At 38.8% G+C, this 284,793-nt stretch overlaps 1 protein-coding gene across 1 annotated transcript; it reads right to left on the minus strand.

The window, feature by feature from the left end:
* Positions 1-35,593: 35,593 nt before the first annotated feature.
* LOC149153018 (uncharacterized) lies at positions 35,594-241,816 on the minus strand. Its single transcript, XM_089439688.1, has 5 exons — positions 241,468-241,816; positions 149,066-149,800; positions 74,589-74,681; positions 37,059-37,146; positions 35,594-36,197 (listed from the first exon to the last, which is right to left on the minus strand). The coding sequence occupies exons 1-5, from the start codon at positions 241,533-241,535 to the stop codon at positions 35,892-35,894; spliced, it is 1,290 nt and encodes a 429-aa protein (XP_089295814.1). The 5' UTR covers positions 241,536-241,816; the 3' UTR covers positions 35,594-35,891.
* Between the last annotated feature and the right edge of the window lie 42,977 nt (positions 241,817-284,793).

The following is a 284,793-nucleotide window of genomic DNA, read 5'->3' on the forward strand; positions in this document are numbered from 1 at the left end:
CATGTATTTACTACGATAGAAACCCTAGTGTTAAAACAAGAGCCATAAGAACCATCACCATCTTCAATGCCATGCTAATTAAGGTATCAAACTCATAGATAAGGGTGCCATGTGAATGCTCTAATCAAGGTCAAGCATCTATAAATCAATCTATCGATACACCCAAGAATCATTGCCAATGAGTTAGGAGACATTCCACTTTCTTAGAGAGGTGAAAAAAAAATCTTTTGTAACTCCAATTCTTTACAAGAAAAGTGTTTTCTAGGACACCCGTCAACTCCCTCTAAAGCCACAACTTGTAACTCTAGTGACTCCTGATCCGAAGAGAAAATGGCATTAACCCATGGTATTCATCCACCCATGGAATTTACCCATGGTATTATAAGTGGCATCCACCCATGGTATTCATTCACCCATGGAATTTACCCGTGGTATTGTAACCAAAAAAGACTATAAGTAACAAGTCACATTTTGTAAAAGGACAGATTGTCCACCACCATGTAGTCCTTACAGTTATTATCTGTTTTAATAAAAAAGTTCTTTGTGGTTTTGTTATTGTGTGTTCTCTCATTTTCTTTCTGGCGTTGTAATTTTTCAAATCATGGGGGCCTCCCCCCAAGATCCGGATCAATGGTATCAGAGCAGGTTACGATTCCATGGGAATGAGGGTTTAATGCATATTTCAGTTTCAAATTTTTGTAGAAATATTCAACAAACTTCAGGCACATGCTGCAACCTCCACAGAGCACTTTCTTGGGCCAAGCAAGAAGAATTTTTCTTTTTTCATTTTTTTGCAATAATTTTTTTTGGGCGGTGAGTTTACAGATCAGATCTGAAACATTTGGTGCAAAATTTACAAAAATAAATAACAGATCTGGATTTCTTACGAAAAAAATAAATAAATAAAATAAAAAAATAAAATTCGGCCAAATCGGGGTCCGGATGAGGGAGATATTGTTGATTTAAAAGCAACTATGTTGTAGATTTTTTTCCTGACGAAAACTAGTGGATGAAGACTCTCCTATCATTTTTTGCATTTTTTGTGCATAATTTCAAAACAATGATTGCATATATGATCTCCTCTCTAAAAATCACCCAATTTAAAAAAAAAAAAAAAAAAAAATGGGTCGAATCGGAGTTCGAATGTGCGAGATATCATTGATTTAAAATCAATTATTTTTTCAGAACTTTTATGATGACGGAACAGTTGCAATGCAAATCTGAGATTCCAGAGTGTCCAGATAAGGATTTCCAACACATGGGAAGTTGTAGAATGGTCATTATGTTTCCAAAACTAGGTTATAATCTGAGTTATATTGACCGAGTTAGGCCCATTTTAAATATGGAGCAGCATTCAGAGCAGGTTCCCTTTGGAGACGTGCCCTCCCACCCCGATTTAGTAGGAACCTATTTCACATTCATCAGTTTCAACATAGCAGCATCCGGCTTGGGTTCTTTACAAACGTGTCGTCCCACCCCAGGCTATGTAGGCACTTGCTACTTCATCAACAATCAACACCATGGTTATGGGTCAACCGCACAAAATCCTTGTCATTGAAGTCCATTTGCTAGGTCACACACTATTAGTATCATAGTTGGTTGCACACATTACAAGGTATCTCTATCCTCGGATCTTCGTTTGTCATGGTTATGGGTCATCCACAAACCCACACTTCATCGAAGTCCATTTTCTACGTTGTACACTGTGAGTATCACAGTTGGTCACAAGCATTACAGGGTATCTCTATTCTCATATCTTTGTTCATCATGGTTATGGGTCATCCACAAACCCACACTTCATCGAAGTCCATTTTCTAGGCCGCACACTGTCAGTATCACAGTTGGTCACAAGCATTACAGGGTATCTCTATCCTCAGATCTTCGTTCATCATGGTTATGGGTTAACCACATAAAACCCTTCTCTTCAGTGGCTCTTCATATTCAACAAAGGCTTTGCAGGAGGGAACTTCACGTAATGGGGACCATTGCTTCTTAAGGAGGTAGGAATTATCCGAAGATAAAATGGCATCAACCCATGGTATTATAAGTGGAATCCACCCATGGTATTGTAAGTGGCATCCACCAATGGTATTCATTCACCCATGGTATTTGTCCATGGTATTGTCACATCCACCCATGGTATTCATTCACCCATGGAATTTACCCGTGGTATTGTAACCGAAAAAGACTATAACTAACAAGTCACATTTTGTAAAAGGACAGATTGTCCACCACAATGTAGTCCTTACAGTTATTATATGTTTTAATAAAAAGTTTCTTTGTGGTTTTTTTTATTGTGTGTTCTCTCATTTTCTTTCTGGCGTTGCAATTTTTCAGATCTTGGGGGCCTCCACCAAGATCTGGATCAACTCCACAATGGTGAAAGAATCCTCCTCCATCACGATTAAAATATCTTACCTAGTCCATACACCTTAATTTCCAAGCAATAAGTGCCCACAAAGGCATCTCTCTCTCTCTCTCTCTCTCTCTCTCTCTCTCTCTCTGACCTCTACTTCATGTTGAGCTCTAAAATCACTTTAGATCAAGGAATACATCAATATGAACTTGTAAAAACTCTAACATCGCTAAAGTCATAATCATGTGCCAAAGTCTAATGGCACTATATCATGAACTATTTAGGCCATCGTGAAAATATAATCACAAATCCAATAAGACAAGTGGGTCAAATCCATCAAAATCACAAGATGAAATCTACGTACATCTCAACTTGCCATTCTTGAAATATCAAGCTCAAGGGTAAACGTAACAACAACCCATAAAGAGTCATCATCAAGTTATGAGCAAGATAATTCCTCTCATGCACCGCAAAACCTCTAGCAACTCAACAATGTCACTTCCCTGTAATATAAATAATTTGATAATCCTAAATCAAGAGTATCGTCATGGTCAACTCCCTCTATTGGAGAGAATCCAACAATCCTATCATTGATACTCATCATTTCTCCCATCAACTACAAGCTTGGAATCAACCATTGAATCCACCACCAAGGTACAAATGCACAAGATTTCCAATAGCTTAGTGTCACACTAGCTATCACATCTACTATCAATCTCTCCACAAATGTACAATATGTACAACCAATATGATGCCCAAGGGAGAATGCTACAATGTTCCTCCATCTATAACGGTCACTAAAATTGAGTAAGGTTACCATTCTTTAATAAGTTTGAGTCATAACTCAACCTAAAAATATTAGCTAATAATCATTAAGCATGCATGGAATGAATCAACACATCCCAAGCTCAAAAAAGTTAGCAAATAATCAAATGATAAATCTTTCCTATTACATGCACCAATCCACTCCAAAGACCCACATCCACCAGAACGCATCAATCACCAATCATAGGTCCTCCTAGGCATCACACCAAATGAAATAGGAATCACATACCAAATATCAATGAAGTAGATCCTTCGCCTATCACAAATGAAAACACACTGACATTTACTACAACAAATCAACCATCTTTTATATGCCCTCATGGGCATCTCACTCATTGGAAATAAATCCATGCCATCCATAAATGAAGTAAAATGCAATTCATGTATACAATGCAAGAAATCAATCACTTATCATAGGTCCTCCTAGGCACCTCACTCTCCAAAAATAAATCCATAGTAGGAAATAACTCTTAGATCCACCACTTCTTATAAGTGAAAACATATTGACAACCCTTGAAACAAATCAACCATGTATCATACCTACCGAAAATAAATTCATAAAAACTATCCATGAAGTATATCTACTCCCTATCATAGGTGAAAGTATACTTTTGGCATGACAATAATTGGGGTTTGAACTCATCAAACCCTTCATGGGTACAATTTCTCATCTCAATCATACTAGGGTTTCAACATCCAATCAACCTCATAGTGCTACTCTTAGGTACTACACAATTGAAATATGAACTCCTTGTTCATGAAAAGAGTGAGTCTAGTAAGATAGATTTTATACCAAGTAGAAATTTCTATGTTCTATGACTTGTAATGCAAAAAATAAATTTTACCTTACAAGGAGATATCCTGGATCCAATCCTTGTGAAAATGATCTTGAGGGAAGATCTAAAATATTAGTTTATAGTAGCAAACAATGGATAATATTTCATCACACCTCAACCCAACACACGAGCCAATCTAAGAGAAAATATCCCAAACATGTGCCAACAAGTTTAATACATTAGGATACACTTTTCCAAGTGTATACTAGATATGAAAATCACTTAATTAGAACATAAATGGATATGAGAATGAAGAGAAAATGGATTATGTGGAGAAATGGATGGAAAAATAAATAACGAATGGAAAATAAAGGATAAACAATAATGAAAATAATGGAGAAATGATAATTGGAAATGGATAAAATTGGATGCAAGGAAAATGAACAAAATGATCAACTTAATGAAATATATCATCACCACCTAATCAATTGAGGTAGAGCCACCTACTGTCCCGCTCAGGATGTTAAGTTTGAGGGAAGATAATTATGGTTCAGTCAGTGGAAAGACTATGTAGTGAAAATGAAAGGGACTCAGATAGATACAACTCCGATATCACCTTTCAACAAGTGAGACACTAGTACGTATGCCCTCATAGACTTAGCAATCCAACACTAGTATGTATGCCTTCGTAGACTTAGCAGTTAAATCGTTACGCTGAGGTGGGTCCCTTGTCCCACAAACAAGAGGGTCTCATACACCAATTTGGTGTTTGGCTTCGCTGTGACCTTAAAATTGGATAATGATAATAATAATAATAATTTCATGCTTTCATGCATGGTCGAAGGATTGAGCAGGTATGGTCCCCACCCAAGGAAGGATGGACCGAAATTCACTTTTAGAGGGGGAATCAAAACCCCCCATTTGTATTAAGATGCATTTTTTGTTTATATATAAAAATTTGTAGGTTATGTTTTTAATTTTATTATTAATTTTATTTCAATTTTCTTTGTTGTTTTAGTTATGATTTTTTTGGGGGTTATTTTAGTCTTAATTAATTTATTTATTTATTATAAGTTTTATTTTTTATTTTTTTTAAATTTCAAAGGTTTTAAGTTTTTTCCATTAATTTGATTTTTTTTGGATTATTTATTTATTTTAATTTATTTTCTTAGAATTAATATATTAATTTATTAAGATATATACTACATTAATATATATTAATATTTTTATTGTATTACTTAAACACTAATTCTTTAAGAATAATCTACTAATTTATTATTATTAATATTTTAATTTTTTATATTCGTTTCATTTTTAGTTTTTAGTCTTTTGTTAGGGTTTCTCTTTGTCTTGCTCTTCTTTCTTTTTCTTTATATTTATAAATGATCCCCTCTCCTTATTCTCTCAACTATTCAATCTTGATGATAGATCATGTTTTGGAATTGAAACATTCACTATAAATGATTATGGTAGATCAAGTTCCAAACCCAATTTTTTCAAATTATTTTTTATCATAATTTTTTTTCTTAAAAATATTTTTTATATCATGGTTTGCCACATAGGAAACTAGATCAATGACAATATCCTAAATTCTTCCCCATAACTACCAAGTTTATCAAAATAATACAAACCATAAAGATAACATCAATTCATGTGCGTAGATTGAGCCACCAATCATGCCTCACAATAGTGCTAGCAAATAAATAAAAATAAAAATAAAAACACATTGGCAAACCTAAAAAATTGGATCTAGGGGAATAAGAGAGAATCACTTACTGGATCATTATTTCCCCATTATTTTTAAGAAAAATGGGCTTTTCTTCTTCTTTTTTTAACCTCCATTATTTTTTAATGTAAATTATTAAAATAATAATCATTGAATATATAAAACATCATATAACACTAATAGAATACATATATTTGGTATTTAATGCCATGATTAATTTTTTTTGAATTTTTAACCCTAGAAAAAAAGGGTGATGTTACATCACTACTTTTAAATTTGAGGTGTTTTCTCATGTCTTTCGTAGTCATAATATCTGATTTTTAATGCTATAGTTGCAAAAGGTCATAATTTTAATTTTTAAATGAAAAAAGGGTGATGTTGCATCACCACTTTTTAAATCGGGAGAAAATCAACACTAAATGCAACATCTAAAATGAGAATTCGGTGAAGTTCTCATTAAGTTAGTAATTTTGTTAATGGTGATACCTCGAGCATATGACCTTTTTTTTTATTATGTAAAATGCACATGGATATTCAATGAGAGGATGATCACGACAAATTTCCTTCTTTTTGATATTCTTTTTATTATTATATTGTTGAAAAGAAAAACCATCTCTATTGGCTTTGCTGAAGAAGAATTGCAACATCTTAAATTGATTCTGAATTCTTAAATACTTATTATATCCTCATGATTAATACATGAAATTTATTTGACACTTTCTGATTTTGAAATTCAATCTCCTTTTCAAATATAAATTGGAATCAGTTTAATTAATAGATGACAAAAAAACACACCAACAAAAATACACCTTATACAACATCTCTACTTTCATTTAATCTATTCTTATTCTAAAAGTCTTAACAATTGAACAATATGACATACTACGATTATAATTTTGTGAATCTCTTTCTATGAATTTTAACATGGACGAAAAGTAAATCTCAGCATGACTCTTTGATGAGAACACTCAAGCTATGCCCATGGGGCTTTGGAATGATAGTGAATGGGTGCACTGTTAAGGCACTCCTTGCAATAGGTCACTAGTTCAAATCCCTTGTGGGTGCTTACCTACCAAAAAAAAAAGGGAACACTCAAGCTATGACATTTTGTGAAGACTAAATATCTTAAATGTATAATATCATGGTGATAGAGTGAAAGGAGTGTATTTTTTTAATATCAATGCCATTTTCTCATGTGATTTTTTTATTGAAGGTTTAACAATTATAACATTCAAATTTTAGTATTTAAACTTACTCTATTAACATGAGACATCTCCAAAGCTACATAAAATAATTCAAGTTGCATGTTTTATTTTTCTTGATAAGAGCATTTTCAGTGCAATGGCACCATTGCTGCGAAAGCAACTAATTTATCCTAGTTTGGCTTTTTTTCCCCTAAAAAATGAGCTTAATTTGCTCCACTTTTGAAGTTATTTATGTTTATTCATGAGGGTTTTTGCTTTCTTGGCTCTTTGTTTTTTATTTTAAACACCTAATTTATGAAGTTTATGACATTCATATTAGAACGGTTTTAACTTGTAATGCTCAACATTTTTGAAGAAGTGGTGTTGGGATTCTCCCACACGGACCCCGTAAGTTGACTCATTTGAGACCCTTCATTAAGGGGCAATTCCCCTTTTGTTGACTTTTATGCACAATGTTGGGGACCTTTCCAAGGCATTTCCTTTCTTCATTGAGGGGCCTTACTCCACGACACTACACTTCTCCACATTTCCATCTCTAAATATCTCAACTACCTTTGCAATACAAGCTCCCATAGACTACCATAAAGCACATCACATAGCATTCTACCCTCCTCAACCAAGTTTGCTTCACATGGACTAACATGTGACAACACCTCATCCTGCTAACTTAGCTACTCGATCAACATACGAATGTCAACTCGATGACCCTTCCATCATATGGAAAAACATCTAACATCACCACAATCTGCAGTGTAAGCATCCATATACTCCAATCAACACACTATCAATTACACCATCACTATCTTTTGCACATTGAACACTTATCAGTAGCTACCACATGTCACTTTCATCTCAGCCAACTACGATGTGTCAATATGATCTTTTCACATCATTAGGATATGGTGATTTGTAGCTAAATAATTATTGATCATCTTTAAATAACTATAAATTTCACATCCAATGTTTATTTTGATTGTCATTTTTGTAGTGTGAGCATATTTTCGCTACCTATGCATTATCTAACTTGGTTTTTATAGATTTTTCTTTTAAGATGATTCAAATTTTGCATTTTCATAGAAACCAAAGCATCATTGGGATTTCCCAAACTTTTGGAAGACATAACCCCTTCATCAAAATATTTCTTTTGACGTTTGTTTCAATTGCAAGAATTTTTTAGCTCTATGCTCTAAAGAGGTTAATGTTTCAAAAAAATGATTTTTGTATTTCCCAAATTTATATTGGAAACCTCATCATGCATCATTGTTTTCTAGAAAATAATTTATCTACAAGTTTTATATATCATCCTTTTAGCATAACGCTTTTCGTAACATTGGACCTATCATTCAAGTAGAGGATTCAAATCACTTGTGTAGAATTTAATGAGTTTCTTGGGGTTGTGGAGTAGGCATTGCAGAGTTTTAGCTTTTACTTTTATTAGTGTCATCACCAATATTATGAAGAGTTTCTATGTATTTTACAACCCACTCATTATTACATACTTTTAGTTGGTCATCACTTTTTAATAATTATACAACAAAGTTACTAAATGAGATCCAGAAAATCCACTATTTTTTGTAAAAAACATTTAAAAGGAACCATAAATTGAAAAGTTGTGCCACTAGTAGCACATTTTTTAAAGTTAAAATTCCAACAATTTTTAGCTATGACATTCAAAACCAAATATCACAACTACAAAAAAAACTTTAAAATTTAACACACTAATAAGAAAATGATTTTAGTAAAGAGCAATACTCTTTTTTTTTTAATTTAAAGATTAAAATTGTAAGTTATTTGAAATCTTAATCTAAAACAACATATACCATTGTAACAAAAATTTAAAAATCAACCAATATATCAATAATAATATAAAGTTAATATCACTCATTTTCAATGAATATTAATTTCAATCTCCTTTTAATTATGGTAAAAAAAATCATTACTATGTAAGTAAAAAATCACTCTCTAATTTTCATTTTCCTTTTTTTTTCAAGCTTCTGATTAAGTTTTATTAATAATTAAAAATTATATATTTTTTGGATTATATATATATATATAAGAAAACAATTAAAAATTCAAGTAATACAATTTTTTAATTTAGAGTTGATTTTATTTTTTTAATTTTTGAAAGATATATAATGTCAATTAATTTGTAATTTTAACTTCAAAAATAAAATAAAAATTAGAGAACTTCGAATTTTTTTAAATTAGTTAAATAAAATTGAAAAATGATTTAAAAACAAAATTAAAAAAAAGTCAATTATTTATATATAAGAACATTTAAAATGTCAAAAAAAGATCCCCAACCCACAACAAAAAAATAAAGTGCTATCAATAGTACCACTTTTCAAAACAAAGATAAAAATCACATTAAATGTGATCTCTCTAAAAAACTGAGAACTCTGTAATGTTCTCATTAAGTTCATAACTTTATTATACACTTTATTTTCTTTTGAGCTCAGTAACCACTTTGGTGTAGAACTATTGTGCTCACTTCTTTTTCTGGTTCTTTCAAGTTTTGGTGTAAAAATAATCAAATGTGATTCCACACACATGTGGGTACTTGCATATTATTTGTTGGGACCCATATTGAAGTTTGTTGTATGTCTCTTATGATGACATTATTTGGTGCATGTATTTTTGTAACCAACTAGACATGGAGTGGATTTAGGCCACTTATGAGGATACTTACTAATTTTAACGAAGTCTTTGCTTCCATGACCTACACAATTTTCTAGGTGTTGATCAACACAACATGCAACTTGACAAACTTCACCACATTTTTTATGTGAAACTTGATGGACTGATCAACTATTTTTTATTGCCACCACCTTTAGATTTCTTCTTTCTTTCATCATCATGTGGGACGTCATGCCATCATGTTCATCCAACATATTTAGCATTGTGAGGGACGATGTGCAATACTTTCTCAATTGTTTTTTCATGTTATTCAAGTGTAATTGAAGTTTAATTATTGGGCTCATTTATTTTCTCATGTGTAGTTTTTGTGCAATAATCATGTGATTTGATTCCTTGCTTGTGGTACTTTATCTAGCACATTGTTTGTTAAGAAACATATTGAGGTTTGTTGTACATCTATTTGTATGATGGCCTTCTTTAGTTCATCTTTAAACATGTTTAAATATTAGTAACATTTTTAGCTTAATTTCATGACTTTCTTGCATCGAGATAGATCATTTTAGCTTAGTTTGACTTTTTCTTTGCTCAAAATGGAATCTATATGCTTCAATTTTGAATTCATTTCCATTGGTTTGTGAGATTTGTAGCTCTACATTTTTTGTTTTAAGCACTTGAATTAAAAGGTTTAAAACATTTAAATTATAGTGGGTTTTAAATTATAATGGTCAGTGTTCATTAAGCAGTGATGGTGGAATTCTCCCATATTGATTCATCAAAGGCCTTCATGAAGGGGAATCAACACCTACTAATAGCTTCAACATGCCAATTTGAGCCTAATCATCTACCATGTGGCAGTTTCATCTTTCCATGTCATTAGAATGCAAGGATTTGTGGGTAAAATATAATTGGCCATCTTTACATGACAATAATTTTCACATCCAATGTGCATGTTGTGTGTTGTTTTGAAGGGTATGTGGTTTTATGTTCTCTACATGCTAGCAAATGTGGATTTCATTTTCATAGAAACAAAGACATCATCTCAAAATTTCAAATTTCTAGGCCACACAATTCTTCATCCAAGGAAGTCTTTTTGAATTGTTTTTCAAATTACATGACTTTTCAAGCTCTACACTCTTTGGTGGTTACTTTTTAGGAAAATTATTTTATAATTCCTCAAATTCGTATTATAAACCTTATCAAGCCTTGCATCCAAGACATTTTTTTGGAGAAGCTCATTGTCTCCTACTCTTATATGCCATCTTTTGGCATAATGCTTTTTATGGCATTAGACATGTATGTTAAGGTCCCACCCTTTACTAGTACATTAATTATGGTTAGATGGGCTTAGTGATAGGTTACATCATGCTTACCTTATCTCCTCTTTATAATAAAGGAGACTTGTATAGGCATCTTGTTCTAAGCATTGGATATATTGTAATGGGAGGTTGCCCCCCTCGACTCTTTTATTCCTAAGGCACAGAATTATTTCTTCTTTCTATCCTTATGCTATTTGTGGAATGGTTCATAACATTTGAATCAGACCCTACAACCCTTGACTTCGTCTCCTTTATGTAGAGAAATCTAGGGCATTATGAATTAGGTGATTTCTCTTAATTAGTAATTTCTTGTGAGTGACTTTTACTTCATTAGATTAGGATCTTCTAGTTGCTTAAGTTATTAGTGTTCTTATTTATGAAACAGTTACCAATGCATGTGTTAGGGTCCTATAATTTATAGGATCAATGATCATTGAGCATTTGCTTTCAGTATTTCAGATTGTAAATAATGTAGTTTTCTGCAAATGATTTCCCAAAAAAAAAGAGATAGAAAGACGAAATAAAAAATGAAAAGAGGGTATAAATATAAAAAGAAAAGAAATGATAAATGAACCCCACAAAAAAATGAATAAACCTGATAATCATGCTAGTTTAAGTGTCACTACTAGCCTTCTTGCTTTGTAAAAGAATAAAATAGATGAAATTGTGTGCAGCTTGTTTAAAATGCCACAATCCCATTCTGCTTGAGACATACAATTAAATCATGCCCAAGTTGTTTTCAATTTATGTCAATTAGGTTAGAGTAAATAACTTATCCAAACAATTTAATCTTCGTTAATGTTAGATAGGTAGAAATAGGTGAATAAAGTTAATCCAACTGTTTAATGTGGATTAATTTACATGATTAGATTAGTCTAGTGTTTGAAATAAATAGCCTTTGTCTCTGAGGATAAAAATTGAAGGGGTTTGCATACCCAAATGCACCCACATTTGATTTTATAGCATTAGATTAGGCAAATGATGATTTTATGTAATATGTCCGAAGTATTTCCATTATCCAAAGTTTGCACTTTGGGTTATGTATTATGCACCGAAACATTTGGCGGGCCCTCATGTGTTAACTCCCCCTGCACTTCACCATCACTATTGCCAACATCTGACGGCCCACGACATTTTTCGGACCTCCCCCCCCCCCGAAGCAACAAGGTTTAATGACAGGGGGGTGTGTGTCCGAAAAGTGGTTCACCGCTCCCCGACGTGGTGCCACCAGGTGAGTTCGGAACTCCCCCCCCCCCCCCTCCATAAACAAAATACCACCACACCCCCGCTCTGAAAGAGGTATTGCCTTTCCTGCCTATCTTGCCTTCCCACCAACAGTTACATCCAAATCCCGTCATCGCCGCCACTCCCGTCACGCCACCTCACCCTATGTCTCGTCACTCCCGCCAACAATCATGCTCCACATATCCGCCAATCCCCACCTGCCACGTCTAAGACTATTCCAACCTCCATTAATCTCCTATCCATTTGCTCGCGCCATTACAGGGACTTTAATGTCTAAAGAGACCGTTAATCCAACGATTAAGGCCCAATCACGGCAAATAAATATGACATTCATCACCACAATTACACCTTTCTTTCCCTATTCAATCAATAGTGTTCCCATCCTCTGTGCTGTAATTATTTCCGCAGCATTCCTATTACCTATCATTCATCAATTGACAAAGGCCCGCTACTCTGAATTCCCGTCATTATCTAACACACAGTGACTTCCTCTCGCTACAATCTTCAATTTCCCAACCTGCGATCACCATGGCACCGAAAACTATTGTTGTGATCAATCTAATGCTTAATCCCTCTATTGATCTCGACCATACCCCACTTCCAAACCAAGATTATAAAATCACTGAAACACAGTGCTAATTCGACTTGTTTGAATTGTGTTGTTGGTTCCGAGATAACTTCCTTGACCAATCTGATGAGATACACCTTTGGCAATCCAAACTCCCTCTGTTTGTTATTCCCCAATCCTATAATTTTCCTAAACTTTTCTTGAGATGTCAAGCCTCTTACTTTGAAAGTAAGAGGGCCATTATCTCCCCAAATGGTGAAATTATCTTCAGCATCACAGCTGACAACATTAATCAAATGTTGCAGGTTCCCCACTGTGATTCCCTCTCCCCTTTCTCCATTGAAGCTCTCAGAGAAATCTACCAGAAGTTAACTTTCCCCAAGAGAGTTGCCGTCTTTGAAATCTTCATCCCTGAAGACTCCCAACTCCCTAAGAAAAATCCCCCCATATCCCTCTTCTATGTTCCCTCAAAGAACAAGACATATTATTTCTATTTTTTTCTTTTATTCTTGGTTACTACTCAGATGAGTGGGTAGATGAGCCTATTCTAGGCTTTTTTTCCACCCTTTCTTCAAAAGAAGGACCATCAGTCACCTTTGACTATGGTCACTTCTTATCAAATATAATTCATGAACAATTCCTTCAGTTTTTAACTGAAGGAATGTTTAGATATTTATCCATTCTTATGTATATGTTTCTATTTTTCCAAGCAGATAAGTTTCCATTCTCAGTGTGGAAATTAGATTAGCAAGGAGAGCCACATGCAGTTGTTTTTTGACCTTCCTTAGTCAGAAAACAATCACAGGAGTACAACTTTTCAGAGGTTATAGATCAATTTGTATATCCAACCACTTGTGTGTTAAGTGGCCAGCAAGTTCCAAGGATCAATGAAGAAATCTGGAAGGTTCTGCAACTCAATGAACAGGTTAAAACAGGGGATTGGTATCTTTACCAATCATCACGGAGATTAGAGTGTATGGTTCAGAGTTGCCACCATACAAACAGCGCAAATACTTGCCCATGAGGATATTTGCCTTGGAATATATCAGGAAAATAATTCATTCTGATAATATTCATTTTGTCGCAACCAAGAAGAAATCCCAGTTCAAGATTAAGACACAAGTTGGACCATTTATTTGCAATAGTAGAGCAGCAAGAGAGGAAGCAGACCTCCTGCTGAAACAAATGAACTTTCCTCTCAGCTTCACTTGGTCTTATGACCCCTTTGGGGTAATTTCCAAGTTGAGAGTAGAACAAAAAACTACACCATATGTGCACACACAGAGGCCTGAAATTGAAAAGTATATGAACCAGCACACTTGGGTGGAAAACACATTGCAGGAGGCCGAGAAGCAGGTACTTTCAAGGATAGATTCAGAGACTCCAACACCCAAAGAGAAAATGGATAAGAGAGCAATAGAGGATGATTCTCCAGTCACCGAAGTCTCAGCTAAGGAATTTCAAATACACACTACGAAGCTCAAATCAGGCTTTGGTTCTAAAATAGAATTTCCATCATTGGAGGATACACAAGGCACTATTGTGCTCTCAGGTTTGAAGAATTTCAAGCTGGATAGTGGAACTATAGAATCTCCATCATCTTCCTCAATTACAAAAGACATTCTAGCTATTGTCCCTCAAACACTTGAAACTTTTACAGAGCAGAGACAATTGGACATTTTTCAAAGATACAAGGAAATCAAGTAGAGGAATGAGGTTATTCATGACAACATATCAACTCAATTCAGAAAGCAGTCCTCCTCCATTCAGCATAGACTCATCTCAGCATATGATACAGAGAAGGGAAGAATGCATATGGCATTTTTGCAGGCCCGGGTCACTCAACCAAAGTCAACAGCAGATTTCAAACATGCCACTTTTGAATTTGAGGCAAAGGATGTCCAACCTTTGGATCAAATAGATATGCACAGGCAGGTAGGAGAGATGGTATATTCAACTTTCACTCAAACTGCCATCACTGCCTCAAAACTATAACTTACTCTAAATAATGTGCAGTCTCAACTCAAATTGGAGAAAGTATCCTCATTTTCCAAAGATACCAGAATCAAATACTTGGAGGAAATGGTAGTCAAAGTAGGCCTTGATCCAGAAAATACAAAAGCTACAGAAGAAATAATCAGAAAGAAGAATGTTGATATTGCAACATTATAAAAGCAATTGAAGTTGGCAGCAACAGAAGACCCCCAGGCTAAAGAACTTGGAGAGACAGAGCTGCAAAAGGAAGAGATGCTAAAGCTTCTAGTTGAACAAGGTGCCCAAATTAAAACAATGGAAGCAGAAATGGATAAGCTAATAAAGGAGAAGGAGCAAAATTCACAACTTGTAGTTGTTCCTCTTGATGCAGTTGCAATTGCATCTCTACTACATACAGGAGCTCCTACATCAACTACTACAGCAGGAACATCATCCTCAACAGTGCATCCCACATCGGTTGTGGATGACTCAGTGTATGGAAAACATGACTATACAGGAAGAGGAGCTAAAGAAACTGAAACTGGAGATAAAGATTTTACAGGAGCAGAGTCTCAAGTTTGAGAATGGTTATTTAATAGAAACACAGGTAAATTAGCTATAAATACTTCAATGGTTGAAGTAGTAGAGGCTGATTTTTGTACGAAGAAACACTATTGTGTATCTTTTGCTGAAGCATCAACTGATTTTCCAAAGTAATACAGAAGCTCTTTCATAGGATTCATGTGTCAAATTGGTGGTGAAGTACATATATCTGTTATATGTGTTTATATCTCTCTATTTATAGCACATGATTATTTTCTAAAAATTTGAATTATTCAATAGATAAATAAAGGGAAAAATTTGTTTAAATCTACACTCTGCACCCGGCTACGAATATTTTCTATGTTTTCTTCTGATCTTTGAATATAGAATTTAGGTAAAAATGCTCTATATTTTAAAGTGAACCTTATTTTTTTCTTCTTCTCCATTTCACAGAGTTTAAAGAATCCAGTTAGTTTGGCTACTTTTCCTTGTGAGATCTATCTGTAGATACTCTAGTTAATCAATATTTTATGTATCAAACTCCATAGCCTAATGGAAATCTAAATTATCAACCAACCACTCAAATACAAATCAAACCCCCAAACTTCATAACTAGCCTTATATTCAATCAAACAAAGTTAAATCTTACAGAGAGAGCCCTCTCTGAAGCTGGCAGGGCTAGATCCTAGCTTTCAAAGTTGGTTTGTAGTTACCTTGGTGATTTTCTTCTGCAACCTGAGAAAATTACTAAGTGCTAACATTCTTGCAACCATATGGGGGAACTAAAAATAATCCTTTATTCCATCATCATAAGATTATTTCTCTAGTTCCTATATCCTTGTTTCAATGAATTTAATGATTAAGACATTGGAAATAAAGGATTAGCGGTTCTTTTACTCTTAAAAATTAAAAAAATCTAGCTCCAAAAAGAGTTTATACTCGAGCCAATCCTGATCCAGACCCACCTGAAATTCTAGACAATCCTGAAAGAATACTCAGAAGGAGAAGTTTAGTTGAAAGTCAGGGAAGCAATAGCCCCCTTTCAAGGGCCAATTCTCTTCCTAAGAACCTCGATACTATTCACGATATTCAGTTTGACCTACCTTTCGAGCATAGTCTTTTCAGGACTAAGTCTGAATCTTTTGTTGATCAAACAGTGGTTGATGAAGCCATTCTTCAACCATATAAACCAATAAGACCATCTATTGAACTTGATTCAGATCAACAAGCCCTTCAGGAGTTTGACAAGCTACAAGATCTTGTTTCAGCCCTTGATCAGGTTGTACATCAAGCTTACATACAACAGTCTGTTGAGCTCTCTGCTCTTACTATTGTTGCATCTGCTTCATCCTCCCAATCGGTTCATCCAACATCAGTTGGCCCTTCCTCTTCTGTAATTTCAACTACTCATCCAATAGTATCTCAAGTAGTCACTCAATTAATTCCCACAAATCCTATATCTTCTCCTCCCTTAAGACCAAATATCATGGTTGCTCGTTATGCACCTTTGGTTCTACCTGCACAACTGCATAATATGCCCCAAGACTCTCAGACTAGAATACCCTAGTTTGATGGTACTATTCCTTTTACTGCACAACAACACATTGATAGGATGAATCACTTCTTTGATCTTCACGAAGTAGATGAGAATGATGTAAAACTGAGGCTTTTTGCCCAGAGCTTAGGTGGAGAAGTCAGAAAGTGGTTCAAAGACCTAGCAGCAGGTAGTATAACTGACCTTGTTGTTTTTCACCAATCTTTCCTAACTAGGTGGGAAATTAAAAAGAGTCATCTACAAATCCCTAATGATTATAAAAACCTTAAGAGAGCTCCCAATGAAACTGTAGAAGAGTATTGTGACAAATTCAATATGGTTTATAACGCAATTCTCATTGCCATTAAACCACCCTTGGGCTTGGCCCTGATACATTTCCCAGAAGGATTCCATGTTGATATGGCCTATCAACTGAGCGAAAGAGATCCCTCCAACTTAGAGGAGATGCAAGCAAACACACTTAAAGTAGAGGCTAATTTATTAGCCAAGAAAGCTAAGTTAAAGGCTGAAAAAAGAGTAACGATAAAAGAGGAACCTTCATCTTTTGTTTCTGTTGATTATAAATTAGACAATCTACTGAGAACCATAGAGAAAATGATGGACATAATCAATATAACTGATAGGAATCATCAAAGAAAAAATCAAACCAGGAAAATAAGAAATCCAAACTATCAAAGAAATCAACCCTTGAATAAACAAAGAGACCAAAAGGGTCCAGACCAGCAGGTAATACCTCCTTTCCATACCAGCAGGTAATACCTCCTTTGAAGTAGCTGATAATACAGAGAATACTCAAATAAATCTATTAGGAGTAAATGATAATAACTATATCTTTCTTACTGAGGAAGATCAAGACCTTTTCATGTTGTCCCAAAATGAAATAGAACCTGAAGAAATAAAAGATTACAAGAAAGGCTTTGAATGTTATTATGGAAGTTCATAAACAATACAACCTCGGGAGTAGAAAAATACATGATACTCCTCCAAAGAAACTAGCTGAAACACCTGCCAAAAAGAATGTTGAGATTCTTACTAGAAAGAATCTTGATGTTATAATCCAGAAAAAACCTGACATTGCATCCAAAACAATTCAAACAAATGATCCCTCTACCAGCCAACCAAGAGATATACCCCAAAGAGATGTGGTTGATAAACTAGAAGTTGTCAATTCAAATAAAACACAGACATCATTTAATATAGAAAACGAATTGGCAAAACTCAAAATCCCTATTCCTTTGACAGAATTGATGAGTAAAACTCCTTATAGATCCCAGGTAATGAAAGCATTGAGCATAGGAGAAGGCACTGATACAGTTAATGTATCAGATGATCAACCTGAATTACTATTTGGCCCAGAAGTTGATGGCAAACTTCAAGAGGGAGATGTTCCTCCCTTTTATGTTAGTCTAACTATTCATGACAAAATATTACACAATGTTATGCTTGATTCAGGGGCTTCCCACAACCTTATGCTGAAAGTAATTATGGAGAAGTTGGGGTTAGATATTACCAGAAGATATAAAGACATGTATTCATTTGATTCTAGTCAAGTGCCTTGGACTTATAAAAGATTTATGTGTAAATTTAGTCCAAATCCCTGCCAAAAGTGTACTTATGGATATAGTTGTTGTCGATATCCCACCCAAATATGGAATGTTGCTTTCTCGTTCATGGGCAGCAAAACTCCAAGGAACTTTACAGATGAATATATCTTATGCAACAATCCCTGTCTTCGGTCAGAACATGAGACTCTATAGAGAAAAACTCATGAAATTCATGGTCACCACTCAAGATAGGCCTAACAATTATCCTATATATTCTGTTCATTCTGATTTGGACTCATTTATTCTTTACAATGATGTAAGCACACAGGAACAAATTCAAAACCATAGTACTGATTTTTGTCTCAATGTTGATGGTCAAACATTAATCACTGACTAGGATAATTCAAATGAAGTTTTGTGGAATTTGGGTTTTGATGGATCAGTGAGTAAAGGAGTTGGTGTTGGTGTATGGGTTTCTAATTCATATACTCATCACTCAGAAGGTCACTCCTACAAATTAAATTTTCAGTGTTCCAATAATGTTGCAGAGTATGAAGCCTTGCTCTTAGGATTACAACTCTTGAAGAAACTTGGTGCTAAATGAATTTCCATTCATGGAGATTCTGAGTTAGTGATAAAACAAATCAAAGGAGAATACTCTGCAAAACATCCTAGGATGAGAGCCTATAGAAACGTTGTGTTAGACTTTCTTGATTCTTTCATTGAATATAGTTTGTCTACAGTTTCAAGAGATCAAAATATATTGCCTGATGGTCTTGCTACTTCGGCAAGTACTTGTAAATTACCATTTCGTCCTACTCGTCCATATATAGTCAAAGTGAAGAATAGACCTACTGTACCTGATAACATTAGATACTGGCAAGTTTTTGGAGATGATGCTCAGATTGAAAACTTTTTGCAGTCTAAAGATGAATTTGAAGATACTAATATAGATGTAGAATTTGATATAGAAGATATTGTACAGACTAGTGTAAATAAATTAGAATTACATGTGATAAATGAAGAAAAACAAGAAATAGATATTTTACAACTGAAAGACAACATCCTGCCTAGAGGGCTTGTTCCTTTAGAAGATCTATTTGATTTCAATGATGTAGCTAAGAAGCCCAAAATTGAACCCACTGGAGCTGGTGTTGAGGAACATAACATTGGGACTGAACTTCAACCCAAAATGATCAAACTGTCTAAATCCTTACCTCTAGCTGAAAAGTTGAACTACATTAAATTGTTCAAAGAATACATTGATGTTTTTGCCTGGAGTTATGAGGACCTAAAATCCTATGACACCAGTATCATACAACACAAAATCCCATTGAAAGAAGATCATAAACCCTTTAAACAAAAATTAAGGAGGATTAATCCAATGCTTATGCCTCTGGTTGAAAAAGAGGTAAAGAGAATGTATGATGCAAAAATCATAGTACCTCTGAGATATTCCAAATGGGTGTCCAATTTGGTTCCCACTCGGAAAAAGACTGGTGAAATCAAACTCTGCATTGATTTCCGGAATTTAAATAAAGCCTCTCTAAAAGACAATTATCCTCTGCCTAAGATGGACCACATCCTACAGAAGGTAGTTGGATCCAGTAGGATTTCCTTGTTGGATGGATTTTCTGGTTATAACCAGGTCTTAGTACACCCAGATGATCAAGAGAAAACAACATTTACTACACCTTGGGGCACTTTCATGTATGTGAAAATGCCTTTTGGTCTAATGAATGTTGGAGCAACGTTTCAAAGGGCCATGGATTTTACTTTTGCTGATGAAATGGGTCATTTCATAGTTATTTATCTGGATGACATCATTGTTTTTTTGAAAACAAATGAGGAACACTTAAATCACCTGAGAAGAGTTTTTGAAAAATGTCGAAGATTTGGCATTTCCCTCAATCCTAAGAAAACATTATTCGGTTTGGAAGAAGGAAAACTATTGGGACACATAATTTTGAAAGAAGGAATCAAGATAGATCCCAGTAGAATAGAAGTTATACTGAAAATTAATCCCCCCGGAATTTAAAAGAACTTCAATCTTTTATTGGACAGATAAATTTTCTAAGGAGATTCATTCTAAACTTAGTTGAACTTTTAAAGAATATTACCAATATGCTAAAGAAGTATACTGAGGTGAAATGGAACACGAAAGCTAGACAATCATTTAACAGTGTAAAGCAAGTTTTAACTGAGGCACCTGTGTTAATTAGTCCAGATTTTACTAAAGATTTTCTAATTTTTTCATTTGCTTCAGAACACACCATTGCTGCAGTTCTCCTACAAAAGAATGATGAGGGCCATGAACATCCCATTGCTTTTTTCAGCAAAGCTTTGAGAGATGCAGCCTTGAAGTATGACATTATGGAAAAGCAAGCTTTTTCCCTGGTAAAGGCCATAAAAGACTTTAGAGTGTATATTCTCCATTCACACATCATTGCTTTTGTTCCAAGTGCAGTAGTTAAAGATATACTGACTCAAAATGATCCAGATGGGAAAAGGGGTAAGTGGATTGTTGTTATACTAGAATATGATATTGAAATCCGACCCACTAAACTCATCAAAGGTCAAGGGTTAGCAAAATTAATGGCATAATATAACTTGCATGCTTTAAATATCAATTTTCTGGCAATATTTAATGAACTAGATGAGTTGGTGACTCTAATGGTAGAAAAAGCTTTTGCTACCTCTCCCTAGTATGCAAACATTATTTATGTGCTACATAATTTATAAGCTCCTCCTAGTTTAACTAAAACAAAGGCTAGATTTATTAAACTTAAAGTTGTTAAGTTTTGTAGTTTGAATGAAAATCTGCACTGGAAAGATGTTGGTGGTGTTTTACTAAACTGTTTATTGGAAAACGAAGCAGATAAAGTCATGCTAGAGTTCCATGAAGGAGACTGTGGTGGACACATGTATTGGAAAACTACTGCAAATAAGATTATAAGGGAAGGTTTTTACTGGCCCACCCTATTTTCTGATATCCAAAAAAAAGTTACTCCATGCCACAAATGTCAAATATTCGAAGGTAAGAAAAAGTTGTTGCCTTTACCCTTGAGGCCTATATTTGTTGAAACTCCTTTCCAACAGTGGGGCCTTGACTTCATAGGAGAAATCCACCTTGCCTAATCTGCCCAACATAAGTTGATTTTGACGGCCACTAATTACTTTACAAAATGGATAGAAGCCATACCTACCAGACAAGCTTCTGATGCAGTCATCATTAAGTTCCTAGAAAACAATATCCTTGCTAGAATCGGTTGCCTTAGGAAGATTATTACTGACAATGTTGTAGCTTTCAGGTCAAAAAGGATGATAGATTTCTACAACAAGTATCAGATAAAATTGGGACAATCTACAACCTATTACCCTCAGGGAAATGGACTGACAGAATCCTCCAATAAAAGCTTGGTTAACATTATCAAAAAGTTGTTGCAGGGCAATAAAAAATCATGGCATATCAAGTTGGTTAATGCATTATGGGCAGACAGGCTTACTACCAAAAAATCAATAGGCATGTCTCCATATCAGCTAGTTTATGGGATAGATGCTTTTTCTCCAACCTCATTGGGAATTACTATTTTAAAAATGCTGCAAAAGTTGGAGGTGGAACCAAATGATTTACAGAGAAGAATAAACCAGACCATCCATTTACATCAAACCAGAGAAGTAGCTCATAAAAAAACTCAGTTGATCCAAGACAGCATCAAGAAAAAATTTGACCGAAGGACAAAAGCTGATGATTTTCAGATTGGTAATCATGTTTTGAAATGGGATTCCATGAAGGAAGAGAAAGGAAAGCATGATAAGTTCGACAACTTGTGGATGGGACCTTACATTATTGATTCTTACCAAGGTAACAAAGCCTTGTTTCTAAAGAACATAAATGGGATAGAAAAACCTAGAGGACCTGTAATGGCAGGATGCTCAAGCATTATGTTTTGCAGGACTAACAGAATGTTTTATATCACCATCATTGTTGATACCATTTATTTTTGTACTTTCATGAGTGGGTAGCCTATATCTCAAAGTTGAAGCCCATGGAGAAGGCCCTAAGTTTTGAGACATTTTGCCACCATAACTATAGAAAACAAAAAAATTAGATGTCGTAAATACTGAAGATAAGGACTCAAGGCTACTGGTCTACGGTGTTCTTGACACTTCACCAAGAAGTGCCATCCCCAGCTGGAGCCACAGTTAGGGTCCTATAATTTATAGGATCAATGATCATTGAGTATTTGCTTTCAGTATTTCAGATTGTAAATAATATAGCTTTCTACAAATGATTTCCAAAAAAAAAAAGATAGAAAGATGAAAATAAAAACTGAAAAGAGAGTATAAATATAAAAATAAAATAAAAAATAAATAAATGATAAATGAACCCCACAAAAAAATGAATAAACCTGATAGTGATGCTAGTTTAAGTGCCACTACTAGCCTTCTCGCTTTGTAAAAGAATAAAATAGATGAAATTGTGTGCAACTTATCTTAAATGCCACAATCCCTTTCTGCTTGAGACATACAATTAAATCATGCTCAAGTTGTTTTCAATTTATGTCAATTAGGTTAGAGTAAATAACTTAGCCAAACAATTTAATCTTGGTTAAGATTAGATAGGTAGAAATAGGTGAATAAGGTTAATCCAACTGTTTAATCTGGATTAATTTACATGATTAGATTAGTCTAGTGTTTGAAATAAATAGCCTTTGTCTCTGAGAATAAAAATTGAAGGGGTTTGCATACCCAAATGCACCCACATCTACGTTTATAGCATTAGAGTAAGCAAATGAGGATTTTATGTAATATGTCCGAAGCATTTCCATTATCCAAAGTTTGCACTTTGGGTTATGTATAATGCATTGAAACCTTTAGCAGGCCCTCATGTGTTAACTCCCCTTGCACTTCACCACCACCCGATTACTCATCGCCAACATCTGACAGCCCACGACATTTTTCGGACCCCCCCCCCCCCCGGAAGCAACAAGGTTTAATGACGGGGGGGGCGGGGATGGATAGGGGTTCGAAAAGTGGTTTACCGCTACCCGACATGGCACCACCAGGTGAGTTCGAACCCCCCTCCATAAACCAGATACCACCACACCCCCCCCTCCGAAAGAGGTATCGTCTTTCCTACCTATCTTGCCTTCCCGCCAATGGTTGCTTCCACATCCTGTCATTGTCGCCACTCCCGTCATGCCACTTCACCCTATGTCCCGTCACTCCCGGCAACGGTCTAGCTCCACATATTGCTAATCCCCACTTGCCACGTCTAATACCCTTCCAATATCCATTAATCTCCTATCTGTTTGTCCGCGCCATTACAGGGAATTTAATGTCTAAAGAGACCGTTAATCCAACAGTTAAGGCCCGATCATGGCAAATAAATATTACATTCATCACTGCAATTACACCTTTCTTTCCTTGTTCAGTCAATAATGTTCCCATCTATTAGTGTCAGTCTTTGAAGTCTTCCACCAGCGATCAAACATGCTCTTACAAAGTGATTTTAGGGTGTCAAGGTCAAATTTTGTCATTTCAGTGAGTCTTCAAGTAAAATTTGGTCCCTGGGTATTAGGTCTAGGATTGGTTTTCACTCCTTCCAAAGTCTTTCAAGTATTGGTCCATGTCACCATTCGAATGAGTGTACCATCATTAAAAGAGTTGTCATCATTATTTCATGTTCCAATGGGTCATTTTACACCTTGTTTGTGCTTCAGTTGTGCTCAGGTAAGGCTCAGTTCCCTCTCCTAGGGTTTTTGTTTCTAAGCAAGAAAAAATGAATTTGGAAAACGTGAGAGAGGTTTTTGTCCAAAATAGGCCAAGGAAGAAAAACCTCCTTCACTTTTTACACAGGTTTCATGGTTTTAGAGAAATTTCAAAAATACAATCACTACAAGAGAGTTGTTGCACCTCTGGAGTGACCTTGGTAAAATCATTTTTTCTCCTAAATGGAATGACCAAATGAATTGCTTGATGAGTCAACTGATAAGTAGACAAAAATAGCTTTCCAATGAGCTATCATGAGCTCAATTTGGAGTTGAGGAAGACCTTCAAAAGTTGACTGCAACAACACTCTGCATTTAGGCAGCCTCATTCTGCACATTTTGACCAGTCTTGGGAGATTGGACTTTTGACAGGGCAAATGAACTCCAAATTGAAAAATTCAAGATGTTCTGGAAAGTAGACTCGACAAGCTTTCCAACGAGCTATCCCGCACCCAATTTGGACACTAGGAAGGCCTTCAAAAGTGTCCTGCAAAAAGGTGTTGCGCATCAGAGGTCGGCGCTACACACCTAGGAGGTGCTGCGCACCTGGCAGCCAAGCCCCAAAACGCTTTAAAATCGCTCAATTTGCTTCAAATCTCTCAAATTACCTCTTTGCAAGTAAGTAAATCAAATCTTTCTTGTTGAAAAGGGTTTTGCATCAAGTCTTGGTGATTGTTTCACTCATAAAGTTAAAACCCTAGCATTCACCCAAACTGTCTCATAAAAATTAACAAGCTCACTTTCTCATCTGTTTTCCTATCTCATCCATTTGCTATTATTCTCTAAACCTCATTCCCTCATATATTTTTCCCAAATCCCATTCCCACATACAAATTTCCCAAACCCTATATATTCTCCCCAAAACCCTACATGCTTACTCCTACATACATCCCTAAACCTTACACTATTCCCAAACCCTACTCACTCCCTAAATCTCATTCACACTCCCATTCACTCTCACTTACTCATCCATAAAATCTCTTCATACTCATCTTTCATTCATTCACCCTATCTCTTCATTCACCACAAGAGATTGAGAATGACAGGGAAACTTGGCTTGAGAGGGTTAACATACACCTTGAGGGGCTGATTGAGAAGGCCAATAGAGACAAGAAGATGCTTCGCCACATGGCCTACCAATACATGACTCGCAACAAGATCTGTAACATAAGAATGAGGAAGCTTAGGGCTAGGTTGAGGAAAGCGTTAAGGAGAAAAAATGAGCATGATAAGTTGAAAATCTTAGCTGAAGCCTCACTAACCCATCAAAGCAACTAATGGTGGTGCCTTGTGCCAAATCTGGGCAAGTTTTGATAAATTTTTGTCATTTTCAAATTTTGGAATTTTGAAAACAGGAAATTGCCCTAGGTGGCGCTACGCTTTTCACTGGAGGACTTTTTGAAGAAATGGCTTATATATCTGGATTCAGCATGATGAGAGCATCAAACCCAGAAAATCTCAGCAATTTTGGAGCAAAACTAGGTCACCTAAAGGTCAAAAAACTACCAAAAAATGACCTCTCTGCCTCTTTTTGGACACACAAAAACAGCCTTGGGAGATTTCACTTTTGAAGGGGCAAATGACATCCAAATGCAAAAATTCAAGATGTTCCAGAAACTAGACAGGAAGACCTTTCAAATGAGCTATCTTGGGCTCAATTTGGCCAAGGGGAAGGCCTCCAAAAGTGGTTGTGAAGCGGCGCTATGCACCTAGCCAGTGGCGCTGCGCATAGAGCCAGTTTGCCCAAAAAATCTAGTTTTCGCCTAGTTTCTCTGCAAGTTGACTTTTTCTCTCTTCATGGATGAATTTATGATTGTAATTAATGCTATGCTATGTAAATGTAATTGAGAAATGATCTTAGAGGGTAGATTCATCAGTTTGAGTTGGTTTGGGGGTCAATGAATCAATTTCCATGCTTATAGAGGGAAGTTGTTCCGCTGCCTATATTCCTGTTCCTTGTTTGGAAATGGTTGTAACAGTTCTTTATCTCTTGGATTCGACCCCTGATGGCTAGCATAGGTGGTTTGATATATATATTATGTATTTTTTCAGTCATTAGTAAGGGTTGGACTCTCTTGGATGCTCTGAGCTATATTGTACACCTTTATCAACAGTTTGGCAAGGAAATAAACTAGGATTTGCAGCTATTTTTATGGGATACTTGTGGTAAAGTGTTTTTGCATAGTTTCTCCTTTTGTTATTAGTTTTTCTCATGTGTTATGTGTGCCACAATCTAATTCATTTCTTCTAGCTGAATGATATCAAGATAGATAGGTAGAATACATTGTTTACAGTGCTTTGCCTTGGGAAACCATTCAGTTTTGATGTTTTCGATTGTTTGAGAAAGATACATGATCTTTGCATGCTCTCCTCAGCTCCTCAATAGTCTCAGACCTCTCATCTCACTCAATTCCAAGTGCCAAAACACCTACCTACCTCACTCCATAGAACACCCTGCATCCTGACTTGATTTCTTAGACCCAAAACTACTTGCTCCATTTGATCCAGCAACAAAACCAACAAAATCAATCAAAAAACCCTAGAGCTACTATACCTAGCCTAAAATCCATATTTGATCCAGTGATCTTGATTGAGATTGTCAAGAAGAGAGCCCTCTCCCGACCTGGTAGGGCTAGCTACCAGGTTAAGTGTGGTTTGTGGTTACCCTAGAATTGCCTCCCTTCAGCATGAGGTCAATCTAGGCTCTAACATAGTGGCGACCATACTGGGGAACGTAGTGTTATGTTCCTCAGTAAAATGTATCAAGTTTAGATCTGATTGTTGATAGTGGACAACGATCAGACACCGGAAGGCTGAAATCATTCACCTGGAAACTCTAAATCGGTTTCGAGATTAGATCCAAGGACTCCACTGAAGGATGAACCCGACCAGAAAAAACATGAAAGGACAATATGGAAAGATCAGGTATTAAAGTTGGAATTTTATCCAAGACATTATGTTCTTTGTTATAAATTATTTCTTCTCTTTTTCTGAGAATGTCAAGAAGGCTTTACAAAGTATATTGTATTAGAGATAAGATCCTAGACCTGTATTTGATTCTTTCCCTTTGAAGATTGTGAATACCAAATATTCGCATGCCTTTGATCTTGATCAAGACCGTTCTTTTGAATCTTGTGATGACCGTCTTCAAACTGACGAGCATAAAGAGACCAAGACTGATTCTACACCTTTTGTATATACTCCTATACCTTGTAAAATTCCAGATAGATATAAGCCTCTGATTGTACCTCCTATATCACATGCTTTCCCTAAAAATCATTACCTATATCTACCAAGATTTGATGGTGACTATGACAATATCACTGCTGAGAGACATGTACTGAATTTTGAGTCTTTTCTTGACCTTTTTGAAGTTGATGAAGAGGATGTCAATATTAGGTTTTTTGCTCTTTCTTTGCAAGGCAAAGTCAAGAGTTGGTTCAAAACTCTGCCTGATGCGAGCATCTCAGATTTCCAGCAGTTCGTCAAAGTTTTCCTTGACAAGTGGGTGGTCAGACAGAACCCTTTCTTGATTATAGGAGTATAACCAGCTGAAAAGACAGCCAAGAGAGACATTAAAAGAATTTTCTGCCAGATTTAACCAAGTTTATTGTTCGATGCCGGTTAATATAAGACCTCCTCCTGGATCCGCTCTCTTGCACTTCCCGGAAGCTTTTGATCCGGAAATGGAATTTCAGCTAAGAGAAAGGAACCTTGCAACACTTCAAGAGATGCAAAACAGTGGAGTAGATGTAGAGGCTAATTTGCTGATCAGAAGGGCAAAGTTGAAGGAAGAAGAGATGAAGAAAATAGATCCAGAAGAATCGACATCTTTAGAGGTAAAGCTCGACATTTTGGTAAGTGCAGCGGAAGAGATGATGCAAAAGATCACCACAAGGAATGAGTATGATGTTCAAGACCATGGCTCGCTGATTGAAGAAGAACAAGTTGCTGATCCAAAACATTTTCTTTCTTATCCCAATTGTCATAGATCTGATAATGATTGTTTTTAGATCATCTTGGAGAAGAAAGATCTGTTGATCTGACATGTATGCTTGATGGTGTGTTTTATACTGATGATTTGCCTAAGTTTGATTAGTATGATGATGATTATGTTCTCCAAACAGAAGCTTGTCTTGCAGACAAATCAGCCGCTGGTTTGTGGAAGGAGGATGTTCACTTTCAACAGTTTGAATACAGTGATCAGCGGTGGCATATCAGCTATGGAAGTGAGGAGGAAAGTGCAGAAAATGTTGAAGTGAAGGATCTTTGCCTTTTTGTTTTACTTCGTTTCAGATCATCAAAGACAACTTTTGTGCAATCAGAAATCAACCGTCAATAAGTTTGGATCTTGACCATCTAGAGGGCAAGGAAATCCTTGTTCAAGACTTCTCATATCTAGATTTGCAGCCCCCGAATGCCATTGATTGTCAAGTTGTAGATGAAGACTTGGAAGCTGGAACATATGATCAAATGATGCAAGATGATTCCCTACCATTCTATTTTGAATCATTTCAGTTTTTGAAGGGAATTTTGCATAGTATATCTTCAAATGAGCAGCCTGTAGAAAATCATGCAATCTCATTAGAACCAACAAAAAATGGGTTGCAACCAGTGTTCCACGGGGACGCGTCCCCCAGGGTCGGGTGCGCGCACCCCTCGCACCCCACGCACCCGGGACGGGGAGTCTATTGGGGGTGCGTTTCCCCAAGCACCCTTTTTGGGGAGTCTTGGGGAGACGCAAGGGGGTGCGTTTCCCCAGTGTGGGAGTCTAGACTCCCCAAGACTCCCCAAAAAGGGTGCTTCTGGGCGTCCCCCTTCAGTATGGGAGTCCAGACTCCCCAAAAAGGGTGCGCTTGGGCGTCCCCCTTTAAATTTGTCTAATAAGACTTAAAAATTCAAAATTCAAAATCAAAAATTCAAAACTCAAAACCATTAAATTTTATTTTTTTTAAACTAAATAACTAAAACTTAAAAGTCTAAAAAAAAATTAAAATTAAAACTAAATAACTAAAACTTAAAAGCCTAAACCTTAAAGTTAAAAGCTCATTTCATTTCAACCCAAAGTCATTTCCATTTCACTCTTAACTATTTTTGAGTTTGAACTTTGAAACTTTGAGTTATATAGATTTAGTGTTCAAACTTTGAAAATATACTAGTATGTTTTGCTTTCAATTTAGATTCTAGAATGATGGATGATGAATTTAGTTTTTAAATCAATGTAGATTGTAGAATGATGAACCATTGAATGATGAATGATATCGATCAATGTATTTGAATATTTTATTATTGATTTTTATTTTTGTTTTTCGAATCTCATGGTATGTATGAATAATAATTAATTCAATAATGAGACTTGTCACTTGAGTATGTCATATGAATGATGTATGTATCAAAATGAATGATGAGGATGGATCAATGATTCAAATTTCAATTGTCTATTTAATATTTTTATGCTTTCATTATTGAACAGTGAACAATGAATATGAACTTGAATTATATATATATATATATATATATATACACCTCGACGACTCCCCACACCCCCGAAATTTCCCTAAAATTTGAGGGTACTCCCACACGTCCCCCCTGTGCGTCTCCCCGCACCCGCGTCTCCCCGCACCGGAGTCTTGGTGGAACATTGGTTGCATCAGTCTTTTCAAGTTTTTCACGATCCAATAGCTGATGTGTTGGATGATGTTTGCAGTCAAAGTCCTTCTCCATTCGCTGACTTTGAGCTTGAAAAAAGTAGTAATACAAACTGGATCCAGCAACCGGTTTCTTTGTCATTATCAACAGGAGTCTTGTCACAAAGCTCAATTGAAAGTTTGCATTCATGGTACGAGGAGAAGAAAAGTAATCCATTGGATGAGCTAAGTCCCAGTGCACATGAATTTCAAGATCCTAATGCAGTGTTTTTGGAGTCAGATAGAGAATCCATATTATTCAACGGATCTGTTTACAAGTTCTTATGGGAGTTGCCTTTTAGTAGTTCTCTCTTGTTGTTCATAAACAAGCACTTGCGGAGAATTCAAACAGCAACCAGAATGCTTACTTGGTTGCATTGGTTGTTTCATTTCACTTGATCAAGTGATGAATGGAACAATTAGAGTAGGTTTTATTGAATAAGCTTCATTTTGAGCATATTTTCCAGTTTGTCAGTTATGTTTTAGTATTGAGTCATTTTCAAGTCAGTTTGTGTCTTTAAGTCATCACTATTCAGTCATGTAATTTCAGTTTGAGTTTGTTTTGACCCCATTGCCCAATGGATCAGGCTACTAGGTTTACAGTGTTCTTGGCACCTCCAAGGAGCTACCATCCCCAATGGAGCCAATGTTAGCCTGAGGTCAATCTAGGCTCTAACACCATCCTCTGTGTTGTAATTTTTTCCGCAACATTCCTATTGCCTATCATTCATCAATTGACAAAGGCCCGCTACTCTGAATTCCCGTCATTATCCAACACACAATGACTTCTTCTCGCTACAGTCTTCAATTTCCCAACCTGCGATCACCATGACATCGAAAATTATCGTTGTCATCAATCCAATGCTTAATCCCCCTATTGATCTAGACCATATCCCACTTGTAGACCAAGATTATAAAATCACTGAAACACAGTGCGAATTTGACTTGTTCGAATTGCGTTGTTGGTTCCGAGATAACTTCCTTGACCAATCTGATGAGATACACCTTTGGCAATCTAGACTCCCTCTGTTTGCTATTCCCCAATCCTATCATTTTCCTAAATTTTTCCCCAGATGCCAAACCTCTTACCTTGCAAACAAGAGGGCCATTATCTCCCCAAATGGTGAAATTCTCTTCACCATCACAGTTGACAGCATTAATCAAATGCTATAGGTTCTCCACTGTGATTCCCTCTCCCCTTTCTCCATTGAAGCTCTCAGAGAAATCTACCAGAAGTTAACTTTCCCCCAGAGAGTTGCCATCTTTGAAATCTTCCTCCCTGAAGACTCCCAACTCCCTAAGAAAAATCTCCCATATCCCTCTTCTATGTTCCCTCAAAGAACAAGACAAAGTATTTATGTTTTGTCTTCTATTCTTGGTTACTACTCAAATGAGTGGGTAGATGAGCCTATTCTAGACTTTTTGTCCACCCTTTCTTCAGAAGAACTATCAATCATCTTTGACTATGGTCACTTCTTATCAAATATAATTCATAAACAATTCCTTCAGTTTTTCGCTGAAGGAATGTTTAAATATTCATCAATTCTTATGTATATGTTTCTATTTTTCCAAGAAGATAAGTTTCCATTCTCAGTGCAGAAATTAGATCAGTAAGGAGAGCCATAGTCAGTTGTTTTCTGGACTTCCTTAGTCATAAAACAATCACAGGAGTACAACTTTTCAGAGTTTATAGATCAATTTGTATATCCAGCCACTTGTGTGTTAAGTGGCCAGCAGGTTCCAAGGATCAGTGAAGAAATTCAGAAGGTTTTGCAACTCAGTGAATAGGTTAAAACAGGGGATTGGTATATTTACCAATCATTCACAGAGATTAGAGTGTATGGTTCAGAGTTGCCACCATACAAACTGCCCAAATATTTGCCCATGAGGATATTTGCCTTGGAATATATCAGGCAAATAATTCATTCTGACAATATTCATTTTGTGGCAGCCAAAAAGAAATCCCAGTTCAGGATTAAGACACAAGTTGGACCATTTATTTGCAATAGTAGAGTAGCAGGAGAGGAAGCAGACCTCCTGCTGAAACAAATGAATTTTCCTCTCTTGGGGTAATTTCCAAGTTGAGAGTAGAACAAAAAACTACACCATATGTGCACACACAGAGGCTTGAAATTGAAAAGTATATGAACCAACACACTTGGGTGGAAAACACATTGCAGGAGGCTGAGGAGCAGGTACTTTCAAGGACAGCTTCAGAGACTCCAATACCCAAAGAGAAAACAGATAAGAGAGCAAGAGAGGATGATTCTCCAGTCATCGAAGTCTCAACTAAGGAATTTAAAATATACACTAAGAAGCTCAAATCAGGCTTCGGTTCTAAAATAGAATTTCCATCACTAGAGGATACACAAGGCACTATTGTGCTCTCAGGTTTGAAGACTTTCAAGTTGGACAGTGGAACTACAGAATCTCCATCATCTTCCTCAGTTACAAAAGATATTCCATCTACTGTCCCTCAAACACCTGAAACTTCTACAAAGCAGAGACAGTTGGACATTTTTCAGAGATACAAGGAAATCAAGTAGAGGAATGAGGTCATTCATGACAAAATATCAGCTCGATTCAGAAAGCAATCCTCCTCCACTCAGCATAGACCCATCTCAGCATATGAAACATAGAATGGAAGAATGCTTATGGCATTCTTGTAGGCCCAAGTCCCTCAACCAAAGTTAGCAACAGATTTCAAACATACCACTTTTGAATTTGAGGAAAAGGATATTCATCCTTTGGATCAAATAGATATGCACAGGCAGGCAAGAGAGATGGTATATTCAACTTTCACTCAAACTGCCATCACTGCCTCAAAACTACAGCTTACTCTAAATAATGTGCAGTCTCAACTCAAATTGGAGAAAGTCTCCTCATTGGCCAAAGATACCAGAATCAAATACTTGGAGGAAATGGTAGTCAAAGCAGGCCTTGATCCAGAAAATGCAAAAGCTACAGAAGAAATAATCAGAAAGAAGAATGTTGATATTGCAGCATTAAAAAAGCAATTGAAGCTGCCAGCAACAGAAGACCCCCAGGCTAAAGAACTTGGAGAGACAGAGTTGCAAAAGGAAGAGATGTTAAAGCTTCTAGTAGAACAAGGTGCCCAAATTAAAGCAATGGAAGCAGAAATGGATAAGCTAATAAAGGAGAAGGAGCAGAATTCATAGCTTGCAGTTGTTCCTCTTGATGCAGTTCCAATTGCATCTCTACTACAGACAAGAGCTCCTACAGCATGAACATCATCCTCAACAGTGCTTCCCACATCAGTTGTGGATGACTCGGTGAAATTAGCTCAGTCTATAGAAAACATGACCATACAGAAAGAGGAGCTAAAGAAACTGAAATTGGAGATAAAGGTTTTACAGGAGTAGAGTCTCAGGTTTGAGAATGCTTATTTAACAAAAACACAGGTAAATTAGCTATAAATACTTCAATTGTTGAAGTAGTAGAGGTTGGTTTTTGTACGAAGAAACACTATTGTATATCTTTTGTTGAAGCATCAGCTGATTTTCCAAAGTAATACAGAAGCTCTTTCACAGGATTCATGTGTCAAATTGGTGGTGAAGTACATCTATCTATTATATGTGTTTATATCTCTCTGTTTATAGCACATGATTGTTTTCTAAAAATCTGAATTATTCAATAGATAAATAAAGGGCATAATTTGTTTAAATCTACACTCTGCACCCGGCTACGAATAATTTCTATGTTTTCTTCTGATCTTTGAATATAGAATTCAGGTAACAATGCTCTATATTTTAAAGTGAACCTTATTCTGTTCTTCTTCTCCATTTCACAGACTTTAAATAATCCAATTAGTTTGGCTACCTTGCCTTGTGAGATCTATCTGTAGATACTCTAGTTAATCAGTATTTTATGTATCAGACTCCATAGCCCAATGGAAATCTAAGTTATCAACCAACCACTCAAATACAAATCAAACCCCCAAACTTCATAACTAGCCTAATATTCAATCAAACAAAGTTAAATCTTACAGAGAGAGCCCTCTCTGAAGCTGGCAGGGCTAGATCCTAGCTTCCAAAGTTGGTTTGTGGTTACCTTGGTGATTTTCTTCTGCAACCTCAGAAAATTATTGAGTGCTAATAGCATGAACATAGATAGACAAGAGACACAAAATGTAGGCTATTAGCCAAGGCCAAAACCTCTCACTCTTTGAGAGGAAAACCCACACAAATTCTTCTTATAGAGATTCCAATTGATGAATGCCAAGACCAAGGCCCTTGACCTATTAGCCACTCCAAGACCACGACACAAGTTCTCTTGACAGCCTCTTCTTGACTCCTCTTCCACTTCGACCTTCTTAGCAATGAGACCTTGTTGCCACTGAGATCTTCATCACTGCCTTGACAACACTGTTTCCTTCACCGAGCCCTTATCACTGAGATGGTACCTCAACACAATAGTATCATCAACAAATTGTGGTTGCAATGAACTATTATGTCACCAATACTGTCTTTCTACACTTGATGTGACACCAAGACAGAGAGACTCTTCACTGTAAGGTAGCACCGAGCTTATCTCTGTCAACTTGTACCCTTGACCAAACCCTTTTACTAAGATAGTCTTCTGCATTCCATACAAATTGTTGACTTGCAATAGTCCATCCAAATTTCAGAATGATCCGAGTTTCTCTTGACTGTAATCTCACTCGTCCTTCAAGGAGATCCGAATTGTAGCCTTGGTACTAGGGATCTAAACTTATCTTTGTTCTTTCCATCTGAAAATATCAGAGAGATGCCCAAAAATTTCTGACTGTGGAATAGGCCGAGGTCCCTATATATAGTAGTATGTCCATCATATTAAGCCGACATGAATATATGAATAGGTGTGTCTCCAAAATGGTGAGTTGACATGAGTTTGTTACTCCATCTTGAAGCCAACATGAAGAGGACTTGTGCTTGTCGTTGGAGGATTTCTAGACAAACTAATAGACTTGTATACATTTTTCACATCCCCGAGAAGGTTTCTTCATATATGACGTTGACTCTTTGACTTTACTGACAAATCCTAAGGTGTCAATAAGAGTCGTCTAAATAAAATCTTTTGCTCATGAAACCCATGAAACAAGCATTACAAAATAATTTTATTTTCTTCTTTACATCACTTTACAAAAGTCACAATTACATGTCATTATGAAGACCGAACCTAGTTACACTTTTCAACACTTTAAACAAATCATCTTGTCATTTTCACTATAAATTCCTTTTTAGGAATTTCAGACAATAAATTTTTGGGATTATGAGGGTGTGCATTACATGTGATATAATTTTCTATTGTTGGTTCAATACACTTTTGGAAATATAAAGTGTGGAAATACACTTTTGGAAATATAAGGTGTGGAAATTAGGGATTTTTAATAGTCCTCAAATTAGACCCAAACAAATCATCTTGCAATTTTTTGTATATTCTTTTCTGCGAAGTTTTATATAGTGAATTTTTAGGAACCTGATGAAACCTCACAAAGTACTTGTGAACATTTTCAAATTCTTATTCGCGATAATTTTCAAGCTATAAGCTTTGGAAGTTAGGGTTTTTCTTCTATACATAAAATTAAGAATTAAGGTTAATATGGCGTATACTAGTGAGGAAAAGTTAGCAATTGAAAGGGATATCCATTGCTATGGATTATATTTCACATGAAGGATCATTACCATTGTTCTACTAGCAAGGAATTAGTTACTTAAAAAGTAGTACATAACACCAAAACCAGAATTCATGGAGATATAGTCAAGAGTTTTACAATTTATAGCTCGTAATATATTAATAGAGATCTGGAACATCTAGCATTGGAATTGCAAGAACGTAAATATCACACTTTAAAATATCTGGTTACTTCTGGAAATGCAGGAGTTTTCAACATAGTTCTCCAAAATACTTGAGAATGACAAATAACTCTGGTGTGTAAAGCCATTACATTTAGATTCAGACATTCTTTGTATAAGTAAACTTGGAATCAGCTAACAGTGTAAAATTTATCTGATTAGTTCTGGAAATGCAAAAGTATTCGGTATAGTTCTCCAAATCACTTGAGAATGACAAATACCTCTGGTATGTGAAGCCATTACAATTAGATTTGGTTCTTGATATCATTAAAATTGGAGTCAACTAACCGTTGTGTTTTCTCATTTTATTGTGATGGATATTTAGACTGCAGCTGCCTAAGGATGGGACTAATCACATCCCAGTTGAAGCCTCGGTACTGAAGCCATCTCACCATTCTTGTCTTCCGTGTCTCCAATGAAGCATTTCCTCCTCGAAGCCATTGTTTTGTTGCTTGAGATATGAGATGTGCCTTGGCTGACTTCGACATGCCCCATTTTTTCTCTTTATCCATTTCTTCTTCCTCATCTTCACCATCACCTTCTTCATCAAGGAAAACATGTTGAAGAGCTCTTTCAATATGTGCTCCACTTATCCCTTTTGACACAAGTGCCTGATTCAACAATGCAATCGACATATAATTTGATTAGGATAGATTATTGCCTGGTATTAGATGCTGAACAACTGTTCTATTAAGATTTTTCACACCCTTAATGTTATGCCTAAATAGTGATGCAATTCACATTTGTCAAACATATGATAAGTTAATTGTAATCTTCACTAATGATGCATTTAGAAATTTTGAACTTAAGATACCAACATATAATCCCTATAAGCCCGGAGGGTTAGCTCAATTGGTTGAGTCCCCGTTGTTAAGGCACTTTTGCTATTGAGAGATCACGGGTTCAATTCTCTCGACACTCTCAGGGTCAGGCTCTGTGGTTCAACTGGTAGGAAGTGATCCCTTCAGGGGATCTGCCTGTTACAAATATTTTGTGGATGTAATGGTCACTGATCTCTGGGGTTTGTGAACCACATAGAAAAAAAAAGCATATAATCGCCACAACTTTATAAATTTTGCATAGAAGACATATGGAAAGTTATACAACATAAAATTTAACGATAATTTATTAGAAGGATCAGGGGTATTTTATAACTGCAGAATAAACTCATAATGCCATTGTATGCTTGCTTGGTAACATTCATTTTTATATACTTAGTTTGAAGCATGGCATCATACTGTCTATGATTTTATATATTACAAGGTTCAACTATCCGTCTCATGCATTTCGGTATTTCCTTGAATATGCCAGACTGAAAAGGCAACAGAACCTGCATTTTCACTATATGCAGCAAAGGATAAGGGGTACATCGAGAAACAGGGCAGGAATGCTGACATGTAGTCAGCTCCCTTTCCGATCAAGCTAAAATGATACTATCAAGAGATAAAACAAATCAAGAAAAAGAGCCTTACTACTTTTATTCGCTTTGGGACCCAACCTCTGGACGACCATCTGGACTGGGAAAACATTTCTGCATAGGCATAATCGCTCTGCATCCCACTGCAATAAATATGATCATTAAGAAATCACAAAAACATTACAACTAAGAGATACATATTTGACACACCTGCGACTGTTCTACAGATAGCCCACACTTTAACAAAATATCGTTTGAGGCACAAAAGTGATGACGTCTTCAGCTTTTACAATAAGATGCACTGACATCTAACAGTGAGCCTGAAAAACCATGGGACAGAATTTATCCACATTTACTAAATCAACAGATGGTTTCTTGAAAAATTAGTTAATAATGATTAGTTAGCAGAAGAACCACTGCATAGCTTTCAACCCACTAGGTAACTACACTTATCACCATAAATGGTTTGTACAGTTCTAATATTAAAGTTTTAAACTAACCCTAAATGCAGTGGAAGATGTTGAGCAAGAAATACTAAAATGTCATGCCTGTAACACCATAATAATTAACTACCGAATAGCCTAAATGTTGAAATGTGGTTGTCATTGATGTCAACCCAAGGAGCACCAAAAGATGTCCCACCTTTGTTGACCAAAAAGACATGGCAAATCACAGTTTTTTGAGTCACGACCATCTTTGTTGGATTCTCCTCGCCGACCAAAATCCGGTGGTATGTGGCATGCCACGAGATCCTCATGGTTTGGGAGTTATGCTTATTTAAAGATGATGCCCCCATCAAGTAGGCGAAAAAACCCCAAATAGAAGATGATATGGCAAAATGCTAGTGGGCAAATTTGGAAAAATAAATTATGGTACAATTAATTAATAAAGGGATTACAATTCGAATTTGTTAGTGGAGAGAAGCTTTGGCTCCAAAATATTTTGAATTTTAAAGATTTACAATAACCCTCTAAATTTTCAAATAATTCCCTCCTTTTGGGATTTCGGCTGGCCCTTATGAACCTCTCCAAATCTATATAATGGCATTTGATTTGCTCTCAAGCATAGGAAAATCAACGCACATCTCTTGAAGAACTTTGCTCTGAATTTGATCTTTGGCCCTGTGGAATATTGCTATATCCAATTACAGGCTTGATTAAGAGACGTTCTGGTTATGGTTTTTGGGTAATGAACTTTCAAGGGTTACATTGGCCTTTCTATTGCAGGTGATCAAACACAAACTTAGCCGCAATCCTAAGCAGCCCTGTTTCGTTCTCTACTGTGGCTCTCGGCCTTGTTTGAGGCATCATCTCTGTGCATAGAGATTTGGTCATTTATCTCTGTGGTTCATCAAAAAGGAAGAGAATTGTTGCTTTGAACCTTGCTGGACTATTATTCTTGGCATTTTGTGGATGTGTAAGTTTGTCCATCCGTTTGTTCTGTCCGTTAATAAAATAATATAACAGGAATTAATATTGACATATACTTAAAAATGTATTAATAATATAAAAAACCACCATCAGCCTTAAAGTGTAGTTATAAGAAACCAGAAAAATTGAAAAATCACTCAGAAGAGAATTGGAAGAAAGCAACAAGGCAAGGGAAGATCTAGAAGCAGAGTCTCTCTAAGAAAGGAAGCACAAAAAGGAAATGTCCAGCAAAACTTTGCAAATAGCTCCAGAGCATTGGATGTGCTCATCAGCAGTCAAAGGCCATGTAGTGACAAGAGATGTTTGGGCTACAGGGAAACATTTGTAAAAGGGTCGATTTCCTCCATGACAGAAAAGGAAGACAGAGAGAGAACTTATGCTTCCCAGCAGAACAAAAGGGTCAAGAGACACAAAATCAACATGAAGGCTCTTGGAGAACAGTACCACAAAGGTGGTCTCCCCATCTCAGGTATCAAACCATCTTTCTTGGTGTTTGTTATTCTTGCGGAAATTCTGGACATAAAGTTGTAAATTGTCAGGCCTATGATAGGAATAGAAGCAACTTCAGGAATGATTATCGCATAAATTCATGAGAGGATTACAGACAAAATTATAACAAGTTTGGATACTTAGGCAATGAAGTGGAATGCCATAAATGTTGTTGGAAATATTGAGGGAGGGTGAATCAGTATTTCTTTCCAATTAGTTAATTTCAATGTTCCACGGGAACGCGTCCCTCAGGGTTGGGTGCACGCACCCCTCGCAGCCGGGATGGGGAGTCTCTTGGGGGTGCGTTTCCCCACGCACCCTTTTTGGGGAGTCTCGGGGAGACGCAAAGGGGTGTGTTTCCCCAGTGTGGAAGTCTAGACTACCCAAGAAGGGTGCGTCTGGGTGTCCCCTTCAGTGTGGGAGTCTAGACTCCCCAAAAAGGGTGCGTCTGGGGGTCCCCCTTCAAAAGGGTGCTTCTGGGCGCCCCCCTTTAAATTTGTCTAATAAGACCCAAATTAAAAATTAAATATGATTCTAGAATGAGGAATGATGAATTTAATTTTTAAATGAATGTAGATTGTAGAATGATTAATCATTGAATGATGAATGATATGAATCAATGTATTTGAATATTTCATTATTGATTTTTAATTTTTTTATTGAATCTCATGGTATGTATGAATAATTCAATAATGAGACTTGAGTATGTCATATGAATGATGTATGTATCAAAATGAATGATGAGGATGGATCAATGATTCAATTGTCTATTTAATATTTTTATGCTTTCATTATTGAACAATGAACAATGAATATGAACTTGAATTATATATATATATATATACCTCAACGTCTCCCCGCACCCCCGAAATTTCCCTAAAATTTGAGGGTACTCCCACACATCCCCCCTGTGCGTCTCCCTGCACCCGCGTCTCCCTGCACCGAAGTCTTGGTGGAAAATCGGTTAATTTTAATCTTCAAAGCATTAATTATCATTAGCATCAGATAAATATAAACATTCATCAACAGTAAAAAACACCATTCAACAATGCATAATAATCAAGACAGTAGACAAACTTTTAGGTGAAAAAACCCCTCTAAGTCAAAAACCACCAAACACTTCTTAATATTTGTCTTCAAAAATAATTACATCAAGTTTTTAGCTTCAACTGAAGAAGGCTCCAACCCCTTGATTTACAGGCTCCAATCTATAAGATGCTCCAACACCCTGTTTACCAACTGCAACTAGGAGGACGCTCCAACGCCCTAGACTTCAGGCTCTAACAGATGCTCCAACACCCTGTGTACCAACTGCAACTTGATAGACACTTCAATGCCCTGTGCAGGCTACAACCTGCCCTAGCACCACCCTGCCACCCTAAAGTGTTCTCAGGCTCCAACATGAAGGAGACTCCACTCTCTTGCCTTGCACCACCCTAATCAGTCGGCAGACCACGTTTCACAATCTTCAGACTGGATCCACCTATGCTCGAATTAAAACACGCTACAATACAAGAAACTGTTGTACAATCCATGTCAATCAATTTTTCCTCTACTCAATATCTATTCAACGTCTCGGCATCAATAAATCATTAATCCTGCAATCATGCAATCTATAACTTGTAACATACAACCTGTAACTCAACCCTGCAACTGCAACTTGCATAAGTAACTCTTCTCAATGTATGTTGCTCACTCAATATATTCAACAGTACATCAGACCCATAACTCAGTTCAATAACTTTGCTTCAACCTGTGAACTTAGATTAAGACCTCTGCTCCAATCATAAGACAAAACATGAAACCCTAGCTCATATATCATTGTAAACCCTGGCACATATCCTCTGCTCACATCATCCAATAATACTGCAGCATTTATGTGAATATGAGTTCAATGCAATATAAACCTTAGGTATCACATAGACTTCCAAAGCATATACACGTAGTTTTGCTCAACAAACATGTCCAGTTACATTTATCTTTTAACCACAATTGCCCAACTTCTTCCGAATTTCGATCATATAAAAATAGTTCTCAAAAATCAAACATAACTACAATAAACCATGTAGTAAATTAACCGTTCTACATATTGTACATTTCCAGTGGCTTTGTCACATCACCAAATGTGAAAAACATTCTACAAAATGATTCCTTTTAGGCAACCTCCAAATGACTACTCGCTGACCACCAACAACTACTAACTATGCGACAAAATGGCCCTTTTTTTTAAACAAAAATAAAATAGGAACTTTACTACTAGGCCCCAATATGCGTATAAAATAGTATGACCAATGTCAAGTTGTCTAGCTATAAGACCTGTGGCTTCATGAGACCTGTCAAGTGGCAAAGAGAACCCCCTCAACTAAACACATATATCACAATTAATCGCTTACTTTGAGTTCAAATGCATATATGAAATTGGCACAACAATCGCACTATCCAAAATTTCCTTTACACAGGAACACAATACATCATTAGCATAATTGGTACTGGTTGTATTTTATTTTGGCCTCCAATTAATTATGGGTAAACGCACAAGTATAGATGATCTCAACGCATAAGAGAAAGCAGGATGCACAGAGGGCTTCAACCACTAGTTGTTCACTTTGTCAAAGGTTGCTACTTCCAACTGATGGCTCTTAGATATAGGCTTCAATTTTTGAGTGCACAATCTAGAATTTTATACTACTCATAAAGTGGGAACATACCTTAGATGTTTGTCATAAAATTCGTCCCATATGCATCAAGACACTGTGTTACAATATAATTTTGGAGTCACTTGTTCGTTCCTTCTGGATAGACCTTAGAATAATTGACTCCACAATTCTATTTTATGCCCAGAATTTGTGCCAAAGAAAAATTGAATCAAATGCTTCAGTGAGAAGAACGTAGGTCTGCAGAGGATGTTCTAGCCCGCATAAAACAAAACTCAAATTGCCTCATTCACAAGCATGACTTCCTTCTCTGTTGGTCTATTGATGAATTAAGGCTTGACCGACTTCAGTTTTGGTCCTTCAATTGCAAATGTAGCCTTGCCTTTCAAAAATTTGGGCTTCAAAATTTGGTTTCATTCTGCTTTCTAGTACTTGGATTGTGCATATCAATGTTGCACGACTCGTACTCATATAAGAATCGGCAAGGCATCGACTCGTCTACTCGTATAAGACTCGGGAACGACCCTTATAAGACTCGTCAAAATACAAAAAAAAAACTTAAAATGTGGTAAATTTTAAGCACAAAATAAAAACTAATGACAAGTCCAATCCTTATAAGTTATAAAAACCACAATATATGTAATAATTCATAACATCATCTCATATCTATAAAAGTACAACATAACATATTCAATTTTTGTAAGCAAAACATTTAGATACTGAATAAGAAAAGGACTCGTGATTCCATAATTAAAATAAAAAATGTCAGCAAGTTCAAAATTCAAATACATATGTCATAAATGATAAATGATTGTCTCATAACAATCTTATGTCTCATCACTCATGGACGACGATGCCTACAATAAGCCTTCGCGGAGCTAGTGCTAACGTCAGAAGTCTGAAGCAACTGTGAGGCAGGTGTATTTGGAGTCTCCATTTGAGATGGAAAACTAGAGAGATCCTCAATCTCTTCATCAAGCCAACTCAAATCAAGGGCCTCCTCCTCCACAACCCAATCAGACTCTAAATCAATAGTATCCAATAAAATTGGATCTGTATCCTTTGGTTGCACTTGTTTTGTTAGCATTCGAAGGTTAAAGTAGATGAAAACCAACTTCTCCAACCTCTCATGCTCCAGCCTGTTTCTCTTTTTGCTGTGGATGTGCTCAAACACTAACCAATTGCACTCACAAGAAGAAGCACTGCAGGGTTGACTCAGAACTCTGATGGCGAATTCTTGTAATTGTGGTGCCTCAGTGCCACAATCTATCCACCAATGAGCTGTAAAAAAATAACAACAAAGATTATTAGTTTGCAATGCCAAACATATAAAAGAGAACTAGCAAAATTACAAGCTAAGTTCTAACAATTTGCACTTACAAGGCATTTTCTTGTCCTTGAGACGTTGGCTTGAGCTGAATCCAAACATGCCAGATGCTTCCTTGTACATATCTCGTTGTAAGTTGATTTTGTCTTGAATATCTACATCCGGGAACATCTTCTCAATGCATATCATGACACCTCTCATCACCTCGGGATCTCTTTGAATGCTAGACCCCTCATTATAGAATAAGCTCGGATTGAGATATGCTCCTGCTGCATGCAATGGTGAATGTAGTTGCCTGTCCCACCTGGAATCAATAATTTGCCATATAGGGATATATTTAGATTCATTTCCCTTATAAAAAGTCTTGATGGCCTCTTTGGCCCTGTCCATGCCCTCATAAATATATCCCATTGCAGGTTTCTCTCCATCCATCAATCTCAAGACTTTCACAAGGGGCTCAGTGAAGCTGACAATCTCAATCACTTTGTCCCACAAACTATCAGCAAAGACAGATGTTTTCACAGACATTGCTTCCGGTTTTGTGCTATCTTTCCAGAATACCCATTGTTGGCTACAAAACATTCTTCTCAAAGCTTGGTACTCATACAAAAGGCTTTGGAGGGAAAGAAAGTTTGTAGCAAACCGTGTGACAGTTGGGCGACTAAGCTCACCCTGTGTGAATTCCCTCATAAGGTTCAACACCCAAGCATGATTATAAATATACTTGGTAATATGCTTGCATTCTTGCACAATGTCTTGCACCCACTCCAACTTCCCAATGTCCTCTAGCATCAAGTCTATGCAATGGGCAGTGCATGGAGTCCAAAAAATGGTGGGATATTTGGCACAAAGCAACCTTCCAACTACCACATAATTTGTTGCATTGTCCGTGATTACTTGGACAACATTTGCAACCCCAACTTCCTCCACCACATCAGCCAACAATGAAAAAATCAAATGTGTATCTTTTACATTTGCAAATGCATCAATGGATTTTAGGAACATGGTTCCTTTAGGGCAAGCTACAACAAAATTTATTATTGTTCTACCCCTCTGATCTGTCCACCCATCAGACATAAGTGTACAACCTGTAATTTTCCATGAGCTTTTAATGCTCTCCAATTGTTCCTTGACACACTCAAGCTCCTCATCTAGCTCTTTCCCCCTAAGTGCATTATAAGTTGGGGTTTTGTATCCAGGGCCAGCACATGCAATGGCATCCACCATGGGCTAATAAAAATAAGACTATGCATAGTTGAATGAAAGACTGTTATGGTACCAAAACCTCCTCACTGCCATATCTACCTCCTTCCTCTTCTTATCATTGAAATTGTCCAAGGTTGGTTGAGATCCTGGAGTTGTACGAGGACTGAAGAAAGAAGAGGTTATACTCTTGTTTGGCATAGCAGTTGAAGAGGAGTTACCAATACCTGGACTTTGAAACTGTGTTTCACTCTGAGGTGAAGATCTACCTATCCCAACAATCTCATCCTTCATTCTTTTCCTCTTAGAACTTGCTTCTTTAATGGCTTCCAAAGCAGCTACCATTTCAGTAGTGACTTCATCAGGGCAACTTTGACAAGCACCCACACCATGACCATGAATTCTGGCTAGGTGGTATTTCAGTGTGTTTATGCCTATATACATTGTGGCATTGCAATAATTGCACTTGATATTGTGGTCCTTACCAGGAATGAATCGTTGACCATGTGCCCATGCCAAATCACAAGACCGTCTGAAACCCTTTGGTGGCATGGTAACAAAATCTGGAAGAAAATAAATAAATTTAAAATTTTTTTTGATTTTTAATTCTTTTTTTGGTTTTGAATTTTCTTTTAATTTGCAAATTTTTTGGTTGTGTGGCTGAGTTTCTCACCCACAGGCATTCCCAATCAAAAAAAAAATTGCAAACATAAAAATTAAAAAAAAAAAAAAAAAAAAATTAAAAAAAAAAAACAAAAATAAATACATGGAAAACATTCTAACTAGGTTCATGAAGCCTACCTAAAGCTTAGTCTGATCCGGTGAAGCCTCCTTTAGCCTCCTTTAGCCTCCTCCAACAGCTCCTTCACGCTCCTTTAACTTCATTCTCACTCACACAAATTAGCAAAACACTAAAATGACAAGTGAATGAGAAATAGAAGGGAGAGAGGTGCTTATAAAGTTTTTTTATCCCTCCAATTTCTCTTTTCCTCCACCTCATCTCCAAAAAAGAAAATAAAATCGAATTTTTGGACAGTTTAAACGTTTTGCTACCCGAAGGGTCTTATAGGGATCCGATAGGGGTCTTGTATTAAACCCCCGGTCTTATAAGGGTAAGAGGGTCTAGTACTAAACCCAAGGGGTAAGGGTAAAGATCGAGGGATTGATGAAGTTTACCTGTCCGCCCTTATGACTCGTTCTTACCCGCGGGTTTTATAGGGGTGGTGCTTCACTGGTGCATATAGATCAAATGCCAAACCATATACAATACATCCTTCAATTCTGTCATAGAACTGTAGATAATTTTCAGGGCACGCATTATAGATTTGTAATCCAGAATTTTCAATCGAATCCTTGATGAACTTTCTTTCCTTCGTTGGTTAAGGCTTTTCTAGAATTAATGCATTGGGATCTTATAGATGCCATAGAAATGTGCCCTAATGTGGTTCGAGTCACTGAAATGTACCGCAAAGATATCTTTACTGTGCAAATCAAGTTGCAAAGATATAAACCCCAAATAATGGTCGAATAGGTGTGATGCTTGATCTTTAGATGGCCCAGCACTCAGTCTTCCACCTGCAAAGACTCAAATGAATTCTAAAATTCCCAAAACAAACTTCAACTAACCAAACCCTCTCTTCTAATTTCTTCATTGTCTCCACAAGGGCCGAAAAGGATTTCAGAGTTAGATTATCAAAAGATATTCATTATTGTATGTTTTTCTCATTGAAGGATAGACCTTCTTTTATAGATATTTGAAGCGGTTTCTTGAGACATTCAAATTCCTAAAGTGGAGGAAAATATTTGATTTGAATTTTGAGGTGTGGAAGGAAAACCTATAAGGGTTTTTAAAATTTAAATTTCATTAACTTAGTAAACACCAAAACCCCCATATACCCTTGACCTTGCCAAATATTAATTCATAAATTATCTTTTGCCATAAGAATAACTATTTTAATCTAAGGTGGGTGAACTTATAATGTGAACTTTTGATTTGAACAAAGTGAAGGAACCATATGGTCACCCTCTGGGGGTTTTGCCCGGAAGTTGAGGGCTTCAACTTCAAATGAGAATATCTCTCAAATCGTGAGGCTTCTCGTGGCATGCCACATACCACCGAAAACAACTCGATGAGGAGAATCCAATGATGAGGATCTCCAAGGCAGATTCACTGATCTATCGTTTCAAAAACCTCCAACAAGTACGGGGTACATTCATCGTCCAGGGAATCCAAACCCTGAAGCTAGGGTTTCCAGCCATTGTTCAATTCAAGCCTCCAAATAATGAAATCTAGACAAATATTAAGAGCATTCATTAACGAATGGTGGCATCAATGACAACACCATTCAACAATCTCCCCCTTTGTCATCGATGGCAACACATGTACTCCTTCTGCGAGTATAACTTCCTCTGACTTCATGCCTCGATCTTCTTCTCCTGATTTCTCTCCCCCTTTGACATCAATGGCAAAGGGTGATTCCCCCTAACAATCTCCCTGCTTCCTGTGGACCTATAATCTGCGTGCGCTCCCCCTGACAAGAAGCGTTCTTTCATCTTCTTGCAAGATACGTATCAGTCTTCGAAATGCTTTCCTCAATGCTTGTTGTAACAACCTGTCTCCCCTTGTCATGCTATGCTTCATACATATTTCCACTGTTGATTATGGATCAACTTTGCCTTTCACAACTTGCCATAGCTAAGACCTTCTGCAATTTGCTCAGCAAACAATGTTGATGATTCCCTTGAGTTCTTCTAATGATCGAACATTGCAGACCTGTATTCCTTTGATTGTTCTTCTCCCCCTGAGCCTGATATAATCTCATGACTTTGACAAATCTGATTGAAACCCTCTCCATGACTTGTCAATCTGAAGTTGTTATTCTGTCCATAATCTTGCATATCTATCAACTGTCAGCCTATCAATAGATAGATCTTCAAAAATGTGCAACTACGGCTGCATAGACTCCCCCTCTTCAAGATTTAAGGAGTCAACAAGTTGGATTCTTCAAAATAATGTATCATCTAGCTCTTCAGCCAGATCATCCTGAACCTCAACATCCTCCATTGGAGATTCATCATACCCTTTTGCCTGTACAAAACCTGAAAGCATGACTGTCGAGACTTTCTCATTGTCTTGGTCTTCTTGCATCTGTTGTCTTCTCCAGACCTTCCTGTACTTGATATTAGGGTTGTCATTCATGGAAGGTTCCATCTTGTACCTGCAATCGCGAGCTATGTGCCCATAGTTATGGCATTTGTAACATTGGATGTTGCGCCTAAATGATTGGACAAATGACATATACTTTATGCTGTCAAAGTCAACGTGAATCTTATCTCGCGTTCCTGCAAACTTACTTCTAGGGTTTTGATAATGTCCTTGATAATTGTAACCCTTTACAATCCCCAGCCATATGTCCAAAGTTAGTACATGAAAAACAATAACCATTAAACAAATTAGCATACCTGGATATGTTATCTTATCTGGATGATCTTCTATATTCATTCTTCCTTAGAGGTGGTACAGACCTTTGTTGATCCTTGTTCTTGATTGCTTCAGCATTATTCCTTGGAGCCACACTATTTTTAATCTTCTTTTGTCCTTCATTTTCATTTTGCCTCTAAGAGATCCTGCTATCAGTCTAGCTTTCGGGAACTTGGAGCTTGTGCCTTCATCATATGGAGCTTTACCTGCTTCCTTTTCTTTCATCTTCAATCTCGTCGTGTCATTGTTGTTCCTTTCGTCAACCAAAAATTTTTTCTTCCTAAAATCAAGTTCTTCTTGCTTTTGAGAGAATTCTTCCTGAAATCGCCTTTCAAGGCTTTCCTTCTTTCTTCTACTTCTTCTACTTGTCGCTTTAGAAGAGTGACCTTTTCTGCTTCTCTGTTAAGAACTTGTATTTGTTCCTTTTGCCTTTCATTTTCTTTCCTGGGCCTGCTAATTTCCACTGAAGATGCATCTAATTAGTTTTGTTTTTTATCAACTTAAGGTATGTACCTTTGACCAGATTCCTTTAGTTGTCTTGCCAGGTCTTTCTCTTTCCTTTCTGCTTCCTACACTTGGAGTTTCAAAAGAGAAACTTCTTCATTGAGTGTGTGATTTTCCTTTTTTGTTTTCTTCCATTCTTTGTTACTTTATGCAAGTTCTCTCCTAAGCGATTCTTCAATTTTCTGGCTTCTTCCAACTGCACTTTAAGGATCATGATGATCTCCTTTCATTCTTCATTCTTCTTATTGAGGCTTTTGGCATGATTTTTTGCTATCTTCAATCCAACTTCCAGAAGTTTGACGTTTTCTTTTTCAACCTTAAGTTCCTTTATAACTCTGACAATTTTGTTTTGAAATTCCATCTCGTTCATTTCTTCATCTTCTTCTTCAGGAGCTTCTTTTTTGTTATCCATGAATAGCGCTCTTCTTGTCTCACTTTCTTTGTTAGCGATAATAGGATCTGAAATTATTTCTATACCTAGAACTTCCTTTGAACACTTGGTGGCCTACTTCTTTGATTTTCCCATCTTTGTACTCTGAGATCTGTCTTCCAGTTGTTAAACTGCTACTGAACGAACCTGCTTTGATACCAATTGTTGGAAATATTAAGGGGGTGAATCAAAATTTCTTTCCAATTAGTTAATTTTAATTTGCAGGGCATTAATTATCATTAGCATCAGATAAATATAAGCATTCATCAACAGTAAACAACACCATTCAACAATGAACAATAATCAAGCTGAAGTCATCCACCTATCTATACTCGAGTCCAAAGTCTTGAGTTCACTTCAAGTACTTTAGAACTCTTTTTGCAGCAGACCAATGACCCTCACAAGGCTTTTGCATAAACCTGGAGAGGATTCCATCAGCGAATGAAATGTTTGGTCTGGTAGTAGTCAGGTAGTTGATACTTCCTACGAGTTGTTTGTACTTTGTTGCATCCTCAAATTCATTTTCTTCAATGGATGTAAGCTTTAAATTTTGTTCTATTGGAGTGGTCAAAGGATTGCACTCAAACATGCCAAACCTATTCAACAAATCTCCAATGTACTTATTCTGAGAGAGGAATATAAACTTCAGATGTTGAGTTACTTCAATACCAAGATAGTAGTGAACATATCCCAAGTCTGTCATTTCAAAACCTTCCCATTGTTCCCTGTCATCAGAAGATCATCTACATACACCACAAGATATACAATTGTTTTGCCAACTTTCTTGACAAACAAAGTTGCATCATCAAGATCATAGTGTTTGAAATTGAATTTCAGAAGATGCTCAATCAATTTCTCATACCAGACTCGTGGTGCTTTTTTGAGGCCATACAAGGATTTGACAAGCTTACATACTGTATGCTCCTATCCCTTCACAACAAATCCTTCTGGTTGAGACATAAAAACATTATCTTTCAAATCTCCATTCAAGAAAGTAGTTTTTACATCCATTTGATTGACTTTCCAATCGTTCTGAGCTACCAAGGCAAAGAGAGTCTGGATGGCAACCCATTTTGATGTGGGGACAGAAGTCTCCTCATAATGAACCCCTTCCTTCTGTGCAAAATTTTTTGCCACGAGCCTAGCTTTATGCTTGTCAAGTGAGCCGTTCAATTTATACGTGTTCTTGAAAACCCACTTGCAGCGAATCGGTTTGGTTCCCAAAGGAGGATCAACCAGCTTCCAGGTGCCATTCTTTATCAAAGCATCATATTCTTTTTGCATCACTTCTTTTCATTTATCACGAGAAGCGGCTTCTTTGAAGGAAGTTGGTTTGAAATCTGTAGATAAATTTACTTCACAGTCATAAGAAATATCCATATCACAAGTGAATTAGAATCATCTACATCACCTCCATTCTGTGTAGCAAAGCCTATTGTCCTTGTCTTTCCAACCTCATCATAATGAACACTTTCAAGTGTCTTTTTCATCCATTTTGGAGAACCTTTCTGAGATGGCCCGGGATGCTCAATTCACTGAGATGGGGCCGAATCAAGATTTAGTCTTCCAATTCTCTCAATCACATCAGTGTCTTCTTGATCAAAGGTTGAAGCTTCAAGAGCGGGAGAGAGTGCTTCAAAAGGAGATTCCACAGATTGATCTAGTATAGGGATCTCCCCTTCAAGATGTGGAATCTCATTATCAAGCTCTTGAAAAGTTTTTGCATGACTGAATTTGTCCAAGTGATCAAGTCGCTGCTCAACAACATTATCAGTCTTGGAAGATTCAAGAGAAATCACATCTCTAGATATCATAAACTTCTTACTTACTTCATCATAGAGACAATATGCTTTGGAGGTATCTGAGTATCCCAAGAAGACACATTTATGACTCCTTGCACCGTGTTTGTTTCTTTGTTCCTTAGGTATCAAGGCATTATAGGTGGAACCAAAAACCCTGAGATGCCTCACCAAAGGAAAGTGGCCATACCACATTTCAAAGGGGGTCTTGTTTTTGAGAGCATGTGATGGACACCTATTCGTAATATACACACCACATAGAACTGCATCAACCTAAAACATCAGCTTTACATTTTTGAAAAACATCATTGAACGTACCATATTTAAGATTGTCCTATTCATTCTTTCAGCATCACTGTTTTGCTGAGGATTATAAGTCATGGTTGTTTGATGTTTGATCCCATGTCGGCTAAGATAGTTTTCAAATTCATTTGAAGTATATTCTTTTCCATTATCAGTATGAATAGAACCAATATGAGATTGTGTACCATTTTCAATCCATGCATGAAAGTTCTTGAAAGTTTCAAAATCTTCAAATTTGTTCTTCAATAGATATACCCAACACATTCTAGTGTAGTCATCAATAAATGTCATCATGTATTTATTACCATTTGCTGAAGGAACATTGATTGGGCCACACAAATCAGAATGAATGAGTTCAAGCTTTCTATATGCTCCAGAATGAGAATCATGAAAACACTATTTGTTGTGCTTTCCTAAGATACAAGCATCACATTGCTTAAGTTTCCTTTTCTTCAACATACGAAGGTTGTCATAGTCCAAATGTCCAATTCTAGCATGCCATAAAACACTGGATGGAAGTGTACCTTCATCATAGTGAGAATTGTATGAAAAGTTTTGTGTACAAGCAGAGGTTCCTTGCAACTTCAAAAGTCTTTCTTCTCCTATCCCAATCATGACAAGTGTGTTGTCCGATGCTTTTCTGAACTCAACCTTGCCATCAAATATGTGAATGGAGTGTCCTTGTTGGCAGATGTGGACCAAAGACAACGAGTTTCTCCTCAACTCCAGGAGGTAGAGAACATCATGTAGAAGAAAGTCTGGAAGACCAAGCAGTTTGAGCCTAATGGTGTTGAGCCCCAATGGCTTGAGTTTTGACTTGTTTGCAAAGTAGATTGCTCCATCAACATTGTCAGTGAATGCTTCAAAGAAATTTCTTCTAAAGGTCATGTGGCAAGTTGCTCCTGAATCAAGCAACCAAGCATCTTTCCATGAAGCAAGTGAAGCATTAAATAAGTCTTCAGTTACTCTAATGTTGCAATGTGTCACAACATAATGAGCAAACTCTAGTGCTTTACCTTTCCCTTTATCTGATGATTTTCCTTTCTCTTCATCCCTTTCTTGTCTAATCATGTCCCATAAGAGCTTACTTGTAGAAGCATCATGTCCATTTCTATTACACTGTATGCAATGAAGATCAAGCCTTTCTCCTTGGAAATGTCATTCACCCTACCTCTATTATTCTTCCTTCCTCGTCCTCTTCGGCCACCTCTTCCTCTAGAAGAATCTTGTCCCTGATTCTTCTCTTTTTGTGCCAGGCACACAACTTCTTTAGGAGACTAAGCAGTTGTCTTCTTCCCAAAAGCTTTCTCTCTTTCAACAAACTTCTCCACAAGAGAGTCAAAGTAAATCTCCTTAAGTCTGCTACTAGCTTGTAATGACTCAAGATAATGGGAAGAAGTGGAATACAGTGCCTTGAAAAATGTTGTGAGAGGAACATCCATTTTAACACCGGTGGCTTTTATATCATGCATAATGGCTCTTATTTCAGAGGCTAAGGCAAGGGGATCACCATCCTTCAATTCTAAATTAAACAACTTTATCATTAATTGAACAACTTCAAGCTCAAAGTGTGAATCATATAAATCCTTCAGCTTCTTTAAGGCTTGAAAAGCCTTTGTGAATGGCATAATATAATGACTCATCTCTTCATTGATTGACGTTGCAATCAAGGCATAGGCCTTGTTATTCTTGTTCTCCCATATGGCAAGCTCTTTGTCAGAAGTGGGCTTCTCAGGAGGATTGCCTCCTTCTCCTTCACAAACTCCTTTCCACAACTCATTAAAAATCAAGGTATGTTTTATCTTCCTAGACCATTCATGGTACTTCTCTTTGCCAAAGAGAACTACTCCAACTATGGAGATGAGTGAATTCATCATCAAATCTGAACTGGGCCCAAAATAATTACAATACTCGCAACAAAAATACTGATATGTCCTTGCAATAAAATTGATTAGCTATGGCTTCAAAAAGGTCATCAACTAAGGATGCAGGCTCTCAATATTCATACAATATACCTGCCAACATATACCATGCAATTTCATACCATATAACATACGTACCTTGGCCTTTCAAAAACAACATATGCTCATTTAAAACAATGCTTTCATAAACTTCATGAACCATCACACACACACACACACATATACCATGGCCTTTCAAAATTCATTATATGCCATCACAAGCACTTATGAAACAATCAACATAATATGGCAAGGAATTCAACGCATATAATGGCTTCAACACAATAAACTTCAATGAATGCTAAATACACTAGCACGGTCTTCCAAAATTATTCAACACAAGAAACCAACGCATGGAACTCACCGCAAAAACCAACGCATACCACAGTCAATGCAGCATCAACGACCGCCAGGATTTCAACAGAGATACTATTGCTTAGACGCACCATAAAAAAACGTCCATACGACCGATTATCTTTGATAGCTTTTAGATAGTTTGGAGTTAATTTGTCAAATTAGCAATGCTATTTGAATTTCCGATAATAAAAAGTAGATCTACAAAGTGTCAATTTGGTCACCTAGTCATTGTGTAGAGTCAACATGAACCTAAGTGGGGTCCACAATATGAGTTAGGTTCCAAATCATCGTTTGTGTCGGTCTCACTTGTTCATAATTGTCATTTAGCCAATAAGGAACTTTTGTCCAAATTCATAGCAAATTCAATTATGAAAATAGAGTATTTGCTACGAAAGTGCCCAAACTTCCATAGCAAATCTGTCACATCTACCACCTGTTTTGCTACGAAAACCGAAACCCTGTTGATTAGAAACGGTTGAAAAAAAAAATCATGGGTCTGAGTCACGATGGAGTATCATTACGTGTCAGAGTTCACCTTTTTTATTGTTATCCCCAAAACGTTCACACTTCAAAGCATTCTCCAACGTTTTTCTTTCATTTTGAGTTGGTTTCGCTGTCATAAGGAAGTCTAGTTGTCCTAAGGAGAAATTGTAGGTGGCAAGAAAGAGCTCATCACGTGTTGCAGTCATGGCATAGAAGAATAATACAGAAACGACAGAAACGAAGGTTGGCTTGCTGAATTTTGCAGTATACTGTGATATCCCTTGATACAATTGCCCATGCTACAGAGGTTTCCAAGTCTGGTGAGATGTGGTTCAAGGTTCAGAAGTTCAAGAAACTCAATTGTGATGATTTTCTCAAGGATGAATACAAAGGAATTGACATGATCGTTGACATTTCTAGGGTTTACCTCAAAAAGCATTTTTCCAAATTTTTAATGGTCATCTAGAAATATTTTACATGTGTAGGCAAAGGAAATCATAAAAAAATCAAAAACTCAGAAAATTCAAATTTCGTAGCAACTCCCCATAGTTAAGCTGAAAATTTGCTACGAAAGTGCTGTAGCTTATCCTTGAGGAAAATGCAAGGAAAAATTTTAGTGAAAGGAGTTCTAATGGCATGTGTTTAGCTAATAAACATCAATGAAGACTTCAGCGTTGTCAAAAAAATCAAATCGCTAGCAGAAAGGTGTTTTTTGGAATTTGCTACCAAAATTTGCTACGGAAATTCTGGAAATGACTGTTTTAGTAGTCAACTTCAAGCTCACTTTCTGACCAAATGGGAAGGAATTTTGGAAATCTGAAGGAGGTTTTTGTTCAGGACGAGCTCATCTACAAAATTCTCTCTCAAGTTTTACACAGATAGTCAGGTTAAAGATATGCACTTATCTTTGAGGTCTCTTTACAGAATTTTTCCTAGCCAGATTTGTTGCAGAAATTTTGAAATTTGAGTTGGTGGAGGTTGAGGTCAGCAAGTCAACCAAGTCAACATCCACATGGCATGAAACACGTCATCAACTCCAGCACATTCAAAAAATCATTTGGGTTCGATAAGCTCTATCAACAGAATTTGGTTGAGTTCATTAATGTTGGAAGAGTCCTACTTGTATTCAAATTGTGCAAAACCGAAATCCCTAAGATTTCTCAATAGGTGTCAAGTAGGATAAGGTCTCTAAACTGATTGATCAAATCTAGCCCCAAGTGGCAGATTTTTGTAATTAATGATATGATGGTGGTCTTACTCTATATAAGTGTAATTTTCTGACTCTAAGAGGGTTTGATCGATAATGTGAGAAGCTAACTCTATGTAAACTTTTGATCCAACTAATATATATTGCAGCAACTCTGTTTTTATACCTGAGACTCATGTTATGGCTTTATGTGTTCTTATCATGTTTTCTATGTTGCTATCAGTGTTCATAGTATTTTGATTACTTGGAATTCATGTCAAGTGCTCCAACTTCCTTCATTTTCTATGTATCACTATGAATGTTTATTTGACATCAGTTTTAAAGACAAGAATGCCTCAGTTTCCATTAACATTGTTGTTTGCCAATGATTTTCTTTTATTTGACTCCATGCCCAATGGTGGCAGCCATCACATTCTCCTTCACCTGTAAAACTACATTAAAAAAAAAAAAAAAAAAAAAATCATAGTTAGTCATCTGTAGTTCTGAGTTGATTAACGTGAATTTGATAAGTGTTTTGAGAGAGCCCTCTCAGATTGGAAGGGCTAACTTCCAGTCAAAGTTGGTTTGAAATAGTTATGCTTGGTTGGAAGTTGACACAGCCCAACCTGTTCTAACCTAGTGATAACATTTTGGTGCATCTGTCGAGAGCCGAAAAGCTTTTTTTCCCAGATTTTTTTTTTGAGTCTCTTCATTCTGATTCCTGAGGGTAACAGGAAAACAGAGTTTTCTAAAGGTTGTGATATTACCCTGGCGACTCCAATCTCAAAAGATCCAGAAGATCAAAGCTTCATGGTGACTCCACTGCTTGAAGATCAGTAGCTTGAAGAAGTTCCAAGATGAGTTCTACTACAAGAAGAAATGCCAGGTATGCTCCTATGGATCGATCTCATATCTATGGTTTTCCAAATCCTATGTCTCATGTTGATTGGTTAACCCATCTTCCCATGTTCAAAGATGAAAAGAAAGATGATGATGTTATGCATTTGGTTAGATTTCATATGCATGTATGTAGACTAAGGGTTGAGTTTCCTGAGGATTGTCTCATGAAGATGTTTATGGCTACCCTAGAAGACAAAGCTAGAGTATGGTATGAAGGGTTGCAATCAGGAAGCTTGTGTTCTCTTAAAGATTTCCATAGAATATTCTTTGGACATTATGGGAAGTCTCATCCTTCCTTACCACTGTTTCAAGACTGTTGTAATTTTTGTAAGGGTTTCATTCAATATCTTGAAAGTATTGATGATGATATAGAATGTATAGATGATGAGATGTTAGAGGCACTTTATGAATTTTCTTCTCACTTTAGTTGTCATGATGATCAAGAAGTTTTCCAACACGCAGATGTCTCTTCTTTAGTTGAAGATATAATGGATCAGCAATTCGACAGTCAAGTCATATTACATGAAACTTATGAGAATTTGCAGCCTTGTCAATCTATATGCAGTCAAAGGTATGAGCCAAACAGATTGTTTTTCAGCCCATTCCTTTTCTGATATTTTATGTCAAGAAGAAACTCCTCAAGATGAGGTTGTTGAAAATACATGCACGAAAATTCTGAACAAGGAGGTAACATGTGATGAAAGTTGTCTACCTAGACAAGAACCTTTTTACGTTGAAAATCATAATGATGTTGTCCCGGTTAAAGTACATGAAAGTTCACTTTTAGGTAAACCCGAGTTACATGAAGAGCTGAATATACAGGTTTTACCTATTCTATTTGAGGATCATCAAAATGACATGGATGATATGCATAAAGTTGTTTGTATAGGAGTTGTTAGTGTTCAGAATCAAGATGACAGTCCTCAAGAAAATTACCAAAGGTCAAATCAGAATTGTTTGATAAGCAAAAGATTAGTTTTGATGCACACAATATGGATGTCATGTTTGAAGATGTTCAAGAATGTATGGATGTTTTTGTTGATTTACATGGAAGGGAAGACAAATATATTGTTGCCTTTTTATTTGATGATGTTCTTGGAATTGAAGACATAGGACAAAAGAAGCCATCAATTATGAATGAATTCAGCCCTCATGGTTTTACTCATCAAGAAGAGGTGATTTTTCATGATTATCAAGATCGTTTGGTAAGTCTATTCCAGTCATTAGTGAAGGTGGAGTTTCTTTCGTTTATAAGTTCAGGTTATGGATTCAGTTTTTATTCTAAGTTGCCAATAGATGGTCCACTTAAGAACAGTCAAGGAGCCCAAGTGTTAGATCAGCTCTTTGACTGGTTATAGTGGAGGTTTCATATTGTTTGAATTAAGCAGGTGGATTTTCAAATGTTAGAGTAGGGTTATTGGTACATAAATAAGCTTATCATGCAAGCATTTCCTTCAGCTTTAGGCTACATTTTGCAGTAGTCAGCTTCAGTTTGTACAGCAGTTTGATATCACATTGCAGCAATAGTAATTGGTTTCCAGTTGGTTTGCAGTTTGCTTTTCAGTTTGGTGAGCAGGTTTGAATGTAGTCTTCAAATTGGGATCAGCCCAATGGTCAGGCCATGGAGCTGCTTGTTCTTTGTTGCCCCACAAGGGGGACAGCATCCCCATTGGAGTTGTTGTTATCTTTGATAACTTTTAGATAGTTTGGAGTTAATTTGTCAAATTAACAATGTTATTTGAATTTCCAAAAATAAAAAATAGATGTACAAAGTGTCAATTTGGTCACCTAGTCAGTGTGTAGAGTCAACATGAGCCTAAGTGGGGTCCACAGTATGAGTCAGGTTCCAAATCATCGTTTGTGTCGGTCTCACTTGTTCATAATTGTCATTTAGCCAATAAGGAACTTTTGTCCAAATTCGTAGCAAATTCAGTTATGAAAACAGAGTATTTGCTACGAAAGTGCCTGAACTTCCGTAGCAAATCTGTCACATCTGCCACCTGTTTTGCTACGAAACCCGAAACCCTGCTGATTAGTAACGGTTAAAAAAAAATCATGGGTCTGAGTCACGATGGAGTATCATTACGTGTCAGAGTTCACCTTTTTTATTGTTATCCCCAAAACGTTCACACTGCAAAGCATTCTCCATCGTTTTCCTTTCATTTTGAGTTGGTTTCGTTGTCATAAGGAAGTCTAGTTGTCCTAAGGAGAAACTGCAGGTGGCAAGAAGGAAGTCTAGCTGTCCTCCGACGCCCTGTCATTACTCTGTTCTTCCGATTTGGCATGTCCAGCCGCCCATGCACCTCGTACTCTACTTCCTATCAGTCACCCGAGGAGGAAGGTGGTTGACTCTGTCAGTATTGTGACAGTCAGGCCGCTGAACCGAAATACCAGAAAGCATGGCCGAAAGAGGAAGGACACAGCACGATGCAGCCAAATATAAATAAATAGTCATGGAGCCTCACTGGCACGATCAAACTAGCCATCTAATAGGGCAGCGCTGTACCAGAATTAATTACCGTTTTCGTGATGGAAGGAGAACTATGTCCTTATACGCAATCAGACAGTTAAAGCCAAAGGGGGTAGGTTAGGACAGCTAGAGACCTCTGAAAGCCACAGAGCATTGTAAAGGGCCTATAAAAGGCTGGAAACTAAATGTAAGAAGGGTTCAACTCCTGGAGACTATGGAGACTCTGCTACTCAAGCTTCTCATCTTCATTCATCAGTAATACAAGCTTCTTTTGTTGTTATATGTTCAATATCCCAATTTCTCTTCTGTTCTAAGCTTGCACTTGAACATGTTGTTCAGGTTTCTTTTGTGTCTAATGCCAGATAACTGTCATCTTATCTCTGTGTTGATGTATTAGATTCGCAAGTTTCATTTACTTTCTGTAACTGGCCATCATATGTTTATGTATGCATCTACTGGTATGGTTAGTATTCTCCATTCATTCACGTAATCTACAAACTATTGAGCATTGGTGGTCTAAAGCCTTGTAGGTTGAGGGTGTTCATGCATGTCTTGAGTAATAACAAAGTCGAAATAGTTATCTGGCTTGATCCAGACCATTATTTATTCCAATAGTTCAAAGAACAATATTGAAGATTATATGTTACCGAGCATCTCCGAGCTGCAACCTAGGAGAGTTTCCTGGAGAGATAGCAGTCATCACCAACGCTTGATCAAGATAATCCAACAAGTAACCTTTAAAGCTATACTACTTCTCAACTTTCCAATTCAACTACAACATAATCGGCCTCTGCCATACTACTTCATGCTCATCCAAGAAATTATAACAGAGCCCAAACTAAAGCAATATCTTGATGAACTCTTTTTCTCTTCAACACTCTCTCAAATTGAATCTAGAAATCCTTGCAACTTCACATGATCCATCATCACAGATGCTTTCAGGTAGCCTTGACTAGGTGCTCCCTCTCACACTACCATCAAATCTGAGGTCAACTCCTAAGGTTAACACAGGGCTTGCTTACTGCTCCCTCTGGAAGCAATACCTTCTCCACAGCTACTCCCTCTGACACATGATTCCTTCTTCTTTTGTCAGAGACATCCTATAGGATCATCCTTGATCCATTCAACCAAGCCTAATTACAAAGTCTTCTTTAATCATGAGACTTCTTTTCATGTTCTTCAAAAACCTGAGGTAGTTCTTACAACTGAGGCAAACATCTTGTCATGATCCTCTCCCTCTTTCAGGGAGAACCTTCTCAAATATTGCTTCCATGTTGCCATCTACAACATGCTAGATCTCGACTTTTCTTAGGCACAATCAAGACATACTTCAAACTGCCCACTCCCTTTGAACTTCGTTCTCATCTAGTACAATATCCTTCAAGTAGCAATTATGGAAAGTCCTCTTGCTTTGCTTCTTTCTTCCACTTCTTCCATTTGTTGCCAGAGCCTAGGAAGCCCTTGCCATTGACCTGCAATCCTCACTAGGAGGTCATGGAAGAACAATTACAACCAAGTATAGGATAGAAAGACAAGAGAGACTAAAAAAACAATAACAACAATAGTAATCAAGGAGGAGAGATATAGAATACTTATCTTTTGAGAACTATAGGAGAATGTCATCTCCCTCTTAATCTTACCCTTCTTACATTCATCTTAGGAAACAATCAATCCTAGGGTTTTGTCCACAAACCCTAGGGTTTTCTTATTCAAGCCCTTGCTAGGGTTTACAAACCCTAGATATTCCAATATCCAAAACCCTAGAATCTGGCCAAGACTTTCAGTCTTCCAAACCCTAGATTTTCTTGCAAGTCCAACAGTCAAATGCTATCAAGTCTCAATCCCTCAACAAGATATCAAATTGTGTTGAGATCAAAATGTCTTAATCAATCATTATGCTAGACATGATCCGATCAAGTTGTGTACTTCAATTTTTAGTCTTTAAAGAGGAGCTTGACCTCTTGTCATGTCTACCTAACTCAATACTCCCTTATCATAGCATCAGGTCTATGTCAGCAAATCGAGTTAATGCTTTGCAGTTTTTTTAACCTCAACATCCTACCTTATGCATCATCTTCAAGGCAAATTACAGTAAGAAATGGTTTTATGGATTTTCTCTTTCAACACTTTATACATATAGGTCCTTTTAGCTTATATAATGATCGAATAGACTAAGATGGTTAGCATGTCATTCTTTAGTAGATGCACATCAAATTTAGACTAGTTCTCAAGCATCCAACACTGTAATGTGCTTTCATGAGAAACAAATGCTTCAACTTTATATTTGTCATCAATCCTATATAGTGCCTTAGCTCAACATGTAGTGATGTTTTCAAACTCTTTGGACTACTACTTTCAAAGTAACACAAGCTCAAATTCTCATAAGACTCCTTAGGATTTTGTCGTAACTTAATCTACCATCTTTTTGAGATAGATTAAGACCTTCAAAACTTAGGGTTCAAACTTGGCTTCTTCATGAATGCCCTTTTATTGCAGACTTGTAAATTCACTAGCCTATGCATAGGTCTTCATCCCATGTCCAATTCATTTTTGTAGTCTTTAGGTAGGGATCCATGAATACTACCCAAGTGCAACATACAAAGATCTTTGCTCTTGCAATTGTAAGCAAAGCTTCAGTGGACTTCTTGAAGGACACCTGGTTTTGACATTAATGATGCAATCTCTATATTGAGGTTCCTCGAACTTGGTACCATTCATCTAAAGATCTTTTGGTCTTGTAGTCAACCAAACAACCTCGGCTTCTTCATTATTGTAACAGTGTTCTTCAGAGATCTCAATGAGGTATGATACACATCTTTTGACATGTTGGCTTTTCTATATGAGGCATCTTAGCTTTAGAATGATCACAGATATGTGTACAAGTCTTCTCTAGGTGTGCTCCAATGATGGTCTACAAAGATGTAGTCTGACTTTAGATTGAGTTAATTCAGGATACTTTGAGGTCATTTGTCTTGAGATATCCTTGAGGAAAAGATCCCTTCATTTCTCACAAGATTCTTGGATGCTAATTTGTCAATGGTTGCTTCAGAATTTGAGGGAAATTGATTTGATCTACAACTCGGCTTCCAAGACAGTAGTAGTTCCAACCTTCAACAGATCTGGTAATAATAACTTCTCAAATCTCAAGAATTTTAAGGATTCGATCTCTTAGTGTAATCTTCAAATCTGGAACATTATTAAGACTTCGGGATCATAATTACAAATTCTCGTACATTTTTCGATCTTTTGAGGTTAACCTGAGGCTTTCCACTGAAATTTTCAGTTTCGATCACTGAGGCATTTCGACCTATGAAAATAGACCTGAAGCTAGAGTTTAGGGTTTTAGTCCTGTTGACCACTGGAGTGGCACCTGAAGATTTTTTGAAGACTCCATGCCCAAGGGTGTATCAGAAGCTTCAATGTACCATCAGTATTCATCATGTCATCAAAGTTTTTCAACTCCACTTCTTCTTCTCATCTTTTTCTGTTGTACTCAAATTCCACAAGCCCTGCGGGGACAATGTAAAAGTGATACTAGTATGAGGAGTTGAGTCATGTAACAGGCCTAGGTAACTTGGGACCTTTTCATCGAGTGAGTTTACTCTAGGAGGTTTTTTTCACTTGGTTAATTATCATATCCTTACGAGGACTTAATAATTAATTCAGTTTTTTCCTCCAAGATAAACCCAAAGTTGGAGTGCACTTGATGGTGAGGCCTTGGGTGAGTCCTAGTGTCTAGGGTCATTATATATTACCATACTAGATCACAAAACAAAAAAAATTGGAATTTAGTTAAGTCTAAGGGGTCATATTTTAATTTTTTAAATTTCTCGCAGGGTGGAAATTGGAATAAATTTTGTATATGAAATGTAATAAGTGATGTCTAAATAAGTTGTATGGGGTATGTGTGATCGAAATTACGCCTCTCACTGTCAACTTTCTACTCAAACACACTGTGAGGGGTTAAAATGTGTTCTAGACCTTCAAAACCCATTTTTCTTAAGTTTAGTGAGAAATCTGGCAATAAATTAAATAGACAAAAATAAATAGCTCCATGTGACAAAATGACTTGGAAATTGTCTCAAGTCTAAGGAATGAGTCAAAGGACAAGTGAAGGATGATTTGGCACCTTGCATCATAAATACATGGTCCACTCAAAGAAATCAAATTTCTGGCAATAAATAAGGAAGTTGCTTACTTGTAAAATTCGAATTTGTGGAGTTAATGCATATTTGAGAGGATTTGGGAGAATATTTGGCAGAGACTTTCGCGGGAAATTGTCCCCACATGTGTCTCTATCCTTCTACGCTTGTTATTTCATCATGGAATTCAATTTTGCTTGAGGGATTTTTTATGGCACTTGGGAAATTCGAATTTGCATGAAGGAGCATTGGGATTATCACTCATTTTCTTTGGAATTGTCACCATTTGCCTTGGGATTGGCTCCCAAACTTTTATAAAATAGAGTCATGGACTCTCACTATGTATCCATTGAAAATGAGCTATTGTGCTTGGGAAAACTCTTCTCTCATGTACACTCATGTTCTATTGCAATAAAAGACTTTGAGGTTCACATATGAAGTGTTGTTCTTCTTGAGCATGGTAATATCTTGATCATTGTGTTTCATTTTCTACTTATGCTATTGTGTTCATTAGTTTCCATTATGTTTTTAGAGATTTGTTAATGTGTAACTATCTCACATTGGCATTTGGTTTTGAGAGTTTGTTCTAGATAGAGAGTTTTAGATGATTTTCCAATAAATATCTAAGATCTCTTTAACATTGTATTCTTTTAACCCATGTGGATCTAATGTGTATTTGAAATTGTGTAAAAACATCTCTTGGATCAAGCTTCAAGCGTGAGGGGAAATTCTTTGAGGAATCATCTTTCTTGAGCAAGTTCATTGAAGAACCCGCATTTGTCATCTCCCAATGCCTCATCTTACAATTTTGTGTTGCAGGAATCCTTAGCTTTTAGTTTGTGTTTCAAAATCCAAATTCATTTAAAATCATTTGTCTCAATTTCTTGTGCTAATAACGATTTTATTTTGCTATTGAAGAGCATGTGGAAAATTAGGCAAGAATTTGAGTTTTGCTCCAATTCCTTAATCTAAATTTTATAGAATATTTGTAGATTATATTTACTAACATTCCTCTTTGTTTTACACTAAGTTTGAGTGTTGGTTTTGCAGAGAAAACTCAGAGTTATTTATGGGCTATACTCACCCTTTGTGTTGACAAGATTGAAGAAGCTAAAGTTTGAAACTCTAACTATTTGTTGTAGGACCCCAAGAGCACTTGAGCATCAACTTTAGGGAGGTCGTGGGCAATCTTGGACAGCAGCAAATTAGCTTGGTCGTTGGCCTTTGGGCACTTGTAATTTTCAGATTTCAAGATTTGTTCATTGGCCATTGTGGTTTCCACTTCCTGGAAGGAGATCTTGGCTCCTATAGACTCCTACTTTTGTAATTTTCCCTTTCATCTTTTGGGCAACCCATTAAGGGGTCTTCTACTCATTGTAAAAAGCTAATAAAATAACTATTTTTCTTGTGGGAGTTTGGGTTTTACCCATGGCATCTCCTCTCTCCATTTAGGGAGAGAAACATGTGGGTGGATTAAATTTTGCATTTTCTTGGTTTCCATTTTAATTGCATGCTTAAAATTTACACAACCTAATTTAATTGCAAGTGTTATTTATTTTAAAGAAATATTGAAGACACTAGTTTTATATGCTCATCTTTGATTTATGTGTTGATGGTTAATAAAGTATATTTCATTTCATATTGCTCATCATATTTGCTCATAATCTCAAATAATCCAATTGACTCTAACATCTGCTAGAAACCTCATCACCTTTTTAATTTATTTTTTCATTTAGAGACCACCCCCCTTAACTTTCCTAGGAGAGAGCTTAAATGGAGAGAGTTGGAAACAAGTGGCAGCCCCATCTCTTAGTTTTTCCACCAACCACACCTTGTGGGGTTAAGGGCTTTTATCACTCACTTAGGTGCGTGTGAGAGGTGGAAACAACATTCTTTGGCACCGTTGTCGAGGACAAGTCTTCTTGTACCTGGAAAATTGACTAATTTTTGGTTTTTGCATATTGGACTTTAGGATTAGATTCTTCCTCAAGTGGCAACTCCACTTAATTCAAATTTTGCAAGAGTTTTTACTAGGAGGCATCCAAGTGGTCTAGTTAGCCCCACTCTTGAGCCTGAAATGGTTTTAGGGAGAGGTTAAATAGACTCTCTCATAGTAGAACTCTTGCTAATCTTGGGCAAGAGGTTATTTTTTATATCCATTTGTTTTTTCAAAAACAAGTAGAGCCAAGAATCATGAATAATCTTTTTGCTCCTTGTAATTTTACTAACATAAATGGCTATCCTCACAATATCCCTGACAAGGCTATTATAAAGTTGCCTTCCTTTCAAGGTAACAATGCCATTAGTGCTACATCACATGTGAAGAACCTCAATGTTTGCATTTTTAAGTGGTGACATTGTTAACCAAGAGGATGTAAAGATGAGGCTTTTTGCAGTGTGGAAAAAGTCTGGAAAAAATCCCGATTTAATCCTAAAAACGCGACTTTTTGAACTAAACGATTTAATCCCCCGACTTTTTGGCGACTTTTTCACAAAGGAAAAAATCCCAATTTTTTCCTTATACTCCCGATTTAATTGGGAGTCGACCCAAAAAGTCTGCCTCCCTTCCCAGGCCGCGGATAAAGAGGCTGCAAAGGTGAAAAAGCTGTAAATTGAAGCTTCCATCCATGCATTTTCAAGTTATTGCATAGTATTGTTTGTCATACTTCTTGCGAGCATAGCAGTCTCATTTGTAATCTGTTAGTTATGAGGTTAAGATATGTTTTTGTTTTCAAAGGAAAAACAAATCTTTATACTTCATATTTCTAGTTAGAAAGCAAAGTATACATTGGCTAAGCCTCTAGGCTTTCAATGATCCAGACTCTAACAGCGACTGTCCCTTCAAAAGATTACAAAAGTACCAAAAGGACAGGCATACAACAGCCTTCCGTAGAAAGAACCCCACACCATCAAAAACAGTGTTACAGTTGTTGAATGCTTCCAGAAGAAACAACAAAGAGGAGGTCATGAAGATCAAATAGCAACAACCTGTCCAAAAAAAGCAAAACCAGTGCCTCAAAAAAGAACCCATTTTTCAGACAGGAACAAAGTACCTGTGAAATCTTGTGACAACAAAGATCCTTCCTGCAATGAGAGCACGTTTTGAAAAGGAATCTTCTTTAGTGGTGAACTCCCTGTAAATGTGGGCAAAGGTTATGTATCAGAAGTGGATTTTACCTCCAAGAGTTTTTGAATAATAGATGCCAAGGCTAGGTTAGTAATCTGACATCTACTGTTTTCTCAGAAAATAAGCAGCTTGGAGTCACCAAGCGTTAATTTTCACATCTACTGTGATACTCACTGTTAATTTTCATTGGATCTACCACCTGACACCTTATTACCCAAGCAGATTACAATCTACTGAATAAATGCATGACTTATTTCTTAATACAATTAGTGGAAACAAAAATTAAAAGGGGAAGAGGATCTCAGTGACTGATTACTTGATGACTTTTAGATGACTCATGATATACATTTATTATATTTTTTTTTGATATTTTGACTCTTGAGAGTTGAGACTCAGACAGGACCCAAAATTCAGGAGTTGATTCACTATTTTGATATGTGATGTAGCATTAGACTTCATATACATATTATCTATTAGCTTTCTTTACATGTTTATGTGGAAATGCATTTATTTGATGTTGTGGATACTCTAGATGTTAAGAAAAATAAATTAAAAATGAATAATTTTGTGTTTTTTTAATTTTTCCGACTTCTTACCGACTTTTTCAAAAAACTCCCGACTTTGACGAGTTTTTCAACTTTTGGACCCTTGCCGAATTAATCCCGACTTCGACTTTTTCCACATTGGCTTTTTGTCCTTTCTTTAGAAGAGGATGCTCTTGATTGGTTCACTGAGCAACCTGCTAACTCTTATGACTTATTGAGAGCTATCATTATTGCTTTCATGGAAAAATTTGGAGAGAAGAAAGAGAATAGGCACTTGATCAATGCTATTAGCAATATGAAGAAAAATGAGAATGAAACCATGGAGGAATTTAATAAGAGATTTAATGATTTGGTGAAAAGCATGCCTGCGACTGTTAAACCTCCTGATGAGTTTTTTTTGTGCTTGTATTTGGATGTTTTTGGTGTTGACATTGCTTATGAGTTAAGGAGGAAAGAGCCTGCAAATTTGGTTGTAACTCAAACTAAAGCCTTGAAGATGGAAAGGGCTAGAAAGAAATCAGGAAAATCAGAAATTCCTGGTGTCAATAGAGGGTCATCAAAGTCTCATGAATCCAAAGGGAAGGCCAAGGAAGAGAATGCACATGATCCTATCAAAGAATTAACTCAACTCATCAAAACTATGGAAGCAAATCACACTAAAGAAATGCAAGCCATGCAAAATAGGTTGGTGGCTATGGAATGATCACAAGTGCAAAGATTCCAACCTAGGCCAAATGATAGATGGCAAAAGAATAACGGCCCTCCAAAATATTATAGGCCTCCAAATCCATTAGAGTCCACCAACATGGTAGATCAAGTTCCCCCTTATTGTAGGCCATGTAATGAGTTTCATGAAGAGGCCACATGCCCATATGTAAAGAGAATTATGGAAGGTAGAATGTTAAGAGATTAACATGTAGGAACAAGTGGTCAAATCAATATGTTCTCCATGGAAGATCAAGTATACACCATTGAAAAAAATCAAGAGATTGACCATAGGCCTAATAATCTTGGGGTTGACAATATGATTGCAAATTTTGACAAAGTCACTAAGATTTTTGGGGAAAAGCCTACATCTGGACAGATTCTTGCTATGGAAAAACACAAAGGGATGACTTATTAGAGAAGGGATATTCAAAACCAAAATAATCACAAAAAAAATTATCCTCCTACTTCAAAATTAAATTTTGACTTGGGCAATTGGGTGAATAATGCAAAGGTTTCTATCCCAATAACAGAGTTTTTAGAGATACCATATCAAAGGGCAAAGTTACTAAGTGTCATTGAAGTTACTCAAAGGGAGGAAAAGCCTAATGATGACCCAGAAGACAAAAAAATTATATTGAAAAGTATGAATTGTTATGTGGGGAACGAAGATCATCAACCATTTTTTGTTTCTTTGATAGTGATTGATCGTCTTTTACACAATTGCATGATTGATTCAAGGGATTCATCAAATGTCATGACTAAGAAAGTCATGAAGCACCTCAACTTAAGGGTATCTAAGCCCTATCACAACATATGTTCAATGGATTCTAAAAGAATTGAAGTGTGTGGGATAATTAAAGATTTTACAAGTTTTCCTAGCTGCATAGCCAAACAAAATAATGACTATGGATATTGTTGTGACAGATGTTCCTGATTCATGGGGAATGCTCCTATCAAGAAAATGGGCATCAGATTTAGGTGGTAGCCTTCATAAGGACTTATCATATGCCACCATCCCTATGCTAGATAATACCTTTGTCAGGCTTGATCGGGTGTTAGAGCGAAGATATCATTTTGAAGATCCAAGGAAACCCAACAATGAAATTATGGGTCATACAAGCCAGGAAGTGATGCATTGTTGACAAATTTTCTACCACCTTTGACCAAACAAATTCAGAATGAAGAGTTTAGGCATAACACAAAAAGCCTGGGTATTTCAAATCTTCCATCAGAGCATTTTCAAGACAAGGCAGAAAGATTGACAATTTGACAGTAATTGCATCATCATCACAATCGCAGCTAACCAAGAAGAAAAGGAAAAAGAAAAAAGATATAAAAAAATGAATCACCAGCTTTGAGTAGGATCAAGCCTCAACACATTAATATCGAAAAAGGAAAAAGAAGGGGCTTGGTATATTTGAGGGCCATAAACAGATTAATATTGGGGCAAGTCAAAGTCCCAAGATAGTCAGAATTGGACAGGGCACATCAGAGAAAGAACTATGGATCTACCTGTGAGTAGGTAGGTTCCCAAGATGGATTTCACCGAAGACATTTGATGCCATGGGGCATCCTTTGTATTGTATTTCTAACATTATTCTTTGTCATTTTTGTTAAATAGTTTCATTTCTTGAATAGATTGTCATTTTTGCTCTTAAAAATATATTTCCATTTATGTACTTCTACATTTATGCATTTGATTGTATATGATGATATTTTGAACGAACACTACTGATATATGTCTTTTGTTGGTGGATGCAGATTTCAGGTTCTTGCATACTATCACCTCTTATCTAGCATGCACCCCCATGTGGAGCCAAATGTTGACCACTGGAGTGGAACCTGAATATTTTTTTAAGATTCCATGCTCAAGGGTGTATCAGAAGCTTCAATGTACCATCAGAGTTCATCATGTCATCAGAGTTTTTCAACTATACTTCTTCTTCTCGTCTTTTTTTTGTTGTACGCAAATTCCACAAGCCCTGCGGGGACAATGTAAAAGTGATACTAGTATGAGAAGTCGAGTCACGTAATAGACCTAAGTAACTTGGGACCTTGTCATCAAGTGAGTTTACTCTAGGAGTTTTTTTCACTTGGTTAATTATCATATCCTTACTAGGACTTAATAATTAATTGAGTTTTTTCCTCCAAGCATAACCCCAAAGCTGGAGTGTGCCTTGATGGTAAGGCCTTGGGTGAGTCCTAGTGTCTAGGGTCATTGTATATTACCATACTAGATCACACAAAAAAAATTGTGGAATTTGATTAGGTCCAGGGGGTCATTTTTTAATTTTTAAAATTTCCCGCAGGGTAGAAATTGGAAAAAAATTTGTATAAAAATGTAATAAGTGATGTCTAGAGAAGTTGTATGGGGTATGTTGTTGATTTGGGGTAGCATCGGATGTGCTCTAGCCACGAAACTTGGTAGAAAGGCTAAGACACGTGAGATCTCCAATACCCAGAAAGGGTTTGGGCAGATTCTAAACAGTTTGGGAGATATTAAAATAATTAATATTTTTAATGTAATCCCTAAGTCTAAACTTAGAGAAAATAAAATATTAATGTGAATCAATATAAAACTGTGTTAAAATGGTCCAAAAGTCATGGATCAAGCCAGATCTAATCTTAGCCATTGATTAGGGATTTAATCTCGGTCGTTGATTTGTCAACTAGAAAAGTATAAGAGGAGGCTTGAGGGTCACTTGGAGAACAGACTGAGGGAGACCAGTCAATTCAATTTCTGGAGCGGGGTTAGCTAAGAAATTGAACCAGTGGTTTGGTGAGCAGTCAGGAGGCAGCAAGTATGGAACAGAGAGACGGGAGATCAACGCAGAGGCAAAAAAGGCAGACGCAGGGCCAGAGGGAGCCACGTAGAGGCAGCAGAGACTGCGCAGAGCCAACAGGGCCTGTGTCATCCATGCAGAGGCTGCAGGAGTGACGCAGAAGGCCAGAGAGGTTGCGCAGAGTCTCAACAGGCTGACGCAGAGGGTTTCAGGCCACGCAGAGGTCAGTAGGGCTAACGCTGGGTTCAGAAGAAGTGTTGGAGAATTTGTCTATCTGTGGGTAAGCCAGTTTGGCACCCTATTGCACTAGAAAATTGCTAATAATAAAATCCTCGCTTGTTGCACCAGTTTTCCCACATTGGGTTTTTTCGAGGACATTAGTCCAAACTATCTGTGTCAATGTGTTGATTCTTGTGCATATGTTTGTTTATGTATTACAGTGTGATATCTGCAGCAGTATTTATTTTAATGTTTATTGAAGTAATTTCATGAATAACTTATGGTGGAATAAGTAGGAAAAGTAAATTAGTTACTGCATATATAGAATTTTCACATATGTGTGATTAAAATTACACCTCTCAGCCTCAACTTTCTATTATGACACACTTTGAGAGGTTAAAAATGTGTTCTATACCCTCAAAACCCATTTTTCCTAAGTTTAGTGGGAAATCTAACAATAAATTAAACCAGAAATAAATTAAATGGAGAAAAATAAATAGCTCCATGTGACAAAATAACATGGAAATGACTTGGAAATTATCTCAAGTCAAAGGAATGAGTCAAAGGACAAGTGGAGGATGATTTGGCACCTTGCATCATAAATACATGGCCCACTCAAGGAAATCGAATTTCTGGCAATAAATGAAGAAGTTGCTTACTTGGAAAATTCGAATTTGTGGAGTTAATGCACATTTGGGAGGATTTGGGAGAATATTTGGCAGAGATTTTTGTGGGAAATTGTCCCCACATGGGTCCCTACCCTTCTACACTTGTCATTTCATCATGGAATTCGATTTTGCTTGAGGGATTCTTGATGCCACTTGGGAAATTCGAATTTGCATGAAGGAGCATTGGGATTGTCACCCATTTGCTTTGGGATTGTCACCATTTGCCTTGGGATTGGCTCCCAAACTTCTATATAATAGAGCCATGGGCTCTCACTATGTATCTATTGAAAACGAGCTATTGTGCTTGGGAAAGCTCTGCTCTTATGTACACTCATGTTCTATTGCAATAAAAGACTTTGGAGTTCACATATAAGGTGTTGTTCTTCTTGAGCATGGTAATATCTTGATCATTGTGTTTCATTTTCTACTTATGCTATTGTGTTCATTAGTTTCCATTATGCTTTCAGAGATTTGTTAATGCGTAACTATCTCACATTGGCATTTGGTTTTGAGAGTTTGCTCTAGAGAGAGAAAGTTTTTGTTGATTTTCCAATAAATCTCTAAGATCTCTTTATCATTGTATTTTTTTTAACCCATGTGGATTTAATGTGTATTTGAATTTGTGTAGAGACATCTTTTGGATCAAGCCTTAATCGTGAGGGGAAATTCTTGGAGGAATCATCCCATTCTTGAGCAAATTCATTGAAGAACCCGCGTTTGTCATCTCCCAAGGCCTCATCATACGATTCTGTGTTGCAGGGATCCTTGGATTTTAGCTCGTGTTTCAAAATCCAAATTCATTTAAAATCATCTGTCTCAATTTCTTGTGCTAATAGCGATTTTATTTTGCTATTGAAGAGCATGTGGAAAATTAGGCAAAAATTGGAGTTTTGCTCCAATTCCTTAGTCTAAATTTTGTAGAAAATTTGTAGAGTATATTTGCTAACATTCCTCTCTTTGTTTTACACTAAGTTTAAGTGTTGGTTTTGTAGAGAAAAATCAGAGTTATTTATGGACTATGCTCACCCTTTGTGTTGACAAGATTGAAGAAGCTAAAGTTTGAAACTCTAACAATTTGTTGTAGAACCCCAAGAGCACTTGAGCATCAACTTTATGGAAGTCGTGGGCAATTTTGCACAGCAGCAAAGTAGCTTGGAAATGGGCCTTTGGGCACTTGTAATTTTTAGATTTCAAGAGTTGTTCATTGGCCATTGTGGTTTCCACTTCCTGGAAGGAGATATTGGCTCCTATAGACTCCTATTTTTGTAATTTTCCCATCCATCTTTTGGGCAACCCATTAAAGGGGTCTTCTACTCATTGTAAAAAGCTAATAAAAGAACTAATTTTCCTGTGAAAGCTTGGGTTTAACCCATAGCATCCCCTCTCTCCATTTAGGGAGAGAAACATGTGGGTGGATTAACTTTTGCATTTTCTTAGTTTCCATTTTAATTGCATACTTAAAATTTACACAACCTCACTCATCACATTTTTATTTTGTTTAGATAAGTTTGTTACAATTCAACTTAAGGCTTTGCATTCTCTATTTTATATGTTGCTTTGAGCTACAAACACTTTACTTTGAGCAATCTACTCTTCACATGCAAGCATTTCATGTTCTAGCAAACTTTATTTTTGTCTACTAATTCATTTCCGTTTAGTTTGACAAATTTGTTTCACGTATATTTAAATGCATTCTTCATTTATATGTTGCATTGTTATTTTGAATATTGGAGCAAGTTTATCTACAAGCAACTTACTTGCATCATTTCTAATTTATTTACAAGCTAATCTCCAATTGAAAGTTATATTTGCAATATATTGTTGAGCACCATTTCCTTAGTTTGAAGCATTGCAAATTTAATATTTCTTTGGGAGAACTTACTTGCATCTCATTTGGGCATTTTATATTAGCTTGCTTTCTAATTTACCTCCAAGCATTAGCTTGGTTGATAGACATTATAGGGAAAAGGCTTTCTTGGAAAATTCTTCCAACTGGTACATAGTAAAGTAAAGAGTGTGTGACCCTACAGTGATGGACGTGGTTTGTCCCCTTGTAGGAATGAAGGCACATGTTGGCTCGTAAGACTAATGGAAGGGTATCGTTAATGACACCGCTGTGTCCTCAGCCCCTCTTTCTTACAGTCACCCCAATTTTTACCCTTTGGCAAGAGTTCAAAAAAAGGATCCCTCAATTAGATTAGGCATCTAGCTTAAGATTAACCAAGATAATTGCATCTAACCTTAGATAAGTGCATTTCATTTTAACACACTTTACTTTTCAAACTATTTTACTTGCAAATCATTTATATATTTGTCATGATGAAAATGTTTTGAATTGATTATCTCACTTGGGCAAGTACCATATTGTTCATTTTGCAAAGTGAAGTTTTAGCTTGCTTCATGTTACAAGTTATTTTATTTTCCTCCTTACATGCTCTAGCATTGTGAATGATTATATTTTGAAAGCATTTCTTTGGAAGCAATTTTAAAATCTTGCTAACATCTTCTCGATTGACAAGGTTACTTGTGTTTAACTTTGAAACATTTCATTTTAGAGCAAGTGTTATTTATTTTAAAACAATATTGAAGTCACTAGCTTTATATGTTCATCTTTGAGTTATGTGTTGATGGTTATTGAAGTATATTTCATTTCATATTGCTCATCATATTTCCTCATAATCTCAAGTAATCCAATTGACTCCAACATCTCTCAGAAACCTCATCACCTTTTTAACTTAGCTTTTCATTTAAGGACCACTGCCCTTAGCTTGTCTAGGAGATAGTTTAAATGGATAGAGTTGGGAATAGATGACAGCCCCATCTCTTAGTTTTGCCGCCAACCACACCTTGTGGTCTTAAGGGTTTTTCTCACTAACTTAGGTGTGTGTGATAGGTGGCAACAACAAGTCTCACTTCTGAGGAATTGCTTTCAACTGACCTTCTTAAACTTGGTCCTTTTTGGTTCAACAAAGATAACACTTTAGCTAATCAATGATTCAGTCTGATGCTTTTGAGGAAGTTTGGACTTCTGAGATTTATACTGAGGTGCGACAGAGATTTGAGTTTTGGTCCTGAGGTCAAGATTTGCCCTACTTCGGCCCATCTGAGATATTTTCTACTCCTGAGATAGATTTTGTGGCCTTTTGGCCTCCTATAACATGACAGAGATTCTAGGGCTTCATTTTGGTACTTCATCATACCTTCTCTTTTCCTCATCCTGGTTTACTTAGCCAACATAGAGAATGATGATCTCACAATTGACTTGGCAAACTGAGAATTTCTTCAGGAGGTCAAATCTTGACCTCAATGCTTGATCTAGGACAACTAGGGCTAGATGACTTCAATTTCCAAGGCTGCTCTTTCACCATTTCTCTGATACCATGTTGATTTTACAATAGTTCTCTAATCTGATAATTGTTTCTTATAATTGATTATTTCTTACATTTATTCTTTATTATAAACAATACACAGAGAGCTTCAACAGTAAAACAAAATGCTAGAGAGACAACCACACAAGAATTTACCCTAGGAAAACCCACATGGGGGGAAAACCCAGCAATCCTTTCCTTATAAAATCAAGTCAATGAGAGAGACATCAAAGTCAAACACTAGGATTGACCTGGTCCATCCTCCTAGTCAGGTCTGCTCCACAACAGTGCCTCAGTCCTGCTGCTATCACATGACACATAGTGCTATTGACCTTAGGAGTTCGGTCCTTCCACAGGGAGCTATCATAGAGAAATTTGGCCCTTCGTGACAGAGATTTATCCAGAGAAATCTGCCTCAGAAGACATCTTTACTAGCCTCAGGTTCAACTTCTTGACCTCAGATTTGTCTTGTTCTTGACTCAGATTGCTCGCCTCAGACAGAATCTAATTCTTTCATAGAAGGTGAATTGCTTGCCAAATGGGGGAGGACAAATGCCAATATATAGGTTTCTTCCTTGCCGAATGGTTGCCTTCCCAGGCTGAGCAGACTTTGACTAGGAGGGGGCCAACCTGGCTCTTTTGGAGCCAAAAATTCCATCTCAAATTCAAATTTTCTTCATTTGAAATGAGCATGAAAAACATGCTTTGCAATATTTTTCTTTTGACCAAAGCATGAAGAACACGCTTTAATAAATTGACACAAGGATGAAGAACATGCTTAAAAATAAAATAAATATATAAATGATAAAATTCTACATAATGAAGGCCAACCATAGTTACAAAATTCAGCAAGTTATCATTGGACACCAAGTGATTTTAATTGTTAAATTGTGAAGGTAAAATAAACTTCAATCTCCATTATCATTGAAACTCTAGCATGTACATGTGTGTTTTTTCTAAGAAAAATTACATTTCCAAGCTGCAAGCCAAACAGTTCTGGAAACTTAGAACCATCAGAACATGAAAAGGGAAAAATCTCAACACATACCAAGCCTGTAACTCAGTAATGACAGCTTTTACAAGATCAGATGGAAAATTCTTTCCCAATAGCTTCTTTCTCAGTTGAGATGCTGTCAATGGTCTGCACTCAGAAACAAGTAGTCAGTAAGAAGAAAAATAATCTTTCAAAAGTCCTAAGAACATGGTCCATCACTGAGATGCTTTAACAAGACAAGATATTTGATTAATAGAAAATGCCTAAAGAATGTAATCTTCTTTGATTTTCTAAATAACAGCAATAATAAAATTAGATCATTTTCAGGCACTCTACCGTATTTGGAGCCGGCTTTCCAAACTAGAATATGTTAGGGGTGGGGAGAAATCATAGGACAGAAAACTAGCCGTTAGAAAAAGTAAATAGCCGGAATAGGGGAAACCTTAATATGGTTTTCTATAAAATTACATAGAGAGAACTTTTCATGCTTTAAGGGGGAGGTACGAGTAAATAGGAATTAATGGCAGCAGTTGGTGGTAGATATAGGAAAAATAGTGTAGTCATCACAGTGAGTTGCCATAATCAATGGAATATGTGCTGTGTAATCAAGTGCACCTTTGTTTAAAAGCTTGTCTTTGTTTATTTATCACTTCATTATGGTTATGGTAGCCTGGAAATTGTCTATGTTTACTGTTATGAACTTTTGGCTACTGTCCCTTGGAGCCATTGTATTAAGGAGATGAAAAGGTATTGTTTTCCTACAAAAGCATATGCATCATCTCATGTAAATAAAAGAAAAGAGACAACCTTCAGAACATACTATATATGCAATCAACAGCAAAACCATAGCACAAATGAGTATGATGACAAGCATTTCAAGGAAATCAGCTTAAAGGGGTCCTAGTGCTGTTGTTTGAAAAGAGAATAAACAACCAGTCGAGATAGCTCCAATTTAGAGCATTTTGACCCTTATGTTGTCAAGAATTAACTGAAAAGGCTTTCTATTGCTAGTCAAGCTAGATGGTTTGAGATGTTTATGATTTAGCATCAAAGGCACACTACTTCAAGGAGGAGTGTTATGAATAAAATATATAAAAACAATAATCATAATAATAATTAATTAACTAATAATTAGTTACTGAAGAGGCATACCTTGAAGGACATGACCGTTGGGGCTCCTGCCTAGGTATATAAGTGGGCACTCATTTGTAATCATATCATATCTCTTGTACGTTCAACATTTCTTATATAAAATATAATACTTGTCCTATGATGGACATTCTTATATTCCAAATATTCTAAATATTCTGCTGCGTATACAAACCTTGTTCGTTACATTGGTATCAAAGTTGCATTCTCCAATCCTAGCCTTTGGCCATCAATCTTCGTCAACTTTGTTGTCGTTGCAATCGAAGCGTTTTGCTACACAGCATTTGGAGATTCTACATTTCGTTGGGTTCAACAATCGGGCTTTTGGCCATAAAAAAAAATAAAAATAATATATATACATAACATAACAAAATAAATAGATATATGAGAAAAATATTATAGGAAAAAAAATATTATAAAAAAAATCATAAATATATATATATATAGAAAAAAAAGAACAAAAAAAAATGTTATATATTAAAAAAAAAAAAAAAAAAAAAAAAAATTGGAAAAAAATATATATAAATATAATAGACAGTCACAGCCGCCTTTTTACTATCGTTGTCGCCGACCTGCAACAACAGTCGTTGTCATCATCTGTTCATGCCACCCAACGGTCGACTGCAGCCCGCACTTTCCACCCTACCCTGTTGTTGAAACACCTTGTCTGTCGCTCAACAAACCCACACCACCATTGTCTACTCTTACCACCACCAACACCATCACCAACAATTACCTCGCTCCTCTGCCTCGCTGCTGCGTTCGATCACGAACAGCCGCTGCAAGTGATTCTGCCCAACCACCTGTTGTCGCTACATTCAATCCCAACCAGTCGTTGCATCCGCACCCTCCACCCGCAAAGTTTTGTACAATACTTTCTCTTACAACTATGATCCTGCCATCTATAGTTGTTGCTTCACGAAAATCAAGCTTGTCCACATTTTCTATTTGCAAAACAAAAAATAATCGCAAAACCATCGGTCAAAGATTATACGATCAACACGACGAAACCCATATTGAACGTCACGATTGTACATAAGAGGGCACAACCATTTATAGTCACAGCGTTAATCCAATACGACGCTTGGGCCAATGGAATTCAAGACTTGAATTCAACATAAAAGTTGTGGTGAAAGGGTATTCATCATATATATATATACATACATACATACATACATACATATATATGTATGTATATATATATATATATATATATATATATATATATATGTGTGTGTGTGTATGTATGTATAAATATATATATATATATATATATGTATGTATGTATGTATGTATGTATATATATATATATACATACATACATATATATATATATAAAGTTCATCAAATAAAATAAATTATACAAGTCCCTGACCTTAAATAAATATTAGAAGGAATGCTCATTTCTCAAATACATAAATCAGTCCCTAAGTTTCACTTTAACCTTCAAGTTATAAAGTGACCATTATATCAAAAATACTTTTCTTTAAAGTAATAAAAATGAGGAGAGAAGTGGCATTATTATTAAAAATACGGAGTATCATTATATTACAGTGGTGCACTCACATTTTGTGCACCTGCTAATAATATAATAAAAGAAGGGAATTCAAGACTAAGTTTTAGTGTGGAACTATCAACTATGAGTTCCACAGATAATTCTACAGTTTGGACCAAATATTCGTTTTGTAAAACAAATTTTGAGCATTCATCAATTTTTAAAAATCACACGACATTTTGTCCAACATGTTAGAAATTGTTTATTATGGAAGAATATCAAGATATTACACAAACACAAATTAAAAGATTAAAAGAAGAACTCGTAGAACTTCAACAAAAACACGAGGCATCGAAAAAGAAATATAAAGGTCTCAAAGATCTATTTTACGAAGAATCAATAGAAAATAATGGAGAAATTTTGCCTCTAAGAGACCATAGTCAAAAATTACTTGAGAAAGTCAAGAAGTCCAAAGCTACAAAGAAAAAATTAGAAGAAGAAAATGAATGTTTCAAGAATAAATTCAACGAAAATCTATAAGAAACAGAAGAAGAAAATTTGCGCTTAAAAAACCTTAATCAAAAGTTATTAGAACAAATCAAAGATTTAAGAGATGAAAAGATACAACATCAAAACACTAAAAATAAGGTTAATGAATCAGAAACTGAAGAACCCTTACATCTCAAAAATCATAATCAAAGTCGACTCGCTCAAATTAAGAAACTTAAAAATAATAAGAAATCATTGAAGAAAAAATTAAAAGAACTTATCACGAAAGAAGTATCGAAATCCTCAAATGCAACAGCTCAATTTGAAGAAAAAGGAACGAATATCAATCTAGTCAATATCACAACTCAAGAAAATGAAAAAATAGTTGAGGCAAAAACATATTCAGATGTTGCAGTTCAAACAACAAAAATTCCCAGTGAAGATTATGTAACCAACTCAAAAACATCAATACCTAAAGTAAATTAGGAAATTGACACACGCATGATAAGGGAAAATCAAATCACAAGAACTCCTTATTATTGAAATTTGGGGCGGCTATGGGATGAATTTCCCCAAGAGAAACCCACCTTGCCAAAAATAGAATTTAATTTGGGTAAAGGAAATTATTATTTGGCTCCATACGAGCCAAATAGATTTGAATTTGTGTTTTACCTCTAAAAATACAAGTTGGCCTCATAATATTCATGTCGGCCTACCGCAATGGTCGTGACCTTTCGCATATGGAAACAACTATAAATTGGCACCTATTATCCTTAATTTGGCATTCAATTTTGGTCTTCATCTTGATTTGAAATTTGGTGGCAAGGAAGCTTATTCTCTACAGCGTATTGTAGCATCTCTCTGCGACCTAATGGTGGCTATCTCTACGGCCTAATGATGGAATCTTTGCGGCATATCTGTGACACTCTTTGCGGCCTATCTCTATACTATTGCGGCCATCTTTGTGGGTCGAATATTCTAAGTTTACTATAGGAGGGTCGAGCCCTAATTGGTAACATATTTGAAGTTGATTTTGGCTTGGAACAGTTGTAGAGTTATCACCGAATTACCGTGAAAGATAGCGCAAAATTTTTTGGCCTTGAAGGGGAAGAAAGCGCAGTTTTTGGAGGTGACTTGGACTGCAGACTTAGGGCTGATGTAAGCCCTAACTAGGGCTGAGAATCTCTGATCTATGTGATCAGGGCCAAGGTGTAAGAAGACAGCAAAGAGGTCTTCCAAGCAAGTTATGTGGTCTCTCTCTTTGTTTATTCCTAGTTGCTCAGATTGTATGGTATTGTGAAGGGTTGTAAGAAAGCTCCTAGGAGAGACCTAGTCCAGTGATCAAAGAGGCAGATATATCACTGAGTATGAATAGTACTGTGAAGCTCTTTGAAGGCCCTAGTCCTTTGAGTTGCAAAGGTCATCTTCAGAGGTATTTGTATAATGGATGATAGTGACCTTATAATTATGATGCATAGAAGTGTTGTATGGTTGTGTTCTCATGTCAGAATGATATATGTCGGAAGTACGTGTTCGTATATGATAAAGTTTGACTATAATATATAGCAGTATCCTTATGGCAGTGATGGCAGTATCCTTATGACAGTGGTGTCCCTATGATAGTAATGTATATGACTGTAATGTTTGAGCAATGGCTTTTGTTCTTATATCAATAATGTATGGCAGTGTATTTATGACAGAGATGTGTGACAATGTTCTAAGGGCAATGTCCTTATGACTAAGTTGTGTGGTAGTATCCCTGCATGGCAAAACCTCTATGGTAGTAACAATGAATTCCTTTATGACAGTGACAATGATGTATGTAGTATGACAGTGACAGCGATGTATGTTTGTGAAAATTCTATCCCTGCAACAACTGATTTACTTTACCTACTTATTTTCCAATAAGTTATTTATGAAATCCCTTCAATAGACATTAAAATAAATTCCGCTGCAAATATCACACCATAATACATAAACAAACGCATGCACAAAAATCAACACATTGACACAGATATTTTGGACAACAATCCCCGAAAAAACCCAATGTGGGAAAACCGGTGCAGCAAGGGAGGATTTTATTATTCAACAATTCTTCAGTACAACAGGGTGTCAAACTAACTTACCCAGCAGAGAGAAAAATTCTCCAGCTCTTCTCCCAATCTCAGCGTCAGCCTAGCTAACCTCTGCGTAGCTCCCAGACACTCTGCGTCAGCCCCTGCCTCTCTGCGTCAGCACTGGGCCTCTTTGCGTCACCCACGTAGGCCCTCCAGTGACTACGCAGTCTGCTGCTGCCTCTGCGTCTGCCTCTCCAACCTCTACGTTGGTCTTCTCATGCTGCTCCCGACTTTCTGTTCTGTACTTGATGCCTCCTGCTTCTCTTCGACCACTAGTTCAAATTTCTCAGCTAACCCCGCTCCAGAAATTGAACTGACTGGTCTCCCTCAGTGTGTCCTCCAACTGACCCTCGAGCTTCTTCTTATACTTTTCTCGTTGGTCCATCAATAGCCAAGATTAAAACTCTAATCAACAGCTAAGATTAGATTTGGCTTGATCCATGACTTTTGGACACTTCTAACCCAGTTTTATATTAATACCCATTAATATTTTATTTTTCCTAAGTTTAGACTAAGGAACTCCATTAAAAATATTAATTATTTTAATATCTCCCAAACCGGTTAGAATCTGCCCAAACCATTTCTGGGTCTTGGAGATGTCATGTGCTTTAGCCTCTCCATCAATTTTCATGGCTAGAGCACATCCAATGCTACCCCAAATCAACACTCCCTCTTAGCGAGGACTATGCTCTAGTAATACTCCTTACTGAGTATCACCCTGATCATCCAGCATCGGTCCCTATGCTGATGCTAGGCCTCCCTGCCCAACATCCTCTGCACTCTTGCATCCTGTACTGCTGCCCATGGTCCTGCCACTGCCACTGCTGCATCTGTACAGCAGCTCCCTTTACATCCGTGCTGCTACTGGTCCTTTCTTCCAACACTGCATCTGCACTGCAACTCCCTCTGCCACGTTGCACCGTGCTACTGCTGACTGCTATCGCACTGCAACATCACCCCCATTTCTGCTACTGAAATGGATTCTTTATCATCCCCATATTTTCCCTGAAATAATCGAACTTTGTTCTTCCAAGGGCCTTGGTGAGAATGTCTACCACCTGTTCTCCTGTAGGAGTGTAGCTCAACTGTACAACTCCTCGTTGGACATAGTCTCTAACAAAGTGACACCGGATATCAATATGCTTTGACCGATCATGAAACACTGGTATCTAAGAGAGCTTGATGCAACTCTGATTATCGCACATGATCCTGGTCGCCTCCGTTTTTCTTCGGAATAGGTTCACAAGCAGTTTTCTAAGCCATATGGCCTCACACGAAGTTGTGCTTGCCACCATATATTCTGCCTCAGATGAGCTCAGAGCCATGGACTTTTGTTTCCTACTGCACCAGGAGGTCATTCCTGGTCCAATGTTGAAATAGTACCCAGAGGTACTTTTCTGATCCACTAAACTTCCTGCCCAATCTGCATCGGTAAATCCACTCAATCTGATATCCTTACTCCAAGTGTACAAGAGTCCATAATCGATTGTTCCCTGTAAATACCTAAGAACATGTTTGGTTGTTGCCCAGTGCACCCTCTTCGGTTCGACCATGAACTGACTGAGGGTGTTGACAGCGTAGCAAATGTCTGGCCTGGTATTGACCAGATACATCAGGGACCCTATGAGCTGCCTGTATAAGGTGGGATCAACATCCTTGTCTTCTGATGCATCAATCTTCTTCCAGTTGGTGATCATTGGAGTAGCCATGGGTATACAGTCCTCCATCTTGAATCTCTTCGGGATTTCTGTAGCATATCTCCCTTGCCCAAGGAACATCTCTCCCTTTTGCTGCCAAACTTCCAACCCTTAGGAAATAATGCATTCGTCCCAAATCCTTCATATCGAATTCTGTGGCTAGATTCTTCTTGCAATCCTCAATGAGCCTGGATGATCCTGTCAAAAAGAGATCATCCACATACAATACTAAGATTAGCAGCTCATTCTCTACAACCAGATAGTAGAGATTTGGATCTGCATCACTCTTGACAAATCCCATCTTCTGCAAGTAGCCATCGATTCGACCATACCATGCTCTAGGTGCCTGTTTTAGCCCATACAAGGATTTCTTCAACTTGCATACATGAGACTTCTTCTCATGTGTCTCAAAGCCCTCTGGTTGTTCAATGTATACCTCTTCTTCTATCACCTCATTCAGAAATGTTGTTTTGACATCCATCTGATAGATCTCCCACCCCATCTGTGCTGCAAGAGATATCACGATTCTAATAGATGTATACTTGGCTATCGGGGCGAAGGTCTCTTCGTAGTCAATTCCTTCCTTGTGAGCATACCCCTTAGCCACAAACCTGGCTTTATATTTCTCTACACTGTCGTCTGCAGTGTATTTGATCTTGTAGATCCATCTCGAACCTACCACTGATCTGTCTTGAGGCCTTGGCAATTCCTCCCAAACAGCATTCACCATTATGGAGTTGTACTCTAACATCGCATCTAGCCAAACCTGATGTTGAGCTGCCTCCTGGAAACTAGCAGGCTCCCCATCCTGAGCTACCAATGTCTGATATCTATCTGGCTGTTTTCGTTCCCTCTTATTGTTTCTTGGCACACCGATGAAGTCCTCTGCATCTCGTAGAATCTGAAGAAGTTCCCTGCTAGTTCTTCCTTTGCCAGCAGGTGCTTCTGTTAGCTCCTCCTCATCTTGTGAATCTTCCTGACCCGAGGAAGAATTCTTTACTTCCGTTGGTTGAAGAGGTTTAACCAACGGCTCCTCTTTTGACTGCTCCTCGGAAGGCATTTCACGAGATTTTCTAAAAGCCCTGTCCTCCATGAACTTCACATCTCGTCGAACCACTACCTTCATGCTCCTTGGAAGATAGATTCTATATGCCTTAGTAGTCTCGCTATATCACACTAGATACCCTTTTTCCGCAGTTTGATCCGGCTTTTTCCTCTTTTCCTCAGGTACGCGGCAATATGCTAAACTCCCAAATATCCTAAAATCACTGACTTCAGGCGTTTTCCCTGTGAAAACTTTCTCTAGAGTAATCTTGCCCAATGCCCAATGAGGAGTCCTGTTCTGAACATAGACTGTTGTGTTGCATGCTTCCACCCACAGGAATTTTGGCATATCCTGATCATACATCATGGCCCTAGCTGCTTCTACAATAGTCCCGTTCTTCCTTTCTGCTACTCCATTCTGCTCCGGATTGTAAGGAGTTGTCCATTGTCTTCTGATGCCCTCCTTAGCGCAAAAATCAGTGAAGTCCTTATCGACATAATCTCCACCATTATCTGAGCGCAAAACTTTTATTTTCTTCCCAATCAAATTCTCCACCAGAGCCTTGAACTCTTTGAATCGACAGAAAACCTCGTCCTTGGTTTTCAGAAAATAAATCCAAGTTTTCCTTGAGTGGTCATCAATGAAGGTAAGGAAGTACTCAGCACCACTAAGACCTTTAGTGGACACAGGTCCGCAGATATCTGAGTGTATCAATCCTAGTACACTCTTGGCTCTGTTTTTACTTCTAGGAAATGCTGCTTTGGCATACTTTCCTAGAGCACATCCTCTGCATACATCATCTTCTTCCGTACTAAGATCCGGGACTCCTGTTACAGTGCTCCTGAGAATTATCAGAGCCCCATGGTGCAAATGTCCCATTCTTTTGTGCCATAGTTCGTTCAAATCTGTCTCCAGGATTGCCTATTAGTGCCATTGGTGATTCTAGTTGTAGTCTATACAGCCTGTTACTTTTGATCCCGATCTGCACTTTCTTTTTCTAGCTCGGGTGTTTCACGTATACTTTCTCCCTGATGAAGAAGACGTCATAGCCTTTACCTTGAAGTTGCGACATGGAAAGTAAATTCATCCCCAATCCTGGTACATGCAGCATATTGGTAGCACGCAACCGCTCTCCCGATTCTGTTTGAAAAAATATGGTACCCCTCCCTACTGGAGTACACTTTGCCTTGTTCCCCATGGTGATCTGAAAGTTCATCTTCTCCTCCCAATAATCTGAGAAACATTCTCGAATTCCTGTCATATGCCAAGAGGCTCCACTGTCTATATACCATACCTCTGATGATGCAGAACTAGTCATACAAGCCACTTCTTCTTCCAGCCTGGAAGCCAACATAGAGAAATCAAAATCACTTTCTCTTATGCAATTTTCTGAAAATCTGTGCGAGTCTCCTTATGTAGATGCCTCTGCATCATGGTCTCGACCCATAATTGATTTTCCCTTCCTGTCTTTGATACCATGTGAAAATTCTATCACTGCAACAACTGGTTAACTTTACCTACTTGTTTTCCAATAAGTTATTTATGAAATTCCTTCAATAAACATTAAAATAAATTATGTTGCAGATATCACACCATAATACAAAAACAAATACATGCACAAGAATCAACACATCGACACAGATATTTTGGACAACAATCCCTGGAAAAACCCAATGTGGGAAAACCGGTGCAGCAAGGGAGGATTTTATTATTCAACAATTCTTCAGTACAACAGGGTGCCAAGCTGGCTTACCCAACAGAGAGAAAAATTCTCCAGTTCTTCTCCCAGTCTCAGCGTCAGGCTGGCTGACCTCTGCGTAGCTCCCAGACACTCTGCGTCAGCCCCTGCCTCTTTGCGTCACCCTCACAGGCCCTGACTGCGCAGAATGTTGCTGCATCTGCGTCTGCCTGAGAGGCTCTGCGTCTACCTCTCCAACCTCTGCGTTGGTCTTCTAGTGCTGCTCCCAACTCTCTGTTCTGTACTTGATGCCTCCTGCTGCTCTCCAGACCACTAGTTCGAATTTCTCAGCTAACCCCGCTCCAAAAATTGAACTGACTGGTCTCCGTCAGTGTGTCCTCCAATTGACCCTCAAGCTTATTCTTATACTTTTCTCGTTGGTCCATCAACAACCGAGATTAAATCTCTAATCAACGGCTAAGATTAGATTTGGCTTGATCCATGACTTTTGGACACTTCTAACCCAGTTTTATATTAATACCCATTAATATTTTATTATTCCTAGGTTTAGACTTAGGAACTCAAGTAAAAATATTAATTATTTTAATATCTCCCAAACCGGTTAGAATCTGCCGAAACCATTTCTGGGTCTGGGAGATCTCATGTGCTTTAGCCTCTCCACCAATTTTCATGGATAGAGCACATCCGATGCTACCCCAAATCAACAATGTTGTTCTCTTATGACTATGGTGTGTGACAGTGTCCTTATGACAATGACATCAGGAATACTTGACAAATACATGTGATACTTGTGAGTCATGACAGTGATATGGAGGCCTGTGTATGCCTCTTTAATATACTTGTCTGCTACCATCTCAGGAGGATCTTGTATGATCTTGGATTGGCCTAGGAGGCCTAATGTATTGGATGTTGAAAGATGTGTCTCATACTTATTGTATTTTGTATCTCAGATGAACATTTGATGAATATCTAAGAAGAAGAATTTCATTGGGTTTTCCACCTTGTGGGGTTTTTCCCTGCTCTCTGACCTAAATCCTGGTGTATCTATTGTGTATGCTTTTATTCTATTCTTCTTTGTTGTTTCGCTGCATTGTTGATGTTATTGTTCTCTCTACATATTTGCTAATGGTGATATGATGTTATGGGGTGAACGTAATGTGTAAATTGTTGAAAAAAATAAAAATGCAATTATCTACAACAGAGAACAATCTAGCCCTAAAAATTAACACTTATCGACATCTAAATCACAAGAGCAGACATCTCAATCAATCTATCTATTTGTATCACTCAGGACAAAAACAACATACTTACATTCCAAAGAATACCAATGTTTGCAAAATCCAATCTTACGATAATAATTTAGTCCAACTATCAAATAATTGCAAAGTTCCACAAAAGAATGATTTAGGATGGTTAGATCTCGTCTCAATTCGACAATTTTGTTTATCACCCTGAGGATCCAATCATTTTGTATCATCGAAGATGACAACTCGAAGAAGTTCAAAAGATGTTAGCCTCATCCTCACATGAAACAATCAATAAGTCCCAATATTAAATTATGAAACTTGGCATAATTTCTACTTGTCTTTAATTCTAGAATGAGACTGTTCCTCATACTTGGGAGTTTGTTGAGGTCTAGTTGGTTGAGAGATTCTCTCCAACTAGTTAGCCTCCTAGGTTGGTGTGTGGTTGAGATATTCACTCAACCAAAGTGATTGTGTGTCCAAGATAGACGAACTATCTTGAGACATAACCTTGATGTATTTATATTGTATCAATATCATTATTTGGGAATATACAATACATTCAGGCTTAAAAGCCTTTTCCGCCAAGCTTTTGTCAATGTTCCACCAAGACTCCGGTGCGGGGAGACGCGGGTGCGGGGAGACGCACAGGGGGGACATGTGGGAGCACCCTCAAATTTTAAGGAAATTTCAGGGGTGCGAGGAGAGGTCGAGGTATATATATATATATATATATATATATATATATATATATATATAATTCAAGTTCATATTCATTATTCAATGTTCAATAATGAAAGAATAAAAATATTAAATAGACAATTGAATCATTGATCCATCCTCATCGTTCATTTTGATAAATACATCATTCATATGACATACTCAAGTCTCATTATTGAATCATTCATACATACCATGAGATTCGATAAAATAAAAATCAATAATGAAATATTCAAATACATTGATCCATATCATTCATCATTCAATGATTCATCATTTGACAATCTACATTGATTTAAAAATTAAATTCATCATTCATCATTCTAGAATCTAAATTGAAAGCAAAACATACTAGAATATTTTCAAAGTTTGAACACTAAATTTATATAACTCAAAGTTTGAACTTAGGTTTTAGACTTTTAGTTATTTAATATTTTTTTGTTCTATTTAGTTTTAATTTTAAATTTTTTGATTGTTTTGATTTTTAATTTTTGATTTGGGTCTTATTAGACAAATTTAAAGGGAGACACCCAGAAGCACCCTTTTTGAAGGGGGACGCCCAGACGCACCCTTTTTGGGGAGTCCAGACTCCCACACTGAAGGGGGACGCCCAGACGCACTCTTTTTGGGGAGTCTAGACTCCCACATTGGCGAAATGCAACCCCTTGCGTCTCCCCAAGACTCCCAAAAAGGGTGCGTGGGGAAACGCACCCCCAAGAGACTCCCTGTCCCGGGTGCGAGGGGTGCATGCACACGACCCCGGGGGACGCGTCCCCGTGGAACATTGGCTTTTGTCTCTCTGGTATTTTATTTATTTTCATTTAATTCTCTTTAATTGATATCGGAGTCATGGCATTGTTGTTGCATGGGATATCCAAGTAAAATCACTATTGTTGCTTCTATGTGGGATAGCTAAGTGAAATCGCTATTGTTGTATATGTGTACAACGGTGCTACTCAGTGTACCTACAAGTAAGATTGTTGCAGAAACACTACACATGGGTCCGCTATCCGAGTAGCACTGTTTCTGTGGAGACTTGTTGCATAGATTTACATCGTGACATTGTTTCATGAGTACTTTCATGTGTTTGGTAGGGGGGATACAACAGTAAATCTCTCCTACATCTGAAAGGGGAGGAGTAAAAAACAAATGCAGATGGTTATGGTCTCTCCTTACGAATAGATTATAAGACAAAGAAACAGATGGAACGCCTTGTCAGCGATAAGCTTTGAGGACAAAACTTTTTTGAAGAAGGCAATGTTATGAATAAAACGTATAAAAATAATAATAATCATAATAATATCCAATTAAATAAGAGGCATGTCTTAAAGGACATGACCGTTCATGAAGAGGCACTTGCCTAGGTATATAAGCGGGTCCTCATTTATAATCATATCATATCTCTTGTACATTCAACATTTCTTATATAACCATATTACTCATCCTATGATGGACATTCTTATATTCCAAATATTTTGAATATTCTGCTGCATATGCGAATCCTGTTCATTACAAGGAGACAGAATTATAGAGTCTAACGTAAAGATTCTATGTACATATTGTGGAATAAGGGTTAGATTGGCCATGAAAACAAAAGAAAAAATTGAAAAACAGACGTATTTTTAAGGATGTGTACATCAGTTCAACTAAAGTAATTTTAAGGCGTTGCAAGTGATGCAATACTTTAATTCTTGGCTGCACCCATTACATCTAAGAAGTCCTACCAACGATAAAGTTAATTTAGTCTAAGGATCATTTAATAATAGTCCCTCGGGGAAATCTACTTAGCATAGTGTTATCAATCGGATTCGTCAATCGGGGAAATGTGTCAGCAATGGCAAATGGACAAATCTGACAAACAAGTTGTAGACAATATTTACACCAACAATGTCAACGTGAGGAATTACTGACAGCAAATGTGACTGATGACCCTCTCAGCAGCAAAATTGAATTCTGACGGTCAATACAAATCACAACTATGGTAGACAAAATATTCCAGCAATGACAAGAAGACAGTTACAACAATCAGGTAATAAGGAAAACAAATTAGATTTAACTCGACTAATAAATTAGTCTAGCTCTGCTTAACAGCATTTATATATGTTTTGCAGTGACAAAGTATGTAGTCTGGCAGTTGGCTGACACAATTCCAATAGGAAGAAATAATTCCAGTTGCAAGGATCAAGTGCAATTGCTTGCTACAGACAGGCACACACAAGTAGTGTGGAGGAAGGGAAACATGAGGCGATTGTGACAAGCTATTTCCTGGTAGAAGATGAGATAAGATCATAAATTGCATTAACTTGCACAGTTGAAAAAGTGCCAAGTGCAGTGAGTGTTGAAAAGTGTAACTAGGTTTGGTCTTCATAATGACATGTAAATGTGATTTTTATGTAAGTGATGTAAGGGATGAAAAATAAAATTATTATTGTAATTCTTACTTCATGGGTTTCATGAGCAAGATATTTTATTTTTAGTAATGGCTCACATTGAGAGCCTCTAGGATTTGTCATCTAGTCATAAAAGTCAAAAAGAGTCAATGTCATGTATAACGAGCCCTTCTTGGGCATGTTACAATTTATATAAGTCAATAGGATTGTCTAGTAGCCCTCCAAGACAAGCACAAGTTATCCTTCTTCATGTCAGCTTCAAGATGAAGTAGAAAATTCATGTCGGCTCACCTAAATTAGAGAAACATCCCTTCATAAGGTTATGTCAGCTTATATTCATAAGCAGACTACTATAAATAGGCAGCTCGATCTTTTCCACAGGGCAGAAGTTCAGATCACCTATGAGATTCAAATGACTGTTTGAGAGAATAAGTTTCGGTGCCATAACAGAGAAACACAGTTTGGTGAGAAGTCAAGGAGTTTGGTTTACCTCTGTAATTCGGATCACAGTTGTAGTGACAAGTAAAGAATCAAGTTCGGATATCAGTTACAGTGACAAAAAGAACTCAGATAGGTGATCTTATCTTCGATGCTACTACAGCAAAAGGTTGCAGTATATATACACAGTGATGAAGTCTCACCACAGTGCCACAATCTCGGTGGAATCTCAAAAAATGTCTTGGTACTAGCTAAGGAAGAAGTGTGACTTCAGTTTCGGTCTCATTGCAGAAGGAGAAGTTCAGTGTCATTACAAGTGACCACAGGATTCGGTACAGTGACCTTAAGTGATCTCATACAATAAGAAATCTGAAGCTTAAGTGCAGTATAAGGAACTGAGAGAAGAGTAAACAAGGAAGCAGAAGAAGAACTAGTGTCTTGGTCTTGGAGTGGCAAATAGGTCAAGGGTCTTGATCTTGGTATTCGTCAACCGGAAACTCTATAAGAAGAATTTGTGCGGGAACACTAATAACCTAAGTAAAGAAGATCCTAATCTAAAGTTGTAAAAGCACTCACAAGCAATTACTAATTGAAGAGAAATCACCTAATACTTAATGCCCTCGATTTCTCAACATGGAATCAGAGCTAAGGTGACAGTCAAGAAAAAGGGCATCTAATCAAAGAGACACTCAAGGATCGAGTTTCAAGAAAGGCATCAAAGCAAGTCGAATGGTATCAAAGTGAAGTCGAGATCTACATCGAAGTATCAAACCCTAGACCGAAGAAGAAGTCTACACCAGCAAAACTTTTGGATCCTCTAGTCATCATCAAAAGACCACAAAGGCCCTCATCAAGTTAAAGAGATCTACAAAGCAAGGTAGCCCAAAGTATAAACATCCAAGAGAAGCTCAAGATCATCTTGGAGAAATTTGAAACCCTAGAAGTATTTCTGGATCTGCACTCATTCACCACCGAAGAAGTCGAAGTATCTTGAAGGCTAGTTATCCAAAGAATGCTAAAGGCATTGTCATCGTCTTCAAAAAGGCTATAAGGCAAGTTCCATGTCGTTGAAGCAAGGACCCCTCCCTTATCCTTAAAGAAAATCATTCGAGGAAGCATCAAGACATCCTCATCAATCACCATCGACAAATATATCAAGTTGAAAATTTTATCTTCACTTGACAAGTATCTTTTATTCTATAATCTAAATCTGATAAAATGACTTTGTATTTACAAGGAGATCTTTAAGTTGGTTGGGTCATCAAAAACTTCCTTGCATGGAAAAGGAGGATAGAAATAGTCCTCGAAGAAAATGAAGTCATTAGAAAAGTCTCCAAACCATCCGAAGGTAAAGTACTATCTAAATATATGGAAAAGGATCTAAGGGCTCAAGAGATTCTTATAGAATCCATCAAGGATTCCCTCATTGCAGGATTTGTTGGAATTTCTAAGTCTAACCCGTTAGAAACCCTTCATGTACTTTTTGATTTATTCCTACCTACTTGTTCCATTAAATTAACAAGTTATTTACCATGTAAATACTGGAAATAAATACAAGTGCATGCTCAACACATTACAGATCATCAACTGAAGGAAACAGAAACAAGCACACAAGTGACACCGTTGTTTTTGGACTAATGTCCCCAGAAAAACCCAATGCAGGAAAACCGGTGCAGCTATTTGAGGGTTTGATTTATTAAGCAGTTTCATAATACAATCTAGGTGCCAAATCTGGCTCACCCAACAGAGAAAAATCTCGGCAGTAATACCTCTCTACTCAAAAGCAGATATTCCGGCTGAAACCCCGGATAAACACTCCGGCAGCTCCAATTTGCCCCACGAAACCCCAGCTTCAACCTCTAGGGACTACGTCAGCCTCTCTCTGGCCCAGCGTTAGCCCAGCGTCACTGTGGCTTGGCCTGCGTCAGCCTCTGGAGGCACTGCGTCAGTCCTTTGGTGTTATGAAACCATCTCACAAAAAGATAGATTGACGCCTTAGAAATAAGCCTCTTCGAGGGGGCAACCTCCTTTACATTACACAAATGAACAATTCTTAGATGATACAAATGACAAGACCTCCCTTCTATATATAGGAGTCTAAGGGGTCATAATATAATCAGAGCCGACATAACGATAATAATGTAACGGCACAATAATAACAATAGTGGGCTTCTATGGGGCACAATAATAACAATATGGGGACTACATGGGCACAACAATATAATAAAGGGGTTGTACTAATAACAATAAGGGGTTACACTAGTAGTATAGGGACCTGACATGCCCCTCTCCTTCGAAAAGTGTTGTCCTCAACGCTTGAGTAGTTCTTGATGCTTTTGTATAAATTCTTGTCCTCCCATGTGGAATCTTCAGCGGGTAAGTTCTTCCACTTGATGAGATACTCTGAAATTGATCTATTTCGTAGCTTTCAATTTCTCGGTTTTGTGACTGCTTCAGGTTCCAATATGATTTTTCCTTCCTTGTCAAGTTCTCGCAATACTATTTGAACTAGGATCTTCTGCAACTTTTGAATGAGTTCCCACTCCTTTGGGCATATGGATATATGTAAGACCTGATGTTTGGAGGAACATTTCGTTGAATCAAATGAATAGCATGATCATGATCACGAATAGGTGGGAGGCCTTTGGGAGTCTCAAATACCTTGGAATGATTGTCCAAAATGTTTTGGAGATCTGGAGAAATACATGATTTCGATGTGGGATCCTCTAGTGAACATAATTGTGCAATTACACCCCGTTGTTCTTTATTTAGAAGCTTTGTCATGCTGTTAGAGTTGATTATCTTTCTAGGTTTTCCTTCGATACCCCTCAATTCAACTTCCTTTCCTTCCCAAAAAAGTTTCAAGAAAAGTTCTTGAAAATTAAAAGCTATCGTACCCAAAGATTGTAGCCATTGGACTCCTAGTAAAACATCAGCACCACCCATTGGAATGGAAAGCATTGGGCTATTCAATACATATTCTCCCATGGATAGCTTGATATTATGGCACTTTCTAGAGCAATTTATGGTTCCTCCACTTGCAACCATCACTTGACACTTCGGTGCTGGATATAGGAAGCAATTCAATTCCTTTGCTATCTTACAATCAACAAAATTATTGGTATTGCCCGAATCAATCAACACTCTTACCTTTTTCTTCTTGATATGTCCATATATCTTGATAGTTTGAGGAGTGGTAATTTCTTCCAATGCATTACAAGATATGGTTGGATTGATTTCTTGAGACTCGATGTGATCTTTCAATTTTTGAACATTTTTCTTCTTGATATGTCCTTCTATATTGATAGTTTGAGGAGTGGTAATTTCGTCCAATGCATTACAAGATATGGTCGGATTCATTTCTTCTTTCTCGATGTGATCTTTCACTTCTTGAACCTTTTTCTTCTTGATATGTCCTTCTATCTTGAGAGTTTTAAGAGTGGTAATTCTTTCCAATGCTTTACAAGATATGGTCAGATTCATTTCTTCTTACTCTAGGGTTGGTTCCTAGTCTATATACTCTTCTTTTGACGTTTCTTGATCCTTTTCTTCCTCCTCCCACAATCAATGTAAAATAATTTCTTCTCAGCACACTTATGACCTTTAATGTATTTGCTATCACAAATGTAACAAAGCCCTTTTTCTCTTTTTTTCTTCCAATTGTTGTGGTGTAACCCTTGTAGGTTATGGAAGGCTAGGAGAAACAATACTTCCATCTTTATAGTTGTAAGGGTAGACTTCCTTGTTGCCATAATTTTGCTTTCCACTTTGTAACAAAGCCCTTTTTCTCTTTTTTCTTCCAATTGTTGTGGTGTTGCTCTAAAGAAGGTGTTGCTCTTTGTATCCTCATAATGTGCTATCATTTCCTCCGTGAAAATTTATCACGTAACAAGTTGTTTACGAGAACAAAGCCCTTTTTACCATAAAAATTGATCCGATTCTAAATATGAAGATGCAATACATACCTTTCGTAATAGCGGTACACCATGTAGATCAAAATATTGCTCCATCTGTAGTATCCAATTTACTGGATCCTTTCCATCAAACTTCCTCATATCGCCTTTTCTTGATTTCAGGAGCTCGATCTTGAAATGACTGTAACTCTATACTTTCATATCTGAAAGTTCTAAAATTGTCTCCTACAGTAGCACTCTGAGTCCTCTTTCTAACCCCGCAAGTCTGATCAGAATTTGATTCTCCAAGAAAGAGTTATCCCCAATCTCCTAAGATGACCTGATTATATAATGTTTCAGGAGAGCGAACTTGTACGACGTACCACGTGTCACTGTTTCGACCTTCGGATCTGAAAACTATGCACAAAAAACTATAGTCCGTCCTCTCTCTGTAACTTCTTACGAAATTTCAATTTTTGCTCAGAGAGAAAGTTATGACGATTTTCCCAAGGTCACCTGCTTAGGATGTAATTCAGGAGTCTGCAAAAACCCTAACTTCCTCAGATCATATATCCGAAAATATAGCGACACAAGATCTGAAATTCAGACCCGAGATTCAGAACGATTTCTTCTCAAATGAGTTTTTTCTTTAGCTTCTGAAACTTTGTAACGAAAAGGTTATAGCGAAAATACCACGATGACCTATTTTAGATGAAATTTTGGAGCTTGCAAAAACCCTAACTTCCTCATATCATATCTCCTAAAAGACAGCGAGACAAGATCTGAAATTCGGACGTGCGGTTCAACAAGAGTTCTTCTCAAATGGGTTTTTCTTTTAGCTTCTGAAACATCGCAGAAAAAAGTTATAGTGAAAATACCACGATGACTTGTTTGGAGCAGTGAAACCCTAGAATCCAAAGCTCTGATACCAAATGTTATGAAACCAGCTCACAAAAAGATAGAAAAGATAGATCAACGCCTTAGAAATAAGCCTCTTCGAGGAGGCAACCTCCTTTACATTACACAAATGAACAATTCTTAGATGATACAAATGACAAGACCTCATTTCTATATATAGGAGTCTAAGGGGTCATAATATAATCAAAGCCGACATAACAATAATAATGTAAGGGCACAATAATAACAATAGTGGGCTTTTATGGGGCACAATAATAACAATATGGGGACTATATGGGCACAACAATATAATAAGGGGGTTGTACTAATAACAATAAGGAGTTACACTAGTAGTATAGGGACCTAACAGCTGGCCCTCTACGTCACCCACGCTGGCCCTCTGAGGCACTGCGCAACTCCTGGTTGCCTCTGCGTGAGCCCTGGCTAGCTCTGCGCGAACCCTTGGCTGCTTCTGCGTCCCTCTCTTCGGCTACTGCGCTGATCCTCCCGGTGCTATCTCTGCCTCTCTACTTCTGTATTCACTGCCCCTCAGCTGCAACTCTGATCACTCTTTCAACTTTCCCAGCAAACCCAGCCCCAGAAAGTCGAAATCTTGATCTCTTAGTGTATCTCCAACTAACCCTCAAACCTCCGCTTATACTTTTCCTGTTGACGATTCAAAGGCTGAGATTAAGTCTCTAATCAACGACTGAGATTAAATCTGGCTTGATCCTCGTGTCTTGGAACTTTCTCATCCATTTTATGTTAATACACATTAATATTTTAATTTTCCTAAGTTTAGACTTAGGAACCCCATTAAAAATATTTATTTTAATATCTCTTCATCCAGGTGGAATTTCTCCAAACGATTTTTAGGACTTGGAGATCTCATGTGCCTTAGTCTCTCCACCAATTTTCATGGCTAGAGCACATCTGATGCTACCAAAAATCAATAGGATTGGAGACATCAAAAGAGATATATGATAAGCTGGCAGAACTATTCTCTGAAGATGTGATAAAGAAGGTCATATCACTTAGATCTGATCTACACAAATTAAAGGTATCAAAGGATGAAGGGTTATCTTTATAAGATCTCAACTGGAAGATCTGGGAGAGATGATCTCAAATAAGGAAATGATATCCTTTGTTCTAAATGCACTAATTGATGAACAAGGTAACAAATGCCTATGAGGATAAGAAAGTTATTACATTCAACAACTTGTGGTTTCTATGCAAGATAGAAGAAAACAAGTTGAGGGCAAAAGGTGTTCAAACATTTGTCGGAATGAAGAAGATGTTTGGAAAATTTGGTCCTCAGACAGGAAAGAAGAACATAGCTAAGATTAAATGTTATAAGCATTACAGGAAAGATTTTCCTAAGCTCAAGATGGCAATGACAAGAAAGATAGAGAAGAAGCCCATTTCACCGAAGAAGTGGAGGAAGCTAAAAAGAAAAAATCCTAGGAAGAGGAAAAGCATTAAAAGTAAGAGCTCGTGACATCACCATATGAAGAATGTCTGGAACAAAATCTATGACAATCAACTATGAAGGATATAGCTCTTGGTGACCTCATTAAAAGCTCAAGTGACACTTATGAGAAAGAGGAAGAAGTCATCCAAGACAAGCCTCATCATACATCAATCAAAAGGAAACATTTGCTAGATAGGGATATGCAAGATCCTCAAGATTCTTTGATCGAATCCTCATCGGAAGGTTCACCGATCTAGAGAGGAAGCAAGTGTTTCATCTGGAACTCCAACTTGTGGAATTCATGGGATGATGTTATGATGACATAAGAAAATGAAGCAGGTCAAGGGGTTGAAGCTCTTTTCAATCAAGGAAGCTGTTGAAAGAAGCCTAGATGACCTAAAGGTAAATGAGGTATGTATGCTTGTATTCAATACTATAAATTCATGTCGTAAGGTTGCAGGTAACATGGATCACTGCTCTATCTTGAGAAATATGATCAAAGGAAAGGAAGCTTCTCCTATGAAAGAATGCAAGAAGGCATGGGTCACACTCTGATTTGAAGTTCCTGGGAATGTCATGTGTGACAAAAGAAAGAAAGAGATCGTAGACTATGCAAACATGTAAAAAGGCATTGAACATCCGAGAACTGAAAGATTTGACTATGATATATCCCAAAAAGATATGAAGACTCTGATGGAAGTTTGGAAAAGATGGAGACCCTTGACAATATATATATTTAGGAGATGTGTCAACATGTATGCAGGATGTTGATGCCAACAAGAAATTGTTATGATGAAAGATCATCACAGATAATTTTGATTTAAGTGTTCATTTCTTACTTTTGAACAAATATCTGAATGGGCTTATGCAGGACTGACAAGGGAAAAATTGTGGATGTCTTCCAAGAGGACCATGTAGAAGGATGTAAGATCCTTCCGAAGAAGATAGCATGAAGAAGGCAGCATGACATGAAGCAAGGCCAAATGTAGATTGATGGATCGCTTTCTGATGAAAGGAATGATGACATGACTGACTCGTGAATGAAAGTGATGGATGGTATGTGCCCTATGAAGAAGTCCCAAAAGATGAAGACTCCATAACGAAGAAGAAATTCATGACATCGAAGGAAGGAGCTCTTCAAGCAGTTGGTCTTTTCATCTCCACCTGAGGATTTGTTATAGGTCCCTAATTAAGAGGGAGCCTATAAAACAAGTTTCTTACTTGGAAGAAACTTGGAAATCCCTAAGCCAAGAGAGAGCTTAGGTACATTCATTTCGTAGGAATGAGTACATTCCTTTATTGGAATAGATATGTCCTCCCTAATTGAGAGGGAGAGATAGACACATCATTCTGGTCTTCACTTGGGAAGACAGAATGGAGGATTGGGTAATCATCTGGCATCTGATGCTCTTTGAGGATGAGATAGGGCATCCAAGATAAGAGTAGTCGTAGAGGACCGATATTCTTTGAGGACTAGGAATCCAAGATAAGAATAGTCCTGATGGAACACACCTTGAGAACCCGAGTGGGGTATGTTCCGGGAGAGAAAATGATGAGAGTGTCCATAAATCATTGGTCTTGCCAGCATTGAGCTCAGATCTTGTGGAGAGATAGAGTTGTTAGTCAAGGCCTTGCTATGTGACAATGCTGGTTGATATGATGCTATACAGATGGTTTACCAATTCGATTCTTCTTATGAGAAATTCTTCAGATCGAGAATGACCAAGTACCATTATGAATACCTCCCTAGTTAAGAGGAAGTGTTGAAAAGTGTAACTAGTTTCGGTCTTCATAATGACATGTAATTGTGATTTTTATGTAAATGATGTAAAGGATGAAAAATAAAATTATTATTGTAATGCTTACTTCATGGGTTTCATGAACAAGATATTTTATTTTTAGTAATGGCTCCCATTGAGAGCCTTTAGGATTTGTCATCTAGTCATAAAAGTCAAAAAGAGTCAATGTCATGTATAAAGAACCCTTATTGGGCATGTTACAATATATATAAGTCAATAGGATTGTCTAGTAGCCCTCCAAGACAAGCACAAGTTATCCTCCTTCATGTCGGCTTCAAGATGAAGTAGAAAATTCATGTCAGCTCACCTAAATTAGAGACACATCGCTTCATAAGATTATGTCGGCTTATATTCATAGGCAGACTACTATAAATAGGTAGCTCAGCCTATTCCACAAGGCAGAAGTTTGGATCACCTCTGAGATTTGGATGATTGTTTCAGAGAAGAAGTTTCAGTGCCATAACAGAGAAGAAGTTTCGGTTAGAAGTCCACAGTTAGAAGTCAAGGAGTTCAGTTTACCTCTGTAATTCGGATCACAGTTGCAGTGACAAGTAAAAAATCAAGTTCAAATATCAGTTACAGTTACAAAAAGGAACTCGGATAGGTGATCTTATCTTCGATGCTACCACAGCAAGAGGTTGCAATATATATACACAGTGATGAAGTCTCACCACAATGCCACAATCTCGGTGGAATCTCAGAAAAGGTCACGGTACTAGCTCAAGAAGAAGTGTGACTTCAGTTTCGGTCTCATTGCAAAAGAAGAAGTTTAGTGTCATTACAAGTAACCACAGGATTCGGTACAGTGACCTCAAGTGATCTCATACAATAAGAAATCTAAAGCTTAAGTGCAGTAGAAGGAACCAAGAGAAGAGTAAACAAGGAAGCGGATGAAGAACTAGTGCCTTGGTCTTGGAGTGGCAAATAGGTCAAGGGTTTTGGTCTTGGTATTCGTCAATTGGAATCTCTATAAGAAGAATTTGTGCGGGTTTTCCTCTCAAAGAGTGAGAGGTTTTGGCCCTGACTCATAGCCTACATTCTGTGTCTCTTGTCTATTTATGTTCATATATTGGTAGTTGTTTGATGAAGAAGAACACTAATAACTTAAGTAAAGAAGATCCTAATCTAAAGTTGTAAAAGCACTCACAAGCAATTACTAATTGAAGAGAAATCACCTAATACTTGATGCCCTAGATTTCTCAACAGTGAGAAGTCTGGTTGGTGTCACAACAGCAGTACATTATAGCAGGAAATCACAGAAGGGGGTTACATCATAGCAGGGAGAGGCTGCACAGAATTATGTCACAGCAAGCGGTTGAGAAGAGGTAAATTTTAAACACTAGAAATCGTCTTTCGGTGATAATTTTAAAATTAAAAACTCCAGATCTGAAACTGTCCTAGAGGCATCGATTTGGACCATGGGAGATGGATCAAGGCACCATGGCTTGGTGCTTGGAGACAGCCATAGTGCTGGGAATCGCCAAAAGATAATTGGTACAGTAAAGGTATATTTTTGCTGAGACATTTTTGTTAGCAAGGAGTAGTTGTGGGGATACTCGTAGAACTGTGGGATTTTATTGGCAAGGAGACAATGACAAGTGATAATCATTGCTCAATGTGCGAATATGCTCCAGGGAAAAACTAGAAGTGTTGGTTTTTAGTTATTGTTCACTAAAAGGTGTTTTCCAAGTGAAAGAAGGGACTTAGGAATTAAGCTCTATGTTCTGGAGTTCAGGTTTCAGAGTTAGTTTTCTTTCTTTTCAGAGTTTGTTAAAGATGGTAAGCCTGCAAAGTAGAATATCTTCAGATTCTTGGAAGTGCATTGACCAGTGTAAAAATGTTCATGGGCCTTACACAATGAGCAAGAAGCTGCCTGCAAACTTCTCTGGTACCCTCAACCCAGTCTCACCAACCATAATGCTCTAAAGCTAGTCTTCACTGTCATGTTGTTCAAGCTGTGAGAGCACGTTATCACAAACTTGAAACCTGTTTAGGATGGATAGGGGGCACCTCCAAAGAGTGATAGAACCAGCGACACAAAGTGAGCATGATTGCTTCATCTGCATGATTTATATCTCTTTCAATCCAGACTTTACGAAGTGTATGGACTGTTACCCACCAAAGGTGAGTGACAAGAAAATATTACCCCACACTTCGCATCCAGCTGGCCAGCTAGCAGCTCTTGACAGCACCACTAGCCAATGACAGTGTGCAGTTACATCTCCACCACCTGCATCAGTCATATACCTTCTCACCCATCTGATAAGAGAAAATGGACAAAGGTGGGCTTCCGATCAAAAGGTACTTTACTTTTTTGTACTTGGGATTTTGGTATGGATTATGGGGTGACATGGAAGGAGGAGGGGTTTTGACCGTGATCTTGCTCCCTCACCTTAAATGGGGTAATCTTCGATCCTAGTCTAGTGGGACCTCCCCTAATGGCCCAATGGGTATAGGAGGGGCACTACTCAGGAAGCCTTGATTGAGATAGTGTGTTCCATCTATCCCAATTACATACTTGCCACTTTCCATCTTACATTACAAGTCCTTATTCCACCTACATTCTTCGGGTTCAACTGACCAATGGTTTTTTGGGATTTGGAAACCAAACGTCCACATACCTGGGTAGGGCTCGAAACTTTGCCCTAGGAGGTTGATGCAACTAAAAGAAAAGAAAAGATCATATAATGGCCACAAGAAAAATAAAAGAAAGAATATCAAAATGCAAAAGATGGTCGGGACATACACATTAGCACGTGGGCAAAAGCCTAGCATGAGCTCCACCTCACCTGTTATGTCCATCACTTGGTTCTTGAGCCCCATATTGCTCCTATACATCATGAAAGGAACCCTTGCATGTCCCAACCCCGATGGGCGACGAGCTACCTTATCATTAAGGGACAATACAACTACTATACATCATACATAGCAACCTCTACACCTTTGAGCTACAAGCAGTGATACAAGGAAAAATCAAGCAAAAGTAAAAAGCGCACAAGAGGGGTGGAAAAACAAAGGCCGATTTGGTAACTCATGTATCCATGATTGCCCCCCCTCACATCTACACACTCACGATGTGGATCCCCATCATGTCCATCCTGTTGTCGCTCAAATTGTACAGGCGAGATGCGACATCGACCAGGGCAGGGGCTATCACTCTGATCCCCGCCCTCTTCGTTCTAGTTGTCTCCCTACAGTAGGCTATGGGGGCTAGTCCCTATGAAATGTGAAGATGAAAAGACCCGTCGACAAACGACAAGTCTGGGAGACACAACTGAATGACTTAGCAGCTTGGTTAATTTAGATAGTTCAATGATTAGATTAGACTATCTTGAAAGACTAGCGCCTTAATGGAGCCAAATACTTGCTGAATATAAATTATTTACCACGTAACCAGATGAATAGTTGTTGCCTTAGGATGCTTCATTATCCTAAACGAGATGCAACACCTAAAGTCTAAGTGAAACGCAGAATCTTGGTTGATTTTAAGTTAGATGCCTAACTAGGTGAATCCTTCCTCTCAGCTATTTTGAAGTTAGTCTCTAGAGTAGGTTGTGAGATAGAAACACAGGGGAAGCTAGTTGAGGCTATATTAACAATACCTCCCTTGGGGTTCTACCCACCTAATGCTTTCAGTGCTGCAGAGACTATGGCTCTGACGACTACAAGGCCACCGTGTTAACCACTAAAGAGGGTCTAGACTTCACAAGTTAGATGAGAAAGGTGGTCCTAAGAGTCTTTAAACCAAGATTATGCTTGGAGGTAAATTAATTAAATGCAAAGCTAATCCTAAAATGCAAGTGCAGAATGAAATATTAGTTTTAGAGAGATTGTTAAATGTCTTAAGCACTTAGAGATAAATTACAATGTTATTAGAACAATGAAGTACTTAAATCAATATATAATGACAATCTTCACTAAAAGAGGGGATGCTCAATGAAACAAGATAGAAGGCGCCAAAATGTGTTAAGATCAATACAATTGCTCATGAAACAACCATAAACACAATGTTTCTCTCAACAATGCTGAAATGCCAATTAGATAATGACCAATAACTATAGTGTCAATGTGTTAATTAGATACAAGAAAGAGAGAGAGATTAAACACAATTAGCGATTCCTCTTATCACGATTATGATTATCAATTGACTTGATTAGCAAGAGTGTAAACTTTAGATATGAAACTCACCTGCAAGTACACAATATTAGTATGCTTATTATCACAATAGATCCACAAGAAAGCTAATAGCAATATAGCCACGTATCCAATTATCCAATTCTCTAGCAATGAGAGAAGCAAATATATTCCTTAGAAACAATTTCACAATGAGAGAAAATAATAATAATCCACAATGAGATTTGTTAGAGCAATTAGCCAATCTTATTACCAATCCAATTTAACCTTTAGATCAATTAGATTTGCCAATTATGTTCTTGAAACAATAAAGAGTACTTAAATGCAAAATGCTGATGCAAAAGATGACAAGACACTAATGAACCCTTGATCAAACTTTAAGCCCAAATCACTTCAACAATTAATGTTTATGAATTAGATGAGTTCCTTAGTTATTTTTAGAGCCTTTAGTGCAATTTATCACTGCTGCAACCTCATTTTCAAAGGTCCGCAATTATTATATCAGCACTTAGGAAACAATGCAAGATGTCAAGAATAAGCTAGAAAATTGAAACAAGAGACCTTCCAATGATTGCCAATTAGCTTTATAGGCTATAGATCAAACATTTAACATTCAGATTAGACCTGTAAATAGCATATATCCGACCTATATCAACTCAGAAATTCAGTGATTCAGTCCTCCAAAAGTCAATAAGATGCCAAATAACCAGTGCCAATGAACTCCAATGATTAGTTAATGAAGTTAAGTGATTGTTAATTGACCTTTGATCACTTTTAATGTTTTTTATTATAGTTATGAGACTAAATAGATGGTTGTAGCAAAACAGAGAAGTAAATGAGGGATAGAGAAGCAAACCAAGAGGCTTAAGGGCCTAGTTGAGGGCTAGAAGGCTTGGAAATGTTGAAAAATGTAACTAGATTCAGTCTTCATAAAATGTATTTGTCAAAAGAATTTTTATTATTGTTACAATGACTTATTAAAGCATGGGTTTCATACTTGGGTCATCATTTTATTAGTCAAAGTCCCCATTGTGGACTCCTAGGATTAATAAAGAGTCATTAGTGTTGATTTGGCGTAGCATCGGATGTGCTCTAGCCATGAAAATTGGTGGAGAGGCTAAAGCACATGAGGTCTCCAAGACCCATAAATGGTTTGGGCAGATTCTAACCGGTTTGGGAGATATTAAAATAATTGATATTTTTAATGGAGTTCCTAAGTCTAAACTTAGGAAAAATAAAATATTAATGGATATTAATATAAAATTGGGTTAGAAAGTTCCAAAAGGCATGGATCAAGCCAAATCTAATTAGCCGTTGATTAGAGATTTAATCTCGATCGTTGGAGGATCAACAAGAAAAGTATAAGAAGAGACTTGAGGGTCAATTGGAGAACACACTGAGGGAGACCAGTCAATTCGATTTCTAGAGCGGGGTTAGCTGAGAAATTCGAACTAGTGGTCTAGAGAGCAGCAGGAGGCAGCAAGTACGGAACAAAAAACTGGGAACATCACTAGGAGAACAGCACAGAGGTTGGAGAGGCAAACGCAGAGCCTCTCAGGCAGACGCAAAGGCTGCAGACTGCGCAGTCACTGGAGGGCCTGCGTGGGTGATGCAAAGAGGCAGGGGCTGACGCAAAGGGTCTGGGAGCAACGCAGAGGTCATCTAGGCTGACGCTGAGACTAGGGGAAGTGCTGAAGAAATTTCTCTTTATTGGGTAAGCCAGTTTGGCACCCAGTTGTACTAAAGAATTGTTGAATAATAAAATCCTCCCTTGCTGCACCAGTTTTCCCACATTGGGTTTTTCCAGGGATTGATTGTCCAAAATATTTTTGTCAATGTGTTAATTCTTGTGCATGTGTTTGTTTCTGTATTATGATGTGATATCTGCAGCAAAATTTATTTTAATGTTTACTGAAGGATTTTCATAAATAACTTATCAAGAAATAAGTAGGTAAAATAAATCAGTTGTTGCAGTAATAGAATTTTCACAGGGTATCAAAGCGAGTAATCAGAGACAGGAAGGGAAATTCAATTATGGGTTGAGACCATGATGCAGAGGCATCTACGTCAAGAGACTCGCTCAGGTTTTCAGCAAATTGCACAAGAGAAAGTGATTTCAATTTCTCTATGTTGGCTTCCAAGCTGGAAGAAGAAGTGGCTTGTGTGACTAGCTCTGCATCATCAGAGGTATGGTATATAGACAGTGGGGCCTCTTGGCATATGATGGGAATCTAGGAATGTTTCTCAGATTATCGAGAGGAGAAGATGAACTTTCAGATCAACATGGGGAACAAGGCAAAATGTACTCCAGTAGGTAGGGGTACCATAGTTTTTCAAACAGAAACGGGAGAGCGGTTCAGTGCTACCAATGTGCTGCATGTACCAGGATTGGGGATGAACTTACTTTCCGTGTCGCAACTTCAAGGCAAAGGCTATGACGTTTTCTTCATCAAGGAGAAAGTATATGTCAAACACCCGAGCTGGGAAAAAAAAGTGCAGATCGAGATCAAAAGTAATAGGTCGTACAGACTACAACTAGAATCACCAATGGCACTAATAGGCAGTCATGGAGACAAGGATTTGAATGAACTATGGCACAGAAGAATGGGACATTTGCACCATGGGGCTTTGAGAATCCTCACAAGCACTGTAACAGGAGTTCTGGATCTTAGTACGAAACGAGATGATGTATGCAGAGGATGTGCTCTAGGAAAGTATGCCAAGGCAGCATTTCCTAGAAGTAAAAACAGGGCCAAGAGTGTACTAGGATTGATACACTCAGATATCTGCAGACCCATGTCCACTAAAGCTCTTAGTGGTGCTGAGTACTTCCTTACCTTCATTGATGACCACTCAAGGAAAACTTGGATTTATTTTCTGAAAACCAAGGACGAGGTTTTTTGTTGATTCAAAGAGTTCAAGCCTCTAGCGGAGAATCTGACTAGGAAGAAAATAAAAGTTTTGCGCTTAGATAATGGTGGAGAGTATGTCGATAAGGACTTCACTAATTTTTGTGCTAAGGAGGGCATCAGAAGAGAGTGGACAGCGTCGTACAATCCGGAGCAGAATGGAGTAGCAAAAAAAAAAAGAACAAGACTATTGTAGAAGCAGCTAGGGCCATGATGTATGATCCATAGTTTTAAAAAACGGCCGTTTCGAAACAGAAACGGCCGAGTTGGTCCGCTTCATTGCCCTCCGGAGTGACTCGGTACGAAAAACGGCTCGATTGGTCGAGTCATGGCTGACTCGGCCAACTCGGCCGTTTCCCGTACTGACTCGGCCGAGTCACAAACAGTGGCCCGTAACCCACTAAAACAACGATTTAACATTATTTTAATGAAATTTTAAGGGGTTTGCTGATTGGTTTGGACTTCAAGGTGTTTTATGAATTAGCTAAATGTTATTTGGGGTCCATTTCCCCCTCCCAAACCCTATTTAACACACTCAAATGCTCTCTACTATTGATATGCTATTCAAATTTCATGGTAATGTTAAATTCTTAAAGTAAAAGTGACATTCTCCTTAATCTTCATTTTCATCCTTTTACTTAAATTTTTAACATTACCATGAAATGACTCAGGATGTTTGAGGGTGGTTTCGGCCTCATTGGATTTCATATGGAAAAAGTAGAATTTTAGATTTCATTCAAAATCCAGCAAACTTATCAGTTTTTCAGAATTTCAGGATTAGAGGATTGCAATGTTTCCATTGAATTTTGTCATGTATTAGGGTATGGAACTCATATTTAATCAAGAGCACCAATCCCTCTATTTACCTTGATGTTAGTGACATTGGTTGTCGAACTCCTCTAGGATTCGCTCCCAAACCAGGAGCTTCTAAAAATGTCACTCCCGCTCTCGTTTTCGCTCCTGCTCCCAAGTAACACAAAGAAGAGAAACCGTTTGGATCAAAAACGGTTAAACGATCTAGTTTATGTCCAATACAACCTCTGGCTCAGACGAAACCATTTGCTAAACAAAAGACCCGATTCAGATCCCATTGTGTTGGAAGACATTGATCCAACATCAGATTGGGTAGTGGAGAGTCGTCCAGCGGAGTTTGATCCTGATGAGGATCTTGATTTAGATTTAGATATCGAGACATCAGTTGAACTTGAACATGTTGTTCAGTTGAATGCAGATCCCAATCCACAGCCTTAGTCTCACAGCCAGCAAGGACTCCAGTTGTAGGTGCTTCCTCTGCTCAGCCACGACAGAAGCGCAGCCGCATATCTACTCTATCTCAGCTTGCATCCGCTGCAGTTGCACAGCCTGCTAGTGGTACCACTTCTACAGCTGCAGTTGGAGATGATGATGATGATGAGGAGCCATGGGGCCCCCTGTCTGACTCTGATGATGATCCAGAGATTGATCGACATGATCTTGGCTCCTCTGGCAGTAGCTACTAGCCAGTAGCTGTAGTACTAGTACTGGAGTCTGGTCACAGTTTACTTTTGTTGTAGAGGCCATTTCTAGCCTCCTTGGTTATGTGTTTTTTGTTTTGAGTCTTTGATCATGTATGACAGTTGACTATGTATTGCCATTGGGTACCATTTTGATATAATGGATTGGTTCATGAGCCTACTTTGATCATATGTTGTCTTCCATCTATATTATAATGCTGTGTGTTTGGAAACATGAATGAAAATCTTTAAAATTATGTTTTTTTATAAAAAAAATAAATATTTAATGTATTTTTTACAACGACCGAGTCATTGAAATCGAGTCGGCCGAGTCATTACCGTTTCGGAGTCGGAGTCGGAGTTTTAAAACTATGGTATGATCAAGATATGCCAAAATTCCTGTGGGCAAAAGAATGCAACACAACAGTCTATGTTCAGAATAGAACTCCTCATCGGGCATTGGGCAAGATTACTCTAGACAAAGTCTTCACAGGGAAGACGCCTGAAGTCAATCATTTCAGGATATTTGGGAGCTTAGCATATTGCTGCATACCCGAGGAAAAGAGGAAGAAGCTGGATCAAACTGCAGAGAAAGGATATCTAGTGGGATATAGCAAGAACGCTAAGGCATACAGAATCTATCTTCCAGGGAGCAGGAAGGTAGTAGTTCGACGATATGTGAAGTTCATGGAAGACAGGGCTTTCAGAAAATCTCGAGAAATGCCTTCCGAGGAGCAATCAAAAGAGGAACCATTGGTCAAACCTCTTCAACCAACGGAAGAAAAGAATTCTTCCTCGGGTCAGGAAGAATCACAGGATGAGGAGGAGCTAACAGAAGCACCTGCTGGCAGAGGAAGAACGAGTAGGGAACTTCGTCAGATTCTGCAAGATGCAGAGGACTTCATCAATGCGCCAAGGAACAATAAGAGGGAGCGAAAACAGCCAGATAGATATCAGGCATTAGTAGCTCAAGATGGGGAGCCTGCCAATTTTCAGGAGGCAACTCAACATCAAGTTTGGTTGGATGCGATGGTAGAGGAGTACAACTCCATAATGGTGAACGATGTCTAGGAGGTAGTGCCAAGGCCTCAAGATAAATCAGTGGTAGGTTCGAGATGGATCTACATGATCAAATACGCTGCAGAGGACAGTGTTGAGAAATACAAAGCCAGGTCTGTGGCTAAGGGGTATGCTCAAAAGGAAGGAATTGACTACAAAGAGACTTTCGCCCTAGTAGCCAAGTATACATCTATTAGAACCGTGATATCTCTTGTAGCACAGATGGGGTGGGAGATTCATCAGATGGATGTCAAAACGGCATTTATGAACGGTGTGATAGAAGAAGAGGTATACATTGAACAACCAGAGGGCTTTGAGACACGTGAGAAGAAGTCTCATGTATGCAGATTGAAGAAAGCCTTGTATGCACTGAAACAGGCACCTAGAGCATGGTATGGGTGAATCGATGGCTACTTGCAGGAAATGGGATTTGTCAAGAGTGACGCAGATCAAAATCTCTACTATCTGGTTGTAGAGAATGAGCCTCTAATCTTAGTATTATATGTGGACGATCTCTTCCTGACAAGATCATCCAGGCTCATAGGGGATTGCAAAAAGAATCTAGCCACGGAGTTCAACATGAAGGATTTGGGACGAATGCATTATTTCCTAGGGTTGGAAGTTTGGCAGCAAAATGGGGAGATCTTCCTTGGGCAAGGGAGATATGCTACAGAAATCTTGAAGAGATTCAGGATGGAGGGTTGTAGACCCATGGCTACTCCAATAATAACCAACTGGAAGAAGATTGATGCATCAGAAGACAAAGATGTTGATCCCACCTTATACAGGCAGCTCATAGGGTCCCTGATGTATCTGGTCAATACTAGGCCAAACATTTGCTACGCTGTCAACACCCTCAGTCAATTCATGGTGGAGCTGAAGAGGGCGCATTGGGCAGCAGCCAAACATGTTCTCAGGTATTTACAGGGAACAGTCGATTATGGACTCTTGTACACCAGGGGTAAGGATATCAGATTGAGTGGGTTTACTGATGCAAATTGGGCAAGAAGTTCAGTGGATCGAAAAAGTACCTCTGGGTACTGTTTCAACATTGGATCAGGAATGACCTCCTAGTGCAGTAGGAAACAGAAATCCGTGGCTCTGAGCTCAACTGAGGCAGAATACATGGCCGCAAGCACAGCTTCGTGCGAGGCCATATGGCTCAGAAAACTTCTTGTGAACCTATTCAGAAGAAAGATGGAGGTGACTAGGATCATGTGTGATAATCAGAGTTGCATCAAGCTCTCTGAGAATCCAATGTTTCACGATCAATTAAAGCATATTGATATCCAGTGTCACTTTGTCAAAGACTGTGTCCAACGAGGAGTTATACAGTTGAGCTACACTCCTACAGGAGAACAGGTGGCAGACATCCTTACCAAGGCCCTTGGAAGAACCAAGTTTGATTATTTCAGGGAGAATATGGGGATGATAAAGAATCAATTTCAGTAGCAAAAATGGGTATGATGTTGTAGTGCAGTAGCAGTCAGAGTAGCACGATGCAACATGATGAGGAGGAGTTTGCAGTGCAGTAGCAGTCAGAGTAGCACGATGCAACATGATGAGGAGTTTGCAGTGCAGATGCAGTGTTGGGAAGATGGACCAGCAGCAGCACAGATGCAGAGGGAGCTGCAATACAGATGTAGCAGTGGCAATGATAGATCCATGGGTAGCGGTATAGGAGGCAGCAGTGCAGAGGATGTTGAGGAGGGAGGCTTAGCATCAACACAGGTACCGATGTCGTATGATCAGAGTAATGCTTAGTGTGGAGTATTACTAGAGCATAGTCCTCGCTAAGAAGAAGTGTTGATTTGGGGTAGCATCGGATGTGCTCTAGCCATGAAAATTGGTGGAGAGGCTAAAGCACATGAGATCTCCAAGACCCATAATAGTTTGGGTAGATTCTAACTGGTTTGGGAGATATTAAAATAATTAATATTTTTAATGGAGTTTCTAATTCTAAACTTCGAAAAATAAAATATTAATGGGTATTAATATAAAACTGGGTTAGAAGGTTCCAAAAGTCATGGATCAAGCCAAATCTAATCTTAGCCGTTGATTAGAGATTTAACCTCGGTCGTTGGAGGACCAACAGAAAAAGTATAAGAAGAGGTTTGAGGGTCAGTTGGAGAACACAATGAGGGAGACCAGTCAGTTCGATTTCTGTAGCGAGGTTAGCTGAGAAATTCGAACTAGTGGTCTAGAGAGCAGCAGGAGGCAGCAAGTACGAACAGAGAGTCAGGAACAGCACCAGGAGAATAGCGCAAAGGTTGGAGAGGCAGACGCAGAGGCTGTAGACTGCGCAATCACTAGAGGGCCTACGTGGGTGACGCAGAGAGGCCAGTACTGACGCAGAGAGGCAGGGGCTGACGCAGAGAGTCTAGGAGCAACACAGAGGTCATCTAGGTTGACGCTGAGACTGGGGGTAGTGGTGAAGAAATTTCTCTTTGTTGGGTAAGCCAGTTTGGCACCCAGTTGCACTGAAGAATTATTGAATAACAAAATCCTCCCTTGCTACACCAGTTTTCCCACATTGGGTTTTTTTGGGGACTGATTGGCCAAAATATTTGTGTCAATGTGTTAATTCTTGTGCATGTGTTTGTTTTTGTATTTGATGTGATATCTGCAGCAGAATTTATTTTAATGTTTACTGAAGGATTTTCATAAATAACTTATCAAGAAATAAGTAGGTAAAATAAATCAGTTGTTGCAGTAATAGAATTTTCACAATTAGAGTCATTGTATATTTTATGAGACCCTTCTTGGGCTTTCGAACGATGTAAAAAGAATTATTTTTGAGTCAAAAATGAATTATGTAAGCTCCACACAAAGTCGGCCTCAAGAAGATCAAGTCGGCCTCAATGAAGGCAATTCAACCTTATTGAAAGGCTATATATACAAGGCAGTTCGACTTCATTTGGAGCATCTATCTCTCTCTCACATAGTTCGATATTTGAAGCTGGAACATGGGAAAAGTGCGACAGTGAAGGAGGAGGCTAAAAGGAGTGCGAGTTTGGTCAAGAAGGAAGGGAAGGACAAAATCGAAGTTTTGGTATCTCTCTCTCTCTCTCTCTCTCTCTCTCTCTCTCGTGTGGGCTAGTTTAGGAGATCAAAGTATCCTTGTCAAAGTCGAAGTTGTTGCTGATGCCGAAAGTTGTTGTTGATGTCGGAAGCTGCCAAGCCGAAGTTGTTGCTAATGCTGGAAGTTGTCAAAGTCTTAGTTGTTGCTGATGTCGGAAGCTGACAAGTCGAAGCTGCTGCTAATGCCGGAAGTTGCCAAGTCGAAGTTGCTAGGGTTGAAGAGTTGTTGCTAATAGGTTGGAGGTTGGATCGAAGAAGGTGAGGCTGGCTTGGTGTGGAGGAGGTCTTTGTCTAGGTTGAAGAGTCTCAAGGAAAACTATTGAAGGAAGATATTTTGATTAGGTTTTCCCCTAGATAGGGGTTTTGCCTAGCATAGCGCATACATCTTGTGTCTTGTGTTTTTGTGATTTTATGCACACATAATTTGGTAATTTCTTGATGAAAGATAATATAACAAATAAGTAAAAGAAGCCAACATAATTCACAAGTAATTATCAAAAAAGAGAAATCTAACCCTAATCCTACTAGCATTGATTTCTCAACATGGTATTAGAGCTAAGGTCAAAGAAGATTGAAGATCACATCGTCGGCTTGAAGGAAATGATTACCCCCGTCTATAAGAATGGGATTCAATACTGCAGGAAGTGATATCAAAAAGATCTTCTACTACTTATTCAACAAAGTCAAAAGTCAAGGGTTCTTGGTTGCACTTACAGGTTCACTTAATAATGATAATGCATGGATTATTGACAGTGAAGCATCTAGGCATATGACAAGAAAGAGTAAACAACCTCACACTCTATCAAAGGAATCATCTTCTCATACAGTGGAATTGGGAGATAACAAAAGCTATTAGAGGCCTGGGATCAACATCATTAAAGCTGGAGAATGGAGCTAAGGTGAAGAAGGAGGAAAAAGACAGTTTAAGGATCTACTGAAATTAATCTACGGAACCTCAAGAAGTTGATTAAAGTTTATAAGTAGACCTCAGAAGGAAAAAAGTTTACTATCTTCAAGGACAATGTCTAACACAATAAAAGAAGAGAGCAAATTAGAAGAATCATTCAATTATAATGCTTGGGAGAAGAGGATAGATCTCATCCCCGGAAAGAATAAAGTCTTGGATCTAGTAAAAGGAAAAGTGAAGAAGTCTACAAAGAAATCAAGAAGTCTAAAGGGCCAAGAAAGAAGGGACAGGGATCAAGCAAACTTTGCCAAAGAAGTTTCACCAAAGAAGAACATGATGGAAGGACCCGAAGTCAAAGACCTATTTGCTAGGAACTCTTAGGGACTCTATCCCTTGCATATCCTTCTACTATCCCTCAAGCTTGGAAGGAGCCCTTACCAACTTCCAAAGATAAGTATCTTACTCCTTGTATTGTCTTTTATATTTGGTTTCCCTTACTTATCTAAGTTTGTTTATATTAAATACTAATCACATTTCTAGTCATATTTTTGTTTAGAAAAGACTTGTTGAATACTCAAGGAACATGGAAGAAGGCTTCACAAGACAAAGCATTGGAATTACAAGGTTTGTTAAGAAACAAAGGTATGTCTTAAACTATAAGTTTTTGCTCTCTTCATACTTATTCTTGATAAACTATTACTAACATCATTGTGTCTAGCCTTCTTGAATCTTAAAGATTCTTGTTTGGGTGATTCATCATTAGATAAATCTACCCTCCTCATATCTTTGATTACTCTTGTGGAACCCTAGAAAGGTTCTTTGTGAAAAACCTTAACTTAAGGGTATGTCGATGTGTGAAACCCTAAACTACTTAGGGTTATTGTTGAAGTCAAAAGAAAATTGTTTGATGCTTTGATGATGTCATGTTTGGGGTTTTGGTATGGGTATGGAAACCCTAACTTGTTAGGGTTGAATGGTAATGTTTGAAATCTCGAACCTTTGAAGTATTGGTAATTTAGGGTTTGCTATGTTTTGTATTGAAACCCTAGATCATTAGGGTTTGGTAGGGTGTATAAGCAAGACCCTTATAATGTCCTAGAAATGAAATCCTTGGCATGTGTGTGTTTGTCCGATCAAACCCTAGTCTGATCAAGTTTGTTATATGTCTAACTTTTATTGATATTTGTGTCTTTGGGTTTGACTAACACATGTTATGATATGCTTGTGCATGATGATGGAATCCTAGATATATGAGTTGACCTAATTGTTGATGGTCATGAGTCCTAGGGTTTGGAACTAAGCCCTAGTCAAAGTTTGATTCTCTAAGATGATAGTATTTGTGAATTCTAGGGTTTTGTAATTAAACCTTAGTAAAAGTCCAAATCTCTGATATATGATGACAATGTGATAATTTGCAGATTTGTGTAAGATTGTTGAAATCTGAATTCTAGTTATGATTGATGAGAATTAGTAAAATCTTGGATTTACAACATACCCTAGTGGAAGCTAGTCATGTTGTTGATTGAGCTGTGATTGGTTTTGATTGTTAAATCTCATGTATGAAATCTAGGGTTTGTATGAAATCCTAGTAGGAAGTCTAACATATGAATTCTAAAGTTGTTAGATACATTGTAGATCTATATTTGTTTGAATTATTTGTAGGGTTTGCAATATGTTATAATACAGTATTTCAAACCTCTAGAAGAAACATTGAACCCTAGATGTAACGAAGGTTGTTATGAAATGCTCAAAGTCTTGACAAAGTAGTCTAGGGTTTATGACAAAAACCCTAGCAAGAAGTTGAAGTGTATGTGTTTCTAAGTTTGAGTATTTTGATGTCAAAAGTTGAATGCTTCCATGATTTTGATATGGTTAACCTCATTCTTTTATATATTTGGTTGTACTTGCTATCCAACTTATGCAGCTACATAATCTTCAAGATGGTGAAGATGTTCATTGATATGATACGCATGATGTGAATGATGATGGTCATGATAACTCTGATAAGAAGGATGGAAGCTATGAAGGATTCTCCAATGTTGTAGAAAATAAATGGAACTCCCTAAGTTAAGAGGGAGCTTGGATGAAAGTCAATCTCCCTAGGTTAAGAGGGAGTGATGGGTTTGGTTCTCTACTTCATGTGTCATGCACTAGACCAGGACTAACAGTTGTAAGTCTTCGTGAAGGCCATGAGTGAGAGAAGAAAAATGGAGAATATATTTTGAGGGGCTGCTAAGATAAGAAGAGCCGGATCTATTTGTAGAATATGTTGTTGCATGAGAAGTAGGAAAGGAAGCTGCATCATTGAGGAATTTTCTGTCAAGATTCATTGGGAAAGCTCTAAGTCCTACTGTGAAAAATTGAGAAGCAACATCAAGTTGTCTGGAAGACCCCGGAGGTTTGTATCTATTTATGTACATTTGAAAGTTTGTTACTGATTGGGGTTGTGTTTGTACAGGTAAATCTCTCGAAGGTTTGATAGCATGTTCTATATGCTTAGAGTTGTCGATCAGTTTGATTGGGAGAGATTTGTTGGCGATCTATTTGATCAAGGAGGATTTGTTATCGATTATAATAATCGGGAAGTTGAGGCTTTGTGTGTGAGACATTACCTAGGAGGACATCTTGTCGGCACTATGTCTTGATGTCTAGTTCCTGAAGTAGGGAGGGTGGAGTTGGTCATAGAACTCTGACCACGGATACGCACCTAGATCCTTGGGTTGATGGTTAGTAAGTAAGCATGATGGTACCTAGAGAGGCTAAAAGCTTTAGTCCATCTTAGTCCCACTTCAATAGATTGCCCTGGTCAGGAATCTAATCCGTGGCATTATGCTGCCTAAACTATTGAGAGACTTTAGATAGATTTCCCTGGTCAGGAATCTAGTTCGTGGCATTGTTGTGCCTAAATTGTTGAGAGACTTTGGATAGATTTCCCTAGTCAGGAATCTAGTCCATGGCATTATGATGCCTAAACTCTTCATAGTTCATATAGTTTGAGATCTTTTGTATGAATACCTCCCTAGTTAAGAGGGAGTGTTGAAAAATGTAACTAGGTTCGGTCTTCATAAAATGTATTTGTCAAAAGAATTTTTATTATTGTTACAATGACTTATTAAAGCATGGGTTTCATGCTTGGGTCATCATTTTATTAGTCAAAGTCCCCATTGTGGACTCCTAGGATTAATAAAGAGTCATTAGAGTCATTGTATATTTTATGAGACCCTTCTTGGGCTTTCAAACGATGTAAAAAGAATTATTTTTGAGTCAAAAATGAATTATGTAACCTCCACACCAAGTCGGCCTCAAGGAAGGCAATTTGACCTCATTGGAAGGCTATATATACAAGGCAATTCGACTTCATTTGGAGCATCTATCTCTCTCTCACATAGTTCGATATCTGAAGCTGGAAGCTGGGAAAAGTGCGAAGGTGAAGAAGGAGGCTAAAAGGAGTGCGAGTTTGGTCAAGAAGGAAGGGAAGGACAAAATCGAAGTTTTGGTATCTCTCTCTCTCTCTCTCTCTCTCTCTCGTGTGGGCTAGTTTAGGAGATCAAAATATCCTTGTCAAAGTCGAAGTTATTGCTGATGTCAGAAGTTGTCAAAGTCAAAGTTGTTGCTGATGCTGGAAGCTACAAAGGCAAAGCTATTGCTCATGTCGGAAGTTGTCAAAGTCGAAGTTGTTGCTGATGCCGGAAGCTGACAAGTCGAAGCTGCTGCTAATGCCGGAAGCTGCCAAGTTGAAGTTGCTAGGGTCGAAGTGTTGTTGCTACTAGGTCGAAGGTTGGATCAAAGAAGGAGAGGTTGGCTTGGTGTGGAGGAGGTCTTTGTCTAGGTTGAAGAGTCTCAAGGAAAACTATTGAAGGAAGAGATTTTGACTGGGTTTTCCCTAGATAGGGGTTTTGCCCTGGCAGAGTGCCTACATCTTGTGTCTTGTGTTTTTGTGATCTTCATGCACACATAATTTGGTAATTGCTTGATGAAAGATAATATAACAAATAAGTAAACGAAACAACATAATTCACAAGTAATTATCAACAAAGAGAAATATAACCCTAATCCTACTAGCATTGATTTCTCAACAGGAGATGACTTCTACTTCCTACAACCACAATGTTAGCAAGAAAATCGTCGCAAACACAAGACGTTAAAGATGAAACTCAATGTCAAATTTTACCACAAACCTACAATCACAAGTAAATGTCAAATTTTACCACAGACCTGCAATCACAAGTAATGTCAAATTTTGATGCCAAAACCCCACAATCAAGCCAAAAATTCCCAACAATGGAAGGGAAAGGCCCAATAAGGCCTACGATGTGGGAGAAAATGCCCTAGAAGAGTTGTCGCTAGCATAATTAGGCTTGCGGCTAAGGGAGAAAGGCCTTTAAGGCTTGTCGCAATCCCTAAAGGGGTTGTGGCTAGATAGGAGAGGAACTTAGGCCCTACGGCCAAGCCCCAAAAGTGCTGCCACTAGGGGATGATGCCCTTAAAGGATTGCGGCAAGGAGGAAAAGGGGGGTCGACGGCCTAAAAGGGAATCCCAAGGCTGCGACTAAGCCAAAGGATGGGGGTTTGTGAAAATTCCTAATCCTCAAGGAACCCCTTTTGCAACAAATTTGAATCTACTTCACCTTCTTGATTTTAATATACATTATCAAGTTATTCTTCTGAATATTGAAGCAAATTACTTTTGCAGCCTACACTACTTAAATTTGATTACATGAAACAAGGAAATTGAGCAAAGAACAAGATACATAGGACACAGGTATTTTTGGACAAAATAGTCCCCTGAAAAACCCAATGCAGGAAAATCGATGTAGCAACTCTGAGGGTTTTCTATTATTAAGCAATAATTCCAAATACAAATGCTAGATGCCCTCCCGGCAATCCAGTGACAAAGAAATACAATTGCGGAAAATCTGAGTGAGTTTTACCTCACTTCACCCGACAGATTCCGGCTGATCCGGCAGCAAAATTGGCTAACCACGACTACCTTTGCGCTAGCCTGCGTAGGCCTTACGTCAGCCTTACAGGCTCTACGTCAGCTCTACGTTGTCTCTTTTACCACTGCGTCAACCTTATCGGTTGTTCCGGCTTTTGCGTGGAGGGCAGCTTCAGCTTCTGCGCTAGCCCTTCTTGCTCTGCATTAGGCCTGCGTGGGCCCAGATTGGCCCAGCATTAGTCCTCTTAGCTGCTGCGCTGCCTCCAGTAGCTTCTCTCTACCTCTCTGTCAGTATTCCTGAACTATCCCTACCCATTTGCCACAACTGATCACCTAGTTCGAATTTCTCAGTTTTCTAGCCCCAGAAATCAAACTCTAGATCAATCTGTTCTCTCCATGTGTGTTTCTAAATGGACCCCAAGCCTCCTCCTTATACTTTTCTCGTTGAGACTTCAACGGCCGAGATTAAGTCTCTAATCAACAGTTAAGATTAAAACACAACTTGATCTGCCTTCTAGATCATTCTTACCCATATTTTGATTAATACCCATTAATATTTTAATTTTCCTAAGTTTAGACTTAGGAACCCTATTAAAAATATTAATTATTTTAATAAAATACAATCCAGGTGGAATTTCACCAAACGATTTCTAGGTTCTTTAGAACTCATGTGCCTTAGCCTCTCCACCAATTTTCATGGTTAGAGCACATCCAATGCTACCAAATACTAACAAGATCGAGGTCACTAAAGAGTTCGACGGCGAGGTTTAAGGCCTGAAAAGGCCACGCCCAGCCCCAAAGGGCTTGCGGCCAAGGAGAGGAAGGGAGTCGAGGGCCTAAAAAGGCCTCTAGGGTCACAGCTAGGCCTAGAAGACCAAAAAAAAATTTGAAACCCCTGCAATTGCACAAAACATGCCAATGATCACTTCAAAATGCTAGACAGATTCCCTTCTTCAGTTGGAAGTTGAATTGTTGGACGTTGGGGAGGCTAGAATTACCCTCAAGAGCTAGAGTAGCCTTCCTTGCTTGGATGAGTAGCCCAGAAAAAATTGTTGTTTCAAACCTTTGAACTATCACCTGCACAAATGAATAAAAGAATTCCAAACCCCAAATATATATACAAAATTAGAAAACCCCAAATACCCAAGTGTTGCAAAATAACAAGGGTTATAAAATGATTTACAAAATATTTACACATGTACAATATTTACAAAATAGAATTACAAGCTCTCATTAGCATATTAATTCCTTTTAGCCCGGGATCGAATAATAATTTTGAAAATATTTTTTAAATAAATGACAATGGATGAATAATTTTGAAAGATAAATTGGCCAAAACCTTTCTGCAAAATTAATTACCACCACGAAATCCTAGAGCCCAAACATGGTCAACTCTTCCCCGCAATCTATGAACTTGGAGCCCAAGGGTTAGTGTACTTGTAAATCTCTATAATTTTTTCAAGATAAAATTGTTAGATCATGTGGTGAATCAGATCACCTAAGATAGATTGTATCAATAGAATGTTCTTATCACCGACAAATGAAATAACAATTTGTAAAAAAAATATTCTACACAATATAGGATAACACATAGCTAACGCATACCACAGATCAGTAGAAGAAGAACACCATGTACTAAACCCCAAAGTCTTTCTATTATGATAAAAAATGTTCCCAACAGAGCAGCACCTCAATACCAGTGTTACAAGAAAAAAATCATCTAGAGATCATCCTGAAAATAGAAGCTCAATAGCTTCTTTATATAGAAAAACCCCTCCAAGTGGAAAATAATGGCTAGTTGGCTTGATCCTCGTCAAAATAATCTCGACCGTCAAAAATAACTTGATCATATTTTAATCTCCACCGTCAAAAAAAAATCGAGAAAAAAATTCGAATTTTTCTTAAAAACCACTTCTCATTAATCCAAAAATTAATATTTTGGATTAGTTTCCTCAAAATCTTGACTTTCACTTAACCATCAAGGTCCAAACGCTCAAATTCTCTTAAAATATCCATTTTTCCCTTGGTGGAGGACCTCCAAAGATTGACTTCTTTTTGACCCACGAATCTTTATTATTTTCCACTTTGAGAAAAATTAATTTCACTATAATTAATTTTTTACTCAAAATTAATTAATTTTTTAGCTTAGGATTTTTATTTAATTTAGCCAGAAAAATTAGTTAATTGACTCTAGAGGGGACTAAATCATTTTTCCACCCTTAAATATTTTAGCCATGGTGTCTGACTGCGAGAGACCATGCACTAAAATATTTTTACATCAAATAATTACAAATTCAACCCTTGAATGGGAAAACACCTTTAGACATAGACCCTCAATAATTTACCCAATTCTGCAACACAATATGATCTAGTATGAAACCAAGTGTGCTTGTAATAAAATAATTTAGCAATGGCGTCTCACTGTGAGTGACCATGCACTAGAATTATTCACAAACACACTTTTACAATAGACTCGATATAACACTAGGACTCACTGAAGACCTTGTCAATGAATTCCACCCTAGATTTGGGGTTTAAGTTGGAAAAAAAACTTTGTAGATTATCCGTGTTTACAAACACACATAATTCAGGGAGGTTAAAAAACTTCCTAGGATGAAATTCTTTGCCAAAATCAAAGGCTTACCTAGGTGTTGTTACATAATTAAATGGTCACACTAGCATTATTTACAATAAAACTTGTAGAAATTGGGTTTACAATGATGTAATCATGTTGGCTAATGACTTTCATCTTTGAAAAAATTTGTATCCTGCTTCCTCGGACTGCTGACAAAATTGTGGATAACACATCACTTTGACCATGGCACTTGGCCATGAAGTCTTCTCCCCTTTGTTACCATCATTGTTCACGTAACACCTACTAATTGAAGGGTGGACTAAGGAAATATTACTTCCTCTTGGGGGCTGGAAACACCTAATAGGGTTTTCCTTTAGCCACTCCTGCCTAGGGAGGAAATACCATTACGAGTTCAAAGCCTTGGTTTTGGAAGGGAAGTGTCAAATAGCCTTTTACATTCAATTTTCGTTCACTTTGATGGAAAAATTATTATTGTACCTGAGACTGGTTGTTTGCACTAGACTTTATGTTGTGATTGTCATGTGGTTCCACAACCATGACCTAGGCACCTCACCCACAAGTACCCAAGCTTTCAAAGAAGCATATTGAGACCCACGGGTGAAGCTTTGAGAGCCATGGGACTCCAAGCAGTAGCAGAGCATCACACACACCTTGGGCACCTCTAGAACCTAGAGCATTTTGGCACTTTGCTCTGCATTTGATGACTTTTGGGATGATGCACCTAGACCCAACATGCCCCCAAGCCGACCTCAGCACTTTGAGAGGGATGGTTGTTGATCCAAGGCCCAGATGAGGATGGTCTCACCCCTTCAAACATGGGAGGGTTAGCACCACCTTGGAAGCACTCAATGTTGGAGCAGAGAAGGATATTGTGACCATTCGAAGACCCAACCCTCAAAGGATGAATTTTAGATGCTTCTACATCAAGTTTGGCACCTAAAAGCACCAATGCATGCCTATTGGAGCTCAACGCATGGATGACGTTAGTTATTGTGTTGATTTGGGGTAGCATCGGATGTGCTCTAGCCATGAAAATTGGTGGAGAGGCTAAAGCACATGAGATCTCCAAGACCCAAGAATGGTTTGGGCAGATTCTAACCGGTTTGGGAGATATTAAAATAATTAATATTTTTAATGAGTTCCTAAGTCTAAACTTAGGAAAAATAAAATATTAATGGTTATTAATATAAAACTGAGTTAGAAGGTTCCAAAAGTCATGAATCAAGCCAAATCTAATCTTAGCCGTTGATTAGAGATTTAATCTCGGTCGTTGATGGACCAACGAGAAAAGTATAAGAGGAGGCTTGAGGGTCAGTTGGAGAACACACCAGAGTGATTAGTCATTCATTTTGCTAGAGCGGGTTTGCTAAGAAAAGTTGAATCAGTGATCAGCAGCGAGGGGCAGTGAGTAAGAGGCAGAGAGGGAGAGACTATACTGAGAAACCAGTGCAGAAGCAGAGACAGCCAGAGCAGCAACCAGTCCAGGCTACGCAGAGCCCAACAGAGGCAGCGCAGCGCCCAGAGAGACTGCGCCATCCACGCAGGGGGTAGAGGGAGTGACGCGGAAGCCTCCAAAGGCTACGCAACACCTTAGAGGGTTGACGCAGGTCAGCAGAGGGATAACACAGTGGCCAGAAGGGCCAGTGCTGTGCTTCGATTGTGCCGGAGAGGGTTTCTGTGGGACAAGTTTTCTAAATACCTGTTTCCGGATATAGAGGTATTGTTGCCGTATATTTTTCTCTGTCGAGTGAGCCGGTTTAGGCACCCAGTTGTACTCTGATAAATTGCATAATAATATAACCCTCTGAATAGCTGCACCAATTTTCCCGCATTGGGTTTTTCCGGGGACATTGGTCCAAAAATAACGGTGTGACTTGTGTGCTTGTTTTCCTTCAGTTGATGATCTGTAGATGTTGATATTGTACTTGTGTTTATTTTCAGTATTTACATGGTAAATAACTCGTTAAGTAATTAAACAAGTAGGAAGAAATAAACCAGATAGTACAGGAAGAATTTCTAACGGGTTAAACTTAGAAATTCCAACATATTGTAGCCCTACAACTCACACGTGGGATTTCTCTTGGTTTATTGTCTTGACTAGTTGGGTTGGCTTGTAACCCAATGCATCATTGTAATTTTACTTGAGATTTGAGGGCTTTTAAGCTAATTAAACATTGTTCCTCCTTATATAAATAGAGGTAAGGATCATTCTGTAAATCATCATCACTTGGAGAATTCAGCCTCTCTTACGAGAATTTCGACTTCTTGTTTCTTAGCAAGATGTGATCTATGGAATGTACTTTGCATGTAACATCCCCCGGTAACCTCGCAGGAAAATATATGGAATTAGGAAAAAAAATCATTTACCAATGTGTAACTTTCTAAATTACTTTTTATATTCCCTCAATGACTATTAGAATAACCATCATCGTTACATAGAGAAATATTTAGTAAAAGCATAGTGAGTTACACAACCATTAACTGCCATTGTTGTAGCATATTAACTTAAATTTCCTGTTGTAACTAAGCATCAATTCCATGATTCTTTTAACTCAATTAATAAATCACATACTTGATGTTGATTTGTGGTAGCATCGGATGTGGTCTAGCCACGAAATTTGGTGGAGAGGTTGGCACACATGAGATCTCCAATACTCAGAAATGGTTTGGCCAGATTCTAAACAATTCATGAGATACTAAAATAATTAATATTTTTAATGGAGTCCCTAAGTCTAAATTTAGGGAAATTAAAATATTAATGTGGATTAATATAAAATTGTGTTAGAATGGTCCAAGAGACATAGATCAAGCCAAATCTAATCTTAGTTGTTGGTTAGGGACTTAATCTCGGTCGTTGATATGTCAACGAGAAAAGTATAAGAGGAGGCTTGAGGGTCACTTGGAGGACACACCAAAGTGATCAGTCATTCTATTCTCTAGAGCGAGGTTTGCTATGAGAGATAGAATTAGTGATCGGGAGATGCAGCTGAGAGGAATTTGAGTACAAAGAGACAGAGAGGTAGAGATAGTGCCGGGAGAGCAACGTAGTAGCCGGGAAGAGTGACGCAGAGCTAGCCAGGGCTCACGCAGGGCTACGCAAAGGCAGTCAGGAGCTGCGCGGAGCCTCAAAGAGGCCAGCGTTGCTGACGCAGAGGGATAGAGGGCTGACGCAAGGCCTCCTAAGGCTGACGCAGAGGGATAGAAGGCTGACGCAAGTCCTCCTAAGGCTGACACAGACCCATCTGGAGTGACGCAGGGCTAGCACTGGGCAGAGAGGGGCTGACGCAGTCCAGAGAGAGGCTGACGCTAGGGTTTCTGGGGCAGATTTGTGTTGAGTAGCTGCCGGAAGATTTATCCCAGGTTTCAGCCAGGATATTTGTCAGAAAATGAGAGGTATTACTGCCAAGGAAATTCTCTGTTGGGTAGGCCAATTCCGGCACCCAGATTGTACTCTGATATTGCTTAATAAGAAAACCCTCAGATAACTGCACCAATTTTCCCGCATTGAGTTTTTCCGGGTACATTGGTCCAAAAATAATGGTGTCATGTGGTGTGTTTGTTCTTGTTTCTTTTAGTTGTTGATCTGTAATATGTTGAACATGCACTGGTGTTTATTTTCAGTATTTACTTTGTAAATAACTTGTTAAAGAAAAATAACAAGTAGGTAGGAATGAATCAGGAAAAGTGCATGAAGGGTTTCTAAACTAAGTAAACTTAGAAACTTCAACATGGTATTAGAGCATGATTGCAGATCACAAGAGGACTAAGAGACATCGGCCGAGCAGAGCAATAGCAGTAGAAAACAACTGTCCCGAGGTGACAGAAGTTGTTTCTAGCAACGCAAAAGCCAAGGAAGTGTGACGCAGAGCCAACTAGAGCCACGCAGAAGAAGCCAAGAACAACGCAGAGCCTCAGAGAGGCCAGTATTGCTGATGCAGAGAGTCAGAGGGTTGACACAGGGCATCCCAAGGCTAACGCAGACCCATCTGGGGTGACGCAGAGCCAATGTGGGGCAGAGGGGTTGACGCAGTTCACAGAGAGGCAATTGTTGGAGTCTAGAAGGCTTCAAGAATATTGCAGAGTGGAGCTGGTGAGATATTGTAGTCAGAACAGTACCTGACAGAGCAGAGCCAGAGGAGCTGCTACCGAGGGTTTCTAGCCGAGGAACCCGGATCAGCAGTGCGGTTGCACAAAACAATCAGAGTAGAGGGCATCTCGACAGCGGCAGAAGGATTTCCAGGAGGGAAATCAAGACTCAGAGGGAGTCCAGAAGAGAACTTCCAGACGGGAAGTAAAGACTTAGAGGAGTCAACAGAGAACTTCCAGGAGGGGAAGTAGAGGAGCATCATGGCACTACACGAAGTAAGAGACCAGGATACACTGGACGGAGCATCGAACTTCGTAGTCTGGAAGGCTAGAATCTTATTCGTACTTGACAGAAATCGTGTCAAGAACTTTGCCTTGAAGGTAATAGCTATCCCAATCAAACCCAATGATAACAACAAGTACGAGGAGGCAATGGCGAGCGCCAAGAGCATCATCCTTGATAGGGTCAAGGATCATGTAGTACCACACATAGCTGAGAAGGAAACGGCATTTGAGATGTGGGAGGCTCTCAAGAAATTGTACCAACATACTTCTGTGCAGAGAAGAATGCTACTTGAGAATCAGTTGAGGTCATATTAGATGAAGAAGGGAGAACCAATTGACATCTTCCTCGGAGGACTGAATGAGATCCGAAATCAGTTGACTGCTATAGAAGCGACACCAGATCAAGAGTTGATGGTGAGGACAACCCTGAATGTTGTCTCAGAATACTGGGAGGTATTTGTCCAAAGTATACTGGGCAAAGGAACTCTCCCACCTTGGGACGAGATGTGGGCAGCTCTTCGCCAGGAAGAGATCAGACGGCAGTCGAAGACAGGTAGCAGCAGCAAGGGGATCAAAGTCAAGCAGGAGGAGGAAGATGTTGCCCTAGCATCTGAGGGAAAGCAGGAAAAGCGGAAGAAGAAATATCTCTCCAAGATCAAGTGCTTCCACTGTGGGGAGCTGGGTCATTATGCGACCCAGTGTCCAAGGAAGAAGAGTAAGGGAGAGTCTTCCAAGACTAAGGCAACACCAGCAAGGGCAGAGAATGAAGTTTTGACAGACGATGATTGTGCCATGAGTGCACATGCACCACTTGAGCGGAAGTGAGGAGACATCGAGCTATAGTCAGGCAGACTACAGGCAATGAGGGGCAGGATCCTCGAGGTACCCAACCTCTTGGATTAGACCCTGCTACGGGAGCCCCGAAGAGGAGTAGCAAGATTGGCTGAGTTGGGTAGAGACGGATGTAGATGGAGCGGCAGAGAGAGCTACAGTGCAAGAGTCTCGAGACAACGTGAGGCTAGCAGGCTGCAGCAGTGCGAAAGGCACAGGAGTGTTGCACCAATGCAGGATGGCACAGGGAGGTGTGCAACGGTGAGAAATGTGGGGAGTTGTTGCAACAGCGCAGAGGTCAGAGAGGGAGCACTTGTCAACAGCAGAGGGAGCTTCAGCATCAGTGGGTGTCTCTAGCCCAACAAGGAGGTCAGATTGGGAGATCAGCTACTTACTCCTCATTAACTAAGTTGCAGTGCAACAGTCGACAGCACGATGTAGCATGATGAGAGGAGGTGTAGTGTGGATGCAGTGCTGGGAGAAAGGACCAGCAGCAGCACGGATGTAGAGGGAGTTGCAGTATGATGCAGCAGTGGTAGTGGCAGGGCCATGGGTAGCAATACAGGATGCAGCAATGCAGAGAATGGTGGACAGCAAGCCTAGCATCAGCACAGGGACCGATGTCGGATGATTGGAGTAATACTCAGTGAGGAGTATTGCTAGAGCATAGTACTTGCTAAGAGGGAGTGTTGATTTGAGGTAGCACCGGATGTGGTCTAGCCACGAAATTTGGTGGAGAGGTTGGGGCATATGAGATCTCCAATACCCAGAAAGGGTTTGGGCAGATTCTAAACAGTTCAAGAGATATTAAAATAATTAATATTTTTAATGGAGTCCCTAAGTCTAAACTTAGGGAAATTAAAATATTAATGTGGATTAATATAAAATTGTGTTAGAATGGTCCAAAAAACATGGATCAAGCCAGATCTAATCTTAGCTGTTGATTAGGGACTTAATCTCGGTCATTGATATGTCAACGAGAAAAGTATAAGAGGAGGCTTGAGGGTCACTTCGAGGACACACCAAAGTGATCAGTCATTCTATTCTCTAGAGCGAGGTTTGCTAAGAGAGATAGAATTAGTGATCAAGAGATGCGGCTGAGGGGAATTTGAGTACAGAGAAACAGAGAGGTAGAGATAGTGTCGGGAGAGCAGCGCAGTAGCCGGGGAGAGTGACGCAGAGCTAGCCAGGGCTCACGCAAGGCCACGCAGTGGCAGCCGGGTGTTGCGCAGAGCCTCAAAGAGGCCAGTGTTGTTGACGCAGAGGGCTAGAGCGCTGACGCAGGGCCTCCTAAGGCTGATGCAGACCCATCCGGGGTGACGCAGGGCCAGCATTGGGCAAAGAGGGGCTGACGCAGTCCAGAGAGACGCTGACACTGGGGCTTCTGGGGCAGATTTGTGCTGAGTAGATGCTGGAAGATTTATCTGGAGTTTCAGCCAGGAGATTTGTCAGAAACTGAGAGGTATTATTGCCAAGGAAATTCTTTGTTGCGTAGGCCAGTTCCGGCACCCAAATTGTACTCTGATATTGCTTAATAAGAAAACCCTCAGATAGATGCACTGGTTTTCCCGCATTGGGTTTTTCCAGTGACATTGGTCCAAAAATAATGGTGTCATGTGGTGTGTTCGTTCTTGTTTCTTTTAGTTGTTGATCTGTAATATGTTGAGCATGCACTAGTGTTTATTTTCAGTATTTACTTTGTAAAGAACTTGTTAAAGAAAAATATCAAGTAGGTAGGAATAAATCAGAAAAAGTGCATTAAGGGTTTTTAAACTAAGTAAACTTAGAAACTTCAACACTTGATAATACAAACATCACATCATGAAAGGGATTAACATCACAAGAATGAATAATATTTAATTATTCAACAACACTCATTTTACGAGAGATTTTACGGTAGCTTATGCTAAGAATATTACATACTCCCCCCTTTAAATGTAACAACCTATCTATAAAATAAATATTAAATAAATTATATTAATCAATTAATAAAATAATAAAAATAAATTAATGATAAAGTATTTTAATATAAGCCTAAACCTTTATATTAAAATCAAACAAAAGGATATTTAATCAAAAATCAATATACCTTTTAAAAAGAAATATATATGACGTGACATGGGAAGGGTGTCACGAGGAGATGAAGCGGTGGGTTGCTGGAGGAAGGGCGGCCACCGCCAAGAAACAATTTATAAACCAGAGAGAACAGTTTTGGGGGGGCATCAAGAAGAAGAAAAAAGAACGAAGGGGATACTGAAGAAGTACGAAACTTTATAAACTTGAGTTACCAACAAAAGGAGAGCTGGTTGTTCTGAGGTTTCTGGGCACGGGGGAACAGTCTGCTTCAACTGAGAAGCTTACTGGATTGAGTAGCGAGGTTCTGCTCAGTTTGGCTGGGTGGTTTCGGTCTTTTGGTAAACGGGAGCGAACTGGAGAAGTTCTGAAACATCTTCATCTGCAGCAGACATCCACAGCAGACCAAGTAAGTACTTATCATCGAATCAATCAATTAGTTATATGAAGTTTTGTATAAATTTAGAACAGAATTTTTTTTAAGGTTTCATACTCTGTTCAGGATAGATAGCTCTATAAAACTTCTTTACAATATTTACAGTTCAGTCAATCTTTATAGTTTCAGAAATGGTTCTTTAAATTAGTTCAGCCCTTACATTAAAGAGAACATCGTCCTCGATGTTCTTCTCTTGTTGGAACATTAAATTTTTCTCATAATATAACAATCTAAATAACCAAAAATGGAATCATTTCCCTTCAAAATGAAGGAATTTTATGTTCAATAAGTAGAAACAATAATGTTTATCAATAATCATAATACTTCCATAAGTACTCAGAGAGCACCAGCCCTCTAAATATCAAAATGATAAAAAATGCATCAAATGCGTATTGTCTTTTATTTAGGGGTTCCACCAGTCTTTCTATCCCACTGGTGTTGTAACCACTTCTAACATCTCCCAGTAACCTCGCAGGAAAATGCATGGAGTGCAAACTTTCATCTACAACTCTGACACCACTTGTAACATCCCCTGGTAACCTCGCAGGAAAATGCATCGAGTAAGGAATTTTTTTTGTCATTTACCAATGTGTAACTTTTTAAATTACTTTCTATATTCCCTCAATGACCATTAGAATAGCCATCATGTTACATAGAAAAATATTTAGTAAAAGCCATTGTTGTAGCATATTAACTTAAATTTCTTGTTGTAACTATGGATCAATTCCATGATTCTTTTAACTCAGTTAGTAAATCACATACTTGATAATATAAACATCACATCATGAAAGTAATTAAAATCATAAGAATTAATAATATTTAATTATTCAACAACACTCATTTTATGAAAGTTTTTATGGTAGCTTACGCTAGGGATATTACATTGCATGCTAGAGCTATTTTTCTTGTCTTTGGAGAAGTTATCTTGGATCAATGATGAATTATTCATGCATTTCATCTTGTAAGTAAGCTTTGTTGTTGAAATTTTTTTCATTTAACATCTAATGTATGGAATGTAATGGTTATATAGGGTTTTTCTATTATGCCCTAATTTGTTGAAAATCAATTGTATAGGATCTAGATAACCTCATTGTGTGTGTTACTCATACATGGCATGTGAATAATAGTCACCTTGGGAACTCGTGTTGCAATTCTCCCAAGTGCCTTTGATCCCTCACAAAGGTAATAGTTAGGGTTTTGATTGCTAGAGCATCAAAATATCCTTACTCCTTTGTAAGATCTAGCTAATTTTAAGCATCCATAGACTCCATCACCCTTGTACTAGGCATTGACCGGCCTTGTTGGTGATCAACTCAACTTTCTATCCATAAATTTTATTCTTTTCTCTCTCTTACCTAATTTGGCCCTCTTAAGGCCCATCGGCCAAGCTAGGGCTTGGTACAAATTCCTAGGGAAGAGGAATTTTTTTGTTTTGGAGAGTCTAAACATTAAGAGGATAGTGGTTGCCACAAAATCCCTCCTTTTGGTGGGCATTCACTTCAATTTCGTCCATAATTTCCTCTGCCCTAGTTGTTTGTCCTAAGGTAAACCCTAGTTGGTTTTAGCTTCAACTTGGTGGCTTTATGTGTTAGAAAATCAGAAAGACGATAAAGATTTTCTTGATCTTGATAATTACTTGTGATGTTTCTTATTATTATTATTCGTTATATCTTCTTCTTTAGTTCATCAAGCAATTACCAAAAGTAGCAGCACATAAAAAAATAGACACCAGATGTAGACACATGTCAGGGCAATAGCCCCCTCGAGGGGAAAACCCAGTCAAGATAATTCTTCCTTTCATTTGTATTCTTTGAGACTCTTCACCCTAGACCAAAGCCAGACCTTCCCTCCACAACATGTCAGCCTTCGAGAATTTCGACCTCTTCCCATCAACTTCGACTATGCAGCAACTTACGGCAACTGGCGACTTCGGCAACAATGAAACTTGGAAGACTTCGATCTCCCAATCTAGGGCACGAAACAGAGAGAGGGACACACCAAAATTTCAACTTTCCTTGTCTCCTTAGACTTCCCCAAACTCACATTCACTTTGGCTTCCCGGCAACAGAATTCGCACATTTTTCCCAGCTACAAGAGAACTTCACACTTCTGCCCAGCTACAAGAGAGTTCAAACTTTATGAGAAAATGATGTTCCAAATGAATTCGATGACCTTCCTTTTATAGGCTTCTTGTGGTGTCGAATAGGGTCCTTATGCTGACTTGATTTTCTCTTAGGCCGACATGGTGTGGAGGTGTTAAGATTAGGTATGTTCTATGCTAGAGCAATTTATTTAAATTTTCACAGTTAGTAATCACATCAGCATTATGATAAACTGCAGATAGAACATAAATATAAAACGCAGAAGACAAGCCAAGGCAAGAGGACACAAGATATGGCCGAGCCAGGGACAAACCCCACAATGTGTGGGGAAACCCTTGATCAATTCTTCTTTTATATTCAAAGTTCAGCAGAGAGAGAGATGGTACAAATACATTTGAAGTCAACACTTTGACTTGCCAAAATAAGAGATCAGACATCAGCGATATTTCATCATGAAGATGACAGGATAGTTCTGATGACAAGGACTACAGATCTGAACTCAGGTGAAGGCACACTTCTCAGTCCTCATACTTCAACTGATTCACCATGCTGCGTCCATCACTATGCTTATCCATGCCTTAGAACAGCAGTATTTAACACGTTGTTACAGCGATTTCCATGCTGCTCCTTTACATCGATCTTCTCCTTGTGACTATTTTTCCTTTAAGATCGAGATCATAACTATGCTTAGATCATTACTGTACCTTGAAATATGTCAAGACAGTATATGCTATACCGAGACCATAATTGAGATCTTGACTGCATCTGGAGGTATGCCAAGACAGAGTGTTCTCTGTTGGATAACATCATTACATATATACTGAGACCATGACTGTGTTTTCTTCCTACACCGAGATCTTCATGAGATCGTTCATTATGCCAAGACAAGGATCATTGAGAGGCTTTACTTCTGAGTTACCCATCCGAGAAATATAGGACCACTGTACTCATCCGAAGTACTGAACCACTACACTTGTCTGAAGTCCTGAACCACTGTAATTTCCTCTGAAGAATATCAGATGAATCCTAGTTCTGTGTGATTGTAATTACCCCGAAGTTTCAGAGATATTCGAGATTCCTGTACTACTGTACTTGTTATGATTATGCCGAGAATGTATACCGAGACTGCTACAGGAATATCTGCATCAAAGATATGTCGAGACCAAAGTTATGCTTGGAGAGAATGTCGAGGTTACTAGAGGCAAATCCAAACCCTTATCCGAGGTTGCTTCTGAGATTGAATACCCTTCATTGTAATGTCGAGATTGTCATGATTATGCCGAGAATGTATACCGAGACAGTGACTAAGATAATATATATATATATATGTCGAGATTGTCATAGCAACTGTAGGATCATTGTTATTACTGCGGTTAGTTATTATGTCAATACTGTACCTCTGAAAGAGCAGAGATATCTTTATGCTGAGATTATCTATCCATCTGAGGTTCCTTCTGTTCTATCCAACCGAGATCTAGCTTGACTGCACCTTATACCCATCCGAGGTGCAGTCAAGCCCTTCACTGAAAATCCATGTGGCTCTGCTCCATCTAGAATATGTGAAATTTCAGAGAGAATTTGCGAGTTGTGTTCATCTTCTTAAGCTACGTCAACATAAACGAGTCTCTGCGTTTAGGCTTCAACAAACAGCGTGTTATTTATCACAACGGCTAGATGACAGTGGCACCCTAGACTACGTATAGAAGTCCCTTAAGGGCTTCGTATAGAAGCTTCCTTTTACTGCGATTATCATATGGCCAGCGTAATGCTAGGCGTAAGGCCAGCGTAATGCCATGCGTATATGTATGAAGTGTTTCCATGAACAGCGTAGGGTTTCACTTCCTGAATAGCGTATAGAGATTCATCATGAACAGCATATAGGTTTGCATACTGACTGTAATTTAGGGCATCATCTGCGTGAGAGCTAGGGCATCATCTAGGCCAGCGTATTCTATGATCTCTCTTTCTCCAAAAACCCAAGACGTGGAGAGGAGGAGATCACTCAAGAATACATGTTCAAATGACATCAAATATTCATCTATTTATACTAAAACAAGGATGATGAATAGACACGTCGGTTGGGCTTCTAGAGCCTACATAAGAGCTGGTCGGCTTGATAATAATTACATAAACAAAATAAATTCATATCTCCATAAATACTTATCGGAATCGGATGATCTTTGGATCAATCCTACACCTCTCGACGAGAGGGATCCAATAAAAATATCAGCTGCTAGAAATAAGCTAACCCACATGGAGTTTGGCCCTAGTTGCCAATTTAACAGGAGGTTACATAATTCATATTTGACTCAATATTTAACCTTTTTACATGATTCAAAAGACCAAGAAGGGTCTCTTTAAATGTACGATATTCTATAAATTCGGAATAAATCCTAGAAGTCCTCAATGGGGACTTTGACCTAAAACATGGTGACCCAAGCATGAAACCCACCATGCTTTAATAAGTTACAATAATAATAATAATAATTCTTTTCTTTATTCTTTTGGCAAGTACATTACATAATGACTCAAGTACACTATTGAAGACCGAACATAGTTACATTTTCCAACACTCCCTCTTAACTAGGGAGGTATTCATAATGTACAAATACAATGGAAGATCTCAAACTATATGAAACATGAAGAACTTTAGGCATCACAATGCCATGGACTAGATTCCTGACTGGGGCAATCTATCAAAACAATCACTCAATAGTTTAGGCACTGCAATTCCAAGGACTAGATTCCTGACCAAGGCAATCTATCCAAGTGGGACTAAAATGGACTCAAGCTTTCAACCCCTTTAGGTACCCTTAGGCTTACTTGCTAACCATCAACCCAAAAATCTAGGTGTGTATCCAAAACAAAGCTCAATGATCAACACCACCTTTCCAACTTCTAGACATCAACACAATGTGTCAACCAGATGTCCTCCCAGGCAATGCTTCACTAACAAAGCCTCAGCACCCCTTGATCCAGCAAATCAAGAATGACTAATCTCTCCCAATCAAACTAATTGGTAACCAACATGCTATTAAATTCTTCGAGAGATTCACCTGTACAAACACAACCCCAATCAATAATATACTTTCACATGTACATAATCAAATACAAATCTTCGAGGTCTTACAAACAACTTGATGTTGCTTTTCAACTTTCTGTAGTAGGACTATCAAGCAAACCTTTGAAAAAAGATTCCTCAATCATATGTTTTCCTTCCTACTTCTCATGCAGCAAATATCCTCAGAAATTCATTCTTCAGTTAATACCAAGCTATGCCCTCCCTCTCAACCAAGAAGCACCTCTTTATCCGGACTCCCTCTTACTCTTAGGAAGATCTCTTCTATTCATGCTTCCTCCGGGAGATCAGCTTCTTCTTTTCAACATCGGAGAATCTTTCGTGGCTTCCAACCATTTCATCAAAGTTATACCCATAATGCTTAGCACATTAATGAGCATCTTCACCAAGTTGAAGATTGTGTACCTGCACAACTTCAATAGCAAGTACAACCAAATCTGCAGAAGCATGATGTTAGCCATATCAAAAACACGGAAGCATTTCAACTTTATTCATATCAGATACCCAGACTTAAACAAGAGACATATACTCTTCAACATCTTGCTAGGGACTTTGTTATACACCCTAGACTACTTTCTAACAACATTCATTCCATCTAGGGTTTCAATGCGTCTTCCAAAGGTATGACATACCTTACTACAACATATAGAAAACCCTAGAAACAATTCACACAAACATAGATCTACAAAGCCTCTATCATCCTTTCAAAATACATATGTCAGACTTCTCACTAGGGATTCATACAAATCCTAGATTTCATACAAAAGAATCAATCAAAGTCAATCACAGCTTAGTCATTAACCTGACCAGCTTTCACTAGGGTTAGTTCCAAACCCCTAGATTTTCAATCAACCATCAATCAGTCACTAGCTACTACTAGGGTTAGTCGCAAACACTAGATTTCCAAGCAATCATCAATCTCAACCAAAAATTCAAATTTCAACAAATTCTTCACAAATCTCAAGTTATCATATAGTCAATATTCATCAGAGATTTCTACTTCGACTAAGGTTCAACTTCAAAACCCTAGAATTCCATTTTGAAAAACTCAACAATCATCTCAAATCATCATATCACAGAGATTTTACTTTGACTAAGGTTTAATTCAAAAACCTTAGAATTCCATTTTCACAATCTCAACAATCATTACATACATAGATCTCAAATTGTTACATTTCACACTAGACAATGTCACTACTAGGATTTAACTGCAAAAACCTACATTTTCATTTTCAACAATCATCTAATAGATTTCAGATTGTTATATCACACATACTAGACAATTTTAACTTCACTAGGGTTTAGCTATAACACCCTAGATTTCCAGATATCATTATCCTAGAATCTCAAACAAGGACTTCCATTCAATCCTAAGACTCATGGCCATCTATGACTAGGCCAACACACATATCTAGGAATTCATAACCATACATATGCATATCATATGTCCAATAACATAAATACATTTGACCTAGACCAACCTAAGACTTCAACCAAAAGGACATATCCATATATATGCCTAGATTTTATCATAATGAAAAATACATTTCATATCATGTGTCAGTAAAACCCAACTTTATAATAATATCAAATAAGAGTTAGACACACAATCATTTTGATTACGCTAGGGTTTGATCAGAAAAACACACACATACCAAAGAAAACATTGCTAGGACAATGTAAGGGTCTTGCTCACACATTCCACCAAACCCCAATGAGCTAGGGTTCCAATGTAGAAACATAGCAAACCCTGCATTACCAAAACTTCAAAGGTTCCGGGATTTTAGACCTTATCACTCAATCCCTAATAAGTTAGGATTTTCGATCATACCAAAATCTCAAACATGACATCATCAATAAAACTTCAACTAGAATTTCACAATATCCCTAATTAGCTTTAGATATTCACAATAGCATACCCTTCGGTTAGGGTTTTCCAAAACCTGTTTAGGGTTCTACATAGTCTATCAAGTATATGAGTGGGGTGGGTAGATTTATCAAGAGATGAATCACCCAAACAAGAATCACTAAGATTCAATACAGCTAGTCATAAAAGAGTTAGTAATAGATCATCAAATGAATAATCCTTTCAATCAATGTATTCAAAGCATACCTTTGTTTCTTGACTAACCTTGTCTTGAGAGATCCTCCTTCAGATGTTTTCCATAATCAAGACAATAGAGGGAGAAAGGTGATTAGTATTTAATATAATCAAAACTAAATGAGTACAAGAACCCAAAACTGAAAAGACATGAGATACTTATCTTTGGGAGTTGTTTGGAGCTCCCTCCAAAGCTTGAGGGAAACCTACAAACTTAAAAACAATACAAAAATATCTTTTCGGAAAATATGTTAAAAACCTATAAATTCTAAAACATATAAAATAAGATAGGTAAAGCTACAAGCAAAGGACTTAATAGTGTAAGTCCCTAATGTCAGGTTCTTCGGGCTTGACTTTCTTCGAGTCTCCTTCTTTAGCAAAGTTGGCTTGATCCCTTCCTCTCTTCTTATTCTTTGGATTCTCGGGACAATCACTTTTGTAGTGACCCTTCTTATGACATTGATAGCACTCTATCTTGGACATATCAACTTTCTTCCTTGCTCCCTTCGATCTGTTTCCTTTATGATGAGCAACATAAGCATTTGATACTCCTTCAGGATTGGCAACCATTGAGATCCTTAATTCTTCTTGACTACAGGCAGTTCATAATTCTTCAAAGGTGGGAGCTATCTTCCAACTGTTGAGACTTGCAGCAAATGCATCCCAAGAGGGTGGCAATCCTAATAGGGCAGTGATCACAAGTTCTTTGTCTGGAACGATCTTATCGATGGCCAAGGGATCATCCCTAAGTCTAGCTATCTTCACAAAGAAGGTAGCCATAGTATCTTCTTTAGTCATCTTCGTAGTTCTCAGCTCATTCTTCAGACTTGCTACTTGACCAATATTCTTAAAAGTAAACAGCTTCGACAAGGCTTCATATATCTCCTAAGCATGATCGATGTTAGCTATGAATGGGACAAGATTGTCTTTTATCCCTTCTACCATTAGAGTCATAGCCACTAATTCTAAATCCCTGAATTTCGCTTTGTCAGTATCATTGACTTCTTCTGTAGGCTTCTTGACATTTCCTTTTACTAAATCCAGCACCTTGTTCTTCTCGAGGATTAGGTCAATCCTCTTCTTCCAGGATCTGAAGTTAGATGCTCCTTCAAGTTTGTTCTCACCCTTCACTGAGTTAGACATCTTCCTTGAATATATTGGACTCCTTCCCTGAGATAGTACCTACGAATGGATCAAATGCTTGAGACTACCTTTTTCTTCTGTCTTTACCAAAGCTCTTATACCATGTTGGAAAATCGGAAAGGCAGTAAAGGCTTTCTTGATTTTGATAATTACTTGTGATGTTTCTTATTATTATTATTCTTTATATCTTCTTCTTTAGTTCATCAAGCAATTACCAAAAGCAACAACACGTAAACCAATAGACACCAGATGTAGGCACATGCCAGGGAAAAATGCCCCTCGAGGGGAAAACCCAGTCAAGATAATTCTTCCTTTCAATAGTATTCTTTGAGACTCTTCACCCTAGACCAAGTCTAGCCCTTCCCTCCACACCATGTTAGCCTCCCAGAATTTCGAACTCTTCCCAACAACTTTGACTATGCAGCAACTGGCAGCTTCCGGCAACAGTGAAACTTGGAAGACTTCGATCTCCCAATCTAGGGCACGAAACAGAGAGAGACACACACCAAAATTTTGATTTTCCTTGTCTCCTTAGACTTCCCCAAACTCGCATTCACTTCGGCTTCCCCGCAATAGACTTCGCACCTTTTTTCCCGCTACAAGAGAACTTCACACTTTTGCCCAGCTACAAGAGAGTTTGAACTTGATGAGAGAATGATGCTCCAAATGAATTCGATGGCCTTCCTTTTATAGGCTTCTTGTGGGGTCTAATAGGGTCCTTAGGCCGACTTGATCTTCTCTTAGGTTGACATGGTGTGGAGGTTACATAATTCATATTTGACTCAATACTTAACCTTTTCACATGATTCAAAAGCCCAAGAATGGTCTCTTTAAATCTACAATAATTCTATAGACTCGGAATAAATCCTAGAAGTCCTCAATGGGGACTTTGATCTAAAACATGGTGACCCAAGCATGAAACCAATGCTTTAATAAGTCACAATAATAATAATAAGTCTTTTCTTTATGCTTTTGACAAGTACATTACATAATAACTCAAGTACATTATTGAAGACCGAACATAGTTACATTTTCCAACATCTTGAGGATTTCATATGCCTTGTCCTTGTTGGAATACATTGTGGGAAACCCTTTCTCTATACCTTGACCTTTGGCCATCACAATCATCAACCTACTAATCAAGCCCTTGGTCTTGTACGAATTCAACCTCTCTAAGGAAAGTGATTGCCTGCGCTTGGAGCATTGTGCCTAAATTACTCTACAGTACCAAGAATGATGTAGAAGCACCTAAAAATCATCCTTTGAGGGTTGGCCCTCAAATCTTTATCAATGACTCTAAGATCCCCAAAATCCACCTAGGGCACCATAACGGGGTCTCCTAGGTCTCTAGGTGTTACTAGCCTTCCGAAGTCTTTAAAGGTGAGACCATCCTCATTTGCACCCTGAATCAGATGCCATCCCTCATATGGTGCTAGGTCAGACTGGGGGCATGCTCAGTACAGGTGTATCATCGTGAAGAATCCTACAATGTAGTGCAAAGTGGCAAAACGTCTTGGGTGAAAGAGGTGCCCAAGGGTAGGTATGATCTGTTGTTGCTCAGAGACCCAAGGTTCTCAATACTTCATCTATGGGTGCCAATATATTTCTCTGGGGCCAAGGTACCTATGGGTAAGGTGCCCAGGTCATGGGTTGGTAAACCACCTGACAATCACAACACAATGTCTAGTGAAAGCACCAGGTCGTAAGCTTGAATGTAATGGTGTTAAATTTGGAAACTAGGGCCAAGCTTCACATTGGACATCCCATATGAGGCAGCTCATATTTTTATTGGATTCCTCTCTCCGAGAAGTGTAGGATTGATCTAAAGATCGTCCCATTCTGACATGTAAAAGTGAAATTATGAGTTTATTTTGATTATGGACAGATTGTCAAGGTCGGCCAACAATCTCATGTAGGCTCACAAGCCCAACAGTCACGTCTATTCATCCTCAACGTTTGCATATAAATACATGATGCCTCCTCATTTTGGACACTTCACTCACTCACATCTTCTCTCTCCTTCATTGATTGGGAAAGAAATTCAGAGGCTGCTCTCCACACGTGCAAAGGAAAGGAAGGGTTTTTTGTTTCATTCGTTGACCAAAGTTGACAGAAATTGCAGAGGCTGTTTTGATTTGCATTGACCAAGCGTTGACCTATTTTGGTGCAGTTTTGGATGGAGGAATTATGTTTAAGCAAGCCGCAATTCTAGGCACGAAATCTGAGGCAATCTGACCTCTGTTTGACTAGCGTTGATTATGCTAGGGCTGGCTACAACTTTTACCTTTGTTGACTAGGTTTGACTGGACTTTTTAGGACTGTTTTTGGGCTTATTAGACTTGTTGTTGGAGGTCGAAGTTGACTGGGTTTGACCAAGCTGAATTGAGGAAGAATTCTACCATGTTGACCAACATTGACTTTCTAGTTAGGGCTTTCTATTTCTGTTGTTTGACTGATCATATTTTCACTCTAATTGGACAAGTGAATATTATATATTGTATTCTCTCTCTCTGCTAAACTTTTGAAGAATTATAAGAAGAATTGATCCAGGGTTTCCCCACATTGGGGTTTGTCCCTGGCTGGTGCCATATCTTGTGTCCTCTTATCTTGTTTAGTCTTCTACTGTTATTGTTTATGTTCTATCTGCATTTTACTATCATGCTGATGTGATTGCTAAACTGGATATTGATATTGGGCTAATAAAGAAATTGAAGTAAAATTGCTCTAACCATACATATAACATACCATTGTTATCCTAAAATTAACATGGAATTAGAGTGGAGGTGAAGACAAAGCCCAAGCAAGAGTGAGAAGAGCAATCAACAAGAGGAGAAACCATTGATCAAAGACAAGGTTCAATGGCTTCCACATCCTACTTCAAGTCTGATGATAAGATTCATGATAAGTCTGATTATCATGCATCGAAGATGTCTCTTGATTTGACACTAAAAGAGAAAGATGTGATTGATTATGTGCAGGGAAAAATTTCAGAAACTCCTTCTAATGCACCGGTTGCTGCTAAGACCAAATACAAGAAGGGTGAAGTCAAAGCCAAGAAGATCATCAAGGATTCTATTCATAAGCATTTAGTTGCTTACATTTCCAATTTGAACACATCAAAGGAGATATATGAAAATCAAATCTACCAATGCAAATCAAATTCTTTTCCTCAAGAACAAGCTGAAGGATATAAAGAAAGGAAGAAGTGAAGATATGCAATCGTACTTCATGAGGATTACTGAGATCAAAAATGATCATCTTTCTATTGGAGAAGCTATTGTGATAGGGAGCTTACCATCATTGCCCTTGGAGGACTCCCTCGTGAATGGCACATGTTCAACACTACTATTTTTAACAATGACAGGATTCTAGGTTTTGAAGAATTGCTGACTAGATGCTCTCAAGAAGAAACAAGGATGATGGAACTAGATATGCCTTCAAATAGGAATGATCCTACTACATTCTCTGCTCATGCTAAAAAGAAGAAGAATACGAGTTCAAAGAAACAATGCCAAGGAAGGTCGGGTTTGAAAAATGGAAGAAAGGGAAGATGCTTCATTTGCAACACGTTTGGTCACTATGCTAGGGAGTGTCCTAATAGAAGGGATACACATCATGATGATGACAACCACAACACCAACAATTTCAAGTGCAACAATAATCAAAGGAATGGCAGATTCAACAACCAAGGAAAAAGGAATACTCTTGCTTCTCATCAAGGAAATGGTCGCCCTCCCAAGAGATCAAGAAAAACCAAATATGATGAATCTAATGTTGTTGATAACAAGCAAAAAGAATTATATCTTATATTTGCCCTTTCTACTGCATCACCTCCGAACACTTTGGGAAATTGGTTGATTGATAATGGTGCCTCAAGGCACTTCACCAGGTATAAGGAAGCTCTTTCAAATCTGATTGAAAGGGATACAAATTTAGAAATTATCCTTGGAGACAATGCCACCTATCCCGTGAAGGGAGTTGGGAATGTTACTCTTCAATTGAATTAGGGTAACACCATTCATCTACAAGAAGTACTATATGTACCCGATCTAAAGAAGAACCTGATATCTATCTGGCAATGGAGGATTAAGGATTCAAGGTGGCATTCATCGATGGAAAGGTATGTGTGTGGAATAAAAATTTCAAAGATGCATTTACACTTGGCCTCAAGGTTGATAGCCTATATCAAGTTGGAGGAAGCCCATTGGGAGCTATGTCTTGCGACACATCACTTCAATCCGAATTATGGCACCGGAGGTTTGCTCATCTACATTATAAGGCTCTGCTCGATGTGAGGAAGATGGTGACAGGTATGCCCGAATTTAAAGTAGAACATCAAGGTGTTTGTCAGGGGTGTGCCGAAAGGAAAGCATACAAGGGGACCATTCCCCTCAAGTGATAGCAAGACTACTAACATATTGCAATTGATTCATTCTGATCTATCTAGTGTAATGCCCGTGAACTCATTGGAGGATATTTATATTATGCCATCTTTATGGATGATTTCTCTCGCAAGACTTGGATATATTTCTTGAAGAAGAAGGATGAAGTATTCTCATGGTTTCGTTCTTTCAAAGATTTGCTCAAAAATCAAATCGGGAAGAAGATCAAAATATTGAGGACCGATAATGGAACCGAATACGAATCAAATGAGTTCAAAGATTATTGTAGAGAAGTTGGCATTAAGAGGGAGACTACTACCGCATATACTCCTAAGCAAAATGGTGTTGTTGAAAGGAGGAACCGTTCAATCGTAGAAGCCACTCGTGCCATGCTTCATGATCAAAGCCTTCCGAAGTTCTTATGAGCCGAAGCTTCAAACACCGCCGTGTATTTTCAAAATAGATGCCCTCATCAAGAGTTCGACTCCAAAACTCCCGAAGAAGTTTTCACCGATAAGAAACCTTATGTTTCTCACTTTAGAATTTTTGGTAGCCCCGTATATTTCATGTGCCGAAAGAAATGAGAAGTAAACTGAATGCTTCTAGGAATAAAGGAACATTTGTGGACTACAGTGAAACTTCTAAGGCATATAGAATCTATGTGTCTGGTCAAAGAGAAGTGGAGATAAGTCATGATGTCACTTTCGATGAGGATGCTGCCCTTGGGAAGATTAGTAACCTTCCTCTTCCAAGGAAGGACAAAGAAGCAGATTCCGGAAAGCAGGGATAACTACAAGATGAGCAGATGCTCGATGTTGAAGGACCAATGGATCCCATTGATTCCACCCCCTCATGAGCACTCCTCTTCGAAAAGGAGACCCTCATGGCTTAGGGAGACTCTCAAACATGCCAAGAGACATGTGGTACCTAGGGGGACATTTCATGAAAGCAAGGAGACGAATAGGTACCAAGGGTACTTAACTGCAATGAGCACCATTGTTCAATCTGAGCCTTGCACACTCGAAGAAGCTGCCAAACACCAAGTTTGGAAGGATGCAATGAACGAAGAGTATGAGTCGATTATGAAGAATGATGTCTGGGATGTGGTTCCTAGACCCAAGGACAAATCCGTTGTCACCTCGAAATGGCTCTTCAAGATCAAGCATGGAGCTGATGGAAGTGCTGAAAAATTCAAGGCCAAATTCGTAGCTCGAGGCTTCTCTCAAAAGGAAGGTGTATATTATGATCAGATATTTGCACCAGTTGCACACTTCACCACCATCTGTTCGATTATAGCCCTTGTTGCCTCGCAAGGATGGAATCTACATCAAATGGATGTCAATATTGCCTTCTTGCATGGTTCACTTAAGGAGGAAGTTTATGTAGAACAACCTAAGGGGTTTGAAGTTCAAGATCGTCAAACACATGTATGCAAGTTGAAGAAAGCCCTCTATGGGTTCAAGCAAGCGCCCCAGGCTTGGTATGAGAGGATCAATAACTATCTAATGAAGCTGCGATTTACAAGAAGTGAAGTTGATCTGAACCTTTACTTTAGGGTTGAGAATGATAGACCTCTCATCTTGGTACTCTATGTGGACGATCTCTTTCTGACAGGTGCAAACCCTTTTATTCATCAATGTAAGAGGGAGTTGGCTTCCGAATTCGAGATGAAGGACCTAGGACTGATGCATTACTTCCTAGGGTTGGAGGTCTGGCAAAAGCCAGGCGAGATTTTCCTTTCCCAAGGAAAATATATTGTGAAGATACTTGAAAGATTTGGTATGGTGGACAGCAAGTCCGTGACTACTCCAATGGAACTTAACTTTAAGAAGTTATGCGGAAGTGTTGCTAAGCCCGATTTGGGAAATCCTTCTAAGTATCGTCAACTCATGGGGGCCTTGATGTTCTTGGTGAACTCCCGTCCGGACATATGTTTTGCAATGAATACATTGAGCTAGTTTATGGTCGAGCCTCATCACAAACATTGGATTGCTGCCAAGAATCTCTTGAGATATCTTTGGGGCAGAATGACTTATGGACTCAGATACACTGCCAAGAATGTGAGGCTCCATGGTTACTCTGATGCAGGCTAAGCTGGCAGTGTGGTGGATCGTAAAAGCACATCTAGATGTTGCTTCTCTCTAGGTTTTGCTTTGATATCATGGATGAGCAGGAAGAAGAAGTCGTTTGCCTTGAGCACCGCTGAGGCTGAATACATCGCTGCTAGTTTGGCCTCCTGTGAAGTTGTTTGGTTGAGGAAGCTCTTTAGTGAGCTGTTTGGACATGTGTTGGATACCACTGTGATCTTCTGCGACAACCAGAGTGGGATTCGTCTTTCGGAGAATCCCGTGTTTCATGACCACTCCAAGCATATTATTATCAGGTACCACTTTATCCGGGGTAAAATGGGGAGCAATAAGGCTCCAACACATTAGGACTGATGATTAGGTTGTCGATATTCTTATGTAGCCCCTGGGGAAGGTCAAATTCTTAACCTTCTGTTAACGACTTAGAGTCATGGAGAGACCTTCTTATGATGGTCTCGTATGAGATGGATGTTGAGCTCTGGGAGCTCTGGGGGGCTTGGGGTACTTCTAGGAGCGATGATCGACCAAAGGGTGAGTGGTTCACCTTCCCCTAATGGTGCGCAAAGTACAGGGTGAGTGGTTCACCTTCCCCTGTCATACCCCACGTTGAGATATGCATAGGATGAGTGGTTCACCTTCTCCTATGGCATATGAACAAGATGAGTGATTCACCTTCTCTTGCTAGCACATCTTACCCATGCAGTGTAGGACTCATGGGAAGTACCTCTCGTCTAGCCAATGAGTAGGGAAATGAGGATAGGGACAATAGTACTACCAATGGACACATCATGTACTATCGTACTCCCTATGCTAGGATGTTGATATTGATCTGGGATCAATGGAAACTGACTTCGGGTCAATTAAGAGCGGTATGACACACTCTCTATTATTGGAGGCTAAGTTCAAGTCAGTGGAGAATGGTATGATACATTCTGGATCATTTCTTCTTTCTTCATATTTCAACAGAGCAGAGCAGAGACAGTGATGGTACATATTGTCAGACAGTTTGGCAGGTGAAGTTCTCCCTAGTTGAGAGGGAGTGTTAAATTTGGCAACTAGGGCCAAACTTCACATTGGACAGCTCATATGAGGCAGCTCATATTTTTATTGGATTCCTCTTCTAAAGGTCATCCCATTCTGACATGTACAGATGAAATTATGAATTTATTTTGATTATGGATAAATTGTCAAGGTCGGCTAGCAATCTCATGTAGGCTCAGAAGCGCAACAGTCACGTATATTCATCCTCAACATTTGCATATAAATACATGATGCCTCCTCCTCATTTTGGACACTTCACTCATTCACATCTTCTCTCTCCTTCATTGATGGGGAACGAAATTCAGAGGCTGCTCTCAACATGTGTGAAGGAAAGGAAGGGATTTCTGTTTTAGTTGTTGACCAGAGTTGACTGAAATTGCAGAGGTTGTTTTGACTTGCGTTGACCAAGCGTTGACCTATTTTGATGGGGTTTTGGGTGGAGGAATTCTGTTTGAGTAGGCCGCAGTTTTGGGCACAAAATCCGAGGCAATCTGACCTCTGTTTTACCAGTGTTGACTGTGCTAGGGCTGGCTGCAACGTTGAACTTTGTTGACCAGGTTTGACTAGACATTTTCGGACTGTTTTTGGGCTTATTAGACTTTTTGTTGGAGGCCGAAGTTGACTGGGTTTGACCATGCTGAATTGAGGAAGAATTCTGCCCTGTTGACCAGCGTTGACTTTCTGGTTAGGGCTTTCTGTTTCTGCTGTTTGACTAATCAGATTTTCACTGTAATTGGACAAGTGATATTATACATTGTACTCTCTCTCTGATGAACTTTTGAAGAATTATACAAGAATTGATCAAGGGTTTCCCCACATTGGGGTTTGTCCCTGGCTGGTGCCATATCTTTTTCGTCTTGGCTAGTCTTCTACTATTATTGTTTATGCTCTATCTGCATTTTACTATCATGTTGATGTGATTGCTAAACTGGATATTGATATTGGGCTAATAAAGAAATTGAAATAAAATTGCTCTAAGCATAAAACATACCATTGTTATCCTAAAATTAACAAATGGGCTTTAACACTTCAAATAAAGCTTCCCTTCCAAAATTAGGGCCTTGATCTCGCAATGGTGTTTCCTCCCTAGGTAGGAGGCTAAAGTACAACCCTATTAGGTGTTTCCAACCCCCAAGGGGAAGTAATATTTCCTCAGTCCACCCTTCAATTGATAGGTGTTATTGAATAATATTTATGGTACGGAGGGGAGAAAACTTCATGGCCAAGTGCCATGGCTAAAGGAACTAGCATGAGGGGGATCCACATCCTGAGTGCATAGATGTAAGGAGGGAGCAATCGTGGATTCATGAGTTACCAAGTCAGCCTTTGTTTTTTCACCCCTCGTGTGCACCTTTTACTTTTGCTTGATTTTTCCTTGTATTACTACTCGTAGCTCAAAGGATTAGAGCCTACTATGAATGATGTATAACAATGGTATTACCCCTTAAGGATGTGTCATTTAGTTGCTCATCGATATTGGGACATGCAATGGTTCTTTTTATGATGTAATGGAGCAACATGTACTCAGGAACCAGTTGATGGCCATAATGAGTGAAGTAGAGCTCATGCTAGGCTTTTGGCCACACACTAATGTGTATGTCCCAGCCATCTTTTGTATTTTGATCATTCTTTTTGTTTTATTTTGTGGCCGTGTTGTGCTATTTATTTTTCTATAGTTGCATCAACCTCCCAGGGAAAATTTTTGGGCCCTATCCAAGTATGTGGATGTATGAGTGCCAAATCCTAAGGAACCAATGGTCAGTTGAACCCAAAGAATGGATGTGGAAAAAGGGCTTGTAATGTATGATGGAAATGGGTAAGTATAACATAGGGATAGATGGAACTACGGTATCTCAATCAAGGCTTCTCAAGTAGTGCCCCTCTTATACCCATTGGGCCATTAGGGGAGGTCCCACTGGACTAAGATCAAAGATTAACCCCCCATTTAAGGTGAGGGTACAAGATCACAGTCAAAACCCTCCTTCTTCCAGGTCACCCAATAATCCATATCAAATTCCTAAATACAAACAAGCATAAGAACCCGATTGTGTAAGATCCCACTTTGACAAACTTCTGATTTTTTTTTTAAATTTCTAAGTTTTTAGTTTTAGTTTCAGTGTGGAATTTCTTCAAAGAGTTGGTCTACACTCTGTTGTAGGCAATGTTGCACTAATCGTTATCAGAATAATATTGGCGCGAGGAAAAAATCGGAAAAGATCGTAATAATCGGGAAAAAATCGTTTGGTACAAAAATATTCATTTTTTATCAATTTTTTTAATATCTAAACCATCTACAACATAAATAAATACATTTGACACATAAATATGATAAAAGAACTAATATATAAGATGGTTAATATCATTTTTAGTGCTAAAATCACACATAACAGTGAATCATGTCCTGAATAGTAAGTCCTGACTCCTGAATCCCAACTCAACCTCAAAATATCAACAACAAATATAATAATGTATCTCATATCATGAGTCATAATGTCATATACAATGAAATGAACCAAATAACTAAAGTCTAATACCACTGATTTCCTTTGCCCCTCTAGATGTAGATGTCGGTGGAGTTGGCAGGCCGCAGTAGACTATGGAGTCTGTTATGCTCTAGAAGCTGAAGAACTAGGAGCTACAGGAGGTAGACCACGTCCTCTACTTGTGACAGGGGTAGCTTGGGTCACCTCCTCCTCGTCAAAAAAAATTCCCGAGTACTAAGCGCGATTTTATCTTTTTGTTGAAAATATCGCGATTATACGATAATATCGCGATTTTAACAACACTGGTTGTAGGCGTTCGCTGTAAGTTTTGTTTGTTGGACCATGTATTCACTACTTCATTTGAATCAACAAATTCACCGAAACACATTTAAATTTCTTATAACATCTCATAAATTTATAAAGCGCTGATACATTGACTTCATTACGATGAAAATAGCAATAACAATCCCTTTATTTCATTACTATGCATACACATTGGAGAAACAATGGACTAGAGGAACACAGTAATGTAGCTTCAGCGTAGATGTCCCCAACTTATTAGCTCCTTTCAAGGAAAAAATTCTTACATATCATCCTTTTAATTGAACACATCCAACAGTGGAACTCTCTTTATAGTTCATCTCAGTCATATGCAAAGTGCACCAACAGCTTCCACATTCAACCAGCTAGCCAAGAGGACTAATATTTAACTCTATTTGGACTCCAATCTTGGTCCTGTCAATATCTGTAGGCAAACTTCTAACCCAGAACTTCTTCCCATGTCCCAGCAAGGCTACACACAGCAGAATGTGAGAGAAATTCGACCCAGAACTCGCTGAAGGTAAACGGCCCAGTCGCTATAAGCACCATACACAGCCTAGTAAAGAGAGGAGGTAACTCGACTCCCAAAAATAAAGGAAAATCGTGCCCCAAGCTCTAGAACTCGTGTTGACTTCTCTCCAATACTCAATCCCTTCTTCAAGTGTATTTCGACCAGCAGAAATAAGGAGGGATTCATTCTGCTTCAGCTACTGTGATGGCTTTAGATTTGGCTAGGTTTCTCCCTGAAAATCGACCCCAGGTGGTAAACTATGCAGTGGCTCCTCCTCAGAGAGTAAATCGACCCCAACTCTGCTTGGAACTCGATGTTCTTATCAAGGTCTTCCAAACTGTCACAAGTGAAGTAGAAAATGCCAAATAAGACTTTAAAATCAACTGATAAAACCTTTGATACCTCAATTTTTCTTGTGAATCTCGTTCTCCATTGAAGCTCGGTGGTGAAATATGAGTGATTTCACTCTCAAACCCAAACTAGTGTGTCTAGTTTCAACACCGAAGTCTCCTATGGCAGTTAGGGTTCCAAACCCCAAGCTTCTCCTCAAGAAACTCTCCAAAAGCTCTTTCTCCCAAAAACTCAAAATGCATGAATGAAGAGACTCCTCATTTTCTTCTTTTATGAGTTTAGGGTTGCCTTTTCACCTTCTCTTTTGATTAAATTCACTTCTATAAAGTCACTTTATGATATTTCACTTTCTAAAGTTAAAGTGACTTCTCACTTGCCTAGGAAATATCACCCTTTCTCCTTTTTGGACTTATAATGTTTTTCTTAGGGAATTTAAGTCCCCTTTATTAAATATTTTCCCGCTTTAGCCTATGGGAACCACTTTAGGCTAGCGGACTCCATCATAAGCTTTCTAAGTGGTCGGGGACATTACAGATTGCAAAATGAATAAAGTACCTTTTGATTGGAAGCCCACCTTCATCCATGTGCTCTTATGAAACAGGTGAGAAACATATGACTGATGCAGGTGGTGAAGATATAAAGGCACATCATGAACTAGTGGTGACTGTCAAGAGCTGCATGGTTGGCTGGCTGGATGTGAATAATGGGAGAAAAAAATTCTCCTATAGGGTTACCCATTGTGGTGGGTAACAAATCCTACTAGAAATATCTTCCTTGTGGAGAAGTCTCCAAACACTAGGCAAACTATGGCACCAAATGAAATCCTAGCTTCACTAAAGGAACCCTCTACAAGGGCTTGTCCAACACTTGGGTTTAACTATCACTCAATACCAACAAGGTTGAGATGATGTGCCTTGATCTCCACCTCCACGTGACTCATTGTCCCTCAATGGATCAACATAACAGCCTTGGAGTGATCTGGAAACACGCGCCTATTCTATGAAACACATGAATGATCTCACAATTCAACAACCTCAAATGAAAGGAGGATCTAACCTTACATACAAATCTTTGTAATGGCTAGTTAATCCTCTCTCAAAATAATACTATTTGACTTGTCATCCACAAGCCAGAGACTAAGTCACTCCACATTAAATAATTTTCTGCAAAAATTAATAATTTAACCCACTAAAGGGGGCTCGATCTTGCTTGACTTAACCAACACTTCTCTTAAAAAAGCAGCATTCAGCCTGTTTTGACTTTGAATAGGCTGCAGAGAGTTTCTTGACCTTTATGACAGCATGGAGAGGACTAACAAGGCTTGTAATCTACAGCCTTATTCATCTTCACTTCCTCATTAGAACAACCTGCTTCAAGCACTGTTAGACCCCATATACCCAAAGGAATATATAATGCACCAGTACCACCTTTCAACTACATTAAAAATCCATATAGACCTTACTTTATCTCTGTTTCATAGATCTGGAAATTACATAAGACTACTTCAATCCAAATCTGCCCTGAAGGTCTTGTTATACCCAACATTGTATATCCAAAGGCTATACTAAAATCTGCATGTATATGCATATTGAGCCTAATAGCACCATACTTGTAGAGCAGATCTACACATATATTTTTCTTTGTGCTAGAAATAAAACCTGAATACTGCTGTCATCAATCCACTTAAATTGTGCTTGTTAAATCTGGAAACTTGTGCCATAATACATCTGAAAGGTCACTGTTTATTGGAAAGAAATCAGAGTTGAGGACGAGCATAAATCTATGGTTATTAATCTTCATAAACAGATCCAAAAAGGCAGATTTATGGATGTGTGTCAAACTGTTTTCTGACAGCCAACAAACACGTAGATAGTACCTTTTATCCTTGACAATATATAGCTTATAAAGACTACAGGCCATCCTAATCATCCCTGGGTTCAGACTTTAGAGGCAACTTAGCCCTGATCCCTCTGATTCAGTGGTTGGTCAAGCTCTGTGGATTGTCTCTGGCTTGAAATTCAGGCAAAGTGGGTTTCTGATCTTTGCTCTCGGTGCTGTGATTTTCTGGCTCAAAACTCAGGCAAAGTTGGTTTCCGATCTTTGCTCTCAGCTCTGTGACCTAGGTTTGGCTTCAATTTAAAACAAATCCATAAAAGGAAGATGTGTGTCAAATTGTTTTCTGACAGACAATCAGACTTGTAGATAGTGCCTTTTACCCGACAATTTACAGTTAATAAAGACTACAGGTCATCCTAACCATCCGCGGGTTCAGAGGTAACTTAGCCCTGATCCCTCTGATTCAGTGGTTCGGTCAAGCTCTGTGCATAGTCTCTGGCTCGAAATTCAGGTAAAGTGGGTTTCCAATCTTTGGTCTTGGTTCCGTGGATTGTATCTAGCTCAAAATTCAGGCAAAGTGGAGTTCAAGTCTTTGCTCTTGGCTCTGTGGCCCACCTTTGGCTTTAATTTGGCAGTGTGGGTTGTCATCGGATTGGAAGCTGATTATAGTATTTCCCTTGGCTCCAGATCCCAGTCAGTTTTATCGTTGTCTACAATCAAGTTCAAGTGTAGGATTTTGTTAAGGATGGAGGACAACAAGCACACCAGATGCTGTGTCCTCAATGAAATTTTGGAACTTCATAGAGCCTAGCAGAGGAATGCTCATCAGATAAAGGATTTATAGGTGGCCTTTTCTCATTATAGCAACAAAATGGCAAGTCAAATTGAAACTTAGAGACCAGAAATGCAAAGACATCAAATGTTGTGGCTCATTGAAGCAAGCAAATAGAGAAATTGGAAGCAGACTTCAATATGCTTTACAAACTAGTCTTGTGTCTTGCTATGTTCTTGCATCCTCTGGACAACTCTCCAAAGATATCTACTGGTTGTATCCAAGTTGCAGTTAAGGATGAGGAGACTTCAACAAGTACAAGGGGACATGACAACCAGAAATTCAGATTTGGAGTACAATCTTCAGGCAAACACCAACAGGAAGCCCTTAGTGGTTAGGTCTTCTTCTAAGTCCAGGTTTTTAAATGAATTGAAAGGTAGTTTTGTTACGCTATCCGTTCATTAGGCATTACACCAATTGGCTCTATAGTTATATTGCTAGGAACTAAGAACAGACAAGATAATCAACAACCATCTTGAAACCCTGATATCAGACATTATAATTTTGCTTTGTATAAACTTTGCTGTACAGTGTGGGCTGCAACCATCATTTACTCCAAATGATAACAGTTTCAGTTAAAAATTAAAAAATAAAAAGAAATTGCTTACGTTGACAATATGCAAACTTCTATTTCTGTTTATCTGTTTCATTTGAAGTTAAGGACTGTACACAGTACATGAGATAATTAGAGGTTTGACCTCAACTGAAGCCCATGGAACATGGATCATCACTAATGGCTTTGAAGGGAGATGCCTCTTTACAAATAGCATCCAATAGCTAATGACAAGGAGATAATAACAATCAACAACACTCTAGAACAAACTGCAAAATAAAAAGCACATACTGTAAAAGCTACATATATAACCACAGATAAACTGTACAAAGTCTAACCTTGCTGCCAAAGCCCGAATCGCCGTATTCTTAATATCAGCTATCCTTTTATGTTGCACATTGGATGATGGGGCCCCAAGCGAAGCATCTGCCTCATCACCAAAATCTTCAGATCCTTGAGTTGAAACAAACTTCCCAGATGCCAAAGATGTATGGTTACTATCTTCCAAACCATTTGGAACAAGCTTGATGCCACCAAATTGCTTTACACTATAGGGCTTAGTTGAATACTTAGCAGAAAATTGACTACAGTGATTAGATTCTACAAGATTGCTCACAATTTCCTTCATGTGAGGCTCTTGCTTGCCACTGCACTTGAATCTTCTCATTTCTAAAGACTGAAATTGCCTGGCATCTCCTACACTGTGTTGAATTTCCATTTCCATAGAAGGGTACTGTGTTTGTAGTTTACATCTGCTATTAGAAAGTATTTTTTCCTCTGAACTTATAGTTTTATGCAATGGTTTCTTCAAAGTTGTTGCCCTATTAGGAAGCAATTTTTGGTCACTAGAAGAGGCAAACTGAGAAATTCCATCCGTTTGAATGAAAACTGGATCCAAAGACTCTTTGCCTGTATTTCTTTTGCCAAGTGAAACTATTTTCCAGGAATTATCTTTATATCTTTTACTCAAAACTGAGTTTTTCTCTCCTGGTGTTTGATGGCCACACTCATATCTATCTGGACCCACAGATATGCAAGCTCTGTAGACATTAGCTCTTCCAGTTCTTTTTCCCCTGCCAAATGAGAAAATTTGCTTTTAATGAGAAACTGCAAAACAATCTCAACTGTGATTTGCCTGAGCAAAAACTAATAAGGATCTTAGTTGATGTCATTTGTTGAATCTTTTAATAAAACAAAGGTACAAACACATTTCATGAAAACAATCAAACTTTATTTTTCTTAGGACAGAAAAACAGAAACTAGTACAAAAAAAAATTGCACACCTAAAGTATATAGTATTGCTGTTGAGAATTTTAATTTCCTAAATCAAATTGACTTCAATTTTGGAAACAAAAACTGCACAGATTAATAACAGGCTACGTTTCTGAAACTCTTTACAGTTATTGGGGGGTTACATTTCTGACATCAAAGCCCTTTCTGTGGCAGTTTGATATCACAGGGACTAGGTCAGAGATCTAACGGAAGAAGATTTCTTGGATTATGGAGAGGACAGTTCCAGTTCAATCCAGATCTTCCACCCGCAATCAGACTTTACTCCATTGATCTCACTTCAAGATGAGTAGATGGATGGAGGGACAGATGGCGACATCTCGAAGGTTTTTGAAGGTGATGTTTTCTCCCCCATGCAAAAGTTGGATGGAAAGAAGGAAATCTCCTCTACGTCCCAGTGCAAAGAGCATTCTGTTCAAACCTCTGAGTCGCTATCTGAGTCCTCCAAGGTTCAGGTCCTTGACGCTCTGCACCTAGGGAGAAGATTGGGTTTTGCACATTGGTACCTGTTACCCACCAAAAGTGGGTAACCTATAAGAGAAAAAAAATTATCCCCATTTGACAGCCAGCAATCCAGCAGCCCTATGTGGCAAGTCAAAAGGTGATGGTTAATGAGGGGGGTAAAGCTCATGCTAGTAAGACATTTGAAGGTAAGTCTTGTGTGAAGTATTTATGTGCCCCTAGCATTAGATACAGTCTACTATGATGCTTTAATGGTTTTGTGTTCCTGATGATGTTGATCTCACTTGATCTTGAGAGGATTGTTTTGGCTGGTAGTACACATGCAGCAGAGATCCCTTGAGGGATGGTTTGACTCCTCTACAGCACATTCCAGAGGATGTTTTTCCCAGTTCTGAGAGCAAATGTACCCTTTATCCCCAACATTGTCCCTCCAAAGATGAGTGATGGGCCTTGAGCAGATTTCACATGGTTCCACACCTCTTGATGTAACTCTAGATGTTGAAACGCTGAGCCAGAAAGTTTGGGCATTGGCTTACTTGATGATGTGCCCAGACGGACCCAAGACACCCCGAAGCTGGCCTCGGCCTTTTTTCATGGGCATTGCCTTGTTCCACAACCCAGAGGAGGATGGATGTAACCAAGATGACTTGGGAGGGCTAGCATACCATGCCTTGATGCCAATGCTTGCCCTAGATGATGCCACATCATCCCTAGGAGGGTCACATAAGCCTTATTTTGGAGGACATCACAGTGAAGGAGGTACCTTTTGAAGATGTAACCACACACTTTAATGATTTCTTGGAGTGAGAAGCACTCATGGACCATTTCATGAGTTGCTTGATAGAGATTAATCATTCTTGGAGGATGATGTCATGGTGGAGACTCGGAGAGTCTTTATTCTCACACGTGTGGGTTACTTTGGCATTTTTATTATGTTTTACAACTATCTCAAGATCAGCTTGTTACCTTTCACCTAGTTGAACATTTCAAGCAAACTTTTTAGGCTTTCCTCATAAAATTATGAAAAAATGACCTGGTTACCCTCATAAAAATAGAGGGGAGTCACTTTTCATTATTCATCATCATCATTCAGTCACTTCTTCTTCTCTAAAGGAGTGTGCAATAGATCTTGTCTTTTCTTTTTGCATGCAATGTGATTTTTTGTGCAGTGAATTATCTTGGGAGGGAGATGTTTACATCAAGAGACTTTTGGGATTGTTTTAAGTGATTATTGTTCGAATTGCGTAAGTTTATTGCCATCTTCTTCCATTTTGCATGCTATATTTATGAAATTAGAGTTTCTATATATTCCATATTAAAAAATGCAATATCTTTTCTTGAAATCTCAATTCATTGTGGTACGTAAAATTTGTCTTACAAGAGTCCATCAAAAGAACTTGGTTCATGCAACCTTTGACCCTAAAATATCCCACATAGAGAAGCCACTAGGGTTTCTAAAAGAAGAAATTCAATCCTCCACCCTCTTCATCCAAGGCCCTCTATCACTGACCTTGCCCTAATTGACTCCATTGCCCAATTACATTAAGGCACTAGTCTAGTAGTTGTTGATAATTCTAAATTTCTCTTTCTTTTCTTGAATTTCTTGGTAATTCAGGTTAGGGTTAGCTTAAATCTGCATTTTATAGCAACTTTATGTCTATATGTTATTTCCCTATTGGAAGGGATTGCTTTTAATAAATAATAAAAGGAAAAATCTAGCATACATCTACATATCATACAAATCCTAACATATAGCAACCTTCTTCTAAAAAATAGAGGTCTTAGGAAAGTGTACATGAACTTTAGGCAACTATTATCTTTGCCTTTCAAGGTTTTCTCTGTACCTTTGCCTCAATCATTAGACCTTGCATCAACATTGAGCAATCCTTAATTGAATACCTTTCTGATGATCTTTTGTAGGGAAGCCTCCCTAGTGGGATCAATTTCACCCCTAAATAGCAGGAGAGAAGCCAATGAGGTGATAGTGGTGGTTGATCCCTTATTGCCATAAGACTTAGATTGCCTAGAGGGGCTTTGTACAAGGCCTACCAGATTTTGCAGTAATAGTACCCAAATGAGTTTTCCTCATGTAAAAAAGAAGGGTAACAGAGCTAGGAAGGGAAGGGTGAATATTGTAGCAGGCAAAGACATAAAACCCTTGGAAATTCTAAAGTTCTTGACGAAACCCTGGTGGGTCGTAATAGAGGTAAGGTGGTGCATTCCAAAACCCTTAAGGGTTGGCTCGAGGAGAATTGGGTAGAGGTTATGGGTTATTTACTAGTTTTTCATCTTTTGACACATTAATGGATTTGTTTCCTTCTACATTCAAAGGAAGACTCTAGAAGAATTCTTGAAAGGGACAGCTAGGGTCCTTCAAGTTTGGTTTTGCAAAGATGGTTAGTGGATTTCGACCCAACAAGACAACCAATCTCGATTTAGAAAGTATGGGCAATTTTTCCTATATCGCCCTTGTTGCTTTGGAACTCAAAGATGTTGAAAGTCATTCATAACAAAATTGGAAGGTTCATTGGGCTCCAACCCAATTGGGACTTGAAGGAGGGTTGGGACTCAAAGGAGGGCAGAAGATGGCCATAGGTTCAAGTGGAGGTGAATTTGTGAGAGGGTCTCTTGGAGGACATCGACATTGACATGAATTACAAAGTCTAGTGCCAAAAAATATATTATTAGAGGTTGTCTTGCGATGTTTTTGATGCCATGAGGTGGGCCAATGGCAAGTTTCCTATCATTTTCTTTCTTCTGGTAGGGAGGATAGGCGAAAGATCTGAATTGAAAAGGCAGTGATTCAAAAGGTGGACATAGTTTCTCTGAAGGTTCAATTGACAACAGGTCAAGACAAAGTAATGGGGATGGAAGTTTCTCAAAGTATGGGTCAGGAGGATGCCTCACAAGATGTTCCTTAATGTCCAATGGCTATCAAGCCTTCAGTGGTCCTTTTGGGTAAGGATTCTAAATCTTCTCATTCGCAACCACAACCTATTATGAATACATCAAAGGGTTCTTTCGTATTGCATCTTGATGTTATAGAAGATGGCATAATAAATGTGTTCCCCCTTACCTTAATAGGGCTTTTACCTCTTCAAAGTCTTTTCCTTAGTTTGGCCTTGCCCCTATTGTCAAGATGACCACTTCCCGTGTGGGGCTCCCTGTTGATTTTTCAAGACTTTCTAATGTAATAATTACTTCCAATGATTTCATTAATTCATCTTATATCACATACATAATTAAGCAATTATATATAGAAAATCTCGACAATAAAAACAATAATGATAGTATGATTATGAAGATTCAAGAGACAGCCTTATGTCACATACATCATTAAGCAATTATATACAGAAAATCTCGACAGTAAAAACAATAATGATAATATGATTATGAAGATTCAAGAGAGCCAAACACAAGACACAAATTTTTACCCTGGGAAAACCCTAACTAGGGAAAAACCTAGCAACCTTTTTCTTAGAGAAATTGTCCAATTCAACAAGAGATACAATCTTATTCTTTCAGTCAAACTTGTCAAACAAGACCACAAACTTCAATAAGTCAAACCTGGTCAAACAGACCAACTTTTCAGCCTTCTGCAACCTAGTCATAGTCTAGTCAAATAGACCGACTTTTCAGCCTTCGACAACCTAGTCAAGGTCTGGTCAAATAGACTAAATTTTGTCCTCCTATAATTAGGTCATCCTATGGCCAAAATTATGCCCAAAATGCAATGAATGCAAGTCAAATAGACAGTCAAATTTGCAACCAACTGCCAAGAAAACCTTGGTCAACTCCTCAGAGATTCTGCCTAGAAAAGCTCGATCAACAGCTCAGGAAATTTGGTCAAAGCTGCTTCATAAGAACTTGGTGGTAGTTGGTCAAAGAAAGTCAACTTTAGAAGACTTCTCTCCTTCGCACGTGTGAACAAAACCTCAGAAGAGATGATCCAAATTGTTGAAGATGATAGGTCTAATGGGAAGGGTTAAGCCCTTTTTATAGTGTTCCAAGGTGCCCCAAGAGGTGGGCCATAATACTCAATCAACTCGCCTTTTTAAAGGCAAATTTAAATTTAAATTTATCTTTTAAAGCCGACTTGAACAAATTTCAATTTCAATTTTTATTTTGATTTTGTGGGCTAATGCAATTGAAGAATACCGACTGCAACTACCAAAATTCAACTCTCCCTCTTAGCTAAGGAGGTATTCACTTTGACTTCTTCAGATGTATCTCTTTGTTAAAAAAAAAAAATCTCCATCCCAAGAAAAGGTTGAATGAGCTAGCTATGTTGATGTTCCATGATTCCATCCACTTCATGTTCTATACTAGAACCACGTGGAAAACATCCTACATCAACATCATGCAAAGGGATGTAGTCACTCACTGGTCACACACCCTTTGCAAATGGATCTAGTCACCCACTGGCCAAAGGCCTTCTCGGTTACCACTGGCCAAAAGCCTTATGGGTTCCCACTAACATACCCGTCAGTGGATTAAAAAATGGAGCAGCGTGGGTATAAATGAAGATATGGTGGCAAATGAAAGTGACACCTTCACCATAACAGCTCAAAAAAAGCAGCAAAATCCGCTTATTCCATATGCTGACAACCCAGCTATAAAAGTTAAGAAAATACAAAGGTATAAATCAACTGATGATAATAGCGTAGATATGAGCAATAATGTAGATAAAACCATCAGGCCATCTACCAGTTTAAATTCAGACAAAGCCCAGGTCATTAACCTATCAGACATTAGTCTTGATTATGCAACTGAATCCATTTTGAAAAAAGGTCTAAATTTTGCCATAACCCCGAATAAAATTCCGATAGAGGAAGTCATCAGTAATATTGAAGTAGCTATTAAAAACCTAGATATAGCAAAAAGTGAAGAAATCAGACAAGATATTGCAAAAATTCTGAGAACCTCTAAACTGCCTACATCTAACATTTCCAGAGAAGAAAAAAGAGCTCTAAACAACCTCAGAAAAAATAAAAGCATAGTCATCCTAAAAGATGATAAGGGCAATGCTACTGTAATCATGAATAGAATAGAGTATGACAATAAAATGGAAGAACATTTAAATAATAGTGGATGCTATAAAATTATCAATAAAGATCCCAGTGAGAAAATCATGCGTGAAGTAACTAAGAAAATCAAAGAATCATCGCTGGATGATGTCACAAAAAAGAAAATCATTCCTAATAGTTCCATTATTCCTAGAATTTATGGCGCTCCTAAAGTCCATAAACCTAGCATTCCTCTCAGACCTATAGTTAATACCATAGGTTCCCCTACTTACCTTTTAGCAAAGCTCTTAGCCAAAAAACTCAGACCCCTGTCTGGCAATACCCCTTCTTATATTAAAGACTCCTATTCGTTTGTTCAGTGGATTAATAACATAGAAATGAAAGATGAAGACCTTATGGTTAACTTTGATATTGTATCCCTTTATACTATGATTCCTATTGATGAAGCCATTGAGATCATGAGAAACATCACTGATAAGAAACTATGGATCTTCTCGAACTATGCTTGAAATCCTCTTACTTCAGCTTCAAAGGTAAAATTTATGAACAAACTCATGGTGTGGCTATGGGTTCTCCTCTATACCCCATAATTGCCAACATCTTTATGGAGCACTTTGAACAGAAAGCTCTTAGGTCATTTCCTTACACCCCTGAAGAATGGAAAAGGTTTGTTGACGACATATTTGCCAAGTGGAGTCATGGAAAAGAAAAACTTGACCTATTCCTCAATCACTTAAATAGCCTCTCTCACCATATAAAATTCACTATTGAAATTGAAAACAACAACCAGCTTCCCTTTCTCGATATCCTTCTAACTAAAAGAGATGGGTTTCTTGGTTTCCAAGTCTACAGAAAGAAAACCCATACAGAAAGATATCTTCATGCAAATTCCCATCACCACCCTAAACAGAAGATTGGCATCATTAGGACCTTAACTACTAGGGCGGCCAGAATATCTGATGCAGACCATCTAAATGATGAGCTTAACCATCTTCACAAGGTGTTTGAACTAAATGGCTACAATAGAAATACCATCAAGAAAGCTATGCACCTATCCCTAAACAAGATTAACAAAGATATTTATCCACTCCTCAAGTCTCCCTTCCATACATAAAAGGCACCACTGATAAAATCTCTAAAATTCTTAATAAACATAACATTAATGTAGCATTCACCCCTGCTAATACTATCAGACAATTATTCAACTCTGTCAAGGATCCCATAAACCCTAAACATCAAAAAGGTGTTTATGTGATTCCTTGCTCATGCGGTAAAGAATACATAGGCGAAACGGGTAGGTCTCTTAATATTAGAATTAAAGAACACACTGCTGACCTAAGAAGAGAAAGGACCTCTAAATCAGCCTTAGCTGAACATGTTCACTCTTCCTCTCATTACATCTGCATAGAAGACGTCAAACTGGTTAGAAAAGAAGACCACTATCTCAAAAGGAAAATCAAGGAAGCCATTGAAATAGAAAAAAGGAAGAATAACCTAAACCGGGATGATGGATTAAAACTAAGCAACACCTGGAAACCGTTAATTGAAACCTTAAAAGCCAATAATTAACTATATTCCCTTAAAAAACTTTAAAAAGGTAAAAATAAACAAATAATAAAATCATCAATTATGTAATATCCTCCTTAAACAATACATTTAATTAACAATCATAAACATAATTTAGTAATAGATTTCTTCACAAAAAAAAAAAATAATAATAATAATAAATAATCTCTAGAAATTATAGATAAATAACTCACTAAAACCAAAAAATAAAAAATAAATAAATAAATAAAATATAAAAAATAAAAATAAAAATAAAAATAAATTAATTAAGCAAATAAAACAAATTAATCAAATAAATAAATAATTAAACAAAGAAATAAGTACATTAAATTAAATTAATAATCTTATTAAAATAATAAAAAATAAAAAATAAAATATATAATAATAAATAATAAATTTGTTAACTAATCTATTCGTTTAATTAACTATCAAAAATTAGTTAATCATTAAAACATAGTAATTAATCAATAAAAAAATAAAATAAAAAATAAAAAATTAATTTTTCATAAATTTATTAAACCTAATAATTAATTCAAGAAATAGAAAAATAAGTAATTAATCTATCCCTGTAAACTTATTAATTAATGAATTAATTAATCAAATTAATAAATTAATAATGTAAATAAATGAATAAACATATTAATAATGAATACATAATTAAATTAATTAATTTGATTAATCAAACAAATTAATTTATTATTTAAACAAATTAATGAATCAATTGAACCAATAATTTAAAATAGAATTAATAAACATAATAATTAATTCTATAGATAATAAAATTATTCGATTAAGTTATCCCCTTGAATAAATTAATTAATTAATTAAAAATAATAATAATAATAATAATTTAATTAATTAAATAAATAAAAAGATAAGAGTCGACCTATTTTTTTATTTCTTTTGTTTAATAACTTATATATATATATATATATATATATATATATATATATACCCTAATTTTAGCTCTTGGATACATCATTATGATTTTAAGAATATCTATTGACGCATTCTCCCCTGATGATGGACTCACTTGGTAGTCCGAAACGTTGGGTTCATAAAACTCTACAACAGGTCATTCCTCCTCTACCTAAAACTATCCTCACCTGTATGGATTCATTATTTAAAAACATCAAATCCTACCATGGAAGGGATATGATGGACAGCGCATCAGAATTCGAGAAATTAAGATTATCCAGAGCTAAACTCATTTCCAATCTAAATTTTCTTAAAAATTGTAGAGATAACAATCTCATTCCTAAATTTGCTATATGCAAACATCCTCTCCAGTTTGGCAGAAATCTATCAAGCTTCAGAAAATTAAGTGAAACCCTGGTTAGAAATGAAATCAAATGGGTTAGGTCAAAATTAGTTAAAACTTCTCAGAAACTTTTTTTCTCTCATCTATACCTTTCCTCATATCTCAGACAGGATCTATGGCATTCTTTGGATGCTGTTACATTTATAAAATCGGATAAATGGCTAATTAAAGACACCAGACAGAAATTAAAGAAGCTAAACAATTTACGTAATGGTTGTGAAGAGCATAACCAGTGCTCTTATAAACACCACGCTTATTCCAGTTCAAGGATCCGAAATCTTGATGGCCACACCATAATTCAAGCTCAACAAATGCAGCAGAATCCGCTTAATGACATCCTACCAAACTCCTCATCCACTAACAGCGTTCCTCTTCTCACCATTTCTGAATTAAATAGCACAATTAATGAGAACAGTATGTGTATAACAAACAGCGTAGTTAAGAATAGTGGGTGTGTAAGTGAAGATGCGTGGGGAGAAAACTTGATAGACGGAGAGGATACCTCCATAATGCAATCCGACTTACAATCTAAACCGCATCTTGAAATGCAAGCCTGTTTAGATTCAAATGTTATAAACAGCACAGGTATAAATAAAAAATGGAGCAGCGTGGGTATAAATGAAGATATGGTGGCAAATGAAAGTGACACCTTCACCATAACAGCTCAAAAAAAGCAGCAAAATCCGCTTATTCCATATGCTGACAACCCAGCTATAAAGGTTAAGAAAATACAAAGGTATAAATCAACTGATGAGAATAGCGTAGATATGAGCAATAATGTAGATAAAACCATCAGGCCATCTACCAGTTTAAATTAAGACAAAGCCCAGGTCATTAACCTATCAGACATTAGTCTTGATTATGCAACTGAATCCATTTTGAAAAAAGGTCTAAATTTTGCCATAACCCCGAATAAAATTCCTATAGAGGAAGTCATCAGTAATATTGAAGTAGCTATTAAAAACCTAGATATAGCAAAAAGTGAAGAAATCAGACAAGACATTGCAAAAATTCTGAGAACCTCTAAACCGCCTACATCTAACATTTCCAGAGAAGAAAAAAGAGCTCTAAACAACCTCAAAAAAAATAAAAGCATAGACATCCTAAAAGCTGATAAGGGCAATGCTATTGTAATCATGAATAGAATAGAGTATGACAATAAAATGGAAGAACATTTAAATAATAGTGGATGCTATAAAATTATCAATAAAGATCCCAGTGAGAAAATCATGCGTGAAGTAACTAAGAAAATCAAAGAATCATCGCTGGATGATGTCACAAAAAAGAAAATCATTCCTAATAGTTCCATTATTCTTAGAATTTATGGAGCTCCTAAAGTCCATAAACCTAACATTCCTCTCAGACCTATAGTTAATACCATAGGTTCCCCTACTTACCTTTTAGCAAAGCACTTAGCCAAAAAACTCAGACCCCTGTCTGGCAATACCCCTTCTTATATTAAAGACTCCTATTCGTTTGTTCAGTGGATTAATAACATAGAAATGAAAGATGAAGACCTTATGGTTAGCTTTGATATTGTATCCCTTTATACCATGATTCCTATTGATGAAGCCATTGAGATCATGAGAAACATCACTAATAAAGAAACTGTGGATCTTCTCAAACTATGCTTGAAATCCTCTTACTTCAGCTTCAAAGGTAAAATTTATGAACAAACTCATGGTGTGGCTATGGGCTCTCCTCTATCCCCCATAATTGCCAACATCTTTATGTAGCACTTTGAACAGAAAGCTCTTAGGTCATTTCCTTACACCCCTGAAGAATGGAAAAGGTTTGTTGACGACATATTTGCCAAGTGGAGTCATGGAAAATAAAAACTTGACCTATTCCTCAATCACTTAAATAGCCTCTCTCACCATATAAAATTCACTATTGAAATTGAAAACAACAACCATCTTCCCTTTCTCGATATCCTTCTAACTAAAAGAGATGGGTCTCTTGATTTCCAAGTCTACAGAAAGAAAACCCATACAGAAAGATATCTTCATGCAAATTCCCATCACCACCCTAAACATAAGATTGGCATCATTAGGACCTTAACTACTAGGGCGGCCAGAATATCTGATGCAGACCATCTAAATGATGAGCTTAACCATCTTCACAAGGTGTTTGAACTAAACGGCTACAATAGAAATACCATCAAGAAAGCTATGCACCTATCCCTAAACAAGATTAACAAAGATATTAAAAATCAAAATTTATCCAATCCTCAAGTCTCCCTTCCATACATAAAAGGCACCACTGATAAAATCTCTAAAATTCTTAATAAACATAACATTAATGTAGCATTCACCCCTGCTAATACTATCAGACAATTATTCAACTCTGTCAAGGATCCCATAAACCCTAAACATCAAAAAGGTGTTTATGTGATTCCTTGCTCATGCGGTAAAGAATACATAGGCGAAACGGGTAGGTCTCTTAATATTAGAATTAAAGAACACACTGCTGACCTAAGAAGAGAAAGGACCTCTAAATCAGCCTTAGCTGAACATGTTCACTCTTCCTCTCATTACATCTGCATAGAAGACGTCAAACTGGTTAGAAAAGAAGACCACTATCTCAAAAGGAAAATCAAGGAAGCCATTGAAATAGAAAAAAGGAAGAATAACCTAAACCGGGATGATGGATTAAAACTAAGCAACACCTGGAAACCGTTAATTGAAACCTTAAAAGCCAATAATTAACTATATTCCCTTAAAAAACTTTAAAAAGGTAAAAATAAACAAATAATAAAATCATCAATTATGTAATATCCTCCTTAAACAATACATTTAATTAACAATCATAAACATAATTTAGTAATAGATTTCTTCACATATAATCATTTGATATCATAAAAAAATAACTAATAGAATGCATATAGGTGTAATTACTCAATTCTTCAAAAAAAAAAAAAAAAATTAAAAAAAATAATAATAATAATAATAAATAATCTCTAGAAATTATAGATAAATAAATCACTAAAACCAAAAAATAAATAAAATATAAAAAATAAAAATAAATTAGTTAATTAATTAATTAAGCAAATAAAACAAATTAATCAAATAAATAAATAATTAAACAAAGGAATAAGTACATTAAATTAAATTAATAATCTTATTAAAATAATAAAAATATATATATATATATATAATAATAATAATAAATAATAAATTTGTTAACTAATCTATTCGTTTAATTAACTATCAAAAATTAGTTAATCAGTAAAACATAGTAATTAATCAATAAAAAAATAAAATAAAAAATTAATTTTTCATAAATTTATTAAACCTAATAATTAATTCAAGAAATAGAAAAATAAGTAATTAATCTATCCCTGTAGACTTATTAATTAATGAATTAATTAATCAAATTAATAAATTAATAATGTAAATAAATGAATAAACATATTAATAATGAATACATAATTAAATTAATTAATTTGATTAATCAAACAAATTAATGAATCAATTGAACCAATAATTAAAATAGAATTAATAAACATAATAATTAATTCTATAGATAATAAAATTATTCGATTAAGTTATCCCCTTGAATAAATTAATTAATTAATTAAAAATAATAATAATAATAATAATAATTAATAATTTAATTAATTAATTAATTAAATAAAAAAATAAGAGCCGACCTATTTTCTTATTTCTTTTGTTTAATAACTTATATATATATATACCCTAATTTTAGCTCTTGGATACATCATTATGATTTTAAGAATATCTATTGACGCATTCTCCCCTGATGATGGACTCACTTGGTAGTCCGAAACTTTGGGTTCATAAAACTCTACAACAGGTCATTCCTCCTCTACCTAAAACTATCCTCACCTGTATGGTTTCATTATTTAAAAACATATTATATTGCAAGAAAGGGGAATAAAACCCATAGATGACAATTTTGAAGGAAAACCAACTCTATATTAACTCTCATAGATGATTATATGATGGTCAAGTTTCAGTCGAGTTCCTGGGAGTTTCGGAGTTTCGGGTATGGGTACGGCCCGAAACGCCGAGTTCCTAGAAGTTTCGTGCAACATAGTGAAAAACACATTGATCCATTGTCATTATTCAAAAAATTATTTTCTCAACAAATATTTTATTTACAAGCCTTGTATATTTGTAAATATTTTTTTTTTGTAAATATATTTCTAACCCTTGTTTTGCAGTAGTTGGAGAATTGGGGTTTATTTTGAATTTTGTATATATTGGGGTTTTGGGAAAAAAATTATTTCATTTTTACAGGTGATTTCAAATCTGAAATTCTAGAAGGGTTTCAAGGGTTTCTAACACTTCGAAGAAATCTTTGGGGTTTTAGAGGTGGATCTAGGCCTAGGAAGGCAAGATCCATCCTCTATCTCTCCTCCAAGCTCAACATTCAAGCAAAGAAGGACGCCGCTAGCTCTTGCAAGCATTTTTGTGGCATCTTGTGGTGATTTTTTGGAAGTTTGGGTTAGAATTTGTGGTTTTGCAGGGGTCTGAAATTTTTTTGAGGCCTTTGAGGCTTACCCATTGCCCCATTACCCTAGTCGCAGCCTTCTTCTCCCTCCTTGGTGAGCCGCAACCCCTCCTAGCCTAGTCGTGAGTCTTCAAGCCCTGGCCGTCAGCCTTGAGGGTGAGCCGCAGCTCTGCTTGGGCCTCTAAGGCCTTGTCATGGGCCTCTTCCTCCTCCCTCTGCCCTCTGTTCCCTCTCTTTAGCCTCCATCCCTCTCCGGCAAGCCCTTTAGGGCTACCTTTCCCCTGCCGCAGCCTCTTCCTTCTCGGCATTCCTTGGCAGCCCTGCCCTAGGTGCCGCAGGCCCTAGAAGCCTTTGACAGCAGGCCAAGGGGACTCCTCCCTCCTTGTCATGGGCCTTCTAGGCCTTCTCCCTATGCCACTGCCTCTGCTTGGCCTTCTAGCCCTCACTGTCGCCGTCTCCTAGCTTCTTTGCCTCATCTCCATCTCTGATTTGGGCTTATCATTGAATTTTTGTATCTAACACTTGGTGTTTGCAGAGATCTTGGACAAAAATTTTGTGGTTGTAGGTGGTCTAGTCACTAGAAGAATTTTTGACAAGCAAGTGGGTCATCTTCTAGGCCTAAAGGCCTATTGGTTTGCTTCCTAAACTCCTTGCTTCCTCACTGTTTTGCTAACAGACATTTAAACATTTGATAACAGTGGTAAAGCTTCATAAAAGTGGCATAAAATCACTAATAAATCACCTAACATATTGCTAAGACACTTGCATCAATTGGGCATTCATTGTTTGGCATAATTTCATGAGAATTTGATGAATGCCATGAGCATTACAACATCTGATATATAGCAGAGGCATAAGCATTCATCCCTTGCATTTTCTTGCACCCATAGGCATTTTCTCTCTGTTTGCATTTCATATTGAGTACTCTCATTCAAATCAAGAGAGAGATAAATTGTAGACTGTTTTGACACATTTGGCAAATGTTTGCATACTGCTATCATAATTAACTTACTGCTGTCCTAAAAGGTTTTTTCTTGCTCATTTAATGTCGTAAAGTGCAATAAGACTCTTGATATTGTTTAATGCTCTAGTGTGAGAATATTGTTAGCATTGATAACATTGGATTTCGGTTTAGTTGCTACATTGCTTCACAACAAGAGTTCTGACACTTTGTTTTATTGTGAATTTCATAATCATAATTATGCACTAAATAATTCACTCACGAAACACCTAATCCTAAGACCTAATATCTCTTTGAATGATTAATTGGTCATTAGACTTGGCAATATTTGTATTTTCTTGTTCCTACACATTAGCATTGAGGATTTAATTGTTCTTTATATAATTGGCATTGTGATAAATTGTTGATATAACTTGGAGAATTGCTAATTGTGTTTGGAAGAACATTAATCACCTAAGTTGCCTATCTCTTGAGCAAGTGTTCATTGGCATCCTTGTCATTATCGTATTGTCTCTAAAAGAACCTTGGTTAAATTACTCTAATATTGTGAACAAGCGCTCTAATATTTTATTGTCATTAGATTTATTGTTCGTGTTTAAATTGGATATCTATTGTGAATGATAATTCTATATTAATAAATCATTGTGAAGAGCATTAATTTTATTTCTTGTACTTGAGCAATTATCTATTGGTTACATTAATATATCTTTTGAGCACTATTGAATGTGAGCACTTACCTTGTGGTTAAGATCTATCTTTCATTTATTATGAAGTACTCTTTGTCATAAGATCAATTATAACTAAGTACTTAAAGTCATAAGCAATCTTAACTCAAGGGCACTCAAATCAATGTGCATTTTCATTCTAGGCATAGTGGTGCATTAATCAACTTACCACCAAGCACAAACTTGGTTGATAGAGATATAGGAACACCCTCCATCTCTTAGCTTGCGAAGGATAAACCCTCTCTAGTGGTTAACACGGTGAGCTTGCAGTGGTCAGAGCCACAGTCTCTGCAGCGTCGGAGGCACCGACTGGTTAGATTTCAAGGGGAGGTATCGTTAACCAAGCCTTTGTTTGCTTCGCCTTGATTTCTCTCTGCAACCTACTTTTCAAACTAGCCTCAAAATAGCTGAAGATTAAGGGATACACCTAGTTAGCCATATAACTAAAATCAACCAAGATTTTTTGCATCTCGCCTAGATTGTAGAACTTGCATTTCATATAAGATAGCTAAGAATCTCGTAAGCAGCAATTATTCATCCGGTCATTTGGTTCTTAATTGATGTAAAGCAAGAAGTTGACTCCATAAGGCATTGGTCTCACATATTAATCTACTCTAATCCTTAAAACTTGTTAAATCAACCAAGTGGCTAGGCCATTCAATTGTGTCTCTCGGACTTGTTGTTTGCCAACAAGTCTTGCATTCTCATATTCCATAGGGACTACCCCCCATAGCCTGTTGTTGGGAGGCAGCTAGACCAAAGAAGGCAAGGATCATAATGACAGCCCCCGCCCTAAGTCGTTGTCACACAGTGCCTGTACAATTTGAGCGACAACACGACCCTAATCTAGGGGTTCAGCCCTTTTCCAATCTTGATCAACACTTTGTTTTGGACATAAACAGAGTTTGGCTCTCAAGAATACTTGGCATCATTTACTCTTCGATGAGGATAAAGGGCTTCAATCCTCCTTAGGAATAGGGACTTGATCACTTCGGTCCTTCCACAGAAACAAGGTAAGCAGAACTTCCACCTTCTGCCCATAATTCTTCCTCAACCTTTATCTTGATCTTAGCCAAACAGCTTTTTATTATTATTATTATTATTATGACTTGTTAAAGCATGGGTTTCATGCTTGGGTCATCATGTTTTAGGTCAAAATCCCCATTGAGGACTTCTTGGTTTTGTCTTGAAACATATGAGCAACTGTCCATTTAATGAGACCCTTCTTGGGCTTTTGAATCATGTAAAAAAAATTAATATTGAGTAAAATAAGTCATTTGTCACCTCCACACCAAGTCGGCCCTTACCTGATCAAGTCAACCTACATGAGGCTAATTCGAACTCCAGAAAAGGGTATATATACAAGCAGTTCAATTCATTTGGAAGACATTCTCTCACAAGTTCGATATCCAAAAAGAGGAAGCAGAAAAAGTGTGAAGTTGCAAAAGAAGGAGTATTGCCATCCCTAAAGCTAATGGCCAGTAAAGGAGATCCCACGGGAATAGGATACAAGGGTAACCATAAAAACGGGCAATGGAGACAAGAATACAGACCTAACTCACACTTTCCGCCAAATCCCCCCACCAATTCATGCCCAAAAGTGCCCATGACAAGTAGGAAAAATTACTCAACTATATCAATGAAAAGCCATACCATTGGGGTCGGCAGGCCCACCTTCAAACACACATTCATAACAGATGAGCAAGGGACCACATCGCTGGCTCAGGTGGCGAAGAAAATGGCACATCGAGTTATATGGGGGGTGCAAGGGGTTGTTGTCTGTTGGTTGAGGACCATCTAAGAGAAAAAAATTCTCCTATATACACTACCCACAGGTGGTGGGTAACATTTGGCTCCAACTAGGACATGAGCTCTCGGAGAGGTGCATGAAGCTACTCGAACGAGAGGTCATGAGAAAACCAACAATTTCTTGGTAGTGCAGACCTGTTACGTACACATATCAAAGACCAAGCACACGGGGCAGCATGTTTTCGTGGTGTCTTATGATCACCCATGCTTAGTATTAGGCCATATAAATCAACATGAAAGAAAAATCATTTTCAATGCTAGTCTAATCTAAATGTAGTCAATCTACCATGATAATATCAATGATGTTAGTTCTAATGCGAAAATCAACATGCAATGCATCCTACCCTAACATGCATATAGTAAGGCAAATACTAAGTGTAATCATAAAGCCAATGCAACCAACATATCATCATATTAATTTACATATGCCTGCCATTATGATTACTCATGTAGCAAATCCCAAAGCGAACGTAGACACAATCACATGGCGGATGAGGCGGGGGGGAGGTGGGAAAATATGATCTCCATTCGAGGTAAAAGGAAGCCCTAGGAGAAGGAAAATAAGTCAATCTAGAAGTGTGGGGCTTTCCCTCTATGTACACAATGGTGGAATGAATGATCATTCTCAAGAAATCTCTATCACAATCATTGTTTAGAATATTATGCTTCGTAGGTGCCAGAAGGTCATAATGGGAGGAGAAAGAAGACTAGAAACACGGAATGGGACAACATATTGGTTGCTCAATGGAGTGATTATATCCACAATCTTGAGGGTATGAGGGGGAAGGAGGGATGCATCTAGTGGATGGTTCTTCCTCAACATCATACCTAGGAAGGTAAAGGGGCCCATGGTCACTAGAGATCATATGAAAAGGGGTGAGGGAATCACTTGAGGAAGACTCAAGATGATGAACAAGAGGAAAAGGAAAAAGGGAGGGTGAAGTATTATACACAACAGGTTTTTCTTCCCCATAATCATAATCTAAAGGCTCAAGCGATTTGAATATAGAATCATAAGGAGGATAGGTAGGAGCCTTATCGATTTCCTCATTATTGGTATCAAATATTGGGTCTCCCCTAAAAGGAGAATCGATTACTTCCGACCGCCCCTCTTCATACAAGGGAAAATAATAATTCTCCTTTCCAAGGCTATCGATAGATATGTTATCATAAATAATGCCCAAGAGAAAGGGAAAACCAATCTCAACCTCATTCTCCTTATCAGTGTCGTAAATGGGAACACAATCAAATTGAGGACCAACAATTTCCCATTTCTCCTTTTCAATGTGGAAGTAATCTCCAATGTCATCTTCCAAGGGGCTAATCGGATCACCTTCCTCAAGGTTCTCAAAAGGAGAGTCGTCGGGAGTAATATCCTTGAGAAAGGTAAGGTTAGTCTCAACTTCATCTTCCATAGACTCATTCTCCCCAACACATGTATTCTCAAAATCATCCTTTTCATCATGTGGGCCCAAGGAGGACTCATCTTTTTGCTCATTATTTAGGTTTCAAAGGTCCTTTCTAACCTCTTTATCTTCATGGTCATCCTGATCACATTCTAGGGCTTTGTGATTGGCTATAATATTTTTCATTGATGAGGTCAGTCAAAATATTAAAAGCATGGGTTTGGCTGGCAAATTCGAAGAGATGACTAGGATCCTTCTCATAAGAAAACATCATTATGTGGAGTCGTTTTTGTGTTGCTCTATGAAACCTGAGCATGAATTTTTTATTCATGTTTTCCAACAGATCTTCACAAAACACAAAATATTGGTCCACATTTTCTTGTAATTTTTTAATGTCTTCGTCATTGAGTTTTGCAAATGTAGGACCAAGATTAATCTCTCTTTTACAATAGTCCATTTTTCATGATTTTGCATATTAGGATTAAAATGGAGTCGCGAGGGTGAATTGAAGTGCCTTGATAGATGCTTGCTTCACCTTACAAGCATTAACTTTGAAGTTCAATGAAGAACTAGGTCTTCATTCTTCTAATGGAGTCGCCAATAATGATATGTCAATATGTCACATGGGAACAAAACACATGTTTCATGTCTCGGGAAACAATGCCAAAATGTTATTGCTCAAACTAACAGGGGTCCTAAGATGGGATCCTAAAAGGGCAACTACTAGGTCAAGGGCAACTACTAGGTCAAGGGCAACAATGGAGCGATAGCCCAGTGTCACCTCAGGTAAGGCTCCCTGCTCTTTAAGGACTTTCATCAATGGGAGGAAACCCAGTATAAAGGGAATCACTAGATGAGTAGGTCAATGAAAGGATAAGGAGTGATTCCTATGCCTATTCACAAGAGAGACTCAACTAAATGGATGGCTTGCTTTAGAAGCAAGGTGACGGGCTCTCTAAGAAGGGCCAAGAGGGCCTTTGAGGATAGGGTTTGAGAGTAGGCTTTGTCAAGGTAGCCCCTAGTCTCAAACGGCCTTGTGGATGCTTGGCTTCGAAGTGATCTTTGTGGAATTGGTGTCAATAGGTTGTGGGACCACACGGGACCAAGCGAACCCAAAAATTAGGTCAAGGGTATGGAGTTGATCACCCACTGAGGGGCTTGACCTAATTAGGGAGGAGAAGAGGATCAAAGGACACCGTAGGTGACCTACATAGGCTAGGCCTAGAAAAAGAGGGACGTGAAAAGTATAAATGTTGAAAATGACCACCAATGGAGGATTAGTGCCTTGTCATTTGGGAGAGATGGAGTCAAGGAAAATTTATGGTTTGGAAAGAATTCACCCAATCAAGGAGGCCTTCAGCAACTTCGCGTGGCATTTAGAGCACGAGAACAACCGTTGCAAAGACTTTATACTTCGGTTTGCAATAAATGATGACTTATCGAGATGTATTTAACATAAATTATCTCTAGGAACATTCACCCATTCATATATGGCCCATGACATGATGCAACGTTATAAAAGATCAAATTTCCACATATTCGCATAAGAAAAGTAGTAAATTTCAGCCTAGGATAGCGAAAATCCGAGCAACATGGATGTGACAAAAGTAAATAACAAGAATAGCATTAAAAGAGCACTTACATGTAAGAAAGAGTATATCCAATCATCAACATATACCAATAGTGAAGCTTGAAGACAAAATGAAAGAGATCCAAACATCAAAATTCATCCATTCATCGAAACCCTTCCTCCAAGAAGGATAGCGAAAATCTCACAAGAGAAGATAATCCAATCCAAGTGATGATGATCTAAATGAATCATCTCACTTTTATTTATACACTCTCTAATCAATTCAATTTTGCTAAATTGGCCTAATTGAACATCTAAAATAAAATAATGTGCATAACAACAATACTTTTGGTGACAAGCCCACCAAATAGCTCAATAACATAAGAATAAGCCACTCAAGAAGGTCTAATGATCAATAGAGTGAGTCGTTGGGCCTTTGAGGAGACCTAATGATGTCCAAGGGGTGCCATGATGTAGAAATGGACCCCAAACATAGTGGACAAGGGATTGGCCCCTTGTTTGCCAAACAAGAACCTGTGGTGCTCCCAAGTGGGTATGTGGGCACAAGGACATCCTCATGGGTCTCCAACTGGATCGAAAATACTTGTAGACCATCTATGAGGGCTAGAATGATGACATAATCCCTCCCTCCGCAGCAGGAGATATCTTCTAGATCTTGGAACATCTGCCAAGTGTATGTTGCAAGTTTGGAGCCGATTGGGCTTGGTGACCCAAGTGCGTCATCCTCATCCAAAAGGTGGAACATGAGCAATCAATGATCGGTGCTAAGAATCCATGAAGTAATCTCTGCTATGGTGGAGGCCCATGGCTCTCAATACTCACCCTACAAGTACCAACGTGGCCCTCCGGAGGGCTAGGACCCTGTATAGGGAAACCAAGCCCCAAATGAAGATCCACCTGCAATCTTGCATAAGATCTAATGCGTCCCCTTCCCCTTCAATATAACTAGTCATTAGAATAATCAAAAAATGAAGCCTACAAGTCGTGGGATCAATGGGGCACTTTATGGTGGCATGCCCTTCCATAGTGGGCTTTGGCATGTACAAATGTCTCCAAACTCAATAGGGGGGTTTAACCAAGGACTCTATTAGGTGGTTTCAACCTTTAAAGGGGGTGACATGTCCATAGTACATCCCTCAAGTGGTAGGTGGCAAATGATATAATAATGGAATGGAGTGGGGATCGGGGGAATCATCCAAACCACATGTCAACGTGCAAAGGTAGCTATACCACACCTGGGTATATGAGTGTAGGACAGAGCAAATCGTGGTACATGAGTTACCCCTGCCTTTGTTTTTCCACCCTTCTTCATATGTCTTTTGCCTTCGATTGATTTTTCTTCATAATTGCTTAGGGCTCCAGGGGATGTGTAATATGCTATCTTGTACGTGTTTTTGGTACGCGAGTACTTCGAGTATGGGGAACAAGTATCCGACATGGCTAGAAGCTTTGCCTAAATTTACAAGAAACGTCAAGTTGGGAGTGGCAATAATATAATATATTAAAATTTAATACATATTAAAAATACAAATAAAATAATTTATTTATTTTCATCCAAAACTTGTCAATCAAATTCCATCTTGCAAAGAAATATGTAAAAGATTGAACTTTGAAACACTACCAAAAAAATCAAAATATTAATCCATCAACAATTTGCCAACCAAATTCCTTCCTAGCTAAGAAACATGAGAAAATCCCAAACCGGAAAAAAGGTTGTTGTTACTCGATTATTATGTGATTTCATGCAATGCTATATTATATTCAAATTTGGAAATTTATAAAATGAAACTAACACGCTACTCTTTCTCTTTCTAACCATCACTGTAATTCATTGAATCTTATCATTAAAGCTTCAAGATAGGCTTCAAGAGAGTAGACTTATTTTATTTGCAATTGTTGAACTTCAAGATTTGCAATAGAAACCATCAAGGAATGACTAGAAACTGTCTATATTTTGTTGAAACCTTTGCTACATCTCCACGTCTTTGTCACTTTACAGAGCTCATGGAGTCCAGCCCCCTAACTTGGAATGTATCACTTAGGAAATAAACAAATGGTACCTTCCTTGCTAAATATAGACCCAAAACATCAAAATTTGTTGCAGTGAAGCTCCCAAAAAGCTCCAAAGTACCTGTTGAAGCTCCCATCGGTTTTGGAGCGTTTCCTAGCAACTCCCAAGCTCCCAGGAGCGTGGGAGCGCGGGGTACATGCTCTCCAATACTCAGGAGCGGTACCAGTGTAACTATGGTAATATGTAGCAATGGATACCCCCTTGAGGTGGGGCAGTTCATTACCCACCAGGAGTTGGGACAATCATGGGTTCCTTAATGATGGAAGGGTGATCTGAATTGGATCATTATATTGTTTGTCATCCATCTCGATGCATTTGGAGTGGAAAAAGTGGAGGAATCAACTCACGGGACCATTTTTACCAGTGGGACCCAGTTTGGCAAAATGGGGTCTGAAACCTTCCGGGAGCATTTTGAGGCATCAAACGATGTTTTTTGGGGGTAAAACTTTGTCGCTTTAGCCCAACACTTTTGCATACTAGTCTACACAGAGAGACCTTTCCAACGACGCAAGAAGCGCGTCAATCGGAGTCTGTATGCAAAAGTTATGCCACTCAGAAGTTGACCTTCTTGTTTTCACACCTATACTTCGACAGGATGCCACGTCAGTCCTATTATTTATGGAAAATGGGCTAGCCACGTGTTTGTGATGGAAAAGACTCTAGAAGAGTCTATTTTGTAACTCTAGTTAAGAGTTGAAGTAGTCAAAATTAACCACTAATAGGCTATTAAGTTGTGTTATAACTGATCCACTAGGAGGAAGAGGCATTCCATTCTTTCGAGAGCATTTTGTTCCATAGTTGAGCAAAAATAGCCATGAGAGATAGGAGGTAGAGCACACACAGAGGATTTGTGCATTGTAGCATCCCACGGCCACAAGCATTACGTCTTTGTACCTGCAACCATATTTCCAGACAGAGAAAGAGAGTGAAGCGGCCTCACCTTCCAGCTGGGTTTTCTCCCGAAAGGGTTTCCTATAGAGCATATCCTGTGTCTTATGTGTGTAAGAGCTTATTTTGTCGTTCTCTAATTTTCTGCATAATTTCCATTTGTATGCACGCACTAATTACAGTAAAATCTACAGATCTAGAATTCTAATAAAACTGTAATAGTGTAAAAATACAGTATTTTAATATATTATTATCAGATCTGTTGTGACAAACTGTCCAGTGGAATATCCATAGTAGTTTACAGATCATTTGGTGCTAGAGCAGGTTTCTTTGGGTATTTGTGGATATTTGTAGGGGATCTAGGTTGGCGGGGTCAAAAATCATAATACCCTAATCATGGCCAACGAATCTGTAAAAAAACCTTGTGATCCTGCCGAGGTGAGGTTTTCACGGCTTGAACAACAAGTCGTGGATATAAATCGCAATGTAAACCTCCTCATGGCGGCCCTAAGCAATAAGCTGGGGATATTTGGAGAAGATGGGGGTTCAAATGCAAAGGACAAATCAGAAGGGGGATCGGGAGATTAGGAAGACACAGAGAACTAGGCGAAGAAAGAACCCGAAAAAGATCAACCTAGTTCGAGTGTCGTGAATCAATCCTTGTTCAAAATGGAAGCAAAAGTCGATATCAAACCATACCACAGTGAGATCAACGCTCTGAAGCTGAACCACTAGTTGCAGCAATTGGAAGTTTATTTCAGCGTCCATCAGATTGAGGAACGGCAAAAGATCTCATTCGTGCAGTTGAAATTAGAGGGCCATGCACTGACTTGGTGGGAGAGCTGCGCGGAAACCCTGAGGTTGGAGGGAGAACCTCCAGTGACTAAGTGGGAGGATTTCAAAATCCTCATTAAGTCAGTTTTATCCCATTGGGTATGTGGAGGACCAGTGGATCCAGTGGCATTACTTCAGGCAAAAGTCGGGCCAAAGCGTGCAGGAGTACACCATAGAATTTAGAAAGATGGCTATAATGTTGGGTATCTCTCCAAAGAACCCAAATGTACTCCTCAAGTATTTGGGGGGTCTGCACTGCCATCTACGTGAGCAAGTGATGTTGTTCAAGCCCAAATCGGTGGACGAGGCTTGTGTACAGGCACAGTACCTGGAGAACATAGGCCTAAAAAGAGTGCAATCAAGTGGATCGAAGTAGAAGGAGCAACAAGAAGCTTCTAAGGAGGGGAAGAAGAAGCAAAAAGGGGGAAAAGATAAAAAGACGGCAGCCACAACACACCAGTGCAAAGATCCTAGCAACCACTGCAACATTAATGTCCATACAGAGGAGAAGTGTTGGAAGTTTCATCCAGAGCTAAACCTGAAGAACAAGAAGAAAGATAATAAGAAGAAGAATCTCATGGCCACTGATTTGAGCAACCAAGTTGAAAGCAGCTCAGACGTGGATGAGAAGATCATTTGTACATCAATGCAGAAGGAGGTGAATCTGAGTAGCCTTCAACAATAAGAAGAGAAAGAAATGACCAAACTCTTCCATATAAAGATACAAGTCAAGAAGACAAAGATTGATGCTCTGTTTGACTCAGGATCGCAGGCGAATCTCATTGTAGCAGAGTTGGTCAAGAAGTTGGGGCTAGAAGTTCATGATCATCCAAACCCATATCCACTGGGATGGATAAATAAGGATGCAAAGTTGAAGGTAACAAAACAGTGCAAAATTAGATTTTCTATCAGTGTTGATTTTATTGATGAAGTAGATCTAGATGTGGTTCCCCTTGATGTATGTGGAGTCGTGTTTGGGAGTCCATACATGTACATGTGTGATGCAATATTCATGAGGAGAGCTAATCAATACCAACTCATCAAGGATGGAAAATCATTCATCATCAACGTGCACAAAGGCAAGTTGAAAATTTCACTAGTAAGTGCCAACCAAGCCAAGAAATTGATCAGTTCTAGCAAGAAGTATGTTTTATTGTTTTTAAGAGAAAGTCAGTCTGAAGAGGAGTCAATAAGAGGCAAGGCATCCCTAGAGGGGTGTACTAAGAAACAGAAACAACAATTGGAGGAGTTGTTACTGTTAATTTCTGGTAGCATCGGATGTGCTCTAAGTCTCAAATTTTGAAGGGAGGCTTAGACACATGTATTCTCCAATACCCAGAAATCGTTTTGGGAAATTCCACCCAGAGACCGTTTTATTAAAATATATAATTATTTTTAATGGGACCCTAAGTCTAAACTTAGGAAATTAAAATAATTAATGGGTATTAATCTAAACTGTGGGGGAAACTTCTAGAAGAAGGTGGAGATCAAGTCAATATGATCCTAGCCATTGATTAGAATCTAATCTGGGTCGTTGATTGATCAACAAGAGGATTATAAGAGAAGGCTTGATGGGCACTTGGAAGACACACACACAGAGTTCAGAAGATCGAATTTCTGAAGCAGAGTCGCTGCCGGTGAGAAATTCGAAGTGAGCTTTTGCAGTGAGGGCAGGGATAGTTCCGGTTGTAGATTTCTCCTTATCCAGGAATACTCAACAGAGGAGGCAAAAAGAGATCCGGGAGAGGTAGCACTAAGCTAAAAGAGGCTAACGCAGAGCTACGCAGGGCCACGCAGAGGCAGCGTAGGCTGATGCAGAGGCAGCACAGAAGCCTTGAGGGAGTCCGAAATTTGTTGGAGGGTTCGATTTCTGTCGCTGGAAGGCGGGGTGTGAGACCGGGAGAGCAAAAGTCTGAATCTCAAAGACAAATTGATTAGCCGAGAAGAGTGACGCAAGTCCGAGACAGTGTGACGCTGGGTTGACGCTAACACAGCGCGGAGCCAGCGAAGGGCTATTCATTCAAGGGCTAGATCAACCAGGACTTCCAATGATAGTGTGAGGTACTCTCACAAATCTCTCTGTCAGTGATATTCTCTGTCACTGGATTGTCGAGAAAGCATCCAGAAGTATTCAGAAATTACTACTGCATAATAATAAAACCCTCAGAGTTGTTGCATCGGTTTTCCCGCATTGAGTTTTTCCGAGGACATTTGTCCAAAAATAACTGTGTAGATGTTTGGACTCTGTGGTATCTCTTTCTTGTTATGTTTCTTGTTTCGGCATATTATTTTAAATAGTGAATGTTGCAATTGTATTTACTTCGATATTTACCATAGAACACAATAAATAACTTGCATGGATTAACAAGTAGGAGAAGTAACATCAGTTTGCTGCAGTAGGGATTCCAGGTTTAGGAATTTTCACATGGTATCAGAGCTGCAGGTGAAACAAGAGAACAGTGTTGGAATAGCCCAGCGTTGAAGGAAGAAGGGAGTTTGAAAGTCCTGCAGAGGCAGCAATTCGAATCCCCAGAGGGAGTGCGCAGTTCAGGCCAGGAGGGCAAGATTTTCGCGGTAAATCTCTCTCTGAGTGAGTCGATAGAGAGATAGGATTTCCATATTGGAATTTGTCAACAGCAAAGACAGCGACGCAGCAGAAGCTTCAGTGAAGTGGGTTTTTCCTGGCGGGACGTAGTTTTTCTGCAGGCAATTGCTAGGCAGAAAAGACGTCAGTAGGAAGAAGAGAGACAATGAGGGAATTCTTCCTCAGAAAACTTTCAGCCAAGGAGTCTGAATTCTCACTAGCTGAGAAACAGCGAAGGGGCAAATCTACAAGCTCCAACAAGGAGTGCGTAGGCCAGTCTAGTGCTGCGCGGAGGAGAGAGGAGGCTATTCGACTTTTTCGATTAGCAGAGATGGCAGCCAGTGGACTGAGAGATCAAGATAGGTTGGATGGGGCATCCAACTATGTGATCTGGAAGGCAAGCATGTCATGCCTTCTGGATGAACATTTTCTCAAAGTCTACATCGACAGCGTGGGAGCTGAGCCCACAAATCCGGATCAGCGCAAGAAGTACAAGGGGGAAATGGCAAAGACAAAAAGAATGATCCTCGACAGAGTTAAGGATCATATAGTCTATCACATAACTGGCAGAAATACTGCCAAAGAGATGTGGGATGCATTGTCGACGTTGTATCAAGGATCTTGCGAGCAGCGGATGATGTACTTGGAGCAGAAGAGAAGATTTGCGCAAATGCAGAAGGGAGAACGCATTGATTTGTTCCTCATGAAGCTTCAAGAGACCCGAGATGAGTTAGAAACTGTGGGGTCTACACCTCGAGGGTCCGAGATGGTAAGACTGGCCCTAAATTTTCTTTCTGAAGATTGGTAAGTCTTTGTCCAGAGTATCCTGGGCAGGGCAACTTTGCCAAATTGGGATGAGATGTGGGCGGCTCTTAAGCAAGAGGAGTTGTGGAGAGACTTGGTCAAGTGTAAACTTGATGGAAGCAACAGTAGTGGGTCGAAGCCCAAGGAGGAGGATGAGAATGCAGCCCTTGCATCTAAGGGGCCGCAGGAGCAGCGGAAGCAGAAGAATCACATTTCGAAGATTAAATGCTTCAGGTGTGGTGAAATGGGTCACTACGCAACATAGTGTCCTCTTAAGAAGAAGGACAAAGATAAGAAGCATGATCCAAAGGTTACAACCGCGAAGATCGAGGAGGATGAGTTTTCCATGACAACAGAGATACCTCTAGGAGGGAGGTGGGCTGATTTAGAGTTGTAGTTCGAAAGAGCTACAGATAGGCAAGATCCTTTAGGAGCCCACCTCTCGGATCAATTCCTTGCTACGGGAGCCCAGATCAGTAGTAGCAAGATGGACCAGTGTCAGTTGGTGCAGAGAAGTGAGGAAATGACAGTTGTAGTGGCTAGGAGGGCCAGAGACTGAGCAGCGCAGAGCAGAGTTGACAGCAGTGCAGTTGGCACAAAGCAGAGGTTAGCAGCAACGCAGAGGCTTCAGAGGGTCAGCGTAGAGACTAGCAGCAGTCAGACTCCAGCAACGAGATGCATCATACTGAACACTAGTTCAGTAATTTGGGATGCTTTTCTGTTGTTGATGCAGTAGCAGTAGTAGCAGCAATTGGAGAAGATTGCGGAGAAGATGCAGTTGCCAGTGGCAATGCCAGCGACAACATGGATGCAGAATTAAGAGGGAGTTGCAGTACGGATGCAGTGTTGACAGTGGCAGGGTTAGCAGTAGTACAGATGCAGCGTTTGCACAGTAGTTGGTGGACAAGATATCAGACATCAATAGCACAAAAGGAAATGTTAAAGGACGGAGTGATGCTTCAGCAAGTTGCATTGCTAAAGCACATTCCTCGCTAAGAGGGAGTGTTGATTTCTGATAGCATCGAATGTGCTCTAAGTCTCAAATTTTGCAGAGAGGCTTAAACATATGTATTCTCCAATACCTAGAAATCGTTTTGGGAAATTCCACCTGGAGACAATTTTATTAAAATAATTAATTATTTTTAATGGGACCCTAAGTCTAAACTTAGGAAATTAAAATAATTAATGGGTATTAATCTAAACTGTGGGGGAAACTTTTAGAAGAAGGAGGAGATCAAGTCAATATGATCCTAGCCATTGATTAAAATCTAATTTGGGCCTATCAATGAGAGGATTATAAGAGAAGGCTTGATGGGCACTTGGAGGACACACAGAGAGAGTTCAGAAGATCAAATTTCTGAAGCAGTGCAGCTGCCAGTGAGAAATTCGAAGTGATCTTTTGTAGTGAGGGGCAGGGATAGTTTCGGTTGGAGATTTCTCCTGATCCGGGAATACTCAGCACAGGAGGCAAAGAGAGATCCGGAAGAGGTAGTGCTGAGCCAGAAGAGGCTGACACAAAGCTACATAGGCCCACGCAAAGGCAACGTAGGCTGACGCACCAGCTACATTTATGAGATTAATGAATGATATATTGCGCCCTTTTATAGATTCATTTTTTATTGTCTATCTAGATGATATACTAGTATATAGTGCTACCTGGGAGGAGCATATTTCACATTTGATGCAAGTGCTGGAAACATTGAAGAAGCACCAGCTACTAGCAAATCTCAAGAAGTGTGAGTTTGCACAACAGTCTTTGGTGTATCTGGGGTATGTGATCGGTGGAGGAGAGCTGAAGATAGATCCTTCCAAGATGGAGGCCATCATGAAATGGTCGGTGCCTACTAATGTTTCTAAGGTCGGGAGATTCATTGGGGCAGCATAGTCCCTAAGGAAATTCATAGCCTCATTTTCAGCGATAGCAACACCGCTCCACGCCATAACAGCAAGTGGCAAGAGTTTCTAGTGGGGAAAAGGTCAGCAGAAGGCTTTCGAGGAGCTAAAGAAGAAGATCAGTCAAGCACCAATTCTGGCATTACCAAACTTGTAGCGGCCCTTTGAAGTGGAGACAGATGCAAATGGGTATGCTATGGGAGTTGTCTTGATGAAAGGAGGAAGGCCCGTTTGCTACCATTCTGAAGTATTTCATGGGGCATTTCTTAACTACCCTACCTACGATAAGAAGCTCTAAGACATGGTGCAAGTTGTGAAGAAGTGGAAGCATTATCTGATGGGAAAGGAGACAATAATCCACATAGATCACCAGTCGTTATAGTACTTGCGGTCCCAGATTAAGCTACAGCAGACCAAGCATTACAAGTGGATGAGGTTTTTACAGCAGTTTCATTTGGTGATTAAGTATAAGAAGGGTGGCACAAACAAGTTGGCCGATATGCTTTCAAGGCCACCCACATCAAAGATTACAGCTTTGGGGACTCGTATGCACATGGAGCCATTCATCCATTATGCATACAAAGAGGCATATTCAGAAGATGACTTCAATGAGGTGTATCAGCAGTTGCTGAGTCAGAGTCATGTGCACGATGGCGATAGCACGATTGACTTCCATCTCCAGGATGGGTTACTCTACAAACTGTCCAATGGAATATCCACGGCAGTTTACGGATCAAAGGGGTTCATCTAGGGCCCATAGGAACCAGGGTGATGGCCATGGATAAGGGGTAGAGCTCATGTTTGGCTTTTGCCCATGTGCTAAATTGTGTCCCAACCATCTTTTGCATTTTGTGGTACACTTCTTGTTGAGAGAGGCCAAATTATGCTTTTTATTTTCTTTTTAGCTGTATCAACCTTCGGGGCATCGTTCTAGGCCAGACCTAAGGGGTGGACACGAGGAGGGGGAGGCTAACCCTATGTGGACCCAATGGACACATGTGGCCCCGAATGGGAAGAAATATGAATAGGGCTAAAATGAGTGGAAGGGGAGTAATGTAGGTGGTATCCGGAAGAGGGACCACGCAACAAAAATCAGGATTGCCCATGTAGTGCCATGCCTAAAGCCAATGGCCAATAAAGGAGATCCCACAAGACTAGGATATAAGGGTAACCACGAAATCGGGCAATGGAGACAAGAATACAGACCTAACTCACTCTTTCCGCCAAATCCCCCACCAATTCATGCCCAAAAGTGTCCATGAAAAGTAGGAAAAATTACTCAACTATACCAATGAAAAGCCATACCTTTGGGGTCGGGATGCCCACCTTCAAACATACATTCATAACAGATGGGTGAGGAACCACATGGTTGGCTCAAGTGGCAGAGAAAATGGCACATCGAGCTATCTAGGGGCTGCAAGGAGTTGCTGGCTATCGACTGAGGACCATCTAGCAGAAAAATTTTCTCCTATATACACTACCCACATGTGGTGGGTAACATCTGGCTCCAACTAGGACATGAGCTTTCAAAGAGGTGCATGAAGCTACTCGAACGGGAGGTCATGAGAACACCAACAATCTCTTGGTACCGCAGACCTGTTACCTACACATATCAAAGACCAAGCACACAAGGCAGCATGTTTTTGTGGTGTCTTATGATCACCCATGCTTAGTATTAGGCCATATAAATCAACAAGAAAGAAAAATCATTTTCAATGCAAGTTTAATCTAAATGCAACTAATCTACCATGATAATATCATATGATGTTAGTTCTAATGCGAAAATTAGCATGCAATGCATCCTACCCTAACATGCATATAGTAAGGCTAATACTAAGTGTAATCATAGAGTCAGTGCAACCAACATATCATCGTATTAATATGCATATGTTTGTCAGTATGATTACTCATGTAGCAAATCCCAAAGCGAATGCGAACACAATCGCAAGGAGGATGAGGTAGGGGGGAGGTGGGAAAATATGATCTCCATTCGAGGTAAAAGGAAGCCCTAGGAGAAGGAAAATAAGTCAATCTAGAAGTGCAGGGCTTTCCCTCTATGTACACAATGGTGGAATGAATGATCATTCTCGAGAACTCTCTATCACAATCATTGTTTATAATATTATGCTTCGTAGGTACCACAAGGTCACGATGGGAGGAGAAAGAAGACTAGAAACACGAAAGGGGACAACATATTGGTTGCTCAATGGAGTGATTATATCCACAATCTTGAGGGTAAGAGGGGGAAGGAGGGATGCATCTAGTGGATGGTTCTTTCTCAACATCATACCTAGGAAGGTAAAGGGGCCCATGGCCACTAGAGATCATATGAAACGAAGTGAGGAGACTCAAGATGATGAACAAGAGGAAAAGGCAAAGGGGAGGCTGAAGTATTATATTCAACAGGTTTTTCTTCCCCAAAATCATAATCTAAAGGCGCAAACGATTTGAATATAGAATCATAAGGAGGATAGGTAGGAGCCTTATCAATTTCCTCAATATTGGTATCAAAGATTGGGTCTCCCCTAAAAGGAGAATCGATTACTTCCAACCACCCCTCTTCATGCAAGGGAAAATATTAATTCTCCTTTCCAAGGCTATTGATGGATATGTTATCATAAATAATGCCCGAGAGAAAGGGAAGTCCAATCTCAGCCTTATTCTCCTTCTCGGTGTCATAAATGTGAGAACAATCAAATTGAGGACCAACAATTTCCCATTTCTCCTTTTCAATGTGGAAGTAATCTCCAATGTCATCTTCCAAGAGGCTAACGGGATGACCTTCCTCAAGGTTCTCAAAAGGAGAGTCATCGTGAGTAATATCCTTGAGAAAGGTAAGGTTAGTCACAACTTCAACTTCCATAGACTCATTCTCCCCAACACATATATTCTCAAAATCATCATTTTCATCATGTGGACCCATGGAGGCCTCATCGTTTTCCTCATTATTTAGGTTTCCAAGGTCCTCTCCAACCTCTTTATCTTCATGGTCATCCTGATCACACTCTACAGGCCTTTGTGGTTGACTATAATATTTTTTCATTGATGAGGTTAGTCAAAATATTAAAAGCACAAGTTTGGCTGGCAAATTCAAAGAGATGACTAGGATCCTTCTCATAAGCACACATCATTATGTAGAGTCGTTTTTGTGTTGCTCTATGAAACTTGATCTTCACAAAACACAACATATCGGTCCACATTTTCTTGTAATTTTACAATGGCTTGGTCATTGAATTCTGTAAATGTAGGACCACGATTAATTTCTCTTTTACAATAGTCCATTTTTCATGATTTTGCATATTAGGATTAAAAATGGAGTCGCCAAGGTGAATTGAAGTGCCTTGATACATGTTTCCTTCACCCTACAAGCATTAACTTTGAAGTTCAATGAAAAATAGGGCTTCATTCTTCCAATGGAATCGCCAATAATGATATGCCAATATGTCATATGGGGAACAAAACACACGTTTTGTGTCCCTGGCAACGGCGCCAAAATCTAACTGCTCAAACTAGCAGGGGTCCTAGGAAGGGATCCTAAAAGGGCAACTACTAGGTTAAGGGCAACAATGGAGTGATAGCCCACTATTAGCTCAGCTAAGCTCCCTGCGCTTTACGAACTTTCACCGATGGGAGGAGACCCGGTATAAAGGGAATCACTAGATAAGTAGGTCAATGAAAGGATAAGGAGTGATTCCTAGGCCTATTCACAAGGGAGACTCAACTACATGGACGGCTTGCTTTAGAAGCAAGGTGATGGGCTCTCTAGGAAGGGCTAAGAAAGCCTTTGAGGATAGGGTTTGAGAGCATGCTTTGTCAAGGTAGCCCCTAGTCTCAAAAGGCCTTGTGGATGCTTGGCTTCTAGGTGATCTTTGTGGAATTGGTGTCAATAGGTTGTGGCACCACACGGGACCAAGCAGACCCAAAAATTAGGTCAAGGGTATGGAGTTCATCACCCAATGAGGGGTTTGATCTAATTAGGGAGGAGAAGAGGATCAAAGGACAAATTTGCTTTGAGGCTTGAATTCAATGATCCTAATGGGGACACTATCCAAGGGAAACCTAGGGCAAGAAATGGTCCCTGAGCTAGGGCTTGCTATATCTCAAGGTCCCACCATCGAATTTGCTTCATATTTGGAGGGCCTCTAGAGCAAACCTCAGCGTGGTTGTGGACCAAAAATTGAAGTGTTTGGATGGCTAGATTGTGAGATAATTGATGCCCTAGGTGACCTATGTAGGTTAAGCCTAAAACAAGAGGTAGGTGAAAAGAATAAGGGTTGAAAATGATCACCAATGGAGGACTAGTGCCTTGTCCTTTGGGAGAGATGGAGTCGAGGAGAATTTATGGTTTGGGAAGAATTCACCCAATCAAGGAGGCCTTCAGGAACTTTGTGTGGCATTTAGAGCGTGAGAACAACTGATGCAAGGACTATATACTTCGATTTGCAATAAATGATGACTTATCGACATATATTTAACATAAATTATCTCTAGGAACATTCACCCATTCATACATGGCCCATGACATGATGCACCGCTATAAAAGATCAAATTTCCACAATTTTGCATAAGAAAAGCAGTGAATTTCAGCCTAGTATAGCGAAAATCCCAGCAACATGCATGTGACAAAAGTAAATAAGAATAGCATTAAAAGAGCACTTACATGTAATAAAGAGTCTATCCAATCATCAACATATGTCAATAGTGAAGCTCCAAGACAAAATGAAAGAGATCCAAACATCAAAATTCATCCATTCATCCAAACTCGTCCTCCAAGAAGGATAGTGAAAATCTCACAAGAGAAGATAACTCAATCCAAGTGATGATAATCTAAATGAATCATCTCACTTCTATTTATACACTCTCTAATGAATTCGATTTAGCTAAATTGGCCTAATTGAGCCCCTAAAATAAAATAATGTGCATAATAACAACACTTTTGGTGACAAGCCCACCAAATAGTTCAATAACATAAGAATAAGCCTCACAAGAAGGTCTAATGATCAATAGAGTGAGGCGTTGGGCCTTTGAGAAGGCCTATTGAAGTCCAAGGGGTGCCATGATGTAGAAATGGAATTTAAACATAGTGGACATGGGGTTGGCCCCTTGTTTTTGAAACAAGAACCTATAGTGGTCCCAAGTGAGTATGGGGGCACAAAGACATCCTCATGGGTCTCCAGCTTGATCGAAAATGCTTGTAGACCATCTGTGAGGGCTAGAATGATGACATAAGCCGTGCCTCTGCAGTGTGAAATATCCTCTAGATCCTGAAACGTCTGCCAAGTATATGGTGCAAGTGTGGAGTCGGCTGGACATGTTGAACCAGGTGCATCATCCAAATCCTAAAAGTTGAACATGAGCAATCAATGATCGGTGTTGGGGATCTATGAAATAATCTCTGCTATGGTGGAGGCCCATGGCTCTCAATGTTCACCCTACAAGTGCTAATGTGACCCTCTATAGGGTTAGGACCCCGTATAGGGAAACCAAGCCCCAAATGAAGACCCACCTCCAATCCTGCATAAGATCCAATGTATCCCCTTGCCCTCCAATACAACAATTCATTAGAATAATCAAGTAATAAAACTTACAAGTCATAGGATCAATGGGGCACTTCATGGTGGCATGCCCTTCCATAGTGGGCTTTGGCATGTACAAATGTCTCCAAACTCAATAAGGGGGTTAACCAAGGACCCTATTAGGTGGTTTCAACCTCTCGAGGGGATGACATGCCCATGGTACATCCCTCAAGTGGTAGGTGGAAAATGATATAATAATGGAATGGAGTAGGGATCAGGGGAATCATCCAGACCACATGTCAAGGTGCAAGAGTAGCTATAATAAAGGAAGCCCACACCTAGGTATATAAGTGTAGGAGGGAGCAAATCGTGATACATTACTTACCTCAACCTTTGTTTTTCCACCCTTCTTCATATGTCTTTTGCCTTTGATTGATTTTTCTTCATAAATGCTCGAGGCTCCACGGGATGGAGAGCATGATGTGTAATATGTAGCAATGGATACCCCCTTGAGGTGGGGCAATTCATTGCCCACCAAGGGTTGAGACAATCATGGGTTCCTTAATGATGGAGGGGTCTCATCTAGGGCCCATAGGAACCAGGGTGATGGCCATGGATAAGGGGTAAAACTCATGTTTGGGTTTTGCCCATGTGCTAAATTTGTGTGCCCTGACCATCTTTTGCATTTTGTGGTACACTTCTTGTTGAGAGTGGCCAAATTATGCTTTTTATTTTCTTTTTAGCTGCATCAACCTCTGGGGCATCATTCCAAGCCTGACCCAAGGTGTGGATACGGGGAGGAGGAGGCTAACCCTATGTGGACCCAGTGGACACGTGGACCCGAATGGAAAGAAAGATGAATATGGCTAAAATGAGTGGAAGGGGAGTAATGTAGGTGGTATTCGGAAGCGGGATCACGCAGATTTCCCATGTAGTGCCATCCCTAAAGCCAATGGCCAATAAAGAAAATCCCACCAGACTAGGATACAAGGGTAACCACAAAATTGGGCAATGGAGACAAGAATATAAACCTAACTCACTCTTTGCGCCAAATCGCCCCACCAATTCATGCCCAAAAGTGACCATGACAAGTAGGAAAAATTACTCAACTATACCAATGAAAAGCCATACCTTTGGGGTCGGGAGGTCCACATTCAAACATACATTCATAACAAATGGGCAAGGGACCACATGGTTGGCTCAGGTGGCGAAATAAATGGCACATTGAGCTATCTGGCGGTTGCCAGGGGTTGCTGGCTGCCGGCTGAGTACCATCTAGGAGAAAAAATTTCTCCTATATACACTACCCAAAGGTGGTGGGTAACAATACCCATGGTATTGGCACCGATGGAATACTTACCTATGGTATTGGTATCCATGGAATACTTACCCATGATATTAGGATGGCCAAAGATTATAAAAGGGAGCTCAAATTCATTCTTTAAGCATGTTGATGGATGATTTCTCTTATTTGATTTTGAGCCGTTGTGGCTAAGGAAGGGGTAAAACTTTCTCCCTAAGGAAAATTAGGTTCAATGTTGAAACTACACACCTTAGCCAATCTAATAAGGGATCATTGCAAATTTCTCATTGAAGCATATTGATTGGCAAGATAGGTTTGCGAGAGATTTGGGATTTAATTTTGTTTTGCAGGGGTAAATTGTTGAAGACCAACAAAAAGGGTTTCCAAGAAACCACAATTAATTTAGCAAGGCTGAGAGATTTAGAAAGGGAAAACATATTTTTATTGAGGCCAAATGCATTTAAGGGAGGCTGATAATTTGCGGAGTTAATTTTTGCAGAAAATTATCACCATTATTTTTGGAGGCCGAGTTGTGTTACTGCAGGGTTCATAGAAGTACAAGAGCCCGAACTTGAATCAAAAAGGGGCCGAGCTTGATTGTCGAATTCACTGGAGAGGTAGTGCTTTATTTTGGAGGCCATGAGCATTTGAGAGGAGGACAGGGCAAAATTCACCTTAATTCTAGCAGGCAGAGACCTTTTTCTTATTGCAATCAGGTTCATTGATAGCCTGTGTAGCAGTTAGTGTGCTTGCAAATAGGAGGAGCAGGGTATAAATTAAGACAACAGCCTGTGGAGGCCGTGATTTCCAGTGGTAACAGCAGCATATATATTGATGCAAAGTCCCATTTATTGTCAAGCCGAGGTTTCCCTGATAAAGAAGGATGAGGGCACACTAGTTTTAACCAAGGGTAAAGGGCTGGGTGCTAAATCAGCATAGTTGGGGTTTAATGCATTGCACCATCAACAACAAAAAGTCTGGTTCACCTACAGCTTAATTCCAGAGGCACCAAGATCGTCTCCAGATGTGGCAGCAAACTCTGGGGCAGCAACCATTAATACCAGCAGCTATTCTCTTCCTCTCTGGCAATCCAAGCATATATATTACATGGGCCTTTTACAGTGAAACCATCATCGCTTGCTACAGCCAGAATAACCTCACAGGGGCCAAGTGCACAATTCTTTAGGTAGAGACCAAGCTGGTACCCATTGTAGGCCAAATTGTTAAGGAAGGTGCAGTTTATTTATTGCCAGACAGATTTTATTGGACAGCAATTTCTCTTGGGGTCGTATCCATTTTTGAACAGCCATACTTGTCAGTGCAACCCTACAGCCATCAGGGTGCCATCTTACCAAGTTCCAGAAATTAATCATTGCTTGTAAAATTTCAGACCTCCATTTGATAATATCACTAGCTTGATTGGTGTTCATTATTGGGAACCAATTTCTGAGGATTCCATCTTACTATGCATGCCAAGTATTTGTAAAAAGGCTCCTGTCACATTTATTTATTCAGTATGCATATAATGTGATTGATTACAAACTGTTTGATAAATTGTGTCCATGAGATTAAGGGGCAGTATTGAAGATGTTTGGCATATTTCGAAATTTGTTCTTGGCTGCATGTATGCTAAGTATGAGCAGTTTGGTTATTTGAAGGGTAGATTGGCTTAATCTGAAAAAATTTATTCATCAATGGGGCAAACTTAGGGAGGCTGTTTAGCATATGTGAGAACTGCTTATTAGCTGATTGGTATAATCCTATAAGGGACATTACATGTTTCAAAAAATTAAGTTAGATGCAGTCCTTTCATAGAAGGTCAAGTCTACCAAATTTGAGCTTCAAAACCACATGAGTGATGCATGGGATTCCCTTTTGGGCTACAAATCATTGTTAAGGAGACAGGGTGGTTATAGTTATTTTTGCATATTTGCAAAGTTTTGTTATAACTTATGGTTGTGATCCTAACAAGTGTGTGTGGATTAGTCTGTTGATTCAAGAGAGATCACTAGGATTTTGATCAGTGTCTGGTCCCAATACCAGTTCAGCTTCTTCTCTACCAGATGTAGAGTGGATTGTTGGTGGAGATTTTAATATGGTAGAATGGGAGGGTGATCAATTTGGCAGTGTAAGGGCAGTTGTTAATGGATATAGAAAACATACCCAGGCAAGATGTAAGGCTGCTCTTTAGCGCTTTGATCCTAACTAGGGAAAATACTAATAGGGCTTGAATATGGGGGTGGTTCACTTAGTCCAATTTCAAGCAAGGAAATGATAGGGTGTAGGCAAGACTAGACAAGGCATATAAACGTTGGGATAACATCTTCTTTCCTGTGTCTCTGAGGCTACTCAATGTGTTGATTGAGGCTATCAAGTCAGATCATTTACCCATCTAGACTTCCATCTCAGCAGGGCATGTGGTGAATGCAAAGACCTCATCATTGAACAAGTTGAATGTTACTCACTTGGAGTCGCCTAACCTCCATGCCATTGTTCAAAAAGTTTGGAACCTCTTCCCTTACCCTGTTGGGGAGAATGGCCAGCTGTTGTGGTGGAAGGTTGATACTTGGAGAATTATCAAGTTCATGAGCAGTTGGGGGTGCATGATTGTACAAGCATAGATGGGAGCTTCAGGAGGCCAAACAGAAGTTGGAGGAGATCTGTACCTTCTTGCAGAAGGATTTACAGAACATTAGTCTTTAGGAAGATATAACTCAGTTGTAGTTTGTGGTTCAGAGGAGGAATACATAGCCAGAGGGGCACAAGATCATGCTTGATTGTGGATTGAAGAGGAGGATAAGATCCAAGTTCTTATTTGTTTTTTTTAAAAGGGAGTGGTAGCTGATAGGTTGCTTAGATTTTGTAGAGTTGAATATTCACTTACGGAGGACCCAGCTAAGATTCAAGGTATGTCTGGTGATCAATTTTAGAATATTTTCTCTCCTCTGGATCCAGTTGTTGCTACTAGGAATGCTAATTATAGGGTGGTCCCCCACGAAGTCTTTGTTGTAGACCATGATAGATTGGACAAGGCTCAGGAGCATATTTTGATGGTGCTATTTAGGGGGACCGCTCAATGGGAGGGACTGGCAGAATTTTAAATATTACAGAATCTCATCATATAAACTTTAAGGCATGACTTGGCAGGAGCAGTAATAATAAAGCAGAATTAATGGCACTGAAACTGATTTGTAAATTGGCTATAAGAATGGCCTATAAAAAATTAAAATGATGGGAGACTTAATGGTGGTTATCAATTGGCTGAAGGGGACAAATGCAATGGATAATTTGAACCTGAGATCGATTTATGAGGAGATTCTCTATTTAATAGCATAAATTAATGATGATTCTTTCTTGCATGTGTACAAAGAAAGGAATGGACTGGCTGATATTTTGTCAAAAGCACAGCTACTGATGGACTCGAGAACTTGGCATCTGTGGCATCTATAGGAAGGAGTCATAACTGAAAATGATCCAAGACCATTTATCTAAATGATGAACTTCAATCACTATCTTGAGGATGGAACTCTAAAGCATATTATGTAGGGAATGTTATCACACAATCTAGCAGGACCCTAAGGAAGGGAAACATAAGGGACAACTACTAGACTAAGTAACAACAATGGGACAATGGCCCACTGTCACCTCAATCAAGGTCCCCTGCATTTTACGGACTTTCACCGATGGGAGGAGTCCCGGTAGGAAGGGAATCACTTAGGATGAATAGATCAATGATTTAGGCGCGAAGTGATTCCACAAAGCCCATTCAAGGAGAGACACAATAATGGTTTGATGCTTCAAAGAAGCTAAAAGCTATCCAAGATAAGCTTTAAGATGAAGAGATCAAGACCTAGGGTGTTAGATATGATGATGGTAATCGGTATTCCTAAGGTCAAGATTATAGGAGATGAGGTAGGACCTCTCAAAGAAGTTATATGTGATGATTTTAATACTTCCAAAGGCCCTTTGCTTCCTTTGAGAGACCTCGGAAAGACTTGCGCCAGACTTAGGGTTTTATGAATGATCATGGGAAGAAATACTTCCAAGGTACTCACTAGGTCAAAGCAAAAGAGGAGAAAGGGTTTCTTATGATTTATTCCAACGAATACTATGCTCATGCAACACTCAAAGAAGTCCCCAAGATGAGAGAGAGATCTAGGTTTTCCCTCTTAGAGTAGCACCTAGGGCAAGAGATTTTATAGATGAAACTCAGGCAGATGCCCACCAAACTTGGAGCATAGGTAACCTAGACCTTGAGCTTGATGTTTGGACCCTCAGATTCCTGAAAAATCACCTTCCTAAAATTTCGATACAAGCCCTAGATTTCCACCCTACCTTTAGGGGACCGAAATTTAGGAGGAGAAAAGATGGAGAAAAGAGGAAGTTGATCAAAAAACCTCTTAGACCAATGCCTAGTCCTTTGGGCTATGGAGTCCTAAATGCATTAGATTGGCCAAATTTGTCCTCAAGGAGGCCGAAAGTTGATGCCCTAGCTACCAACCTTCAACAATTACCTACTATTAGAATATGGAGTTTCATGAAGAAAAATAACATTTCATCACTAGGAACATTCGTTGCATGTTATATCATGAGTAACATATGCAAGAGCCAACCAAATAGCTTCCAAAAAAATCTTCAACAAAATTAGGGCACAATAGCATTTACATTAGTTGCAACAATTACATACATTATACATTTTCAAGAGAAAAATTTCATCGACAAAGAACTTACAAGGTAATCATGCAATATATCCATCCATATCCAAGAAGTAGCTCCAAAATAAGATCAAAAATCAGCTCCAAATACCATAGTGCATCCAAGATACTCCAATAGCTTCCAAAGAAAAAGTGCAAGTTCCTTTACAAGAGAAGAATCCAAGTGATGATGATGGTGACCTCTCGCAATGAGAGTCATCTCTATTTATATGTGTCGAATCTAATTCAAATTAGCCTAAAATGCCCATAGCATTATTTTGATGTGCAAAATAACAAGTCTTGGTGACAAGCCCGCCAAGTAGCTCATAAAGTGATGACAAGCCATCCATAAGTGAGCTGAAATGATGAAATTGTGATGTAGAAAGGTCGTTGGAGGGCCTCGTTGAGTGCTCAAGGTGCCATGATGAGAGTGAGGGCTCCATGAATTATAGACAAGGGGGTGGCCCCTTGATCTCTAAGTAAATCATCATTTGGTGCTCCAAAGTAGCTTTGGGACACAAGTAGTGGTCTCATGGGTCTCCTGATGAAAAATAAGCTTTTAGACAACTCCAAATGAGAGCATCGAAGATGGTGTCTACCCTCCCATGTCTCAAGGATGAGATAAACCTCCTTTGGACCTTGGATCAACTGCCAAGCCGTGTATATACCAATGTTGCGAAAATTGCTATTTTTTCGCTAGGCCAATTTAATTGCCCGATTGAATTGACGATTTTTTCAATTTGAAAAAATCGTGATCCGATCACTAAAAATCGTCGGTCGCAGAAATGACGGGTTTTTAAAGGTAAAATTGAACCTTTTTTTTGTTTCATTTTACAATCATAGGGCAAGGGTGAGAACCATGGAGGAGGAGAACTAATCTACAATCGCAAGAGAGGAGAAAACCAAAGGAATTTAGGATCCCAAGCAAAAATATTCAAATTTGGACCAAGTTTCTTTGCAGGAAGTGGATTTCAGGTATGGGCATCAAATTTGGCCCTATTTTTTTTTTCTCCTTGTTTTTCCTTGGGTTTCAATCACCCATATAATTTCCATAATTTTTGCTTAGGTTTAAGTGTGTTGTCTTTGCCATTTTTGTTGCATTTAGTGGAAGGGGTTTTTTTGTCAAAATTTCAAAATGTTGATTGTTAATTTTATTTGTTTAAATTCTTCTTGTGCCCTAGTTTTTTCCATGATTTTTGTTTGGGTTTGAGTGTGTTTTTCTGGACATTATTGTTGCATTGAGTGGAGGGTTTTTTTTTGTCAAAAATTTAAAATGTTGATTTTTAATTTCATTTGTTTAACTTTACTTCTTATGCCCTAGGTTCAATTCAATATTACATTAAGACTCAACAGTTCAACAAAGTTACAAACATGCCAAGAAAATTGGACGCTTGTGGGAATTTGGTGAACCCAATGAAGGGTTTGACAGATCAAATTTGACTTGCAAGTTATGTGGGCAGCATATGACAGGGGGAGTATAACGATTGAAATTCCACCTTGCACAAATTCTTGGACATGGAGTAGGACTTTGCACAAATACAAATCCAGAATTCATCCGTAGAACCCTCAAATCATTGGAAGATATAAAGATGACCAAACTGACCAAGGCAGCTCTGAAGAGTCAAATAGCAAGGGGTGGAGTGGTGGGAGGTGACCATGGGAGTGGTTCTTCAGCATCAATTTCTACAGTCAACCCCACAACTGCCTCATCATTTTTTGTTCCTAGAACCACACCTGGTGCACAACCATCTATTAGGTCAGCTCTTAGAAAAAGGAGAAAGAAGAAGCAAACAAGTTGTTGGGCATGTGTCTTCTTTGGAGTGATGTTCCCTTCAACATTGTCAGGAACAATCCATTTTTCTAGCCCACAATTAATGTTATTGTTATTGTTAGCCCAGGGTACAAAGCCCCTTCCTATGATGACTTTAGAGGGTGTATTCTTCAGAATCAAAAGGTTGAATGCACTGCAAGATTAGAGGAATTCAAGGCATCATGGGCACAGACGGGATGTATTATGATGTCAGATGGTTGGACTGATCAAAAGGGTAGAACCCTTATTAACTTCTTGGTTAATTGTCCCAAAGGGATAATGTTTATGAAATTTGTTGATGTATCTGTACATATCAAAGATGTCTGATTATTATGTGATTTGTTGGAAGTGTTCATTGGGTAGGTGGGTCCAAAATATGTTGTCCAGGTCAAGAGGAGGGTCCACACTTCATTGACTTGATGTCGGAGGACATAGGAAAAGTTCATTTTGTCAAGGATATTGTTGAATCATCAAAAATCATTACAAAATTTATGTATAATCATGCATCTATGATTCATTTGATGAGAACATTCACCAACAACAAGGGGTTGGTGCGCCATTGTTAATTTTAGGCAACGATGGTATGTTTTATGCTTTAGAGAAATTTTACTTCAACTTCTTTATTAGCCCAGTATCAATATTTAGATTAGCAATCACATCAACATGATAGTAAAATGTAGATAGAACATAAACACAAATAGTAGAAGACAAGCCAAGACAAGAGGACACAAGATGTGGCACCAGCGAAGGACAAACCCCAATGTGGGGAAACCCTTGATCAAATCTTCTTTGAGTCTTCAATAGTTCAACAGAGAGAGATAGTACAATTTACAAATCTAATCATTTATAACAACAACAAAAGAGCCCTAGCCAAAAAAGTCAACATTGGTCAACAGGGCATATTTGACCCTCGGCAAACCGGTCAACTTCAGCCTCCAAACAGCAAGATAAAACAGCCCTCAAAACAGTCAAATTCAGCCCAGTCAAAGTCTGGTCAAATAGCCCACCTGCAGTCAGCCCTAGCTGCAGTTAACGTTGGTCAACACTTGGTCAAACTGTCCAAAAATTCGGTCTCTTGAAATTTTGGCCTCCTAAAATTTCACTCTCTTGAAATTTAGCTCTCTTGAAATTTCAGACGTGTGGAGAGAGAGAGACCCAAAAATCCGTAACCAATCAATGAGGAGAGAGAGAGAGAAGTGTGAAGATGAGTGTGTCCAAATGAGGCTAAGTCACCTTCTATTTATATGCAATGTTGAGGATGAATAGACGTGACTGTTGGACTTCTGAGCCTACATAAATTTCTTGGCCGACCTTGACAATTTGACCATAATCAAAATAAATTCATAACTTCATTTTTACATGTCAAAATTGGATGATCTTTAAGATCAATCCTAGACCTCTCGGGGAGAGGAATCCAAGGAAAATATCAGCTGTCATAAATAAGATGACCCATGTGGAGTTTGGCCCTAGTTGCCAATTTTAACACTCCCTCTCAACTAGGGAGAACTCCATCTGCTAATCCATCTGCCAATCTGTATTATCTCTGCCATCAATGCACTGCTCTGCTCTGTTGAACTATGAAGAAGAAGAAGTGATCGAGAATGTATCATACCATTCTCTACTGACCCGAAGTCAGTCCCAATCAAAGGAGAGTGTGTCATACCACTCTTACTGACCTGAAGTCAGTTCCAATCAAAAGAGAGTGTCTCATACCACTCTTACTGACCTGAAGTCAGTTCCAGTTGATCCCAAATCAATATCGATCATCCTAGCATAGGGAGTACGATAGTACACGATGCATCCATTGGTAGTACTATGGTCCCTATCCTCATTTCCCTACTCATTGGCCAGATGAGAGGTACTTCCCATGAGTCCCAGACTACATGGGTAGGATGTCTCAGCAGGAGAAGGATGAACCACTCATCCTGCCTACATGTTGCCAAGGGGTATCGCAGGGGAAGGCTGAACCACTCACCCTGTACACAGCAAACCACTAGGGGAAGGCTGAACCACTCACCCTATGGTTGCTCATCGCTCCAAGAAGTACCCCAAGCCCCCTGGAGCTCCCAGAGCTCAATGTCCATCTCATACAAGACCCTCATAAGAGGGTCTCTCCACGACTCCAAATCGTTCTCGGAAGGCCAAGAACTTGACCTTCCCCAGGGACTTTGTCAGAATATCGGTGACCTACTCATTAGTCCCAATGTGATGGAGCCTTATTGCTCCTCATTGTACCATATCCCGAATAAAGTGGTACCTGATATCTATATGATTGGAGCGATCATGAAACATGGGATTCTCTGATAATCGGATCTCACTCTGGTTGTTGCAGAGGATCACGGTGGTATCCAGCACATGTCCAAACAACTCACTGAAGAGCTTCCTCAACCAGACCGCTTCGCAGGACACCATAGTAGCAGCTATGTATTCGACCTCGGCGGTGCTGAAGGCGATCGGTTTCTGCTTCCTACTCATCCAGGACATCAAAGCAGAACCCAAAGAAAAACAGCATCCAGAAGTGCTCTTGCAATCCACCACACTGTTAGTCCAATCGGCATCAGAATAACCATGTAACCTCACATCTCTAGCAATGTATCTCAGTCCATGAGTGATTGTGCCCCGAATATATCTCAAAAGATTCTTGGCACCAATCCAATGTATATGATGAAGCTCAACCATATATTGGCTCAATGTGTTAACTGCAAAACACATGTCAGGACGGGAGATCACCAAGAACATCAGTGCTCCTATGAGTTGATGATACTCAGAAGCATTTCCCAATTCAGATCCAGCAGCACTACCACATAACTTCTTAAAGTTAAGTTCCATTGGAGTAGTCACAGGCTTGTAGTCCACCATCCCAAATCTTTCCAATATCTTCACAACATATTTTCCTTGAGAGAGGAAAATTTCACCTGGCTTTTGCCAAACCTCCAACCCTAGGAAATAGTGCATCGATCCTAGGTCCTTCATCTCAAATTCAGAAGCCAACTCCCTCTTACATTTGTGAATGAGAGGGTCTGCACCTGTCAGAAAGAGGTCGTCCACATAAAGTACCAGAATGAGAGGTTTATCATTTTCAACCTTAAAGTAAAGGTTCAGATCGGCTTCACTTCTAGTGAATCGCAGCTTCATCAGATAGCTATCAATCCTCTCATACCAAGACGAGGGTGCTTGCTTCAATCCATAGAGAGCTTTCTTCAACCTGCATACAAGAGATTCTCGATCATGAACCTCAAACCCCTCGGGTTGTTCCACATAGACTTCCTCTTTGATTTAACCATGCAAGAAAGCGGTCTTGACATCCATCTGATGTAGGTTCCATCCTTGTGAGGCAGCAAGGGCTATGATCGAGCAGATGGTGGTGCATCGGGCAACAGGTGCAAATATCTCTTCGTAATCTACACCTTCCTTTTGAGAGAAGCCTCGAGCAACAAAGCGAGCCTTGAACTTTTCTGCACTTCCATCAGCTCCATGCTTGAGTTTGTAGAGCCACTTAGAGGTGACAACCAATTTCTCCTAGGGTCTAGGGACCACATCCCAGACATCATTCTTCATAATTGACTTGTATTCTTCATTCATAGCATCCTTCCATACTTGATGCTTCACGGCCTCTTCGAATGATGAAGGCTCATTTTCACTGATAGTGCTCATGGTGTTCAAATATCCCTGATACCTGTTCAACTTCTTGCTTTCACGAAAAGTCCCCCTTGGTGCAATGTGTCTCTCGGCATCTTCGAGAGTCTCCCTAAGCCATGAGGGTCTCCTTTTGGAGGAGGAGGGCTCATGAGGAGAAGGATCAATAGGATCCATAGGTTCATCAACATCAGGCATCGTTTCGTCTTCTTTTGCACCCTGATTTCCGATGTCAGCTTCTTTGTCCTTCCTTAGGATAAGAAGGTTGTTGATCTTCCTGAGGGCCATATCTTCGTCAAAAGTGACATCATGACTTATCTCAAATTCCTTTTGACCAGCCACATAAGCTCTATATCCCTTAGAATTTTCACTATAGCCCACAAAGATTCCTTTCTTCCCATATGCACCCAATTTGCTTCTTTTCTCTTTCGGCACATGAAAATATACGGGACTTCCAAAAATAATAAAATGTGAGACATCGGGTTTGCAGCTTCAGCCCATAGGAACTTCGGAAGGCCTTGATCATGAAGCATGGCACGAACTGCTTCTACAATAGAGCGATTCTTCCTTTCAGCCACACCATTTTGCTCAGAAGAGTATGGCGTTGTAGTCTCCCTCTTAATGCCAGCTTCTCTGCAATAATCTTGGAATTCATTGGATTCGTACTCAGTCCCATTATTAGTCCTCAATATCTTGATTTTATTCTCGGATTGGTTTTCAATCAAGGCTTTGAAGTGTCGGAACCAGCTGAACACTTCATCCTTCTTCTTCAAGAAGTATATCCAGGTCTTGCGAGAATAATCATCTGTAAAGGTGAGATAATATAAGTATCCTCCCAAAGAGTTTACGAGCATCATACCAGATATGTCGGAGTGGATCGATTGCAATATATCAGTATTCTTGCTATCACTTGAGAGGAATGGTCCCCTTGTAAGTTTTCCTTCGGCACATCCTGGACATACAACTTCATTCTACTTTGAACTCGGGCATACCTGTCACCATCTGTCTCACATTAGGAAGGGCCTTATAATGAAGATGCAAAAACCTCCGGTACCATAGTTCAAATTGTAGAGATGTGTCGCAAGACATGGCTCCCAATGGACTTCCTCCAACTTGATACAAAGTGTCAACCCTGAACCCAAGAGTAAAAGCATCTTTAAAATTTCTTTTCCAAACACGTACCTTTCCATCAATGAATGCCACCTTGAATCCTTTCTCCTCCATGGCTGAAATGGACTCCAGGTTCTTCTTGAGATCAAGTACATATAGTACTTCTTGCAAATTGTTAATTTATGGTATGTTTTATGCTTAGAGGAGTTTACTTCTTCCTTTTTTTATTAGCCACAGATTAGCAATCACATATACATAAAGTAAAGTGCAGATAGAACATTAAATGATCAACAGAAAACAAGCCAAGACAAGAGACACAAGATGTGGCGGCTAGCCAGGGACAAACCCCAATGCGGGGAAACCCTTTGATCAAATCTTCTTTTATCTTCAATAGTTCAGCAGAGAGAAATAGTACAAAATCAGAATTCTGTAATTTTATATCAGCAGCAGCAAACCCTAGATCAGCAAAGTCAAACTTGGTCAAACGAGTGGAAATTGACCTCCAATATGTTTGGTCAATTTCTGGTCAGCTAACCCTCGAACAGCCTGAAGAAACAGCCCTTGAACAGCCCTGAAAATGTAGTCAAACTGCAGTTGACTGAAGTCAACTTGCTGCCCCAAACTAGGGTAGTCAACACCGGTCAAACCAGAGGTCAAATCACCTCGATTTTCATGCCAAAATCTGCGGCCTGCCTAGGAGAGGCAGCCACACCAAATCTACACTCCTAGATGGTCAACGCTGGTCAAAGAGATGACCTGCAGCCCCTGCGTCCTTCTTGTGTCTGCCTTGCCCTACTGCGTCTTCTTTTCCAACCACACATGTGAGAGAGAGAGAGAGGCTCCTTTGATGCATAGGAGAGAGAGAAGATGAGTGATGAGATGAGTTGCAAATGACTCAACCTCTCTTCTATTTATATGAAACGATGGGCATGAGTGCCACACACTTAGCTGCTAGCCGACCTTGACAATTTGTCAAGTAATTAGAAATAAATTCATATCTCCATAAATACTTGTCAGAATCGGATGATCTTTAGATCAATCCTACACCTCTCGACGAGAGGAATCTAGGAAAAATATCAACAACCATAAATAAGGTGACCCACATGGAGTTTGGCCCTAGTTGCCAGTTTTAACACTCCCTCTCAACTAGGGAAAACTCCATCTGCAATCTGTTTGATCGTCGCTACTATCCCAGACATCAAATGCACTGCCCTACACAGCTGATCCTGCTCTGCTCTGCTCAAACTATGAAGAAGAAGAAATGATCGAGGATGTATCATACCATCCTCCACTAACCGGAAGTCAGTCTCAGAGTGTGTCATAACACTCTCATTGATCCCAGATCAATGGAGGTCATCCTAGCATAGGGAGGTACGGTAGATACAACAATGCGTCCATCAATAGTACTACTATGGTCCCTAACCTTATTTCCCTGCTCATTGATCAGATGAGAGGTACTTCCCATGAGTCCCAGACTGCATGGGTAGGATGCCTCGACAGGAGAACTAATCATCCTGTCCACAGGAGAACAAATCATCCTGTCCAACAGATTCCACGGAGAACTAATCATCTTGGCCCACAAGAGAACTAATCATCTTGTTCCACAGTCGCCACGAAGAACTAATCATCTTATTCCATAGTCACCACGGAGAACAAATCATCCTGGCCCACAGGAGAACTAATCATCTTGTTCCACAGTCGCCACAGAGAACTAATCATCTTGGCCCACAGGAGAACTAGTCATCTTATTCCACAGTCACCATGGAGAACTAATCATCCTGGCCCACAGGAGAACTAATCATCCTGTTCCACAGTCGCCACGAGGTGTCATAGAAGAAGGTTGAACCTTTCCCCTATACATAGTGCACCATCAGGGAATGGTGAATCGCCCTGTGGTCGCATATCGCTCCAAGAAGTACCCCGCGTCCCCCTGGAGCTCCCAGAGCTCAATACATCATACTTGACCCTCATAAGAGGGTCTCTGAAAAACACCAAGTCGTTCTCGGAAAGTCAAGAATTTGACCTTTCCCAGGGGCTTTGTCAAAATGTCGGCGACCTGTTCATCTGTACCGATATGTTGGAGCCTTATTGCTCCCCACTGCACCATATCTCGAATAGAGTGGTACCTAATATCGATATGCTTGGAGCGATCATGGAATACGGGATTCTCTAATAATCGAATCCCGCTCTGGTTGTCACACAGGATCACGGTGGTATCCAATGTAAATCCAAACATCTCACTGAAGAGCTTTTGCAACCAGACTGCCTCACAGGAGGCCATACTAGCAGCAATGTACTCTGCCTCGGCGGTGCTCAAAGCCACCGACTTTTGCTTCCTGCTCATCTAGGATACCAAGGCAGATCCCAAAGAGAAAGAGCGCCTTGAAGTGCTCTTTCAATCCACCACACTCCCTGCCCAGTCAGCATCGGTATATCTAAGTAGTCTCACATCTCCGACAATGTATCTCAATCCATGAGTGACCGTGCCACAAAGATATCTCAACAGATTCTTGGCACCAATCCAATGTGAGTGGTGAGGCTCAACCATATGTTGACTCAATGTGTTGACTGCAAAGCATATATCCGAACGGGAGTTCACCAAGAACATCAATGCTCCGATGAGTTGACGATACTCGATAGCATTTCGTAAAACAGGTCCGGCAGCACTACCGCTTAACTTCTTGAAGTCAAGCTCCATCAGGGTAGTTATGGGCTTGCAGTCCACCATGCCGAATCTCTCCAATATTTTCACCATGTATTTTCCTTGAGATAGGAAAATCTCCCCTGGTTTCTGCCAGACTTCCAGTCCTAGGAAATAGTGCATAAGTCCTAGGTCTTTCATCTCGAACTCAAAAGCCAACTCCCTCTTACATTTGTGAATGAGAGGGTCTGCACTTGTTAGAAAGAGGTCGTCAACATATAGCACCAGTATGAGAGGCTTGTCATCTACAACCCATGCCGAATCTCTCCAATATTTTCACGATGTGTTTTCCTTGAGATAAGAAAATCTCCCCTGGTTTCTGCCAGACTTCCAGTCCTAGGAAATAGTGCATAAGTCCTAGGTCTTTCATCTCGAATTCAAAAGCCAACTCCCTCTTACATTTGTGAATGAGAGGGTCTACACTTGTTAGAAAGAGGTCGTCAACATATAGCACCAGTATGAGAGGCTTGTCATCTACAACCTTAAAGTAAAGGTTAGGGTCAACTTCACTCCTAGTGAATCCCAGCTTCATCAAGTAGTTATCGATCCTCTCATACCACGCTCGGGGTGCTTGCTTTAGCCCATAGACGGCCTTCTTCAACCTGCACACATGATATTCTCGATCATAAATCTCAAATCCTTCGGGTTGCTCCACATAGACCTTCTCCTTGATCGAACCATGTAAGAACGCGGTCTTGACATCCATCTGATGTAGGTTCCATCCTTACGAAGCAGCAAGGGCTATGATCGAGCGGATGGTGGTATATCGGACAACAGGTGCAAATATCTCGTCATAGTCTATATCTTCCTTCTGGGAGAAGCCACGAGCGACAAAACGAGCCTTATACTTTTCCGTACTTCCATCAACTGCATGCTTTATCTTGTAAAGCTATTTTGAAGTGACAATTGCTTTGTCCTAGGGTCTGGGGACCACATCCCAAACATCATTTTTCATGATGGACTCATATTCCTCAGTCCTAGCATCCTTCCATACTTGATGTTTGACAGCATCACGAAGGCTCATTTTGGATGATCGTGCTCATGATGGTCAGGTATCCATGATACTTGTTCGACTTCTTACTTTCACGGAAGGTTCCTCTGGGTGCAATGTGTCCTTCAGCATCATCAAGTGTCCCCCTAAGCCATGAAGGCCTCTTCCTAGAAGAGGAAGGCTCTTGCAGAGGAGGCTTAATAGGATACATAGTTTCTTCCACATCAGGCATCGTCTCATCTTCCTTTTCCTTCGGTTTCTCGGTGTCAGCTTCTTTAGATCCCCTTAAAGTAGGAAGATTGTCTACTTTGCTAAGAGCCATATCTTCGTCAAAGGTGACATCATGACTAATCTTGACTTCCCTTTGACCAACCACATAGATTCTATAGCCCTTAGTATTTTCGCTATAGCCCACGAAGATTCCTTTCTTTCTAGATGCACCCAGTTTATTCCTTTTCTCTTTCGGCACATGAAAATATACAAGGCTTCCAAAAATTCTAAAATGAGATATGTCAGGTTTCTTACCAGTGAACATCTCTTCGAGAGTCTTGGAACCCAATGCTTGATGAGGGCATCAGTTTTGTACATATACGGCGGTATTTGCAGCTTCGGCCCATAGAAACTTCGGAAGTCTTTGATCATGGAGCATAGCACGGACAACTTCCACAATTGTATGATTCTTCCTTTCCGCCACACCATTCTGCTCAGGAGTATATGGTGTAGTAGTCTCCCTCTTAATGCTAGCCTCATTGCAAAAGTCATGAAACTCATCGGATTCATATTCAATCCCATTATCAGTCCTTAAGGTCTTGATCTTCTTTTCAGTCTGATTTTCGATCAAGGCTTTGAAGTGCCGAAACCAAGAGAACACTTCATCCTTCTTTTTCAAGAAGTATATCCAAGTCTTGCGAGAATAATCATCTGTAAAAGTGAGGTAATATAAATATCCTCCCAAGGAGTTCACAGGCATCATACCGGATATGTCTGAGTGAACCAACTGCAATATATCGGAGGTCTTGCTTTGGCTTGAGGGGAATGGTCCCCTTTTGAGCTTTCCTTCGGCACATCCTGGACATACACCTTCTTGCTCTAATCTGAATTCGGGCATCCCAGTTACCATTTTTCTCACATCGGGTAGAGCTTTATAATGAAGGTGAGCAAACCTTCGATGCCATAGTTCGGACTGAAGGGATGTGTCACAAGACATGACACCCAGCGGACTTCCTCCGACCTGATATAATGAATCAACTCGAAACCCAAGAGTGAAAGCATCTTTAAAGTTCTTTTTCCATACACGTACCTTGCCATCGCTAAAGGCCACCTTGTAGCCTTTGTCCTCCATTGCCGAAATGGACACCAGGTTCTTTTTGAGATCAAGTACATATAATACATCTTGTAAATGGATTGTATTTCCCTGATTCAATTGAAGAGTGACATTCCTTACGCCTTTCACAGGATATTTTGAATTGTCCCCAAGAACCATTTCCAGGTTGGTCTCCTTCGATACCAGATTAAAAGGAGCTTCTTTCTAACCAGTGAAATGCTTGAGGCACCACTATCAATAAGCCAATTTCCCAACGAGTCCGGGGGAGCAATAGTAGAGGGAGCCGTTGATAGATAATATTCATCTTGCTTATTGTTAACAGTGTTATATTCATACCTAGAGTTTATTGCCTTCTTGCAGGGTTGTCCTCTTCCTTGATTTCCGACATTTCTTTTACCTCTGCCATTTGACCTGCCATTCCTTTGATTGCCTTGAGAGTGATTTTGATCATCGTCCCGGTGTGAGTCCCTTTTATCAGGGCACTCCCTTGCATAGTGGCCCGTTTTATTGCAATTGTAACATCGTCATTTTCTTCCACCCTTCGGTCTAGCCTTTCCTTTGAATTTAGCCCCGGAATTGTTTCTTCTTTTAGCATGAGAAGAAAAAGCAGAGGGATGGCCTTTAAGTATGGGCATTTCTTGCTCTTCCATCCTTGTTTCTTCTTGAATGCATCTAGCCATCAATTCCTCAAATCCAGGAATTACGTTATTGTTGAGAAGAGTAGTCCTGAATATATACCATTTAGGTGGCAATCCTCTGAGAGTTGTGAGTGTCATTTCCCTATCAGGAATTACTTCCCCAATAGATAGGAGATCGTTCTTGATCTCGATGATCCTTAAGAAATATGCTTGCATACTCTCATTTTTGCCCTTCTTAATTTCTTTCAGCTTATTTCTAAGGAACAAAACTTGATTTGCATCATTAACTTTAAATAAACTCACTAGTCTATCGTAGATTTCCTTGGAGGTGGTCAGCTCAGAAACATAGGCCACCAAGCGCTTGTTGATAGAGTCCCAGATGATCTTCCTTGCTTTGACTTCTCCCTTGGTCCATTTGTTCCTAGCAGCAGCAGATGCATTTGATGGAGGCTCAACAATTTTGCCTCTCACATGGTCCAACACTTCCTGCTCTTCTAATGTTAGATTGAGAGACATCTTCCATCCGTGATAGTCAGACTTCTCACAGAGTTTGTTTTCAACAAGGAAGAGTGTTGAGGACCCCATGATTTCTTTAAGGTAGCCTTGCCAACCTTCTCTTCGGTGATTGCTCTTGCTCTTGCTCTTGCTTGGGCTTTGTCTTCACCTCAGCTCTGATACCATGTTAATTTATGGTATGTTTTATGCTTAGAGCAGTTTACTTCTTTTTTTTTTATTAGCCACAGATTAACAATCACATATACATAAATTAAAGTGCAGATAAAACATTAAATGATCAATAGAAAACAAGCCAAGACAAGAGACACAAAATGTGGCGACTAGCCAGGGACAAACCCCAATGCGGGGAAACCCTTTGATCAAATCTTCTTTTATCTTCAATAGTTTAGCAGAGAGAAATAGTACTAAATCATAATTCTGTAATTTTATATCAACAGCAGCAAACCCTAGATCAGCAAAGTCAAACTTGGTCAAACGAGTGGAAATTGATCTCCAATATGTTTGGTCAATTTCTGGTCAGCTAACCCTCAAACAGCCTGAAGAAACAACGCTTGAACAGCCCTTAAAATGCAGTCAAACTGCAGTTCACTGAAGTCAACTTGTTGCCCCAAACTAGGGCAATCAACACCGGTCAAACCAGAGGTCAGATCACCTCGATTTTCGTGCCAAAATCTGCGGCCTGCCTAGGAGAGGAGGCCACACCAAATCCGCACTCTTAGATGGTCAAAGAGATGACCTGCAACCCCTGAGTCCTTCTTCCTGTGTCTGCCTTGCCCTACTGCGTCTTCTTTTCCAGCCACATGTGTGAGAGAGAGAGGCTCCTTTGATGCGTAGGAGAGAGAGAAAATGAGTGATGAGATGAGTTGCAAATGACTCAACCTCTCTTCTATTTATATGAAACGTTGGGCATGAGTGCCAGACACTTAGCTACTGGCTGACCTTGACAATTTGTCAAGTAATTAGAAATAAATTCATATCTCCATAAATACTTGTCGGAATCGGATGATCTTTAGATCAATCCTACACCTCTCGACGAGAGGAATCTAGGAAAAATATCAGCAGCCATAAATAAGGTGACCCACATGGAGTTTGGCCCTATTTGCCAATTTTAACACAAATGAATAGTGTTACCTTGATTTAATTGAAGGGTAACATTCCCTACTCCCTTCATGGGATAGGTGGCATCATTTCCAAGGATGATCTCCAAGTTTGTCTCCTTTTCTATCAGATTAGAGAGGTCTTCCTTGCATTTGGTGAAATTCCTTGAGGCACCACTATCAATCAACCAATTTCCCAAAGTGTTTGGAGGAGAGGCAGTGGAGAGGGCCAATAAAAGATAGTAGTCTTTTTGCTTATTGTTAACAACATTTGATTCTTCATACCTGGAGTTCCTTGATTTCTTGGAGGGTCGTCCATTTCCTTGATGTTCCACATTCTTTTTTCCTTTGCCATTGGACCTTCCATTCCTTTGATCATTGTTGTTGAAGTTGCCCCTAGAATGATTGTGATCATCATCATGCGATGTGTCCCTTCTATTTGGACACTCCCTTGCATAGTGGCCAAACTTATTGCAAACAAAGCACCTGCCCTTCCTTCCTCCCTTAGATCCAGGATTTCCATGGAAATAACCTTTAGACCCTGCATTTCTCCTTTTGGCATGAGCAGAGAATGCAGTGGGGTTGCTTTTATTAGAAGCCATTTCTTGCTCCACCATTCTTGTTTCTTCTTGAATGCATCTCGACATCAATTCTTCAAACCCTGGAATTCGATCATTGTTGAGGACAGTGGTTCTAAAGACATACCACTCAGGTGGGATTCCTTCAAGGGTGGTGAGAGTAAGTTCCCTGTCAAGAATGACTTCTCCAATCGAGAGTAGATCATTCTTGATCTCAGTGATCCTCAAGAAATAGGATTGAATATCCTCATCCTTGCCCTTCTTAATATCCTTCAACTTATTCTTGAGAAAGAGAATTTGATTAGCATTACTAACCTTGAACCATAGTTTTAAAATTCGGCCGTTTCGAAACCGAAACGGCCGAGTTGATCCGTTTCGTTGCCCTCAGAAGTGACTCGGTAGAAGAAACGGCTCGTTTGGCCGAGTCAGCCATGACTCGGCCGAGTCATTGAATGACTCGGCCGAGTCATGGCTGACTCGGCCAACTCGGCCGTTTCCATACTGACTCGGCCGAGTCACAAACAACGGCCCGTAACCCCAGTAAAACAACGATTTAACAATTTTTTAATGATTTTTTAAGGTGTTTGTTGATTGGTTTGGACTCCAATGTGTTTTATGAATTAGTTAAATGTTATTTGGGGTCCATTTCCCCCTCCCAAACCCTATTTAACACACTCAAATGCTCTCTACTATTGATATGCTATTCAAATTTCATGGTAATGTTAAATTCTTAAAGTAAAAGTGACATTCTCCTTAATCTTCATTTTCATCCTTTTACTTAAATTTTTAACATTACCATGAAATGACTCAGGATGTTTGAGAGTGGTTTCAGTCTCATTGGATTTCATATGGAGAAAGTAGAATTTTAGATTTCATTCAAAATCCAGCAGACTTATCAGTTTTTCAGGATTTCAGGATTGGAGGATTGCAATGTTTCCATTGAATTTTGTCATGTATTAGGGTATGGAACTCGTATTTAATCAAGAGCACCAATCCCTCTATGTACCTTGATGTTAGTGACATTGGTTGTCGAACTCCTCTGGGATTCGCTCCCAAACCAGGAGCTTCTGAAAATGTTGCTCCCGCTCCCGTTTTCGCTCTCGCTCCCCACTTTCGCTCTTGCTCACAAGTAACACTGAGCCAGATGACATTGGCAACTCTAGCAATTGCCACTAGCCAGTAGTACTGGTCACAGACTTTTGTTGTAGAGGCCATTTATAGCCTCCTTGGCTATGTGTTTTTGTTTTGATCTCTATATCATCATCATGTATGTATTGGACAATGCACTGGGTGCCATTTTGATATAATGGATATATTCATGAGCATACTTTGATCATATGTTGTCTTCTATCTATATTCTAATGTATTTTTTACAACGACCGAGTCACTGAAATCGAGCCGGCCGAGTCGATACCGAGTTGGAATCGGAGTCGGAGTCGACCCTTGGCCGAGTCGGAGTCGGAGTCGGAGTTTTAAAACTATGCCTTGAACATGCCAACCAACCTATCGTATATCTCCTTGGAGGTCTTCAATTCGGAGATATAGGCCACCAGATGCTTGTCAATGGAATCCCTGATAATATTCTTCGCTTTGACTTCAGCGTTATTGTACTTGGTCTTTGCAGCAGTCGATGCATTTGAAGGAGGCTCAGGGATTTTACCCTGCACATAGTCCATCACTTCTTTTCTTCCAAGGTCAAATCAAGAGACATCTTCCATCCATGATAGTCAGATTTATCATGGAGCTTGTCTTCAGCTGGGAATTAGGATGAGGAACCCATTGAACCTTTTGTCCTTGTCCAACTGTCTTTGGTGATTGCTCTTTCACTCTTGCTTGGGCTTTGTCTTCACCTCAGCTTTGATACCATGTTAATTTTAGGCAACAATGATATGTTCTATGCTTTAGAGCAAGTTTACTTCAATTTCTTTATTAGCCCAATATCAATATTTAGATTAGCAATCACATCAACATGATAGTAAAATGCAGATAGAACATAAACATAAACAGTAGAAGACAAGCCAAGACAAGAGAACACAAGATGTGGCACCAGCCAGGGACAAACCCCAATGTGGGGAAACCCTTGATCAAATCTTCTTTTAGTCTTCAATATTTCAGCAAAGAGAGGTAGTACAATTTACAAATCTGATCATTTATAACAGCAGCAAAAGAGCCCTAACCAGAAAAGTCAACACTGGTCAATAGGGCAGATTTGACCCTCAGCAAATTGGTCAATTTCAGTCAACTTCAGCCTCCAAACAGCAAGATAAAACAGCCCTCAAAATAGTGAAATTCAGCCCAGTCAAAGTTTGGTCAAACAGCCCACCTGCGGTCAGCCCTAGCTGCAGTGAACATTGGTCAACACTTGGTCAAACTGTCCAAAAATTCGGTCTCCTGAAATTTCGGCCTCCTGAAATTTCACTCTCTTGAAATTTCGGCCTCCTAAAATCCATACGCAATCAATGAGAAGAGAGAAAGAGAAGTGTGAAAATGTGTGTGTCCAAATGAGACTAAGTCACCTTCTATTTATATGCAACGTTGAGGATGAATAGACGTGACTGTTGGGCTTTTGAGCCTACATAAGTTTGTTGGCCGACCTTGACAATTTGACCATAATCAAAATAAATTCATAACTTCATTTGTACATGTCGGAATCGAATGATCTATAGATCAATCCTAGACCTCTCGGAGAGAGGAATCCAAGAAAAATATCAGCTATCATAAATAAGATGACCTATGTGGAGTTTGACCCTAGTTGCCAATTTTAACAGCGATGCTAGTACACAGTTTGCCACTAGCTTAATATCTCTTCAATCTCTCTTGAATTCTATGTGGGATCTGAAGAGAATATTTCTTTTAGAGGAGTGGTGTGTTTTGTCATTTACCCACAAACCAGAGGGAGAGGCCATATGCAGGCAAGTTTCATACAAGGAAAGCATATGGGCAGGAGTGCAGGAGGTGCGTAGCATTACTAAACCTTTGGTAAAGGTTCTTCGATTAGTTGATGAATACAAGCTTGCAATGGGCTACTTGTATGAGGCCATGGATAGGACCAGAGAATCTAGTCGTAGCTATTATGATGATAAGGGAGATGAGGGGTTTGAGAAACAACAACTGATATGGCCAATGATTGATGAGCAATGAAACAATACACTCCATCGTCTCATTCATGTTGCAGGGATCTACCTGAACCACGCATTTTCTTACTCCTATGGTTTCTTCTTTGATGCTGAGGCCATGGATGGATTCTTAACTTGTGCTCAGAAGATGTTGTCACCTCCAGCAGAACGTGTTGAAATTTCTAAAGAAATGGAGATATACAGGATGGCAGATGACACATTTAGCTTTGACATGGCTATCCATGATAAGAAAACCAAAATGTTAGGTAAGCTTTAGTTTGTTTCAATTTTCAAATTTCATTGTCTCTTCATACTTTGCTTCAACTTTCAAATTTCAATTTTTTTCTTATGTTTCTCTTATTTGTTGTAAAGGCATGGTGGAGAAGCTTTGGTGCCAAGATACCGAATCTCCAAAAGCTTGCCATTCGAGTGCTCGGCCAAACATGTAGCTCCTCTGGATGCGAGCGCAACTAGAGTGTATTTGACAAAATACACACCAAGAAGCGCAACAGGTTAAAAGAAATTCCAAATAATCTTTTAAATTCATTAAATAATAAAAAAATATAATTTATTATTTTTATAATTATTAATTTATAATATATGACCCTTGTACGAGTTCCTATTGTAAAATGTAACTACGTTCAGTCTTCATAATGACATGTAATTATGATCTTTGTAAATGATGAAATGAAGAGAATAATTTTTTTTTTGTAATACCTTGCTTCATAGGTTTCATGAGCAAGAGGTTTATTTTTTATGGCTCCCATTGAGAGCCTTAGGATTTGTCAGAGTCAATGTCATGTATAAAGATATGTCAAATGTATTCTAGTAAAATAGCCCTCCAAAGACATGCACAGTCCTCCTCTTCCTATGTCAACCTGCAAGATGAAATAATGGCTCATGTCGGCTCACTCAAGGAGACATCCATTCGATGCTCAAGTCAGCTCATAATTATATGGACAAATTACTATATATAGGAGGCTAGGCTCTTCGCATTAGCACAATTCAGACTTCGCATATCTCTGAGATTTTCGGTGGAGAAGGCAGAAAGGAGTTCAGATAGGATTCGGATGGGTACAGTAAATAGGTTGGATATAATCACAATCAAAGGGAATACGAATCCCTCTGTATTTCGGATGGATGAGCACAGTAACAAGTTTGGATCTCCTTGATCAATAGTTCGGAAGGAATGCAGAAGATTGTCTCATTAAAAGGACTCGGTCAAAGGTACAAGATGATAAAGACAAGCTCGTTCCTACCTTACAGTGATGTGTACCTTTGTCTCGGTGTCATATCAAAGTGCAGTAAGGTTTCATTGATGACATAATAGTTCGTTGTAACTACAGTTTGTTGATGATACTATTGTGGTAAAGGTATCATCTTTGTGATGAAGATCTCAGTGTCAAGGCAGTGATGAAGATCTCGGTGTCAAGGCAGTGATGAAGATCTCGGTAATGATAAGAAGGTTGAGATGAGAGAAGAGTACTTATGGCTTGGTCTTGGAGTGGCTAATAGGTCAAGGGTCTTGGTCTTGGTATTCGTCAATTGGAATCTCTATAAGAAGAATTTGTGCGGGCTTTCCTCTCAAAGAGGGAGAGGTTTTGGCCCTGGCTCATAGCCTACACGCTGTGTCTCTTGTCTATTTATGTTCATGCATTGATTACTGTTTGATGAAGAAGAACACTAAGAATCTAACGTAAAGAAGATCCTAATCTAAACAAATAAAAAGCATTCACAAGCAATCACTAATAGAAGAGAAATCAACTAATACTAATGCCCTAGATTTCTCAACATTGTATCAGAGCTAAGGTGCTGAAGTTAAAGGAAGGGCATCTAATCAAAGAGACATTCAAGGATCGAGCTTCAAGAGAGGCATCAAAGCAAGTCGAAGGTTATCAAAGCAAAAGATCAAGATCTACATTGAAGAATCAAACCCTAGATCGAAGAAGCAATCTACAACGGCAAAGTTCTGAATCATATAGTCATCATCAAAAGACCACAAAGACCCTCATCAAGTTATCTACAAAGCAAGGTAGCTCGAAGTACTTTAAAATTCAAGATCACATCATCTTGGAGAGAGTCGAAATCCTAGAAGCATTTCTGATCTACACTACAAGAGAAGTCGAAGTATCTTGAAGGCGAGAAGGCATTATCATCATCTTCAAAGCTATAAGGCAAGCTCCCTATCATTGTAGCAAGGATCCCCTCCTTATCCTTGTAGAAGATCATCCGAGGAAGCAGCAAAACATCCTCATCTATCACCATCAACAAAGAGAGCTAGATCTAAAGGTGTTGTCATCATAAAAGGAGCAATCTCCTCTCACTGAAGAAGGGTTTTTCATTTGGAAGAAGATCATCCAAAAGGAGCACTAATACATCTTCTTCAACCATCATCAAAGTGATCAAGTTGAAGATTTCATCTTCACTTGTCAAGTAAGTATCTTTCATTCTTTAATCAATTTGGTAAAATGACTTCGTGTTTGCAAGGAGATCTATAAGTTGGTTGGGTCATCAAAATTCCTTGCATGGAAAAGGAGGATAGACATAGTCCTTGAAGAAAGTGAAGTCATTGAACATATCAATGGAAAGGTCTCCCTGAATAAATGGAAAGGGATCAAAGGGATCAAAGGGCTCAAGGGATTCTTATGTAATCAGTCAAAGATCCCTCATCCCTTTATAGCAGTATTGGAGACATCAAAGAGATATATATGATAGGTTGGTAGAGTTATTCTCTGAAGATGCGATAAAGAAGGTCACATCACTTAGATCTGATCTACACAAATTGAAGGTATCAAAGGATAAAAGGTTATCTTCATAAGATCTAAATTGCAAGATCTACGATGAGATAATCTTTATTGTTCTAAATATACTAACTGATGAACAAGGTAACAATGTCTATGAGGATAAGAAGGCTATCCCATTCAACAACTTGTTTTTATGCAAGATAAAAAAAGGCAAGTTGAGGGCAAAAGTGTTGAAGGATCAAATGAACAGATTCAAACATTTTGTCGAAAGGAAAGAAGAACATAGCTAAGATTCAATGCTATGAACATTACAGGAAAGATTGTCCTTAGCTTAAGAAGGGCAATAACAAGAAGAATAGAGAAGAAGTCCATTTCACCAAAGAAGTGGAGGAAGTTGAAAGAAGGAAGTCCAAGGAAGAGGAAAAGCATTAGAAGTAAGAGTTCGTGACATCACCATAAGAAACGTAAAGGATGTCTGATAGTCAACTTTGAAAGATATAGCTCTTGGTGACCTCATTGAAAGATAAAAGGAAGAAGTCATCCTGGGAAAGTCTCATCATACATCAGTCAAGAGGGAAACATCTGTTGAATAAGGATATGTGAGGTCCTCAAGATTCTTTGATGGAATCCTCATCCTCATCGAAGGATTCACCGATCTAGAGTGGAAGCAAGTGTTTCATCAGGAACTCCAACTTGTGGAATCCATGGGATGATGGTATGATGACATAAAAGATGAAGCAAATCAAGGAGTTGAAGATCTTGTCAATCAAGGGAGCTTCTGAAAGAAGCCTAGATGACCTAAAGGTAAATGAGGTATGTATGTTTGTATTCAATTTTATAAAGTCATGTTGTATGGTTGCAGGTAACTTGAATCACTGCTCTATTTTGAGAAGCATGATCAAAGGAAAGGAATCTCCTCCTATGAAAGAATGTCGGAAGGCATGAGTCACACCAGATGAAATCAACATAATATGTCCTCATATGAAGTATGAGGTAGTTGACTACAATTGAGGAACTCTAATTGGAAGCTCCTGGTAAAAAAATGAAAAGTGTGAAGAAAGGAAGGAAGAGATCGTGAAATATGCAACCATGATAAAGGCAATCAACATCCGAAAGACCAAGAAGATTTGACTAAGAAATCTCCCGGAAAGATATGAAGACTCTAATGGAAGTCTGAAAAAGATGGAGACCCTTGACAATGGATATCTTTGGGAGATATGTCAACATGTATGCAGGATGCTGATGCAAATTGGAAGATGTCATGATGAAAGATCATCACAAAGGTAATTTTGATTTAAGTGTTCACTTCTTATTTTTGAACAAGTATCTCGATGAGCTTATGCAGGGCTACTGAAGGGAAGAACTGTGAATGCCTTCCATGAAGAACCTTGTAGAAGGATGCAAGAACCTTCCGGAAAAGAAAGCCTGATGAATGTAGCAGAACATGAGGCAATGTCTGATGAAGACTGATGAAGCACTTTCCGATAAAAAATGATGACATGACTGACGAATGAAAGTGATAGATGGTTTATGCCTTATGAAGAAGTCCCCAAAAGATGAAGACTCCACAACAAAGAAGAAATTCATGACATCGAAGAAAGGAGTTCTTCAAGCAGCTGGTTGCCCCATCATCTCCACCTAAGAAGCTGTTGAAGGTCCCTATTTTGAGAGGGAGCCTTGAAAGTTTCTTACTTGGAAGAAACTTGGAAATTCCTAAGCCAAGAGGGAGCTTAGGTACATTCCTTATGTAGGGATGAGTAAATTCCTTTAATGGAATTGATATGTCCTCCCTAATTGAGAGGGAGAGAAAGAAACATCATTTTGGTCTTCACCTGGGAAGACAGAATGAGAGGATTGGGTAACCATTTGTCATCTGATACCCTTTGAGGATGAGATAGGGCATCCAATAGAAGAGTAGTCATGGAGGACTGATATTCTTTGAGGGCTGGGGAGTCCAAGACAAGAATAGTCCTCATGGAACATATCCTGAGTACCTGGGCAGGATATGCTCCGAGAGAGACAATGATGAGAGTGTCTATAAATCATTGGTCTCACCAGCATTGAACTCAGATCTTGTGGAGAGATAAAGTTGTTAGTCAAGGCCATGCAATGTAACAATACTGGTTGATATGATGCTAAACAAATGGGTTACCAATCCGATTCTTCTTACGAGAAATTATTCAGATTGAGAATGGCCAAGTACCATTATGAATACCTCCCTAGTAAAGAGGGAGTGTTGTAAAATGCAACTAGGTTCGGTCTTCATAATGACATGTAATTATGATCTTTGTAAATGATAAAATGAAGAGAATAAAATTATTTTTGTAATACCTTGCTTCATGGGTTTCATGAGCAAGAGGTTTATTTTAGATGGCTCCCATTGAGAGCCTTAGGATTTGTCAAAGAGTCAATGTCATGTATAAAGATATGTCAAATGTATTCTAGTAAAATAGCCCTCCAAAGACAAGCACAGTCCTCCTCTTCCTATGTCGGCCTGCAAGATGAAATAATGGCTCATGTCGGCTCACTCAAGGAGACACATCCATTTGATGCTCAAGTCGGCTCATAATTATATGGACAAATTACTATATATAGGAGGCTAGGCTCTTCGCATTAGCATAGTTCAAACTTCGCATATCTCTGAGATTTTCGATGGAGAAGGTAGAAAGGAGTTCGGATAGGATTCGGATGGGTACAATAAATAGGTTGGATATAATCACAGTCAAATGGAACACGGATCCCTCTATATTTCGGATGGATGGGCACAGAAACAAGTTCGGATCTCCTTGATCAATAGTTCGGAAGGAATGCAAAAGGTTGCATCAATAAAAGGACTCGGTCAAAGGTACAAGATGATAAAGACAAGCTCATTCCTACCTTACAGTGATGTGTACCTTTGTCTCGATGTCACATCAAAGTGCAATAAGGCTTCCTTAATGACATAACAGTTCGTTGTAATTACAATTTGTTGATGATACTATTGTGGCAAAGGTATCATCGGTGTCAAGGCAGTGATGAAGATCTCGGTGTCAAGGCAGTGATGAAGATCTCATTATCAAGGCAGTGATGAAGATCTCAGTGTCAAGGCAGTGATGAAGATCTCGTTATCAAAGCAGTGATGAAGATCTCGGTAATGATAAGAAGGTTGAGATGAGAGAAGAGGACTTGTGTCTTGGTCTTGGAGTGGCTAATAGGTCAAGGGTCTTGGTCTTAGTATTCGTCAATTGGAATCTCTATAAGAAGAATTTGTGTGGGTTTTCCTATCAAAGAGTGAGAGGTTTTGGCCATGGCTCATAGCCTACATGTTGTGTCTCTTGTCTATTTATGTTCATGCATTGGTTATTGTTTGATGAAGAAGAACACTAAGAATCTAACGTAAAGAAGATCCTAATCTAAACAAGTAAAAAGCATTCACAAGCAGTCACTAATAGAAGAGAAATCAACTAATACTAATGCCCTAGATCTGTTGAAGTTTCTAAGTCTACTTACTTAGAAACCCTCCATGCACTTTATCTGATTTATTCCTACTTACTTGTTATTTTCCTTAACAAGTTATTTACAATGTAAATACTGAAAAATAAACACTAGTGCATGCTCAACATATTACAGATCAACAACTAAAAGAACAAACACACCATATGACACCATTATTTTTGGACTAATGTCCCCGGAAAAACCCAATGTGGGAAAATCGATGCAGCTATCTGAGTGTTTTCTTATTAAGCAATATAATAGTACAATCTGGGTGCCGAAACTGGCCTACCCAACAGAAAATTTCCTTAGCAGTAATACCTCTCCGTTTCAAACAAATCTACTAGCTAAAACCCCAAATAATCCTTCTGACAGCTACTCAGCACCAATCTGCCCCTGAAACCCCAGCGTCTACCCAATCTGGACTGCGTCAGCCTCTCCTAGCCCAGTGTTGGCCCTGCGCCAACCTATCTTGGCCTGCGTCAACCCCAGGAGGCCCTGCATCAACTCTTTGAGCCTCTGCTTCAGCTACGCTTGCCTCTTTGGTGCTCTACGCAGCACTTAGCTGCCTCTGCGTGGCCTTGCGTGAGCACTGGCTGCTCCTGCGTCTATCTCTGTGGCTCCTATGCTACTCTCCCGACGCTATCTCTGCCTCTCTGTCTCTCTGTACTCAATTCCCCTCAGCTACTCTCCGATCACCGATTCTATCTCTCTTAGCAAACCCTGCTCTAGAGAATAGAATGACTGATCACTCTGGTGTATTCTCCAAGTGACACTCAAGCCTCCTCTTATACTTTTCTTGTTGACATATCAACAGCCGAGATTAAGTCCCTAATCAACGGCTAAGATTAGATCTAGCTTGATCCATGTCTTTTGGACCATTCTAACACAGATTCATATTAATACACATTAATATATTATTTTCCCTAAGTTTAGACTTAGGGACTCCATTAAAAATATTAATTATTTTAATATCTCCTGATCTGTTTAGAATTTGCCCAAACCCTTTCTAGGTATTGGAGATCTCATGTGCCCCAACCTCTCCACCAAATTTCATGGCTAGAGCACATCCGATGCTACCCCAAATCAACAGTCAACAGTTCCAACACCTTAACAACATGGTTTACGTTTACTCCAATCTTTGATTGTGGGTGAGACAACTTGAGAGGACACTTGACGTGGAGGCCATCTCATTTGATGGTATTTTCACCACTTCTGCATGGAGGGTTGAGGCCAAGAGGGCTATCATGGAATCGGCCCCTAATTGGTTAGAAGATGAGGTAGTGGAGGGGGTAGCAATTGTAGAGGAGGAGGAGGAGGAGGAAGTGACACCACCTACCATTGTCACCAGTAGAGGATGTGGTTTACCTCCTATAGCTCCTAATTCTTCAGCTTCTAGAGGACATCAAAGTCCAATGCCAACCCTGGGGCTTGCTTCATCTGGAGGGGAAGCTATTACATTTTCTCGCAAGAGGGGCGGAGGAAATCAATAGTTACTTGGTTCATTTCATTGTATATGACTCATGATATGAGATACATTATTATATTTTTGGTTGATATTTTGAGGCTGTTAATTTTAGATAACAATGGTATGTTCTATGCTTAGAGCAATTTTACTTCAATTTCTTTATTAGCTCAATATCTATATCTAGTTTAGCAATCACATCATCATGATAGTAAAATGCAGATAGAACATAAACAATAACAGTAGAAAACAAGTCAAGGCAAGAGGACACAAGATACGGCACCAGCCAGGGACAAACCACAATGTGGGGAAACCCTTGATCAATTCTTCTTATAATTCTTCAAAAGTTCAGTAGAGAGAGAGTACAATATACAATATTCACTTGCCCAATCACAGTGAAATATGATCAGTCAAAGCATAAATAGAAAGCCCTAACCAGAATGTCAACGCTGGGCAACAGGTCAAATTTTGACCTCCAAAACAGCTCGATCAACTCGGCCTCCAACAGCAAGTGAAATCAACCTAAAAACAATCCGAAAATATCTAGTCAAACATTGTCAACAAAATTCAACGCTAGTCAAACAGAGGTCAAAAAGCCTCGAATTTCGTGCCCAAAACTGTGGCCTGCCCAAACAGAAATACTTCACACAAAACCGTAGTCAAAGATGGTCAACGTTGGTCAAAACAGCGACCTGCAACTTTCAGTCAACGCAAGGACTGCAAAAGAGCAGTGCCGTCTTCGCACGTGTGGAGAGAGAGAAGCCTCAGAAGATCTGTACCCAAACAATGAAAGACAGAGAAGAATGAATGTGTGATGCCAAAATGAGGAGGCTCCTTGTATTTATATGCAATGTTGAGGGCTTGAAGGTGCTAATTTGATGGTTGGTCGACCTTGACAATTTGTCCATAATCAAAATAAATTCATAACTCCATTTGTACATGTCAAAATGGGATGATCTTTAGATCAATCCTACACCTTTTAGAGAAAGGAATCCAATAAAAATATCAGCTGCCTCATATGAGTTGTCCAAGGTGAAGTTTGGCCCAAGTTGCCAAATTTAACACTCCCTCTCAACTAGGGAGAACTTCACCTGTCAAACTGTCTGACAATTTGTACCATCACAGTGTCTGCTCTGCCCTGCTGAACCATGAAGAAAGAAGAAATGATCGAGAATGTACCATACCATTCTCCACTGACCCGAAGTCAATCTCCAATAATAGAGTGTCATACCACTCTTAATCGACCCGAAGTCAATTTCCATTGATCCCAAATCAATATCAACATCCTAGCATAGGGAGTACGGTAGTACACGATGTGTCCATCAGTAGTACTATGGTCACTATCTTCATTTCCCTACTCATTGGCCAGATGAGAGGTACTTCCCATGAGTCCCGGACTACATGGGTAGGATGTGACGGCAAGAGAAGGTGAACCACTCATCTTGCTCATATGGCATAAGAGAAGGTGAACCACTCAACCTATGCATATGTCACCATGGGGTATCACAGGGGAAGGTGAACCACTAGCCCTATGGTCACTCATCGCTCCAAGAAGTACCCCAAGCCCCCCGAAGCTCCCAGAGCTCAACATCCATCTCATACGGGACCCTCATAAGAGGGTCTCTCCACAACTCCAAGTCGTTCACGAAAGGTTAACAACTTGACCTTCCCCAGGAGCTTCGAAGAATATTGGCGACCTGATCATCAGTCCCAATGTGTTGGAGCCTTATTGCTCTCCGTTGTACCATATCCCGGATAAAGTGGTACCTGATATCAATATGCTTGGAGCAGTCATGAAACACAGGATTCTCAAAAAGACGAACCCTACTTTGGTTGTCGCAATAGATCACAGAGGTATCCAACACATGTCCAAATAGCTCACTAGAGAGCTTCCTCAACCAAACAGATTCACAGGAGGCCATACTAGCAGCAATGTATTCAGCCTCAGCGTGCTCAAAGCAACAGACTTCTGCTTCCTGCTCATCCATGATATCGAAGCAGAACCTAGAGAGAAGCAACATCCAGATGCGCTTTTACGATCCACCACACTACCAGCCCAGTCTGCATCAGAGTAACCATGGAGCCTCACATTCCTGGCAGTGTATCTCAATCCATAAGTAATTGTGCCTCGAACATATCTCAAGAGATTCTTGGCAGCAATCCAATGTATGTGATGAGGCTCGACCATAAACTGACTTAATGTATTCATTGCAAAACATATGTTCGGATGAGAGTTCACCAAGAACATCAGGGCCCCCACGAGTTGACGATACTCAGAAGGATTTCCCAAATTGGGTCCAGCAACACTTTCGCATAATTTCTTGAAGTTAAGTTCCATCAGAGTAGTCACGACTTGCAGTCCACCATCCCAAATCTTTCAAGTATCTTCACAATATATTTTCCTTGAGAAAGCAAAATCTCACCTGGCTTTTGCCAGACCTCCAACCCTAGGAAGTAACGCATCAATCCTAGGTCTTTCATTTCGAATTCGGAAGCCAACTCCCTCTTACATTGATAAATAAGAAAGTGTGCACCTATCAGAAAGAGATCGTCCACATAAAGTACCAAGATGAGAGGTTTATCATTCTCAACCTCAAAATAAACGTTCAAATCAGCTTCACTTCTTGTAAATCCTAACTTCATTAGATAGTTATCGATTCTCTCATACCAAGCCCAGGGTGCTTGCTTCAACCCATAGAGGGCTTTCTTCAACCTGCATACATGTGTCTGACGATCTTGAACTTCGAACCCCTCAGGTTGTTCTACATAAACTTCCTCCTTAGGTGAACCATGCAAGAAGGCAGCCTTGACATCCATCTGGTGTAGATTCCATCCTTGCGAGGCAGAAAGGGCAATGATCGATCGGATGGTGGTGTAGCGGGCAACAAATATCTCATCATAATCTACACCTTCCTTTTAAGAGAAGCCTCGAGCAACGAATCTGGCCTTGAACTTTTAAGCACTTCCATTAGCTCCATGCTTGATCTTGTAGAGCCATTTCAAGGTTACAACGGATTTGTCCTTGGATCTAGGGACCACATCCCAAACATCATTCTTCATAATTGACTCATACTCTTCATTCATTGCATCCTTCCAAACTTGGTGCTTTGCAGCTTCTTCGAATGTGCAAGGCTCAGATTGAACAATGGTGCTCATTGCAATTAAGTACCCTTGGTACCTATTCGGTTTCTTGCTTTCACGAAATGTCCCCCTAGGTGCAACATGTCTCTTGGCATCTTCAAGAGTCTCCCGAAGCCATGAGGGTCTCCTTTTTTAGGAGGGCTCATGAGGAGATGGATCAATGGGATCCATTGGTCCGTCAGCATCGGGCATCAACTCATCCTGCGGTTCTCCCTGCTTCCTTGAATCTGCTTCTTTGTCCTTCCTGGGAAAAGGAAGGTTACTAATCTTCCCAAGGGCAGCATCCTCATCGAAGATGACATCATGACTTATCCCCACTTCTCTTTGGCCAAGCACATAGATTCTATATGCCTTAGAAGTTTCACTATAGCCCACAAATGTTCCTTTCTTCCCAGAAGCATCCAATTTGCTTCTCTTTTCTTTCAGCACATGAACATATACAGGGCTACCAAAAATTCTAAAGTGAGAAACATCAGGTTTCTTATCGGTGAAAACTTCTTCGGGAGTTTGGGAGTCCAACACTTGATGAGGGCATCTATTTTGAACATACACGGCAGTGTTTGCAACTTCGGCCCATAAGAACTTTGGAAGGCTTTGATCATGAAGCACGGCACAAGTAGCTTCTACAATAGAACGGTTCTTCTTTACAACAACACCATTTTGCTCAGGAGTATATGCGGTAGTAGTTTCCCTCTTAATGCCAGCTTCTCTACAATAATTATTGAACTCATTTGATTCATATTCGGTTCCATTATCGACCCTCAATATTTTGATCTTCTTCCCGGTTTGATTTGCAACTAAAGCTTTGAAAGAACGGAACCATGAGAATACTTCGTCCTTCTTCTCCAAGAAATATATCCAAGTCTTGCGAGAGAAATCATCCATAAAGATAGCATAATATAAATATCCTCCTAATGAGTTCACGGGCATTGCACCAGATAGATCAGAATGAACCAATTGCAATATGTCAGTAGTCTTGCTATCACTTGAGGGGAATGGTCCCCTTGTATGCTTTCCTTCGGCACACCCTTGACAAATACCTTTACGTTCTACTTTAAATTCAGGCATACTTGTCACCATCTTCCTCACATCGAGTAGAGCCTTATAATGTAGATGAGCAAACCTCCGGTGCCATAATTCAGATGGAAGTGATGTGTCACAAGACATAGCTCCCAATGGACTTCCTCCAACTTGATATAGGTTATCAATCCTGAATCCAAGTGTAAATGCATCTTTGAAATTTTTATTCAACACACGTACCTCTCCATCGATGAATGCCACCTTGAATCCTTTGTTCTCCATCACCGAGATAGATACCAGGTTCTTCTTTAGATCTAGTACATATAGTACTTCTTGTAGATGAACGGTGTTACCTTGATTCAATTGATGAGTAACATTCCCAACTCCCTTCAAGGGGTAAGTGGCATTGTCTCCAAGGATAATTTCCAAATTTGTATCTTTTTCAATCAGATTTGAAAGAGCTTCCTTATACCCACTGAAGTGCCTTGAGGCACCACTATCAATCAACCAATTTCCCAACGTGTTAGGAGGAGATGCAGTAGAGAGGGCAGATATAAGATAAAATTATTTTTGCTTGTTATCAACAACATTAAATTCATCATAATTGGTGTTTCTTGATCTCTTGGGAAGGCAACCATTTCCTTGATGAGGAGCGGGAGCATTCCTTTTTCCTCGGTTGTTGAATCTGCCATTGCTTTGATTGTTGTTGCCCCTGAAATTGTAGTTGTTGTGGTTGTCATCATCATGAAGTGTATCCCTTCTATTAGGACACTCCCTAGCATAGTGGCCAAACTTGTTGCAAATGAAGCATCTTCCCTTCCTTCCATTTTTGAAACCCGACCTTCCTTGACATTACTTGTTTGAACCTGCATTGTTCTTCTTTTTAACATGAGCGAAGAATGCAATAGGATCATTCCTATTTGAAGGCATATCTAGTTCCATCATCTTTGTTTCTTCTTGAGAACACCTAGTCAACAATTCTTCAAAACCTGGAATCCTATCGTTGTTAAGAATAGTAGTGTTGAACATGTGCCATTCACGAGGGAGCCCTCCAAGGGAAATGAGAGTAAGCTCCCTGTCAGCAATAGCTTCTCCAATCGAAAGAAGATCATTTTTTATCTCAGTAATCCTCATGAAGTAGGATTGAATATCTTCATTTCTTCCCTTCTTTATATCCTTGAGCTTGTTCTTGAGGAAAAGAACTTGGTTTACCTATCATATATCTCTTTTGATGTGTTCAAATCGGAGACGTAAGCAACTAAATGCTTATGAATAGAATCCCTGATGATCTTCTTGCCTTTGACTTAACTTGGTTTGCATTGCTAGATTTGAACATGCCAACCAACCTGTCATATATCTCCTTTGATGTGTTCAAATCGGAGATGTAAGCAACTAAATGCTTATGAATAGAATCCCTGATGATCTTCTTGGCTTTGACTTCACCCTTCTTGTACTTTGTCTTCGCAGGAGCTGGTGCATTTGAAGGAGGTTCTAAAATCTTTCCCTACACATAATCCATAACATCTTTCTCTTCTAAAGTCAAATCAAGAGACACTTCCATGCATGATAATCAGACTTATCATGAAGCTTGTCATCAGACTTGAAGTAGGATGTGGAGGCCATTGAATATTGTCCTTGATCAATGATTGCTCTTCTCACTCTTGCTTGGGCTTTGCCTTCACCTTAGCTCCGATACCATGTTAATTTCAGATAACAATGGTATTTTCTATGCTTAGAGCAATTTTACTTCAATTTCTTTATTAGCCCAATATCAATATCTAGTTTAGCAATAACATCATCATGATAGTAAAATGCAGATAGAACATAAACAGTAACAGTAGAAAACAAGCCAAGACAAGAGGACACAAGATATGGCACCAGCCAAGGACAAACCCCAATGTGGGGAACCCTTGATCAATTCTTCTTATAATTCTTCAAAAGTTCAGCACAGGGAGAGAGTACAATATATAATATTCACTTGCCTAATCACAATGAAATCTGATCAATCAAACAGCTGAAACAAAAAGCCTTAACCAAAAAGTCAACGTTGGTCAATAAGGCAGATTTTGACCTCCAAAACAGCTTGGTCAAACTCAGTCAACTCGGCCTCCAACAGCAAGTCCAATCAGCCCAAAAATAATTCGAAAATATCAAGTCAAACCTGGTCAACAAAAGTGAACATAGTAGCAAGCCCTAGCACAGTCAACATTAGTCAAACAGCCTCGAATTTCATGCCCAAAACTGCGCCTTGCCCAAACAGAAATACCCCACACAAAACCGCAGTCAAAGATGGTCAACGCTAGTCAAAACAGCTCCCTGCAACTTTCAATCAACGTTGGTCAACACATGGACAGCAAAAGAACAGTCCCTTCTTCGCACGTGTGGAGAGAGAGAAGCCTCAAAAGATCCGTACCCAAACAATGAAGGAGAGAGAAGAATGAATGTGTGTGATGCCAAGATGAGGAGGCTCCTTGTATTTATATGCAACGTTGAGGGCTTGAGGGTGCTAATTTGATGGTTGGCCAATCTTGACAATTTGTCCATAATCAAAATAAATTAAGAACTCCTTTTGTACATGTCAGAATGGGATGATCTTTAGATCAATCCTACACTTCTCAGAGAGAGGAATCCAATAAAAATATCAATTGCCTCATATGAGCTATCCAAGGTAAAGTTTGGCCCTAGTTGCCAAATTTAACAAAGGCTCGATTAGGGCTCAAAATTCTGGACATGATTCATTGTTATGTGCGACGTAGCATTAGACATGTTGCACTCAAATTGTCAAAGTTCTAAAGAAGCGGAAGTACCAATTTTTTCAACAAGGATCGGATCACATATCAGCAGTCCCAGTATCATAGTCATCCCATTCTGCAAGTTATATATTATAAATGATCTTAATAAAACCGTGAGTATATGTAACAACCTAAGTAAGCCTATAATTTGATGATGAATTCCATCCTAGGAGGTTTTTTAACTTCACTAATTACCTGTGTTTTTCAACACAGCTAATCAGAAGAGTTTTTTCCCTTCAGCTTAAACCCCCAAAGCTAGGGTGAAATTTATTGTCGAATTATTAGGTGAGTCCTAGTGTTTTAGTCAAGTCTGATGTAAAAGTGGTTTGGGAATAATTTAAGCTAATTGGCTAAATTATTTTATTACAAATCACTTGGTTTACTAGATCATATTGAGTCGCAGATGAGTTTTGTGTCTTGAGGGTCTAAGACAAATGTGTATTCCCTCTTTGAGTCTTTAAAAGAAAAATCATATGTAATAGAGGGTTGGAAAAATAATTAATCCCCTCATGTGTAAATTAATTAATTTTTCTAGCAAAATAAAATTAAATCCTAAGCCAGAAAATTAATTAATTAGAGTTAAAATTAAAATGTCTAGGAAAATAAATTCTCCAAATGGAAAAATTCGTGGGTCTTGAAAGAATCAATTTTTAAAGGTCCTCCACCAAGGGAATATTGTCCTTTTCGAAAAAAAATTGGACCCTTGGACTTTGGTGGTTAAGTCAAAGTAAAATTTTTAAGAAAATTAGCTTTAAATAATTAATTTTGAGCTAATGAAAATGGAATTAAATGATAAAGGCGAAAATTCGTCAAAAATGAGAAATCAAGGGCCAAGATTAAAAGATCTTGAAGTATTTATCAACGGCCAAGATTATTTTGACAAGGATCAAAGAAATTAATTGTTATTTTTCCATTTGGAAGATTTATCTATAAATTAGAGAGTCATTTGAGTCTCTAGTCATCTTGATCTCTGGCTAGAATCGCTGCTGAAACATTGTGTAAACTATTGTCCCGCTGGGAACTATTTTTTCTATCATAATAAAATACTTTGAGGTGCAATTCAAGGTGTTCTTGCTTATTGATTTGTGGTATGTGCTGACTACGGGCATCTCTATGTTATGTTGAATATTGGTAAGATTTGTTTTTTTCATTAGATGGAGATAAAATCATGCCATTTATAGTTTTGGACTAATCTTAGGTGGTTTGATTCCCCATGTGATCTAACAGATTATTTTTTGAGATAAATACATAGTGTTTGCGGGTACTTTAGTCCTTGGTCTCCAAGCTCACAGACTTGGGCAAGAATCATTGTTGCTTGGATCTCTAGTTTTTATAGGTGGATTTAATCTTCGCTTGGGTTATAGTGAATCATTAATTTTTCTTAAGCATTTTAGTCATTCTTTCAAGTAAAATAAATTGAAAAAAATATTTTCTCAAAATCCATTTAAAAGCCCACATATATTTTGTAAATTAAATTGTAATTTATTTTTTCTAACTTGGGTTGGGGTTTTAGATCTATTTTGTATATATTTAGGGTTTGGGCGTTTTCATTTTCATTTTTTGCAGGTTGGATCAAGGGATCAGGTGAAAGAAGTGGTAGATCTAGGCCCTTGAGAGTAAGATCTAGTCTCTGTACAATTTTGCAGGGCCATTTACTGAAGATTTGACGGCAAAATTCAGATTTGGAAATTTTCAAGACACGGGTTTTCAATTTTTTATCTCCTCTTGCCATTTCAGCCCCTGATCTATCATTTCAGCCCATTTATCCCCACAAATTGGTTTTCCTTAGCCTTGTTCTCCAATTCTTGGCCTCTTTTGCCCCAAAATTGACCTGAAACCCTAAGCTGAAGTTTTAAGGCTAAATACTTGGCGGTTTTGCAGGATTAAGGTCTCAAAATTCATATTTAGCAAGCGGCAAGGTAATCCCAAAATTTCAACGATTTTCAACGGTGGGATCTTCAAGGACTTGGGCCTAGAGTTTGACTTTCAAACCCTCATTTTACTTCAATTTCATTACAGCAGTTAAATCACAAATAATTAGACCCTAAAATCAAATTCTATATGGTAAAAATTGTTTAGAATTGCAAAATCTTCATTTTCACAATTTTTTGTTACTTGGGCATCTCTAATTTGACCTAGACCTGACATGTCAGCTAGCTGGAAATTTCTACATAACTGTAAAAAATCAAATATGAACATTTTTGAATCACATCCTAATTAAAGTCTAAAAAATCTGAATTTTCATTTTTTCGGCAAACTTACTATTTTTAGACATTGTGGGGATTATCTGTAGTATTTTTAATTTGTTGATTTGTCATTAATATACTGTTGTCATAAACTTATCAGTTCTGAAAATTGCTGAATCAAACTCTCCTAAAGCCGTCAAATTGGAAATTTTCAAGTTTTAGTGTATTTTGCCATTTCTTGAAATATTGGTTATCCATTTTTGGCAATTTTATCTCGCTGATTTGTCACTATTTCACTGCTGAAATAAGTATATCAGATCTGAATTTTTCTTAGTCAAGCGCTAAAAAAAATCTTTAAAATTTGATTTTCCTCAAGTTTGGCAATTTTTACTATTTGTTAGGCATTTTGGAGCATTGATGCTGACATCATTATGTGCTGATATGTGGGTTAACTTCCTGCTGCAATTTATACTTCAGATCTGATTTTGCTTAAAGATACATCTTGAGAAGGCTAACATACATAATTTTCTAAGTTGGCATATTTTTGTGATCTTGGGCAAGCATAAGCATTGTTGGTTTAGCATTTTCTTACTGCTGTTATAACATTGATCAGGTCTGAATTTTCTGAATATTTATTGTTGAGATACATCTGAAATTGGCTAATCTCATTGATCTCATAGCTTGGCATAACATCTTGTGTTAATTGGTGAATTGGTTACTTGAAGTTTACACGTGTACCTCTTGAAGCTTATCTTGTTTAAGATTGCATCATAACATTGTTAAGTACTCTTAAGATAAATCTCACATAAGTACTTAAGTAATCTAACCAATCTTAATCCAAGATAGCAGTCATTCATAATCTCTTGCATAAGTGTTAAATTTGGCAACTAGGGTCAAACATAACTTTGGACAGCTCTTATGAGGCAGCTGATATCTTTCTTGGATTCCTCGAGAAGTGTAGGATTGATCTATAGATCATATTATTCTGACATGTACAAATGAAGTTATGAATTTATTTTGATTATGGACAAATTGTCAAGGTCGACCAGCGATCGAATTAGCCTCCTCCAGCATTCAACGTTGCATATAAATACAAGGTGCCTCCTCCTCATTTTGGCATCTCATCTCATTCATCTTTCTCTCTCTCATCTTGATTGGGTATAGATTTATGGGCCTCTCTCTATCCACATGTGCGAAAGGAACACTGTCTTTTCTAGCTGATGTGTTGACCACATTTGACCAAAATTTCAGGAGGCCGAAATTTCAGGTGACCGAAATTTCAAGAGGCCGAAATTTCAGGAGGCTGACTTTGACCAGTGTTGACCCTTTTTGACTTCGGTTTTGTGAGGGAGACTTCTGTTTGGGTAGGCCGTTGTTCTGGGCACAAAAACCGAGGCAATTTTACCTTGCATTGACCAGTGTTGACTTCCCTAATTCAGGTTGCTGCGTTGACTTGTGTTGACCAGATTTGCCTAGTTATTTTCGGACTGTTTTGCGCTGCATTATCTTGCTATTGGAGGCCGAGTTGACCAAGGTTGACCGAGTTGTTTTAGAGGTCAATTTCAGCCCTGTTGACCAGCGTTGACTTTCTAGTTAGGGCTCTCTGTTTCTGTTGTTTTGACTGATCAGTTTGGGCAAGTGAATATTGTAAATTGTACTCTCTCTCTCTGCTGAACTTTTGAAGAATTATAAGAAGAATCGATCAAGGGTTTGCCCACATTGGGGTTTGTCCCTGGCTGGTGCCATATCTTGTGTCCTCTTGTGTTGGCTTGTCTTCTACTATTATTGTTTATGTTCTATTTGCATTTTACTATCATGTTGATGTGATTGTTATACTGGATATGATATTGGGCTAATAAAGAAAATTGAAGTAAAATTGCTCTAAGCATAGAACATACAATTTTTATCATAAAATTAACATGGTATCAGAGCTGAGGTGAAGACAAAGCCCAAGCAAGAGTGAAGAGTAATCACTACGAGGAGCAATAACTGATCAAGAACAAGTCTCAGTGGCCTCCACATCCTACTTCAAGACTGATGATAAGCTTCATGATAAGTCTAATTATCATGCATGGAAGATGTCTCTTGATTTGAATTTAGAAGGGCAAGATGTCATGGATTATGTGCAAGGAAAGATATGAAACCTCCTTCAAATGCACCGGTTGCTGCTAAGACAAAGTACAAGAAGGGTGAAGTCAAAGCAGAGAAGATCATCAGGGATTCTATTCATAAGCACTTAGGTGCTTACATCTCCGATTTGAATACATCAAAGGAGATATATGACAGGTTGGTTGGCATGTTCAAATCTAGCAATGCAAATCAATTTCTTTTCTTCAAGAACAAGCTGAAGGATATAAAGAAGGGAAAAGGTGAGGATATTCAATCCTATTTCATGAGGATTACCGAGATCAAAAATGATCTTCTTTCGATTGGTGAAGCTATTGCTGACAAGGAGCTCACTCTCATTGCCCTTGGAGGTCTTCCTCCCAAATGGCATGTGTTAAACACTACTATTCTCAATAACGACAGAATTCCGGGTTTTGAAGAATTGTTGACTAGATGTTCTCAAGAAGAAACAAGGATGATGGAATTGGAGATGCCTTCGTATAGAAATAATCTTACCGCATTCTCCGCTCATGCCAAGAGGAAGAATAATGCAGTTTCAAAGAAGCAAAGTCAAGGAAGACCGAGATTCAAAAATGGAAGGAAGGGAAGATGCTTCGTTTGCAACAAGTTTGGTCACTATGCTAGGGAGTGTCCAAATAGAAGGGACACAACTCATGATGATGATCAAAACCATTCCAGGGGCAACAACAACAATCAAAGGAACGGCAGGTTCAACAACAAAGGGAAAAGGAATGCTTCCGCTACTCAACTTGAAAATGATCAAGCTTCTAAAAGAACAAGAAACTCCAAGTATTATGAGTCTAACGTCGTAAATTCTAAGCAAAAATAATTTTATCTTATATCTGCCCTCTCTACTGCCTCTCCTCTAGATACTTTGGGAAATTGGTTGATTGATAGTGATGCCTCAAGGCACTTCACCGGGTACAAGAAAGTTCTTTCAAATCTAATAGAGAAGGATACAAATTTGGAAATTATCCTTAGAGACAATGCCACCTATCTCGTGAAGGGAGTTGGGAATGTTACCCTTCAATTGAATCAAGGTAACATTGTTCATCTTCAAGAAGTACTATATGTACCTAATCTAAAGAAGAATCTAGTGTCTATCTCGGCGATGGAAGACAAAGGATTCAAGATGGCATTCATCGATGGAAAGGTACATGTGTGGAAAAGAAATTTCAAAGAAGCATTTACTCTTGGATTCAGGGTTGATATTTTATATCAAGTTGGAGGAAGTCCACTGAGAGCCATGTCTTGCAACACATCTCTTCAATCCGAACTATGGCACCGAAGGTTTGCTCATCTTTACTATAAGGCTCTACCCGATGCAAGGAAGATGGTTACAGGTATGCCCAAATTCAAAATAGAGCATGAAGGTGTATGTCAGGGATGTGCCGAGGGAAAACATACAAGGGGACCATTCCCCTCAAGTGATACCGATACCAAGACCACAGGCATTTTGCAATTGGTTCATTCTGATCTATCTCGTATGTTGCCTGTGACATCCTTAGGAGGATATTTATATTATGTTGTCTTTGTGGATAACTTCTCTCGCAAAAGTTGGATATATTTCTTGAAGAAGAAGGACGAAATATTCTCATGGTTCCGTGCCTTCAAACCCTTGGTGGAAAATCAAATAGGGAAGAAGATCAAGATATTGAGGACTGATAATGGAACCGAGTATGAGTCAAATGAATTCAATGACTATTGCAGGGAAGCTGGAATTAAGAGGGAGATTACCACTGCATATACTTCTGAGCAAAATGGTGTTGTTGAAAGGAAGAATCGTTCCATTATAGAAGCCACTCGTGCCATGCTTCATGATCAAGGACTTCCAAAGTTCCTATGGGGAGAAGCTGCCAACACTGTTGTGTACATTCAAAATCGATGCCCTCATCAAGCATTGGACTCCAAAACTCCCGAAGAAGTTTTCACCAATAAGAAACCTGATGTTTTTCATTTTAGAATTTTTGGTAGTCTCGTTTACTTTCATGTGCCGAAAGAAAAGAGAAGTAAATTGGAGCATCTGGAAAGAAAGGAACTTTTGTGGGCTACAGTGAAACTTCCAAGGCATATAGAATCTATGTGTCTGGTCAAAGAGAAGGAGAGTTGAGTCATGATGTCATCTTCGATGAGGATGCGGCCCTACGGAAGATTAGCAACCTTCCTATTCCAAGGAAGGACAAAGATGCAGATGCAAGAAATCAGGGAGATTCACAGGATGAGTCGATGCCCGATGTTGAAGAACCAATGGATCTCATTGATCCTCCTCCTCATGAGCCCTCCTCCTCCAAAAGGAGACCCTCATGGCTGAGGGAAACTCGTGAAGATGTCAAGAGACATGTTGCACTGGAGGGGACATTTTGTGAAAGCAAGAAGCCTAATAGGTACCAAGGGTACTTAACTGCTATGAGCACCATTATTCAATTTGAACCTTGCTCATTCGAAGAAGCTGTGAAGCAACAAGTATGAAAGGATGTTATAAACGAAGAGTACGAGTCAATTATGAAGAATGATGTCTGGGAAGTGGCCCCTAGAACCCAGGACAAATATGTTGTCACCTCGAAATGGCTCTACAAGGTCAAGCATGGTGTTGATGGAAGTGCTGAGAAGTTCAAGGCCAGATTTGCTGCTAGAGGCTTCTCTCAAAAGGAAGGTGTAGATTATGATGAGATATTTACACCCGTTGCCCGCTATACCACCATTCGTTCGATTATAGCCCTTGCTGCCTCCCAAGGATGGAATCTACACCAGATGGATGTCAAGATTGCCTTCTTGCATGGTTCACTTAAGGAGGAAGTCTACGTGGAACAACCTAAGGGGTTTGAAGTTCAAGATCGTCAGACACATGTATGTAGGTTGAAGAAAGCCCTCTATGGGTTGAAGCAAGCACCCCGGGTTTGGTATGAGAAGATTGATAGCTATCTGATGAAGCTAGGATTTACAAGAAGTGAAGTTGATCCGAACCTTTACTTTAAAGTTGAAAATGATAGACCTCTCATCTTGGTACTCTATGTGGACGATCTCTTTCTGACAGGTGCAGACCTCTTATTCATCAATGTAAGAGAGAGTTGGCTTCTGAATTTGATATGAAGGACCTAGGACTAATGCATTACTTCCTAGGGTTGGATGTCTGGGAAAAGCCAGGGGAGATTTTCCTTTCTCAAGGAAAATATGATGTGAAGCTACTTGAAAGATTTGGGATGGTAGACTGCAAGTCCATGACTACTCCGATGGAACTTAACTTCAAGAAATTATGCGGAAGTGCTATCGGGCCCGATTTGGGAAATCCTTTTGAGTATCGTTAACTCGTGGGGGCCCTGATGTTCTTGCTGAACTCCCGTCCGAACATATCTTTTTGCAGTGAATACATTGAGTCAGTTTATGGTCAAGCCTCATTACATACATTGGATTGCTGCCAAGAATCTCTTGAGATATCTTCGGGGCACAATTACTTATGCACTGAGATACACTGTCGGGAATGTGAGGCTCCATGGTTACTCTGATGCAAACTAGGCTGGCAGTGTGGTGGATTGCAAAAGCACATCAGGATATTGCTTCTCTCTAGGTTCTACTTCAATATCATGGATGAGCAAGAAGCAGAAGTCGGTTGCTTTAAGCACCGCTGAGGCTGAATACATTGTTGCTAGTTTGGCCTCCTGTGAGGTTGTCTGGTTGAGGAAACTCTTTAGTGAGCTGTTTGGACATGTGTTGGATACCACCGTGATCTTCTGTGACAACCAGAGTGGGATTCGTCTTTCTGAGAATCTCGTGATTCATGATCGCTCCAATCATATTGATATAAAGTGCCACTTTATCCGGGATATGGTACAGCAGGGAGCAATAAGGCTCCATCATGTTGGGACCAATGAGCAGGTCGCCGATATTCTTACGAAGCCCCTCGAGAAGGTCAAATTCTTAACCTTCTGTGAACGACTTGGAGTCATGGAGAGACCCTCTTATGAGGGTCCTATATGAGATGGATAGTGAGCTCCGAGAGCTCCGGGGGGCTTGGGGTACTTCTTGGAGCGATGAGCGACCATAGGGTGACTCACCCTCCCCTAGTGGTGCGTTGTGTACAGGGTGAATGGTTCACCTTCCCCTGTGATACCCCATGGTGGCATATGCATAGGCTGAGTGGTTCACCCTCCCCTATGGCATATGAGCAGGATGATTGGTTCACCTTCTCCTACCGACACATCCTACCCATGCAGTCTAGGACTCATGGGAAGTACTAAAACAGTGCGAAACACTCATGTAAAAGAATATTGAATGAATTGATTAGCCAAGAGCAAACAGCTCAATGATAATACAAAGATATTTACAATAATAGAAACATCAGGTTTCTATGTAGAATATGGAAACAAACAGTTTCATCTAAGAAACTGCTAAAAGAATAAAAATAGCAACAGCTAAAAGACTGAGCATTAAATACTAAGTAGAGATATTCTAATACCCTCCCTTAATGCTCAATCTATTTACAACACCAATAGACCCGCGGAATTTTACAAATTTATCAGGACCAAGAGGCTTGGTGAAAATGTCAGCGGGCTGCTCTGTTGTGGGAACATATTGCAACTGAACTGAGCTGTCTTCAACCAGCTGGCGAATGTAGTGGCAATGAGTTTCCACATGCTTTGTTCGTTCATGAAAGACTGGATTCTTGGCAAGTTTGAGCACTCCCTGATTATCACAAAACAAAGAAGTAGGCCCTGTCTGGAAAACATGCATATCTGCAAGCATACGACGAAGCCAAACTGCCTCACAGGATGCCTTAACTGCTCCCCGATACTCTGCTTCTGTTGAAGAGAGAGCCACTGCCTGTTGCTTCTTACTAGTCCAAGTAACAGCACCAGATCCTAGACTAAACACATACCCAGCTGTAGATTTACGGTCGTCAACCGAACCGGCCCAGTCAGAGTCAGTGTAGCCACTGAGAATAGGATTGGAGCTGCGAGTATATAAAAGGCCATAATCAGAAGTACCACGCACATATCGTAGCACCCGCTTTGCTGCTATCCAATGATCAGCTTTAGGATCTGACATAAAGCGAGAAATGTAGCTTACTGCAAAACTGATGTCAGGTCTGGTAGCAGTAAGGTAGATGAGACTGCCCACTAATTGCCTGAATAAAGTTTCATCCACAAGGGGAGAGGATGACTGTGCTGAAAGTTTGAGCCCTGGTTCCATAGGAGTCGTGGCCGGTTTGCAACCCTGCATTCTGAACCTTTCCACAAGATTTTTGGCATACTTGGACTGAGAGAGAAAGATCTGATTTTCAGTCTGCCACACTTCAACCCCCAGACAGTAATGAAGAAGTCCCAAGTCTGTCATCTCAAAAGTTCTGCATAGATCTTGTTTGATCCCATGGATCAAATGTGCAGAGCTGCCAGTAATGATAAGGTCATCCACATAGACAACCACAAACAAGATATCATCACCAGTATGCTTGATATACAGGTTTGCATCAGATGGGCTCCGCTGAAAACCCTGATCTGTCAGGTACTGATCAATTTTCATGTACCAAGCCCGAGGAGCTTGTTTCAATCCATAGATTGCTTTAGCTAACCGACACACTTTCTGTTCTTGACCAGCAACCTTGAATCCTGGAGGCTGCGTCATGTAGACTTCTTCTTGAAGATCACCATTTAGGAAAGCACTTTTTACATCCATCTGATGAACTTTCCAATTGAACTGAGCTGCTAGGGCAAGAACAAGCCTTATGGTACTCATCTTGGCTGTAGGAGCAAAAGTCTCTTCATAATCGATGCCTTCCTTCTGTGAGAACCCTCGAGCCACAAGACGAGCTTTATACTTGTCTATGGTTCCATCAGCTTTGTATTTCACTTTATACACCCATTTGCAGCCTATGGGCTTTTTTTCGGCAGGAAGATCAGAAAGAGTCCAGGTGTGATTCTTCTGAAGACTCTGGAATTCGGCTTCCATAGCCTGTTCCCACTCAGATGTACCCTTAGCCTCTGAATAGGTTTGAGGCTCAAAAATACTGTGAAGGTTAGCCATAAGAGCAAAATTGACTGTAGACTGTTGTCTGTTCTTATGTCTAGAAGTTCTACCTTCAAGGAGCTCATCATCCCGGAGATCACCTATGGTTTTAGCCCACCATTTTGGCCGAAGAGAAGAAGAACCAATATCAGGAGTAGAGGAACCAATATCGGGAGGAGGTGGAGAAGGCTCAAGAACAATAGGGACAACAAGAGGAGGATTAGCTTCTGGAGGAAGCTCAGATAGAGTATTATCAAATACTGATGCTACATCATCCCTCCCATCAGGTGGACTGACCGGAAGAAGAAAACTGTGAGGCTGATCCTCAGAACGCTGCTCAGACGAAGAAGACTGAAAGAATCCTCTGTCTTCATCAAATACTACATCTCGACTGAAGCTAAGACGACCAGTGGCTATATCTATCAGTCTATAGGCCTTGTGATGATCACTGTAACCTGTCATCATGAGTTTCTGACTTTTGGGATCCAACTTAGAGCGCTTAGCAGATGGAATCCAAACATATGCAACTGAGCCAAATACTTTGAGATGACTGATCTTAGGCTTACGACCAAACCAAACTTCTTCAGGAGTCTTCCCTTTAACAGCCTGAGTAGGTGATCGGTTAAGAAGGTAAACAGCAGTAAATACTGCTTCAGCCCAGAATTTGTTTGGAACACTCCTGTGTTGTAACATGGAACGAGCCATTTCAACAACCGTGCGGTTTCGACGCTCGACAACACTGTTCTGCTGGGGAGTGTAAGGTGTGGTTAATTGACGTTTGATGCCATGAATATCACAGAAGTTGGCAAAAGCTGAGGAACAAAATTCCCCCCATTGTCGGTCCTAAGGGTCATGATATTACAACCAGATTCTTTTTCAACTAAAGTTTTAAACTTCTGAAAGGTACTAAGAGCATCAGATTTATTTTTTAAAAAACACACCCACATCTTTCTACTGAAGTCATCTACAATAAGTAAAAAATATTTGCAAGCAGTGATAGAAGCTGTATTCATAGGACCACAAATATCAGCATGAAGTAACTGAAGTACCTTAGATGCGCGCCAAGATTCTCCATTTTTGAATGAAGACCGATGTTGCTTTCCCGCTTGACAGGCGCTGCATACCCCCAACTGCTGAGTCTGAATATCAGGTAATCCTGACACAAGTCCCTCCCGAGAGAGCTGAGAGAGATACTGCATATTTAGATGTCCATATCGCTGATGCCATAGAGTGCTGATGGGAGAGACACATGCTGCTAGAGCCACTTCTGGAAAGTCACCGGTGTCGAGTAGCCTGTATAGACCATGGTCCTCTAGGCCAACAGCAACTGTTAGACTGGTCTCCCTGTCAATGATGGAGCACTTGTGTGCACTGAACACAACATCAAGCTGAGGAGAATTCCTCATAATCTGGCTGACAGATAGCAGATTAATCTCCATACCAGGAACATAGTATACATTTAGAAATATGAGCGTGCGTCCACCAGACTGAATTTGAACTGTACCCCTGCCAGCTACATTGTACTTTTCACCTCCACCAAATACCACTGAATCACTGAAAGGTGAGAAGTCAATAAACCAGTCACGCCTGTGAGAGAAGTGGCGTGATGCACCAGAATCAATGTACCATGCAGAGGAAGGAACATGTTCTGAAGACCTTTTAGCCATAAAGGCGTAAAAGGCAGAATCTGTCTGCGCGGAATGTTCTGCAACATTTGCTGTCTGATTTGGCCCTCCCTGTTTCTTCTGTTCAGAAGCAATCCTTTGGCGGCAATCTTTCTTCATGTGACCGAACCTGTGACAGTAATTACACTGCACACTTTTCTTCCTAGCAGGATCAAAAGACTAAGGAGAGCCTTTCTGCTGAAAAGACTGAGAGGACTGGTATTTTGCAGCAAATGCATTTTCGGAGGGCACTGATGAAGTACCACTACCAAACTGATGTTTCCACCGATCCTGCTGCAGAAGTTTGGTACATAAATCTGGAAACTTCAGATCAACATTTGTGGTTGTAATGTTGAGTGTTTCTATGAAGTGTTCATAAGATTTTGGTAGACTCTTCAGAGTAATGACTACCATATCTTCTTCCTCCATGGTCCGACCAATGGCTTCGAGCTGATCTCGAATGTCTTTAATTTTGCTGAGATGATCCTGTAAAGACATATGTTCATCCATCATGATGGAGAACAACTGATTTTTGAGAAAAAATGCTCTGCTTTTGTCAGATGTCTCGTGCAGTTCTTTCAACTGTTGCCAGATTTCGGCAGCGGTCTTGCCAGAGGGAATCTGTGGTAACTGATCATCAGCGACAGAGAGCTTGAGAAGCATAACAGCCTCCCGATTTCGATCATCAAATTTATCTTGATCGGTACCAGCTGTACCGGGACGAGGCTCTTTGCCCAAAATGAGCTGATCAAGAAATCTACAGACCCTGAGAGCAGTTTCGAAATGAACTACTGAATTTTTCAATCTATGAAAAATTATTTCGAAAAAAAATCCCTGTGCTCTGATACCATAAAACAGTGCAAAACACTCATGTAAAAGAATATTGAATGAATTGATTAGCCAAGAGCAAACAGCTCAATGATAATACAAAGATATTTACAATAATAGAAACATCAGGTTTCTATGTAGAATATGGAAACAAACAGTTTCATCTAAGAAACTGCTAAAAGAATAAAAATAGCAACAGCTAAAAGACTGAGCATTAAATACTAAGTAGAGATATTCTAATAAGTACTTCTCATCTGGCCAATGAGTAGGGAAATGAGGATAGGGACCATAGTATTACTGATGGACGCATCGTGTACTACCGTACTCCCTATGCTGGGGTGTTGATATTGATCTGGGATCAATGGAAACTGACTTCGGGTTGGTTAAGAGTGGTATGACACACTCTCTGATGTTGGAGACCAACTTCGGGTCAGTGGAGAATGGTATGATACATTCTCGATCATTTCTTCTTTCTTCATGATTCAACAAAGCAGAGCAGAGCATTGCGGAGCAGAGACAAGGATGGTACAAATTGTCAAACAGTTTGGCAGGTCATGTTCTCCCTAGTTGAGAGGGAGTGTTAAATTTGGCAACTAGGGCCAAACATCACTTTGGACAGCTCTTGTGAGGCAACTGATATTTTTCTTGGATTCCTCTTTCCAAGAGGTGTAGGATTGATCTAAAGATCATCCCATTCTGACATGTAAAAAAAAAGTTATGAATTTATTTTGATTATGGACAAATTGTCAAAGTCGGCCAACCATCAAATTAGCCTCCTCCAGCCTTCAATGTTGCATATAAATACAAGGTGCTACCTCCTCATTTTGGCATCTCATCTCGTTCATCTTTCTCTCTCACATCTTGATTGGTACGGATTTCTAGGCCTCTCTCTCCACACATGCGAAAGGAACACTGTCTTTTCTAGTTGCTACGTTGACCAGTTTTAATCGAAATTTCAGGTGACCGAGCTTTCAGGAGGCCAAAATTTCAGGAGGTTGACTTTGACCAGCATTGACCTTGTTTGACTTCGATTTTGTGAGGGAGACTTCTGTTTGGGCAGGGTAATGTTCTAGACACAAAAATTGAGGCAGTTTGACCCTTACGTTGACCAACGTTGACTGCCCTAATTCAAGTTGTTGCATTGACTTTTGTTGACCAGATTTGACTGGTTATTTTCGAACTATTTTGGGCTGCATTATCTTGTTGTTGGAGGCCGAGTTGACCAAGGTTGACCGAGTTGTTTTGGAGGTCAATTTCAGCCATGTTGCCCAGTGTTGACTTTCTGGTTAGGGCTTTTTGTTTCTGTTGTTATCACTGATCAGTTTGGGAGGGTGAATATTGTAAATTGTACTCTCTCTGTGCTGAAATTTTGAAGAATTATAAGAAGAATTGATCAAGGGTTTCCCCACATTGGGGTTTGTCCCTGGCTGGTGCCATATTTTGTGTCCTCTTGTGTTGGCTTGTCTTCTACTGTTATTGTTTATGTTCTATCTGCATTTTACTATCATGTTGATGTGATTGCTATACTGGATATGATATTGGGCTAAGAAAAAAAATTGAAGTAAAATTGCTCCTAAGCATAGAACGCACCATTGTTATCCTAAAATTAACAATAAGCATCTCACATAAGCTAGTCAATCATTTGAGCAGCAGGTATCCATCCAGTCATTTGGTTCCAATTCGTAAGAAGCAAGAATTTGTGACTCCATTAAGGCACTGGTCTCATAATAGAAGATCTTATTTTATCTTGCTTAATTCCAACCAAGTGGCTAGGCCACTCATCCGTGTCTCCCAGGTAAGTTGATTTCTCAACTTCATTTCCTTCACCTCATTCCATAGGGACTACCCCCCATAGCCTTTTGTTGGGAGACAGCTAGAACGGAGTGGGCGGGGATCAAAGTGACAGCCCCCGTCCTGAGCGTTGTCGCGTTCGTACAATCCAAGCGACAACAAGACATATTACACATCTTATATGTTAGTTCTATTTTCATATTTATGCGTCAATGCATTTATTTTATGTTGTGGATGCTTTAGATACTAAAAAAATTCAAAAAAAAATGAAATTTTTTGTATTTTTAAACTTTGTCAATTTTTACCGATTTTATCCTGATTTTTACGATTTTTTCCGATTTTGTACCCTCGTCGATTTAATCCGATTTGCGATTATCACAACGTCAGTATATACTGCTAAGTCGGCTAGGGGCACTGCTAGTCCAAGTGCATCATCTCACACACATAGAATGTGGGGCAAGGAACAAGTTGTTGAAGGTGTTGATGATGCCCATGGCATGAAATAATGCTTTGTCACATGATGGAAACCCATGGCTCTCAACGCATCCCCTACAAGTGTCAATATGATCCTCTGGTGGGCCTAGGCCCCAGTTAAGTTGCCCAGCACATGATGAAACCACCTGCCAATTACGCATAAGATCTAATGCGTCTCCTCACCTTCAGGTACAATAATTCATTAATGCATCTAAGTGAACCAAGCTTGTTAGGCCAAGGGCATACATGAGACTTCATAATGGGTTTCCCTTCCAGATTTGGGGCTTTGAGCATGTAATGGTGTTACCTCCCTAGGTAGGAGTGGCTAATAAACAACCCTATTAGGTGTTCCCAACCCCTAAAGGAAAAGACATGTCCAAGGTACATCCTTTAAGTGATAGGGGTTATGCAGATAATGATGAGGTGGATTGGGGCATAGGGGTCTCAAGGCAAAATGCCATGGGCTCAAGGGTGGTAATGATGAGGGGTGTCCACATATTTGGGTGTACAGATGTAGGAGGGAGCAATCGTGGTACATGAATTACCCCAGCCTTTTTTTTCCACCTCTCTTCATTCGCCTTTTGCATTTTCTTGTTTTTTCTTTTATTATACTGCTCGGGGATCTAGGGGATGAGAGAATGTTGTGTATGATATAAGCAGTGAATACCCCCTTAAGGTGGGGCAGTTCATCACCCACCAAGGGTTGGGACATGCATGGGTCCCTAAATGATACAAGGGGCATTCAAATGGGACCCTAATAACCAAGGTGATGGCCATTATGATAGGGGTAGAGCTCATGCTTAGCTTCTTCCCATGCGTTATTTCTATTGTCCCAAGCATCTTTTGCATTTTGTGGTATTATTTTCTTTTGTATGTGGCCATGATATGCTTTTAAGCTTTTTTTTTAGTTGCATCAACCTTTGGGGCTACGTTCCATGCCTGACCCAAACATGTGGACAAGGGGAGGGGGAGTACCAGAGCCTTGTGGACCCAGAGAGGGAAGATTATGAAATAGGGCATGTAATGTGCGGAGGGCGCTGAAAAATATGTACAGGAAAATGTGACTGCGCTACCAAAATTAGGGTTTCCCAAGTAGTGCCCTTCCTAAAGCCATAAGCCAATAGGGGAGATCCCACGGGACTAAGGTTGAGGGTTAACTCCCCATTTAAATGTGAGGGAACAAGATTACAATCAAAACCCTTCCTCTTTCTAAGTCACCCAGTAATCCATACCCAAGTGTGCCCAAGGAGAAACAAGCATAAGCACTCGATTGCACAATGAAAGACATACCTTTAGGATTGGATGTCCCACCTTCAAACATACGCTCTCGACAGATGGGAAAGGGGACAGATGACTGGTTCAAGGATCAAAGATCAACTAGCACAATATTAGCTACACTGGTAGCTATCGGGGGTTGTTGGCTATCGGCTAAAGACAAAACTAGGAGAAAATTTTCTCCTAGGGGGTCACCTACAAGTGGTGGGTAACAGGGAATACGTGGTATTTTGGATGTTCTCTTTTATGACCTTCATATATCAATTTTGAAATATGAAGGAAATATGTAAAAAGGACTAAATATAAGTATATGGTTTAGTTTTTTGGTTGTATTGGTAGAAAGAAAATAGATTTTTGACTTGATCGGACATGTGATAGGTCAGGAATATTATCTAAACAATTGAGCAAATTATGACAATCTCAGTTTTTATTGAAATGCATGAATGTTGTACTGGCATCTAAAGAATGTAATTTTATTTCTCTTATAATAAAATTACGATTATCTTTCCAAGGAAAAAAATTAGTCAACTTCTTGGAAGATGAGACTTCATAAAAGTCAGAGAGTTTCGAGGGCAATCCAAAACAACAGCCATTTTAGCTTTGTTAAATAGAAGCTAGGAAGTAGAATTTGGGGTTCACATCTTTGTGAGCAATTGGAATTAATAAAACAATTGCCAGTTAACTATGGATGCAACCTATTTACATCTTCATGTATGACTTCTTCGGTTCACTGTAAGTTTGTATCATTGGACTATTTATTTGCTCATGTTCTTGCCATAATACACTTTGCTACCCCGGCTTTGAAGCAGGAATGGGATTAGGGTGTTTATAGAGATCTTGTAGAGCTAATTGGTCTATTGTTGTATAGATCAAGTGATAATGATGACTCATGCTCTTCATTGGTGCAACATTGTGCATTGATCCCAATCTCACTTAATTCACTTCTATTAAGATTTGTCTTCTACAACCTTTACACATAATTTTTTTAAATATAAATTCGGCAACCAATGTCGCAAATGAAAAGGTCCACCAATAAGGGTGGGAACCACACATTGAAGGTTTTCTCCCAATGGATCCATGCGTATTGACAAGGGTCGAAAACCCACATCAACAATTGGATGGGCACACATCCAAATCGGGCATATTGTGTAGATAGAAGAAAATCTACCATATGTTACTTCAGCATGGGTTCAAGAATTATTGTGTGGGTTAGCAAGTAATAAGACTTAGAAGTAACCAATTGCTGCATTGTCCTTCACAAAAGCATAATACAAAGTAGTTATTACTGCAACTTGCTAAGCAATATAAACTCGAGAGACTTGATTTATAAAAACCTTCAACAAACCCAAGACATGCCCCCCCCTCCATTGTTATAATCGAAGTGTTATTCAACAGTCAACTTAACAAAAAATCCGGTGTTTCATGCCAAAACCAAGCACATTGAAATCCAATGTTTCATGCCAAAACCAACCTATTGAAATCTACTGCCTCTACATCAAAAGAGCAAGTTCAGAATAAAGAAATTAAAGTGTTGTATTTTAGGACTAAGGATTAGCTAGCAGAAATCTTCAAGGATACATTAAACAAGACATGTTTTAGAAGTTCAAGGACATACTTGCTGTAAAGGAAAATAAAATGTCACTGTAGGGGGTGGCATTAGAATAAATAATGCTCATTTTCGATGGATACCCTGATTTGAGAAAAAAAAAATAAGTGTAGGGTTTGTTAATTTCAAAATGTGTAGAGTTTTTAAATTTTAAATTGGTAGTGTGCTTGTAGAATAAAAGCTAGGCACAATTTTAAAATGATTTGTATTAGATCTATTTTGGTTTGAAGATATATCGTTACCTTTAGCGTCCAAGTTAAAAATAAAAATAAAAAATTGTATTGTAAATAAGTCATAGAATATCATCAGATTGTGTGCAATTTTCGTCCTTCTCTGGTTTCTGTAACGTATATGTACTTTAAGAACCAACAACACTTTTTAGTGTATATCTTTTAATCTTAAATGACTAATCTGTGTGCGCACAAGAGATGATACCTAACACAGACGTGGGAAATAACTTCATTATGGATCAGTTTAGGGGTTTGAATCTGCAACTTTGTCATGAACATTTTTCTATTTTACAGGCTGATAATAAGCAGGCCTTATTTTGAATTTGTTTCATTTGTATTTATCTAAAATGACATTATCTTGCTCTGGTAGTCTTCACTTTTATACCACTGTATCGTTCACGTGTGTCTGCATAATATTGTGATTACCTACTTCAGATTTTAGGGGTTCGTTACAATTGAATTCCGCATAATGTTTGTTGAAAACCCTGTATTTGAATTTGAAGACATTGGAATTCTAGTGTAAGGGCAGACTCTTGCCAAATGTTGTTCTAGTTTAGGGGTTCCTTACAACTGGATTTTGCATTATGCTTGTTAAAAACCCTGTATTTGAATTTGCAGAGATTGAAATTCTTGTGTAAGGACGGACTCTTGCCAATTGTTGTTCTGGTTTAGGGCAAGACTCCATTGATGGCAGTGATTGTAAGGATGACAGATTTTGTGAACTCTAGTTTCAGGTTAAATTTGTGGGCTTCTAAGATTTTAGAGATGAAGGGAGAAATTTGAAATGGGTTACTTGAATTGACTTTATAAAGACGAGTAACTATATAAGATACTTGTTCTTTTGGATCTTTGAGGTCTTGTTATTGGGTTTTGTAATGAGGTATCTGTTACTTGAACAGTGTAAAAACCTTCAAACTTGGTTCAATTTTTCAGGCTCGTTGAGTTCTGTGGCTACCCCTGGTGAAAATTTTTTACATTTTGAGTGATCTTACTATATGATAAATGTCACCAGCTACTTCAGAATGAAGTAAGGTGCCATTCCAGAGATTTTCTAAGCTGGTCACTTAAGTGGTCTGTTTTCATTTTGTGGGATTTCAGACAGCTTAGAATTCGAGAAAATCTACTTTAAAAAACCGAGTATAGAAAAGAAGAGCATAATACAAAGCACCGCATAAGTCTCGGACTTACCATGCAGGGATGGTGAAAGATGGCAAATGACACAAACAATTCATGCCCCGTAGCAGGAAAGCCGTCATCCTCCGTCTTCCTTTCTCCCTGTGTATGTTGCGAATTCGGCCTATGAAACAGCAGCCAAGATATTCCTATACAGCATGGTCGAATAGCTTTTGAAGCGCAAGCAGGAGTGAAAGAAGAGATACCGGGAAGCCATTGGAAGCAAGGGGTCTTTATCTGGAGCCGCTTACAGCTGAAACAACTATTAAGAAGACGAGAAATACCTCCTCCCCAAAAATTTAAACTACCGTGCAACTATCAATTTTCAATCATTTTCAGCTAGGATCGAGCTTCCAAGTGCAGCATAAGTTCTTAAGTCACACCATGTATTAATGTTTGGAGTTGTCTTAAAGACAACTCGTTAATGTTTATTTGGTAAGCCAACATGGTCATGTGTTCAAAATTTAAACATAGAAAATATCAAAGGTAATTTACATTTTGTGTAAGGATAGATATTGCATGGGGATGAAGTTAAATTACATTTAACATAACATTGTGCTCTACAATGTTGATATTGTACTTGTCGAACCTTTTGTTTTAATAATGTTTAATGAGTAATAATCTTGTTTTAATAATATTTAATTAGTAATAATAATGTTTAATTAGTAAGTCAATGTGGAAAATCTAAAAATTGAAAGATAAAAGAAACTATGGATCGGCCTGGAGTATGCCGTAAAACTGCTTCTGCTTGGCTAAGAGCTCGTCTTCCTCGGACGTAAGGAAACAGGTTAACGGCCCAAGACCCAGAGGCATCTGGCAGGAGTGATGAGCCTGCTCCCTTACGGACCACCAGCGGGTTATTTCAGGTGGCGTGGTTTTCCTATCTAACTATGATGAGTCAAACCGACATTCGCGGATAGCAGCCAGAGATGGCTGTCCTCACTGTTGGTTTTGACACCTGAGTTGATAGGTTTTTCCACCTAGGGAAAAAAAAAAAAAAAAAAAAAAAAGAAACTATGGAGGTAGTTTACATTTTGGGTGAGGATAAACATGGGATGAAATTAAATTATATTTAACATATTCAGGTTTTTCAGGTATGATATTAGTTAAACTTTTTGTTTTAGTCATGAATATGTTACGTTAAATTTTTTGTTTTAGTAATGAATATGTTGTGTAGGTTTGTTAGTATGACATTATTATACATATTTAAATGGTTGTTTGTACTTTTGCATGGGTTAAATGGGCATAATACAAAGGTGTACTCATCTTTATTCTCAAATTTCAATAGACTTACTTAGTAATGATGTGTTAGTAACTTTTCTAGATACACATCAAGTAGCGATGAATTAGTAACTTTTCCAAATACACATTAAATAACGATGAATTAGTAACTTTTATAAAATGTATACTCAAAAGTCAAATGATAATAAAAAAACAACTCTGGAGAAGGTATAATATGTTTTTTTATAAGTAAAATTGTAGGTGTTTATATTGTCAGAAATGTTTCTTATTGTGGCACAAACTTCCACAAACCCGTATATGTGGTTATGTAAGTTCCCATGAAGTGTTGGTTATGGTCGGAAATAGCCACCCCATTAAGTCCAAGTTAGTTAATGATATTTGATGAAAAGATCATTATAAAAGCGGGTGGGTTAGAAGGGTCCCTGGTTTATCAAGACAAAAATTGCTTGTGATTTCATCCCTTGGCGCATTAAATCTTAGATAGATCAAAAGATCTCTCTATTGGATTGGAAAGGGTTTCCTACATCAAATCTAATTACCATGGCTAGAAGTAAGTTCTATTTTATTTTGCATTAAATTTTAAACTTCCATTTGGTATTAGAGCCATCATTCGAATTACGGTATTTGATTTGAATATTTTACTCATTTTTTCTCAAAATTATATTGTCTCCCTTTTATGGTCTTTTCCTTTGAGAGATTTAATAGCAAAGAAATATCCTCATCGGTTTTCTCTAAAATATTGATCTTTTAGATAATGTAGACCCATAAATTATATTAAGATATTGGTGGTTTTAAAGAGAGAAATAATGTACTTTATTATTGTGATATAAAGATGATCACACATCGATGAGTTTTAATATACACATTTGAAGATATTTATCCATGATTTGAGTTATTCAATGATGAAATATGGTGAGAATTTATTATCTCAAACATGATAATATCAAAGGAATTGATGGGTATATGCATTTCATGACAATATATCCATTGTGCATATATGTGATAGAATTATGATTGACATTTACGAATTATGCATATATTGTAACTATGATTGAAAATTAATAGATGCCATAACATTGCTTGAACATGGTATCAAGAAAAATAGATATTTATATGTTTTTCCATGTATCATGATAAACATACATGCCTTGTTTTAAGTTGATTCAAGATAACATGATATGCCTTTAAGGTTTTACACTTATGCATCATAATGTGTCATATGCACATGAATGAACATTATGATATGCATTATTTTTGTGACAAGATCATTCTATTGTTATTTACACATGTTTATTTTATATATTTGATTATGTATGATTACAATTAATGTATTGGCATTGTGTTTAGATAATGCATACTAATTTTTAATTGTTTTGATGCATTGACCTTAAGCTTAATCAATGCATTTTTTTATTGTCCTTGATGCTATTATATGCTCGTGACATTTAATTGACTCATAGAGTAGCCACAACGTCTTAAGTCAATGGTAAAGTATAAATCACATATTCGATGCAAGTGATTACATTAATGAATAGCGTCAAAATTGTGATTAAACCATGAAAATGGCATGTCTTGGCCCCATACGGAGGAAATAATAATTCATGAATTAATTGGAATATGATGATAAATTAGGCATCAAATTAGAGTTGATTCCAAATGTCCATAGGCAATGGGTCATCTCTCTATTGATGTCAGATCTATCAGTCACATTATAAAGTTATTAAGCAAATAAATTTGCATATTATAATCTCGGCCCACAAGAGGATTATGATAACGCGTTATTTTTGTTTTAGTATTATTAGCGTGGATTAATAATAAATTATGGTCATCTATGAATCAATTTTTTTTTTTTGCAACTATTCCAACTACAATTATTTATAATGAATCATCATGTGTTCCAAGGTTAATTGGTGATAATTTTGAGGACTCGAAGGAGAAAATTCTCGCTAAATTAGGGTGCAAGGACTTAAATTTGGCATTCCGTGAGAATGAACCACCCATCCCTACAGAATCTAGTATGCCAACAAAGAGGGTCTTATATGAGCAGTGGGAGAGATCTAATCGCTTAATTTTAATGTTTATCAAGAACCATGTTGAAAAAGGTATTCGAGGTTCTATTCCATAATGCTCTATAGCAAATGCATTCATTAATGTTGTTGAACAATGTGATGTGGTTTTCCAAAAGGTTATTAGCCAACACCCTCATGAACAAACTATCATTAATGAAACTCAACAATAATAAGGGAGTACATGAACATATTATGGAAATGAGAGATATAGTCACTCAGCTGAAAGATTTAGAAGCCACATTCTCAAAGTCTTTCCTTGTCCAATTCATACTCGATTGTTTGCCTATAGAATATGGACCATTTAACATTCCCTATAACACACATGGGGAGAAATAGTTAATTAACGAACTATTGACCATATGTGTTCAAGAGGAAGGGAGATTGAAGTTGGAGAAACTATAAAGTGTATATCTAGTGACTCATCGATGGTGAATATCTTCATATCAAAGAGTGATTTGCCCAATCAAGAATATCACATAGTGATGGTAGAATTTTTTGTGTTATGGCATAAGTGACTAATTAATTTGATGCGCCAATGATGGTTTGATAGTATTGATTTATCTCAGCGTATGATGATCAAATCACAAGCAATCAATCTCAAGATCAATCACGGGGTATCTAGTTCATTGTGTGAAGAATGTGTGTAGGAGTATGAGTAATGGATCAGGGGTATCGAATGAGTTGGGCACATGTTTTCTGACTGAAAGGCGACCAAGAGTGATCTGCTATAGTGATAGATTTTTTTTTAACAGTAATAAGTACTTGATATATTAATTTGGCACCTGTTCATAGCAAAATACACGGGTGAATTACATTTGAATTTTCCCTTGGGCTTCTATTTTATCGTTTCCATCGTGATTTACAGCCCAGATGTTCATGACCATTACACAAATTTATAACTAGCGCAGTACTCTTATTTAGCCTACTAGTATATATTCGACAAAATTGAGATAGCAAAATGATACAAAAGAAAGCAGACATAGAAAGCAGTAGTTATCCCATAGGGTTGGCTCGGCGACTCAGGTAAATGACTAAATTCTAGACTTCAAAATTGCTTTCTTCTTCCTGGGGAGACCCCGTCTTTGACAACCGCAACTGTATGTCTTCAATCATGGTTCTCAGCGCAGCTACCTCATCCTCTAGCTTGCCAACCTATTTCCATTTCGCATCAATGTCTTCCGAGTTTTCATATGCTGCCACGCTTTGTCGATGCACCAGATTGTTAATGTCACAAAGTTGCACTTTAATCTTGGCCAATTCTTTTGCACACTACAAGCATAACAACGGAGTCGGGGGAGGTGAAGTACTTTGTAGTCAACCCGAGGCATGACACGGTGCCTCCTTCCCCGACACCCAGCCAGAGCGAGGGCATCTGCTACCCCAGGAACTTGAATCCATCTTCAAAATGACAGGACAGGGTCGAGGAGAAGTATGCCAGATAATTCCCTCTTGAGATGATCTTTCCTGAGTCAGCCCGAGCAAATTGGATGGTTGTTGAAAAGGGAGGGTGCAAGTCCAGTCACAAGGATAGACTGAGAACTCGCACCCTAGAACCCCAAATAAATTTTCAACACTCGACAAGCAAAACCCCGACCAACCAGGGGTGGAAATTACTAACAGGATGAGAGGGGGGTGGGAATTCATCTAAGATTTATAACCACGACCTTGCAGAAACCAACTCGAGCCACCAGGATCCCAATACGATCTCATCATTTCCCTTTGAGGAGAGAGATTGACCATGATTTGCAAACGGGAGAACAAGCAGATGGGTTGTCTCTTCAGGGCCATGGGGAGTAAATGTTGCACATAGTGAGAGAGGCCTCACATGGAAACCAACCTCAAGCACCTGCAATAAACCTTGGAGAATGAAGTCGACATGAGAAGTCTCACACTTATCTGATGATTTGGGTATAACGACATCACGTGGAGGGGGAGGAGGTGGCCACACAACAAGGGAGAGAGGAGAGGAGGCATTGAACAAACGTACGGGGAAGGACAGAGAATCAAGCCGCTAACGAGTGGGGAGTCACGGGGGGTGACATAGGCTAATAAAACATTTTTGCTATACATGTATGGGGAAGAGGGTAAGGGGGGGCTAAACATAAAGGGGTTAGGGTATAGGAAAGGGGCTAAAGACCCCATTGATTTGCAAGATTCCCTCTAAAAAACGACAAGCATTATTGGCCATCACAACTGCTTCAAAGTTAAGGTTTTTGAGGATATGCCAAGCTTGAGAGGTTTCAAAGGAGGAAATGATGCTCTGAGCACGGAGAAGAGTTTGGCTTAGGTGATTATCCTAGGCAAGGGAGGAGTTTCTAAGGTGCCTAATAATCAGATAGGAGTCTCCCATGATTATGATGATTTTTATTTCCTTCTTCATGGCTAGGAGGAGCCCCATATAAAAGTTGTAAATTTTTGCTTGATTGTTGGTCTTGATGCCTAGACCCCATGCATATTTGTCCATAATGATTCCATAGGGATTAAAGAGAATCCCTCCCCCTCCTGCCACCCCTTGCTATAGTGATAGTTATGAGAGGTTAAAGTGATGATTGTTAATCAATTTAGTTGTGAGACAAAGTAGCATACAGAATAAAGTTCCCAAAGGAAGGGCTGCAATTGAAAACCACGACAACATAAATAAAGGATTTCAACACCTTTTCTACAGGAAAGGTACCAACTAGTAAAGGCTTGATCCATAGGCACTAATCTACCTGTAATGTGTTTACATAGGATATGGGGATTTGCAGTGAAAACGATTGTGCATACTTATAAAATTGTCGAGCCATCTCTTCTTATATTAATTAGTTAGAATTGATAATTGAATTTGTTCATAAACCTGATACATGTGTGTAGAACCTAGTGATGAACCTTGAGTTATGTTATGCTAAGTCTGATTATATATTTTTTTAGAAATTCGATGGTAAACATGAATACATAAAGTAGCTTTATGACCTGATAAAATTGGGCAGATTTCTATGTGTGAGCCTCAAGTTGTGTTGAGCCTTATTTTATATTTAATATTGTTGCAGGTTATATCATAATCAAGTTTTATAGTAGGGCTTTTGTTTGGGATGCAGGATCATGCTAAACACCATATGACAAATCTCTAGTTGTAGTGTTCCAAATATTGCCACTTGTTTATGAAGTTGCTAAGTGTGCTAAATGAAAGAAGTACATTAGCATATATCTTGAACGCAAAAATCTGTTGCTTTGTATTATCATTATTGAATTGTTGCTTGGCGGCTCATCCATGTAGTTAGTAGTGAGAAGTAGTGCATGTTGACATCTACAACAAGGTCCTGAAGGGTCGAAGACTATCACACAAATATCAACAATTCTTGTTGTAGGGCATGTTACCCATCAAAAGTAGGTGACCCCATAGGAGAATTTTTCTCCTAGCCTTGTCTTCAGCCGACAACTACCAGCTCCTGAAAGCCACCAGTGTAGTCGATATATTGTGCCATTTGATCTCCGCTCCCTGAGCTAGTCATATGTCCCCTTGCTCATTTTTCGAGAGCATATGTTTGAAGGTGGGCCATCCAATCCTAAAGGTATGTTTTTCATTGTGCAATTAGATGCTTATGCTTGTTTTTCCTTGGGAACTTTAGGCATGGATTATTGGGTGATTTGGAAGAAGGAAGGGCTTTGAGTGTAGTTGTGTCCCCTAGCCTTAATGGGGATTAACCCTCAATCCTAGTCCTGTGGGATCTCCCCTATTGTCTTATAGCTTCAAGAAGGGCACTACTTGGGACACCCCAATTTTGGTAACGTAATATCGTTTTCCCATTTCATATTTTTCACTCCCTTCCACACATTACAAGCCCTATTTCATCATCTTTCCTCTCTAGGTCCACAAGACTCTAGTATACCCCCTCCCCTTGTCCACATGTTTGGGTTGAGCCTGAAAATATTGCCCCGAAGGTTGATGCAGCTAAAAAAAAGGTTAAAAGCATATCATGATCACAAACAAGAAAGAAAAGAAAACAATATTATAAAATGCAAAATATGGTCGGGACATTATATTATCACATGGGAAAAAGCCAAACATGAACTCTACCTCTTCATTATGGCCATCACCCTAGTTCCTAGGGCCCCATGAGTTCCCCCACATCATTAAGGAACCCATGCATGTCCCAACCCCTGGTGAGTGATGAACCCTTAAGGGGATAATAACGACTTATATCCTACACAACTGTTCTCATCTCTTGGAGCCCTGAGCAGTAATACAAAGAAAAATCAAGAAAAGTTAAAAGGAAAATGAAGAAGGGTGGGAAAACAAAGGTCGGTGTAACTCATGTACCATGATTTCTCCGTACTACATATGTACACCTAAATATGTGGGCATCCCTCATCATTACCATCCTTGAACCCATGGCATTTGACTTTGATACCCCTGCGTTCCTGTCCACCTCACCATTATTCACATGACCCCTACCAATTGAAGGATGTACCTTAGACTTGTCTTTCTCCTTGGGAGTTGGGAACACCTAATAGGGTTTTTTGTTAGCCACTCCTACCTAGGGAAGGGAAGCAACACTATTACATGCTTAAAGCCCCAAATTTGGAAGGGAAGCTCGCTATGAAGTCTCATTTATGCCCTCGTCTAATAAGCTTGGTTCACTTAGATGCATTAATGAATTATTGTACCTAATGGTGACGAATCACATTGGATCTTATATATAATTGGCAGGTGGTTTTATCATGGGTTAGGCAACTTAACTGGGGCTCAAGCCCACGAGAGGATCATATTGACATTTATAAGGGATACATTGAGATCCATGGGACTCCATCATGTGTTTCATTTCATGTTATGGGCACCCTGAGCACCTTCAATAGTTGGTTCATTGTCCTACATTATTCGCGAGATGACGCACTTGGACCATCATGACCTATTCGGCTTAGCATGATCAGGGAAGTTGATCCAAGGCCCATAGGAGGTTTGTCTCACCCTTGAGACATGGGAGGGTAAGCACCATCATCAGAGCTCTAATTTGGAGCAGTTTACAGGTTTATCTTTCATCAGGAGACCCATGAGACCAACATTTGTGCCCCAAACCCACTATGGGGCACCACATGATGACTTGCATGGAAAATTAGGGGCCATCCCCTAATTCATCTTTGTTGGAGCCCTCTCTCTCATTATGGCACTTAGAGGACTCAATGAGGCCCTCTAATGACCCTTCCTCATCACAACATCATCAATTCAAGTTACTTATGGATGGCTTTTCCATAACTTGTGATAACTACTTGGTCAACTTGTGACAAAGGCTTATTCTTAGCACATTACTTTATAATTTTGCTGGCTCATTAGGCTAATTCAATTAGGAGAGACTCATAAAAATAGAAATGAATCTATTTTGTGAGAACTCATCATCGTCACTTTGATTCTTCTCTTGTAAAAGAACTCACACTTTTTCTTTGGAAGCTAATAGAGTATCTTGGAAGCACTACAATATTTGGAGTTGAATTTCGATCTTGTCTTGGGGCTATTTCTTGAATATGGATGGATATATTGCATGATTATCTTGTAAGTTCTTTTGTTGATGAAATATTTCTCTTGAAAATGTCTAATGTATGTAATTGATGCAACTAATGTAAATGCTATTGTGCCCTAATTTTGTTGAAGAATTTTTTTTGGAAGTTATTTGGTTGGCTCTTGCATATGTTACTCATGATATAACATGCAACGAATGTTCCTACTGATGAAATGTTATTTTTCTTCATGAAACTTTATATTATAATAGCAGGTAGTTGTTGAATGTTAGTATATAGGGCATTAACTTTTGCCTCTTTGAGGATAAATTTGGCCAATATAATGCATCTAGAATTCCATAGCCCAAAGGACTAAGCACTAGTCCAAGGATTTTGGTGATAAAACTTCTCTTTCTCCATATTTATCCTCCTAAATTTAAGTCCCCTAATGGTAGGGCATAAATTGAGGGCTTGCAGAGAAATTTTAGGGAGGCAATTTTTTGGGAATCAAAAGGACCAAACATCAAGCTCAATGTCTAGGCTACCTATGCTCCACGTGTGGTGGGCATATGCCTGAGTTTCATCCATAAAATATCTTTCCCTAGGTGCTACGCTAAGAGGGAAAACATATGTCTTTCTCTCTCACATTGGGGACTTCCTTGAGGGCTGTATGAGCATAGTATTCATTGGAATAAATCTCAAGAAACCATTTGTCCTCCCATTCCTTGACCTAGTGAGTACCATGGAAGCATTTTTTCCCACCATTATTCATAAAATCTTGGGTCTAGCACAAGTCTTTCTTAGGTCTCTCAAAGAGAGCGAAGAGCATTTTGGAAGAGTTAAAAGATCACATGGAGCTTCTTTGAGAGGTCCTATCTCATCTCTTAGAGTCTTGACCTTAGGAATAGCTATTACCATCGTCATATCTCAAATACTAAGTCTTGATCTCTTCTTCTTAAAGCCTTTATTAGAGAGTGTGTTAGCTTCCTTGAAGAATTGAGCCATTGGTGTGTCTCTCCTTGAATGGGCTTGGTGGAATCACACTATACCTAAATCGTTGATCAATTAATTCCTAGTAATTCCCTTCCTATCGGGACTCCTCACATCAATGAAAGTTCTTAAAAATCAGGGGAATTTAACTGAGGTGACAATGGGTCATTGTCCTATTGCTGTCACTTATTCTAGTAGTTGTACTTTAGGTTTCCCTTCCTTAGGGCCCTTCTAGATTGTGTGGTAACATTTTTAGTGTCGTTATCCGGGAGAAGCAAGTCTACCTTTATAAAGTATTTACCTTCTTCCCTGATGACAATATAAATAATCATTTGGCGACTCCATTGGAAGAATGAAGCCATAGTTCTTCATTAAACTTCAAAGTCAATGCTTATAGGGTGAAGCAATCATCTCTCAAGGAATTTCAAGTTCACCCTAGTGACTCCATATATGAATCTTACGAAAATTTGCATGGCAAGAAATGGCTCACCAGAAAGGCCTATTTTATATGTTTCAAGATGATGATCCTTTATCCAATGATCATGATGTCATTAGTGGCTCAAAGGAGTTTGATGCCCCTCTTAATGAATCTCTTGAAAACCATGAAATTGAGGAGCCTTCCCAACGCCTTGAAAGGGGGTTGTGGTTCTTCCCAATATATGATGACTGTAGTTCACCTTGTTCCTTCCTCACTAATATGAATGACGTGGATATGTATGAGACATCTATCTCTTCATGCCATAAGTAGTATATACTAGAGATTGCTCTTCATTGAAAGTTCATGAGCTTGGTCGTTGAGTTCTCCATTCTCTCGTTGTAAGAAAGGTTTTATGAGTTGGATTCCTCTTTTCCCTCCTCATACATGATCCTTGATATATAATCCTCATAAGTTTCCACCTCCCACCCTTACCATTCGTCGAGAAAGTCTTGTACTGAAAAATGTGATATTTGGGTGCCTTGTCTCATGATGGTTCATAAGGGAAAGTGTTTTTATATCGATCTAATGATATTTTGGTTACAATGGCTCTATGAATACACTTAGATCTTGTATAATGCGTTAGCATGCATGGTAGTGTAGGTGCATTGCATACATGTTTTCATAGCTACTATCATGATATCATGTTCTCATGCATTTAGATTATATTTGCATCATATAATAGATTTACTTTCCTATATGGTTTGTATTATTTGATGAAAACTTGGGCAATAAAATTACACCCAGGAAAGGTGCTTCTAACATGTTTATGATGTGCAGGATACAGGTCTGTAGTCCATGGGATTTCTGGTGTTCTCATGACCTCCTGTTTGACTACATGGTTCGAGCACTCTATAATGGGCTCATGTCCCAGTTGGAGACAAATGTTACCCACCAAAAGTGGGTGACCCCATTGGAGAACTTTTCTCCAATTTTATCTTCATTTGGTAGCCATCAACCACTGATAGCCACCAGTGTAGCCGATATATTGTGTCATTTGATCTCTGCTCCCTGAGCCAATCATATATCCCCTTGCCCATATGTTGAGAGAATATGTTTGAAGGTGGACCATCCAATCCTAAAGGTATTCTTTTCTTTATGAAATTGGGTGCTTATGTTTGTTTTTCCTTGGGCATGTATTATTGGGTGATTTGGAAGAAGGAAGGACTTTGACTATAATTTATTTCCCTCACCTTAAATGGGGGGTTAACCCTCAATCATGGTCGCATGGGATCTCCCCTATTGGCTTATAGCTTCATGAAGGGCACTACTTGGGAAACCCTTATTTTGGTAGTGCAATCCTATTTTCCCATTTCACATTTTTCACTCCACTCCGCACATTACAACCCCTATTTCATCATCTTCCCTCCCTACGTCCACATGACCATTGGGTCCTGAAGGCTCTGGGATACCCCTTCCCCTTGTCCACATGTTTAGGTTGGGCATGGAAATGTTGCAATGGAGATTGATGCAACTAAGAAAAAGGTTAAAAGAATATCATGGCCACAAGAAAGAAACAAAAGAAAAGAATATTATAAAATGCCAAAGATGGTCGGGACATTCTATTAGTACGTGGGAAAATTCCAAACATGAGCTCTACCCCTTCATTATGGCCATCACCCTAGTTCTTAGGGCCCCATGAGTACCCCCACATCATTAAGGAACCCATGCACGTCCCAACCCCTGGTGGACAATGAACTTCCCCACCTTAAGGGGGTAATAACTACTTATATCATAAACAACATGCTCTCGTCTCTTGTAACCCTGGGAAGTACTACAAAGAAAAATCAAGAAAAGGCAAAAGGCAAATGAAGAAGGATGGAAAAATAAATTTTGGTGTAACCCATGTACCTCAATTGCTCCTTACTACATCTGTATGCCTAAATATGTAGGCATCCCTCATCATTACCATCCTTGAACCCATGGTGTTTGGCTATGATACCCTTGTGTCCCTATCCACCTCACCATTATTCACATGACCCCTGCTAATTGAAGGATGTACCTTGGACCTGTATTTCCCCTTAAGGGTTGGGAATGCCTAATAGGAATGTTTGTTAGCCACTCCTATCTAGGGAGGTAACACTATTACATGCTTAAAGCCCCGAATTTGGAAGGGAAGCTTGTTATGAAGTCTCATTTGTGCCCTTGACTAACAATCTTGGTTCACTTAGATGCACTAATGAATTATTGTACCTGATGGTGAGAAAGCGCATTAGACAATATATGTAATTGGCATGTGGTTTCATCATGGGTTGGGCAACTTAACTAGTGCCCAATCCCACTAGAGGATCATATTGATAATTATAGGGGATATGTTGAGAGCCATGGGACTCAATCATGTGTTTGAGCATCATTTCATGCCATGGGCACCCTCAACACCTTCAACAGTTTGTTTATTGCCCCACATTATTCGCGAGATGATGCACTTGGACCAACATGACCCAACCGACTTAGCATGATCATAGAAATTGATCCAAGGCCCATAAAAGGTTTGTCTCACCCTTGAGACATGGGTGGGTAGGAACCATCATCACAACCCTCATTTGGAGTAGTCTACATGATTATCTTTCATCAAGAGACCCATGAGACCAAAATGTGTGCCCCAAACTCACTACAGGGGCACCACATGATGACTTACATGTAAAATTAGGGGCCATCCCCTAATTCATGTTTATTGGAGCCCTCTCTTTCATTATGGCACTTATAGGACTCAACGAGGCCCTCTAACAACCCTTCTTCATCATGACATAATCAATTCAGCTTACTTATGGATGGATTTTCATAACTTGTGATAACGACTTGGTTGACTTGTGACCAAGGCTTGTTCTTAGCACACTATTTTAAAATTTTGGGGGCACATTAGGCTAATTCGATCAGGAGAGGCTCACATAAATAGAAATGAGTCTCATTTATGAGAACTTATCATCATCACTTGGATTCTTCTCTTGTAAAAGAACTCGCACTTTTTCTTTAGGAGTTATTGGAGTATCTTGGACGCACTACGATATTGGGAGTTGATTTTTCATCTTGTATTGGAGTTACTTCTTGAAATGGATGGATATATTGCATGATTAACTTGTAAGTTCTTTTGTTGATGAAATCTTTCTCTTGAAAATGTCTAATATATGTAATTGTTGCAACTAATGTAAATGTTATTGCGCCCTAATTTTGTTGAAGATTTTTTTTTTTTGCAAGCTATTTGTTTGGCTCTTACATATGTTACTTGTGATATAACATGCAATGAATGTTCCTAGTGATGACATATTTTCTTTTCATGAAATTCTAGATTCTAATAGTAGGTAATTATTCAAGGTTCGTGGTTAGGGCATCAACTTTTGACCTCCTTGAGGACTATTTTGCCCAATCTAATGCATCCAGGACTCCATAGCCCATAGGACTAGGCACTAGTTTGATGATTTTGGTGATTATACTCCACTTTCTCCATATTTTCTCCTCCTAAATTTCGGTCCCCTAAAGGTAGGGCGGAAATCTAGTACTTGCAGCCAAATCTTAGGGAGGTGATTTTTCGGGAATCCAAGGGTCCAAACAACAAGCTCAGGGTCTAGGCTACCTATGTTCCAGGTTTGGTAGGCATCCGCCCAAGTTTCATCCATAAAATCTCTTGCCCTAGGTGCTACTCTAAGAGGGAAAACATAGGTCATTCTCTCACCTTGGGGACTTCCTTGAGGGTTGTATGAGCATAGTATTTGTTCTAATAAATCTCACGAAACCCTTTCTCCTCCCATACCTTGACCTAGTGAGTACCTTGGAAGCATTTTTTCCCACCATTATTCATAAAATCTTGGGTCTAGCGCAAGTCTTTCTGAAGTCTCTCAAAGAGAGCGAAGAGCATTTTGGAAGTGTTAAATTATCACATAGAGCTTCTTTGAGAGGTCCACTTCACCTCCTAGAGTCTCGACCTTAAGAATACCCATTACCATCATCACATCTCAAACACTAAGTCTTGATCTCTTCTTCTTAAATCCTTTCTTGGAGAGTGTGTTAGCTTCCTTGAAGCATTAAGCCATTGTTGTGTCTCTCCTTGAATGGCCATGGTGGAATCACGTTGCCCTAAATAATTGATCCATTCATTCTTAGTGATTCCCTTCCTACCAAGACTCCTCCCATCAGTGAAAGTCCATAAAAATAAAGGGACTTTCACTGAGGTGATAGTTGGTCATTGTCCCATTGTTGTCACTTAGTCTAGTAGTTGTCCTTTAGGTTTCCCTTCCTTAGTTCCCTGCTAGATTGTGTGGTAAAAAGGTCGATTATCTTCAGAATTCATTACCAAATCTACTTTTATTAACAATTCACTAGTTGTGTGAGAAAGTATACATAAGCATGGAATATTCATCTATATTGTGGCATAACTAATTCATTTTATTATTTGTTAGGGGTCCCATTGTTTATTCGATATTTGGGTCTACCTTTGAGATTGTTTGTTGCTATAATAATTGAAGTATGTTAGGGCTACTGTTGTTTATATGATATAATATTTTAGTCAGGGGTACTATTGACTAAGGCATGACAAGGGAAACTATATTTTTTGCTTAGCTAATTGTTTGACAATGAGATTAGTGTTGCTAGTCAAAGTTGTTTGACAGAGTTTGTGTTCATAACATGTATGTTGTAGATCAGTGACTGCTACTAAGAAATGGTATGGTTGAGTGATTTGGTTACAAATGATGTATTGGTTACTATGTTGATGATGATAGTGTTGATGACAAAGCTTCTTAAAATTTATATTGTGAGGGCACGAATGTTGTTGCTATTATGGCGGGTTGCATGGGAGTTATAATATTGATGTTGTTGGGTTCTATTATTATAGTTTATGTTACAAGGATGTGTTCATGCTAATGACAGGAATCTGTTGACCATTATTCTTATGAGGAATTCATAGTTGCAGGGTTAGATGAATGACAAGGTTTATACGATTGTTGAGTTAATGAAGTGACAGATTTTGGGCATGATAATTGTCGATGGTTGTATGTTGATGAGCCTCATATTGATGATGTGTTTCTATGGGTGTCATTGTTGGGATAAATCGTGTTGCTTGTTGAGGTGTTGAATATGTAGACTTAATGATAGCGAATAATATTCGTTTATTGTTAATTTTAGGTATGTTCTATGCTTAGAGCAATTTATTTCAATTTTCACAGTCAGCTCAACATCTTTTCCAGATTAGAAATCACATCAACATAAAAGTAAATTGTAGATAGAACATAAACATAGATCGCAAAAGACAAGCCAAGACAAGAGGACACAAGATGTGGCGCTAGCCAAGGACAAACCCCAACGTGGGGAAACCCTCGATCAATTATTCTTATATGTTCTTCAATAGTTCAGCAGAGAGAGAGAGAGAGATAGTACATTAACAATAGAAGTCAACACTTTGAATTATCTAAATAAGAGCATAGATCATCTCTAAGAAGATGATACATGAGGTAGTTGAACTCAGTTGAAGACATGATGCTTCAACTGATTCTCCAAGGTTACTCCATCACCTATCATTGTGTTGCACCTCGTCATCATGTTGCACCATGCTGCACCCATCATCACTATGCTGGACCTCATTACCATGTTGTACACATCATACTGTTGCAACATGATTGCTTGTTGTCCTATGCAAGCACCGTGTCCTTGCTATCCCATCTACCATGCTCCACCATGATTGCATTTGTTGTTGTCCCATTGTTTAGCATTGTTGTGCCATGTCATAGCTTGTTGTCCCAAGTACCAAGCTCCAACAAACACCATGTCCTACTGTACCACTTAACATGCTGTTGTCCCTTGCAGCACCATGCTGCTATCCCACTGTTTAGCATTGCTACTGTTGCCCCAATGTGCTTTTTCTACCACATGTCATTTCTGCTATTATGCTGCCTATGCATCTTGCTGCACTATCACATTAGTATGCATTCAAACTTCATGGGTCACCTTGTTGTTGTTATTGTCCTATTGTGCCATCATTGCACTATGCCATTATACTACTAGCACTGTTGTCCCACTGTAATCTAAGCTGTTGGTAAGAACTTCTTGTGACAGTATATAGAATCTCCTCATAAATGAAGAGACCTCTCCAATGACCCAACACAAGTAACCATACTTCTGCACTTCTGTTTATGGGCAGTGTTTTGGTCACTGGTTAGGGTTACCACAACACAACAGTCATGCCCAAAACACCTTAACTTATACAACCTCCTTTCCTCTTCAAGTTATGTGACCTTGCTGTTTGAGGAGGCACCTACAGATCTATGTTTGACCCTCAAAACAACACGTATAGGCCTGCGGCCTAGTCACAACAGAAGGTCCCTTTACTCAGCTATTACAAGAGATATTCCTACGTTTTCTTGCCCAGAACAGTCCCAAATTATGGCAACCCTTAGCAAGGTACTTCGGCCCTCCTTCTAGCACTCGGTCACCTGAATAACATCCCTACAACCCTTCGCTAGCCTGACTTCATTAATGCGGCTAGGGCATATTGTAGCCCTCCTTGACTGCGGCTAGGTATAGCTTGTTAAGGCCTCCTCTATAGCTGTGTCTAGGGCTTGTAGTATCCCTCCTTAACTATGGCTAGGTACAACTTCTTAAGGCATCCTCTATAGCTGCATCTAGGGCTTGTAGTATCCCTCCTTCTTGACTGCGTCCTCTAGGTTATGTGTAGAAGCTAGGGCTGTGCTAGGACTACGGCTAGGGCAGATTGTTAAGCCTCCTTTCCTCCTGCGTCTTAGGGCTACTTCCTCCTAGATTTCTCTCACACTAAAACCCAAAAAAAGTGGAGAGAAATCAAGAGTGAAGTGTATGTGAAATGACTCTCAAGTCATCTCCTTTTATACTAAAACGTTGAGCACATGAGGGGTTTATTTGGTTGTTGGCCAACCTTGACGAATTGTCTTATAACAGAAATAAATTCATAACTCCATGAATACATATTGGAATCAGATGATGTTTAGATCAATCCTATACCTCTCGATGAGAGGGAACCAATAAAAATATCAGTTTCCATAGATAAGATGACCCACATGGAGTTTGGCCCTAGTTGCCAATTTTAACACTCCCTCTCAACTAGGGAGAACTTCATCCACTAATCCATCTACCAAACTGTGCTATCTCTGCCATCAGTGCCTTGCACTGCTCTACTCTTCTTTGCTCTGCTCGATTGAACCATGAAGAAGAAGAATTGATCGAGAATGTCTCATACCATTCTCTACTGACCCGAAGTTAGTTCCATATGAAGAGAGTGTGTCATACCACTCTTACTGATCCCAGATTAGTTTCGAGAGAGTGATTCATATCACTCTTACTGACTCGAAGTCAGTTTCAATTGATCCGAGATCAATATCAAAAGAGAGTGTCTCAAATCACTCATACTGATCCCATATTGGTTTCATTGGTCCCAGATAAATGGAGGTCATCCTAGCATAGGGAGTACAGTAGATACAACGATGCGTCCATTGATAGTACTACTATGTCCCCTAACCCCATTTCCCTACTCATTAGACAGATGAGAGGTACTTCCCATGAGTCCCATATTGCATGGGTAAGATGCCTCGACACGAGAACCACTCATCCTGTCCATAATTCGCCACGAGGTATCATAGGGGAAGGTTGAACCATTCACCCTATACACAGCGCACCATTAAGGGAGGGTGAGTCACCCTATGGTCGCTTGTTGCTCCAAGAAGTACCCCAAGCCCCCTAGAGCTCCCAGGGCTCAATGCATGCATCATGCAGGACCCTCGTAAGAGGGTCTCTCAACTACTCCAAGTCATTCCGAAAGTTACAAATTTGACCTTTCCTCAGGGCTTCGACAGAATGTATGCAACTTGCACATCAGTCCCAATGCGATGGAGCCTTCTTGCTCATCGATGTACCATATCCCAGATAAGGTAGTATCTGATGTTTATATGCTGGAGAAATCATAGAATACAAGATTCCTCAACAATTGAATCCCCCTCTGGTTGACACAAAAGATCACGATGGTATCCATCATGTGTACAAACAACTTACTAAAGAGCTTCCACAGCCAGGCAGCTTCACATGAGGTCATACTCATCGCTATGTTTTTGGTCTCAACGGTGCTTATAGCAACCGACTTTTGCTTCCTTCTCATCTAGGATATCAAAGTAGAACCTAAAGAGAATCAACACTTAGAAGTGCTCTTGCGATCCTCCATACTTCCTACCTAATCAACATCAGAATAATTATGCACCTTCACATTCCCCGCAGTGTATCTCAAATCCATGAGAGATTGTGCCCTGAAGATATCTCAAATGATTCTTGGCACCAATCTAGTGAGGCTCAACCAAATATGAGCCCAACATGCTAACTGCAAAACATGTATCCGGACAAAAGTTCACCAAGAACATCAATGCGAATGAGTTTATGGAACTCATAGGAATTTCCCAATTCTGGTCCGACATCACTACCATATAACTGAAAGTTAAGCTCCATTGAGGTAGTCACGGGCTTGCAATTCAACATTCCAAATCTAGAATCCAACTCCCTCTTACTTTTGCAAATGAGAGGGTCTGCACCTGTTAGAAAGAGATTGTCCTCATAAGGTGCCAGTATGAGAGGTCTATCAACCATAACCTTCAAGTGATGGTTTGGATCGGCTTCACTCCTAGTCAATCTCAGAATCATCAGACAGCTATCAATCCTCTCATATTAAGCTTGGGGTGTTAGCTTCAAGCCATAGAGGGCTTTCTTCCACCTGCATACATGAGATTCACGATCTTGAATCTCAAATCCCTCGGGTTGTTCCAAAACTGTGGACCTGCTACATGAGGGGAATGGTCCCCTAGTAATATTTTCCTTCGGTACATCTCAGACATGTACCTTCATGCTCTTCTTGAATTCAGGCATCCCTGTCACCATGTGAATCACATCGAGTAGGGCCCCATAATAAGCAGACCTCCAGTGCTATAGATGAGATGTGTCAACTAACATGGTCACCAATGGACCATCCTACAACTTGATACAAATTGCCAACCCTGAACCCATGAGTAAAAGTATCTTTGAAAATTCTATTTTCAAACACGTATCTTTCCATCGATGAATTCCACCCAGAAACCTTTGATTTCCATTGTCAGAATGGACACCAGGTTCTTCTTGCGATCAGGTACATAAAAGAGATTATTGTAAATGAATCGAGTTACCCTCATTCAATTGAGGGGTAACATTCCCTACACCCTTTCCGGGATAGGTGGCATTGACTCCAAGTATAATCCCATGATTGTTTCCATCTCTACCAAATTAGAGAGAGTACCCTTCTATCCGATGAAGTGCCTTGAAGCACTACAATCATTAAGCCAAATTCCCAAAGAGTCTGGAGGAGAGGGCCAATAAAAGATAACACTTCTTTATCTTATCAGAAACAATATTTGATTCTTCATACCTGGGGTTCCTTGCTTTCTTTGAAGAGCCGACTATTTCCTTGATGACCTGCATTACCTGTCATTCCTTCGATCATTGAAGATGTCACTGGAATGATTGTCATCTTCATCAAGTGATGTGTCCCTCCTATTTGGACACTCTTTTGCATAATGGCCGAACTTATTGTAACTAAGGCATCTGCCTTTCCTTCCACCCTTAGATCCGGACTTCTCATTGAAGTGATCTTTAGGTAAGCCATCAGAAGCTTCTGCCGTGCCATTCTGATAATGTTCTCTACTTCGACTTCACCCTTGGTGAATTTGAAGAGGGACGAGGAATCCATTGATCCTTTTGTTATTTCCCAACTGTCTTTGGTGGTTTCTCTTTCACTCTTGCTTGGGCTTTGTCTTCACCTCAGCTCTGATACCATGTTAATTTTAGGTATGTTCTATGCTTAGAGAAATTTATTTCAATTTTCACAGTTATCTCAATATCTTTTCCAAATTAGCAGTGACATCAGCATTAAAGTAAATTTCAGATAGAACATAAACATAGATCACAGAAGACAAGCCAAGACAAGAGGACACAAGATGTGGCACTAGCCAGGGAGACACCCCAATGTGGGGAAACCCTTGATCAATTCTTCTTATATGTTCTTCAATAGTTCAACAGAGAGAGAGAGAGAGAGATAGTACATTAACAACTGAAGTAAACACTTTGACTTATCTAAATAAGAGCATAGATCATCTCTAAGAAGATGATACATGAGGCAGATGAACTCAGTTGAAGACATATTGCTTCAACTGATTCTCCAAGGTGACTCCATCACCTATCATTTTGCTGCACCTTGTCATCATGTTGCACCTCACTATGCTGCACCCATCATCACTATGCTGGATCTCATTACCATGTTGTACACATCATACTGCTACACCATGATTGCTTGTTGTCCTATGCAAGCACAATGTCCTTGTTGTCCCATATACCATGCTCCACCATGATTGCATTTGATGTTGTCCCAATGTTTCGCATTGCTGTGGCATGTCATAGCTTGTTGTCCCAAGTACCAAGCTCCAACAAGCACCATGTCCTACTGTACCACTTACCATGTTGTTGTCCCTTGCAGCACAATGCTGATGTCCCACTGTTTAGCATTGCTACTACTATCCTAATGTGCTTTTGCTGCCACATGTCATTGTTGCTATTATGCTACCCATGCATCTTGTTGCACTATCACATTAGTATGCATTCAAACTTCATGGGTCACCTTGTTGTTGATGTTGTCTCATTGTGCCATCATTGCACTATGCCATTGTCCTACTTGATGAAAATAGCAACAAGAAATGCTAAATATAGAAGTGCCAAATTTAGTACTGCTATAAATAGCATTTCGGGATACCTTCCTATTTTAGTTAGTCCCTGAACTAAAATAGAGAAGTAAAATTCGAATTTGATCTTAGCAACTATTTGTAAAATAATTAATTAATTCACCATGAGTTAATTAGTTGTAGAAAATCAAACATGAAGTCTATGTGGGGACATGCAACAGTTTCTCCATTAATTGAGGAATTTATCCATCAGTTAAAGAGATAAGGATGAGTTGTAATTAGTTGACTTAGTTAACTGAGTCAAGTCCAGTTAGATTAATTCAAACAGTTTGTTGAATTAATGTGAGTTCAATTAGTTAATGCATGCATGCATGTAACTATTGCACTTTAGATAACTAAATATTCTCTCATAAATAACTCATGCATGTCAGTTCAAACAGAGACCTAGTTGAGATTAGATGGAGGGGCAGTGTACTATTAGTTGCTAGAATATTCCATTGTGAATATCTCTTGCATGCAGAAGGAATTCTTTCCTTGGAGATTGTGTAGTTACTTCTTCAGGATTTGTGAGTGTGATGAGGCCAATTCACACATGTGGCTTCACTAGACCCCAAGAAAAACTATGCAAGGAAATAGGAGGCTTGGAGGGTTTGAGGAGGACATATACAGTGTCTATTTAGTCTGTAAGCTGTATTGTTTGATTGCAGAGGGAGCAGGATAGCTTGAGAGCTGATTCTTTTTGTAACTTGAACAAGATTTCCACTTGTATGATAATACAGAGATTGAGGTTTTAGGCTGAGGCTTTCCCCAGGTTATTTCTTCTGTGTTATGTGTGATTGATTTCTCATTCTCAGTTATATGTGTTCTCATTGATATTGTTCAATTTGGTTAAGCTTCCACACAGTTTGTTGTAGAAGTAGATCTTGTATTTTGCTTTAGTATATTGCATAATCTGTTGATCTATAGTGTGAATTTCTACATGGTATCGGAGAAAAGGTGATCAAAGGAGAGAACAGTATACAAGAAGGGAGAAGTTCGAAGTTTGAGGTTCTTGAATATAGAAATCGAGTTCTTATCACATCTCAATTTCACCAATGGCATTCAACGGTTTAAGACTCGAGTATGCCCTTGATGACAACTCGAATTATATAGCCTGGAAGGATCGCATGGAAGCAGTATTAGAGGATAATAGTCTAAATGAATTCATTGATCAAGAAGTCCCCAAGCCGACTGATGCTACTCAACTGGCGGAATTGAAGAAATGTGTGGCTAGAGCAAGGAGAATCCTCCTGGAGGGAGTTTGAGACTACATTGTCTCGAGCCTCCATGGGAAGGAGACACCCTTTTCGATGTGGAAAACATTGAAAGATCTATATCAGAACAACAACGATCAGAGGATGTTGGCACTGAAAGACAAGCTTTGTAAGAATAAGTGTGAAAAGGGCGACACGATCTCTACTTATCTGAACAAGCTCACCACCTGCAGGGATGAGCTTGGAAGTGTAGGGATCACGACAGCTAATGATGACATGGTGAGTCTTGCACTCCTCGGTCTTCCTAAGAGCTGGCATAACTAGCAAGACTCGGTTAATGGAAGAGAAAAACTACCAGATTGGGAACGACTTTGGTCGGATTTGATGCAGGAGGAAATAATAAGAAGCACCAGAGATGGATCCTCATCGAAGCAAGATGATGAGGAAAATCTAGCCTTAGTGAGTAAGGCGAGGAAAGGGAAAGGGAAGGCGTCCCATCCCAAATCCGGTTCTTCCCATGGTGGGAAGAATATTGACAAATCGAAAGTGCGATGCTTTCATTGTCATGAAGTGGGCCATTATGCTACGAATTGTCCACAGAAGAAATCCAAGAAGGGTTCCTCGAAGGGATCTGATGGTGAGGCACTGGCCTCACAGTTTGAGCTAGATTTCTCGCTTATCACATGCATGGTTTCATCCATGGTGGGATGTGTGTGGTACCTGGACAGTGGAGCTTCATTCCACATGTCAGGTGACAAGAATCTTTTCAGTACCTTGGAGGAGAAGGATCTCCAGATGCGGATCAAGATGGGCGATGATGGAAAGTACCGTGTTTCAGGTGAAGGTACGGTTTTGTTTCAGAGGGAGCATGGAGCTCCCCTCACCCTGACTGATGTAAAGTATGTACCAGGTTTGAAGAAGAATCTTGTGTCTGTCGCTATGCTAGAAGATAAAGGCTATGATGTAGTCTTTAGTAAAGGAAAGTTATTCCTGAGGCATATCGGTATTGGACAGACAAAGCGAATTGGGATTCGAGTAAAGAATCTCTACAAGTTGGAGGTAGATGATTGTGTTGCATTGAGTTCCAAAGCTGAGATGGTGCAAAGCCAAGATGTTGGTGAGCTATGGCATAGAAGACTGGGCCACTTGCACCATGGAGTCCTGAAGATCATGCAACAAATTTCTACCAGATTACCCAAGGGAAAAATTGAGCAGACGAATACATGCAAAGGTTGTACCTTGGGTAAGTATGCGAAATCTTCCTTTCCGGATCGAGACAGTAGAGCTGGAGCAATCCTGGAGCGAGTTCACTCAGATGTTTGTGGACCTTTCTCTACAGCCTCCACCGCTAAACAAAGGTACTATGTTATTTTTATTGATGATTTTTCTTGTAGATGCTGGATCTACTTTATGCAAAATAAGGATTAGACCTTCTTGAGGTTTTGTGAGTTTAAAGCCTTGGCAGAGAAAGAATCTGGAAAGAAAATAAAAGCCTTGCATAGCGACAATGGTGGAGAGTATGTCTCCCAACAGTTTAAAGACTTCTGCGTTGCAGAAGGAATTAAACGGGAATTGACAGCACCCCATAACCCACAACAGAATGGGGTGGCCGAAAGGAAGAACAGATCGATTGTGGGAGCAGCTCGAGCGATGTTGCATGACCAAATCCTACCACTGCATTTATGGACTGAGGCATGCAATACAACAGTATACTTGCAGAACAGAAGCCCACACCGTATACTGGGGATGAAGACACCTATGGAGGCCTTTTTCGGGAAGTGACCTGATGTAAGTCACTTCCGAATCTTTGGATCATCAGTTTACTATCGTGTGACCAAAGATGCTAGGAAAAAGCTAGACCCAACAACTGAGTTGGGAATACTTGTGGGCTACACGGATACACCCCACAACTATCGGGTGTACTTGCCTTCCACTTAGAGGACTGTGGTATGCAGGGATCTGAAGTTCGACGAGCAGAAAGCCATGCGATTATCACTTGAGAGGGAGCTCAAGTTGCATGAAGAGGAGGAAATTTTAGTTCCTAAGGAGTAGGAGCCTCAGATTGATTCGGAGCAGCCGCATGCAGAGGATCCGGGAGTGGAGACATCCACTCATGTTGGTACTTCCAAAGATGGGCGAAAACGCTCAAGGGAAGTTGACAGGTTGATGTTGGATGCACGAGAGAATGTGGGACAACCATCTTCTTAGTGCAGATAGAGGAGGTCGCCTGAGCGGTACACTGGGTACATGGCCCTGGTTGGGGAGTGTGTAGATACCGAACCTTCTTCATTCGAGGAGGCAGTGTAGCAACCAGTCTAGGTTGATGCAATGGTAGAGGAGTACGACTCTATCATTCGGAACAGTGTGTGGGATGTTGTCCCAAGACCTCAGGGTAAATCAGTGGTGAGTTCCAAATGGCTTTACAAGGTAAAGCAGGCAGCTGATGGCAATGTTGAGAAACATAAGGCAAGGTTTGTTGCCTGGGGTTTCTCACAGGTCAAGGGGATCGACTACGATGAAACTTTTGCTCCGTAGCAAGGTACGCATCGATTATATTGATGTTGGCACTATCAGCTCAGATGGGGTGGAAGATCCACCAGATGGACATGAAGACAACATTCCTCAATGGGAAGATTGAGGAGGAGGTGTACATTGAGCAACCAGAGGGTTTCGAGACCTTCGATCATGAGTCACATGTGTGCCGACTCAAGAGGGCTTTGTATGGGCTAAAGCAAGCACCTCGTGCTTGGTACACCAGGATCGACAGCTATTTCACTGAGTTGGGCTTCACCAAGATTGAAGCAGATGCGAACCTTTACCACATCATGGTAGAAGGTAAACCATTGATCATTGTTCTTTATGTCGATGATCTGATTTTGACAAGTGATGATCAGCTGATACAGTCTTGCAAGGAGGACCTTGCAAGAGAGTTCGAAATGAAAGACATGGGTCTTATGCACTACTTTCTAGGCATGGAGGTGTGGCAGAAAGATGGTGAAGTATTTGTGTCTCAAGGCAAGTATGCCAATGAGATACTCAGGCGCTTTCACATGGAGAAGTGCAAGCCCATGCAGACTCCTCTAGCTGGGAACTGGAGGAAGGAGGATGCTACTTCAGGTGAGGTAGTAGCTACTACTGTTTATCGGTAGCTGGTGGGTTCACTTATGTATCTGGTGAACACACGACCCGACTTATGCTTTGCGGTGAACCAGTTGAGTCAAGCTATGGTTCAGCCTACCAAGATGTTTTGGAAGGCAGCGAAGCATGTGCTGAGATACCTCAGAGGCACATCTCAGTTCGGATTGTGGTACAGACGGACAAAGGGAGTGAAGCTTCAGGGCTTCACAGATGCGGATTGGGCAGGGAGTCCATCAAACCAGAAGAGCACTTCTGGAGGAATCTTCAACCTTGGTTTAGCTACAGTTTCCTGGTACAGCAGGAAACAGAGGTCAATTGCACTTAGCTCAGCAGAGGCTGAATACATGGCTGCTAGGTAGGCTGCATGTGAGGCCATTTGGATGTGGAAGATTCTAGTGGGATTGTTTGGTCAGAGGATGGATCCTATAGTGATCTACTGCGATAACCAGAGTTGTATCAAACTCTCTAAGAATCCAGTTTTTCATGACAGGTCCAAGCACATTGATATCTGGTATCACCATCTTCGAGACTGTGTGGTCAAGAGGATCATGTTGTTGCTGTATGTTTTGACCAAGGAACATGATGCAGATATTTTGACTAAGGCATTGTCAAAATGCAAGTTCGAGTTCCATAGAGGCAGGATTGGGGTTACTGATAATCCCTTTCTGTTGAGAGGGAGTGTTGAAATAGCAACAAAAAATGCTAAATATAGAAGTGCTAAATTTAGTACTGCTATAAATAGCATTTCGGGATACCTTCCTATTTTAGTTAGTCCCTGAACTAAAATAGAGAAGTAAAATTCGAATTTGATCTTAGCAGCTGTTTGTAAAATAATTAATTAATTCACCATGAGTTAATTAGTTGTATAAAATCAAACATGAAGTCTATGTGGGGACATGCAACAGTTTCTCCATTAATTGAAGAATTTATCCATCAGTTAAAGAGATAAGGATGAATTGTAATTAGTTGACTTAGTTAACTGAGTCAAATCCAGTTAGATTAATTCAAACAATTTGTTGAATTAATGTGAGTTCAGTTAGTTAATGCATGCATGCATGTAACTACTGCACTTCAGATAACTGAATATTCTCTCATAAATAATTCATGCATGTCAGTGCAGACAGAGACCCAGTTGAGATCAGATGGAGGGGCAATGTACTATCAGTTGCTAGAATATTCCATTGTGAATATCTCTTGCATGCAGAAGGAATTCTTTCCTTGGAGATTGCGTAGTTACTTCTTTAGGTTTTGTGAGTGTGATGAGGCCAATTCACACATGTGGCTTCACTAGACCCCAAGAAAAACTGCGCAAGGAAATAGGAGGCTTGGAGGGCTTGAGGAGGACATATACAGTGCCTATTCAGTCTGTGAGTTGTATTGTTTGATTGCAGAGAGAGCAGGATAGCTCGAGAGCTGATTCTTTTTGTAACTTGAAAAGATTTCCACTTGTATGATAATACAAAGATTGGGGTTTTAGGTTGAGGTTTTCCCTGGGTTGTTTCGTATGTGTTATGTGTGATTGATTTCTCATTCTTAGTTATATGTGTTCTCATTGATCTTGCTCAATTCGATTAAGCTTCTGCAGAGTTTGTTGTAGAAGTAGATCTTGTATTTTGCTTTAGTATATTGCATAATCTGTTGATCTACAATGGGAATTTCTACACTACTAGCATTGTTATCCCACTGTAATCTAAGTTGTTGGTAAGAACTTCTTGCGATAGTATATAGAATCTTCTCATAAATGAAGAGACCTCTCCAATGACCCAACACAAGTAACCATACTTCTGTTTATGGGCAATGTTTTGGTCACTGGATAGGGCTCCCACAACCCAACAGTCATGCCCAAAACACCTTAACGTATACGGCCTCCTTTTCTCTTCAAGTTATGTGACCTTGTTGTTTGAGGAGGCACCTACAACTCTATGTTTGACCCTCAAAACAACACCTATAGGCCTGCGGCCTAGTCACAACAAAAGGTCCCTTTACTCAACTGTTACAAGAGATATCCCTGCATTTTCTTGCCCAGAACAGTCCCAAATTATGGCAGCCCTCAGCAAGGTACTTCGACCCTCCTTCCAACACTCGGTCACCTGAATAACGTCCCTACAACCCCTCGCTGGCCTGACTTCATTACTGCGTCTAGGGCATGTTGTAACCCTCCTTGACTACGGCTAGGTATAGCTTGTTAAGGCCTCCTCTATAGCTGTGTCTAGGGCTTGTAGTATCCCTCCTTGACTGCGGCTAGGTACAACTTCTTAAGGCCTCCTCTATAGTTGCGTCTAGGGCTTGTAGTATCCCTCCTTCTTGACTGCATCCTCTAGGTTATGCGTAAAAGCTAGGGTTGTGCTAGGACTGTGGCTAGGGCAGATTGTTAAGCCTCCTTTCCTCCTGCGTCTTAGGGCTACTTCCTTTTAGATTTATCTCACACTAAAACCCAAAAAAAGTGGAGAGAAATCAAGAGTGAAGTGTATGTGAAATGACTCTCAAGTCATCTCCTTTTATACTAAAATGTTGAGCACATGAGGTGTTTATTTGGTTGTTGGCCGACCTTGACGAATTGTCTTATAACACAATTAAATTCATAACTCCATGAATACTTATCAGAATCGGATGATCTTTAGATCAATCCTACACCTCTCGATGAGAGGGATCCAAGAAAAGTATCAGATGCCATAGATAAGATGACCCACATGGATTTTGGCCCTAGTTTCCAATTTTAACATTTATCTTATTCAAAAGTCAGACTTTGTGACAGGGCTAATTGTTCTCTTTGAGACTAAGGTTGTATTATTAAGAGTATTGTGGTGTTTGTTGTTGACAAAATAAGGGTTGATGATGACAAAAATAAGTTTGTTAATGATGACAAAGGAGTGAATGTGTTGTTAAGCAAAGAGGAATTTGCAAGAAGGTATAAATTGATTTGATGCTTATTTTTGTCCAGTTTGAAATAGATAAAAGGGAGGTTCACATTTTTTTGGGGGTAGGTGTCTCTAGCTAGTTGGTGCCAACAAATTTATCTGATGAATTAGGTGCTTCATGCTAGTGGGTGCTAGTGAAACAATCCAAAGGGAGTGGGTGCTTCCTGCTGGTGGGTGCCAGTGAAACTTTGTTAGGGAGTGGGTGCTTCCTCATGGTAGGTGCAAACAAAATTTTGTAAGGGAGTGGGTGCTTCCTATTGGTCGGTGCTAATGGATTTATGTAAGAAGAGATTGAATTCCAGCTAAAATCTACTTGTCATTTGTGCTTGATGTTTAAATGTGATTGTTTTTTTTATGATTTTGCTCACATGATTGATTGTTAAATAGATTCAAAGTATAAATTCGTAATCATTCCTGAAATATTGATTCACACCCCTCTTAGTATTTCCAACAATTGGTATCAGAGCAGGTACTTCATGATTAGTGTAACGATTAGAAGGAGATCCAGGGAATTATGACAAATAAAAGGATGCACAAGAAGCAAACATCTCAGAAGAAGAAGACAATTCATATGAAGGAATGTGACTATGCAAATAAGGTTTCATATGTAGTGGAGGTGTCAACATGTATCATAAGAAGACAATATGATGCAGAACATGTCATTTCAGGAAATATGGATCACCAAGGTGTGCTTCTGCTCAACGATACAAACTATCAGGTATGGAAAGAAAAGATGAAGTTTGAATTAATAGCTTTTGGATCTAATGTCTAGAATGTGGTGACTAATGGCTATGGTGAAGAAACTCCATCAAACCAAGTACTATAGTGGAATGATATGGCTTTGAATGCCATTTACTATAGTCTACCTGAGTCAAAATTCGAGAAAATATGCAACATGAATCTAGAAAGAATACATGGGACAAGCTGCAAGCCCTCCATGAATGAAATAACAATGACAACAATGTAGATGAAGGATAATTTCAGTTGCTAAGTAAGCTATTGTGTAGGAAGATAGGACATCTTTCTTCTTATTGTTATGAAAATCATGATAATGATCAAGAGCATAGGAAGGAGGAAACATTTAATGCATTTGAGGAAGAAAATTGTAGTCTATCAGAAGATGAGTGTATCCACGATGTTATATATTCAAAAGAAGAAAAAAATAAAAAAAAGAAACTTGTCTCTGCCTTAGAAAAGATTAAGTGTCTCAAAAAGATGTTGCAAATATATGAGAACAGGAATTAGGATGCAATGAAATAAGAAGACTATATAGTCCTAAAATCCCAACAAAAAGAAGTTAAAAGAGCCTATGAAATATTGACTATACTTCTTAATGAAAAGGAAACTCATTGTGAGGAACTTGAAGCTGAAATCATCTATCTAAGGATTGATTTGCAAAAGACAAGTGAATAGAAAATTCAATATAAGAAGTTTGATGACAAAGAGTATGAGACTAAAGAAGAAATTATTAGGTTGAAAACCCTATTAGAAGAGGCAATAAGAGTTGAAGCAATAATAAGCATACAACTAAAAGTAAGAGAGGATCACTGTGAAAGACTAGAATTGAGGTTGTCTCGTTAAGAGATGTTTTAAAAGACAAGATAAAACAATTGGAATTTCATGATAATACCAAGATCTTAGATAATATCCTCAGTAGCAAAAGGCCCCCCTCCATTAAATAAGGTCATGGCTTTCATGAAACAATTAAAGGAGAATCTAGCTCAAGGCTTGTTCAAGTAATCTAGAAGATAATAAGGTAGCATCTTAAAAACCTGTTAAAGAAGAAATCAACATAATACATAAAGAAAGTAATGTGATCAACAATACAGGAGGCAAGCAACATAATCGACTGCCAATAAAAGTGACTTTCTCAAGAAGACCATTTGCTCCCAGGGATGAATATGGCAAAAATACAATGTTCCAAAGGAGGAACAACAATTCCTTTTCTCCTTTGATGGATGATGTTGAGTGATTATCTGCCACAACTTTGGACACATTGCAACTTATTATAGAAGTATATTGTTCATACCTTACAATCAGATTATGTAACAGAGGAAGAATTTTCAAGGAAGAACTCTCCCCATAAGAAGATCATCTGTTAGTAGGTATACAAGTTTCTTTCATGCCTATTATTTTTCTTATAATTCATTTGGGCATAAGGCTATACATTGAAAATCATATGGAAATGAAAGGACTATGAGACATAAATCATATTTGTACAATGGTTTTAGAAGACATGATTCTTTTCCCCCCTCCTCTAGTCACATAAGATGTTATGCATGCAATAAGCTTGCACACATGACAAAGTTTTGTAGGAGTAAGTCCAAATACCAAAAATAATTTACACAAAACAGGTAGCTAAATGAGAAATCAAAGGACGATACAGTTAACAAAGTTTATCATACTAAATCATGGAAGAGGAATGAAGAGAAGCAACAAACATGTAGTCTTTCTCTATATGCTCAAGATGAGGACAACTCTTGGTATATAGATAGTGGATTCTCTAATCATATGACTAGTGACTGGAGCAAAATATTCTCTCTAAAGAAAACTACAGGTGGCAATGTTATTCTATGAGACAATACATTAGCCAAAGTAATAGGAAACGTCAAATTCAACCTTAAATGCAACAATATATGCGTAATCAATCTTCTATTTGTTAAAGGACTCTACAACACAACATCGTTAGTGTAAGTCAAATAACACATAGAGGACATGAAGTAATATTCAATTCAAGAGGATTCATAATTACAGAAGATGTTTGAATGAATTCAACTTTCATTAACAATGATATACATATAAATACAACATCGATATTTTAGATTCAACTTCCAAGGTTTCTTGAACTTCTAGTGATTTTTCACCATAACCCTAACGGATTAGGTGTTAACATTCTTCCCCTTAATATGAAGTGATGGATATGAGTCCAAGAGGAGAGCTAAAGTGAAAAATTCATGGAAACCAATGGTTGGATGTGCTCTCTAAAATGGTGGTTTAAGGAAGACCATAAATTGGTGGTGGTTTAAGGAATACCATCAACCATATGAGGCAAAAGAACATGAGGTATCTATTGGTGGTGGTTTAAGGCTAACCACCAACTTTGGAACTAAAGCTAAAAGCGTTTCTTGGAACAGTTCCAAATCTAGCTAGATTAGGTCTTCTGCTAGTGGAAGTGCTCCTTCTTGATGGTTTGAATATGACCACAAACTGTTGAAAATGACAGTTTGAAGTTGACCACAAACTATTGGAACTTGGCGCCAAGGCTCAATGGTTCCCATAACATTTCTAAATCTCGCAAGAATTTATTGTCTTCTTCTGATTTGTAAGTGCTCACATATGGCGATTTGAAGATAACCGCAAACTGATGTAGGAGAAACCTAAGTCTTCTACATGTGGTGGTTTAAGGAAGGCCACCAACCAAAATCATGCTCATGGACCATGTCTTTGTCTTTGGATATAAATCTGAAATTGGTTGTGCATGAATCTACCTCTAGGCTTTGGTAGTTGGCTTTGGTTCAAGTTGTGGCTTAAGCTCACTCGATAAATTTTCGAAGCAGGTAGTTGACCATCAATTCCCCCCCTGACAGATACAAGGTGAGAAGATGAAGATATCTTCATTGCAAGACACATCAATACTTGAGACTGAACTCTAAGGTATGACCAATATATCTTCTTCTTTGTCGAATACCATTACCAAGAAACGATCCATCCAAGGTGAATCTTATTTCTTACAAGAGTCTTGTTTATGAATCATCTGTTTGAATGAGGATTGTGCTTATTGTTGATATATCTAGGACAAATTGTTCAGGGGTTTTATAATTGATTTCTCTTTAACTTGACATTTACTTGTGGTATATTAATACTTTATCATTATCATTATTATGTTCTTTTCAACATCATCAAGATAAATGCCAAACAAGAAGATCACAAACATAGGAACACCAGAAATAGGCTCCAAGCCAGGGCAAAACCCACAAGGGGAAAACCCAAAGAACTTCCTCTTCTTATAGAATTTCTTTCAATGAAGACTTCCAAGACCAAGACACAAGACCACTCACCAAAAGGTCAGGCCAACCACCCATAGATATGCTTCATGAATCTGTCATTATTTCTATAAAATTTGGACTTGGAAACCCTAGTCTTCCATAAAAAATTCGCACATGTGAGTGAAGCAACCCAAAAACAAAGATTTGATCTTCTATCCATCTTCCATTCCTTCTTCTAGTTCCTTCGCATCTTTTTTTCTTTCTTTCTTCGTATCGGAGAAATATATGCCAATATCGTGTGTCTAATGGAGGTTGAATTCCTCCCTTTATATAGCTTTTTGAGTGGGTGCACATGCCTCTTCTAGGTCGACATCATGGGCTAGCTAACCTGACCCTTTTGGTGGTTCCTAGACTCTTTTATTACATAAAATACATTTATTTTCTTTGATACATGAGCCCTCCAAGGGACTTTACATCATGACCTTGACTTTGACTCTTATACAAAACCCTAGAGCACTCAATGGGTGCTTTGACCTAGGACAAGAGACCAATGGGCAAGAAACCCATTTTAAAATCATTTTTCTTATACAAAATATGTTTTATTTTTATTTATTTTAACAAGTACAATAATAATTACATTAATTCATGGTCCAAACATAATTATGAAGACCGAAACTAGTTACAACTTTCAACAATCCCTCTTAACTAGGGAGGTATTCATAATTGATCATAGGTACAAAGAAAATACTTCAATTGAAAAGTTCTCATAAGAAGATTTATATTGGTAAGCCATCTCATAAGCTACATTTTCAACTTATATCAGTGGATCCCTTCAAATCGACCAACATTGTCATACAACAAGGCCTTGACTAACAACTCTGTCTCTCCACTAGATTAGAGCACAATGTTGGGGAGACAATGATTTATAGACACCTTCATCATTATCTCTTAAGGCACATACCCCATCAGGATGTTCACAAGGTATGTAGTTTTAGGACCATTCCCCTCTTGGAATTGCACATCCTCGATGAATTTCCTCTTTGACTACTCTTTCCTATTGGATGCCCTACCTCATCCTCAAAGAGTATCGGTTCCCGAGACTACTTCTATCCTCAAGAAGTATCAGTCTCAAATGCTTACCCAATCCTCCATTCTTTCTTCATTATGTGAAGACAAGAATGATGTGTCTATCTCTCCCTCTCAACTAGGGAGGATCTACTCATTCCTTTACATGAAAGGAATATACCCAAGCTCCCTCTTAACTAGAGACTTGTTTCAAGCAACAAATATATATTCTTTAGTGGAGATCATGGTACTATCAGTTGCTTGTAGGCATCCTTTTTATGCATAATCACCTTTTATGCACGTCATGGAGCCATCTTCTTTCACATATTCTCAAAGGGACAAGCCATCACTTTCCATATCATCAATATTTACTTGATGCATATTCACAAACCAATCACAATAGAGTTTGAACATAACTCCCTCTGAGCATCGAGAAAGTGATCTACCAAGACATGATCATTGAACCATCTGCAACCTGCTACCTTTCATGTCAATGATATATATCCTTTGGACTTAGACTGTCAAAATCATATATTCAATTTCTTCAATTGAATCTCAATCATATCATATATGTCTGTCACTTTATCTTCCTACAAAGTATCTTCTTTCGGTAGAAAAACTATATCAAACCATCAAAGTAATCAAATTATAATAGTTTATTTTCAACATGCCATGCCTTGTCTTCATCAATATCCTTATTCAATCATCAGGAAGAGTCATCAGGTCATTTTGTTAGGGATTTTGTAGCTTCCTTTGAAGTCGAAAATCTTTCATATCATGTCGGATGTTCATTACTACCAACATGTCTTTAACTGGAAGAGCCAAACAAATTCAAAACATGGTAATGCAACCAATCATTTTTTCTGTATCATGTTCTTTCTGCATATTGAAAACATAAGTTAACCAAATCAAAGAAGAATTTGAGAAACATTCATACCTCTTACTTCAACTGGTCATCTAGATTTCTTTAAACTACTTCTAGTCCTAAAGATGGGAATTCATCATGCTGCAACTGTATCAACAAACTTCTAGGAAGCTTGCCCCAAATCTGAGAGAGTAGAAAATGTCTGCAATATCATCATGGTCCTTCTTCTACTAGGCGAATAAATCTTCCCATGAATTCATCTAATGGAGGATCCTTACCAACCAGTTGTTGCATGAACTTCTGTTATAGATGTTAGTGGATTTTCTTAGTCTGTTGCGCCAATTATTATTTTTCACCAGTAAGCTCATAATGATGATCTTCTCAATCAGGTATCCATACAACCTTTCTTTACATGAATCTTATCAGAGTGCCCAAGGATCCAACTTGTTTACCAAGTTACCATTCTTAGGGTCCTTCCATTTCCCTCCTTCTATCATGCTCACCAAACCACAAGATTTGTTTTCCTAAGTCATCTTCCTTTGCTTTCTTCATGATGCTCCTACAATATTTATTAACAAACACAACCAAGCAAATATATGTAATAATAAAAGCATGATGGCTATCAATCATTCTAGGGATTCCATTAGAGGATGGACTCTTAGGGTTTTTCAAGTACAAACCCTAGATCTAAAGTCATGATGTCACACTCAAATCCTCATTTATCCATACTAGGGTTTACTATACACCCTATACTACCTACAAACCCTATAAATCAAGAGTTAGGGTTTTAATGGGGGAATGACCAAGTTAGGGTTAGGGTTTCCATATGACTAGGGTTTTCATGTGCCATCTAGGGTTTCTAGCATAGATATCAACACCAATATCAACTAATAACAAACCCTAAAAATCAGAGACCTTCAAATAATGAAGTCTACGAATCCTAGAATCATATAGGCAACTAACCCTGTAACATCTCATGTTATATCCTTAACCAAATGAACATGTTTCACATACCGCAAGGTTACATACCTTTGTCTTTCATGATCAAAGGAGGTCGTTATAAGGCCTTTTTCTAATTGTCATGATAATTGTTTTCAAGAGTGAAGACTTTTAATGATGTCATTGCCAAGAGCTGCCTTACACAGGTTTTGTAGCCTCTGATGATGTCATGATTCTTTTTGCTGCTCTCAAAAGTGAATACTTCAAAACAAAATCTATTCATGGAATATTACAAGGGTACTCTCCCTTCCTTTTGAAAATAGAGACGATCTGTTACTGCTCTTCTTATCATTGATAAAATACTACCTCTTCTCCTTGAGACAAAGATACTATATTGTGTTCAAAGATCCATTCTCATTATCCTTACTGCTATATGAATATCAATGTAAGAGGATCTTATGTTCGTAGACTAAATCCTAGGTCTAATCAACTTCTTTTGATGAAATATATATTTTCTAGGAGATATACACCTCAAATTATACTATGAAGATTTTGGGATAACCCTTTGGTTAGGGCTTTCCTCAAAACATTGATGTACTCTAGACCAAAGTATGTTCTTGCTCGAAATGAGGAGTCTTTCAAAAAGTTACGTATGCCCTTGACAAACAAGGAGGTTTATTGTCACACTGTTTAGACTTCAAGATTTCATGTGTGTGTATATATATATATATACTTTCTATGATTTTCATTATGTGACTTTTCTATGATTTTCCTTTTAGGTATAGTGTAAATAGACTTCATAGCCTGACTCCTTTTTTCACTGATTCAACTTGCATATATATATATATATATATACCTTGGTACTATGTTTATTCTCCACAATATCTCATCCTCCATACCATAGTACAATACTGATACTTTTTGACAAAAGAATATTTCAAAAGTTAGACTTCAATAATTTTAGTTTGGAATACTTGTAGCTATAGGCTGGCTCACTGATGCATGGGACTGTCACAAATTCGTGGTTCCTCCACCACTATATAGGTCTACGATTTATCCTTCAAATAAGATTACTGTAGCTAATGCCTCTTCACCTAGCTCGAAATTGGGTTCCTTTTGTGCACATGACTTTGGCTTCTTTGTGAATGTGCTAGTGGCTTCAAGAGGAGGTCTCATCTCCTTCTTTTGAGTCTTTTGACTAGGCCTATAAGGCCTCTAACCAACTTAGAATTGTTTGCTGTATATGAGAATTGATCCAATCCAACAAGTGATTCTTTAAACAATGATTTGTTCACCCATCAACGTGCTCAAAACCCTGATATTTGAATGGAGTAACAACACAATGAATTTAGCCTAAACAATGACAATTTCAGACCTTCTTCTTTATGCCCAGAATTTTTGCCTTTTCTTCTAAGGAGCTCAGTCTTCTATAGGCTATATAGTTAGCCTCTTGGTGCTTCAAATTAATGTCCTTTATGCCTTCACACTTCTTTGTATAAGCGTATGACCTAGACACTATGATTAGGGCTAATAGATGTGCCCATAATTGCGCTCTTATCTCCTTTAGAAATTTGGTCCAAGGTAAATGCCCTTCTTGAGATAAAATGTAGCCAATTCGATCTTCTTTTCTACCCTTCTTTCAAAGCCCTAGCTCTAATCCCATGTTGAGAAATCTAGGGAAACTAATCATGGTTTTTACAATTGATTTCTCTTTTACTTGACATTTACTGGTTGCATATTAATACTTTATTATTATCATTATTATGTTATTTTTAACATCATCAAGATAAATGTCAAACAAGAAGATCACAAACACATGAACACCAGAAATAAGCTCCAAGCTAGGGCAAAACCCACAAGGGGAAAACCTAGAGAACTTCCTCTTCTTATAGAATTTATTTCAATGAAGACTTCCAATACCAAGGCCACGACACAAGACCACTCACCAAAAGATCAAGACAACCACCCATATATCTGCTTCATGAATCTGTCACAGTTTTTGTAAATTTTGAACCTGTGGAAACCCTAGTCTTCCATAGAAAACTCGCACGTGTGAGGGAAGAAAACCCAAAAAAGAGAGGTTTGAACTTTTACCCATCTTCCATACCTTCTTCTAGTTCCTTCGCATCTTTTTTTTTTGCTTGCTTTAGATAAGAGAAATGTATGCCAAGATTGTGTGTCTAATGGAGGTAAAATTCCTCCCTTTATATAGCTTTTCTAGTGGGTGGACATGCGTCTTCTGGGCCGACATCATGGGTTGGCCAACCTGACCCCTTTTGGTGGTTCCTGTTAGCTTTGTTGGCATTTGGCCCAAAAATGTATCCAAAACACTCCCAAAGTCTCCAAAGTTTTCTTAAATTCATGTAAATGGACCCAAATATGCTCCAAATCACTCCCTAAGTCTTCAAAAGTGCTTAAGATCATCTAAAGTCCAAACAAGCGAGGGAGGAGAGCCCTTGGAAGGGCAGAAATGCACTATCGGGAGGCAAAAAACACATTTAAACAATCAAAAACCCTTATCACAGCCTTAAAACTCAAGAACACACAGCTGTCGTTTGATCTAGCAGATCAACGACCTAGATCTAAGCGGATAATCACAAATTGGCAGTCGTAGGCAGTGGCAATCGGCGCTGGACACTGCCGATCAGCAACCGCCGATGATCGGAAAGGCGGGTCACAATCGGCGGAGGACCGTCAATCACGCACGTAGATCGATGGCCCACATTACATCACTGGATCGCTATCGGCGGAAACCAAGGGGCGGGGCCTTTACATGTATATGTGTGCGACCCGATTTTGCGGACCTGACGGTATTATAAACAATGTTTCATAAGATTTCAGGTCCGCACCAAAGCCAGTTTTAATGCATTTTTCGTGTATTTCGTTATATAATGAAATACAAAGGAACCTCAAGGCAGCGCCGATTGTGATGAAGCCCAGACCCGAAAGGGTCCGGGAAGTGAAATACATAAAATTTGAAGTCCGCAGAAGGCCCATTTTCAATGCATTTTGTGTATTTTCATTGTTTAAATGAAATACAAAGGAAACCTTGGGGCATTGCGATAGTGATGGAACCCGGACCCGATGGGTTTCCGGAATGAAAATGTATCATATTTGAAATCCGTGGAAAGCCATCTTTCAATGTTTTTTTGTAGTTTTTATGTATTTTCGTTGTTTAACAAAATACAAAGGGAGCGGGCCGAATGCGACTTGCGATAACCCCAAGGGCGGACCCGATAAAGGAATTAATCATTTTTGAGGACTGTTGAAGTCCGAAAAGGACAGAGAGGGGTGAGAATTCTCAGTGTTGCTGTGTTTTCTGTTTAAAACAGAAATATTCATTTTTTTTAATAGAAGTCCCCAATAGGGCAGTGATGTTCTGTTTTAATAGAAATCATGCATTGTTAAACCATTGAAACAACCATAGCACGCGTAGCTCCTCCCCAAACTGACATAGAGGCCGAGAAGCAGCAGATCACATTAATAACCCAACACAGCTCATCAAAACAAACATTATGGGGCATCTCTAGCACGAGAGAGCCCCCTAGACAACGCAGCAAGCTATTCAAAATATCTAAATATGGTTATTCCTTTGTCAGAAGGTGAAAACCTCCGAGTCATGCTTGCCCATAGAGGGAATCAAACAGTTAAGGGGTAGATGAGACAAGATTAAGACTCCGAGCCTGTTAGAGCTTAGGAGCATTATAAACATGCTATAAATAGCTGAAAGTAAGATGTAATACAGGTTCAACTTCTGGAGATTGTTTCTCCTCTATTCCTTCAAGCTTCTCATCTTCATTCTAGCAATATAAGCTTCTTTTACTATTATATGTTCAATGTCCATTCTCTTTGCTATTCTATGCTTGCACTTGAACAGTTTGTTCATATTTTCTTTTGTGTCTAAGGCCAGATAACTGTCATCTTATCTCTGCTTTGATAAATTAGATTTGCAAGCTTCTTTACTGCGTGTAGCTAGCCATTCATATGTGGTCATATATGCATATGCTGGTACAGTCGATATTCTCTTTTGTTGCATGTAGCTAGCCATTCATTTATCTTTATGTATGCAATCTGTTGGTACAATCAATATTCTCAATCTATCCATTGAATCTATAAATTATTGAGCATTAGTGGTCTAGAGCCTTGTATTGGTGAAAGTGTTCATGCATGTCTTGAGTGAGAATACAGCTGAAATGATTATCTGACTTGATCCAAACCACCATATATTCCAATAGTTCTGAGAACAATATTGAAGACTATATGTTACCAGGTATCTCCGATCTGCAACCTAGGAGAGTTTCCTGGAGTGATAACATAATTGGCACCGCTGCCGGGGAGAGGAAACTGAAGCTCAGCTTCTATGGGAAACAACAGAGATCTAGCTTTGATGATAGACAAAGTCTGGGCACTTTTTTGGTTGTAATCATCTATCTGGCGACTCTACTGGAGGCCGAACCTCTTGGAAACTCCACATCATAGTTCTGGCTCAGTTTGTGAGGCATAATCAGAGAAATCCTTAGAAGCTACAAGCTAACCTAGTACCTAACCCTGAAAAGATCATCAAAAAGAGAAAGGTATTGCAGAAAGGAGCATCTGGTTCAGGTAAACCTAAACAATCTCAACAAATACATGTTGAGAGTATAGCATCTAATACTAGCAGTGAAGAAAAGCTCTCAGATATTCATAAAGCTCCTTATTCTTTAGGTTCTCCTTTTGCTTTAAGCCCAAAGGAAACCTCACCTCCTATCCATCATACTCCTTTAGTCTTATCAGTCACTCCTCAGCCCTCTATCATTCAGACTGCCAGTACTCTTTTAGTCACCATAGTTATGGTAGGTCCACAAGCACCTACCAAAATGGAAAGAATCGTAGCTGCTAGGTATGGACCTCTAATACTGCCCACTCCTTTGAATGCCATGCCCACTGGAGAATATCAAAAATATATGCCTAAGTTCACTGGAACTGAAGGTGTTTCAGCTGAAGAACATCTTGAGTCATTCTATAGCTATGATGATAACTTGGACATTAGTGAAGATGATGTCTGGATGAGAGTCTTTGTCCAAAGCCTAGATGGAGAGGCTAGAAAATGGTTCAGGGAACTGACCCTAACATCTATAGCAGATATTGAGGCCTTAGATGATGCATTCATAAAGTAATGGGGGGATAAGAAGGATCTCCTTTACTACCACACTGAGTTTGGGAACTTACAGAGGGAAAGTGGTGAGCTGTTGTTTGATTTTAATAAGAGATTTAACCGCATGTACAGCAAGATACCAGGTGAAGTGAAACCCACCACTACCTCTGCTAGGCTCATTTATGCCAACGCCTTTGATTCTGACTTCTGTTTATTGTTGAGGGAGAGGCGATGTGCTTCTTTGGTTGATATGCAAGATGTAGCTCCGGAAGTAGAATTAAACATCATGGCTGCAGAAAAGCTCAAAGGTAATGTTGATAGAAGGAGATAGAGGGCGAGCCTTCATCATCTTCAGATCCCAAAATCGATAAAATGGCCAAGATGATAGAGTCATTAGCCTCTTAAGTTTCCAAATTAAAGGTTGAGCAACGTTCTGGGAAAGGAAGGGTTCCTAATACCTTTGCTCCTCAAAATCCAAATCCATATAGAAGGGCAAATGACCAGTTGCAGATCTTGCAAAGAAACAAAAGAATGCGAATGAAGACCAAAGGGTGAAGACCCCTTTTCAAAATGCAGTCATGAAAGAAGAGCAGTTTGAGGAAGATGATGAGATCCATTGTATGGAAGACAAAGGCAGCGCCGCTTTTTTAACCAAAGCTGCCTATGAGAAGTCATTATTCAATGACCAAATCAGCCAAGAATGGGATGGTGAAGCTGTTCTACAAACTGAAGATCAACACCAATATTATCTGATGTCGATGATGAATAATGTCAAGGAAAATCTTGTTCATAGAGCCGCTGTCCCTGTAGAACAACAAGCTAATAAGCAGAAGCAACCAACAGTTGATCCTATCATCCTCAAAGCTCCAGTCATAGAGGTAAGAGGCCTTGACAAGTCCCCTTCTTCTTTCAGTTTTAAATCAGAAATTCAGAATCCAAGAATACTTATGCCTCTGATTGAACCAGTGAAGAATGAGTCCTTCAAGAAATTTATCCTTGAGGTTCTTGAGCCTAATGCCATCCAAGCTTCCTTTGACTATGTAAGTCTGCAAGATGACCAACTAGTTGTTATTCTCAGCCCATTGATTGAAAATTGTTAAGACAACTCCCCATCATTCTATGTCTTTCTGACTATTCATGATAAAATCCTTCATAATTGCCTTTTGGACACTGGAGCCAGCCATAATCCAATGCCTAAGGCTATCATGGATAAGCTCAGTCTCGACATTACCAAGCCTTATCAGTTGACCTCTATGTAGCGTAAAAAACCAGTTTGCCAGATCACACTGGAAGAAGGCCCACAAATTTGGTACATGTTCTTCGATGGGGCTTGCTCTAAGGAAGTTGTAGGAATAGGTGAAGTCCTTGTGTCCCCCACACAAGAATGCATTGATTCATCTTTTATATTAACTTTTCAGGTCACAAATGACACAACAGAGTATGAAGCAGACCTTATCATTCAGCAGGTGTACAAAACCTTCCAAGCAAAACATCCAAGGCTGAAAGCATACAGAGATGAGGTGAAATATAGACCATCTCTGCCTGATAATATCAAATGCTAGAAAGTTTTTGAAGTAGATGATCAAATCAATAGGCTTTTGCAAGTCTTTGATGAATTTGCTGATATGCACATTGACCAAGACAAAGAAACCTTTGATAGAAAGGTAAAAAGGGTCAATTTTCAGTTTGGTGACTGTTTTCTCAAAAGGGATGCATCAAAGGAAGGAGGAGATGTTTTTGATGGCCTAGTCAATGGGCTGTTCTTTGAACTTTATTTCAGTTAAGGCTTTCAAGCCTTGGTATTGTAAATATGTTGTTTTCAAAGTTTTTATTTCATGCTAAATAGACTCCATGCCCAATGCAACACTAGGAGGAAGATTTGATCTTGTTTTTTACAAGAAAGGCATTGTTCTGTAGTTCTTGAAACCTCACAGGGAGGCTTTCATCCCTAGAAGGAGCCAGTGTTAGCTTTGTTGGCGTTTGGCCCAAAAATGGATCCAAAACACTCCCAAAGTCTCCAAAGTTTGCTTAAATTCATGTAAATGGATCCAAATATGCTCCAAAGCACTCCCTAAGTCTTCAAAAGTGCTTAAGATCATCTAAAGATCCAAACAAGCGAGGGAGGAGAGCCCTTGGAAGGGCAGAAATGCACTATCGGGAGGCAAAAAATGCATTTAAACAGTCAAAAACCCTTATCACAGGCTTAAAACTCAAGAACGCACAACTGTCGTTAGATCTGGCCGATCAATGGCCCAGATCTAAGCGGCTAATCACAAATCGATGGTCGCAGGCAGTGGCAATCGGTGCTGGACACCGCCGATCAGCGATTGCCGATGATCAGATTGGTGGGTCGCAATTGGCAGAGGAAAATTGGCGGTATCAGCGCAGACAATATGCAAGTTGCGACTGCGATCGATGATTAAATGTGGACCGTCGATCGCGCGCGTAGATCGACGACCCACATTACATCGCCGGATCACTATCGGTGGAAACCAAGGGGCGGGGCCTTTACATGTATATGTGTGTGACCCGATTTTGCGGACCCGATGGTATTATAAACAATGTTTCATAAGATTTCAGGTCTGTGCCAAAGCCAGTTTTAATGCATTTTTCATGTATTTTGTTATATAACAAAATACAAAGGAACCTCAAGGCAACGCCGATTGTGATGAAGCCCGGACCCAAAAGGGTCCGGGAAGTGAAATACATAAAATTTGAAGTCCGTGGAAGGCCCATTTTCAATGCATTTTGTGTATTTTCATTGTTTAAATGAAATACAAAGGAAACCTTGGGGCATTGCGATAACGATGGAGCCCGGACTCGATGGGTTTCCGGAATGAAAATGTATCATATTTGAAATCCACGGAAAGTCATCTTTCAATGTTTTTTCGCAGTTTTTATGTATTTTCGTTGTTTAACGAAATACAAAGGGAGCGGGCCGAATGCGACTTGCGATAACCCCAAGGGCGGACCCAATAAAGGAATTAATCATTTTTTAGGACTGTTGAAGTCCGAAAAGGATAGAGAGGGGCGAGAATTCTCAACGTTGTTGTGTTTTCTGTTTAAAACAGAAATATTCATTATTTTCA

The sequence above is a fragment of the Pinus tabuliformis genome, chromosome 9 (assembly GCF_031772625.1).
Source record: "Pinus tabuliformis cultivar Carrire ecotype Pingquan chromosome 9, CPIR1, whole genome shotgun sequence".
NCBI classification, from domain to species: Eukaryota; Viridiplantae; Streptophyta; class Pinopsida; order Pinales; family Pinaceae; genus Pinus; species Pinus tabuliformis.

Coding starts and splice junctions, on each gene's coding strand:
- LOC149153018 (XM_089439688.1), bottom strand. CDS start 241,535: ATGACGGCTTTCCTGCTACGGGGCATGAATTGTTTGTGTCATTTGCCA. Junction 149,801..241,467: donor TCTTTCACCATCCCTGCATG/GTAAGTCCGAGA, acceptor CTCATTTGGCAG/GGGAAAAAGAACTGGAAGAG. Junction 74,682..149,065: donor ATTCGGGCTTTGGCAGCAAG/GTTAGACTTTGT, acceptor TTCTGAGTGCAG/ACCATTGACAGCATCTCAAC.